General features: G+C 43.4%; 8 protein-coding genes, 2 long non-coding RNA genes and 1 other non-coding gene across 46 annotated transcripts; 5 read left to right on the top strand and 6 right to left on the bottom strand.

Annotated features, from left to right (window-relative positions):
* The first annotated feature begins 6,946 nt into the window (after window positions 1-6,946).
* On the top strand, window positions 6,947-53,338 carry MAP7D3 (MAP7 domain containing 3). 15 transcript variants are annotated; one of them, XM_038184002.2, is made up of 21 exons: window positions 6,949-7,170; window positions 20,473-20,574; window positions 21,381-21,461; window positions 22,871-23,034; window positions 25,873-25,987; window positions 26,483-26,515; window positions 30,906-31,007; window positions 33,475-33,573; window positions 33,995-34,093; window positions 35,170-35,295; window positions 37,382-37,527; window positions 37,889-38,019; window positions 38,588-38,835; window positions 43,631-43,766; window positions 44,830-45,010; window positions 46,207-46,311; window positions 46,572-46,625; window positions 47,037-47,130; window positions 47,664-47,862; window positions 48,815-49,110; window positions 50,497-53,338. In XM_038184002.2, exons 1-21 carry the CDS (start codon window positions 7,065-7,067, stop codon window positions 50,502-50,504), a joined length of 2,625 nt encoding a protein of 874 aa, XP_038039930.1. In that variant the 5' UTR covers window positions 6,949-7,064; the 3' UTR covers window positions 50,505-53,338. The 15 variants fall into 15 exon arrangements, with proteins under 15 accessions (XP_071899123.1, XP_038039930.1, XP_027320791.1 ...); XM_072043021.1 differs by having other exon boundaries at window positions 6,951-7,170; window positions 37,406-37,527; window positions 38,591-38,835; XM_072043020.1 differs by having other exon boundaries at window positions 6,951-7,170; window positions 37,406-37,527.
* Window positions 52,767-81,488, bottom strand: FHL1 (four and a half LIM domains 1). 4 transcript variants are annotated; one of them, XM_005023786.6, is made up of 6 exons: window positions 81,330-81,488; window positions 56,584-56,765; window positions 55,983-56,160; window positions 55,312-55,481; window positions 54,546-54,732; window positions 52,767-53,790 (listed from the first exon to the last, which is right to left on the bottom strand). In XM_005023786.6, exons 2-6 carry the CDS (start codon window positions 56,737-56,739, stop codon window positions 53,633-53,635), a joined length of 849 nt encoding a protein of 282 aa, XP_005023843.1. In that variant the 5' UTR covers window positions 56,740-56,765; window positions 81,330-81,488; the 3' UTR covers window positions 52,767-53,632. The 4 variants fall into 4 exon arrangements, with proteins under 4 accessions (XP_005023843.1, XP_071899131.1, XP_005023841.1 ...); XM_072043030.1 differs by having other exon boundaries at window positions 52,767-53,787; XM_005023784.6 differs by lacking the exon at window positions 81,330-81,488 and adding an exon at window positions 63,655-63,813.
* Window positions 81,489-94,381: 12,893 nt separating this feature from the next.
* Window positions 94,382-113,334, bottom strand: SLC9A6 (solute carrier family 9 member A6). Its single transcript, XM_038184653.2, has 16 exons — window positions 112,983-113,334; window positions 108,866-109,065; window positions 108,423-108,500; window positions 107,717-107,793; window positions 106,716-106,828; window positions 106,452-106,557; window positions 103,335-103,476; window positions 103,004-103,109; window positions 102,644-102,732; window positions 102,313-102,426; window positions 100,662-100,773; window positions 100,265-100,418; window positions 99,892-99,922; window positions 98,632-98,711; window positions 97,907-98,012; window positions 94,382-97,714 (listed from the first exon to the last, which is right to left on the bottom strand). Exons 1-16 carry the CDS (start codon window positions 113,257-113,259, stop codon window positions 97,439-97,441), a joined length of 2,061 nt encoding a protein of 686 aa, XP_038040581.1. The 5' UTR covers window positions 113,260-113,334; the 3' UTR covers window positions 94,382-97,438.
* Window positions 113,335-113,350: 16 nt separating this feature from the next.
* On the top strand, window positions 113,351-117,792 carry MMGT1 (membrane magnesium transporter 1). The gene is made up of 4 exons (XM_027464992.2): window positions 113,351-113,512; window positions 113,642-113,694; window positions 114,502-114,605; window positions 115,559-117,792. The coding sequence occupies exons 1-4, from the start codon at window positions 113,431-113,433 to the stop codon at window positions 115,719-115,721; spliced, it is 402 nt and encodes a 133-aa protein (XP_027320793.1). The 5' UTR covers window positions 113,351-113,430; the 3' UTR covers window positions 115,722-117,792.
* An 8,718-nt stretch (window positions 117,793-126,510) lies between these two features.
* Window positions 126,511-164,004, bottom strand: SAGE1 (sarcoma antigen 1). Of its 6 annotated transcripts, none has more exons than XR_005268372.2 (19): window positions 163,741-164,004; window positions 163,553-163,630; window positions 147,154-147,303; window positions 146,365-146,454; window positions 145,867-146,050; window positions 144,904-145,032; window positions 142,866-143,029; window positions 141,629-141,781; window positions 139,730-139,862; window positions 134,072-134,166; window positions 133,212-133,322; window positions 131,412-131,627; window positions 130,811-130,934; window positions 130,252-130,394; window positions 129,893-130,124; window positions 128,826-129,218; window positions 127,938-128,031; window positions 127,152-127,531; window positions 126,511-126,785 (listed from the first exon to the last, which is right to left on the bottom strand). XR_005268372.2 is itself a non-coding variant. In XM_038184648.2 (18 exons), exons 1-18 carry the CDS (start codon window positions 163,849-163,851, stop codon window positions 127,432-127,434), a joined length of 2,700 nt encoding a protein of 899 aa, XP_038040576.2. In that variant the 5' UTR covers window positions 163,852-164,004; the 3' UTR covers window positions 126,511-127,431. The 6 variants fall into 6 exon arrangements, 4 of the variants coding, with proteins under 4 accessions (XP_038040576.2, XP_038040577.2, XP_038040578.1 ...); XR_005268373.2 differs by having other exon boundaries at window positions 127,230-127,531; XM_038184648.2 differs by having other exon boundaries at window positions 126,511-127,531.
* A 201-nt stretch (window positions 164,005-164,205) lies between these two features.
* LOC106018385 (uncharacterized) lies at window positions 164,206-174,634 on the bottom strand. Of its 2 annotated transcripts, none has more exons than XR_002404019.4 (4): window positions 174,367-174,634; window positions 173,770-173,835; window positions 172,105-172,263; window positions 164,206-167,191 (listed from the first exon to the last, which is right to left on the bottom strand). It is a non-coding gene; the product is annotated as an uncharacterized lncRNA (long non-coding RNA). The 2 variants fall into 2 exon arrangements; XR_003499412.3 differs by lacking the exon at window positions 174,367-174,634 and adding an exon at window positions 174,016-174,356.
* Window positions 174,635-174,644: 10 nt separating this feature from the next.
* On the bottom strand, window positions 174,645-185,080 carry LOC140003337 (uncharacterized). The gene is made up of 3 exons (XR_011811831.1): window positions 183,780-185,080; window positions 182,619-182,681; window positions 174,645-176,917 (listed from the first exon to the last, which is right to left on the bottom strand). It is a non-coding gene; the product is annotated as an uncharacterized lncRNA (long non-coding RNA).
* A 14-nt stretch (window positions 185,081-185,094) lies between these two features.
* On the top strand, window positions 185,095-201,373 carry MOSPD1 (motile sperm domain containing 1). 9 transcript variants are annotated; one of them, XM_072043033.1, is made up of 7 exons: window positions 186,451-186,608; window positions 190,605-190,734; window positions 191,054-191,129; window positions 194,314-194,543; window positions 196,464-196,625; window positions 197,210-197,313; window positions 201,202-201,373. In XM_072043033.1, exons 1-6 carry the CDS (start codon window positions 186,579-186,581, stop codon window positions 197,287-197,289), a joined length of 708 nt encoding a protein of 235 aa, XP_071899134.1. In that variant the 5' UTR covers window positions 186,451-186,578; the 3' UTR covers window positions 197,290-197,313; window positions 201,202-201,373. The 9 variants fall into 9 exon arrangements, with proteins under 9 accessions (XP_021130941.1, XP_027320712.1, XP_027320711.1 ...); XM_021275266.3 differs by lacking the exons at window positions 186,451-186,608; window positions 201,202-201,373 and adding an exon at window positions 185,095-185,231 and having other exon boundaries at window positions 190,605-190,862; window positions 197,210-199,082; XM_027464911.3 differs by lacking the exons at window positions 186,451-186,608; window positions 197,210-197,313; window positions 201,202-201,373 and adding exons at window positions 185,480-185,639; window positions 199,034-199,568 and having other exon boundaries at window positions 190,605-190,862; window positions 194,314-194,540.
* Window positions 201,374-205,513: 4,140 nt separating this feature from the next.
* LOC101795408 (P2R1A-PPP2R2A-interacting phosphatase regulator 1) lies at window positions 205,514-222,984 on the bottom strand. 3 transcript variants are annotated; one of them, XM_027464905.3, is made up of 10 exons: window positions 222,442-222,984; window positions 219,250-219,328; window positions 214,179-214,235; window positions 212,162-212,205; window positions 212,028-212,082; window positions 211,507-211,599; window positions 210,894-210,982; window positions 210,132-210,196; window positions 209,082-209,178; window positions 205,514-207,938 (listed from the first exon to the last, which is right to left on the bottom strand). In XM_027464905.3, the coding sequence occupies exons 1-10, from the start codon at window positions 222,555-222,557 to the stop codon at window positions 207,779-207,781; spliced, it is 855 nt and encodes a 284-aa protein (XP_027320706.1). In that variant the 5' UTR covers window positions 222,558-222,984; the 3' UTR covers window positions 205,514-207,778. The 3 variants fall into 3 exon arrangements, with proteins under 3 accessions (XP_027320706.1, XP_027320707.1, XP_071899132.1); XM_027464906.3 differs by having other exon boundaries at window positions 210,132-210,193; XM_072043031.1 differs by lacking the exons at window positions 219,250-219,328; window positions 222,442-222,984 and adding an exon at window positions 215,355-215,562 and having other exon boundaries at window positions 214,179-214,266.
* A 2,190-nt stretch (window positions 222,985-225,174) lies between these two features.
* Window positions 225,175-237,262, top strand: LOC101793542 (P2R1A-PPP2R2A-interacting phosphatase regulator 1). 3 transcript variants are annotated; one of them, XM_013103583.5, is made up of 10 exons: window positions 225,175-225,776; window positions 225,994-226,072; window positions 227,390-227,446; window positions 227,820-227,863; window positions 227,942-227,996; window positions 228,222-228,323; window positions 229,504-229,592; window positions 230,130-230,191; window positions 232,822-232,918; window positions 234,006-237,262. In XM_013103583.5, exons 1-10 carry the CDS (start codon window positions 225,661-225,663, stop codon window positions 234,154-234,156), a joined length of 852 nt encoding a protein of 283 aa, XP_012959037.1. In that variant the 5' UTR covers window positions 225,175-225,660; the 3' UTR covers window positions 234,157-237,262. The 3 variants fall into 3 exon arrangements, with proteins under 3 accessions (XP_012959037.1, XP_027320918.1, XP_005023854.1); XM_005023797.6 differs by having other exon boundaries at window positions 225,187-225,776; window positions 230,127-230,191; XM_027465117.3 differs by lacking the exon at window positions 234,006-237,262 and having other exon boundaries at window positions 230,127-230,191; window positions 232,822-232,922.
* LOC113844777 (small nucleolar RNA U109) lies at window positions 233,773-233,919 on the top strand. Its single transcript, XR_003499664.2, has one exon. It is a non-coding gene; the product is annotated as a small nucleolar RNA U109 (small nucleolar RNA).
* Window positions 237,263-285,278: the final 48,016 nt, after the last annotated feature.

Here is a 285,278-nt window from a genome sequence, read left to right as displayed (position 1 = left end):
TAGTGCCCATTCCAGTGTGTGGTGGAAGGGTCCCCTTACAACCTGCTTGGAACTGCAGCTAGATGGCAGTGGGACAAAGGAGGGCTTTTCAATTAGGTACATCCCCAGATACTGCAAAAAGTTGAAATTTGGATTACAGTAGTTCCAGCTATTAAATGAATTAGCAAAATCATTATTCGTCTTTAGAGTTTTGGTGGGTTTTTGTTGTTGCTGCTGAAAAGCGTTTACTGCCTCCTCTCCCCCTCTGTGAGCAGGGTAGTGTAGCCGTCACTGACATGTTCTCCTTGTCTCGACTTCACTCTCCTTCAGCATGGGAACAGCTGGGCAAAACGCTGCACATTGCCTATACTAAAACTGCACAGGGAACAAAGATGATGCAAAGAGACCATTAAATCTAGGCCCGGCAATAAATCTGAGAAGAGCAAGCAGCAATATGAAGCAAAAGGTCTACAAAGAGCTTAGAAAATAAGAGCTGTTCCTGACAAACAGGAACAGCTGCTAACAGCTTTACCTGCTACTGCAGGTAAAGTCTCTATTCAAACTTCAAGCAAACAGCTTAAATCAGCTTAAGAAAGACAAGAATTCAGCCACAGCTTGTATCCTTGCACTAAGAACCTTCCTCATCATCCTCACTGCAATCTGCTCTTTATGTTTGCTTTCTCCAAAAGCAGAGAGGCATCAGGAACTCTCCTCTGCTCTGCCAAGAAGCTCTGCACATAATGTAAGGTAGTGTGAACAACTGTTCTTTTTCATCTAAGGAGTCTTACTTGAAAACTGATTTTTCAAAAGAACTCACCTTTGAGCTGATAGAGAGAAAAACATTTCAGCAGTCTTGAGTTACTTAAATTCTCAAATAACTGAAAAATTATTCTTTAGTCTCAAAATTCCCATGAGTACTCAGTTCTACAGGGAGAACAAACAGAAGGATTTTCAGATCTTTACATATATTTGAGGGGTCATATAAAAGTTTTCAAAAAAACATCCTCTCAGTCAGATGCACAGCACTGTCAGCGTAATACTGTAACTCTCCACAATGGTGTTTTATCTCAACACCACTTTGAACAATACAATATTCATAAAAAGACACTGCTGGAATATATTATCTCACCAGTACATGATGATAAGATTAAGTTGTTTGGTATTAGAAGTGATAAGGATTAGTGTTATCAGTGTTTGGCTTGTTGGACTTGTATTACATAGTGCCATTGACAATAATTACATCAAAATTTTGGATAATTTAGCAATAATTCAGTAATAATTACCAGATTAAGCTGTAAGGCAAAAAAACGGTGCGGTATTTGTACAATGACTCAGTGTGATAGCTTTGTACCTAAGAAAACTGATTTTGCTGATTCACCTTAGTCTTTTATTTGAGGAATGTATGCCCTCAAATGAGAGCAGGACAAGACCAGAAGGATATGTAAGAAAACTATTTTCGGAACCAGTCGGCTACACTTTGAATCCTGAAAAAAATTCTGGCCTAGATTTTGGCTCGTTGGGGCTGGGAGCAGCTTACTGTGGTTCAGCCACTATTGCTGCAGGCTCCCAGGCACTGTGACAATACAAATAGCTAGTGAAGACAGCACTAGATGTTTACACATGCTGTGAGCACTTGAACACAAGGCATCTCAGCTCAGATAAACAGATGCAGTGTTCACATGTGTTGTTTAGGCAGTCACTTTAGCAAATTTCACCCAAGAGATTAACTTTTGTTATTTACCATTATTTGCTTGCTATCTTCAGCATATTCAGCCTACCAAACACATGCATATAAAACAGAAATACAGTGACTGTTAACCTCGGAGGGCTCTGCTTGAAGGAAAGCCGTAGAACAAATAAGTAGTTGTATGAACACTGAAAAGAAAATAGATGCTAAGAACAGGATTTTATATTCCTATTTTGACCCTAGTTATAACTAAAATTCGGATGTCATGGGGAATACATATGCTAAGGCAACACCTAGATGTTATTCTGTTAAATGAGACCTGGTGGGCATGCACAGGATGACAGACAGGAAAGGAGCGGACCTCTTTCCATATTTATTATGTTCTAGTGCACCTATCATACACCTAGTGCTTGTTCATTCTCACTTTATTCCTCTTCATATATATTGGACTCCTGTGTTTACAAAACTATCATATAGCAAGGGATTTACATACAGAATTGGTATTATGCACATCAAACCATTTCTGCCAGCTACCCAAGGCAGACACAGTATCACACTGCCTTCTCTTGAGCTCATTTATCTTTTTTTCACAGCTTAGTATATTCTATCTAAATTTGGAAGGCAGTTTTGCAACCCTTGCATGGAATAACCCTTGTTCTGGCCAACAGACCCAAAACCCACAAGCAGGAATTGTAGAACCACAGAGCTAGAAGAGACCTCAAGAGGTCATAGAGTCCCTTCCCCTACCCTATGATCAGACCTCCCCTTCTGGGTTGATGCTCATCCACCTACAGATCTCCATTGTCAGAGATTTACCACTTCCCACAGCAAAGTTCCCTATGGTTCCCTATTTCTACCTGATAATGTTTTCCTTAAAATTAACCATTAATCTTCCTTAATTAAAATCAAGTCTGTTGTCTTTTATGCTTTCCACTGCAGTCACAGAAAACAGATTATCACCTTTCATTTGTCTCTTCTCAAGGCTTAAAACAATTCATAATTCTTTAACTTTTTTCATCTCATCTCATTATTCTTTTTCGCCTCCTCTAGATCTTCTCCAATTGGTTTATATTTGCAAGTAAGCTGCCCTAACAGTTGTCCTGCTGGTTGGTGTCTTACCATTGATGAGCTGAGTGGAAGTGCTGCTGTACGTCTAAGAGCCTACCCTTCTGGTCATGCTTTCAGGAAGGGTGCTTCCCTTTTCACAATACTGTGACACTCTTGACTCACACTCAGCTTGTGACACCCTAGATTTGTTTCTGTTGAATTTGCTACTTAGCAAGCTCTCCCTTCTTGTCTTTCTGCAGCTATATATTTCCGTCCAAATGTTTCATCTTGCACTGGTCCCTATTTCTCTTCATTTTCCATGGTTTATGAAATTTTTTCAAGATCATCTTTAATTCTAAGCTTCTCCCCTCTATATCGGCATTCCTTACAAATGCAATACAAATGCCTTTCTATTTATGCTGTTCTATTATTCTAGGTAACAAACATGAACAAAAGGCTTGATTCTGTATCTCTTATATTAAGCAATGTTGTCTGCTAACTTTACATACAAAGGATTATTCATACAGCTAAACAGAAGTGAACTTGAGCTAAGACTGAAAAATGCGGTCCTTAGAGTGCAGATGTATTAGTAACACAGACTGTTACAGGTACTTGTCCCAGCAGGAGAGTAATAAACAAGAATGTGCAGTTAAAGTCCATTTGGAAAGAATGTTCAATAGGTACAGCAGTTTTCATGCCACCAATTTTCTTCCTATCAATGACAGCAGTTACATTCACCACAGGAAACCCACTAAAATCTGCCACAATATATGCTTTATGATTCTGGATTTAGAACATTTTGGAATACTTTCTCCTGATCGTTTTTTTTTTTTTTTTAATCCTGTGCACAGATATATAGATAGATCTAATGTCCCTTGTTTCTAGTTTTAGCCCGTATTCATTGAGATTCTTACATAAATGAAGCCGAACACACATGGACATTTTACTGTTAGATACTTCAGTGATCAAAGCAGTTAGGATCTGCACGCCTACAGAAAATTTGGGGGCTGTTTTGAACTAGAATGTAAAACCTGTTATAACAGATCTCAAACTGAAGTCCAGTCAAGCACCACATCTAACGGTGTGTAACACTAGATAACTGGGGAAAAAGGGTAAGAAATAAGAAATGCGTGGGTGCCTCTTCTAATACCTTCCCCACATCTAACAACGGCCTAAGTATTTTCTGAGCTAGCATTTTTAGCATCTGGGTCATTGTATGCACAAGCTTCTATTTGGTTAATTTCAACTGCTATTATTTTGATTAATTTTGGTATTGTTTAAACTGAAATAGAGAGCATAAAACCCCTAGAACCACAAATTGCATACAGTGCCATAGCTCTACTGACATTCATCTCATAATGCCAATATGCACCAATCAATTATTTGACCTAAAATATTTTGGAAAGAACTGCCTGAAACTATCATGTGAAAACTAAAAGGACAAAAGAAATGATGGTAAAATTAAATTATTCACGTTTCCATGGGGACAATGGGAAAAAAAAATAAAAAAGAAAAAAAGAAAAAAAAAAAAAAAAGGACGGTCTTTAAAGGATTAGAATAAATCAGCTACTGCAATCAAATCTGCAAATGCAGCAAATCGAAAGATGATTGCCAGTGCTGCTGAAGCTATGCTAGGTCAAAATTTTAATGAAGTTCTTCTAAAAATGTATAAGCAGTAATTGCATGATTGAACTGAAAATCTGAGAAACAGGGTTAAACAGGAAATTAAGATGGAAGTTACAGTTATGATTGCTGAAACATTAGCTCAAACATTTCTAAGCTGCTCACTGAAGAAAAAGATATAATGCATTTTCCACATTGGGGCAGATTTTCTCAGATCAGTTGTTGTGTGTTTAAAGATGAAAGATAACGCGCATCAAGCAGTATGTATATGTAGGGAGATCAGGAAGGGACAATGCCCTACTTCTAACTCAAGAGCTCTTTTATCATTCATGAATTTGATGTGCTTGCCCTTTTAAACTGCCTCCACTGTCCCACCACAAACATACCAAGTGTGAAACACTCGGTTTATTGGCCTTACTATAACTTATACTCTGAAGCTTTGCACGTGCAGAGTATCAGACATTAAATTCCAAGGACTGAGGCCACTTGTATTCGTGTCTATTGAAATGGAAAGAACATAAAATAATATCTCACTGGAAAACTCATTTTAGCTGGCCATTCCATTTGTAAATGTTATCTTCAAGCAGAGGGATTTCTCCCATGACAGTTACCCTATTTTTCTCAGAGGAAAAAAAAAAAAATAGACATTTACCCATTTTATTGCACAGTATGTTAAACAAATTCTGTAACTTAAGGGACACACATGCAGCCTAATCAAAATTCAAAAGCACCCCAAACATTCACGAGCACCCTATGCAGATATGAAAAGTACAGCCTCAGAAAATGTCACTTATAGAACTTGCAAAAACATAAAAATTACATTTTTTTAGGTAGTCTGACCATTTTTTATACCATGACGACTGTAGTTCATGCTGTAGAGAATGAATATAAGCCATACTGGTGATATTTTACAATAGCTATTGAAAGAAATAGGGGGAAAGATGAGGATACAGAACAAGGAATCAAGACACCTCAGCTGTTTTATTTGCCTTACTGCTTTGTGCATGACATAAGTAGAGACTTTGATTTCAGTGACTCAGTTTTCCCACCTGTAAAATGAGGATAACATATCTACACGTCTCGCAGGGTAATGCTGCAATTTAATTTCACTGTGTGTATAAAGCTCATTTAGTTTGCTAAGTGGTAAATGTTATATAAATGCAAGGTATTATTATTACACATATTACAAACACAAATTTGGGAAATTTGGCACAGAATGTTTTGGTTTTATCTCCTTTAGCTGCCCTTTTGTTTTAAATAATAATCATCATTGGTATTCTATAACATTGAGAGGAAACAACAGACAAAGGATTCTCTGTACACACATGCTGAAGTGGGGGAAGCCAATATAACAAACAAGAAACAAAGAACAGGGCAAGTCTGTAGTCTGAAAAAGCAAGTTAAAATGGAGCCCTGCACTAAATTTTTGTAAGGTTCCTTTTTACTCTCTTGAAATACCACATGCATGATCTTACAGCTACTTTTTCCACATTCTTCCCATTTATGGGATAATGCTGTGGCCCTCTGGCAGGTAAACTTTCCATTTGTGATTTCAAAGGGAGCTTTCAGCATAAGGTCCAAAGAAACTAACCTTTAATAGAGCCACTGATGTTGTTTTATCCTTGCTCTTCCAAGAGCATAAACCTAGAGGCAATTCAAGAAGGAACCGCTCCAGAATTCATTGATAACCAAGGCAGCAAAGTAACAAGAGACAAATTCAAATTGTCATAGAACAATAATGTCTGGGAATTTCATGTATGTATGTATGTATTTATTTATTTATTTATTTTTGTGAAAGCCTTGACCACCTCACCCTTAACCCCATTCTTCTTTTGGAAATGTGTAGAGAAACAGTGGTGCTCGAAACACAGGACTCAATCCCCAGCACAATCGCAAGCCATTGTGCGCTGAGTTACAAATTGGGTGTAACCCAGCTCATGCATTTGTGGCTGCTTGCTTCGTTTGAATTCAATGAATCTGAATTTCCATGGGACTGATAAATCCCAGGACGTGCTTCACCTTTATATCTGGGGACAACCAAGTTTAGGGAATCAGCCACAGCATACAGCAGTGTCTGACAGCATCGGCAGCTACAGCCCCTACTAGCTCATCCAGTTGTGGAAGTCTTCTAGAGCTTCAAGCCCACTCGGCATTTGTCACAGCAAGGGCACTCCTCTAAACTATCTCAACTTCTCAGCCACCCAAGCTGAGACTAGAACTGGGTGCACCCCCTGAAAATTCACCTGCTTCTGCTTCCCCTGAGCCCCTCTACCAGACTACAGAGTGTTTGTAATGAGTCCTTATCCTGGACATCTGGACATCTGGCCGAGTTTATTTCTTTGAGTGCTATTTGCGGGCAATTTATCACCACTAACAGCAGGAAAACTTTTGCAGTTGCTGCAGGGCCATGCAGGGCAGCGGGGTCCCCCCGGAGCGCGCCGGGGGTGAAGCACCAGGTCTGGCCCTGAGGGAAGCACTGGGGGCGGCCATTTCTCGCCGGGCCTCGCCGTCCATTTCGACTCGCTACGCCCCCGGCAGGGAAGCGCCGCCCTGCCCGAGCGGCCGGAGGTGCGAGGGGCCGGCGCCGGGCGGCGTGGCGGCTCGGTGAAGCCCTGCCCGGCCCGGCCCAGCCCCGCGGCGGCGCTGCCGGGCGGTGCGGAGCCTGCGCACTGCGCTGTGGCGGCCCCCTCCTGCCCGGCCGGCGGAGCCGCGAGTCCCGGCGCTGAAGATGGCGGAGGGCGGCGGCGGTGGTGGTGGAGCGGCGGCGGCGCCCCCCCCCTCCTGCTCTTCCTCCTCCTCCTCCTCCTCCTTGAAGGGGCTGCGGGAGCAGATGGGTGAGAGCGGCCGGGAGGGGAAGGGCGGCTGCGGATGGGCTGGGGGAGGGTGAGGGCACGGGCAGCCGCCGCCACCGGGCTCCCCCCCCCGCCTCCAAGTCCCTTTCGGGGCCGGGGAGCGGAGCCTGGGGCCGCCGGGGCTTTGTGTCCGGGCTGCGCTCCCGGGGGCGGTCAGGCCTGCAGCCCCCGCAGGGGTTTGCTTTGGTCCCGGCGAGGCGCCCTGTGACTGCAGAGGGAAAGGGACAGGATGTGGCATCGCTTCCGAATCAAAGATTTGATAATAACTTTTTTTTTTTTAACTGGTGTCTTAAGAGACCCAAGGAAACTCTGCTTTACGTTTGTCCTCCAGCGCATTTATGTGCCTATTTGTGCAGAAGACCCCTGGTAATTTGCACTCTCTGCAATGTGTTGTGCACGCATGATGAGTGTCCCAAACATAATTTCATGGCACAGCTGCACACATCAGCTCCGTGGGTGAGCCATTGTAAAAGATAAATATTTTCTTAGCCCAGACTAAAAAAAAAAGTAAGGACACAGAATCATGGATTTTGATTTGATCTAAACTAACCTGGACTATGTACAAAAAAACTACTGCGGCAACCTACCACTTAATTGTTTTCAGTGCATCTGTGTAATTACATAAAGAAGAGCGCTGGCAAAAGGTCCTGAATGCTCAATTCATTTCTGGCAGTCTTTCTTCTTCACTGTGTTCTGTATCAGAAATATTTTTTTCTCTCTTTTGAAATTAAGACAATCTAATGTTTGAGAAAGATAACAGCCTGCCAAAAGATAGCACCTCTCACCTGCACAGGCCATGTCTATTTGATCCTTATCCTCACTGCTAGAACTGCAGAATTTCCTTTTGCGCATTGGATGCTCTTATACTGTAGATCCTACATTTTTCTCTGGCAGAGGGCACCCATGTTTGCTGACAGCTGTCATGGCCTAGATTTAGTCCCAAAAAAAGAGGTGAAATGTTCTGTGAACCAGTCAGCTTCTTCTCTCTAACTACACACATGTTCTAATGTGCACATTGTGTTGAAAAAAAAAAAACACCCTCACTAGATCCTAGAAAGGATAGACCTTGAGGTTTTTTTCCCGAGGCGACAGAAGTCACTGAACCAGAATCTAAACTTCAGTTTATATAGAAGGGATTTCTACCACTTACGTGTTGGAAGATGAGCTCATTGCTAATCTGAACTGAAGCAATGCTGTCTGTGAGTGTACAGTTCTGTTCCTAACTTCTCCTTCGCTATCTGGAGAAAGCAAATAATGTTTAGAAATCATCCTCACAATCCAGTGTTTTAACAATGGAATTTGTGAGATAATTGCCACTGTATTTGCTGCTGTTTGGCAGAGTTGTGAGCAGTAACTAAGTGATAGAGCAGCTGTTTGGGGAAGATCTGTTTAAAAAAAAAAAAAAAAGCATGAGGAACCTTGTTCTGTCCCACGCTGCTGTTTGTCAGGTTTGGAGATGTGGGGAGAAGGACATAACATTTTGCTTCTGTAAGGTCAGATGGCTGAGCAGGGACCTTCTCAATTCCAAAATACCTGCTAGCCAGAATTCTAACACCCAGCCTCTGCTGGGCTGTGGACAATTACGTACTTTGCTGTCTTAATCTGCAGATCAAACATCTCTGCAAACAAATACAGTGCTGCAAGTACATTCAGTCCTTTGCCTTTGAACTTCTGGTTGGGAATCTCATGTTTAAGGCCAATAAATATAAGCGGGCAGCATCTTGCTGAGAAACTATGTCTCCTTCTGGTATATGTGTGTATATATATGTATGTGTATGTATACATGCATACCTATGTATATATACACATACACCTTTTGTGAAGTTATCTTTTGTGTAGGTTCCTTTTGTAGGTCTTTAGTACAAGATGCTGCCAGGTCCTTGTTCCCTGCCTCTGCTTTCTGCTACCAGCCTTTTGATACTGGTTTGATTTTCAGCTGATTGGTGCTGGTTAGTTACTTTAGTCCTTGAAAATGTAGAATCCCAGGGTGCCACTAACTTCCTTATCTATGTGGTAAGGTTAAAGAGAATCTTTTTCTTGCAATTCAAGCTGGTATTGAGATAAGGAAAAGGTGTTTCTTTTTCTTTGAGTATCAGTTGTAATTAAGAATCTGCGCGCCAAATCATGCTTGCTGTATCAATTCTACAACTCCTTTGCAGTATTTTTCTGCCCTTCACACCTGTCCAGTCTTATTTCCTTTAAGAAGGTGACAAAAAGCAGAATTTGCTTCTACAACTAAAAGCTATTGAACGTTGCAAGCAGCGATGCATGAACAGGCAACTTTCATTACATTTGAATTGTGATTATACACTATGAAACAGCAGCATGTAAATGGCAGATTGTTTCTCTGTTCTTGTGATCCACGCTGGCTGTTGTCACCCGTCAGGGACAAAGAAGATTTTTTGCTCAGATTCTAATACCGTAAGCACTGCTGAGGCTCATAAACACTGAAGAAGTGGGGGATAGTGAATTACTTCATAGGTTACCCAGTAAGTGAGGGGTTTTGAGTGGTATGGGTAAGCAGAATTTTTAAAATACATTTTTAAGCTGTTGTAGTCTGCATTTATTTTATTGTTTAACCTTCATTTTCACTGAAATACAAAGATCTCATCTTGTCTTTCGTAGCATCAGCGACAGGGGATGTGTCTTTACTTTTGCCAGAGCTTGGATACGCAGTTGCTAGGATTTCCAATTGTATTTTGAGTTATTGTAGTGAAGGTGCTTCAAAACATGCACTTTGTATATTAAAATGCTATATGTAAATTTTCTCTTCCAAGGCCTACACAGTCTTTTCGGGAAACCTGTTGCATGACATGGGGCAAAACTAAAGAGCCTTTTTTCTTTGGCCTTTTCGACAAATCTAGCTGCAGGCACAATTCCCATTGCCTACATGGCCAAGCCCAGTTTGGTCAGTTGTCTACTAAAGCAACAGCTCCAGTCAATCCAATTGTTTGTTCTGCTCTGGTTAAGTGACTGTCTGCCTTTGTCCGTTTTGCCTGGAATGCAGCTCCTGGTAACTTCTTTACCAAACACCTATATACAGAATTTACGTTAAAAGAAGTCTAAATGGGTAACTAATAGGGAAAATTAATTGTTCAAGCAAGTATTGAGGAACATGTGCAAATTTGTCTGGTCTCCAGGTAATAGACATCTAATAAAACGTGACTTTAGTGCACAAGTTCATAGCAACAGCTATGGAGGTACTAGAGTAATGATGTGTAGAGAAAACACTTTGGGACCCAGCAGCCTCATCAGACAACTGATGATTTGATCTCTGCACCAGAGCTTCTGGCTGGAAGAGAGGAAGAACTAACGTTCAAATTTGGCTCTTCAAAAGCCTTTCAGTTTTACAGAGTGGTTGCAACTAGAGGCGGTCTTCAGAATTTTTCTGGGAAACTGTAAGATGAAGAATCTGCCTTTGTTAAGTACCTGATAGCATGGAGGTGGTACAGTAAAAAGCATCTTCAGTATTCAGTTGTCTAAGTTGGTAGTGTTTGTACAGATGGCTCACGTGTTTTCCATTTGTGGAGCAAAGGCGGCCTGGTGACTGGGGCATTAAAGTGGCATTTGGAAGATCTGAGTTCAGCTTCTTGTGTTCTCAAACTCTTCATGGCTTTGGAGAAGGCCTTTAAGGTTCTCCTGTGCTTCATCTTATTATGCTTATACATAAAGCAAAAAGAAAAAAAAAAGTCTCAAAACTATATGCCTATACAACATATTTTGGGAAATTTCTTATTCACAATGTTCCATTTCCTGATTTCCTACTTGTTTTTTTAATGCATTAACATTACAAAAGATACATTTGTATTCCATGCTTCAACTGAGATGAAAGTATTGAACAAATAATGACTTGCAAGGATCACAGCTGTAATGGTGGAAGCCCAGAGATTCAGTCATTTTTACTGTCCTTAACTGTAGACATCCTTAAAACATGATTGGAATCAAGGACTGCTTTTTCTTTATACGCTTGTCTTTTAAAATAAGAAAATGGATAGCAATATTTAAATTACTGATATGTTGTTATTGATTCTCAGTTCTTAAAAGCAATAAGACAGTTAAGCAGAAAAGTGAGGAAAATGGAAGAAATATTCTGGGATAGTCATAGAAGTAGTGAATTCTGATATCTTTATGTAAACATGATTAAATAATCAAAGATACTAACAGCCCCATTGTGAAAGGACATCCTGACAAATAAAATTTTGAGCATGCAATTCTAATGACTTCTCTGAATATGACTTACCAGATGACTTGGGATGCTTTAAAAACAAACTAGGGACGACAAATTCCTGTCAACCACAAATGAATTGGAACCATTTAGCTTCTAATTATGCAGCTTACAACCAGGTAGTTCTTAATTGATGATATGCTTTTGATACGTTTGCACATGCCTGTCCAATAATTAAAACTTTTAGATGTAAATGATTAACTTGCTAGCAGTGTAGGATTCGTGGAAGAAGACCACATGGTGCTCGATGTGTTTTCATTTGAAGGAGAATCAGTAGCTGCCATGCCTAATGCCTCTGCAGTCCACAGAGCGTGGCTGTTCACAGCATACAAAAATGGACACAAGCATTTGCTCATGAGGAACGCTGCTCTAGATGCTTGACATTTGTTTTCTTTTAAATTATTTTCATTTTCTGGTCAGTTTTAAACTTCTGCCTTGCAGGTGAAGGAGCCCACAGTTATAGTTGCCTTTGACAAAAATCGTTACCATTGATAGTGTTCAGAATACCTCTTCCTTTCCTCTGTTTTCTGTCTTCATAATTCACAGGGGACTTCTAAAGTACTGTTTTATGAGTATTTAGCTGGCTCTTAATTCACTGACACCCTCTGCTGTTTAAATGCACCGACCCGAATCCTGGAAGGGAGAAAAGATACTGCTGTGGCTTTTGAATAGCCTTCTCTGAGCAAGAGGTTTAATGTTTTTTAGTGTTAAAATCCTCCCAAATCAGAGGGGGGTTGGCTCCAAGAATATAGAAATTCTATAGAGATCTTTATACTAAAAGAACATAAATGAATAAATGTGTTCTATGAAATTGGATGTTTACCCTCTTTTTAGTTTTCTCAAGATAATTGTGTAAAGAAACAGTTTGGTGGAACAACGCTGATCAATGATACGTAAGCTGAGTTCTGGACATTCAAAGCCTGGGCCAGCAGTCTCAAGGCCAGACCAGCAAGTGTCACCTTACATTCAGCTTTCTCTGAAAGGTTTTCTGTCACTAGGTAATGAATTAAGCAAAACCATAGTCTTTTGATTGTTCTCTCATGCCCTTTTATCCTGCTTGTTGGTTTTGAGTTTTGTTTTTGTTTTTTTCACCCATTGGTCATTTTTAACTTACCTTCCTTGTAGTGAAATGCCTCAGTACTTTTATTTTTTAATTGCTTAGGTTAAGCACACAGTTTTAAGAAAATTTACAGTTTAATTCCTTTTGCATTCTGTGCCACCACGTTCTCGCTATTGACCTGTCAGCATCTGACAGCACTGAGCTGGTGCATGCTGTATGTGAGTGCTGTATGGGTCTGGAGGTTGGTCTCTTGGAGGTAAATGCCAGCGTAGTTTCCCTTCTTCTGAAGCAGAGAGAGTGTTGGAATGGGTTCTTAAGCTGCTATAAGAAATTCATCAAGTGTAAAAGGCAAAAGCAGTAGTTTTCACTGCTTTCATGTAAAGGAGCTATTATCCTTTCATCTAAAGAAAGCTCGAAATTGTTTTCACAGGATTTGTCTCAAGTTAGTTGTGACTTGTAGTGCTAGGCGGTGTTCTAGCATTGTTTTGGCTGCGTGAATTAAACAATTGGCAGCCAGCAAATAAGAGGACAAAAGCATTTACAAGAAAATGCTTTGAGCAAGCAAAAGAAACCAAACTATTCAGGAAAGGGGGAAGTGGGGGATAAGAGAAGTTAGCTAATTTCCAGTGTTAAGGGTAGTGCAATATAAAAGAAAGAAATCATAAAATAGATGTGAAAGAGGAAAAGAGGACAGAATTTTGTCCTGAAGTTACTTTTCACAGTGGCTGTGCAGGTGTACGAAGAGGAGTCAGTTTAAGGCAACCTCCATAGCTGGGAGAATACACCAGGTTTGGCTGACGTCTGTCTTCCTTTTGCTGGCTTCTGGGCTGGAGAAGTATAGGAGGAACTCAACTGCTCTGTGCAGGTTCGCAGTGGGACTGCTCTGACAGCTGTTAAGCTAGTCAGCATGAGGGACAAAACACATTAAAAATAATTTTTGAATTTATTTAATATTTGAATTTTATTTGAATTATATTAAAAATATAAAAGTTTAAAGTTATTTTTATTTATTTCATTTATTTTTGAATTTATATGCAAAGTGTTAGTAAAGAAATAAAATTATCTGTACCAAAGAGTGAGTATAGATAATCTTCTGCACCATGTATAAAATGTCAACATTTTACCTTTTTGTTCCTTCTGTGGCTGTTAAACCTGTCTCATTCTGGCACATTTGCATACACCTATATATAAGCATATAACCTATGTCATGTAACACTTAAATTTCATAGTGAATCCACATAAAATGATGTAAGGGTATATTTATTATATAAATTACTTTTGTTTTAGGATGGTGTATCAGGATATTAGGATATTGAAATTTCCACAACGCAGTAATAGGTAAATATTGATTTCTGCTACACTTGTGGATGTCCACAAGAGATTTTCAGTCATAGTTTATTTCAGCAGCTTTAAAGTCATTATTTAATAGCTCTTTAAAAGAAATCACTCAGAGTGGATGAAAGCATTTTTTGTTTGTTTTGCAGTTTGCAGACGGAGTTTGTGGCTGCCAACCCACAGAAACTTTGTGCAGAAATATTCTCTTTATATCTAAAATGCAACTATAATGTGTTGGAGAATTTTATTGAGGCATTTTAGTGCCTTGCTCTTTCACTGAGAAACATAATGAGCATTCCAAACTTTCCAAATCTATGGCCTCCCTGTACCTGTGTCTAAGTAGGACTCTGCTTCTAGACAGCAAGGAAACAACAGCAATGCATGGCCATTTGCTAAGGAGTACAGCTGGGACTGTAAGCTTTGTGTATGCCTTATGGAGGAAGTGTCAGCTCTAAAGAGAGGTCATTGTGCAAATGAGCTTGGTAAGCACAATGCAATAAAGAGATTAATAACTAATACCACATAGAGCACAGAAGTGATCTGAGTTGCATTAAACCTTTGCAGAGAGTTGGGAATACGTGAGCTGGGGAAGCATCCTCTTTGGCGTGCCTTTTTGTACAAATCATATCAAAAGAGATTGGTGAAAGAGTACCTTCCTATTTAAAATTAAAAAGAAAAAAAAAAAGAAAAAAGGTGAGATCATGCTAAATGCAAAGCCTCTTCACTTTACTTTGGGAAGGTGAGGAAGAACTGTGGGGAAAAGAGAGTGGCAAAGGAGAAAATGAGGGATGCAGAAAGCCACTGAGTAATTGAGAATAGAGTACCTGCCATGACTCAGTTTCGTTTCTTTCAAGTGGTGAGTAGTAACATACCTTACTCGTAAAGAACCCCAAGCTGTGAAGCCTGGTCTCTTTTCCAGAAAAGCGGGGTGAATGTAGCTACTCAACCCTGTAGAAGTCCTCTGTGTACATGGTATAGGCAGCGCTCCTACCATCTCTGTGATGGCTTCTCAAAGAGTTGGTGACATCTCTTTGTCCTCTTTAAGCCTTGTGCTGGAAGTTGCTTTCCCCATTAAGTAGAGAGAAGCATAACTCTGGTCTGAGTGGTGCGAGCAAGGTTAAAGTAACAGAATATGAGAGAGAGTAGGAATTAGGGAGACTCTCCATAGGAGGCTGGTTCACAATAGGTATCGCTAGCTTTTGGACCAAGCATGGTACTCAGCTGATTCTGCTTGTGGACAATGGGATAGCTTCTCTGGCTAGAGAAAGTTTTTGCAGATGCCTGCCAATTCATTTAAGAACAAATTTTGATTTGGCCTGTGCTCTTACTACGTTCAGGTTTGGTTTAGATTGTGTGCTTCCCTTTGGGAAATGTGTACAGAGATCAACCCACAAATTAACTAACAATCTTCCTGGTGGCTTGCTGAGCATGCCCTAGGCTGAATGAAAAAGCATGTAACATCTTTTTGAGATTGCTTCAGCCATATCTTTGTAGATTTCCTAGTAAGAAATATATTTTTTTTAATTATGTGGATTTTTTTTGATGTTTCCAGTTCTTAATCTAAGTATGGATATTTTAAGGATAATTGCAAACTTACTTTCTTGCAAATATATCTCAAGTATTTGTTTGTAGAGCTGCTAATTTGTATACTATAAATGCTTGTGTCAAGCAGTTTTCCAGTGGGAGCAGTACTTCTGATGAGCTGAACAAATCATCCTAAGATGCCTTGAGCATTGGGAAGAAAACCAAATTGTAGTAGAGAATTAGGTGCAGAAATAGACTTAAACACCACAGGATAAATGCTGGGGGGGAGAAAGCACATAAAGGTAATAAAATAGATATCCCACGTAGGGAGTATGTCTAAAATGAAACGCTGCAAATAGAAACTAGAAAAAGGGTAGGACAACAGGAAGCTCTTCTGGCCTGCTGAAGCTGAGAGACGGCGTGCACTGTTTTCGGAAGATCTGCATGCTTCCCATCTGGTGAGTGCCCAGACAAAACAGGAGAACCATCTGCTTCCCAGCTGGTCCGTCAGAAGGTGCCTGCTGGGCGGCACGCGTGCCGCTGGTGGAGCCCGTCGGCCCCCGCAGCCTGAAGGTGGGACGTGAGGAGCACCAGGGAAAACAGAGAAAAGGGGGAAAGCAGGGAAAAGAGTGTGTAGGGAGGGGGCTGTTCCGTTCATCATTAAAAGCCTGGTTGTCCACGAGTTCGTGAGAGGGTGCGGTGCGTCCTGCTGCCCAGGAGTAATGCTGTAAAGACGGTATCCAGTTTTTCAAACCAACTAATGTATGGTCTTGCATCTGTTTATCTTAACCTGTGGTAATTAATAGGTGGAAATCAGCTTAAAGGAAAATACATGGAAATCTCAGCCTTGAATCCTGACTTCTTCCTGCTTTGGAAAAAAAGGTTAAAAGAAATAGGATCTGAGGAGTGTTACGGAAAGGGATTACTAGCAGCTAGGCAAAGAGTTACTGGTTGAGAAAAGAGCTAATGCAATACAAAAATGACATTTTGCAAATTTAACGCAGTCTGCTATAAAATCAGAGATGTTTAGTGGGAAGTTCAAATTCGTTCTTTTTTGCATTGCTCGTTGGCTTCTTGGCACCTGATTTAAACATTTGTGAAAACGTGTAGATTGACAATGGTGCTTAACATTGAAGAGATCCTCTAACTTTAGTTTGAAAGGCTTACCCTGTTTTTTTTTTTGTTTGGTTGCTTGGTTTACATGATGAGTCAGTAAATCATAAGAACCAGAAGGATTGCTGTGAAAGTCAGCATATTCTGCTCTCCCTTCTGGTTTGGCACAGGAGAGGAAAAGAGAGCGGGGCAGCGTCTGATCGGGTGAAAGACACCGTGAAAGACGATGCGATGGGAGCCCTCAACCTTGCTAGGTAAAGGGACGGAGCCGGTTCAGGTCCTAATGAGGCTTGCTAAGAACAGCAACTGTGTAGGTCCTCTGACAGTCTTGGCAGTGGCCAAGAGCATTAACTCGGCGCAAGGATAGAAATAGAAATAAAGCTTTATTTATAGCAGCGGGCTCTTCAGGGCATATTGGAAACCTAATCAGAACGGGAAGTGTCGTCATGCTCGGTGCGAGGGAGGTGCCACCGGACCCGTGCTGTTAGCTGGGCTGCGGGCTGGAGGTGAACCAGGACGAGTCTGCTTTGTCCAGCTCGTGGCAGCTCCTGGTGCTCTGGTTGGGTTGGGTTGGGTTATCTTGTCCGAGATGTGCTGGACCAGATGTATAATGTTAGATGGTAGTGACAGGGCAGAAGGAAAACTGCTGCCCAAGTTACCTAACCATTTTCTGTTCCAAATAGCCCTATTTTATTATGCACAAATGCAGATATTGGTACTGGCCGCATGGGTGTCTTGTGCCTTTATAAATTTTAGCTGAAGTATTTAGACTACTGTAAAATAAGCCCGCATATCATGCTGATAACAAGTAATTGTTGTGAAAACCTTTAGTGACTGCTGTGGGAGGGAAGCTCAGACTAGAAAGGAGATTTAGTTTGCCTCTTAGGGAATTTTTCTTCTACAGGAAGTTTGCTGAATGTGCCCGTGAAGGCATCCCCCAGTACTACAGCACACAGTACAGGCTGTAGTGAAGTGGTTGTTAACTGGTTTCCTGTTCTGGGGTTTCCTGATTAATTACAGAACTACTAGGCTTATTTTACAAAAATAGGTAGGTTTTGTGGGAAATTGATTTCAGTGAAGCTTTGCTTCATAACAGATTGCTGCATTCAGTATGAAAAAGTGTTCTAAAAAATCACAGGCATCTTATGCTAAAGAATGTTTAAATCTAATTAAAAAGTCTTTTTACCATATTAAAGAAAAATAAGATCTGTGTTTTTTAAAATTTGTACAGTACAACAGTGTGCAGTTAATCTCCCCATACAGTAGAATGTTGATGTTGAAAATTACAGATTTTATCGTAAATTGACCATAAAATTGACAAAGGCCATTAAACCTTTCTTCTGATGTGAGATTTGGTGAAGCTGAGCTCACACATTTTGAGGATTCATGTAATAATGTGATAGCTGTTTCCCTTTTAATAATCTTGTGCTTAAATCTGTAGTTCGTTTTTAATTCTAATTTTGTTAGTTAAATGGATTGTTTCGGCGTGACATGAAGGTACACTCCTAGTGCCTCTGAATCTTGCACTTCCAAATTTGTAAGCATTTCTATTAAAATTACAGATCGTTGAATCAGTGATCAGAAATGTTTTAACTGCCATGCAAAATCCTTTGGCTAAATATTTCTTCTCTGTGCCCTTTGCAAGTTGTACTGGTTTTGTAACCCACTTTTATGTTCTTCTATAGAATCTCAAATATTTTTTGCAACCTCAGTTATATTTTTAAAATGAACTAATTGCCTTGTAGATGGGACACATTTTTAATTGGTGCCTTCTAATCATAAACATCAATAAGTGTTTGTGTGCTTTTTTTAACGAATAAATACATAATCCCATAAATCCATAATAACTGGTTTGTTCATCAAGATTTCTAATAGTAAAATACTTCTACAGGTAAAGTAAGATTAATTAGGTACCTTTTTACATTACAGCTTGCTTCTCTCTGTAACTTTGTTACAGAAATTTGGGTGTTTAAGTTTCTGGGAGTAGAGGCAAAATTCCAGTGCTGGTTTTGACTAGAACCTGTGTCCAAGTCGGGTGAATTTATTCTGTTGTGCTCAGTTCCCAGCTGGGCTGAGGTGAATTGTCTCAGCCCACCTGTGTACCTCTTTCGATGGACTGAAGAAACAATGCAACTGGGTTTCTATATTTCCCTTAATTTAAAATTGTATTTGAAGATGCTCGTGTTTTTTCAGTCTTTGTAGCCTACAGGGGTATAAATGTTCTGGCTGCATGTTCCTCTGCTCAGAAAAACCTGCAGTAGGCTGTTCTTTCTCAGAGTGTTTTCACATCTTGTTGTGTGCAGCAGATACAACTTGTCTGGTGACCTGGGCCAGGTTCATGTCTATGTGACCTGCAGTACTCACAAAATCAGCTTTTTGACTGTCTTTTTGTCTATGTGATGAAATTACAGTGTGCCCTGTTCTAGCTCTTCTCGTTGCAAATTGGTAATCTTACCATGTCGCATTATATCAGGTCTCTTATTTGTTCGAAAAGAGCCTCCAAGATGCATTGGGTAGAATTGAGGAAGACTTTTGTTTGGGGCTGCAATGAAAAATTAATTCAAGACATGGCAACAGCTGCGGGTGACAATTTAGAGTTGCTGAATAAGTATTGTAATCAGCATTTATCACTGACATCACATGGGATTAAACACTTTGAGGTGATTGTTCTTGGGCACAGCCTTAGGGAGGATTATTACCATGACAGAGCTAGTTGTCATGGCAATACATGAAGAGGAGAGAGGCTCTTCCTTCCTCTTTTCCTCTTTTGCAGTTTGCACTCCTCTATTAAAGGAAAGCCTGAGATCATTGACAAAGCTTTTTTTTTTTTTTTTTTAATATAACACCAAAATTGCTATTCATCCTCCGTGTTCTGGTTTAAATCATAATTATGAAGTGGATTACCCTTTCTGTTTAAAACAGGCGTTAACTTCTACTTTTTTATGTATAATTGATGGCAAATCTGATGTGTCTGGTGCTGCCCGGTGCTTCCTCTTGCTTTTTCCAAAGTTAAGCATTTCTGAAAGACCCCAATTGATCTCCCTGTATCTGTGAGCCAAGGTGACTTGATGCTGATGAAAATGCGTCCCTGGTGTAAAGATGCTATCCCATTCAAAGCTGGGCAGGGAAGTGGGGTAGAGCTGTCTGGCTCACAGGCTGCCCTGCCTGCTCTATGTGCAAAGTTTTGCCTTCAGACCCTAAACATCACTAATTAAAGTGAAAAGGGATACCAAAATAAAGCAGATTTGTGAAAAATGATACAGTAAATAGTCTCCCTGACTTCTTAAGGGCTTTTCTTAAGGGCTTTTGTCATTTAGTGAAATTAATATAGCCAGCATTCAATTTCTGTATGATTAACTGGGAGCCATAGCCCTGCAGTTCTCTGTATTCACCTTGGTAGGACTCAGAGAAGGTGAATTGGTCTCTCCACAATTGCTCAAATTACTATTTTGGACTCTAATTTATAATTAAAATTTATTTTTGAAGGTCCAATTTCAGAAGTACAATGTAAGCATTCCTAATGGTTTACTTTATACAGCTAACCCACTTTCTTTTTCATGTCATGAAATAATGAAAGATGCTCAGAAACTTTTTCCTGCCTGGGTCTCATCAAAATATTATTCGATCACTGCTAACAGTCTATTATGTTTGTTTAAGCCTGCAAATACAAGTGCGTAGCAAAAAGTTTTTATTAAGTGTTTAAGTCAGACTTATAACTTTACTAAATATTGTTTCGCTTATTATAGTTCACTATTAAATGTTCAATTTTTTTGAAACCATGTAGTCCTTTTCTATGCATTGTAAAACATAAGCTTTTGTCTCCGTTGCTTTTACAAATAAAACCTGTGTCACCTCTGAAATCTCATCTGAAAAATTGTTTCTTCTTAAAAAATGAGCAGGCCCAAGTTAGTTATTAAATTAAAGAATCTGCAGCCTCAAATAGAACTTGATGCTTTTATTTTATGTGTTTATTTCATGAGTTAGGGTTGTAGAAATTCTCTTAATATGGAATGATTCTTTCTCACAGTTGCTGCAGCCCAAGCCATAGCAGAAGAAAGAAGAAGCCAAAGTGGTGTTAGCCCTATTGCAGTCCAGACCTCAATAAACATAAAGACAGCAACTAAACCAGGTATGATTATTGGTCATTGTTCTTAATGAAGTGTTGGGTTTACAGGGAGGTTTTTAAAAAGAAGTTTGATGCTCTTTCCTTAGTAGAGATTAGCATGAAGTGCTTGTTTAGATGGTTCATAGATTCATTGAAGGTCTAGTTCTGATGACAGGCTTTTTGTTCTCAGTGCTCTCAGTTCAGCTGCTGAAGTTGCCTATCGTTTCAGCAGGACATAACAATGAAGATAAATGCATTCTTCATGTTCTGGTTTGCTTGCCAGTTCACTTCTGTCTGAAATTCAGGTTTTTATACCTACAAAGACTCAGGCAGTCCTGGTTCTGCTTAGCCTGAAAAGTAGCTATCCTGCAGCACTTTGAATTTGTCAAGATGCATAAACTATCTGTTCCCAGATGGAGTTTTCCTAGATTCCTGTATTTCTTGATCACGGGAATTAATATGTGCAGGAATAAGGATCAGAGTTGAATTTGGAATAAGTGTACGTTCTACAACGTCTGATGTTTCCCAGGCTTTCTTTTGACTGCACACAGTGGGCTTTTTAATCTTGTGCATACTTTCAGCTGCACCCATTAAAAAAGGATCGGTTGTAGTGAGGGAGTGGAAAGGGGAAGGGGGAGGGTATTCTGCCTCTTCTTAGTTTTCCAGTTGAGATCTCTAATCTCTATATAAAATGTGCAGTGCTTTGGTGGTATGCATCTCTCAGGATGTTCCATAATCCTGTCAGTAGGAAAGACTTTACAACTACTTTATTTAGATTTAAATGTTCAAAATAACTGACAATTACATGTCTTCAATTTTTCTTTTGACAGTGATAGATGGTTCTACTCTAAGAACAGAAGAAAGGCAAAGACTAGCCAGGGAGCGTAGAGAAGAGCGGGAAAAGCAACATGGTATTTTCTTGTTCCATTTGAAATATAATTTCTGAAAATCTTTGTGATAAAATAATAACTTATGCTCTTACTCCTCGTTTAGTCACTTTTTTTCAGCTTGCTGGAGACCACCAACCAGGTCTGCCCTTGGTCTTGCTTCAGTGACCATCTGTGAGCCTGGAGAAAAATTAGAGTTGAGAGGAAAATATTACAGAGATTTTTGGCTTCTTGAAACTGTATATTGCTTCTGTCTTTCCAGTTCTGAGGGACCACCAGGCAAATAGACTCAACTTCTTGTTGGAAACCTCAGCAAAAACATTTCTGAAATGATAACCTTTATCTTAGAGCTTCTTCCTGTAGCCCTGAAGACTGAGGTTTGAGAAACACTGATTCAGAGAAAACCAAAAAGGACTTAGCTAGTTGAATGGCTTGATTGCCTCGAATACTGCTTCTCTTGTTTCCTAGCATGCTGAAAAGGCTCCTGGATTTAAGTGTCAGCAGTATATGCTTTATTTTAGCTAAGAATCTGAGACTTAGAGAAGAGTATAAAACTCTTGCCCAGCTTTATGCTGTTTGTGATGTGAATCTGAGTTTATATATGTGAAGCAAGAGATGAAAGGGTCACGGTATGCCCTGCAGTCCTTGTTCTCAGTCTCCCAGCTGGTGAGGAGCAGCGTCTTACTCTGGCCTGCATGTCTGTGTTGCTTAATGTGTGATCAAAGACACACAAAACAGGAATGATCGTCTCTTCCTAACATGAAGAGAGAACAGGACTGGGATGTACGTAAATTCAGAAGTATTTTTGGGGCTTTGTACGTAGATAATGCCAATGTGTTGTTAATATAATTATCTGGTCTCTAAGATCATTTCATCTGTCTAGCCACAGAAACTACCTCTACTGTGTATTCAGGCGCTAGATTTTTGTCAGAGGAGGTGAAGCTTGTTAAACTCTGCACAGCTGTATCTAGGTGGAGGCTGTGGAGAACGGTGACATAACTATTTGAACTCAGATGCAGTATCTACAGCGTTTTCCTGTGTTGTTGCCCAATGCTTTACATCTTTTCCATATAAGTTTAATTCTAAAAAACTGAGAATTGCAACATAGAAAATTCCACCCTTTGATACTCAACTTACTACTTACTTATTAAGACTATTATGATGGCAAGGAAAGTGTGTATATACATATCCTGGCATTCCTGTCTAGACAGTGAAGTGTAATGGCAGAAAAGGTTCGAATTCATTGCCATCCTGGGGACAGAATTAGACATCTCAGTCATCATGTGAAGTGTCATCCAGCACTGCTAGCTAATCTTGCTATGTGTTGTAGTTTGAAGGGGTGATAATTTTGCTTGGTAGTTTTGCCTGTAATGTGTGTTGTAATATCAATGAATAGTTAAGTTTGATTTCAGTTTTCTCTTAAAAATTTACAGCTGCCAAAGAAACACAAATCCTTGAAAAGGAGAGAAAAGCAAAACTTCAGTATGAAAAACAGTTAGAAGAAAGGCAGAGAAAGCTAAAAGAACAAAAGCAGAAAGAGGAACAACGGAGGGCAGCAGTAGAGGAAAAAAGAAAACAGAAAATAGAAGAGGAAAAGGTACTGTGTCTTGAAGTTCTGTAGTTGTATAGGAGCTTCTACATTATGTTCTTACCATGCTCTGAATGATGAAAAATAGAAAGTCATGGGAATGCTGTGCGTGTTGGAATGTAAAAACATTTTACACATCTGTACAGTGGACACGTCCTCCATCCCCATCCCTGGACTAGTTTTAACTATAGCTGAGGAACTCTGGACTTTGGAAGCTGTGTTTGCTGCTTGGCCAGTGATTATTTTTGACATTCACAAAAACAAACAAACCTCTATATTCCTAAATGTGTTGCTTCTTTTTGGTGCACTTAATAGATCCCATTTGTAAATTACCATGGGTGACAGGTTTTAAACTTTTTTCGGCTCTGTGTCTTGCTTTCTGGGAGCCCAGCTGTGGCCAATGAGTCTCACATTCTTTCAGTTCTCCTAAATTATAATTTGTTACCATGTGTTGTGCAATTGATGTTACCTGTGTACTTATTTACTGCTTTGCACTTTGTATCAGCTGTTCTTAATTGCCTGTCCCTTTGCCTTTGCTTTGATTGCACATGGAGAGTAGCAGAGCAGTATTTGACTTGTGGAGCATGTTGCTGGCTTCATAGAAGCAGAGAACAGAAATAAATACGTTACTATGTGCCATCCCCTTTGACAAGTTGATCTGCTGATGCATGTTAAATGTGTTGCAAGTTATGAAAGGGTTGATTTCCAGAAGCGGTGTAAGCAGTAAAAGCATAACACACACACACGCTTTCATAAGCTAACTGTAAGAACTTGCTGTGGTCGTTGATGAGGAGGATGTAAGCCTGGCTGGATGTCCCCTTGAAGAGTCCAGCTATTGTCATACTGTTCGAGGTATAGGTCTCTTTTTTTTTTTTTTTTTTTGACTGGCAGTATTCTACACTGATGTTTTATTATCTATAATCAGCTTCTGGGTGTGTTCAGATGGATATTCCGTTTGAACTTCATGGAATAATTTACATTGCTGAAGAACAAGCAGAAATGTTTGGGGTGGGCTTGACTGGAGTCCAGTGTGGTATTATCTCTTCAGGCAACTACTTTAAGCATAAAACATCCCTTATGCTTCAAGAGGTGCTGCCCCTAAGCCTACAGTGTGTTTATTCATGAAACTTAGAGGATGATAGGTATGTTTTCAGTAGCCACTGTGGTGAGTGGTGAAGGGACTAGCCGATGGGTTTTTGATTGATGTTAACCTTGTCTTTTAATTGGTCCCTGGAGGAAGACAAAGAGAGAGATCTGTGAAGAATCAGGGAGGTAAGAAAATAGTGTGCACTTGACCTGTAAACCTTGCTTTCAACCAGAAAAGGAAAACAGATCTCGACTTTTGGACTTCCACACCTGAAAAAAACTGCTTCTACAGAAGCTATCTTAAGGCATTATTTGCCAGCAAGATACCATCTTCTCTTGTAATTTAGCAGATAGAAGTGCATCAAAAATACATAGTCTGCCACGTGCTTGTAAGGTTCTTTAGCCAAGTCTCATTTAGTTAATCGCCTTCCTTGGATAATGCAGAGGAAGAAACACAATAGCGAGCAATGTGGAAAAATAAGTGGTTCTCTGTGTAAGCCAGTCTTGAAGACAATTAGCAATGGTACCGTTGAGATACCTGTCTTAGAACAATTACTCAATTATTCTGTACAGCTGTGCAACTGATTATGTTGATGTATTGAGTTGATAACTGATTTTCCATTGTTTATAAAGCAAAGTCTTTAACTATGACTTTCAAGAATTACCACACTGCAAATACCTTCTCATCTACAGATTACATAAAGACTAGATGCTTAGGCATGTTAGGTAAACTCTAATTCAGCTTTGTTTAACAAGGGATGAGGGGCAACAACTAAGCTTTATATTTCAAAAAAAAACTTTTCATTTTATCTTTTGTCAGTATATGGAATGCTGCTTTCCTTCCTTCCTTTCCTCCTTCCTTCCAAGTTTACTTTGTCTGTTTTACACTGTGACTGTGTCGGTTTGTATTGTGAAACGGTGTTGAAAGAAAGTGAAAGTCTTACGTCCTCAGGAGGGAGGAACATTTGGATAATAAGTCCCCTTGGCATCTTACTCTAATGTGTCGGCAGTAAATACTGCATCAAGAGATCGCTTGGGATATGACTGTTCCAGAAAAGAAATGTGTTGTTGACACGTGGATGGAAACCTGACTGATTATGGAGAAGAAATGGTCTAGCATGATTACATTTTGTCTTTGTGCACAATAGATGAAGTTCCCACGTTAGCAGTTCTTAGTCCTGGATACAGAAGAAAGCTTTGTTCGGTACTCCTCATCCTGTCAGCAGCGATCGCTCTAGTCTAGAGCTGATTAATCTTTTTTGCAGATTTTTTGCTTTCATATCTTGCAATGTCTGGTTTCATTGTGTATCTATTGATGTCAGTATCTGTTAATACTTGGATCAGTGTTCATATAGTTCTCTGACAATACAAACAACCTTATAGTTACACTTGGTATTTTATAATGGAGAATTTCAAGCACCTCTTAGAAATAACTGGAGAATATAAATAGTGTAAAGAATAAGCAATTATTTTTGCTCAGTTTGGGCTTCATCCCTATTTAGAAAATAAGTAGTACTGTTTACTGAATAGGAAACCTGATGGCTATTTTAAGTAAAGAGTAAAATAGATTACCTGTGCTGTCACTAGTCTAATCATGTTTACAATTTCAAAAGTATTAATTGTCATTAACATTTTTGTGTGACAGTTTTTGCAACAAAATAAAACATTTTAAATCTTGCTGGAAAAAAATCTGTATTTTGTCTTCTAGCATAGCTGTGGTTTATAGTTACATACCTTCATAGTGGTGTTGTTTAATAATAGGAGCGATATGAAGCAGCTATGCATCGTACCTTGGAACGGAGTCAGCGACTGGAAACACGACAAAAGAGATGGTCCTGGGGAGGGTCTGTAACGCCAGATTCAGAGAGCAAAACAGGTAAGTAACACCTTTTCTAGCATGGCTAATATGCGTGAACACTGGCAGGTGTAGTGCTATTCATAGAGACCTGGGCATCCTTTCCTATGTTGGATCTTATAACAGGATCCACAGGTAGGTTTGGGGGGAAAGATTCCTGTCTGTACGTGTCCTGGAATGGTGCACTGGGAGAGATCTTTTCATGTACTGCCCAGCTGGAAGGCCTCTGCCAATAAGTAACTTTAAATTGGTTATTGTCCAGCAATAAAGTAAAGCCAAAAACTCTTCAATTCAGCTTATCTTCTGAATTGCTGGAATTGTACTGGGTGTATTTCGACTTTTGTTTTAAGTAGTGTCTTTTTTTTTTTGCCAGCTTGAATGTTAATTTTTAAGTGTTTGTTTAAAGCATGTTTGAAAGTACTTATGATAGAAATAATCATGATAATCCCCATTTTTTTTTTGCTTAACATTGTTTATTATTTGACCTTGTAACTTACAAACCTTCTTCTTCCACAGAGCAACAGACCACAGATGAAGTTGGAACTGGTGGTATTGATTTCTAAAATTTTCTTTTTCTTTTGTTTTACACTCACTACTAATCATTTAAACTTGAGTTCTTGTTTCTCTAAAACTAAGAAAAAACATCTCCGTATAGATCTTCTCCTGGATCTTGGCCAGCTATGCAACAAACGTGATCCCTAAGTGGAAAGCAGTCCTCTACATTTTTAACTATCCCTCCCAGCTAATTAAACTATAGCTTTAGTTGTGGCATCCTGAGGGAATTTTGAGGAAAAGGATATGTGCATTTGGGTTTTTAAAGATGATTAGATACAGCATGGGAAGAGGAGAAGAGAAATTCTTAGAGGATTGTATTTGGAAATAAATTAACTCAGTAGTCAGCTTTTTTTCAAAAATGGACATTTTGAACCCTTTCATTGTCTCCTACTTTGCAAAAAGTGTGGGGTTGGTTTATTTTTTGTTTTGTGGTTTCTTTTTTTATTTTTTTTAATGAGCAATTGAAAGTACTTGTAAAATCAAATGATTTTGGTAATTTTTTTTTAAAGGGAATGGCTCCTATGTGCACTTTGATTCTTTTTCCACGTAGGGCTTTGCAAAACTAGATGTCTTATTGTCTAAATGTAATTCTATATATTTAACGTATTTTAATCGTAGTTCTGGTATTTGCCAGTGTACAGAGTGAGCCATTCACAGAAACATTTTGGATCGCTGATATATTTGTGAAGTCTGTATGTTTAATAAGTAAAATTATTTCTTGTAGGTAGTTTAAGACAACAGCTCTCAGCTGAGACCCAGCTAAATCTGAATTCTGAAAATCTGTGCATGCTCACAGCATTACTAATTCAACACAGCTGTCTTGTAATCCTGACAATGAGACTTGCAAATGCAATGAAAGTCTGAGTGAGCATGATTTAACTACTGTGCCTTATTCTGGCAACATAGCAGAAGCATATGTATTTTATTTAAACTTCTCTCATCCCTTTCTCTGCACAGCATGAATCCCTAATTTTCTTCAAAATTAGCCACTTTCACTGTATTCGTTTACCTGTTAAACGGGTGATCTACAGAAAACATAGGGTGCATAAATCCAGCAAGCTTTCGAGTAAAATAATCTTTATTTGATCCCTTTCACCTTATATTTATATAATTGCTGGAAAGAAAACAATTACTTTTAGAGCTTGGAATGAGCTCTGCTGCATTACATCATTGTGTCTGAGTAATGCACCTGCTCTGACAGCATGTCTAAAGCAAATTTCTATAGGGTATTTTTCCATCATCAATTTCTGTGGCAGATTTGGGATTAAAGTCTCCATCTCCATTTCTTGAAATGAAAAACACTGTGGGGCAGATTTCAAATATTCTTTATTTTATATGCTTTCTTGTCTTTTTTGTTGCTGTGCAACAAAAATAAGAAATCAGTCATGTCCTTCCATGAACCAGATATGCCAGTGGTAATATTTAGGAATGTTGACTGGTAAAGCAGTGTTTGTGGGTGATGGAGATAGCATGCTCTTGAAAGTAAACCCTATGTAACTGAACATTTCACCAGCCATCAGGCATTCCGTATTAATGTACAGAATGTGATTAATTGAGACTGCACCAAATACCCCGCTGATGGTCCGAAATTTAAAAATTGATGAAAACCCTAGAGTCTAATGTTGCGTTAATGACATTGCTGTCAGTGCTAAGATGAAACATGCAGGCTGTGGGTCTACCAAGAAAAATGGCAAGGCTGTGTAGTAAAGCATCCCTGATGACAGAGTCCTTATAAATGAGGGAGGTTTAGCGATGACTGCTAAGCAAAAGTAGACATTCAGGTGCACTTGAAGTGGAGACTTGTGCTATTAGAATAAAAAGTGGGTTGCAAGACTTTCCCCTTTCTAAATAGATTGTGTCCTCGTACAAACTCGGAAGGAGCTACAAAACAGATAATTTTATTTTATTTAGCCTAATTTTATGCGACCCCAGATAGGCAGTGCTCCAGCACCCTCTGTCTCTCAGTGAAACTTGCCTGGAAGCTAGGGTTGAGAGCTGCTCTCTCTGATATTTGTAAGGTACCATGTTCCATAGCTCCTTCCCACATTGCCAACCTTGATGCATAGTCATCATGTTCTTTCTTTGGCTTTGTTGCTAATTTTTTTTTCCATACCATTAAAAAAAAAACAGATGTTTGGCACCTCATGAATTATACTATATGCTTTTTCCAGTTCAAGTCCCTTGTTGCAAATAATTTAGCTTTCCCATCAAAGTACAGAAGTATTTACATGTTACCAGGCTAACTTACTTGAGAAAATTATGTCTGTCTTCTAAAGTTGTTTCATTTAATAGCGATCTGTCCAAAACTTTGAGGTTTTCAGAAGCAATCTTGTGCTTGAGGTAGGGGAAAATATGAGGCCATCTGATCATATATTTTCAAATGTATTGATCAAAAAAGCATTGAGTTCTAACAATTTTAGGCAATTAGCGCAAAGTAAACTTTTTTGTAAATAGGAAAATTTAAATATCTGTGGGAGTATGCTTTACCAATTTGATTTTTTCCAGTCAAGGTGTCAACTGTTTTTTTATCTGAACAGTCATGTATAGACTGTACATTTTTCTTTCTAGTCTTCTAGCAGCAGTTTCAGCACTTGTCTCTACTAAACAGTACAGTCCACCTTCAGAACCTGTAAACTTGCTGAAAAAGAAGTATTTTGCATAGTGTAATTTTTCTCAAGGCAAGATTTAATTTTCAGCCCTCTGGGTCTCGGTAGGTGATTGACTAAAGCTCATAATTCATGTAGATGCTGAAGTCTTAATTTGAACAAAGAGAAATTTATATAAAGTATCTCCATGATGTTAGGCATTTATCTCCATGATGTTAGGCATTTGACTCGCGTGTGCTTAAATCAAGGCAGGAACTGTTTTGTTGTTGTTTGTTTGTTGTTTTTCAAATCAGCCACTAGAGGGGAGTGTTTCCCTTTGGAAAGACCCAAATACAAAAATTACAAGTGCCTGTTTTTTGTATATGAACTCTTGCAAGGCTGTTTTAGTTATCAGAGTACTCAGGCTTCATTCAAAAAATACCATTTTTGTTACGTTAGGAAAGTATCATCTAAGCTCAGATTTTGTTTCTTAACTAGATTGACTAAATTCCCCTTTCTCTTACCCCATGGAGACTTTCCTTTTAATTCACTGTGACAACAGCTTTCCATTTCTTTAGATTCAGCTTCAGAAGGTGTGTTCCACTTCACATGGGTTCACATTTGCTGCTTTGAGAGGGAGACCCTTAGCTCATGGTGCTTTAGGAAGTCTGGGTTGGGTACACGAATCAAAAGTAGAGGTAGGGCTGTCCATAGGAACAGCTTGTGCCCTGGCTCTTGCTGTAAGGAGCTACTACAGCACACTAGCCAAAGGGAAAAGAAGCTGCCCCTGTGGTGAGTAGTGTTGCTTTTTCCTTTGGTGTTTTGTATGCGCTGATGAGTTCGTATTAATCATCTTTGCAGTCCAATGTACCAGCACAATCAATTATTTGTGTTAGAAGTACAGAACTTTCGGTGTTTATTATGCTAGTCCGTAATGCTTTACATACGTTATCGTATTCTACTTACTGAGTTTCCATAGCAATAGATCCATGCTTTTTCAGGGCTTTCATGCTTTGGAGTAGTGTTCATCCTGAAAGAACATTATTTGAAATTAAAAAGCAGGTCTTTATCTGGCTTGTGGTAAACATAAAATTTTGCAGTATGAGTTGTGATTTTGTGTTTGTGTTTGTATACTCATATAGAAGAATTAATTAATGTCTCAAGGTGTAGTTGTTTCAGAAGAGTCGGAAAGCTGGTTGGAAACATGAACTTAAGGAATAACTTTTAGGGAAAAAAAAAAAAAAAAGAAATTTCTGAAATAAAACAGCCCTTCAGAAATAATCAGAAATAAGAATGCTTTCTTGACTTTCTTCAGGACTTGGTTTTATACTTCCAGAAGCATTTATTTTGGTTTGTTTTTCTTAACTAGTGAATGAATAACTCTTTTGAGATACCTGAGTGGAAGTTACAAAGAAGGAAATTACTGTTATTCAGGTTTTGTTGCTACTTTCTCTGTCTTGCCAGTCTAGTAACAACACACAGTCTCAGTAGCCTTGGTCTTCATTTGTTAGGAGCAGAGGGTTTAAAAATCACTTGTTTGCATACACATGCTTAAAATCTATGCTTTACTGTACTAAAACTGAATGCCTTTCCTCTGCATGTTACAACTGGTATTAATTGTATCAAGTACAATCAAAGGAAAACAAACAAACAACAACAATAACACATTTGTTTCTCATTAAACAAAACTTGAGGTAGCTGTCAGGATGCAATACTTCCAAAGTTGTCTCTAAGGAAAACATGAAAAGTTCCTCTGCAGGTATGAAGGTGAATTCTAAAATAACCACTTCTTTACACAGCCAGCAAGCGGTCCACCTCCACTGCAAACCTCAAGCAAACAGAAGCTGTCATGAATAAACGTTTATCATCATCTGCAGCACTTTTAAATGCTTCTGATCGAAGTAAGTGTTTGTGTTCCTGCTGGTAGCAGGTATACTGCTTAATTGTTATTTGGGGAGGAGACATGAGGACAAATGATACTCCTCTTCCTCCTTTGATGTACAATTCACTTCATATTTTGATCTCAAATGCATTTCATGCAATTTGTTAATCCAGCTTGACTGTTCAGGGCTTTGACCCAGTTGATGTGATCTCTATTAGAGGAGAAGAGTAACGGTAAAGATTACTGTCTTTTTTTTTATTATTATTTTTATTTCTGTAATCATTTTACTAAAGTCAAATCTTGGTGAATGATTGATTCATAAATCATTTCCCATCATCTTCAGGGGGTTGCATGCCTTAAATCACATCCTAAAATTTCAGCAAACTACAAATAGTACAAAAGTAAAGTTTAAATTTTGTTAGACAGATTTAGTCATTTGCTTGCCTGTGGGGAGGACAAAATCAACATAGTTTTGGCATCTTTCTTTTGTGCAGGTACTGTACTCAATAGACACACTTTCTTTTTAATCTTAGAATTCTGCCTTAACCAAATAGAAAAGAATGCATAAAAAACTCTTGACAGTTCTGGGAGATTTTTGGATGGGAGGAGGTTTTTTTGTTTTGACCTGAGGTTCTAGTATGATAGTAGCTATAGACTGCAGCACTGTCATTTTCTAGCCCAATAAGGACATGTAAGTTTGATTCTGATACACAAATTATGCATTTCTCAAACTGTTAGTACACACCACTGCTTCCAAGCATTATGAAGTCTATCTTACTGTGTTAATGATTGTCAAGAAATACGAATGGACCACAAGATAGCTATTCCTTTAATTTTATTTTTAAAGGGTTTCTGAGTGTGTTTGTGCTCTTGAGATCCTCTATAATTTCTGTGGCTTCCAATCTCATTTTTGATTTCGAATGTAGGTGCGATAAAGTTCCTGGCTGCAGTGTGTCGCATTTAAAATGTGCGTAACTTGACTAGTTTTAACAGAGATCTAGAGGGATGGGATAGATCTCTGTTCTTTTAATTCTGACAGGCTTAAATGTTTCACACTTCTCACTTCCTCCTCCCTTCTGCCCCATCCCAATATGTGTACACTACCTGTATCGAGGAAATGTGAAACAGACCTTCCAGAACATAACATCAAGGTCATTCTGTAAATCCTAATGATCTGCCTTCTTCAATTAAAAATAAAATAATTATTTAATTTAAAAAAAAAAGAATTGTACTAATCTACTTGTTAAGAAAAGGAAAGATTTGTATTAGCACATACCAGCTTGTTTTAGCATGAGACTTCCTTGTGGGAATCTCTTCTGTGTTTCATAGGAGCCTGCCTGTAACAGAAATGTTTCTTCCCAAGGTAATGATAAGTATTAATAAGCCAAGAGCTGTTTAATATGAACAGTTACGTCTACACTGAAGCGTTCTGTCAGTCTTACAACATTTGATCAAATTAGCTGTGCTAGAAAAATCTCTAACATGGACATAGCTAACTATTTTTGCTGGTTCAGGTTGGAAGGTGATGCAGCAGAAAAACTTGTATTCATGCACTGTTTGCCCGGTAGGGGAATTGGTGAATATATCCATGCTGGCATAGCTGCAGGGGCAGTCTGTCTGAGTCACTGGAGACTGCTTGTGATCTGAAATGATATTTATGTATAATGTGTCTGCAGGGTTCAGCCCGGGTATGAGTCAGAAACAGGGCTGTAGAGTAGAAATTAAGCATCTAACAAAGGAAGTCAGTAATTATCAGCTAATTGGGATTGCTTTCAAACTTACTGTCTACTGTGAAATCCTTTGTGAATCTTTGTATGCGTTGGAGAATAAAATCTCAGGTGGTTTGAAATGGAAGAAATTTGGATAGGACTTGTGACTTCTTGGATTAGCTGGATGTAGAGGGTGACTTACTGACAGATTTAGATCACCACAGCAAGTTAGAACAATTGCTTCTGGTCTGGTGCTCAAGAAGAAATGCCATTTTAGTGAATGATGATGAAATTCAAATCGCAAAGGAAAATACGGTCACAAAATTGACCAAATTGTTTCTGCCACGTGTATGTGTCTGGGAAGGTGAAGGAGCAGAATGCATAAATGAGAGAAAGAACTTGTTTCTGGATCAGTGGAGTATTTCTTCAGCTGTGTTAATTCTGAGCTGTACACTTTGTTTCTGTCTCTTACTCATTCAGAATGTGAGCAGAGGCCTTTTAAAATTATTTATTCAGAAAGGCCTGCAAAGATGACGTCAGTAGCTCAAACGAGGTCTGTTAAGATTGGCATTATGTCTCTGTGATAAGCAATGTACAGGAGAATAAAATATACACATATATGGAGTGATTCTTCCCTATTCCAATTTTCCTGCTTGTGGAGGATCTATACTAGGAAGTGACTTAATTGCAATTCTGTATATAAGGGAAGTGGGGCTGGTGTTGGAGGGGACCTTTTAGGCTTTTCAACAAAATTAATCCATGCGCTTTCACTTCCAGGTACCACAAAGCGAAGTGCCTCATTAAACAGGCTGAATAACAAAGTTCCTGTACATTCTCAGCAGTCAGCACTCAAAGGTTCACAGGTGGAACAGAAAGGTGCTAGAAACGAGTTCATTTTGAGAATTGGGAGACGGTAGACGGGGTATTTGAAATTGATTTTAAACCACATCCCAGGTTCATTATCTGGGTTTTTACTCATGCGTTCACTGCTGTAGATGTGGTCTATGCACTGTGGTGTAAATATTGTTATGCACATTCCAGTGCCAGATATTAGGTGATTTCCTAAAAAACAGACTTTAAAAAGCGGAAGGGGTGGAGGAGGTGGGCGGCTGGAAGGGCAGAATAGAGAAATGCTAGCCAAACCATTTCACTTACAAGAAACTACTGGTTCATAATTTTTAGATGAGTGTTTTCAGCTGATTTCTTGGCAAAAGCAAAGTATGAGAAAGACAATTTAGAAAATCATATATATATAAATACTATGTTAAAAATAATCTTCCTTACGCTTGGTCTCTAGGAGGAACAGAAAAGAAGAGGAGCACATCTTTGAATAGAATGAGTAGTAAACCTCATTCCTCTCCTGAACTAGAAAAAGTGAAAAAGGAAGAAAAAACAGGTGGTTGTTTCATAAAGCTGAATATTTCCTTTAAAAAACATTCACAGTAAAGTTTGGATAGGCTTACCTTCACTAGTTTCCTTTGGTTGTTAAATCTCCAGGACTTTTTAAGGGCTTTTTAGTTATTCAGTGGTAAAGATAAAATTGTAAATAGTAAAGATTAAATTTCTAACTTGGGGCAGAAAAAAAAATGCTGTAAGAAGGATTTGACTCTGTTAGGTTGTGCTCTAAGTAGATTGCAGAAAGTCTCTGCTCAGGAGAGAGGTGTATTTGAAAGCTGGTAGGATTAAGTGTAAGATACAATAAAAATGTTAGTGATGTTTTCACTTCTTAGTTAAATCTTACTTTTGCTTTCTAAGCTCTCTTTCACTATTCAGTTTAATAGCAACTTCTCTGCTCCTGCTGCTCATCTGAACTTTCTGCATGTGAATGATGGAGGAAACTGGTTTCACTTCAGTCTCCTTTGTTCTGTGTATTCCCCACTAGGTTACAAATACCTTTTTTTTTTCTAGGGACTCTTTCTAAAGCAGAAGACTAGCAACTTTTCTAACTCTTTTTTCCCTTTAACAATTCTGAAACTTTCCTTTTAGCAGCTGTTGCCAACAGTGGAAAAAGCATTATTCTTTTTCAGAATCTTTCCTGTTTGAGAGATTGATGAGTGCTATCCATTTGTCTGTGCAAATGATGCCTGATGATAACCATTCACTTTGGCTTGAAAGTCTGTTTATATCAGAATAACCTTTCTTGCAATGTAGAGTGTATAGCTCTGAAGAGCTGCGTCAAAATTTTTCCTATTTTGACTGACTTCAGCATTCATCCCCGTTGTATGCATCTGTCTCCATGTATTAAATTGATTGCTATTAAGCAAGCCGAGGACAAGTGCAGCATAAGAGATTGCAGTGTTTAATCTTTCTATGCTATTAGTTTGGATTTCTCTCTCCATGACTTCGGTGTTTTTCTTCTAAAACTGCTATGATTTGCAACAATGCTCACAAACCTCCTTTGCTTTGTACTGCTTGTCTTTTTCATTATATGATTTCATGTTGGATCCTTTTTGATTTGTTCCCATCATTTAGCTCGCCGCTCCCAGGTCAGTCCTCTGGACAGTAGCGTTATCAGTCGCCTCCTCGCCCCTACACAGGCATCCTTAGCTAGGAGTAAAAGTGCTGCTACATTATCGGCTGATGGACAAGATCCCTCAGGTAACAGGAGGGCAGCAAAGTGAAAGTTTTTTGCAGTCGTTCTTCAAGCAAGAACTTAACATGATAGTTGCTAACTGCTGTGTTTCAGTCTGGATCAGACAGTTAATGTATGGTTATGTATAATATTACTTATCCAATATTTTCTTTGGTCAGTGACAACTGATTCATATGCTATGTTGTGTGTTTATTTAGTAAAACCAGAGAAAAACACTGGCTTTTAAAACTTAAACAGTGCCAGTTTACTTGGTTTGTGGAGAACCAAAATTCTGATACTTGTTTTGTTTTTTCCTTTTTTTTGTTTTTTAACTGACTTGGAGATCTGCATTTCGGTGTATACTGAAATGAATCTGAGAAATACTGGTCAGAGAGCAGTGCTAGGAAATTAACAAAAGGGAAGAATAAATATATATATCATTTCAAAGGAGGCTGAAAGAAGTAAGTTCAAGGCCTAAATTTCTTTAGGGGGAGAAACTCTTGTACAAACATGGCAAAAGGGTTGTCTTAACCTAAGTGCAGGGAGCACTGAGCTGGCTGCACTCAGAACGACTAGGAGTAGTAAGTAGCATACCAGAAGGAGTACATAGTGGAGAAACCCTGTCTGGCCCAAGTAATTTTACACTGCTCCAGACTGAGCTGGTAAGCTCACACAGTGGCTCAGTGTAGTACTAGCAAAAGAATCTCTACATCACATTCTGTTGCAAGGAAGGCCTAGCTGCATTCCACATGTCTTATTACTGGTGTTAAGTATGCCCCGGTAAATATTTGTGTGGAACCAATGTGGAGTCCTTTCTCCTCTCTTACTTCATAACTTGCATTCCCAGTTTTGCTCGTTTCTTTAGTGTATTCTTCCATCTTTTTTTTTTTTTTAATCTTATGCCACTTAACTTGGTCCTTGTTAATGGTAACATTTCTGCACTGCTCCCCTTGTGTAATCAGATTTTTGGTTCACAGTCAGTGGTCATATTTTTGCACAGCTATCTATGTGCCATTTTTATTTTATCATGAGTATTTCAGATCATGTTATGTGGGGAAATACCATCTTTTTCACCATTACTGACAGCATGTGACTTATTCACTATTGCTGAATTAAAGATAACTTTTACATTCTTATCATTTTACTTAGAAGTACTTTCTTCTTTTTGGTAAATACCTACCTGTGCTTTAGCACAAACTAAGCACAAACAGAATACAGTTCTCCTTCCACAAACGCTGCAAATATAAAAATAAAATGTATTTTCCATAAAGTTACAAAATTAAGTGCTGGCATCTGTCACAATTTATTCATACTCTAGAAAAATCGCTTGTCTCATTTCAGAAGTAGATTTTTACATATATGTATGCTTGTCCATCTATGATTATTTTAGTTAAAGTAGTAATTAGAAGATATAGTTTCTTTCAATATTGTATTATTTGTGAAGAGATTGACACCTAAGGTAGAAAAGCTATTTTAGTTGAGCAGTTGATTCCTCTCTCTTATATGTTTATTTTACACTACTTAACTTCGATTTGTCAACGTGGATAAAGGGTGCACATAAATAGTAATAAAGGGGTTAGAGAGGCAAAGTAGAATAAAACACTGTTGCATAAATGCTTATTTCACAAGAAATGTCTGTGAAGTAATGCTCAGATTCCTAAAGTAATTCTGCTTTGCAAGTACGTTGTGAACAGAAGGAAATTTTCCTCCATGAGTATGGGGGGAATGTACTTAAAATTTGAATGAAGAATCTGTAAAGAATCATGCTAAGCCATTAAAACTGTTCTGAAGTATTTGTGATGAGATGCATCTTGACTGAAATACTGGTGTATTGCAAAATCAGGCAATGTTTGGAAAAGCATTTTATTTTTATCTACTTCAGACTCTGCTTTCAGAATGGTTTTATTCTTAGTGCTGTTGCTTCCAAAGTACTAATCGTGTGGTGGTGGTGTCTGTGTCCATGACCCATTGCAATGTGCACTTCCTGTGATGTTTCTCTGTATGGTTTCTAACACACACAATCTTTCTTTCTCTCTTTTTCCCTCTTTTCTCCTATTCCTATGCTGTGCACTTGGTTCTTGTTTTGTCTTGTCAAATTCCTAACTTTTATAGAATCTCACCTCTGTCCTCGTTCAGCTTCAGCCAGTTCCATCAGTTCCCCAGTCCCAACTCCTAAAGTGCCCGTGCGCAGTCGTAGCATCGACAGATTGAAGCCCTCTGTACCTTCATCTGATGCAAGTTCACCAGATTCAACCCAGGTTTGTTCAAAATCCACAGGAATTAGGTTTGTATTAATCTGGGGGTTTGGAACAGTTCAGGATTTGTTTATGTGCTTTGTTATTGAGATGTCTGATAGTGCGTGCTTCAAAAATACAGTATTGAAATAGAATTGAAATTTTATGATCCTTGGTCTCTCTGGTATCTTAATGGCAAGCTGTTTTCTGCTTATGGTTCCTAAAGTTTCATTTAGGTAACATAATGACTGGGTCTGTATTTTGGAACATAAAGGAAATGTGAAGTTCATGTTTTTGAGGAGTTGTATGTTTGTTGTGGTAGCAGCTACCCTGTCTTTAATGTATCCTAGAGTGAGCATTATTTTATTATTACATATCTTCTTAGAAATCAGAGGTGGAAAAACCATCCCCAGGTTCTGGGTTAAGACGCCCTCCCTCACCATCCGTGTCTGCCCGTAGAAGATCCCCTTCTCCTGCTAATTTGGTGAAGCGTCCTCCATCACCTTCTACAGTTAGGTATGTGTCCTGGTTAAATAGCTTATTCAGAACAAAATGAAGGCTGCTTTCTGTCTCAAAGAAAGCTGTGCTGTTAGAATTCAGATGGCCTATGCTACACCGTGTTGATATACACAAGGATTTCACTTGTGGTCTGATTTCTCTTTTTTTGCACGTTGAGGAATGCAGCACTTACTTAAGCCTTTGTCTCCTTTGTGCAGACAAACTACTTCTGTTTTTTTGTATGATCTTTACACTGAAACCAATGGGAAGCATGCAAGCTTCTGAAGAAGTCAATCTACCTGTATTATGGTAGGAATTCCTTAGACTGGAATCACAAGGTTTATCCTTGACATGGAGTAAAAGCAGAACTGATCTAAAAGACATGCTTGGATGTTAGTCCATTAGTAAGGAGCCCAGGTGCCCAGGGTATTTCAGAATCCTCTGTTTAAGGTTAATGAGAAAGGTAGCAGTATTTGTGTATGTATTTATTTTTAAAACCAAGGTGCATAGTACAAACTAGACCATTGTCCTCTGTTGTGTATTTGAGTTTTTTGCTGATATCCCTGAAAAATATTCTTTACTTCAGCAGACAAAAGACTCGCCCACCTTCACCTAGTATATCAAAACAAAGGCCACCATCTCCTACTCTGATCTCTAAACCAGCACCCATCCAACGTCCACCTCTCATACCAGGTGTTATAAACATTACCAAAAAGAAAAGTGAAGCAGAGAGCAAACCAAAGGAAAAGAGCACAGAAGGAATGGGACAAGAGCAAGGTGCTTCACCAGCCTTGGACAGGGATGCAGTAGCAGCTAGCACGAAGACCAAAGAAGGTGAGTGCATCTCCATGACTGAAACTCTTATTCAAGAGATCTCCAGCATATACTAGAACTGATAAAATAATTCATTCATGAGGCAGACCACTGGAGATTAGGATGCTATAAGGTGGAAGCTTATATAGTGATTACATGATTACTTATATAGTAGTTTTATGTGGTAGTGGATTTTAGTGCAATAGTTGGTTTATTCAACTTGATTATTGAAGACTTAAGTCAGGAGCTTTCAATATTATTGGTTGTACTATAACCTTAAGAAAAATAGAAATCCTGTTTGCCTTCTGGACTTCAGGATGTTGAGAGATCTGTTAGCTTGAGGCTTGCAAAGTCAATAGTTAAACTATACAAAGGTCTTCCAGTGCATTCAATAGTTCTTATAATTGCTTGTGTAGAAACCTGCTTGTGGGAATAAATCAACTATTGGTACATCTCTGTCTGAAAGCCAGTTCTCACAAAGCTAGGAGGCTGCCTCAGTCTGGATTCCAGTGAACATGCTGCCTCAGGGAAAAAGTGAATGTGTCATGCTGAGAAATTACTGTGGTAGATTAAGGAGAGCCGTATACTGGATAAACAGTTAGTCTCCTAGTCCTTTTCATTGTGCCAAGTAAGCACAGCCTCTGTCCCTCTTACTGGAAGAACACCATGTGCCATCTCCAGAACAGAGTCTGGGAGAGCCTTCTAATGAGGTCTTACAGGCATTACTCTGTGGAGAAGGACTTAGGGGAGACTTAAGAGGAAAAGGTGGGATCTCTGGAGTTTAAACTACAGCCAATGGGCAGTACTGAGGGTGAAAATCCTTCAGAAATAGGTAAGTGGGAACATATGCTTGCTGCACGTTACTGCATGTACAGTTCCTGTTGTGCATTCCTCAGCTGCTACAGTTGTCTGTGATTTTTGAGACACTTCCTGACATTATGTGATGTTGGATGTGAAATACTATTAGTCATCTGAAGAACTCATTTATGGTACAGTTCTTTGAGCATATGTTCCTGTAGAAGGAAGCTCAGATATTGTAGTCAAATGTCAATGAGTTGCATATGCGTCTTCAGTGTCACGTCATTCATCTTTGCAGTCAGAATGTCCATCTCTCGATGCACACTGTGATAAATGTCTTGCATGCCTCAGAGAGGGCATAATCAATTGTTAATAGTGTCAGCAGTTGGTTGAAACCTCTATAACATGTCCTATTCCTGTATCTTCCAGTTCTGGAATAAGAACACCTGTCCTTGTTCCTTGGATGCTTCACCTGTCTCCTGTCTGCACTGATTTCTGGAGCTGTATTAGCCCAGTTTATCAGTTTCCATTTTATTTAATTGCTAATCTCCGAGCTAGACATCTCTGTAGTGGTTTGTAATGGGACTGGGTGAAGCTCTTCATCTTTGGCACATATGAGGAAATTGTGGCCATGTTCTTCAACCTAGAGATGATTTGGTTTATCTTTTTCAATGTCTTGGTACGATGCAATATTGCCAAGAGAGGCAAAATCTTTGCTCTTATTAAAAAAAAAAAAAGTTGCTTTCACTTTTCACAGTGTGTGCAATAGATAATGAAGAAAAGGAACTAATGATGGACATCTGTGTAGACAGTTTACCTTGTGGGTTGGTGCAATACCATATTTCAGGCAGCTTCTGAAATCAAAGCACACCAATGGCATATGGCAAATCAGTCTCCAGGTCTTGTAGGTTCAACCTAATTTCAGCTTTGTGTACTTCTGTCTTCATACCATCTCTTCACCCTCAAACTAAGCTTGATTGCCTGTTGCTGACAGACAGCAATCAAGTCTTTGTCTTGCTCTTTGTGTCTTCATACTAAAATACACTGTTCTGCAGTAAAACACTTTCTTATTTTTCAGTGACTCGGAGCAGTTGTCATTTCTGGCAGCAGCCTTTCGCAGCTTCTTTGAGAGTTAAAAGGCTTGTTTCAACTTTAAGCATAAGTGCTCCTTCATGAGCTCTCACCTTATGCATGATGATAGGTAATAAACTATCATGGAGCCTCGCTTCTTTTCTATCTAAATAGTGAAGGCTTTGGAATATGATTCCTAGATTAACTGTGAATACATGACTTGCCTTGAAATGATCTGGAATCCTCCATGTCTCCAACTAATAGTACAACACAAACACATTTGTGCTCTTGTTGTCAGGCTAGAAAATAATGGTCCAGTAATGAACTGACACCAGATTCTCCTCACATAGTAGATCTGTGTAGTATTCTTTTCACCTTGTTAAAAAAAAAAGTCCTGATTAATGGGAGAAGAGGAGGAGATTCAACTTCCCCCTCTTCTTAAGTTACAGGTTTCCTGCATCCTTTCTACTTCGCTGGCAGGATAATACTGCTGGAGAGGAACTACTTCGAGCAGTCCATATTCCTAATGGCTGCAAGAATCTTAAAAGCACCTCTTTGCTCTTAAACCACAAGCTAGAACTAAGTAAGATCGGCAGATAAGCTATTAGTCCTTTAGAGGCATTTTACAAATGTTCTGAGACAGCTCTCTCACCTGTTTCCCTCTTCACCTTTCTATCATGAAAATGACAGAAAAGAGACAATAATGACAGGTGGGAGTACAATGAAAATGGAGCTGAGTATAAAACTGTAGAATAATATTGTTAAGGCATGTTAGCCATCATGTTGGGAAGTCCCATGTCCAGCCCTATGGAAACAAACTACAAAGGGCACATGGGCATGAAAGCACTTGAAGTAACCATATGGGAATTGTGTTTCAGCAGTTAAAATGCAATAGAAAGATCTTTCATAGACTTGAGGTCTGCTATACTTTTTGCTTTTATGCTCCCCCTGTTCTTTCCATATCTGTGGTATTCTGAATATTTTTTTGACTAATTTTCTATCATTTTTGATACCAGATATTCATAGTATTTCAAGCTCTTATTACCATGTTATTACCATGTTATAATCCTAAAACCTATACCTGAAAAGCCTAAAGCTGTTAGGCTTCTTGCTGAGAACTAATTTATCTGTTTTAGATTCAGTTTTGATGGGGGAAAGAGTTAAATCAACCAATTTTGATATCATTGAGATTCCTGTAGTGTCAAAATAGGGGTGCTGTGCTGGTTGCTGTGCATAATGGAAGATGGCCTTTGATGTAAAAAGTGTCTAGTTTAAACTGCCAAGACACTTGGGTGGCAAAGGAGAAGAGAGCCATTTTGATTTTCTTTATGGTTATATACTGGCAACATTAAATGTTGCCTCCCCCCTTTAAATGAAAAATTTGCAGAATATAGAAAGAAGAACACTTAGTTCATGCAACTCTTGAGTAGGCAGATTCTGCTAATAGTTCTCACAACTGCAAGGAGCCGATCTTTCGTACTTGAGGAGGAGGTGGAGGAGGTTCCCTTTTGGCAGAGCTCAGATTTAGAAGCATCGTGGTTGGATTCCTGTTTGTACCGACATAACTGTATTTTTGCCCAAATAAGATGCAATGTGCATTCTGAGGAGGAGCTTCAGTTTCAACGTTGGGTAAACCTAACTATCAGAAAACTTTACTGTGACTGCTCTCTGTCAGTGCTGTAATCCTTTTCCTGGGGCTGCAAGAAAAATTTTTATGCACAAAGCACTACTATGATTCTGCAATTAAGAGTGTACTCAGTGAATTATGGCCTATAGCTGCAGGTAGCGATTACGTGTCCACAGGATTTAAACAGATTTTCAGGTATTAAAGTGCCTAATGATGGCATTGTGTTTTGAATGACTTTTCTTTAGGTTGGAAGCAAAATAACGGATAAAACCCTGATGTCAGTGTTCATGAAAATTAACTTGGCTTGAAGGCTTTCTAAAACTTAAGCAAACATATATGTGCTAATTTGTGAGATATTAAAAAGAAGAAAGACGCATCCTGACCAATGTTACGGTTCTGTTGCTCTACTGACACCAAGGGTGAATATTCAGATGACCTCTAGTAATGGTGGAACAGTGTTAATTCTAGAGAGTGGGAATAACTGGTAAAAATCATAGTTATTTCAATATATATTGAGAGCAACTGGATGGCAAGGGATTTTTATTTATTTATTTAAAATATAGTTATATTTATAATATATTATTATATTTATAATATATTTATTTATTTATAATAGTATCTCTGAGGTTCATAACACCAGGCAGGGTGAACAAACAAAAACTGCAGGGCTATATAAATGTCTACTAACCTGGTGGCTGGGGCTGGTTTAATCTCTATGTAAACTGGAGAATGATTTTTTGCTAAAATATGATACTGCTGAAGGCTTTAGTATGTGCCTTCAAGGCCAAATTAAATAGGTGATTATTTGCATCCAAAGATACCCTATAAATATGAAGGCGTTAATGTTATTCGTTTTAAAACTTCTCTTGTTTCACATTTCCTCTTTATAATCACGGATATGCATTCAGTTTTATTAGAAGGAAGTTAAGTGTATTTCCTGAAGCAGTATTTCTTCAATTTTCTTTTAAGCGTTTCTAATTGTATTAGAATGAAAATATCTTTTTAGAAATACATTTTTAAGTTCCATGGTAATTGGAGAATACCATTAAACTGTATTGTCTGAAACATGGCTGGAATGCTGTAGTTGCAATGATCTGTTATCTCAGTGTTAGGGAGATGTTGGTGCGCTGCCGCCTTCTCATTAGGACTGCCCTTTGGCTCTTGTGGGCCTCTATACACAGTATACTTACTGAGTGATGAGTGCTGATCTAAAAATGTAGTGGGTTGGTTGGCCAAGAAAAAAATCTCACAGTTAAAACGTCTTTCTTCATTTTAAGTTGCTAGGTCTTTTTAACAGCAATTTTCTTTTAAACGTTGCAGAATCAGGTAGCAAAGCAGTAGCAGGGACCACCACAGCTGAAGAAGCTGCTAAAATCTTGGCAGAGAAACGACGTCTGGCACGAGAGCAAAGAGAGCGGGAAGACCAAGAAAGAATTCAGAGAGAGGAAGAGGAAAGGTAACAGTTCAGGAGAAGGAAATGTTTTCTTTGGTGGGTGTGGTTGAAATGGACACTTCAGTTTTACGTTTTCCTAAGCATTAAACTTGAGGTAGGACAAATTGCTGTGTATATCATTAATCTATACCTCAGTATATATGTAATGCATGGTCACAGTGCAAATCACTGCTTCCTTTTCCTAACAGTCACCAGTACTGCTTTTACTTCAAATCTAAAATGTGTTTTTACGCCATTTATATTTGTTGTCTTGAAATATTCAGCCTCTCTGTATGAAACTTTACTTCAGTGAACTCAGAAAGTGAGTACATTAAATCTCATTTTAGTGATCCCAAATCTGGATCAGAAATGTAGTAGCTAAATAATTCAAAGCAATAAATCAGTATACATTTGGTTCATCACAAAGAAGTTGTTAACAATAACAATTTTGTGCTGACCATCTTTACTCCAGGTCATAGAGTAAAGTCTGCATAAGGTCCTGTCTAAGCTTCTCTGTACACTATGGAGTATCAGATTTTGTCTGTTTTCTGCTCACTGGGTATTAAGCTGTCATGAACTTTAATAGAATCTGCTACAGATCAGAAATACATCACGCCCTTATTGGATTAGATTTGTACATCTGCATGATCTTGCAGTGAAACACCTCTAGTATATTTCTGGAACTAGGACTATAGAAGAAAAAGTGTTTTAGAAAACTTGACGAAATTTGTTTATCAGTGATTGAGAGCTTCATTCGTGTTTTGGATGCAGGTGGTATTTATTAAATAGTTCTCTCTTAATCCAGTTCTCAATCAGACATTCCATTATTGGAAAAGCTGGCTTTGGACTTGTCTTAATCAGCAAAGAACATTTAAGTGTATAGATAGTTTCTTTCAAGTTATTCTGCTTTTTCCTTATACTGGTCTGGATGGTGGCATTTGTAATTCCACACCAGAAAGTATCATTATGCAATTATTCTATGATGGACAAACTGAAAACTTTCTTGCTTTCCTAGTCTGCCTCACATGCATGCACACTTTTAAAGGAGGGAATGTCCAGTCAGTAATCTGTATCTTGGAAACACTAGAATCAGAGAACAAGAAATGGCCAAGAGAGCAGTTGAAGAAAAAGCACGACGGGAAGAGGAGCTCCGCAAACAGGAGGAAGAAAAGAGAGTGGCTTATGAAGAACAGCAAAGACAAGCTGAAGAGGAAAGAATCCGTCGAGAACAAGAAGAGCAGGAAAAACTTGCAGAGCTTCAACAGCAGGTCTTTTTATTTGTACGATTCTAACTGTGTTCCTTGTACAAAGCTGCTGACATGTTTTTGAGAGGGTTGTCTTTTATTTTCTTTCATAGAACAGTTTTGACAAATCTCTGTGAGGAATGATATAAAGTAGAGTTCATCTTGTCCGTGACAGGAGATTGGTTTAAAGAATATCTTGCAGTTCTTACTTGTCCTAGTGTTGTATGTGTTTTCTTCCCACATTTGATGAATTCAAGTGTGGGACAGAGGCAGATATTTTAGAAGTTTTCAAAAAATTTTTTTTAGCCATCTGGCAGGTTACTTTGCACACACAAAAGTATTTGTACTGAGACCACTTTACCACTGTACTGCTGTGGATTATAAGAAAACGGTCGTTTGGAAAGTCATCCAGCCTCCTCTGATTCCATATGAGCAAAAAGAAAGATTGGTAGTGTTTCCAAGTCTGCTTTTCCAGTTGCTAGATAGTCTTCCACAACTAATGTACGTGTACCTTTCCAAAGGCGTCTTTCTAAGCGAAGGAAACTGTTTTGAAGAAAGTGGACTTTCTTTAAATGAGATTAATTTTGAAAATCAAGGCAGCTTTACAATGAAGTGATTTGTGTTTAAAGAGTTGTATCTTATGGACAGCATTGAAATGTGTCTCTGAACATATCTTTAAAAGCTTGCTTAAGTGTAGTCAACACTCTAAGTAATTGTCATATGCTTTTATTTTCTTTCCAGTCATAGTGGAAAAGATTTTCCAGTGTAGAAGGAACAGAAGATGCTCAGCACAGAGTATCTTGCAGAGTATACCTCACTGCCAAGATTTTTAAATTAACCTTGAAACATACAGAATTCAGTTGCTGTCCTGTTACTTCATAAATTATCCTTCTTAGAAAAACCTCATCCTGAAGTACAGTTTGAACTCTGACTAGCTAAACAACATCCAGAAGATTTGCATAATCATAATAAAGAATTGCAATTCTTTTCAAGTCAGTTTTTAAATGTCATAGTAATATAAATTTCATTTCAGTAACTGTATCATTGGCATTTAGCTGCAATGCATGGTACTATTAAATAGCGATTGTCTGCCACTCCTGTCTATCTTAAACCAGAATCTGTAATGGCTCTGCTTTTAGCTCTTGGAAGTGAGTTGTGCATAAGATGATCTTTTTCTTTACCTTTTTTTTTTTTTTTTTTTGGCCTTGCTTTGTTTTCAGAGAGAAGAAGCTGAAGCAAAAGCTCAAGAAGAGGCTGAAAGACAGCGGCTGGAAAGGGAGAGAATTATGCAGCAAAATATGCAGGAAAGGCTTGAAAGAAAAAAGGTACGCTGTTTTGAAAGCAGAAAGGTTTCTCAGCCTAAAGTAGTTGTTGAAGTGTTAGTATTAAACTGAGCCGGCAGACTGTCTCAGGTGCATTTAAATAGAAGTAGTAGTTTTTTTAAAGCTAGCTCTGGCTTGTGAGCTTTAACAACAGTGAATAAAGTAGTAAATTTATTAAATATATAACTTATGTGATGAACATTTAAACCAGAATGCTGAAACATAAAATTCTGTCATTGCAAATATTTTCCCCATTTTAACAGAGAATTGAAGAAATAATGAAAAGAACACGAAAATCGGATCAAAACGAATCCAAGGTACTTGTTTTCTTAGATCTGTGGAATGACCTTTCCCAGAGAAGGCCTTGTCTTGTACCCTATGTTCCTCTGTTATCTTTGAACAAACTGGCTTCCGTATGAGGGTAGAAGTTCTGGCACACTAGAATAATGTTCAGTAGCTTTCCATGACATACATTCTTCTGCATTGCTTGTTCAGACCAAATGTCTTTGCATTTTTGTTCTAGGCATATAGAAACAATATGATCTGGCATTACCACTTGCAGATCAATTCCAAAACCTACTGATTGGTAATGATTTTTTTTAAAATTACCCATTCTTCTTGGGCTTTGGACTAGCATGAGGGCTAGGATTGAACCATTTCTGAAATGCCTTGAAATGCAAGCAATTGTGAATAAGCAAGCAATTGTGAATAACACTTCCCGAATTCAGTTGCAGAATGAAGGGAAGTCTGCGTCTGAGGTTATCGAGGGAGAAGACATTGAAGAGGAGGAAGAGTTGGGACTTGAGAAGACCAATCAATCAGGTAAGGAAATTTGATGAGTCAGATCTAAGTTGCTGCCAGTGTCTCAGTGTTGTTTTGGCAGTGTTAAAATGTCACTCAGTGTATAGCATTGTGATGAACTGAGACACAAATTCCAGAAATGTCACAATCTCTGCTTAAATAGAGTACATAGTTGCTAGTTATAATAGAATAATCCTTATAATAATATATATCTAATAATATTATGATAATAATACTATAACATGTAATTAATATATTATTAATGTTGTAATATTAATATAATAATCCTTATAATAGAAGCTATTCAAAATTATTAAATGCAAAATGATTTGTGTATGAAATGCAGGCAGCATGTTTTCTTTTTACAAATGTATTTTGAAGGTGAAAAACAAAAATCATGTTGTTATAGCTTGTCTTTAGATTAATTTCTCTACAGAATGAGAATGCATCAAATTTTGGCTAGGAAAGGTCATTTTGACACTCGTATTTTATTCATTTAGAACAGCATATCTGTTACTGAAGCTCTGTTTTTGTTTTTTCCTTCATACTTCCAGGAAAACTAAATGGCATTGACTTACCCCAGGAAGTCAAGGGGGAGACAGAGGGCTGTTTACAGACTGCACATAGCTTGATCTCTACAGAATTTGAGCAACAAGACGTGTCAGAGTTGAAGGCCAATGAAGTATTTATGAATGGGAGCGATTTGAAAAACGATGACGGATCTCTACTCTTTACTGAATTAAAGGATTCCAGGTGAGTCTGTGTAGGTGGCTGTTTTATTGTCAAAGCAGTTATCTGTTACACAAGAAATCCCTCTGTGTTTAAATTCAATTTACTACTGTATGTAGCACTGGATCAAATTTTGTACCCCACTAGTTTTCTGGTATTTCTCTGGCTTGCTCTAAGCACATGGTATGTACATGCTGTCAGTTTGCAGGCTCATGCAGAGTCAGTTAGCTCAGAGTAACTGATCGTTTAGATGACACCATGTTGACAGTACAGGCTTTGCTAAGTGATACACATAGTCAGCAACATCGCAGTGTTACTTGTAAAGAATGGTATTGACTTGAAAACTTTTTCCATTGAAATAGCTAGCAGTTCTTTTCATTAACAAAATATTCAACAAGGAGAAGCGGGGATGAAACTGAAAAGGAAGAATAACCTACAGGAAGTTCTAGAACAATTCTAGTTGTGCTGAAACAGCAGATAAAACACAGAAACCTCCCTTAATGGGATTTTTTTGGTGTTTCAAATTTTATCTCTTTAAACGTAAAGTTATTCCTATGTAATAGTGGAAAACGTGTCCTCTCATGCTAGTTCCATTTGCTCATCTAAATGCTAAAGGTTTAGAAATGACATTGCAAACTTTTTTTTTTTTTTAAGTAAGAGGAGAAATGCACAGTGCTAAAATTAATAGAGGAGGGCTTCTTTAAACTTGCTGGTTCTTCATATCATTTCTGGAGCCAGACCTTACCTGATAGTTATTAGTATAGTAAAAAGTTGTTACATGCTGGTGGGTCGTTCTTCGCCACTGGCTCTTGGATGGGAGATCCCATGTGGCAGCTGGAGGAGCTCGTCTAGGGATGCCCTTCAGAATATGCATTGCTTTGCAAGCTGTGTAGACTGCTAATTCAGCTGGCCTGTAATAAATCTAAAGAGTAAATATCCAGAAATTGTAATACTAGTATCCATTTGCTTTTTCCAGCCATCCTGCAAAAGAAATGGTTATTGATGACTCAGTGAAGTTGGGTGTTAATGAAGCTGATCATACAAGTGGACTTATTCAGAATCTTAATGGAAAATCTGATTCATGGACTTTTGAGGAGTTTATTGACGTTGGAGTACATTCCAGGTCAACAAAACTGAGTTCAGACAGTCTCTCTGCTGATAACTGTAATCAAAACTTGAATGATGCTGCTACAATACCTTCTAGTCCCAAATTGGCTTATGAGGAAGATGGTGCAGTGAATTCTTTGACCAAACCTATAGATTCTTCATCAGGTAATCCAAGCTGATTTCCCTATCTATCCCCTCCTCTGGCTGGATAATTAACTTTGTTGCATTTTTATTCTCCTTGCCTTAACTTCAGCTTCTTATTTTCAAGGCACATTTTCCAATGTGTAGACTGGAGGAAAAGCTCCTTCTTTAGTGCTTGTAACTTGAATTCTGTCAAAAGGAGTCACCAACTGATGCCTTTCTAGGGATTTGCTCTATATAGCAGCTCAGGCCTGACATCAAGGCTCTTCCAAAGACACAGCTGAGCCCCTGTGAAGCTCCTGTTTCTCCTATCAGCACTCAAGCCCATCTGTTGTATTTTAGGCTTCTTCTAAAACGTCTTAAATGGCACGTTACTTTTGAAGATACTAACACTTTAAAAGGTGTCTGATGTAACTCTACAGACAAGACCTGGCTGTTTTCCCCTTTCTACTCCTAGGCATGTTCTGTAACTTTTTGATGCTGATCTGCATGGTCTTAAAAGGTCTTTCAGGCTCTGGCAAGATATTAGCTGTCCTCTATACTTACCATAGAATAGTCTTTCACTTCACTGATGGGTGTAACACCAACCTTAAATTCCACCAACGGTTGTATTGCATTTTGGGAGGAGTAATAAAGCTACATACACAATACTCAGAATTTTCTGAAAGAAACAGGGTTGCATCTGAAGCCAAACGTACTTGACAACCCAGGCCCTGATGCAGTACAGCACAGTGTGTCAGAGAGGCTTCAGCATGCTAGTTTTCATAAGACTAAACTGCTCTGTTGTCATAGCTAAACCCCAAATGAGCGTACTCACAGCAGGAGATCTCTGTCCACGAGATAAATGACTGCGTGAAGAGTTGAAATAAATGACAGTGGGGAAAAAACAAGACTTGCTATCCACATTTTCTTTAAGTGATGTGTAGCACCTTTTTTGATTAAAGTATAGCACTTTTCTAGACTGAACTGTTTCCTGAGTCTCCTCTGTCACTCTGCGTCTTGTGAGTTTTGGTCTTACGGACATAGTTATATTGAGACTTTCCTCCAGGCCACTACTGTGTAGGCTGTGGGAATAAAATGATTTAATGTGATATTGCTGATCACATTTTTTTTCTGATCATTCACTCCTTAGTGAAGAAAGAGTTGCCTTTAATTTTGAACGTAAATGTGGTTTGAGATAATCCGTTTTAAGAATTGTGTATGCAACATGCAACTCTGGAAACAAGTGCTCATATTTAAAAAAAAAAAAAACAAAAAAAAAACAACCTACTATGCTGATTTTGGACTGTGAGTTACTAAGTGGGTCTGTGCGCACCCCCTCACACATAGACTCTGACAGTGATGATAGATGTATGTAGAATACATGCAGTATGATGGTTAAATATTTTCTTTTCTTTGCTCTCTGGACAGAACTGTGAACACTAGAGACCTGGAAATAATCTGATTGCACTGCAGTAATCCAGTGTTTTATCAAGTACCGAAGGCCTTGTTTTGAAAAGCTGCTTGTTTACCTTTATCCATCTTCAAGTTTGAAAAAAAAAAAAACAAAAACACATCAGGGGAGGGATGACAAACTTCTAGATTTGCACCTTGAAACATTTCAGGGAGACTATTGTGCTGATGTTCCTTTTCCATTTGTTTAGTTAATTGTTGGATAGGATTTCCTTGTCTAAATATTACTTACTTCCCTCTGACAGACTTTACGCTAACTTAAGTCTTTTTTTGTTTTCATACCAGTAATGTACAGCAATGTGCCACTGCAGACTTTCCAGTTTGCTACTGGTCAGATTTTAGATATTCCTAAAATGGCACTTGATGAAATAAGACTTTTTTAGTGCGTGTTAAAGCTCAAGTTCATTTGTAATGTCCTAGAAAAAAGCTGTACACTTTCATTCACGTGCGATTTTTTAAATGCAAAATTGAGTATCTTCAGCTTTGAATTGAGAAGGAAAAATTTGTATTTTCCAACATCAAGTTTCAAAATATTTCAAAAATGTTGAAATTTCAAAAGTTTCAAAATGCAACGTTGTGTCATCACATGTTTTAATCTATTGGAAAACAGCAAAACATTTTACAGGATATGCACTAATATTACAAAAAATGTTGAATACCTAGATTTGTTTGTCATAGTGCAGTTCAACATGTCATGCTTTTAAAAATGTTTTCCTTCTGATTTATTTATCTACACTCATGTAAGTATTATTTTATTGTGTACATAACAGTATTAGACCATTGAAGTCGTGTTTTGTTCATGTTACTGTTAATTATTCTAAGTGTTCCTGTTCTAGCTTTATAACAGACTGCAAGCTGCATATATATATATATTTCCCTTCCCCGAAGCCTGTATTAAGTAATCTGTTTAACCTAAACTTGCCTGCTTTTTACAGCATGAAGAGATTAACTAAGCATCTTCTGAAAACTGCTACTAAAAGTAATACTGCAGTCTTGTTCTTAAGTCTCCTGTAATAGATATACTAAATAAGTGATTAATTTAAAGAATAGCTGTCTCAAATCTTGCTATAAACCATTGACTGATAGTTAAATTAAAATGAATCATCCAAATGGCAGCTGAATTTAAAGTGGTTAAATGCAAATGTATTTGCTGGAACTGCATTCTTTTCTTGACATCTGCAATTGCAATAGGAAACCCTCAGCCTTCTTGCTCTCACTGTTTGCTTTTCAGAATATGTTAGAACTGTTTTAGACTTTAGAGCAGTGCCTTAGGTAAAAAGAAAAATGTATTTTTGTATGATAGTTATTTCAGGCAGAGACAATCACTCTAACAAAGATGCTGATATTTTTTTCTGTGCTGATATTATTTGTCGAATGGTCTGTTACAGCTCTATGTAAATATGTGCGCACTGTTAAATAAACTTTGCAGTTGAACAATGCTTTATTTCTGTAATGCTAAACATTACCTTACTAGGAGCCTCCAACCCCTTGCCGTGTTGAGATGCGCTCTGGTACTGCTCTCTAACTACTCCACACTGCAGAGTCCCGAAACTAGTAGCCTCGTTGGCAGTTGCATTTATATGGTTGGAAAGGTACTTGTACTAACACCTTTAGGTTTTGCTGTGTTTGTATAAGATTTTTCATAACTGTTGAATTCTTTAACTTGCTTTTTACTGCAAGCCTTTGCCTTTTACTTGTAGCACCAGCATCTTTATGTTCTAACAGTGAGTCTAGAAGTGTTCTGTGGCCATTGTGGAGCAGCAACCATCACAAAAACAGCAAGGTCTATTTATCCTGAGAGATTTCGCTGTTCCTGGTAGGTGTTTGTGAATGAAAGGGAATGAGTGTAGTAGCATCCAGTTTATAAATATTTCTTTATGGTATTATCATTGCTATGGAGGAAAAAACCAACACTTTAAACCAGCATTCAGGTCACTGAAGGGTAGTAGACTGTGTATGGACTGTTGCTGTATATGTGTTCTCCAAAGGGTTTTTTTTCCACACAGGTTGTTCTTGGCAGATGGTCTAGTGTCAGTTATGTATTTTTTTTAGTTTATGTAAATTTTTGCTTTGGTCCTTATGTATTTAATGACACTATGGCAGAAAAGCTGGCTCTCTACTTCAGTGTATCAAGGTATCAGACTTGATTGCAGTAGCTCAGCCATAAATGCTGTCAATCAGGTAAGACAGAAAAATAGAAAAAAAAACAGTTTTGCAGACTGTAGGACTCCAAGCAGGCACTAGTCTCATTTTTATTAAATCATGAAACATATACTGACATGATAGGAGAGCTATGGTCATCAGAGCTATTTTTAAGGCACTTCTAAATGCATGTGCATTTTGCTGTAGTTGAAAGATTTTCTACTTATTAATGGATTAATAATTATATGTAGATGGCCTCATTTAAACAATAGTGTAAAAAAAGCTAGTGAGCAAAACTTTTGACAAACCATGCAAAAATCATAACCAAAACAAGTTTATGGAAACTTAACTAAAGCTAAGTTGTACTGCCAAAATGTTGTTATATGTAAGAGAAAGCCACTCCATACACTTGTTGCAATTTGGTATGGTAAGATAAGCAAAGTTAATATTGAGTTTCTGTTAATGGTGTGATATATATGTACCTGTACTTGTAAAAGCATAATAATGGATCTCTCTGATCCTGGGTGCAATGTTTGCATCTCTGTTCCAAGGTGCCAAGGCTTGTGCATGCCTTGTTAAAAACACTTCATTGTAAGTTCTGAGCTTAAATGTATACTAAAGTTTAAAATTAGCTTTTTTTTTTTTTTTTTTAGTTTAAGACACACACAGATTAGGGTACTACTACTTGGAATTCTAATGCTAAATCTAAATGGCGTTTCAGGCCTTTACACCAATAGTTACTTGAAAGCAAAGTTAGCTTTTTGCAACAGTACATGCTTTCTTGCTGCAGGAGCTTCAAAAGTTAAACCTGGTATATTTAGGCTATTTTAGTCTGTTTTATGCTCAAACAGAAAAAGGTAAAATTCTTAACATGCAAAACCTGCACCTTTACCAGGACTATTTTGAAAAGCAGGCCTTTAAAATCCATTTTATAGTAGTTGCTGTCTGCTCCTTACAGTCGTTTGGGACACTCAGCACAGTAAATTTTTCCATTATGGCAAACAAAGCGCTTGTTGGCCAGACCACGGGCACACTTTGTGCATTTGAAACAATAATCGTGCCAGGATTCATCTTCATAGTTAACCACACTGGTTCCTCTTCCAAATCCTGCTAGGAGAGAAAACAATTATAGGACGGCGATAGTAGCTTTTCCCGTGGCTGGGTTAGTCCATCAAGCAGCAGATCCCATTCTTTCTGCCTCCCGTGTGACCGTATTTGTAACATTTAAAATACTAGCCCAAAATGCAACTGAACTGCACTGTTTGCTGCTCTGTATTAGAGAGATCCAGGCAGTTTAGCATAGGTATGTGCGGCTTGTCTACAACAAGCTTTTCCCTTGGATCTTTTTCCCAGGGAACAGTCAAGCTAATGGAAAGGTCAAGACAGAGCAAGAAGAGGTTGGGCTAAACAGCCTACCTTGTTCTTACAAGCTCAGATCTATGCTCTGAAATGCTGAATCAAATGCAAGACTTACAGGACTAGCAGGATAATGCACATTTCAGAGCCGATTTTCATATGCAGTCACTAACTGGGGCATGTAAAATATATTAGAAGTAAAACAAATTGTCAGTTTAGGGCAATATGACACTGCTCTTTTTAGACTTCCAGTTCCCAGACTAAGATTGAAGTGGGAACAGTTCTACCTGGGACAATTCTGGAGGTAAATTTGAGGAGTTCAAAAGGTTAAGAGCTCAGTTACTAATTCAGCCTCCATCCAACAGCACATGGGTTATATAAATTGTTGGAAAAGGGCTAGGGATATTTGAACTGCTTCTGGTGTTGGTGGCCTCTGAGCTGCATCTCTGGGGATCACAGTTCTGACCTTAAGCACCCAGCACCCTCAAGCTGCATTTATTGCAACATACCTGTAATAGGATTCTTGCAGCCAGCACACTTCTTGGCAACACATTCCTTGTAGCACTCAACACAGTAAAACTGATCCTCTACGGCTGTGAAGCGCTTCCCACCCAATTGCTTCTTGCAGTTGGAGCAAATGAAGCACTCTGAATGCCAAGGCTGTTCCTGGTAAGTGAGACCTCCAGAAGTGATGGGCTAGGAGGAAAAGAGCAGGGAAGAGAATTCAGAATCAGTACGGAAGAAAAGAGGTGACACAGGTATGGGGTGTATGGTATAGGAGAGCTTTATTATGGTGAAGATCATTTGAAAGTTTTCATTAAAATGAAACATTGCAACACTTAAGTTCCTTTGGACTGAAGTCTTGCATGCCTGGAGCTTTCATAAGAGTTTATTTTACCTGCAATGACACTGCAATTCTACATTAATCAATTGCAAAAGTGTACAACAGCTGTTTTGCAAAACATTGTTTTGTAGCTTGAATACACAATACATGCTAGAGAGCTATAAGCCTTCTTAGCCTTGCCCTCCCTAAAGCTAGCATATGGCTGTGCTCACTTTGTTTCAGCAGATTTACACCCAACTCAAGTACTCATGTGCCACAGCCTCTAGTTCTCACATTATTACGTTACCAGCTGCTTGCACCAGTATCTCAAGGAAGAAACATAAGCAATGGTACAGCTACAAGATGATCTGTCTGGTGGTTTACTCTCCTAGCTTCTAACAGACGTGTCAGGGCCAGTTCTAGTACCTGCCCCTGCAAGTGGAAGGACTTACATTCTTGCATTTAGCACAGGTCTTGGCAAATTTATGCTCGTGGCAGGAGACACAGTAGAAGTCATCACCCTTCGGGAAGAAACTCCCAGATCCAATCACTTGCTTGCACTGACTGCAAGTGAAACAGTCCTTATGCCAGACCATCTTCTTGTATTCAACATTTTGGTCTCCTACAACAGACAGAAATAACTTGTTAGGTGGGATTTCAGGCCTGTGACAAGCTCCCCACCTCATGCAATGTAGCATACCTGTAGGCAAGACCTGCCCATACAGGACTTTAAACATAACATGGACAAGAGAAGCACTGTTAATTTCTACATCCAATTTTAACTAGCCAAGGCCTTCCAGATTTTCTTAGATATTTAGTCAGACAGGTACCCGATCCTTTCTGAGAAGAGGATCTACATTTGCAGAGCAATGCTTTTGGTAGAATTTACCTAATACTGACTATTAAGGTGAACAATCCACATGAGGGTTAACTGCAATGCAGCCTTTGAATACTTGTCTAAAAAGGACAGGTAAGAGCAGCAGTCAAAACGTGTGCCACTTCTGTAGTTCTCCAGATTTTCACTGTGATGCTCCTAACTGCAGCCTGCACAGCTCTTTTAACCTCCATGGTTTTGCCCTAGAACAGCACTCAGCATTCATCTCAGTATTGCTAGTACCAGTACCTGCAATAATAGGCTTGAAGCAGCCCTTACACCTGGGTGCATCCTCAGTGGCAGTGCAGTTACTACACCAGACCTTGTTGTTCTCCCTTAGCATGAAGGGCTCGTTCACCAAGGATGTGTAGCACTTGAAGCACTTGAAGCAGGTGTCATGCCAGTAACGGTTCTTGAAATGCAGCTCCTGCAACAAACAGAAACAAAGTGAGCAATAAGCCCTTTTCTTTTGCTGAGCAGCTCTAAAACTAGTTCTTAAGCAGGGCTGCATTCAGTGTTTTCGGGGTGCAACTCAGCTGTGAGCATCTGGGGAAGGCGATTTAACCAAAAGCAGTGACACAAGGGCCTTACTTATAATCGCATTCAAATTGCTACAGGTATGCGGGGTTTAAATTCACTTTGGACTTTCAAACTTCAAGCTTTGAGATTCAAGGTTCTATAAGTGTGGTCTTTTCATGTCATCTTGTTCCTTCTAGCTTAGGTGTATGTTATTATTGCCATAAACATAAAGCAATAAACACTTGAAAAACTGAAAAAAAATATATATATAAATCCTATGTTTCCAAGTGCTTTGCCCATAAGATGAGTTTTTTGGGAGTCCTCACCGTACCTTGGAGTCGGCACCGATGGGTTTCTTGCACTCAATGCAGGTGTTGGCACAGATCTTGTCAAAGCACTTGACACAGCAGTGGCGGCCCTCCTTCTGCACGTACTTCTTCCCGTGCAGCGGGTCACGGCAGTAATAGCAGTCAAAGCGCTCCGACATGGTGCCCACAGTGTAACTGCCGGGCCCTGCAAGAGGAAAAAGGGTAAAGTTAGAACGCTGAAGCCCTGATAACTGCTCAAGCTTCTTCCCATTACTCCTCATCTGTCCAGGCCCAAATGACTCAGCCACGAGCATACAGTGGGGTTATGTGCCTTGAGGGCTTGTTGCTAGAGAAAGCAGCTTCTGGAAAACAGCAAGAATTGCCCCAACAGTGCTATCAGACAGCTCAGTGGTTTACAAAACAAGACAGCTCTCTACCAACTGCACAGGCATTTTCCAGGCATCTCCTGCTTTGCCTTTAGGGCCTAGAATAGGCTAACAGGCTAACACACCATCATGCTCAGAGAGGCTGGCTGCAGTAGACAACCTGTGCTCAGTCACAGCAATCATGAACTCATACACCTAGTAAAGCATGTCACGTATTGACATGTCCCATGTCGTGTATTCCCACTTAGGATGTAGTGAGAGAAGTAGCAGGAATTAAGAAAAATGTAGGCTACAGCATTCAGCTCTGTGAGCTGGCTCCTGGCTGTGCTGCGGAGCTCAGCAAGGTCAGGGGCCGCCCTGCCTCCTGCAAGCACTGTGCTTGCTGCTGCACTTAGCATAAGCAATGTGTTAGTAACGCAAATATTTTCAGTTCCCTTAATAGCCATCCAAGATCCAAATGCTAAATTTCTGCCTACAGAGAGGCAGGATGGGCTCTGGCCAAACACAAAAATGCAGCTCTCTGCCTCCTGGAGTGCAAACTGCTGTGCTTGCAGCACTGGCGAGTTTACTTGCTCCATGGCTCCAGGAACACAGTTGCTGGAGAGGGGAGCAGAGTCACACAACAGTCTTCCCCCATCACCTTCTTAAGAGGAAGGATACTGAACTGTTTTATTTACTCGTTCCACGTCAAGCAAGGATAATGATACGTAATCACTCAGAGCGACTTGGTTCATTACGGCAGGCCCACTGCAGGGCTGGCAAGATCCCGTCTGAGGCACGGCATAATCTGAGCAGAAATCACCGCCAACCAAGAGCAGAATAGTTTCCATGTTTCCAGCCTAAGCTTGCAGCCAGCTGCAGCCCTCCGAGGCCTTTTGTGCCAGATATTTGTGCAGCTTCCAGCTGCCTGTTTCACTAGGCTTTCACATATAAAGTCATGAGGAAAAACAAGAAAAGACCTTTTACATTCTTACATTTAAAGAAACTTCTTCAGTTCATGCCAGCAGGACTGGCCTAACGCATGACTGTTCCCCGTGGCCAGCTGGCTAATGCTCCAGCTGCAAGCCCAGCTGGGTGTGGGGGTCTCTTGACCAGAGGATTTTCCACTTTGGCCAGAGATATAGGCTCACACTTTCCACAGATACTTGCCCCAGCCTGCGCCCAGGCTCAGCCTTCCAGACCACCTCTGCTAAGGAACAGCTCTCTTCATTTCCCCACGCCCTTCCTCAGAGGAAGCCAGCAAAGCCCAGCCCAGGAGGCTGCAAAAGCCCTTGGAGGTTATACGAGTCCCCATGCATGTGTCTCCTGCATGCTTGTGGCCCCAGCTCAGCAGAGCTCTGCTTCCCCATACTACAAGCAAGCTGGGATGCAACCTTAACCTTCATCAGTAACCGGACAGGAGCTGTGGCAGCAGTCTGGCAACGGGACGTCAAGAAGAAATTTAATTATTCTTTCCCAATGGAGCTGAAGCACTGGCACGGAGTGAAAGAGAGAAGGATGCAGCCAGGCAATATAAACTGCTGCTGCTTCCTCTTGTTAGGTGCAGGAGGCCTTTCACACTTCCCTGCATAGCCTCACCTTGGACCCTGTCAAGCCCTGGTTTCATGGTCAAAAAGCAGTGAGACCAAAATCACTCCCACTGTGGTTGGCTGCTTTGCTGTCTGTGACAGCAGAATCAGCATGAGGGTATAAATCAGAACCAATCTTGGGGTTTTGGGGTGTAGAGAAGATGCTCTAGGGTAGCTGTCATCCCTAGAAGGCCTGTGGGTCCCCTAGTGCTTGCCCTTGGCTGCTGGGTGCTGCGTGGGCAGGACTACCATGTTGTTATGGCATGAGGACCTGCTTACACAACCACTTGGACACCTGCCCACCCCAGTAATTATAGATTTACCATCAACTGTGTAGCCCATCCTGATAGCCTGACACTGGCACAAGAGCCCCAGGCCACAGGATCATTGCTGCTGCCTGTGCAAGCAGCAGGGCTCAGCAAACACAAACACACATCAAACCAAACAGGCCCTGACCCGGGCACTTGCTACCCTGCAAGCCCAGGCAGTGGAGCAAGCTGGAACGTTTCTGTTCCAGAAAACAGTACAGATGATCCCAAGGAGAGAAATGAGACACAGGGAGGCAGCAGCAGAGGCAGGGGCTGGGTTCACACCCTTCCCTTCCCTTCCCTTCAACTTACTGAAGCGGAGGCCGAGCTGGCCAGCATTGAGCTCTGTGGGGACCAGGGCTGGAAACGCCGCCTTGCCAAGGTCAGGAGACGGCCACGTCCTGCTGACAACTACGCCAAGGGTTGTGTTTGTGCCGGTTCAAGTAAATGAAACAAACAAACAGCTGGGAAACATGGAAACTATGTGAGCCACCGCCAGCCCTGCAGAGCTTTATCAAGCGAGTGGGTTTTATTTAGAAGAAACGCAGTTGTACAGAGTCCAGGGCAAATGGTATCGAAATGCTCCTGATATCAGGTTTAGGGTTGCTTTCAACCAGATGTAATTGTGAACATATGGCTCAGGGAGTAACACGATCCAGTGTTCCCGTGCAACGCATCATCTGCTAACGTGAGACACACATTTATCACAGTAGCTTTAGAGCCCCACAGACAATTAGCATCGGACCTGGCAGCCCTAGGAGCTTCTGCCCACCTTGTGCCATCTTATGGACCCAAGAGCCCCTCTCATACCTAAGCTGTGGCATGGATTTGTTCCCAGCTCTTACAGGAGCTTTCTGCCCTCAGCAGAACCACCCCTGCCCTAATCTAGACCTAGAAAGCCACCTCTGTCCTCTTGCCTGCCATGAGCACACAAACACTGACCATCTTGTCCCAGCAAATGTGTGTCTGCCCACCCCTGCCGTGCCAAGAGCCCAGACCATCCACACCATCCCCTACAACCCTCCCACAGGAGCAGCCCACCAGGGGCTGGTGACGAGAGCCCAAAAGTAGTGGTAGCAGCTGCACTGGGACCACAGGGACATTTCTCTGGGGTGGAACAAATGTCCCTCATGGCTTCAGAGCACGCTGCCCCACGGAGGAAACTTTTGGCACCCTGCTGCTGCTCCCCCATGCTGCTGAGTCCCCTCTCACAGGAGGCAGACAGAACAGAACGGGCATTTGTTGTGTAACCAAACAAATACATTTTCTGAGTCTAGATTTTGGAAGTGATTTATCATGATTTTGGAAATGTTTGCCTCCTTGATAACTTCAGGCTCCAATTGCTCCATGTTCCCACCACTTAACTTTCCAAAGCTTAACCCTGGCCTGTCTTTGTTGACTTGGAAAAAAGACAAATCATGAAACTCAGGACACACCAGAAACTACCCCCACTTCAAGCAAGGTGTCCCTCTCCTACCAGCCTGGCAGAGTGCTGTCTAAATGTAGCTCCCTGATGAATTTGGCTACAGCTAAGGGGCGGCTGGCCAGACCAGTGGCCTTCTCAAGTATCAGGGTATTTGGCACAAAAGACCTGCTGGAATTCAACCCTAACATTTACCTGAACACAGAGGTACAAGTTAGCCGCTTGTCCCAAAAGAGCATCTGCAGCTTTACAAAGCAGCCCCTCGGCCCACAGACAGACACCCATGCCTTTTATCTTTCAAACAAAAGTCTCAAATGTTTGGGCCCTACAGGTTTCCTGTGCACCTCAGGTCATGCTGATACCAGGCTGCGGAGCAGCCAGAGCTGTCCCAGCTGGTGGTCAGGGCTACACCGCTGCAGCACAGCAAGCTGTGGGACTGGAAATGGTGCAGACCTGAGAATCACAGCCCCACAAAAGCTATGGCATTAACACAAACCCTGCCACTCCCTTCAGTTCCTGTCTCCCACGGCCCCGTGCCGGTTCATCCCGGTTCAGCCAGGCTGTGTACCACCACACAGCAGCACAGTGGTTTGCAGAACAAATGAAATCAGAGCGCTCAGCAAATGAAGCTGAAGCATAGCTGATAAGCAAAGCACTTAGCACAGGATATGTGTTAATGTCTCTGGGGAATATGTTTAAATGTGATAAACCACCAAGGAAGAACTTCAAGTGCGGTCTCTGAAAACAACCAGGGAAACCGTACTTAAACCTTACGGGCTATTCTGTCGCTTAGGAAGGAAGATGAGGCTGAAGCTGTTAACCCTCTGCTGGGATACTGGGCACACAGGGAAAGAGCAACTGCTTTTTGGCTGTCAGCTTTGTTGTTCTGAGCAGACAGAGTACACAGCCCCCATGCCACCAAGCAGTGACAGCACCTGCCTGTTTCAGCTCAGGACCTGGTATCTGCTGCTGCGTCACCTGAGTTGCTACTCTCAGCATTCTTCTATATGTTTTGTGGTTTGCTATAAATACCAGGGAATACCCTTAAAAGAAGCGTCCTGTTAATCAGAAAGGAGAAGCAATGCTGAGAACTGCACCTCAAGGTCACAGGCACACTGCCCTGGACAACAAACATTGCTCTCTTTCCTTTGGCTTTGCAAATCACTTGCAGGTCATTTTCGCTGGGAGGGCTGGCAGTAAAGAGTGGAGAGCTATGTTCTCCCATTGCCAGGCTGAGGCACGTGCAAGTCTCATACTCTATAATTCAAAAATTAGTCTGATGATAAAATAGAATCTTCTTTATTTAGAACAAGAATGGTTCCAAGTTCCTCAGGCAGTTGCCAAAATCATTCCCTATGGTCCTATTGCCACCATGTCTGAGCACATCCCAATCATTATTAAATCTTCACAGTTCCCCAGGGAGCAGGGACGTGCTATTAAAAACACCCTGCAAACACATCCCCCAGGGCTGACTTTCACACTTACTACAGAGCTCAGCTAAGGCTAGCAAAGCTCTCAGAGTGCACAGCACCACTGCCTAGAGTAGGCCTGAGCACTGAGGCAGAGTTTAAGCAATGAAGCTCAAACCTTTCCAAACAAACTAAATCAGTCAAGGCAAAAAAAGTTCTGTTCAGTATCTGCGTGTTACCTTCTCCTCTCTTACACTTCCAGCTTTGCACGGACCTGCACCATCTCAGTAGCTAGGTGCCCTTACCATGTCCAGGTGTCCCCAGGAGCCTGACACAAGGCTTTCTCTGGCTGCGGGGTTCCTGCCCCGGGGCAAGCGCTGTGGCACCCCCCAGGTGATGTGCCAGGGAAAGGGGCTCCCTGCTGCTCTAAGATTGGACATGGAGCTAAAACTTGGTGGTGGCAGCACTCCAGCTGCAGCATCTGCTCAGCAGACACTTCAGTATTTTATATCAAGCACAACAATGAATGCTGGCAGGGCAGACCCTGCCCTCGGTTCAGGTGGCAGGACCAGCAGCCGGGCTGGACAAAGGCCCTCACACAGACCTGAAGGCTGGTGCATTTCTGCACCGCCTGAAAAGTGCACAGGATGTCAGGTTATCACTGCTGTCATTGCTTCGGTTTAAAACTGGCTACTCAGGCTTGTGTTCATTGCCGAGGAGCCAGAGATTTTGTGACCAGCCCCAGTCACTTGTCCAGGGAGTTTGGTAATGCAGGAATTCTGACTCGGCTCTCCCATAATCTCAGTGCAGTGCCCGAAATGCCAAGAAAAGCCCAGTCCTTGCCCCGGAGAACATCTCCCCACAGGAACATGAGGAAGAAAAGAAAGAAAGAGCTAGAAGTAGAATGAAGTGATGCTACAGTATCAGTCAGTCTGGTGGGCTGAAGCGAGCAAATAAATGTAATCTTACTTCTGAATTGAATGAATTGCTCTTTTTAAACACCTTTGAGATGTTTAAAAAAATGATACCGTGGAAGTCAAATATCAGTTGGAGAGAGATATTGCGTGATGTGTATCTGCCTCACACAAGCAAATCCTAAGCGAGTTACATGCCATGCAAGAAGCCTCATGCTCATGCCTTGTCCCAGGTGGCTTAGCATGAAGCTGAGTTCCCTCCCTAATTTTTAAGAAGCTCTGTGCCCCCGGCCAGGTGTGGAGCACCACAGCCCCCTAGCTCTGAGTGTGCAGCAGCTTGGTCTGATGCCCACAGGAGCTTCAGCCCTGCACTCCAGGGCATGTCCACCCCTTGGGCTACGTCCCATTAAGAGATGCAATAGCACTGCAATTGGATGTTGTCACCTAGGGCTGTAAATACGTTCTGGGCACACACAAAATCAGTTTTTAAGAATCAGTCAAGTTTTTCATGCAGAGCTGACATGCACTGTCAGTGTTAATGAGAAGGAAAAATTAGGTTTTTATATTATTACTACCGGAGAGAGAGTCGACCTCTTTGATCTACAAGATAAACACAGCAGAGGGAGCAAGCACACACCGCCCACTAGAGCAGAGCAAACCATCTGGGTTTACCCACTGGGCTTCTGCTGCAGGTTTCCCCTGCCCCAGGCAGTAATGCCACAACAAACTGGCTGTGGGGAGAGGCGCCATCCCCCACCTTCACCCAGTCTTCCCCCAGTAACAGCTGAGCCCCAGCCCTCTCACTGCAGCAGATACAAAGCATACACCCCGTGCATTTTACAAATGAGTAAACATTTACAACATTTACAAGGCATACAGCCCATGCCACCATGCTCTTCCCAGCACCAGTCCCACACACTGGTTACAAGCCTGTTTGCCATCATTAGTTACAGCTGCAGACTGCAGAGACTTAAGACCACATTTAAAAGAGTTATTTCTCTGTTAGCAAAACCTTCCTCCCTGTTCAGCAGTAATTTCACACACAGGACTTCTCCCACAACGCAGACCGCAGCATGTCCACTTTACCTGTGTGCCTGTGGAAAGCCATGATTAACAGCCCAAAGTCACAGGCAGCCCCTGAGGCAACAGGGTGCAGTCTCTTGGCTGATTAGAAGCTGCCTCTTTTGATAACATACATTTAAACGGAGGCTATTAATACAGACGGGACTCCTACCAGATGTCCACTCCCCTCCCCAGAGATCACAACCTTAATCCCCCTTGAAAATTCTTACCATTTTAGGTGATCCGAGAGAGAAGAATAGGATCCAGAGACCTCTGTAGGCAACATTCAAATACCTGCCCAGCTACTCAGCACCCAAATTAGTCCCAAAGGCAGAGAGTGCCTTAGGAACTTGACCCCATGCTAGTACTATTTGGCCTTGGCTTTAGAGCTAGATTGTGTCTCATAACAGTCCTGAGCTAAATTACAGACCCAGTGTCAATTCTGCACCGCCGCTGCCGAAGGGAAGAGGAGAATCATGGTCCCCAGGGCCAAAGGTGCTAAGGAACTAGCTCTGGACCATACATGAGGGGCTGTCTCCTGGCTGTAGGGCCCAGAAAAGTCAAGGGTTGCTCACCGGGGGACCCAGCAGAGATTATGGAGAAGCACCAGGAGCTACATTCCTGGGAGTTGGACTTGTATTCAGCATGAGAGGGAAGCTGAAGTTTTATTGCCAGTAAAACTACCGTGCCTCCAGCTTTTACCCTAAGGAACCTCAAGGCATTAATCATCCAGAGCGAACAAGTCCTTGAAGAGCAGCACTTTAAAAGCCAGGTTTCATGATTATGGGGCTTCTCTAGCATCTAACCGTATGGTTGGGCTTGTTCCATGATAGGATTACAGAGAGCAATGGCTCACAACTATGCCCTCTCTGCTCAGGTGTCCCCAAAGCTCTGCAGCACAATGGGAATTTTGGTGACCTACTTCTACTCGAGCTATGGCAGGGAGCAGGGGGAGCTCTGGTCCCAGGCTCACTCCTGCATTCGGACACAGGCTGCAGCAGCAGAGGCAGCTCCATGGCCATGCGTGTGCTGGGTCATGCAGTCAGCAGCAGCACGTGTGGTCGGGGCTGTGGCCAGGGACGCCCAGCTGCTAATCCTGCCTTGACACTGACTCACGGCATGGCCGTGGGAAAGGCAGTTAGCCTCCCTGACAGCCAGTGTTTATCATTCCAGTCGCAGCCCATCACAGTGGTGTCTGGCCTCCGAACAGCCTGGCACTGGGCACGTCACTGCTGCCCACCACAGAGGTGCCAAGGAACTCCTGAACTGCGTTTGTGGGGCGGGGAGTACAGAGCCTTCACCCCAGCACCAGGCTTGGTGACCGCCCTGGGCCTCTACAGCATCATGAAAGGTCGGCATCATTCCGACATTCCCAAATTTTCAGCATTGCCTGGGAAAGGCCACACTTGACAGTGTGCTGTCTCAAAACAGCATGGCACGGATCCACTTGTGTAGCACTATGAGGCTGGGAAATGTGCTAACATACTAGCGCACCAAAATACTTTGGCTAGAAAAAAACCCTACGTTACTCTGCCCCAGCTCATCTATAAACTCAAGCAAATTGTTTGCATAATTCAGATGGTAACAGGAACCCTAACAACTGGTATTTTCCTGTGCTAATCTTGCTGAGTGCAGTGTAATATTTACAGACATGAGTTCATTTTTGGCAATGCATGTCGAGTTTGCACCATTAACCATTCTCATTCCTTTCTAGTTCCCTACACAAAGCGCTGGCATGCTCCCACCTGGCCGTCATTTCCTGCTTCCCCAGGATACCCTCTGCTCCCAATCACAAACAGTAACCTTTTCTCCCCACCCTGAAAAGCAGCACAGCATTGCCGTGCACCGCCAGCAGCTGCCACGTCCCACCCAGAGGTGGCTGCAGTCCAGCTGCAGTGTGGCAGCATCTCAGAGGTGTACGGAAAGTAGGGATGGACACTTGGCCATCAAAGTGCTTCTCATGCACAAATGCACGGGTGTTTGCAGCATGACAACAGGCACGAGCTGGAGGAGGTGGCAGGGAGGAAGCTTGACCCAGCAAGAGGAGCAGGACCCAGCCCTGCTGATGCCAGCGAAGCTTCAGCGTGAGCCTCCCTGGAGCTGCATCTCATTGCACAGCTCAGGGGCCCTGGCAATCCCCCAGAGCCATCTGTACTAACAAGGCCATTTTTTGCTTGAATTTGTGGCCTCCTGGGCCAGCACAGCAGGAGGTGGATGGGAACGACACTTGCTGAGAAGACAGAGCTGCTCTTGTTGTTTTGGCTTGTTTTAGCCACATGACCCTGAGCAATTCCCATATCCCCCTATAAACCTCCTTCTTCCCTGCAAGTCCAGCTCCCTCTGAAGAGGATTAAACGCACTGGTGATGCAAGGTACAGCACAAGCAACAAGGAGGGTCATTGTTGCCCTGTGAAACATGGCATGAAGCAGAAGCCACCAAGCAGGAAAGCCTGCCCCAGAAAGGCAGCAAGCCAGCCCTGCCTGAGCACCTGCCAGTGCCTGCAGACAGTGTGTGCCACTCATGGGCACATCGCATGGCCTCGTGCAGTGTCACCATGAAGTCTCTGCTCCCACCTCCTCCGTGCCACCATGCTCTGCCAGAGCTGGGCAGAGAGGGAAGCATACTGCAAACACATCAGCAAGTGCACAGCAGGACACACAGGCTTAGGTTTTCAGGTCTTTATCATGAAACCTCATCTGTCCTGGAGGTTTTCAGCCCCACAGGGAGCTGGTCTGGACACAGTCACTCCACCATGCAGGTCTGACTGCAGAGCAGCATGGCTGGTGCATAGTGTCATCCGCTCGGATAGACAAATGATTCACATCGTGGTTTCCAGAGTATTTTCTTGCCCTAACAATCCTGCCAGAAAAGGTCTGGGCGTCTCAGCTTGCCCACACATCCTACTGTCACTCAACAGGCTGCAAGTCCTAAATAGAGACAGTATAACCCAGGCATTGATGAACTATTAGTCACCATCATCAAAGAAAGAAGCAGGCAGCAGTAAATACGAGCAGGAGGGGGGCACCTGTCCACCTTAGGATTAACACTTTACTTTCTGCTTAGCGATGAACAGCAAACATGCACAGAAAAGCACAGCCACGGTTCAGTGGGCTCCCCACAAAAGCTGGGGCTGCAGGACACTCCCCAGCCTTTCCATCCTGCAGGCTGTTGGGGCTGCTGTGATAGCACAGTATCTGCGTGGCCCTGTCAGGCAGCACAGGGCTTAGCACCCCACATCCAGGCTTGCTCCCACCTTTTGCACAAACATTTCCTTTGTTTCAAGTAACTGCAGATTCAGGTGGTGTTTTTTTTTTTGGTTTTGTTTTTTCTTCAAATCCACTCGTAGCTTGCATGCAGTGTGCATTCTCCCACAGCAGGGAGCACTCCTTCTGCCCAGCCTACTGCAGACCTGAAATTTCCCTTGGCTCTGCTGAGGCAGAGACTAAACAAATTTTATGAACAGCTCCACTAACAGCTCTCCACACCACACTTTTTTTTTTTTTATTCCCCTCTAATGACACAGAAACACCAGCAGCATTAGGGTCCAGGACTGACACCGAGGGCTGATCCAGCTCTCCAAGCCCTCAGTACACCCCTGATGCATCTTGCAGGTGAACTCACATGAACACAAGACGGGCTGGTTCACAAGGGAGGCAGCCACATTGACAGCAAAGACATCACTGCAGTGTCAGGGGACAGACATACCAGCCATCACGCAAGACTCATGCTCTCAGGGAGCCAGCTCAGCCCATCCTCCATGGGATCCCACTTCCCACAGGGAAGGTGGAAAGGGAAACAGGCAGCACACAGCAAAGGCACCGCAGGTGTTTCCCTTCCTTCCATGCTGAATGGTCAGATCCATGTGCTGAGCTTGTCAGTGCCAAGGGACGCTTTTAGGATCAGCTATGGACATGTGGGGCAAAGGAATTGGGAATAAATTTATAAGAAGGTAGATACAGGCTGGGTAGCCCTCCACAAACTAAGATATAATGTAAGTACAAAAAAAAAGAAAAGAAAAAAAGGAGAGAGAAAAGACAGATGGAGAAGAAAAGAGAAAAGAAAAATAAGGATGAGGGTACAGTAACAGACAGAAAAGAATGGCCCAGAAATAATGGAGCTGGAAATAAAGGGATCTGAAAAATAGCAAAATTGGGAAGACACAAACTGGGTTTTTCCCATCTGCCTCCATCCACAGTCTGGACCGTTTCCAGGACTATTCCCATGGCAGCTCCAAATTTATTTCCCTGCTGCCATCTGCTCTGCAGCTCCCCTCCACACACGCTCCCGACTGGCACTTGTTCCTGTCAGCTGTTGCTGACATGGCAGACCTCTGGTGGCTGCTGAAAGCCAAGTGACACCAAGGCTTGAGGAGAGCATGTGTATAAATCAAGAGCTGCTTTGTAGGCGCAAGGTTTTGTTCAGCTCCTGTCCTCCTGTCTTGTATCAGTGGAAGAAGTCCCCAGATTAGCATCTCAAAGCCACACTCTCACTCACACCAGCCAGGCCCCTTCATTCAAAACTCCATGAAGAGCTCTGGGGCTTCTGCTCACCGCAGTGCCCAGAGCTTTGGCTCCAAACCTCCAGCTAAGCAGTGCTGCTGCTTCAACAGTGCCGGGTGTGATGCCTCTCAGTTACCTCCAGCACTCCCACCAGATGGATTCCACATGATCTCTGGGGAAACCCTCCCCGAGGCCAAGTGATCTGTACCACAACCTCCATTTCCCCAGCAATTACTTCAAAGCTTCGTGCTTAGGACAGCAGAGCTCTGTTAGGGCAGTCCTGGTTGACTGCAGACATCTTTGTTCAAGTTTCGATGCAGTCACATGCAGGAGGAATGACCAGTGGAGTCAAAGACATGGCAGAGGTTTGCAAGTCATAGCCTTCCCCTATGGCTTAGTGCTGGCTTCACAGCTGAAAGCATAACTGAAGTCCCTGTCAAATAAACACCGTGCTGATGCCGGCCAGGCAGCATGGCAGTCTTGTCTAGGAGAGACGAAGTCTGATGAGCACTCACAGCAATATAACCTTACCATACCCATGCAATAAGTGCTCGTGTTGGGGCTTCACCGAGTAGTTAGCGAGCCTTCACTGAAATGGTATTTCACAACCTCCATTATGCTGTCTGCACTGCTAATTGCTTTCAGTTACTTCTCATAGGCACAGCAGCTGGCTGAGTGGTGCTGTCCCCCCGTGAAGTTAAACAGCTCACTGTGGAGAGCACAGAAGGAAGTTCAACTATGTGCATCACTGCCTGAAAGCTGGGTCATTCACCCTCACTGGATTCACACCCATTACAGATCAGAAATTAGCAGCTACCCAGCCAGCAGCTCTCCGGCATCCACCATATGGGCCTCCAGCAGCCCTGCCACCCTGCTGCGTCCATTCAACGGGACCTGGCAGCCAGAAGGACGAGGTGAGCACCGTAGGCTACGCCTGTGCTCTTCTTCCAAAGGCAGGGAACACACAGCATGCTGAGCCCAAGCCCCACTTCTACTATTTTATTTTCAGGAGAGAAGAAGAAGGAGCTCTTTGTGGGTGGACCATGATCCTGGCAAAAGACCTTCCAGGGATTTAGCACGTGGGAGACACTGAGGACACAAAGCTTCAGCTGGGGTGGTCAGAGATGGGTAAAGCAGATGATTCTCAGAACAGGGCTAGGCAGAAGCACGCTGCCTGGCTATGGGTGAAGGTAGGCCACCACTTCGATGAGAAGGACGTGCCCTTCCAGGCATTGGCATGCCAGCTGGGAAGACTCCCTGGCATCCAGCACACCATCAAAGCACCGCCCGAACTTGGCACGAGCACCAAGGCCATGTCTTGAGCGCTGATTTAGAGCTGGTGGGAGCCAGCCCTGGCATATGGGTTTAGTAGAACAACCAGCCCATTACCTCAGGCACGGGACAGTCGCCTCCAGCAAGATTAGCGTTTGGCTATCTACGCTTTCTGTTGTTAGACGGCGCTGGTGGCTGAAAGGACCAAATCACCCTTGTTACATGGTCATTTTTAAAAATAACATTTCCCAAAGCCCCACAGTGCATAACCCTGTGTCCGTCTCAGATCCAAGAGCCAAAAGAGATCAGCTTGCAGGGCTGACGGGGTATTTTTGGGCACTCTGACTAATTGTCAGGACATATGCTGTGCATTCTTTACAAGGAAAAACAAAGCTGCAAAGTCCCCTCCAGTGAGGCCTATGGGGTTGGATTAGCCACAGAAGTTATTCTCAGTAATTCTCTGCTTTGGGAGGGTTTGATTACATTTCCAACTCCTGAAAAGAGTGTTTTAAAATGGAGGAAGGGGTCTGCTTCCTTGCAGCTTGACACCAATAAAAAAGGCTGAGCCATGTTGCACCACCAGCAAGGACAGAAGTGAAAACCCTTCACCTTGGAGTGACTCCAAACTCACAACTGCTTTTTTTGCATCACACTACATCGGCATTCACTCGAACTGCCAAGGGACGTGCTCCAGGACAGCCTGGAGATGTGCTCCAGGACAAGCCAAGGAAAGGACACTCATTTGAGGAGCATGAGGAGGCCCACAAGCACCCACACACTTGTAAGATGGAGATATGGTGCAACCTCCTGAGACGCCTTGCTCTGGTCCTGCATTGTCACCCATTTCCTCTGCTGAGACAAATGTCATTTAACTTTCTCCTTTTCCCAGGCATAGTTTGCGGCCAGAATTCCTTTAAGCCAGTTCATGCTAATACTCTGCGAATCAGCACTTCAAGTCTCTCATGAAAGCCCTGTTCATCTAACAGCTGCGCACCACCCTGCTCAGCCAGGCTCTTTGCCCATCTCCTCTTTCAGGGAAGTCTGAGACCTTGCTGGACTAGACCACTCGCTCTGCTTCTACTGAACTTGCCTTGGATGCTCCTTCCCCAACTGACTCCCAAATACAAAGACTCAGCAAAATCAGAGAAATCATCCAGACTTCAAGAAGAGCCTGAAGCTTAAATAAATACATGAGTAGTTTGCCAGCTGTATCCCTCTTCCTCCTCCAGACTCAGGAGTGAGGTTCTCCTCGCTCAGCAGCTGCAGAGCCTCAATGCACAGCAGCCAGACACAAAGTCCTCCTCAGAGGCCATCTCCCCAGGAGGAGCACCTTTCACCAATCTCCTCAGCACCTCAAAAGCCCTTCACTCTCACACCAGTTTAAGGCAGCACTCACCCGGCTGTTTCTTTATACTTACTTATTAAGGCAACAAAGCCTCTGTGTGCAATATTGCCACAACACTCAGGGACACGCAAGCCCAGAGCAGCCCATTGTTTCCCCATCACTGTGTGAGATCTGAGCACACATTGCTCTTCAGTCTCAAAGCTGTTTGAATGCTTTAACCCTTGCTGCTGCCACCCCTGTGCTGCTGGCCCACGCATTTCTGCTTTCCCTTTCTGTGGCATACAAACATCAAACCTTGTTCTTTTTGTTCAGCAGAAACACTGCTCCAAAAGCACACACATCTCAGGGTGACAAGAGCTCTCTGAAGTCTCCACCAGTGCTTTCTGCATATTTTTCCCCTAAGCTGCACAGCAATTTCCACTGAGAATAAGTGTTGTCAATTCAATTTCTAATAGCGGCATTAAAATGTATGAGCCATTTCTCTGGAGTCAGGAATAATTTTTTCAAAGTGCCTGTGTGCTACACGAACATAATTCTCATTTTTCATAAAGCTATCAGGATCCCAGCTCTCCCTGGAAATCATGTCAGATCAGAGCTGGGCAAGGACTACACCAAAGAGCATTCTCCATGGGGTGGGTTGGAAAATACTCACTCAAATTAAAAAATAATAATAATAATAAATAAAAAAAAAAAAAAAAGAGGAACAAATACCTAAAGTTTTCATCAGGGTTAGGATTCAGTTTCTGCCAAAACCAGGGGGACCCAGCCTAACCCTCAGCCCAGGCCGGAGCCCAGGCCTGGTTCGCAGCATTGCAGCTGAGTGCCTTGATGGGAGCTGTTTGGGTGTTGGCAGGGAGCGAGCAATTTGCCTCCTCCTGGCATCCTCTTGCTCCAGTTCTCAGGGAACCTAGCAAAACCGCAGTCGCTTTGGTGTCTTCGGGAATGTTAAGATCAGTAAACTAATACTTGACAAGACCTAGCAGAGACAGACCAGCTCAAAGCAGCATGGGGAGGTAAGGTTATTTATGCTGCTAAACTGAATTTGCTCCACATTTGCTGAAGCAGCAAATGCTTTCATCCCTCACCTCCACGGGGACAGTCCAGGGACCGAGACTCCTCTCCCACATTCCCACTGCAGGTCTCACAGCAGCAAAGCACGCTACAGCGTTACTATCAGTGCTCACTCTTGGAGCGACGGGCAAAGCCTACAGGCTGTTACATTTATCACACAGAAACCCTGGAATAAGAAAAATAAGATACTTAGAAGTGTGCTTAAATTTATACACAGAAATAAACCAACTGGAGTTGGTACAACCACTTATGTGTTTCATTAAGCCATCCTCTGCTCTGTGGCTGGATCCAGGCCCAAAAAATGATTTTGTTTTCTTTTTCAAGTAGCAGTGAGACAATAAATTGAGGGACAACGAGTAACACAGTCTGCAAAGGGAAACAACCCTTCTCAGTACAATTGCTGCTGGCTGTCAGACTACTGTCCAAATCAAACTACCACAGGATCGGCTTCATAAGACAAAAAAGCAGTGTTAATTGCACACAAGTGCCAGAGAAAACTGTCAAAAAGCTAAAGCAGATGTGAAGCAGTGGCTTGCTTTCTCTTAAAATGAGCTTGTGCAGCTGCATTACATGAGAGCCCACAAGCGCCTGCATTCCCCTGGGAACAGGGCAGAGCCATGGGGAAAGGGAGAGGTTTTCAAATCCTCAGCAACTTCTCCAGCAATTATGAGGGACTCTGAGTGTGGGACTCTACTGTCACCTTGCTAAATTACATCTATTAGGCCAAATTCTCTTCTCAGCTGTGCTAGAGCCAGCCCAGTAGCAAGTCTTGCCTGCTTTATACCAGTGTTGAGCCATGTTAGACTCGGTCCTGGCCAAGCCCAGGATCTGAAAAGTATGGCAGTGATTTTAGCTGTGCAGAGACAGCCAAAAAAGCAAATATGCTTTTGTACCAGTAGGTGAAACAGCGGGGTAAGGACAGGCTGATGGAGGAAGACACAGCCAGGAGAGACATCGCAGACCTGCAGGGATGCCTGTCCCACCCCCAAAACCCAACACCTACTGCTCTATGCCACAGAAGAGAGAAGACAGAGAATGTCAAACCCTACATCGAATAACTCACATGAACGCTACACAAGCAGTGCCTCATCTCCAAAGGGCTACTGAAAGGGCTACTGAAAGCAAAAGACAAAATGCCGTGGAGCAGCCCATTAGCTGCCTACCAGCTCGGTTATGGGCAGCACAGGGGATGTAGCAGCCAGGTCACAGGGCTCAGCCACCAGCAGAGTAACACAGGCTCAAAACCAGCTGCTTAGGTGGCACAGGTGCTCCTCTGAGAGTGCTCCCAGTTATAAAAGACAGATGCGTGCAGGTGAACTCATGCTTCTTTCACCCAAATCTCACTCGGTTGTAACTCTTCACATTAAAAATCACCTTTTTCAAATGCCACCCTACCCAACTGTTAGGTTCTCTTCCCTAGAGCTGATCACTGAACATACTGGCAGCTGTGATACAGAGCTGCCCATGATGCTGAGGGACTTGGTTGTGTCACCAAAGCATTTTCCACATGGCCCCAGAGAGCAGCTAGAAGAAATCCACCCACAGGCCTGGAAGGGATTTGCAAGAACACAGAGACCTGCCAGTCAGTGCTTATAAAATTATAATAAAAGACTTCCAGAACATAAAAATACCTCTGCTGAAACCAATGTGCTGTTTATAGACACAACCTTTGTCCCTTGCTCTAGAATACATTTGGATAAGCCACGTGTTTAATCCAAAAAAAGATTGAGTTTTTGTATCATGTGAATATGTTTGTGGATTATGTTTCAGGGGCTCAACTTTTGTCTGCAATTGTACTGTTGATAATTGGTATCTGCTTTCAATCACTATGTCTTAGAGGATTTGGTGAACTCCATCAACGGGCCTCAGGCTTATGTGCTGTTCCATCGAGACCTCCACCCCTGACCCCTAGCCCTACTCCCCTTTTGTGGCTCACCCCCAAAGGCAAGAGGCAAGCACGAGCAGGAGCATGGGGTGCTGCAGTGCAGCTCTGTAGGTGCCGCTGGGAAGGAAGGGGGAGAGTGGGTGCTTGGGGAGCACTGCAGGGATGGGCAAACACAGACAGGTGCCAGGTGCCATCACCAACATCAGCCCCTCAAACAGCAAGCAAGTCCTGGTCTTAATACTGTTCTGGTTATGTAAAGCAGTGGGTGCAATAAGGGCCAAATTTTTGAGGTCCTAATGGGGTACATTGCAGAAGGTGAGTCAGGTTTTTCTTAGTACTTGTTCCAGAGCCTGGAGCAGCAACAGGGGAGAGGCTCCACTTGTCAGATTCACCCATGTAACCTCAGATGCTTAAAAGCAGCCTTTACCTACAAGCCAGGCATCGCAGTTTACCCCACAGTCCTTGCACAGGGAGCGGTTTCCAAGATAGGGGAGAGAGCAGAGGAAGCAGTCACTAACCCCCTGGGGCTCTCTGACCCATGGTCCCCCCAGGAACGTCACTGCTGCATTTCCAGGAATTGTGAGGGCCTGGGCTCAGCAACAGCCCCACGCACTGTCCCCCGCACGAGCTCATTTGCAAGGCAAAAGCTTTCTGGCAAAGCAGCTCGCAGTGTCCAAATGTCGGCAGAGCAGACAGCGTTCCTGGCGCTGGCTCCCTTTCCATCCGGCTGCTCCAGCTCAGGCACCAGCATTGCTCAGAGGATGAGCTCATCGCTATTTCAGGTTGAATTTGCACTTGGCCATCTCCCTGGTAACCAAAACAAATTACTCATTGGTTTATAGTAGATTTATTGGTTGTTTGTTTCAGTGTCTAGTGAAGTGCACAGTTTCACCACACTACAGCAGCGATGTAGCCTGGTGTCCGAGAGCGCGTAGGACGGTATTTACAGCCACTGCCATGGAGATGGGCTGTGCTAGCACTGGAGGTCAAAGGGAAAGGTAACCGTGGGCTGATCCCAGAGACGTGGAACTGTAAAAAGCAGGTGTGTGGCACGGCCTGAGCTCACACATAGCACAGATGTTGCTGCACGCCAGCCTCCTGCCACCCCAGACACCAGGCAGGTGTTGGCTGCCTCCAGCACAGCAAAGCAGCCAAGGAGAGGCTGCTCACGATCCTCCTCACCCAGAAATCAAATAATCCTTCCCAAAACAGGTATCTGACACTAGTATATCCACTAACACCAGCTATCATCAGCTTCATTTCACAAGTCAGAACCATGAGGACACGAGCCAGTTATAGGACTCACTGCCTGTTTATGCTCTTGGACAGGAATTTTCCCCCATTCATCATCACAGGCACCAGCACAAAGGGCACAGAGAAGCCAGGGAAGCAGGAATAACTCCACTGTATTTGCCCACAGAGTGCTTGAAAGGAAATCAGCAGTTCCCATTTTTCTGTCACACCTAGACCTGAGCCAAGATACAGCTCAGAAGTTGCCCAAATTGCCATGTACATTTAACAGAGGGTTTAGGCTTTTGTTGTTTTTTGCTGAATGTGTTTTTGCAAGAAAGAAAAACTCTATCCTGATGATCTCAATCCGGCAATCCAAAATGTTCAGAAGTCCTGCAGACACATAACCGGTGGCTAGGGCCCCAGCCCTGCCTTCCCCGACAGAAGCAGGCAGGTTGTGTCCCCTTCCTGCAGGAGACCTGCTGCAATCAGCCCGTCCTGCCACACAGGCAGGTCCAAAGCTTCCACTTTTAATTGAAAACGGTATAAAAGGGAAGATGTCAGCAGATGGCACACTCATGCATTAAACGAAGAAAATCAGGATAAAATAAAAGAGACTTCAGCCCCTGCCGAGCACCTCTGTGCCTCCACAGGGTGAGCGTGGGCTGCCTTCTGGTCCTGCTCTGATACTGCCAGCCGTGCCATCTCCAGAGGCAGCTCCGAAATACGTTACACATCAAGTGGCATTTACCTGGCAGGCTGTTCCAGGGTGGAAGCGTGACTGGCTTTCAGTCAGCAGAACAGGGGTAGACAGGAAACAGTATTTGCATGTGCTGAGTGAAATATATAGCTCTGTGTATTTTTAAAGTTAGATGAGACCAGAGAGAGAGAGGGATTCTTGCACCCTCGACTGCTCACTACTGGCTCTCCTATGGTACTGTCAGAAGCAAGACCAGGTCAAGACAATGCTTAGAGATCACCAGGGAATTTTAAAGAGGAAACAAATCAGTAGGAATTACTTATATTTCTGCATCAGGACTAAATTAGGACCACACAGCCCGCTGCTTCTGGAGGTGCCATCTGCATTTGCGTTCCCTCAAACCACCAACAACCCTGCAGCAAATGCTGTACAGAAGAGAAGGATGCAGTGCCTTGCCCACAGGATGCTAACAGGATCCTAACACTGCCTCAGCAGGTTGTTAATCTGAACGACTGGTCCAATGGATCAGGTAAATCATGCTAGAAAAACCCCTGTAGTGCCCAGCAGCGGCATGACTGCACAGAGCTGTCCCAGGTTAGCCCATCCCTCAGGATGCAGGTAGTCCTGGGAATGGCACATCTGTGGGATGTTTAAAAAAAGCTCTCTGCTATGCCAATAAGAGAAAGGGCAAAGCAACGGGGCAGAGCACGGAGTGAAAAAGACTCAGGAGTCCAAAAATGAGAAGAGAAGACAGAAGCTGGAAAGGCAAGCAGGCAGTGCCTCAGAAGTGACTAATTCCATGCCTTTGCTCCAATGTTTATTTTAGAAAAGAAGAGATAAGAAAGGCAGCTGGTGGTAACAACTGCCAGGGGAAGCCAGTCCCAAACTAAACAAATTGCAAATGCCTTGCAAGTAGCCAGCCAACTCAGATTGATTCCCATTACTTGGGGCATTTCTTTAGAAGAAAGTACATTATTTTCTTCCACCCCACCTTGGCATTAGCAATAGGGAAGCTATATTTTGGGTGGTTTCATAGTTACTCTAAGGGGTACTCAGCCAGGTACCACTGGAATCACACGGAAACTGAATATTCCCCACTGAAGGCACTGTGGAATAGCTGGGACAAAAGCCAACTAGCAGCCACTGTGGGCCAGACCAACTGTGGGTTTAGTACTGACCACTTATTTTTCTTAGCAAGGGAATAAAGGCACATCCAGCATACTGGTCCATAACACAACATTCTGGAGAATTGAGTGCTGGTGTTGTTTTTCCTTTGCTGTCTTCGGCCAAACAAAACAATGGAGACCAATTCTTGCTCTGCCAGAAGCTCTGAAATCCTCTTCTGCTTAGACACTGCTGTGATACAGGAACATTCACATACTGGTGCAGCCACTTTGTCACTAAAAGTAGCTTGCAAGAGTCAAAAGCAAAAATAAGTGGATCACTCATCCCTGTGCCAAGTGTGCCTCCAAAAAGAGTCCCTTGGCACTTCTAGCACATGTAAGTGCTTGTTAACAGTGGTCCCTTAAACCCTTCATGTCAGGACATGGACACCACTGGAACTAGCCATCATTTGATGAAGCTCCCGTCTCAAAGCATTAGGATCTCTGATGCCTTGAAGACAAGTGGGACAATTTTCCTGAAGGAAAAGCATTTTTCAGCTATTTATCTTGTTCTTCCTCTCATCTACATCACAGGTGTAAAAATGTCAGAACTTGAACTGTTGAGCTACAGTAAAATAAGAAGTAAATGGACTCTGGAGTATTTTATTCCAAGTTATTACACCTCAAGATACACCTGTCAGGCAGATTTTATTCTTTTCCACTCCAGTCTGGTGTCCCCTTTCCAGGAGGAGAAAAGCACCAAAAACCAGGAAGGCAAAGAGCCACCCTGCACTGCTTATTCCCAGCAGGAAGAGCTTTTTCCTGTTCTTCCTTTGAGGTCAGGGTGACAATTTGTGCTCTGCACTTGATCCCAGCAGATCACAAACGTAGTCATGCCCCACCACTTTTAATCCCTCGCAGGTACTGGCTATTCACTGCCTACTCATGCATCAAGCAGCCAGCTCTGCTGGGCAGGTGAAAGTGGAGGTTTCCATTTCCAGTTCTTTTCCACTACACAGGAGAGAGAGATCCCAAATTACATCAGTCTCTAGGCTCTGCTCAAGAAACAAAAAAGACCAGGCACATCCATGGAATGAGTGGATCTTCTGAAAACACCACTCTCTCCAAGCAATCTGAGGTCAAGAGGGTTTGAATTTCCTATTTGCAGAAATAATGCAGCTCTGTAATACCATCCAAACCAAAATTGTAACTTTGTCTTAAAGTTTCCAGTCAGGCGCACAGCAAAATACCACCACTTCCACCCTGGGCTGCAGTTCCCTTGCTGTCGGGAACCCTGTCATGACTGTCCAGCCTTTTCCAGGACACTCTTTAATTTGACTTTTTTTTTTTTTTTTCCAAGATTACTTCTATAGGACCCTTTTTATCCCACTCCAGCATGGCTATAGTACAGTACTTGCCCTGATTTTGAACAGGGCAAGGATTTTTTTTTGATGTTTAGCTAAGTCCTAAATGTCATTTTAACCCTCTTCTCCCATCAGATGTGAGCCCTATTTCCACAAGGGACAAGCTGGTTCCTGAGAGGGAGAAGCACAAGAGCATCCACCCATCATCGGTCCCCCAGACAACACTGCTCTGTCTTGCTCCAACAGCAGGAATTTGCTCTGGCAGCACTCTTGCCACCACACACACTGGGGTGATGTCCCAGAGCTGCCCATCTACAAGGGTCCCAGTCACAGCACGTCGGGGAGCTGAAACGCACCGGGCTGCACCCTGTGTCTGAATCCAAGGGAAACCCCAGTGCCTTGGCTCGTACACGCTGCCAAGTGCTGCAGACAGGGTTTTGCCGGAGCACAGGGATTACAAGACAGAATATATAGCACAGTCCTTCTAAAACTACGTTGCAGAAGTGGAAACAGGCATTTATCTAAATAGCATTTAATCCTTTACAGTTCTAGTGTCTCAAGAGCCATCTGGTTAAAATTCCTCTCCAAATCAGGATATCTAAATGAAACATGAGGTCTCTTTCTTCCTCCCACACATGCTCTGCCAAAATCAGACATAAAATGACTGATCTCAGACAGTTTTGTTTTGTTATTATCCCTGAATCTTCCATAATAAAGAAATGGAAGGAAAAAAGAAAAAAAAAAAAAGGAAAGAAAGAAACCACAGTGAATCAAGCTGAAGCACATTGACTAAAGCTGACAATGTGTTTTTCATAACAAAAATCACAGGTCAGGTACGGGAAGGTTCCTTATACACACATTATTTGCATTACCTTTTCAAGCAAAAGTTATTCTGCCTAACCAAAGTTACAGAACTGCATCTGAAACCTCAGCTTTGCTACCTAAATTCCCCAGCATGCCCCCCAGAAGGGGGGTAAGCTCAAAAGGGCATCATTCACGTAGGCTACCACTGATCGGGCAATATTATTCCTGACTCACATCAATATTATCCCCACTGAAGCACATTTCCCAGCTCCCCCATGCTAGGAGTTGTGGGTTCATAGCACTAGCAGCAAGTACGTTTCCAAAATGGAATAGGGAAGGCAATCACACAGGTGTGGTGCTCAGGAACAGTGGGATATCCTGCAACACTGAACAACCCTATTTTCACATAGGTATTACACAAAAAGAATTGTTTCCCGGGGATAAGGAAGGCAGTTATGTAAAGCTTGTGTTATATCCTAGTAAAACAGACATGGACTGCAAGTCATAGTTAGGGGATATGGGCCTAGATCAGAAATAAAATGTGTCCTACAGCATCATTCCCTCATTCGAGAGCAGGGACCTGACAGAACTCCCAGGAGCTGCTTCGTGCCATACGTCTAGATTTTCCATTCATGGTGCAGTCCGATGGAGAGGCTGTTTCCGAAATAAAGGCCAGCCAAGATGGGTTGAAGAGTGTTTATATTCAAGTGTTTGAGTACCATAAACGATGCCTCCTTTTGAACAGCTGCCTTTATTTACATCCAGGCAGAGAATTATACCAGCATACGTGGAGGCAAGCCATCATTCATAGCAGGGAATAACTTCTCCTGTTAGAAACACTTCAAGAGACCAATCCTACAGACCTCTCCTGGCCAAAATTCCCCAAGAGCAGTGCAACTCAGAAAGCAGCTATAAACCCCAGTCCTGAACTGGTTCCTTAGAGCTCCAGTACAAAATCAGAACAGTTAAATTTCTGTTGTGCTGAGCTCTTGTGGTGCTAGCTCTGAAACACCCCCGTTTTTCTACCAGGTATTAGTCAAAAATGAATTTTTATATACTGCATTCTTTACCAAGAAATTAGGAACTAGTTTGTATTCAAGAATGCTGTACTAAGGGGGGAATAATATATAAAAGAAAGAGGGCGTTGTCATGGAAATGAAGTATGTGGGTGCTTTTATAATTTAAAAAGAAAGTTTAAATTTTAAAGCCATATTTGGTTGCTTGATCAGCTATTTACTTTGTACATCATAGCTTAAGAATTTAATGAGTTTCCTTTTTGAAAGTTTAAAAAAAAAAAAACAACAACATAAAACACTTTTCCTCTCAAAACAAGGTAAGAAACTAATTGGTAGATAGATTGTTTTAATCATTTTTCCCATTCATGTGCTAGAGCACAGTGATTTAAAAAGCAGCTACATCCATTTCTAGACCACAGACTAGCTCCTGTTTATACAAGGTGAACTGAACCAGTCATACACATTAACTTATCTTTTGAACAGTTGATAAGGATTAGTGACAGAAACACCCATCTTGCAAATACATAGGTGAATAGTTTCACTCATATAAGTAACTCCACAAATACAGGTAGATACAAGGCGCAGTATTTGCGTAAAGTTAAAGGTGTTTGCATTCACATGGGGACAGCTGCAAGCATGGCTTGTTAGAAAATCACAACTGTCCAATACTCCATAATACAGAAAGCTGAAGATGCGATAATTATTAGCTGAAAGCTTGCATTTCCACCTTCCCCAATTCTGTTACAGCCAGCATGCTCCCACAGTTCAGTGGGTATCGTTCCCTGCTTTCCAAGAACATCACATCACCTGAGGAGCTGACAAAACAGCCACTAGTTCAGTTATTTCCTCCTCAGCTGTCATTAAAAACTTCCAACGGGCACATCTGATCCCCCGCCTAAGAAAACAGGCTGCTGACAGCTCACACACGGCTCTGTACCACTGCAAACACTCCCGAAACGCCCACTCGGCTAGGAAGCAAAGAGAAAAAGCTATATTTATACCCCGGTGGCCGCCTGTACTTTCAAAGCCATCACCTTCCAGGAGGGAATGCATGCATCAGAAAAAGGATGCGAGAGAAATCAGAAGCAAGACTTCAGATAAATCCCACACCCAAAACTCCCCCTAAAACAGAGGCAGTCTCTGAGGTTAACTTGGTAATCCATGAAAAAATCGTTTGCTAAGAGTGTTCCAGAAGTACATTACAGACTCACAGACTTCCCGTTTCCCCCAGCCCTGCTCTCACAAACCCTTCCCCAGCCGATTCCCCAAGCCGAGCAGCCCCAAGGCAGAGGACGCCCGGCAGGAGCCCTGAAATCCCGAAGCCCCGCAAAGTGCGGGATGCTGAAAGCCTCCCTGCGCTGCTCGGCAAGATGATGCTCGAGAAGGGAGAGAGGGAGGCATGTGCTTACTGGCTGCCGGAGAGCCTGGGAGCTGCTGCGAGGTGGCTGCTGCCCGGAGCAGGAGCAGGAAGGGATGGAGCACACCCGGCACAGCTGGGAGCGACGTGGGAGCGCCTCTGGCCAGGGCTGTGCCTCCAGCCCCTGGCCGGACAGCCGCTGCTTAGACACTTATAGCAGGGAGGCGCGTTGCAAAAAAAAATTAATCCAGCCAATAGCACCGGTCCTGCCTGGGGAGCAGCTGGAGGGGGGGGAACAGCCTGCTCCTCCCAGGGCCTCTGCACCAGCCCTTTGGGGGGAAAACCCAACCAGTAATGGCATTTTGCTGGCAGGGCTGCTCTCCCGCTCCCCCCCAGTTGTTGCTGGGACCCGTGGGATTCAGCAGGCTGGGCAAAGCAGTGCTACCCCCAGAGTGTCCCCCCAGAGCATTTCACACATGGAGAACGCAGCACAAAAACTTTATGTGGGGAGTCAGGGGGAGAATATGTCATCGGTCTCCCATCCTGCCCAGAACACAGTTTAAGTGATACCAAAAGATGAATATTTTCTTCAAAGCAAATATAGAAAAAGTACTATCAGGCGGCAAATCATTCCCACATTTAAACAAATCTGACTGTTTGTGCCACACACCAGGCAAATCTGACAACATTCACTTCTGGTTTTTCCCCATCCCTTATCCCATTTGTTTTCTGCTCATGTATCTTCCAACTTTGTCCTGCTTTCTTCCATGCTCCTCCTATTGAATACATGGCCCAGCAAGTTTATTTTCCACAGGAGGTGCTTGGGTTGGATCTCTTGCATTACAAATAGGTTTTTGTGGTGCCTTAGAGAACCACAGAGCTTCTGAGTAAAGACAGGAGAGGCAGGGTGAGTATGCTGGGTATACCACTTGTATTCTTGGAAAGCAGATCACAAAACTGGGGCCAAGGGATTTCTGCTTGTTTAGTAAAAAGAAACAAACACTGCAATAGAGTAAGCACACCCTTTCCAGAAGCATTTACATTTCTGTGTCTGTTTCTCCATGCAAACAGGTGAGTACCACATTCTTCCAACATCCCCATCTTACACATTAACAACGTTCCTCACAGCTACAAGAAAGCTGGGCTGTCCTGAAGTTCAAGGTTCAGACTGTCACCACTTGCCAAGAAAAACTTCAGGCATACATGAAATACAGATATGAAACACCCATATTATTTAGCATTATAGACTGAACTGATCCATTTTCATATGAATTTAAGTACTTGTAGGAAATCTAAAAGCTGGCTAGAATCTAAGCTAACTTCCCCCCCCCCAGCAGCTCTCTCAATCCACATAAAAATTTAGTTACCATCGGAAATAGGTTTTCCCTAGTGGCCCTCTCAACAGGAATGTTAGCAAAAGCCTCCTGACCAGAGATGGGTCATTACCCCTGCCACCACAGGGGTATTTAGGGACTGCCCCTGCATCTTTGCTGATACATCTTGGAGGAGCACAATCACTCTACCAAGCAAGCAAGCCCAATGGCAGGTGCTTGCAGCCCACCAGCAGTGCAACAAGTGCAGGGAACAGCACCTGGCTGCCACCAGGACCCTCTGCCTCTTATTTAAAATGTTAGATGTCATCTACAAACAACGCAAACCAGAGATTTTACTGTCAAATCCCAAACACCATCCACCATCAAAAACAGATCTAAGGTACAACATCTATCAGCCTAATGGCATAGCAGCTAAACAACAAAACGACCTGTTTAATGTGTTCCATGTCACTATTACAAGTCCCCCCATGATTACAGCAAAGTGTTATTTGAGCAACTTGTTGCTCTCCTCAGGCTTCAGCTAAAAGCCTGGTCCCGCACACACGGCTTGCTCCAGACCCCACTGGCTTTCCTGGCCAGCCTCATAGGCACAACATCACATCCAAAGAAGCAGCAGAATAAAGGACCACGAAGGCGCGTGGCACAGAGAACTGTTCTGCCCCACCTTCAATATTGCTGCTCCTGACAGCAAGTGAGTGTTTGCAGTACCAGACCTTAAATCTGCAGACTTAAGATGACCGATATACCTGACACAGAAAAATTTAAGCACTCTTAACCTCACACATATCAAAATAGCAACTTAATTCTGTTTGGGAAAAAAAAAAAAAAAATATATATATATATATATATATATACACACACGTGTATATTTAGAAAATAAAGACAGTATGCAACTAAAGTCAAGGAAAAGGCACTCAGGCATTGTTGTATTACAGATACAACATGGCACTACAAAAGTCTCTGCCAAAGTGCTGTATTAAACAAGAATAAACTGCAAGAATGACACAACTCATTTCACAGGGCTGAGACAACTCTGAGTCAACCCCATGCTATCACCATTGCTTGCTAAAGAATATACCCAGTTATTGCACATATTGATTTTTGGCAAACACAGTAAATTTTTTTTTTTGTTAAAAATAAAAATAAAAAATGAGGATTCTAATGCATCCTTGACTGGCTATCCAAACAAAATGAACTATGGGCAGAAGCACTTAAAACTAGGTCGGTTAAATTACTCACCCAAAAGCTAACTGCTAGGAAACTTTATTTGGAAATAGCAGAGCTCGTACAGTTGGGCAAGGAAGCTGCTTCACAGCAGAGCGCCCTGCAAGAAACCTCACGGAGCAGGGCAGAACCCCTACAAAAGCACAGATCTTACCTGGGGGCAGGAGATCTTGTCCACGCTGCAAGGAAGAAGGCATCAAATATTTCATCATCTTTGAGACCTCCAGCCTGTTTTAATTCAGTCACTCTGCATCCACAGAGGAGGTCTTCTGCACCATCAGGCCCATTTTTGTAAGTCAATGCTCTTCAGAAGGAAGCCATTTTGGGGTGCATCCATGCAGAAGGAGTCTTGTGCACCACTTGGGAGGGCTTGGCTGTCCTCATGGCTTCCACACACCATGCTGGGAGTGACAAGCTCCCACAGTGCTCCCAGGTCAAGGCTAACAGCAGGTACAACCATCCAGTGTAGAGAGAACAGGGCCACTGCACTCACCTGTCTCTGTGGAACATCACGGCCATACAGAGCCACAACAGCTCTCCAGGCCAGCACGGGTAGCCTGTCCACACATGCTGGGCTCTTCTCCTGGCATGCAGGACATGAGGGGACCTGGACTGTGCCTCAGCCACACCAGCTGCCTCAGCTCTTCCTTCACATCACAGCTTGTCCCACAGCTGCCCCACTCCAGGTGGGGGTAATTACCAGTTCCCTCCAGGATTAGCTCTCTGCAGGCAAACCTCCTTTCTCACAAGCAGCATTTCTCCTTCCTACAAAACCACCTGGAAGGGCCCTTTTCTTCTCCCAAGTTGCAGCCTGAGGGAGGCAGCCATGTGGGGGCTTCAGTTGTGCAACCACCACCACCACCTCCTGCCAGTGCATGAGCACAGGAAACATTCCTGGAGGTGTTTCAAAGGGTACAAAAAGAGAGGAGAGAAAGGGGAAAAAAATAATAAAGTAAAATAAATAAATAAAATAAAATAAAATAAAATAAAATAAAATAAAATAAAATAAAATAAAATAAAATAAAAACAGGGAAATAGACGCAGCAGTCTCCATGCCCTGTGCTTCCCCACCATTTTGCTGCTCTGGGGACAGGTCGTGGCCAAGCTGCGCCCTCACCCTGCAGGCAGCTGGGCCTCACCTGCAATGCACTAATTACTGTGCAGGCCGTTAGCAAAATGTCTCCAGGCAGGCAAAGTAATGGAAAAGCTGAACTATTTCAGAGTCATTCCTCTTGGGGAGTAAGGGAGGGTGGGGCTTTGGGGGTTTTATAACGGTGTGGTTAAAACATCAGTGATGTAAACCCTTTTTCCACAGTTTAATGTGCTGAAGGGGCTCGGCTGCCTCAGCCATGGCTCTGGGCCAGGTGCACCTCTGCAAAACACAGGCATCAGTCAGCTCTCTGAAATGGGGAGTGGAAAGCAAAGCCTGAAGAGCAATGGCCAGCGAACCTCAGTAGGAGATGTGCGCTCCACCATTTCCACCTCACTGTTGTGGAGCCCAGTAAAGGGCTGTGTGCATGCACATGTTCAAAGAAAAAATTACTGGAGTATTGGTATGACCTTGCTAGCTGGAAAAGATGCTAGAGCAATGCACCACAGACAGCAAACCCATCCAGGTCCAAGTGGGATTTGCTTATATTTTGCTCAGCTTCTTTGTCTCCAATACCAGGTGGTAAATAAAACTGTGAAACAGAGAGCACCACTGACAGAATAAGGCTTCTGCAGTAAAACCAGTCTTTGCTTACAATGTAATTCTTCCTATCAAAGTAGTTTGGACACTGCACACATATATATGCGTGTAGTAGAAGAGAGGGATTAAATTGCTGCTGAGGGGTATCTGTGGATCCTTCTCCATCAGTAGCTGCACAAACTAGCCAAGGATGAAGCAGGAAGTTCTCCTCAATTTAGGGGGCTGACAGTAAGACACTAAACAGGGGGTTGGTTGTTGCTAACCTACTCATCTGTCCACCACTTAAAGTCAAAATATATCTGTAGCATAGCCCTACAATGCCATCAGCAAACCCGGATCAACAGATCAAAAGAGATTTTCAAGAACTGGAAAATCACCTGCTGAAAGACCAGTGGCGAATGTGCCTGTGAGTAATTACAGTGACTGTGTTATTCAAGGCATCACCACTACTCAGATTTTCCTGAGTGACACCAGAACATGCACTTTGAGAGAGTATCTAGCTAGAGATCGTTCCCACCTTTAAAAAGCAACTGCGGGGAGAGCTCAGCTATCAGGTTAAGAGGAGCGGCTGTGTCAGCCTGCCTGTTATCCTTTGGCAGAGGCCAAAATGCTTCTCCCGGTACAAACTGCTCCTCCTGTCCATGGAAAATTATGAAGGTGACTCCCATTTATAAAGGATGATGCACCCTGCAAAATGGACGCATCTGTTGGCTCTGTGGGTACATTTTGAAAAGGCAACACAAAGGAAGGTTTCCACCTCTCTTTCCAGCAACAATATAAGTTTTCAAAGAATGTTGGCAGCACTGGCAGGCATTTATCTGCAGCCTGCAGGGGGCTGTTCAAACACAAGGTTTTCTGCCAAGGGTAGGGCTTGAGGTTTTCTGCTGCGTGGTTATTTGAAGCTCAGCATTTCCAGCCACATTCACACACATGGTCCTTGTGTTGTTTCGTTTCCTCTGCTGCTGGATGCGGAAGCCACAGGGTACCCTGTATGGAGCCGTGCTCCGGCTGGGCAAACACCCATGGGATACGCTAGCCCTGCGAGCGTGCACACTTCTGCTTTGTCCTCCCCATGGACAAGCTTCTTTTGGTCTTATGGTTTGTATAAACCTCGTCTAATTGCCTTGCAGAGCCCACAGACTACAGCACGGGGAATAGCCTGGGCAAACAAATAACTTTGCTCATGCAGAACTACTGCTATTACTAAAATTTTTCGGCCACCATCCACTGAAGTCAAGTAAGTTTCCATTGACTTCAACAGCTGCTGGGTCACAATTTGTTTAAGTGTTTCCAGACTTTGGCCCTTCCAGCAAACACCTTGGCCAACCCTTTAACAATAACTGAAATCCATCAAATATTTGAGTATTTGCATAAGCAAACCAAATAAAATTTGAGACAAGGTTTGGTTCTTCTTAGTCTTTATCTATTATCAGTTCTGGGTGGATACATATCCAGAGAGATTTATCAAACAAAGGATACTAATAGCAATGAGGTAAAGTGATGGCAATATAATATTAGGTTTTACTTATAACATACCAAGGGGATTTGTGAAGGTATCTGTTATCACCACCAAAAACATGCTTATTTTTATCTTACTATACATAATTACCCTAACAGTGTTCTTTTTCCTTGGTGTCAGGCTCGCCACAAGTTTCATGTTCCAGATTTGAAAAATAGCTTCCAGGCATCAGATCAAAATTAGGCTCCTTTATTAATTTTAGCTTTAGATTTTAGTCTCGGAAAAAAAAAAAAAATAATAATAATAATAAAAAAATTCAAGGTACCCACAGGCTAACATAAGTAAAATTAGTGTTTTAATGGCAGAGGAGTTTTTCAAAGCATGACAAATTTAATTTTACTTGAGTCTGCAGCTAAAATCAAATCAATTAGAAAGCTGAGGACCATGAAAAAACACACACAACTGGATTAGATCATTGAAACGAACATGAGAAATGATAGGCACAGCATGGGCTGAAACTTAGAGAATTAGCCTACAGCCCAGGGAACCAAAATTGAATTCCTCATCCCGCTACAAATGTCTTGCTTGACTTTGGCTGAGTCATGTAACATCTGTCCCTCAGGCTCTACCTACCTGGCTCTGAGGCTGTGGTGTAGACATAACCCAGGAAGGAGTAGTTGTGCTCAGCGCCTGCAGTCCCTCACATTCCTGGCTTGTGGCTGCCTTCACCCTGTCTGCATGCCCAGGCTGGAGGGGTTCACCTGATCTCACTTGGGTTCCTGCTTGTACAAAAGGACATAACAGGACTTTTTGTTTCCCTAGGGATGGACGCATCAAAGAACGAACTGCTTGGCTTCTGTTTAAAATGCAGACTTTGCAAACACAACTGATAGGTAGAAAGAGAGAGGAAGCAGCAGGGAGAGGTCGAGATACCAGCTGTAAAAGCAAGTGCCCATGGAAAAGAAAAAGGTTCACAAAGCAGAGCTGGAAACAGCAGCAGCACTGCAAGGGGCTCACACAAACCTCCTCCGCTACCATGGCCTCTTCCAGACCACTCTGCTCAGATGTGGGACAGGACATGAGAGTCACACACCAGTCCCCTCCACTGTCAATGTCGTTGTGGCTGTCTGAATGAAAGCCTTGAGCTGCCGAGTCTTAGTATGTGCTCTGCTGGCTTTTCACAATTTTATATGACTCACAGTTAATGCCAGTGAAAGTCTTATTTAGTAAGAGAAAGACATCTGAAGTGATGGAGAAGCTTGAATTTGGTGTGCTCCCAGGTACCAACCTAAGCTCATCACGTGGAACCTGTGCCACATCAGGGTGCAAAGTGGAGAACAAGGCTGCTTGTCCCTGGACAGGGATGGGATCAGCCCAGGGGCTGGAGCTGACACAGGTCTCCAGCTGAAGAGCCCAGCATCAAGTCCTTCTAGCCAAATCAGAGTCAAGTCCTTTTCTTGTACATAAGGGTTCTGGGAATCATATTTACTACACAGCCCTGGGCTGATGGTAATAAGAGAAGCCAGGTGACACCTTTCTGCCTATTCTGCTTGTTGCTTGTGCCCAACAGTACTGGCCATGTGAGTATTCTTACCTTCTCTCCCAATTCAATCTCTCCTTACATGAAAAAGCTTTCATTAAAATTATAAGGCTATTTATAGAAGGTTTAGTCTCTAATAAGGTTGGGGGAAGAGGCTTATTCCCTATGTCAAACAAGGTAAGAGTATCCCCTTAAACTGTGTGCTTCGTGTTGGCTTCATAGTTAGGCAAAAAGAAAATCTGTGAGTGCTTTTCAAAGGCTTTGTATCACAAACAACAACAAAAAAAAGAAATAGTCATGGGAAAATTACAAACTGTTTGGCACTAAGGAAATTATGAATGCAATTTCCTGAGTTCTGTGCTAAAAGAGCTGCAGTAAATAGCTGTCAGGCAGCTTTCTCTACCAAAAGATTTTAGACATGATACCACTCCATGAAAGAGATTTTTCTGTGCTGGACTTTTGCTTTCCTTCCATTTCAGAACAGATTTTCAGCTGATTTAGTTCAGCTGCACAAAGGGAGCATGGGTGTGTTTTCTATGGTTTAAACCAAGTTTTCTGGGAGTCAGCTTTTATGTGAAAATGAGGAAGCTCCCTTTTCAGCTGAATTCTGCTGAAGAAAAGTGATTTAAAGATGGGCTGCAGTCAAAGCTGAAAAAGACCCAAGAGAAAGATCTCAGATATATGCATGGATATAGAGAAACTGTCTTTCTGCCACTTCCATACTGAAATAAATACCTTCAGTAAAAACAGATTGTGAGATTTTTTTTCCCTCGGCAGCACCAGTGAGGGTTGGGAACAGATGAAGGAACTGAACCAACAGCAGGGAAAAATATTTGGCAGTAGAGACTTTGGATCTGGGGAAGAACGTGAGAGGTATGCCGAGGCTGGTTAGATTTTGACAAATGAGCAGCACGCTGCAGCGCAGGGTGGCGGAGCCTGTCTGCACAGGCTGGAGGCGGATGCACACGTTGACCTCGTAGTGGTACCAAAAGTATTTCTGTGCAGCATCCACACACTCACAGTAGGGCCTGGGGGGAGGACATGGTCCTGAAAGGATGTGCTCCAACAGAGTGTCATTAGAGACATCTTACTGAGGTGTAAGATGTCTCCAAGACCCCAAGAGGAGAAGGCCACTGGGTGCTGCATATTCACTTCCCACCTCCCTCATGCACATCAGAGCTGGTCTGTGAAAAACACTGCTAGGCTGACTTTTAGGGACTCAGCTTTGCCTCCTGCCCCCTTCCCAGGGCTTCTGGTTAGGATGTGGGAGCTGGTGCCTGGTGGGTGCAGGGGGTTATGCTGTGCTGCGGCACCGCAGCTGGAGCCAGCCCGTGCCCTAGGCACTGCTGCCTCGGAGAAGTGCTGCAGCAATGCCCCTGGCTCCTTCACAGAGGTTTCTGCCCCTTGAGTGAGCCTATGAGTGTCCCTGGCAACTCAGAGCCACAAACATCAAGTGGTAGGAGCCAAGAGGGACCAGCCAAACACGAAACCTGGTAACTGGGGTATAAATATTTACACCGCGCCTTGGCTCTACTCACTCTGCTGCATCAGGAGCACGGCCAGACACAGAAGGCCAGGTATTAACTGTCCCACTTGTTGTGGTCCAGGACTTCCAGATGGACCATAATCCCCACCACTTCGTTGTCCTGGGTCAGATCCATGCCCCAGAAAGCTGCAGGTGCTCCTCATGCTCCTCTTCCTAGCCTGAGGGTGCCAATGCATCGTCTTCCAGTCTCAGCATATCTACAGCATTAGATTTGCCCAAATGTTCCCCAAATCAGCCAGTCCTTGCAGCCCAGCCTGCTCTGTGCTGCTGCTAGCACGGCTGCTCCAGTGCCCTCTGTCACAGCTGCCTGACCCCGGCTGTTCTCTCCTCCCTGGGGCGATGCAATTCAGCCTTGTGAGCACTGCTGCGGCTTGGTGCTTGCTCTGAAATCTCTGGGATGATCACTTTTTTCCAGGGAATATTTTACTCAGCCCCTACACCCTTGTCACGAGTGCCATCAGTCTATTATCAGCTCTGTCATCGGAGCACAGGCTGATTCCAGCTGAAGCAACAAGTCGCTGATGTTGAGGCGTGTAACGGTGCCAGACGGCGCTGGCATCTCTCTAGCGGGACAATAGCACTGAGCCCTTTAAGGCATCTGGCCCAGTGCTAAGGTATTTTATCGACAGCAAATATCTCTGCAACAAAGCTCCTGCTGGTGAACCAGCCCATGCTAAGCAGAAATGAGGTCACAGGGGAAATTCATTTGCCTTTTGTAACAATTTGGGCATTCTCATGTAAACAGCAGACACAGCTCTGAAATCCCAGGGTGGAAAACATGACCCGGACATATCTTGTGCGTTTGGAGAGTTTTATCACTCGCTTCACCAGGTAGTCACGCCTGCTCTGTCAGAGGAATCCAGTCTCCAGCCTTGGTTTTGTACCTTGAAAAATGGACAGCAATGCAAATAGTGACCTTAGACCACTCAACCAGACATACCTTAGATAAATAGCTTTAGGTTTATTCCACATCTAAAAAATATGGTGGAGTATCTGGAGAAGGGAATAAGATTCTGTTAATTCTGTCATCGAGAAAGAGAGGCATATCCAATTCTTTCTTATTACAGATCTCAAAAGCTTCAGAGGCCAGGAGAATTCACACAACACATCTTGAAGCACCAGTGATTAATATTAACTGCCTGGGAAAAGGGAGAAGTCAGCAACACTGCATCTGTTGTTCCCCTTCCTCTTGTACCTCTGGGAGATTTAGGAGCAAGCTGCATCACAGAAGAGCAGATTCAGCCATCCATCACAGTGTGCAGAGGAGGTACTTCAAGGTGCTGAATGAGGATACAGCGGGGAGGTGGGAGACAGACACCCTGGCAGAGAGGTGGCAATAGCTTCTTCTGCTGCATTTGGAGTATGAGCAGGTCAGGAGCTTGTCACGGACCATGGACACCAGGCCATGGAGGGAGGAGGAGGAGAGGAGGTGTCCTTGGCAGAAAGATCTGGCTGAATTCAGGGTACAGAAGTTCCTCATGGACAAAAAGTGCTCAGGAGTAGCTGCCGGGTACCTGCAGCTCTCGGCCATAGTTTAGCTTGTGCCTGCAGGAGAAGGAAGGGTAAGGGAAATGTTCCTGCTGCTGTCTCAGCCTGAGCACATTTGCAGTACAAAATGCTCTGCTGCCCCGTGGGTTGGTATTTTCCTATTCACAAAGCATCCTTTGCACCACGGTGCCTTGCCAGCTCAGCACAGCCCGTGTGGGTAGGCTGGAATAACTAACCTTGCTGCTGCTGGGAGGAGAGCTGACACGCTGCATACAGCTGATGACTTTAATTTATACACTTTTTATCTTTGTCTGCATTCCTGGGAGCTTATGCATACGGGAAGGGGAGTGATGCTCACACGTGTCCTTAGAAGCAGCTGTGACCACACTATTCTGCGAAACACGCCGGGTTAGGAGATTGCAGCCATATAAGGACTCCTGGGGCCAGAGCATCGCTGGCACCCCTCGCAGGAGGACAGATGGTGGAATTTCCTACAAAAGGCCAATTAAGAAAGATCAAATCCTTTTGTATACATATACGTCTAAATATTTGACAACAAGTTCGAAGCTCTGCTACCTTGGAGCCCTGAACCCTACAGAGTCTCCTGCAGCCCTTGTAGCCCCTCACGCTGCCTCTGAGTGCCCATCATGGACTGTAATGGCTGGATTAAGCAAAAGCACCAAGATGGCCTGCGTAAGGGCTGCATGACCCCACAGTGACATGCTCCAGAACCCCTGGTTCCCAAATCCGTTCTGAGAGCAGACCTTTGCACACCCCTGGTGCTGTCCTGCAACCCTGAGGAGTGGCAGACTCGACCTCTGCTTTCCCCAGCTTTGGGCTCTCCAGCCTCCCCACGACATCTCACTCCGCAGCAGCCAACCCACCAGGGCTTTGCCTCGCTTGTTTGGGGGCTGCTCCAGGCATTAAGTGCCTGATTGCTCCCAGCGAGCAGGGGAACACAGGGTGCTCTGCCGGGCAGCACCAGGAGATGTTGCTACACGGGACACGGAGTACACAAACACTGCGCTGCCTCTGGGCTCTCTCAGTGCCTGGCAGGTTTCGCTGTGACTGTCAGCAAGGACACCAGCTCTTCATCAACTCCTCATCTTCCAGTTGTTCTCCAGTCACAGACACAGGTGGCCCAAGGATGTTTGCGGCTTAGTACTGGAAGGCTACGGCTGGGTCTGTGAGTGAACGTGTTCCTAGCTATCTATACAGGATTTCCTCCAGCACACAGCCCTTGGCTGGTGGCACACGCTGCGCTGGGGCTGTACAAAAAAAAAAAAAAACAAAAAACACACAAAAAAAAACAAGCAGCTGGCATTAAAGGGTCAAGCAAGGTGGAATCTCTGAGTACCAGGCCACCTCCAGCCTCCCAGGTGCCAATGTCCAGCCACAGATACCCAGCTGAGAGCCCTCTCCAGGCTGCCCAACCAGGCTGCGAGGCCATTGCTAAGCCAAGCACGTCCTTTGTGAATGCCAGCTCACAGCTGGCTTCAGTGAGAGGTCTCAGGGTGGAAGAGCCGGTGGTATTGCCACGGGGCATTTCCTCCTTTCTGCAAGAAAGGACTGGAGCTGGGTGGTGGTAAGGTGCAGGGAGCACAGCAGGGGATGGAGGGGCTCTGGAGCAGGGGTGAACTGCAGCCTCTGCACCTGCAGGGACACTGGTGGCAGACAATTAGTGGCCTTTCCAATATTGCCATCTAGAGGACCCAGCAAGGACAGGAGATCCTTGCAGGATATGATAAGGAAAATTCAACAGCTTGCATTTTTTTATTTTTTTATTTTTTAAATTTTGCCTCACATAAAGATTTTGTCAGCATGGCACGGATGGAGAGCCAAGTGCACAGCACCTGAGCATGAGAACACAGGATTGCTCTGAAAACAGCCAAACAGCCCTGTGGTTCTTCTGAGGCTGTAGGTACCTTTGGGAAGGAAGGCAGAGCCGATGTCCTTTTGGCTGGCCTTGGGACAGTGGTGGAAGAAAAGTTCTTGGTTTTCTCAGTGCCAACTCATTACAAAGGAACTACTTTAAACCAAAATGCCACGGACATTTTCACAGCAAGCGTAGCTGTTTAGCAACAGAGTTCCTCTGTTTTGCTAGCACAACAGAGCAGCTTTGCTCTCTTTTTTGTGGTGGGGGATGGCTCAACACAGGCTTGGTGCTGTATGCCCGTGAGCCAGCGCTGTACTGCCCACCTGGACCTGCAGGGTGGGGGACCCCAGTGTACAGGCACGGCTGTGTGGTGGCGTGGTCCTTCCCTCTGCTTGCCAAAATCAAACTCACAGCTATGTAAAGAAGGAAGGTAACAGACCTCTGCACTACTATGGATGGAAGACAAGGGTTTATGAGGTTTCAGAGGCTGCCCTCCCGCAGTGAAGCGGAGCTACAACATATTGTAATACCCCTAGAAAAGTGAAGGTTGCCCTTTTTGAAACAAAGCCCTCAAAAGCAGATTCCTGAAGTTTCCCAAATGACCTCAGTATTGAAAGATTGTAAAGCATTTGAACAACAAACCTCTTCTGCTGCTCCCACAGCACTCACAAAACCAATGTAGAGGCGAGATGGAGGGCGGAATCACCTCCAGAGGACAGCAGATCTGCTGCAATGATCCCAGCTGCAAAATCAACAAAAACTCTGGGCATAAAAGTCCAGTAAAGCTCGAGACTCGGTTTTGCAAATGCCCCTTGTAATGCACAGGTCCATGCAGCTCTGCAGGGTGGCTTTGCTGTCCATGGATGAGCGTGGGGTCAGCAGCTGCTGCCTTCCCTGGCTGCCAACAGCCGTGAGCAAAGCAGTCCAAGAATGTAAAGCAGCACGTCTTCACTTTGCTACAGATTTATTTCCATGTGAATTAATGAAACAGTACACACAATTCCAGAAAAAAAAAAATCTTTTATAGGCCCATAATCCTTCTTTCACAGTACAACGCAACAGTAAAGGATTTAGTCAGTGTAAACAGAAGGTCCAATAGTGATCATCAGCTATCACAGATCAGCTGCACAAACACCACAACTACAGGGTTAATGCCATTACCACACAAATTGACAGTACTAGTACAAACCATAACTTTACCTACAATGCTTTTTCATGTGCAAAAACCATGAAAATTCAATTTACAGAAGGAGGGCACCTTCTCTAAATCTCCATGTGAGCTGTAAACTGCCTCCTTGGGGCTGTCCTATCTACTTGGCAAAGGGTCTCAAGGGTTTGATTCTCTACAGTAACCTTTAAAACCAACTGCAGCATACAAACCATCAGGGCTCTGCATCTGAAACCCAGGCAATCAAGTGTTCTCTGCTGCAGCAGAACAGAGAAAGTAATCAGCTGAGGATGAATCTGAGTCATTTATTAAAATGCTCACGAATTGCAGCGTACATTCATTCTTTCACCAACACTACTTGAAATAGTCCTGCTTATATGACGTATGGATCATAGCAGAGTTCACAGGTACCCCATAAAATCATCTCTTGTTAACTGTTTTTTCTTAAATGTACTAATTGAAATGGCATCAAAAGCCGAGGCTTTTGGTAACGTGCTGGCAAACTTTCAGGACGTGGACACATTATTCAGCTGGGAGGGTCAGAGAAAGAGGAATGCCACTAAGGCTATGGGGAGACCTTAGGCTGTGGCCATCACGCAGCGCTCGGCTGCAAGTTTGCACCTCGGTTGGGATTGCCTGGGCTGGAGCCCCGCGATGCCCGCACGCTGCTCTCCTGCCTGGAGCCTGGCAGCTGGAGCAAGGCAGCTGCCGGCGGGAGCAGGACGCGGCGGCTGCACCAGCGTCAGCTTCGTAAATTGAATTCATAGTCTGACCATACAGGAAAAAACAAGAGGTAGTTATTTATCATACCTCTTCAAAAAGGCAAAACAAAACACAAAAATAAAGGATGTAGAAATGATGCAGTAAACCTAAAGTCAACATGTACCTACTTTTTTTTTTTTTTCCTTTTTTAAACACGTGAAGTTAAGTTACAGATGTCATATAAAATGCACACTTTATGGAATTCCTGCATAGCAGGAAACAAAGAGGCTAGCGCTAATCCAACAGCTACATTAACAGCGAGACTGCCATTTATTGGTGCAAGGAAGATTTCCTATCTAAATATAAACAGAGCGTACCCCCCTTCTAGAGGAGACCTATGGCAACACCTATACATTTTTTGTTCAGAAGGGAAAAGAAAGGATTTTCTTGGGGATAAACTGCCAAAATAATTAGTTTCACATCCGTAAATTTAAGGCAATGTTACTTAGACCTGAGAAAATGAAAAAAAAAATTGATTTTCTCAACTATAAATATACACACAAACTTTCGGTATTTCCTGTCTTCTCCAGCTCTCAGGTGGTGCTGGGGAAAACAGCTGTAGGGAAACTGCTCTGCGGTCTCAGGATCGGATCCTAAGAGATGCAGAGTTTGTTGCAAGGAAAGCTAATGGGAGCTGGGAGAGCTCACCCTCACCTGGCTCTTTTTCAAATATTCTCTTTTTAAAACACTTCTATTTAAGCCTTTCGGAGTGGGTTAACTCCAGAACAGGCTATAGTGCACCAGTAACCCTGAAAGGTTTGTATAGCAAAACCGCAGCTAAAACAGACAATAAAATTACATACAGTAAATTTCTGTGCTCCCCCCTTTTCAGGAGGAAAAGAAAGATGTCAGGGCTAACAATTTCACTGCACCTTTAGCCATTCCTGTAGCTACAGAGTAAATCCTGTAACACTAGTGTGAAATCACAAATTGTTCTGTGCTCTTCCTTGGGAAAAAAAAATAAAATAAAATCAACTTGCAAACACAGTTCATTAAATGGTAAGAGACATGAGAGAGATCAGGTGGGGATTACAGACACACAGCATGCTAATGCTAAGGAATTATTAAACAAAGTGCAATGATTTTGACTATACAGGAGGACAGACAGATGGACAACTCCCCTTCAGTACTACCTAGATGCTAAATACCTCACCTCTGGAGAAGCCTGGAGGTACCGTGTCAGTCTGTAGCCATCGAGGACTCTGCGGTCCAGCATGGGCCACGGCAGCATTGCACCTCAGCTACATCCATGGCTTCAGCAGAGGAGCTTCACTTGCACAAAGACACGGTCGCTTCCCAAATGTGAATTTGGTCACCAATTCAGGATTTGATGGCTGCTTCTACAAAGCTGCTTGTGCTACAACTGAAAGACAGACTCAGCCCTAAAATCTGTGCACACCCTGGGCAGCTTCTGCAGGACCAGCTCCTTCTCCCAGAAGTGACTACAGCACGACCCATGCCTCCATCCCACTCTGGGGGCTCCCCCACTCACAGCTAGCAGCGTGACTGATGTCTGACATTAGCCTGCTAAAGCAGTGGCTTGGGCAGAGCTGACGGTCACTAAAAAGCAGAAAATCTCTGGATCCGCAGTTCAGATTCCCACACAGCGAACAAGAGTCTGCAGTCTGACTTTTTGCTGACATTTCAAATGCAACTATCCAAAGATCAGAGGCAAAAAAACAATCCTCATCTGAACAGAAAGCAACTCCTACTGTTCACCAGCATCTCCCTACCCCACTCTCCCACGTTCAAAGGATGAACAGGGAGACAGCTCCTTTACTTACCCAGCTGGGAACTAAACCCTTCATCAAATCACACATTAAAGAAGCTCACTGTGTGCAAAAGACTCATACGCTAAAACAGTTCCACCCTACACAGTGCAGTCAACACAGTTTTTAACTTAAAATCGCAGCTTGTTCTTTACAAGTGCTTGGCAGAGAATATTTATATTCTTCTGACACCATATAAATAATATTTATACAGCTTAGACATTTTGAGACATGCATTAAACTTTAGGTAGTACACATTTCTTGATCATATATGCAAGTATTACTGTCAATTAAACCGAGCAACCTTATGCTGGACCATGTCTTGCGCTATCCAGGACGTTTGAGGGTGGCTCCGAATCGTCCATGGGAAGGACCAGGCGTGTTCCCCGGATCACGAGTTCATGGTCCCCAAAAGCCAGCTCCCGATCGAGTGCATCTTCGGAGCTGTTTCCAACGAACCGCCGCGACGTGCCGCTGGACGCAACCGAGTCAGTGTTGACGGTGGAGTCCCCGTAGGTCAGACTGATGTCCCCATCGTTCAAAATGAGGTCAGAGTCATCGTCCTTCAGCTGCTCTTGATTCTGGGCAACAAACAGAAGGGAAGTGCTGTTTAACCCTTCCTGAAGGGCTGTGTTTGTTTGTCAGCCCGAGTGTCTGACCTCCCCACAGGCTCCCAGCTCGATGCAGCACCCAAAGGCTACACAGAACTGTAAACACATCAAACCCCACTGACACCACAAAACAAAGGACACCAAAGGTGGCATCGGACTTACTTCGTATGCCTGTGGACTTGTCAGGCACCGGGCAATCGGCCCGCAGCAGCCGGGGAGTGTGGTCGTGAGAGGAGGACCGCTGTGTGTCAGGAGAGGCTTCAGATAGCTGCAGAGAGGGTTAAGGAAGAAAAAGGAAGGCGGCGATGTTGGGGAGTCGAGGGGTGGGATGCAACAGTAAGGAACTCAGTGTCTTGAGGAAAGAAACACAAAACCCTGGAAGCACAAAAATGAAAGGGATGAGCAAACCGAATTAAATGAGCAAGAGGGACACAAGTGAACCAGGACACAATCCTGTTAAGAGGTTTTCCAGCATCACTTGTCCTGTCATCCTGCACCCTCCGCCTGGCAAATTACTCCCCTGCTAGCTCATAACAAAGCTTTTGAAAGGGAGGAGAGACACTGATCCAGCAAGAGGGCTATAAATGGAATGTCCCTCTGCCTCCCTATCCTCCTGCCATGGGGAACTGGGACCAGAGACCTTTGGAGACCCTCTGGAGACCCTTCCAGCCCGAGAGCCCAGCTTTGAACTTAGCCACTGCAGCATTTCCAGTAAGTGCAGGTGGAAACAGCCACAGACACGAGGAAGTGCAAGTCAGGAAACAACTGTGAGATGGGGAAGCAAATGCTGGCTCATCTGCAAAGCAGGGAGGGAGTTGTGCTCTGAGTCAACAGAGCCCCTCGGGCACAGGGGACCTGGCACGGCAGGCACTGATGTTCAAGGATACTTGTGATCGAAGTTGTACCACATGCGGAAGAGCCAGGCGCTTTCTGCCTTTGTGCTCCTCCTCTCGCTCTCCGGGACACCCTGTGAGAAAACAAAATGTTAACAGCAGCAGAGCAATGTACTGAGGGCAGGTTACCCAGGGGAACGTAGGAAAATGCTTTCCCCACCACCTCTTTGGAAGAGACCTTTGGGCTGCAGCGAGCATAAGGACATCACTCACACCGCGACAGGCTAACAGTGCTCGCAGCACCAGGCTCTGCATTTAGCAGCATCAAAACAGGGCAAGCACAGAGCAACTGCTTTCCTGCTAGAGCCTTCCAGTTTCTGGCCCCAAGGTTTTAAGTGCCTCAGAACCAACAAATGCATCCCGACATCACGCTTAATAGCAACTGGCAGGTCCAGCCTCCATCAAATCACCCTTGAGATGTAATATGCAAATAATCTTGTGCCATGGGCATTCGTGGCTTCCTTTTAGCTGGAGAAAAACACAAAGCTGTTTCGAGGGCACCGTGTACGTAATACAATTACATATTTCACAGAAATTTGGCTTTCAGATTTATGGCTCCGGACTGCCTCCTGTATTTGGCACTTTCCTTCCAAGAGCCCAATCAACATCTCTGCACAAAACGAACCTCCGAGGTGCAGACCCCGCACTGAAATCGATTATAGAGGCACAGCCACAGCACTGCTGGGCTGCAGACACACAGCTGGGGGCTACCAGGCAGGTGGTGCCTGATGCCACAGGGCTGCAGCACATATCCTACCACGGTCAGTGGTCCCCGCTCAGCCACGTAGCTGCTTGCAGCAAGCAGGAGGGCACAACAGAGGTGACAGCAAGCCTGAAGATGCTGCATAAAATGGGGCAGTGAGTGGCATTTCTGTCCTGCACAGGACACTGGGATGAGGCAGCGAGCTTCTGTGTCATGCATGTTTTTATATTAACTTCAAAACCAGCGAGGGACCAAATGTTCTGTGGCAGTAACGTGGACTGACTAAGCACTGCAACATTACTTCTAAGGCCTTCTTTCAAACAGAATAAAGGAAGACTCATTGTAACTACAGAGGGCACAGAAAAGAGATGATTCCTATGGACTTCGACTTTCACCAGAGGAGCTAGAAAGCCTTCCTCCCCCAGCTGGAAGGGAGCAGGGCAGAGAGGAGCATTCACACAGTCCCTGACACAACCCTTGTGCCAAAGGGCACAGCACAAAATTCCCCTACCAGGACCGCCTGATGGCAAGTAGCAAAGCCCTGCACTCACCACATTCTCCTGATCCGCATCCACGCCAACTCTGTGGAGGAGAAAACACACAGTGAGCACACGGTGAGCACGGGCAATGCCAGGCAGGTACGTGCCGCATGTCTTGGGGAAGGACGGGATCTTCCCATTGCCTTTGGGGCAAGCGCAGCGCTTTCAGCAGCTGCTCCCTCTGCACAGGGGGATGCCCCGGGGCACATGCAGGAGCGTTTGCCAGCAACAGGCACCACAGCTTTGCAGGGCCATGCAGCTGGTCCCATTTGCCCACCCAGTGGCATCCCTCACACCGCCTCGTGTCACACAGCCGTGGGCGCCGTGCGACCCGCAGCAGCGGGGTGGGGGGGTGGTGGCCAGGAGCGCCCCACACCGCGCTCACCGGATGTTCAGGCAGGACAGCATGGCCGTGGTGCCCCCGCCGAAAACCCAGACCGTGAAGAAGACGATGAGGAGCGTTGTGCTGAACATCATCTGCCGGGCATAGGTGGCCGTGTCGCGGATGGCCAGGGCAAACGCCATGGCTCCTCGCAGCCCTGCAAGGGGAAGGGATGGCAGAAGAGCAATGTGAGCCTGCAGGAGCAGAGACCATATTCACTGTAGGCTTCCTATATTCACTGGATCAGAGATTATATTCACTGCCCAGCCTCCCCTGCCCCATGTGGTTGAACACCAGGGAGCCACGGGGAGCCCTGTCCTGCCCAGCCTCTTCTCCAGATGTTGCCCTAAGAAGTCGCTCAGGGTGAGGAACGTTTGGAGGCCAGGATGTATCAACGTACCAGCAAACATCATCATATGCTGTAAATTTGTTCCAATCTTATTTCTCCTCCCCAAATTCAGTAAAAATGATAGAGGATAAATATTGGCAGCTCTTCCTAGGAAGATAGCAAGCTGTATTTGTACTTGTTAAGGAAACTGTTCTTCCTGTGTCTCCCACTGTATCCCACCTCTGCATGCTGAGCCAGCAGAAGCACGAGGAGCTTCACAAACACCAGTCCCTAGGATGCAAAGACAATAACCCAGCTCCGAGTACTACAGCAGTGTAGGAAGAGCATGCTCCTGCCTCACCAAAGCAAAGCACAGATTGCAATTCAGGAGTATCACAGAGGACAAACGCAAACATATAAACAAGGGAAATGATGAGAGGACAGGTTAGACAAGAGAGAAAAACCACCAGTTCCCACTGTATGCTCTCCCCTGCTGTGCTCATTTTTCACCACAAGAATTACTTGTCCTTTGCAAAGCCCAGGTTTCACAGCTTCCACAACCCCTCTGACATTCCCCAGCACACCACACTTCACAGTTTGGCTTGAAGCTATAAGCCAGGTCCCATTCCCAAAGATTATTCAGCAAAATGAAAGCAGCAGCAGTTGAGAGGAAAAAAAAAAATCTAATACTCTTTCTGTTTTCATAGCCTGCGAGACACAAGAATCAGCAGCCCCTTCATATTGCTTTTATCTTTGAAGCTGTGTCTTTTAATACCAGCACCCAGATGGCAAAAATAATCTTGCAGCCAGTATTCAGTGCAGCCTAGAATAATATGCAAAATGCTTCCAGCTTTTATGTTCTTTCCTGAACATCACGAATTTGCATAAGAGATGTATTTCATGATCTTTCTCATGAATGAGCTATTTCATCAGCAAGCTAGCCGGTTCCTACTGAAAAGGCACAGCACACAATCTCAGTCTAACTACCCAAATGCATTTCTAGGCTCTTCACTCCCTTTACCCTACTGCAGCTCTGCAAAAGCTAATCAGGGAAATTCATCAAACCCTGCTGGAAACCCACGCATCAGCACCGGTGAAGATAACATTTTGTTTATCTGTATAAACCTGCTTCAGTGCAGGCAAAGGGTGAAAATAATTCCGCACATCAGAACTGAAACAAAACAAAAAAATCCTTCAAGTCCTCACTCTTCTGAGACGTATTAGGGCTGACAGTGTCTCCGCTAGCATCAGCCTGCAGAAAGGGAAATCCCTTCTCGTCTCATCATTGAGAGGTAACTACTGTAGCTCTAACTGTTATTTTGAAAAAAAGGAAGTTTTTTTTTGGGGGGGGCGTTAACCAAATGGAATAGCACAGAAAAGAGGAAACAAGGAGGTGTCAGCAGGTCCCCATTTGCAAAGCTGCTCCTGTACCACGCTGCCACGGGATGAAGCTTGGTGCTCCAGCACCATGTTCACATCCAGCGCTGAGCATCTCAAAAGCTGACAAGACAGAGAAAACACAGCAAAACAAAACAGAAAAGCTGGGAAAAGAATCTCCATCTTCTTGAAACAACTAAAGGCACCACTACACAGGAGAAACTCCCTTTTAAAAATAAGCTAGACTGAGTGGGAAAAAAATCACATTTGAATGAAAAACACACGCTAGGAATGAGGCAGCTCTCCCTTTCTCTTCTTGTTTTACAAAACGAACTCCAAAGGATACAAAAGCTCCCACCACAAAGGTAGGGTTGAAGACGTGGTTCTGGAAGGTGAACAGTGCAAGTCCCATGTAGGAGAAGATGAAGTTTTCTGCCAAGAAATTCAGCAGTTCGAACAACTGAAAGAAGAAAACAAATTAAAAATGAATTAAACATAACTCAGATTTAACAAGAAAAACATGTTAGCCCATCCACCATACAATGAATACTTCTGCAGGAGCGACTCCAGCAAAATCCAGCTGTAGACTGGCAGATGCACCTAATTCTGGCTAGAGGGAACAAAAGAATACTAAACTGCAACTCTGGAGAGGATTAAGGGGACTGAGGAGCTCTCACCTGCTTTGTTCTGTGTTGGGATTCTGTAGATAAGTTGTTATAGGTATAATGAGCCTGTGTGATCCCACAGAAGAGTACAGCCACCACACCTGGGGAGCAGAGTATCACGTTAGACTCGTGGCCACGAAAAGGGAGCAGAGCTGCACCCAGCTTTGTATGTATACAAACCCAGGTTTGTATGCTCTTGCTTTTCTACCCTCTGTAGGGTTTTTGATACAATAACCCCAAGCCCCCAAATAACTAAACTTATAGAAGCAGAGGATCAGTCCCATCTGCAGCCAATACTTAGAGAAGCAAAATTCAATAGCACCATCATCCCTGCAGATTTCCATTCAAATGCAGGGCAGTGCTGGAGCTTGCCTGTAAAGCCACACGCCTCAGCCAGCAGGAACGTGCTCCAGGACATCAGGAAGAACAAGCCAGTCTCCAGCAAGGGGAACTCCCGCAGTTTGGTGAACTTGGTGACGTTGCAGATTGTTAAGGACAACTTGGAGAGAAACTGCAGGCTGAGGGAATGTCTAATCCTGCTGTGTATCGTAGCAGTACTGCACAGCCTGCCCCTAAAAAGGCTGTGGCATTGCCTCTCATTCATTTAGGCATAAAATCATGAAACACTGGGTCTGGGTGAAATGCCGCATAGCAAAAGAAAAAGCTGTTATGTAAACACTTGGAGAAACAACAAAAAGGATATTAAAGCTGTCACAACTCCAGTAGCTGCTCCCATTGCAAAAGACCCACTGAATATCCCCAGGAAGATCCCAATAGACTTGAACATCGCTGTGACATCAAACGTGTGGCTGTTGTCGCCCGCTGGCTGGTACGCAACAATTGAACTGAAAGAGGGAGAAAAAGCACACATAGGAGCAAAACACTCCTTAGTCTGGGGAGAGGGAGATTTTCACAGTTCTGCGTGAGCTTTGCAAAGTGCTACTAGTGCTGCAAACCCTGAGCGTGAGAAACCCTGAGCTCAACCAGCCTAGGCAAGGCTCTGCATTTGCTCCTTCCAGATGCTATAAAGCATCAGACCAAAACCCATCTCTTGCACGATCCCCTACAAATGAGTTTGCCAGGCGACAGTTCTTCATTTATGATGGCATTTTAGGGGCCTGGCATCAGGCCTCTGGAAAGCCAGGCACTCTGGGAGCACAATGCATCCAAGTAGGCAGCCTAAGCTTCTCAGCTGATGCCACCTGATGTGAATATCCTCTGGAGAACTGCAGGTTCCTCAGTTTTACTGCGTTTAACGCGTGCTACCTTCCTTTTGCACTGCTCTGGGTTCTGAGGGGAAACCTTGCAGGGCAGCGAGGCAAACAGCACAGTGCCAGTTCACAACAGCAGCGCTGCTGTCTTCATCCACCAAACTTTAATGTTTCTTTTTGACAAGAAAATCAAGAAGATTTTCCATGGTTGGTGGATCAGCCAGCCACGTTGGTGTCCCCCGGCCTGTGCTGAACGTGCTCCCTCCGAACCCCTCAGCAGGTACCCAGAAAGGCCTCGATACAGGCGGGCCCCTATCCATCTCCTCAATCCTGTGTTAATATTGACTCCTTGTTAGCTTTCTTTGATGTAAACTTGCTGAGAACATTAACTTCCTTGTCAGCAGTCCCTCGGCTGGCTCTGTTAAACCTCTCAGGCTTGAACTTTAACTAGCTGCTGTTTCTGTTTAACCTCCTGAGTTATGCTGGAACGGAAAGTTACCGTCTCACGAACACATCCTGCCACTTTCCTCCCTAATAACAGACCAACATTCTTCTGCAACATGAGTGATAACCCTACCCTTGCCAACACGTAACGGGTCACTTCCCTTGCTAAACTTCCCTGCTTGTAATAAATTGTATTTTTTCTCCATTGTCCTTTATGCCACAGCCTTCAGACTTCTCCCTGAGATTTAAGTTCTTTTGTCAGTTCCATCTCCTACTTCCCATTCACCAACATGGTCTCAGTCTGGGGTTTTGTTGTTTTGTGTTTGTTTGGTTTTCAATCCAAAGTTTCATTTCCCCTCCATAACTGACTGTGTGGATGTCAGTTTTGCACTTTAACTTATTGCAGCTTTCCTTCTGGTTTTGCTTTTTGCCCGACTAACAAGAAACTCAAGAGGGAGAAACTAAATGGGGAGGAGCAAGTAGGAACCTGGAGGCCACAAGCTGCAGCCTGGCCCCACACTGCTCACTGCTTTTGGTTCTGGGTTCGATTCCTCTTTACACAGCCAAATCCTGAATCAGGTTCCCTGCCACTAACCCTACTGGAAAGCACCTCCTCACAGGATGGGGAGTGGCAAAGCCCACGGCTTTGTGTGTGTTGCTTCCTCCCAACACCAAACCCCTGTGCTCGGCCGGACACAGCTGGGGCCCCTCTTCACCCCAGGGCGATGCTGGCACCCACCCACGCCAGTCCAGGTGTTCCCCCAAAACCCCCAAATCCTCCACATTTCCGATCCACCCCTCCCAGCCACCAAGCTGTGGAAGCAGAACTGCCCCTGCCACTCCCCACTTATGCCTCTTCCATGCAACAGGCAAGTGCCAAGCTAAATTTAATAAAGGGGAACCACAAATAAGAGCTGCAGCGGGTCTCTTTTGCTGCTTGGAAGCCCTTGAGAATTAAACACGCTGCTGGACCGGTCTGCACACAAACCTTGCATTAAAACAACGGCTGGCTGCAGCTCAGGGCTGCTGGGTTTGGTGCAGATTATCTTATTCCAGAGGAGGGGGGCTGAACTCAGCTCGTGCAGCAAGGAAGGGAGGAAATCAGAGCTACAAAGCTGGGAGCAAAACAGTGCAAGGGGCAGATCAGAGCACATGGTGCAGGCACAGATGCATGCACAGACCCACCACAAACTCCACGGCCCTGCTGCTGAGCCCACCGACTCCTGGCAGGCTCCAAGCCCCCGTCTCCTCCTTGCTCTGTGTCACTTCTCAAACATGACCTGGCTGCGCAGAGTTTACTCTCGCAGCAGTGGTGACACATCCAGCATAAAAACCAGAGTGAGCAATACAAACAGTTCTAGAAACATTCAATTTAGTAAATACAACTCAGGCGGGTGCTGATACGAAGCTCACAATATGTTACTTGCTGCCTCCACATCAGTAAAACCCACGCAATCAGCACGCCGGCTTGACAAGTATTCCAGAAATATTTTCTGCATTAGTCTTAGTTATAAGTTAACCTGTCATGACTGCAGATACTATATATTCCCAAACAAACTCCCATGATGGCAACACAACGGAAATGCAGATAAAATATGTCCTACGTGCAGAGGACATAAAATATTAAAGAATGTTATAAAACACTCTTTAGAAAGGCACCCACTTTCCAGTTCAGGATACTAACTCCAGAAATACCATCTTCTTGAGGCACAGAAAGTGGGCAGAGAAAGGAGACAGCTGCTTTACCAACTGTCTCCACCAAAACAAAAGCGGGTACTTGTGGATGGGAAGGCAGGCAGGTAGGAGCAAAGCCATCAGCAAGGGGTTTCGGTAGGATCCTGAGGCTGAAAAGCAGACGTGGTGCTTTTCACATTGCAGAGAGACATGAAAACTTCCTTCTGGCTGGGTCAATGGACCATAAAAGAAAAACACAGCTATCCATCATGCAACAGGAAGCTGTAGATACAATCCATGCTCCCAAACAGTGGTCTTCAAGGAGGAGGCTGATCAGAAGATCACTACAGCTTCTGTTGACACTTACTAGGGAAATCTGCTCTGGCCAACACCAGTGCTCCTATTTTTACAGAAGCAAGGCCAGGTGGCTCCCCCCAATGCCCAACACAGAACATACATAACAATTAAAAATAAAAACAGAACACACTTACGAAGACAGCACTATGGCAACGGCATCATTGAGAACGCTTTCGCCAAAGAGAAGGGCATACAGCTCAACATCAACCTGGAGTTCATGGAATATGGCAAGAACAGTCACTGACAAATAGAAAAATAGAGAGACATTCAAGAAGGTGCCGTTATTATGGTGTAATCAAAGACAAAACATCCCTTTTAGAAAGCTGCCTTCCTTCCTTTCTTCCCCTCTTCACCAAATGTAGGTAAAACGAGGGGGAAAAAAAACACATCTAACATACCTGGGTCAGTAGCTGATACGATGGCACCAAAGAGGAGGCAGTCAGTGAAGTAGAAGTCTCCCCCAAGCTGCCCGGTGACCTTCATCAGTGCCACACAGCCGTACATGACGGAGCTGTGGAAGCAGAAGAGACAACAACTCGTACCTGCAGTGTAAGGAGTTCCCCAGGATCTGCCAATTTAACCCCTAAAGTTGTCCAAATATAGGAGAAGAATACCCTGAGAAGTTGTATTGCACGAGCTGAGCCTGGTGAAACACCAGGGTTTCGGACCAGAGAGCAGGACCATGAAATCCAAAGCACTGACAGCACAGGAGCAAAGCACAGTGCTGGGGAGGAGCTGGTACGACTCCTCTGCCAGCACAACACGGACAAAAAAAAGCAGCAGCTTGTGGGACAGACCATGACAATCACCTGGCAATTGCTTCACAATGCTTGATGTTAACACGTTTCAATGGAATGACTTTTCAGTTGGCCTGACTTTCAAATGTCCTAAACTTGCAGCCAGGAGCAGATAATGCAGGCACTGAGTTTGCTTGAATCCCCCTGGATCTCCGGTGGAAAACACCCTACGCAAGCCTGCACGTTGCTATTCAGAACGGGAATTATCTAGCTCCCTCTGTGCACACAGATAAATAATTTGAAACACAATCTGTGTTTGCTAGGCATCTGCTTCCAGCAAGTAAGGACAGGACATGCATTTACGATCCTGCTCTCTACTCGTGTGTCTCACACTTGTTTGGGCTCCGCTTTCAATAATTTCAAGTCAGTGCCTGTTTATTCTCAGGGATCTGCAGAACTTGCCTTGCCGTGCGTATAAGCAGTCTGTATGGGATACAGGAAAGCACTGTGCAATGAGGCAGCAGGCACACTGTGCAGCAGGAAAAGCAACGTTAGCTGCCCTGCTGAGTAGCCCAGGGATCCCCCCTGGCCCTTGCTGCAGGACAGAGTTCTATGTCCACACACAGCCCTGCCAAAAAGCCCGTCCGGCCACAACCTCTCACCCGATCATCAGGCAGGAAATCGCAGTGCCAAGAAAAGCGTATGCCAGGATTGATCCCAAGTTTCTGAAGAAGTGCCTCTAGAAGGAAAAAAAAAACAAACTGAATTACACTTTACTATTTATTTCAAGCCGTGCCAACAGATAGGTACCTGCACAGCACCCACAGCAACTTGTGCCTGGCTTGAACATTGCGAGCTGTGCGAGCTTGGCTGAATAATGCCTCACACAATGGCACATGCAGCCAGACCAGCACAGCAAATGCAGCACTAATACACATCATTTTCCTGTACTGGTGTATTGAACAAGGTGCAGCTCCGAGTCCTGGGGACTAATTCCTAACACAGCATAGGACCTCCTTCCTTCTCCCAGAGATAAACAGGATCATTTTCCTTTCCCTCCAAATCAGTACTTCAAAGAGCTGCTGCTTCCTAAAACCTTCCCACCTTCTCAAGTGTTTCAGCATTCCAGATGGCTCAGCTGGCCTAAAATACCCCTGCACAAACCCATGCTGGAAATGGTCGCAGTTGCTGACCCTTCCTGGGATGAGGGATGGGTGAGACCTACAGGGGCACTCTCAGCCCTGCCTCCTACCATCCTGCATGTACTAGGAACACCGTACCCAATTCTGCAGCCTTGGCCTGCTGCTGAGCAAGCATTAAAACTGGGGGCAGAGGAACTGAAAGTGTAGGCACTGTAAAGGCACGTACCCTTTTTAAGCTGTAGCCTGCATAAAATATAATTGGAGGAAGCAATATGTTGAAAAACACCTCAGGATCAAAAGTCACCTGTAAATAAATTAAAAAAAAAACAACAACAAAAAAAACAGTTAATTGGTTTGTTAAGATTTTACAGGACAAAACACAAATAATGACATAAGAAATACGCTGTACTCCCACCAGATGAAAGGCTGTGAGGCGAGTATGGAGGAATCAGGGCTCTTTCAGACGCACAACCCAGAGTTTAAACAGCTCACGTTACGATCAGCTGAACCTAGAGCTTCATTACGTTGTGTATTCAGCTTACAATTTATGGGACCAAAGTAAAAACATAAAAATGCAATAAAAAAAAATCACATAATGCAGCAGATACAGGATTTCTGCATTAGCATGCACCCCACGGAGCATCCCTCACCACGAAATCGCTCCCTTACCTTTCTCAGCATCTCATTATCCTGGACATTGTTGAGCTCCTGGGCGCTGATTTCCCCCTTCAGGGTATACTCGTAGAACTTGCCGCTGACGTTCACCAGCAGCGTGGCAGGACTGGTCTGCACCTGGCAGCTCAGCGTCACGTTGTTCACGTCGCTGGGGACGTGGATGCCGTAGCGCAGCACCACACCGACCAGGACACCTGGGGAGAGAGGGATGTGGGGTGAGACGAGCAAACTGCCGGGGTGGTCACTGTGAGCATCTGCAGCTGGAAGCCTGACAGGATCACGTGTCACCAGTACAGAAATGCACGAAACCTTTCCTTTTGGTAGGGGTTAAAAAGGTACCAGCAACTCATGAATGCTTTGAGGACAGTGAGCATCCTTCATAAGACGCTGTCTCAAACTGGGGAGAAGAGATGCACTCAGGCATTGGCCAGCACAGCAGAGATGGTTTTAGATTACTTTTCTGCTGTTTTTCTGATTTTTCTGGGGTCACTTAACCCCACTTCTGAACCATGTGTTTATGAAAAAGCTTGCAAACATGTGGGAGCTAAATGGAGATGGCAACACTCCGAAGGCTTCTCCATTTGCCTCCGAGGATGCTCAGGCTCTTCACTGCTGCGTTAATTAAAATCTCGCTTTGCGTTTTCCTAGGGGCAGGGCACAACCCGGACCAACACCAAACTCCTTCCCCATCACAGTCCTACAGGAGCAGAGAATGGGCACAAGCTCTGCTGCAGCAGGGATGGAGACCATGGGACTCACCCAGCACCTCCTGCAGCCAGTCCCCACGTGCCACCGGGCTTTCACCTGCTCTTCCCTTGAAAGCACCTTTCCAGGATGACATTTGCTCATTTCGCTGACAGCCAGAAGAAAAGCCCCCATCTCCCCTGCCAGGGGATGTGATGTGCAGCAGGGACACAGCTGGGGCTTAGCTCCTGTGAGCTTCCTGCCTGCTCCAGGAATAAAGTAAAAACACAAGGAAATGCGAGGCAAGGATGTCAGGAGCATCGGGGTGCCCCAGCACGGCTCCATTTAAGCACATGGCAGGGAGGTGTGTGACCACCACAGCATGGGGACAGAACACCCAGAAGATGATGAATGAGCTCTGAGATTCCATGACAGATGATCAAAACTCTTCACTGGGATAAAGTGAGCTTCAGAGGGTCCTTACATCTGCTTAGGACTATGAAGCAGCCTAAAACAGTTGCAGTGAGAGCACAGCGTAAAGTCACAGCCCCAAAAAAGCAGAAAACCAGGAGGCTCATCCACCGCCTACCCTTGCAACTCTGTTCCTACAGCCTTCTAGAGCTACCCCTTTCAAAAAAGTTGATTTTGGAGCTTTAGGGAAGAGTCAGAAACCTCCTGCAGCAGCTGCCTGTCTTTTCTCAGCTGTAAACCCACCCTGAGACACTTTTCAACATCAGGGCTCACCGCTTTGAAATGAGATGCCTGGCAAGGAGGAAGGAGGGAGAGGCTTTGGTTGCGGTTGGAAATTTAGAAGGGATTCTGACTCACCCACCTCTTGGCTCTTAATCCTTGTCCCACAGCAGGGCTACATCTGATAGCAGCCATGGTCGGCCTTGCCGTCTCGCTGCCCCACGCAGCTGTTCCCAGCCCTGCGTGCCAGCCATGCTCCGGCCGGAGCCGAATTCCCAGCAATGGGAGAAGGGAAAGGGGACGGGCAAACCTGCAATAACCGCCGAGACCACTGGGCTTGGGGCTGCTAAAATTTGTCTTGCCCTGCAGCACACGCAGAGCTGTCTGCACAAAACAGAGCTGGGTGGGAAGAGACATCTGCGTGCACAACCACATCCACGCGCACGCAGAGCACTCGGGCACCCAGTCCAAGCCAGCCTCACACCATCAGTTCCTAATGTTGAGACAAAACCAGAATCACCTAGAGGAAAAGCTGCAGGGTGCCGTGCCCGAAGCTGAGAGCTCTGGTGTAGAAACAGCCCCACCGTGGGCCTCGCACCGACCTTCCCCACGCACCTCCCGCATCAGGGAGCTGGCTGGCAGCACCTGGCACACACCCGAGCTGCTGGCAGGGTTTTTCAGCCCCCCAAACCAATCCTGTGCTAACGGGATCACGGCCAGAGCTGGAGTACGTCCTCTTGTTGCTGACAGCCTCTTAGGAAGTGGTTGGAACGCTCCTGGCACTCGGAGGGCTGCCCTAGCTACAAGCCGTGAGCCGCCCCACCGGTATCAAAATGGTTTTGCTGCCAAAAGTTTTACAAAAGTGAGCCCTGGGAGGGAGTTGAGCAAGGGAACCCGACACCAGGAAGCTGACAGCTGAAAGCTGCAAGGAGTGAGGAGCTAAAGGCAAAGCTGGAAAATTAACCGAGTTCTTCTATGCAAAGTGCAAAAGATTATTTTCATTGCATTTATCCCAAAGAACAAAAACCCATGGGCTTTTTTTTTTTTTCTGGTGCTACTGAATGCTTCTGAGCTAAGATTTAAAACAAAGACTACTATGTTACCATCCAGGCACTTAACAACAATGGCAGCACACAGGAACCCCCAGGCAAGCATTAATCCGGACACCAAAAGGGAAGAAAAACGCAGCGAGCACCTGAAAGCATCAGGCCAGCAGACAATCGGGATGTTTGCAACCCAGGGGCCAACCGGGAACCACTACAAGGAAACTAAACTTTTAGAGAAGCTCCTGCCACATCCACCACCAGACTCCGAGAAGAAATGAAACAAGACTGCTCATTTAATTGTCCTAAATGTTGAGTACCCAGGGTATGGGAACCTAATTTGAAACACTGAAATGAAGCCCAGGGGCTGCTGAACACGTATTGCCTATCACTGTGAAACAACTCCGGCTCTTCAACAACAGCTCTGAGCCAACAGTGTAATTTGTAAGGTAAAACGCCACCTGAAGCAACAGCTTGTAACTTGGGGTAAAAGCACAGGCTCCACAGAAACCCTGATGGATTTCAGCAGGAAGAGATGCAGAAGTTTTGACTTAGTTGCTGAGGTTTCTTTAATTAGAAAAAGGACAACATTTTTTTACCAATTGCTTCTTTGCCCAGATGTAAAGGTCTGTTTTGCAGGCTGCCTGCTGCAGCACTTCCACATTTTCCACCAACTTCCCCTGGGCTGAGAGCATCAGAGGGGACCAGGCATGGCAAAGCAGAAGCCGCACTTGCTTTGCTCCCGGCGGCTTGCTGTAAAACAAGAGCTCTCGCCAACCTCTGGGAACTAACACATCCCTCTGCCTATGGTGGCTGCTTGACCTGAGAGGGCGATGCCAAAAGCCTTGACAGCAGAGAAAAAGTCAGGGTTTTCCGCCTGACCAGGCGGGTGAGGTTCCTTATTTTGCCAGCAATTCCCTCAGTGCGGTCTGCAAAAGAGCAGACGGAAAAGATGCGTTTTAGGGATCATCGGGAGACCGAAATGTCACAGGCTGGGCTCTGGGACCAAGAGGGGCGCTCACATGGGCAAGGGACAACAAGGGGAAGACAAGTGCAGCAGCCTCACCGAGGGCTTGCAGGAATTTGTACACGCAGCCCAGTATTTTGGTTATATTTTGTGCCCCCGGGCTGCAGCAAGCTTCTCCACCCCTTCGTTCTGAAAGCCGCCTCCAATTAACTGAAAGTTAGGATGACAAAAGCCAAGGGCCTGAACGCACCAAGCCGCAGCCTTCAGAGCTGAGGTTTCTGCTGCGTGGGGAGCTCAGCCTCATTTCTGCTCCCACCGAGCTTGGTGGCACATCACCTGCAACCAGACTGGGGGAGAGAAAAAAGAAAGCAGAGATGGGGGCTGCTGAACACACCTTGTCAACCCCATATTCCACTGATCTCGCCTCGATAGGCGTCTGTGGCCACGTTAATCATTCCCCCAGCACAACTCCCAGCCCTACGCTGGTCGAACTCCAAGGCGCGCCAGGTGACCCTGGGCGAGCCCCGTGCGTTATCTGCTGGCCATGGCCAGGGCACCTCGGGAGGCCACTCCCGAGCACCTCAGGCGACAGCAGCCCAGCACTAAAACCCAACCCTCGATCCACAGCCCCGCTGCGGGGGAACACGAGCACCTCGCAGGGTGGGAGGAGGGACCGGGAGCCCCAAAAGGAGCTCAGGGGCAACCCCGGCCCCCTCCGAGCCCTCACCGTAGATCATGGCGAGCCCGGTCTCGTGGAGGAAGCGGGCGCGGCGGTGCTTGAAGAGCCAGATGGTGAGGATGGTGAGGGTGAGCAGCAGGATGAAGACCAGCAGGTTGGCGCTGTCCTGCCGGTGGCTCTCCTCCGCCGCCTTCTCGGACACGATCTCCTCCTCCAGCGCCCCGGGACGAACCTCCCCGCCCGCTGCCAGCACCCTCCGTGCCCACAGCCCCACCGCCAGCACCGGCACCGGGCTCAGCCCCGGGCCCCGCCGCGGCCCCGCCATCGCCCCGGCCCCGGCCCCGGCCCCGGCCCCGGCTCCGCCGCCACCAGGAAGCGGCGCTGGGCGCAGGCGCCGCCACCTCCCGGTGCCGGCCCCGTCCCCGGTGCCGCTGCCGGCCCCCTGACGCCATCAGGCGGCGCCTCGGCGGCGGGCAGGGCGGGCAGGGCGGCCGGGATGGCGGCGGCCTCGCTGTGGAAGGGGCTGGTGGGGCTCGGGCTCTTCGCCCTGGCTCACGCCGCCTTCTCGGCGGCGCAGCGTGAGTGAGGGCGGAGGGGGGGGCACCGGGAGATGTTGTGGGGTGGGGTTTTGGGGGGGGAAGCGGGGCCCGGTGCCCGGCATCGTGGGCGCTTGGGGCCGTCCGCAGCCGTGCGCTTGTCTCCCGCAGATCGCTCCTACATGAGGCTGACGGAGAAGGAGGACGAGACGCTGCCCATCGACGTGAGTGGGGCCGCGGCGGCGGTGTGGGGACGGGAGGGGATGAGGCGGCTCGGCCCGAGCTGCCCCCGGCCCACAGAGCCCGGCTGCCCCCGTCAGAGCCAGCACAGGGCAGGGCCAGGCCTCCAGCCCCTTCCCCAGCACCACCCGGGGACATCTCGCCCCAAGCCCCGAGCACGGCTCCTTCCTCACTCCCTGCAGCATAAACATCCTCCTCCCTCTGGCTTCTGCTGCCTGACATTTGTTTATCCGGCGTGGCTGTGCGCCCGTCTGAGCCCAGCACGACCTGCTTCTGCAAGGGTTTCTTGCTTTCTTTTTGTTTTCTTTTTTTTTTTATTTTATTTGGTGGTGGTTTAATTCCACTTCAATTATTATCTATCATGTTTTTGCTTAATCTGAAAGTTAAGGAGGTGAAACACCCACCATAACCAGGACGTTTGGACAGAGCAGCAGCTGTCACCTCTGCGCAGCACAGGCTGGCCGCTGACCCGTTTCTCAGAACGAGTATTAGATCCTAAAGTGCGCAAGAACAGGGTGTGCTGTCCCCCAGATCGCGGTGAGGAGCTGTGTGAGTCGATGCAGTGCCCATAGTACAGCCTGACTGCCCGGTGCCGGGAGCTCTTGGCTCTGCCACCATCTCCTGGTGCCATCTTTCCGTGCCTCAGTTTCCCTGCTGTTGAACTGCCCACCTCTGTAAAACACTTTCTGTCACTGGATAAAAAGTGAAAGAGATGCTGTTTGACAGATGAGATTATTTTTTTTTAAAGCAATTATATTTAGTAATCTAAATCTGTTTTCCCTCTCCTACAGATAGTTCTTCAGACTCTGCTAGCCTTTGCAGTTACCTGCTATGGGATAGTACATATCGCAGGAGAATTTAAAGATATGGATGCCACTTCAGAACTAAAAAATAAGTATGTTTTATTTCTTCTCTTCATAAACACATGTATCCGTTATGCTCTATGCAAACAGCACGTCTGCACAATAGCAGGTCTCTTTAGCTCAGCTCTTCTACGCATGTTGTAGACGTAACACAGGAACAGTCACATCTGGGAAAGCCAACAATGTGTGGGACATAAGACAGAGTTAGATAACTGGAAGAAGTTAAATAAACTTTTTGCTTTTCCCCATCCAAAATCCTGCTGAGCAGATTTAGTAGAGGAATTAAATGTTTGCCTGGGAAGTAAGAGCTTAGCAGTCACAAACTGCTGTCATGAGATGGTCTCAGACCGCAGGGCAGTACGCCTGGCTCACCCTCTGTTGCACATTGCTTCTTCACAAGAGCCTGAACTACTGGAATCTTACAGTCTCAGTCAAGGCAAAATGTCAGATGCCTGAAAGATTTTAAGAAAATAAAGAATTTTGAATTGAGATTTTGGAAAGGATATGAAGCGGGGTTGGTAGAGGTAATCTTTCTGGCCATTCCCAAAAGGCTAGGGAAATATGGAAACTGAACAAGTTGGCATCGCTTACCTAAAACCCTTAGCTTCAGGCGTGGAAAGTGCTGGGAAGCTGACACTGTCAAGTTATTAACACAAGTGATGTCTGAAATAAGGCCGTCACATTTGGTGCGTATGTAGTTAGTAATTCTCAGAGCTGCCCTTAAGCTCAGGGAAGGAAAGTAAAGTTTGTCTGCAGCATGGGGCAGCTTCTGTGTATTGAGCAGTCAGTATTTGTCAGGCATCTTGGTTTTGTATCTCTTCTGTGACTTGGTTTAGGAGACTTACAAAGTGAGCATGTCTCCCTAAGCTTTGGATTCAAAACTTGTATTTCTGTGTATGTAAAAGCTGGTATACCCTAGACTGACTCTTTCCAAGCCCCTATTCTGAAGTAGTATTAACGTTGACTTTTTACCTTTATTTTGAAGGACGTTTGACACATTAAGGAACCATCCATCATTTTATGTATTTAATCATCGTGGTAGAGTATTGTTCCAGTCCCCAGACACAGTGAATTCTTCTTCAAACCAAGATGCTTTGTCATCCAGCTCGTCACTGAAATTTCGAAAACTTGAACCTCTGCGCCGCTAAGACTTTTACAGATTATAATAATAATACAGGACACTGGGATGTAATATTCAAGTCGGGGATGTAAACACTTTTTTTAATTTCTGGAGCAGTATTTATATTGATCTTCCAGACTTTATAAAGTATATATATATAAAATAAGGACCTTCTTTGTACACTGTTAATGGAAATGAATTGTGAATTGGCAATGCAGTGTAAATTATTCTACAATTATGCTGTGAAACACATCTTCAAATTTTCATATATTAAAAAAAGAGTTGTAGGTGACCTAACTTCAGATAAACAAAAACCAAGCTAGTTTTTACTGCGGTTACTGTTCTTTGATAAGAGGGAATGTTTGAGTGCTATTTATTTTCTCAGTTTGCTTGCACTACAGTTTATGGAACTCCTTCAGAAATACTGTGGGCACTTCATCACTTAATAGCAGAAAAAGGGCAGCGTCTCCTGTTCCTAAAATGCCTTGGAGACCTGCATGGTGTAGGCACAGGAAGTCAAAAGGTTGCTTTTATTTTTATTTTTTTTAACAATACTGGAAAATAGTTGTGTGAAGGTTGTTTTTTTTCTTAGTTTTTCATTATCACATTTAATTTCTTTGTTGCTCTCCTCTGTTTAAGCTGTCCTATGTTGCCCCAAGTTGCCTGGGATGTAGCTGTACAGTTGGTGGCTGTGTGGGGAGGGCAGCTCACTTCGGATCACATAGATCATCTTCTATGCTCAGCTTGTTTACCCACGCTATTTATGTTCTGTTTGGTTGTTCATATAGGAATGTTCCTCAGATGGCTGAATGGTGTGTTAGTACCTCAAAATGGCACTGGATACTAGTTCCCAAGTCATCTTCTATGAGATGTATTTAAGTATCAATAAGAAATGTCCCTTCTGTAAATGTTACAGGGGTAGGGTCCAGCAGCTGTATCTGTTTACTGTCATTAGTACAGTACAGGTAAACAACAAGTCATGGTACTAGCCCCTTTTCTGTCAACAGAGCCTTTAAAATTGATTTCATTTTCCAGCTGAGCCCTGCGTTGATTTAAGTTGACTGTCTTTGATTGTCTTAGGACGGATGATATGCTCCTTAGCTCTACTGGCTTCTCAATTCTGACCTCCACTTAGGGGCTGAATGAATGCTAATTTTTTTCTTGCTCTGGCATTTCAGTCCAGAAATGGAACGCACTTCTCCCACCTACCCGCTGTAGCAAAAGAGATGGTAATGATGGGGCCAACTAGAATTTTGCGTAGTCTGAGGATGTCCCACTGCCTCCAAGCAAATTCAGCCTTTTGTCCTAGCATCTGTTTTTTTAAACTGCTAAGAAGCGTTCCAGGCAAAAAGCTTAGCAAAAATACTGTGTTAAATGAAGCCTCTTTTTTTCTAGCTCTGCCCATCCTATGGAGTGGGTGTCCCAATGCTAGAGCAATATCCATAGCTGCTGCTCTTCAATCACTCTTAAGCAACTGGGTTTAGTTAGAAAGGGTTACTCTGCCAGCTGAAACCTGAAGTGTTCTGGTTCCCTCCTCCTAGCTGGTGTCACAAATCAGCTCATGACAACTGCTGTCACCAAAGGCCTCTGAAATCGTGTCAGGTCAGCTCTCTATTACAAAAAACTTTCCTTGGGGAATTGGGCTGCTGTGGTAGCAGTCGCTGCATGGAGAAAATGGCTGAACATCAGCCAGCGTCCTTGCAAGGCCCGGAGGAAACTGCAAAGTAGTGGAGAGAGGGAGAGGCAAGGCAGGAGGTCAGTAACCACCGTACCAAACTGATCCTACAACCATGGTTGGCAGGGAGCCTTTTGGAGAGGACTGCTCACCCGTAATGTCTAAGAAGCCCCATTTGTGCTACGGTAAGGCTGTGTGGACCTGCCCACGGTGGGTGATGCTGCTGGGTGACAGTTCTAAGTTATTCTTGATGAAAAACACTGCTTTTTCAGACTGTCGTGCTAGGAGCACCCTATTGGCTGCATCAGGTCTCTCTTGTGACAGGTAGCCTTACTCTTCAGCAGCAATGGTTATATCACAGAGCTGTACAAATTATTTTTTCTTATTGATCTTGCAATGTCCAATAAAAACTGATATCCTAAAAGTGTTTGGGAGTTGTCTGTTTATTTCTGACCTGGAGCCTGCTGCAGCAGGTCCCTGATGAGTGCATATTGAACAGTGCCTGCCTAGTATTGACAAGCGGGCTTGCCTTCCTTGTGGCAGCTCTGCATGAAAATGTGCGCCTGGCCTGGCATTCAGTACTAGGAGATAAGATCAGTACAGGGAATGAAAATAACGTGCTACAAGTGGCTGAACAAGACGCTCAGGCTGAAAATGTTACTGGCCTGGGGTTCTCTGCCTTTGCAATTCTTAGTCAACATACCTAGTGGCGCTGACATGGCTTCTGCCTTCCATTTAACCAGAGCTAAGGCTTTTCTACCATGCACTAATAATCCCTGGCCTACCCACAAGGACAGGCTGGAGCAAGGCCGGGTATTGCAACAGTTGCTGGGGAAACTGGCAGCAACCCCGTAGGGCTGGAGATAGTTACCATCGCGGCCTTGGGCGAGCTCATTTTTCACTGGCTGTTCTGCTTTTCTTTGGGGGGATGTTGGAAAGTTATCAAAGAAGGAGCTTGCTTAACTACGGCATCCATCATGATTGCACCACGAAGAAAGCAGCAGTCACCCTTCAACCACTTGCTGTGCTGCCACGGTTGTGTGCATCCAGCACTGAAGATGAGCGTGTAAAAACCAGTAACCAGCATCTTAAAGAAGGAGCACCTTAACCAGCCCCCAGAGGTGCACTGAGCTTACCTTGCAAAGCGTGAGCAGCGCAGTTCCTCACAGATAAGCCGCCCTTCTAAAGTAAACCAAAAGTTATGCCAACAGCTTCTTGGGTCAGCCTGCCTAGGAAGAGTTTCCAAGCCTGCCCAGCACGCTTTTGCTGCCATCATACCTTCAGCTGATTTGGCTGCAGGATGGGATGTTTCTACTACGTTAAATAGGAAAAAAACCATGCTGATAATTTGCATTTGTTGCTGATGTAGCAGGCTTGATCTGCCTTATTTTTGCTGGTTTCTCCAATCCTCTCCAGCCAGCGTCACTTTCAGTGGGGAATTTGTTTCTTTAGAGGGAGCAGGAGAAGCTCAGCCCCCGACCAGGCTCAGCGCCCAGAGCCTCTGCTTTGGGGAAGAGGTCGGGGAGGGCTGAGCTGCAGCCCCTCCTTTGCCAATAACTTCAATTACACACATTAGTTTCCAAGCCTGGCAGTCACTGAGGTGTTTACCCTCTGTGCAGCTCCAGAGATGGAGCGCACTGGAGCTGCCTGCAGTACAGGGAAGCAAAATACAGCCGTGAGCTCAGTCAGTGCTGCTCTGAAGGCCGAGGTGTGCCTTCTCCCCGCTGCTGCAGAGCTCTGGCTTGAAGCCTGCTGGTGAAAGCTGGAGGCCAACCACCCCTTCCCAGAAGCTCACAAGCACAGGCACAGCTCTGCCCCTGGAGAACACAGGGAATGGTGATCGCTTTCTGCTCTGAAATGATTTTTGGCCTCCTGCTCTCACTTCCCATGCTTCGGGAAGCCCCTCTGGCCCCAGGGGGACAAGGAGCCTGCAGCGCTTCCCAGCTGTTCCCAGCCCATGCCTGCGTGGAGGGGAAGGGCCCAGAGAACCTATTTTGAACCTTTAAACAATCAGAAAGCTTTGGTACCAGCTTTCCTCAGCCAGAGCTGGTAGTGAAGGCAAAAGTCCCCTTGGCTGGCTTGGCCTTGAGGTTCACCTTGAAGCTGTAATCATCTGGGGGAGAACCACAGCGTGAATAAATGCGGTGCTCGAGCAGGTAAAAGCCTTTTAATCAGTCCCACATTGGTCTCAGTGACACGATGTCATTTCGAAACACTTTGGACTGCAACAAAAAGCTATATCCTTAAAATGGCAGCTAATTAATTTTCCCGTCCTGCTCACTTAATCCTTTTTCCAGCCAAGAAAAGGCAAGTGGGCGTTCACGAAGCGGCGAGGCGGCCAGGAGCCTGGCAGGGCGAGCAGGAACGTCTGTCAGGACACAGCCCCAGGCCGCCTTGGCAGGGGCCCAGGCTTTGCGGTGTCACAGCTTATCAGGCCGTTTTCAAGGGAAGGAGGGGAAGAAAGGGTGAAATCTGGATGAACACAGCAGGGGTTTGTCCCAGGCCAGCGGTCCAGGGGAACCCCCATGCCCCCCACGGGGACCCAGCTCACTTTTCCCTCACGTTTCGGGGCCGGACGGAGCGCCTGGTGCTGGCAGTGCCCTCCCTGTCCTTGCTGCTGCTGCTGCACCAGTTTCCCAGGGATTAGCCAGAGGCACAGCACGCTGCGGGAGGACTTCGCTCCAGATTTAAAAGAAAAAATTCCCCCTTCCCCCTCCAAGGTTTTTCAGCCGCGTGTTTTAGAGAAGCTGAGGGCCAGCCCCGCAAGGCCAGCCTGGACATCCTGCAAGGCCCAGGCCAGCATCCTCTGTGCCCCGGGGGGTCTCTGCTGCAGTGCAGGAACTAACGAGTGCCTGGCCAGCCGAAAGTGCTGAGGTGGTGATTTACGCCCTTGTCCTGCGCACACAAGTGCAGAAAACAGACGCTTGCCTCAAAGAGCGGTTTTGGAGGAGACAGGTCAGCAGACATGCCAAAAATCAGCTTGCAAAACCCCCTCGAGGCTTCCTCGCTTCCCCACAGCAGCCGTGCAGGCTCAGCTGTGCTGAGGGCAGCCCTGCAGGAAGGCAGCAGCTCCCTGTGCAGCGCAGAGGGCAGGGAGGGGAGAGAAAAGACCACACAACCTCCCCTCTGATGCAAACAGAGCTCATTTCTTCCAGCATACCTGATCAGGAACAGCCTGCAGGGCTTTCTCCTTTCTGCCCTTGCTTCTCACACTCAAGAGGGAACTGCGGAGCTTCGAAGGGCTAAAAATGAGCCTCAATACCACGACGTGCCCAGCAGCCCTGGGACACTCAGTGGGGATCAGCTACCACACAAGTTAAGACAGGAGCACTGAAAAAAACGAGGTGAGTCATTGCAGATGTGGCTGCAGAGGAGCAGAGAGGAGGCCGGGTGCCCAGCACCACACACACCCCGCTCACCATGCACTGACCCCAGCCCCAAGCTGAGATCGTGCCAACGGCCTCCCCCAAGATGCAGCCTGGGCTCAGGTTTCTGCCTCCTGAGGAGCTCCCGTTCCGCACATTTGTATCCAAGGATGAACAGGGCAAAGCTTTAAGGGGCATTTTCAAACCCCTACTGGTTTCCTACCGTGACAAGAGCAGTCCCGTGAAGTCAGAGCCTCCTCGGGGCCCTGTTGCATGCACTTCTGGAAGAAGCCATCCCCCAACCTACCCAGCAGCAGTTTCCTTTCACAGCCCGGCCGGGATTCACCAGCTTCACCTCAGGGGAACACTGCCCGTCCCCAGGAAGGAGGCAGCCTGGCTTCCCTCACCCCATCTCACCCACTCCGGGGGCAGGCCCCCACCTCCTATGCCACTAATGACTGCTTTGGATAGCGGCTTCCACACCCGGCCCACTTGTTGGCAGAGGGAAGAGCCCTGAATCTGGGCACGCCAGAGGAATTTAGAACACACTTCTGCGACGGCTGAGAAAGACGAGGTGCAGAGCAGCTCAGGTCAGAAACCAGAACTCGAGTTTGAAGATGCGGTAGTAACATCCCCAGCACCTACGGGCTTTAGCCACGTCTCCACAGCCTCCTCCCGACCTCTTTTTGAGCTCCCACTATTTTCCAGCTCCTGAAGCACACAGCCAGCCCACAGCAAGACTGCAGGGAGGAGCCCACCGACAACACGAGCCCAGCAGCCAGCAGGCTGCTTTGTGGTGGGATTTCCAACACCAGAGAAAGAATTCAGCGTACAAGACCAAATTAGGGCATGGATTTTATAACCATCTTTGCTAGTGAGACACTGTGTGACCTTGGGTAAGTCCCTCCATCCATCTTTAAAGACACTCTCAGAGGAGTGCCACAACACTAATTAGCAGCCCTACAAGTGCTCGAGATAGTTTGTCCAAAATACCCAACCGCAGATGAATTGGAACAATCCCATTTCCAAATTCTGCAAGCAACTGGGATCCAGGCTGCTCTCAGATCAGCCACTTAAACAACATAATCAAAGCTAAACGTGCCAGCTGTGCATGAAGGATTTTAATACGCTGCATGGACCAGAAATTAGCCTGAAGAACTAATGTTATTTTTCCATGTCTGGGATGCCACAGTCAAGCAGCTGCATTATAACCATCTGCAATCAGCAAAAAATTTATTGCTTGCTAGTCTTGGGGAGGAACGCTCATTTTATTTCCATCCAACTTACAAAAGCACCCTGGAATCCTGAGGCACCCATTACCAAGAGATCAGGCAGCTACTACGGCAATGAAAACCGCTAGGTCTTCTGCGTTCTGCAGTTAAAACCCAATTATACAGACAAGTTCCTAAGCTTCCCAAGTTATGTACACAGTAACAGCTCACGCTACCACCACCTCAGGAAATAACCCAGCCAAAACCTAGCTCTGGTTGCCGGTCACATACCCAAAGCTCCCCGCGGTCAGCGGGATGGCTCCGAGCTGTCCCTCCCTGCAGAAGACCTGAGCGCAGCCTCGCTTCCTTCTCTGCACAGCTGCAAGCTGAAGCAAGAGGGGAACCTTTCCAACTCCGCCCTTTCCAAAGGACTGCACATCTCTTTGATATGTTCTACGTATTAAATATTTACAAATAAAATATAACATTAAAATATGCACGTACTTTGACAGAGTGACAAGAAACAGGCGGACCACACGGAACAAGCTGTGCCCTTTTAACTACCAAACTGCTTTACAAACCCCTCCTCCCTTCCACTGTCCTGTGAGGCAGTGAGTATTTTACAAGTGGGGCACAGCATCCAGATGCCCTCCTTGCAAACAGCTTTCTGTCGCTCCTAGCAGCTGCTCAGCACTGGCGAGTGGGGCACCGGCACACAGAACACTGCCAGAAGCGCTCAGTATTTTTGGGGACATCTCGCAAGACTGCTTGCATCAGAGGGATGATAGGGATCGAAATGACAGCAAGCATGTATAAACGCCAGGGATCCGGCTACTTCCACCGCTGTTGGAGCTGATCCAGGAATCAAAAATATCCATGAAACTCCCATTGCAAATGTAGAGATGAAATTTCCCCAAGCTCTCAGAAAAGAGAGAAATCTGCATCGAAAATCTGATTGGGGGTTTCCATTCCACTGCATTTCCCAGACCAAACTACTCAACTTCACCACGAATTGTGTACCAGCTTCAACTCAAGTGCAAAAGCTAAGAAAAGGCACCTTCTTTAGTAGCTTTCCAGCTCACGTTGAAGGCTCATTTTGTTTTCTTCACATGGTATCACACAGTCCCTGTTCCAGGCAAACCCCCATGCCTGTCAACCCAGGGCAGGCATATGCAGCTCTTCTTTTACCACATCTGAAAACATTCTCCACCGAGTTGACCACAAGGCTGTAGGAACAGTGCAACTTCTTCCGTGGCATGTTCTTTTTCTGAACTCTGAATAACCAGCTGCTGACGGTACCAGATTTGCACTCCCGGCCTGAGAACTGCCTCATAGGCTTCTTAAGCAAAAGCTCTGAAGTGCAAAACCAGATCAAATGGAAGCAGCTTTCACAGCACGCAAGGCACACTGCCTGTCCCACTGACTCCACCAGAACCCCCTACCCACGGCTCTCTACTTGGTGGGTAACAACAGAGCTCTTGCACAACTGCGGTGCTGGTTAGCCACTACTAAGAAACAGTCACAAGCATTGTCAACACAGAATGAGAAAAGAAAAACATCACCACTAAAGCCAAGCCAGCAGTCTCCTTTCAAGGATGCAACCACATGCCAAGTTGCAGCTGAATTGGAAACATGGGGAAGATCAGATTCATTCAGTCTCTTTGGTTTAGTCTTCCCTACCTGAAATGCCAGTCTAAAACAGTTAAAAACACTGATCTCAAGATTCAGATTCAATAGTCCAAGTTAACAATTCCTGCAGACCACAAGTTTTTCCTAAATCCCAAAGCATTTTCCTTCTCCAATTTCTTCCTTTTCCACTTAGGACAGACTTCAGCTCATTTTTGCAGTCATGAAAGCAGCAGCTCCTTCTAAATCCAGCGACTACCATCCTTCCTTCAGTTCTCTGCCAACCGTCGCTTCTGTCAGATCATTTCTGAGGTGTCTTTGGCCTTGTTTTCAGCTTACTGAGGTTGCAATATCTTCAAGAGGAGTGCTGCAGAGACCATTTGCTAAAGGTGTGGTATTGCCATGCTGGCTGGTATGAAACAGCTTTACAGTTTGCTTCCGTTACCCAGTCCATATCTAGTCTTATTTTTCTATCTAAAGTTTCCTAATAGGTATCAAAGAGCAGACAAAACCAAATGCAATACCCTACCTCACTGCCATTGCAGAAAAGGGGGGAAATAAAAAAAACCAACATCTTTTCCATCCCTTCCAGGAGTAGACACAGGAAGAGAAAAGACGGGAAATTGCTTGGATAGGAAATTTTGCACTGCAAACCCAAACATAGCACAGTTACAGCCTCCCTGGCATTTATTTTGGAAGATGATGACCATTTTCTGATGCTGGCTAGGCAAAAATACACTCCTGCACATCATAAATGTACAGAACGTGAATTAGGTACAGCAGCACCTAACAGAGATCTTTCAACCGACTGGACCCTAGGAGCTACAAGGCTATGGGCTCACTTTAGGAAAGAGGAAAACTCCTGTTTACAAGAGAAAACTAAAGATAATAAGCACTGAGGATGCCCAGTTAGAGTCAAAAGAGACAGAAAAAGCAGAATACACACTGCTATCTGGACAGTTTAACTGTGCTGCATTATTTTAACTTTGCATAAGGGCTCAAAAAAATTTAAGTTTGAGCAAAACACATACAGCATCCCATATTCCATCTACATGTACATATGTATTTGCCAGTCTGTGCCATTCCCTGACCCCATTCAGGAACAGTCCTGGTGCTCAGACTGCTCTGTCTTACAAACACACTCTCAGTAATGCAGCTCTTGCTTCATGGGTCATGGTCTCCACCCACAAGAAGAAAGGCCTGACAGCAGGGTAACATCTAGTGAACTGTGCCATTCAAAATTTGTGGCTGTATCTTTTCCAATGCATTTGCTACCCACGCCAAGCATGGCCGCGTGTCTTACAAAGAATTGTCTCTAATATTCTCCTTAACACAGGCAAGAAGCATCCATTGTCTTTCTAATCAAGCAACGTTCCTTCTATGCTCCATTTGGGATGCAGGACTACATGCACTCAGATTTATTCCACTCATTTTTCTTCATCTTTTCATTGGCAGTCTGCAAAGACGTCTTGCTTTCTTCCCATGAAGACTCACATCCAGTTCAGTGTAAGGCATCTTTTCCCTCCGCTGTTCTAATCCAAATTTAATTTACCCAGATAAAACAATAGTGAGGTAAGAGAGAACTGAGCTGAACAGATTATTTTGCAGTTCCTGTTCATTTTCTGATGTGTAAGCTTCCAAACAAGTGAATGAAAGTCCCCATCTTCCTGTAGCTAATTTAGCAGACAGCTGTACCACATCAGATGAGTAGGTTTAGATACTAACAAGGTCACAGCCCCTGCTCAGGCACATCATGATCAAGTGAGTGCCTCTGGAATCAGGAAAGAAACTTAAATAAGAATCAACTAGAAGAAAGCTGTCTCCTCTTACCACCACCTATTTAAAAAATAGTGTATTACAGGCAATTCTATGCACATAACCTGGCATTTCAAAACCACGTACACACAGTATACCTGACCTACTGTAAATAAATTCCCTCTTACAAGTCCATCATTAGGCAAGAGAGGTGTATTGTGGTGACATACAACTGCCGTATAGCGATCCTGACGGGATGAATCGTCCTTTGTATCACTGTATTCCAAGGGATTACTGTTTTTTTAAGTATGTTCAGCTGTACAGATGAATACAGTACTGCTAAGAGAAGAGTTCAGAAATGTTTATAACAACTTCTTTCCGTGTGTCACTTTTTCACTTAACATCATAACAGAGATACGCTGCTTTTGGATTTTATTTCCTTCTTGAATCTCACTGGTTTAATTCCAATGGTCAAACTACCTCTTCCAGAAAGACAAGGCCACTGCTTCACAGGAGAAGGAAAAGACATCTCACAGGCTGGCTAGTACTAAAAATACTAATAGGAACAGAAGTTCAGGCCATCAACTTAAATCTGTTTCCCTGCCTCTTCTGCTGGCTGGTCAAGTGGAATCCTTAGGATATTCGCAGTACTTTGTAAAGAGCTTGTTAACACGAGCACAACTTCAACCTGTCTTTTAAAACAAAGCTGTTAAAGGAACAGGAGGATGTTTTTAAATGAGAACAACTGAAAATAAAATTATCTGAAGAGCCACTTACTACTGGCATATTACTGTTTAAAAAGAAAAAATTAATTATGTGCAGGTGCTTCAGTCTTCGTTGCATGTTCTGTGATACACAACATTACCTTTGAACAAAAGAGTAAGAGGAACGGAGGAGAGGATATTAACTCAGGTAACCAAGGATTTGGGAAGCTGGAACTTGGTGCCTTTAATACTTTCACCTTGGAGCAAAAATGTACACCCTGCACAGGCTGAGCTGACTGATGAGGCAGGTGCTCCAGGGTGCATGCTACTAGGAGGTAAGTACAAACACGTTCTGCAGCTATTACCATAAGTGGAGTTTGAGGGTGTGCAGACTGGTTTCACAAAAAATATTAGCGGTCTGTTGGTACCAGACAATTCGAGGAATTCAACGCTGCCCGCTACAGACTCCTCAGATTAGCACTTATTAAAAATTAATAAAATGGTTTATTTTATATATACATATGTTCCAAAAAATTTATACAGTTAAAATATCAAATTAGTGATCTGGTAACAATACTGTTCAAAATAATCTCTTTTGTATGAACATTAAAATACACGTTTTTAAAAGCGTTTCCTTTTAGTGCTTCCAAAGCACAGCGTGTGCCAAGGCCACCTGAAGAATCTCCGTCCTCCTCACAGGATGAAAGAGAACTGAAGTCGGGGACCTGGGAAGCCTCAGGTGCACTTTCATAATGTCTGTAGACAAAACAGAAGAGAGTCTGAGGTAGATTGTTTAGTGACCATCAGGTGGTAACAGTCACAGGGCTGTCTTTAGCTTTCATTAACACAATAGCAGTTTCTTTACTCTCAATCTACACTGAATCTCAAGTTTAAAGGCATGGCTAGCAGTTCTCAGGAACAAGACCCTTGTCTCTGTGGTGGCAACATGCAATATTACCAGTGCAGGTGTTTCTGGGAGGTTTTATTTGGGGGGGAACACACGGGATCTCTCCACGATGCAGACAGTGTGTGCATTTGACAGTGCCCCATTTTAGTGCAATCTGCTGCCTATAGCACGTAAAATGTCTAATGACAGTGTTCAAATGAGTAAATTCTCATCACCTGCAGGAGGGGCAGCAATGGTTATTTTTTCTTCAGCCTGTTGAGCAAATAGCACCCTCCACAGGAAAAAAGCCACACCTTTCATAGCAAATCCTTAAGGTTATAGCCCAGCTTCTGCCGATAGAGGTTCGTAAAGTTAAAGCTCCACTGCTTCTTCTCAGACTCTGACAGTAAAATCACTTGACTGCCAAGATGGTGAGGGCAACAGCTACATCCTCTTCCACTCTTCTGTGGCACAGCAAACTCATTCCTGGTCCGTATTCCTCTGGCTGGTACACTATTATCTACTGTTGACATGATTAACTCTGTTGGGTAGGCTGTTGAACTCTAGTTCCTCTAGTATTCTCTCTAAGTGTTGTATTAAGACACGTTTTTTAAACCTAGGGAAGAGAAGGGAAGTAATTTCATTTTTTCTTCCAAAAATAACAGTTAAATAACTCAGTATTATTTTGCCATGACAAACAGTATTACCAGAGGCTCTTTGTTTCCAGCATGGAAGAGCTTCCTTCATTTCTGACATCAGAATGGCAAATTTAATTTGATACAGCCATCTTTCCCCAACCCAGGCAAATTCTGGTTCTTTCTTCCATAACCACCCATCTTTCTATTTCACATTTCAACTCTAGGTAACGACCATTTACTCCAGAAAATACAATGGTAGTTTGACCACTAGAACTGTAATAATTTAAGTATGTCAAAACAATGTATTTGTTTTGGAAAAGATTAAGATTTACTATCAAGAACAAAGTTAGCATTTAACTCTGAATCATTTATATCTATACAAACCTTGCTGCTTCCTTTATAGCAAATTCAATGAAATACTTCTGAATTTCCATAGGTCCTTGTACCTCCTCAAGAAGAGAGAAGATTTTTTCATAATCTTGAAGAAAAAATCCAAACAGATATTAGAAACAGATCTTGCAAATGCATTTTCAATAAATCTTAACAAAGGAAAAATAACAAAACCTAGAGTTTCCCATTTCTGCATACAGTAATGCACATAAGACAAGAAAAAAGCCAGCATACCAATAATTTGAAGTGATATTGATTAGCTGGTATTCAAATGCAGCACTGAAGGATTTTGTTCTCTTAAAAGAGCAGTATCTAGACACACCTGCCCTAGAAAATGCAGTCTAGGTTTAATCAGCAGAGAAGCCTTGTACGTCCATGAACACACTGCCATGATTAGCAGTTAATACAAACAAAGGGATACCAAGCCACGTTTCAACCTAGAGCTGTCATTTTTGAAAGCAGAGGCTTAAGATAATTACTCTTTATAAGATGATTAACCTATGTGGAGCATGAGCACAATTAATATGATTGTCTTGTATGAAGTTAAAAAAAAAAAAAAAAGTAGTGCAAAATAACGAACTGGACACATTAGATCTGAAACTGGTATTTTTTCATTGGTTTCTGTATTTTCTCATCTGAACCAACTATGAAAACATGAATGGCGCTGTGACTAAGCCTGCTTAGGAGTGCTGCAGTAAGTATAGTGAGGATATGAAGTCGGACTGTGAATACATGTACTTACTTGCTTGTTCTTCCACCACTCATACACAAGTAATCAAAAATCATTCAAAATCTGCAGTTTTATTTTCAAAATAGATCCTCATTTCAAGAAAAGTCTTCTATATCCCTAGCCTATTTTTAATATACTAATAAAGAACTTACTTCTTCCAGGTTTGCGAACCTCTTTCATCACTCTAATTTTGATATCAGCATTGCTTCCTTCCAACATCATAGGTGTTATTTTAAATGAATTTGGTACGGATTCAGAAGTAGACTCCATCACCCGTTTTTGGTCATCTCCGGCCACGCTGTAATTTAGAGGCCCTCGAACAAGTGCATTGGTACCAGGTTTATGATCCAAGCCATCTTCATTTAAGCAATTGAACTCATCAGGTAGGGAGTCTAAGTCATTGGGTAACATTTCATCTTCTCCCATAACAGCTGGAACTGAAGAAGCCATTTGCACAGACAAGCCATCAATTTGCTTTTCCAGCAACTGACAATTTTCTGCTTTCTTCTCTCCATTACCATCTTGGACAATACTGTTACCAGTGTCTGAAAATGAAGAAGATGTATCTTAGTGTAACTGTAGTGTCAAAAACACAGAAGGAAATTATTCTGCATCCATTCTTGTTTAAAGCACTGTGTAGAGAGTTACTCAGCACTGTCAGATCACTTCAGTAGTTTTATTCACCCTTTGATACAACCGAAGGAATACCTCCTTTTGGACTGCTACTGTCTCATGTGACTGTTGTGAAGTTATTTTCTGTATTCCCATTTCAGTGTTATGACTTCCAAGTAAACTAAAGTTTCCCCTATTTCCCCCAGTTCCAGCAAATTTTTCTTTTGACTCTGCTGCAACAGGTGGGTAACTTTTTTTTTTTTTTTTTTTTATACACTTTCCTTCCCCACTTCTCCCTTCCCCACTATAGAACACACAAGTGAGAACTAAAAGCTGAAATGAAATCCTTGCTACCTCCAAACCATCGTGGTGAAAGGTTTCAGCACTTTTTAAAAACAGTTCAAAATTATTGCTCATTCAGGACTTCGTTAGCTATAGCACCAGCCTGTTTGCCTAAGCCAACCAAAGAAATTCAGTCCTAATTAACTCTAAAACTTATGTGTCCTTTTGAATTAATACAGAAAGCACAGAGACCTTTTTTTTTTTTTGCACACATATTTCCACTTATGACCACACAAGCTCCTGTACTACAACAACTCCAACATACCTTTGTTTGTTGGCATGCCTTTGAGGTTCAGATATGATGGAGATCCAGCAGGACAGGGTGGCCCTTTCCCACCAACATGGTTTGTCACAACAGGTGGTGACTGTGGCCGTCGCAATAGTGGTGACATGCTGCGCCTTCTCTTTAGTGATGCTGGAGTGTTGGGCTCTCCGGGACGCTTGATCTTATTCTGAGGCCCAGCAACAAATTCATCTGCTTCATCTATCATCATACCCTGAAAAGACATTTTTTTTAAGTAAAAAATAATTACTTCATCAATTCACTACTAGAGTAATTGCCTCTGTGTTACAATTCAGTTAGTTTTCAAATAATGATACAGCAGATAGCAAGACTTCTCCTACCTTCTTATCCTGTTTGAATGGATTGCCAAATGTATGAAGCCTTTTTGGTTGATCTGGATCAATCTCCCGAAGGGGTGAAGGCATCATTTTCAAGTACTCCTGATAATTTCCCATTTGAGCAACAGGAACGCTGTGAAGGCAGTCTGCAGCAGAACAAGGTATCTAAATTTAGTCTACCTTAAAACTAAGGAAATACAAGCTTCATATGCTTCCATTTCAAGTGTTAGCATTTCAGAACTAGAAATCACTATTTCTTCCCTCTACAAAGGAAAAGCAAAAGGCAAATAAAAGCCCTCTTTGCTTTCACCATCACTATAAAAATATATACTGCATCCTGTTGTACAGGAAAGCTCACCCATGAAATTTATTTTTTAAATTCCAAGCATGTTTTGTGACAGAAGACAGAAGTTTCATTCTTTTCCTTTAGAATCTAGGAAAGGACGACTGACCCAACAAACGATGCAAAGTCTACTTCCTCTCCCACACCGAGGACAGAAACACTACTTAGGTGAATTAAATAGCTGTACTAGACTGTTAATAAATAATTGTGGCAATTTACCTTCATCCTGCCCCACGATATGCCTGTGTGTTTTCAGAAGATTGGTTCTCATTCTAGTTAGCTGATCTAGAAGACTGCGACGAGGAATATCATATGCATTTCTGAATGCCTGTGGCTTCAAATCCTAGTTTTATAATAAAACAAGTAACTTTCAGTTAACCCACGAGTTCTCATGCACAAAGAAATTGCTCTATGAACTGTAATAATGTTAACTGCTAAAAAAATATTCTGAAACAACTTCAGATCTTCCTAATTGGTACAGGAGACTCAACCCTTTTTAACAAGATTTTATTCAGCATTATCTCTTTCAGCTTTATTAAAACTAACTAGGTTAATTCCTGGACTAACAATTTTAGCTGTCTTTCGCAGAGGTTGTCACTTTCATCACAGTTGTCTTTGACTACTACTGTGGGATTTTCAAACTGTGTCCCAAAAACACATGCAAAAAATTGCATTTGCTCCTCTCAGTATTTATGCCTATGGTACATTCTTCACAATTCAGCAAAAAGTACTTACTTCCTTCTTCTACGTTAAGTCCATAAAAGTTACCCATTTAAAACAGATCAGCTGTTTAATCATGCAAGATCTCTATCATGTTTACCTTGTTTAAGAGTCCTATGTGGAAGCCAGCAAATTCTTTAACATTCATTTCCGCCAGTCTCAGTGGAGATTCCCCAGTGATCCCTTGCAGCAGTTGCTTAAAATCCCTACTGTGTACCAAGGAGAGGCCACTGGAGTGATTTTTCACTTTTATTCCAATTTCTTGTGGAACTTTCTTACCCACTGAACCTATTATTCGTTCCGACTCTATTTTTGTCTAAAATGGAATCACATCGTGAGTTAAAGAATCAGCATGCATTGCAGATTTCCAGTATAAAACACATAGTACATGAACAGAATAAAACTACAATTTAGTTCCCAACCACTCAACCTGCCCAGGGATATATTGGATATAAAGTAGAATAAAATTCTTGTGCTAGCATACAGAAAAAATATTTAGCCAGTGTATCTAAATTTATATGCCAGTAGGTGGTCTGTGAACATCCCTGATTTTGCTGCAAGTCTGTGACTTTCTTTATGTGCTCCTGAAAAATCATCTTTAAAAGGAAAGAAATAATGAAAAGGGTGATACCTTAGGTTACTGTCAAGCTACATCTAAAACCGTATTCAAATACAGTAACATCAGATTTCATTTTGGAAACAATCTATGTACTCAGGTTTCCAACAAGATGAACAGTAGTAGAACCTGTATGTAATTTGCTTCATCAGTAAGTTTCTAAAAAGATGTTACTTCTCTAATTAACACAGGTTTCTTATTAATAGCTACAGATAATTCTACTGTATTAAGCTTTAAGTGAATTCAAAGCAAGATTTTTTTTAAACCACTTGCAATACCTCAGAAACACCAGTGATTGCAACCCACTTCCCCCACATCTCATCCTCTACAGGATTTGCTTTATTATCTGCGGGAAACTCTGAATTTAAGGACAGCAGGAGCACTACATAATTCTGGCACTGCTTGCCCCTGCATAGGAGCCTATAACGCATGCAACACATTTAAGCTCTTTCACAGGTTGAGAAAGTCTGTGAAAACCACAGTAGCCATATCAAGCCATTCCAACTCCATATTGCAGATAATAGAATTTGCATGTCATTACTGAAATACCACAGGAAGCTTTATATCTAATAGATGCTCAGTCATTCTGAAGCTTTTGGAATGTAGTTTGTGCATTCTTTAAGGAGGAGGATCTTTTCTTTGTCATTTCTAAAGGCTGCACTGCTTTGCTGCTGACTTCTAGATATTGAAATACTGTTATAGGAACTGTTAATGCTAAGGAGGCACGGCTTTCAGAGTTACACCTGAAAGGGCATTCTTGACAAAGACAGAGAGACATACAAGACTATTTCCCACCAGGTCACACAACACACATAATGGATTTGACCTGAAGGAAACAGGAAGCTCAGATATAAACCATGAATTATGATCTTATTCCCCATGGCCAGGAATGTATACGTTTTGGAATGTACACACTGCCAAGGCATCCGTGGAAATAAATACAAAACTGAGAGCAAGCCTCTGACTTCAGCTGTGATGAATAATAGCAAGAGCAGTCATAAATCCAATTAGTGATAATCTTTGGAATTTAAAGGTCTAGCAGACACTTAAAATGTAGCTAAAGTTCTCCTCACTCCCCTCCACCACTTACAGAAGGCACAATCACTGGCTATACAGTCACTCTAGATTCATCTGCGTTTGTCATGGAAATGTTCACCCATCTTTGATTATAATGTATACTGCACACCCAAATGAACTCCCACCGGGAATAACTGTGTTATAATGAGATTACCACAAACTAAATAATCAACGCACTTCTAATTGCAAAGGTTTTATCAATACTACCTGTTGGCTGAGTTTTTTAAGGTAAGAGATAACACTGTAACTAAGTCCACAATCTAAATTATCTGATATCAGATTTGGAGCTCCCATCATCCTTAGGGCTTTCTTTAATGGCTATAAGGAAAACAAAATACACAATAGTAAGAGAGTAAGTCTTTAAAAAAAATTGTAAAAGATCAATTACAGGAAGCTAAGGCACATGGATTAGTGCTCTAGCTTTTCCACTTTTGGCAACTAAAATTCAAGTCTATTCAGATAACATGTGACATGAGTTTGGTAGACTAACTAGCTTGCAATGGACATGAAGCCACATTACCAAGACACCGCACAGCATGGTGCCACTGGCAATTTCCACTCAGAGGCTCAGTACCAGAATAGCCGGGATGATGCAAGTCCGTATTGAGGTGCATTGTCCAAGCTACATGTAAAAGGTGACATGGTTCCTCCCCCCCACCCTTTATCTGGCCCAGCCAGTTCTCTCAGCGTGAGTTTTTCAAGTTCTAGCAGTTCACCCACATTAATAAACAAAGAAATCTGTATCTTCCTTACCAAGTTACAAAAATAATGCCAAATTTGGTTACAATCTAAAGTGTACTAGATCAAAGCTCATTTAATATTTAACGAACTGAAAACATTTAATATTGTAATATCATTATTATTGCTCAATATTATTAGAAATGTATTTATTTCTTTTAGAAAAGATAGACCTGATCTACATACCTCTGCAAAACAGAATGTTTACTACCAAAAATTGCCTCAAATTTACATAAACAAAATTTACTAGGAAGAGGTATGATGCACAGGACTCTGGTCACACCAGCCATCATTATACCCAGGAGCACAAAATGAGAGAAGGAACATACCAGTAAGTAGTAAGGAGGCATTGTTTTTAAGTAGTTGTCAAAAGCCTGTCGCCACTTCAGATTTGGCTTAAGTTTGTGAACCTTAAACAAGTCATCTGCAACAAGGAAAACAACAAAAGAAGGTTTTGTTTATAGAGTACCAGACTGTTAGAATTATCCAAAATTCAACTGCCAAGTAAGTTTCCTCCCATTTTTCTTCTCCCTCCCCCCATCTCCCAATGGGGCTTCCCCACAAAAACTGGTCTTAACCTTAGGATTGAAGGGTTTTGAATCCCCAGTCCTAGCTGTAGGATATACTCCAGAACAATTCCTCATCACAGGTGAACTTACAAGGCCACCAGACTTAAAAACTGCACACAACTACTAGTAACACGGTAGATGCAACAGATTCGCCTTGCGATAATTCGCATCATCAAAGACTCTCTGTATTAGCCAAACAACATTCACTTGGTTCAATTTCCATTTTCAGCTCAGCTGTCTTTTGTTCAACCTGTATGATGAATTCTGGTCTTCAATAAATACCAAAAAAAAAAAAAAAATCAGAGCAGGGAATCCTTATGGGCAGCTTTGCTGGACTCCGCTAGCAACAGTGAGCAGCTACCCCCAGCAGGCAAGGGGTGCACCTTCAGTACCACTGCCTGCCTCTTGCCAGAGCAGCAAACTCCCACAGATGCAGTCGAGTGAAGGTAATTAGCTACAAAAACTGCTGCCTGTTAAGACGGGGCAACCAGACAGACTATTTCCTTTGCAAAGTGTTTTAGAAATACATTGTTCACTCAAGAGGTGTGTATATTGCCATTTAGAAATCACTGAGCTGAAGCATGTACTCATTTGCTGTGCATGCTATAACAGTGATTTCTAAACATCAGAAGGGAACACAGTATCCTGCAATTAATCATTTGAAATTATAAATTATCAGCTGAGATCAAGCTTCTCCTTAGTAGGGCAATACCATGCTGGCAGAGTGAGGCTAGTGGAAGTAAATACAGAACTGGAGAAAGGGCTGTCCAAAAATTAACTGCGGAGAGCTGCAGGAGATGGAGATGCACACAGAGGAGGGCGCGAGAAAGACAGATGCAGCAAGGAAATTGTTTTCTCCAGACTGAGCTTTCAGGAAGATATATTTGGAGAAGAAAATTTGACTTGCATAGTATTCTGCACAAATGGAACAGATGTTAAGATACACTTTTCCAAGTTCTCATAGTCAAACCACACTTAATTACAGGTATTTTCTAATCTAAATTAATTCTGTAGCACATAAAAACCACACTACAGATGCTCTAGTTCTCTTTCCTAGCCTGAAGGAAGTGGGGTGCAGTTTGAGAGGACAAATTAGAACTCAATTTTACATCTCAATATGCTTAGCACTATTATCCAAAAGAACCCATGGTAGTACCATGAAGCAAGTGGCAAATAGAAAATAATATCCATTCTTATCTTGTAAGCCCATTAGTTTTTTGCTGCAGAAAGGAATTTGCTGCTGAACTATACCTGCCTCACTAAATTAAAAATTAAAAATATCAGTCCTGTAAAATATTCAGTGTTAGAGCGTCTCAATATTTTAAAGCCTATGAGTTGCTTCTAAGTACAGCTTGAACCTTCAACTCCTTAACAGTTTACTCCTTTCTCAGTTCTTCCTCGGCGAAGGTTGTTCCAGCATATAGCCCCTCAAGTCTGACTGCACAGCCACTCTCAAATGGCACAGATTTTCATAATACATACTGGTTCAACCACCTGTAATTCTTAATCTGCAGCATGGCTGCAGTCTGAGAAATCAAATGCAGAAGCACCTCCCTGATCTTCGCTATCCAAATACAAAGTTCTCAAATCTAAGTAGAGCTTCACCAAAGATTTGTCTGTCTTATCTACAGAGACCCTCCCCACAGCATAAGATTCCTTTAAAAGGAATAAACTCACAATGATAAATGTGGCCACAAGTCAAGAAGAACACCACCATCAACATCTTACCTGCCTCTATAGCAAGAGTTTGAGACATGCACTGTCAGTAGACTGCAACACAGGCACTTGAAATGCACTCTTTCCACAGTGCCCTGGGCCGCATATAACCATTTATATAAACAAGGAAACAAACAGCAACTTAGTTAACTACTTCATTCATGGATTAAATCCAAACCTTTGGTAAATAAAATCCAAAAGCACTGAAATCATCTTTTCATAGTTTTAATCCAACCTGCTGATTTTCAGATACTGCTGTGTATAGTCCAGAAATCAATACAATACTCTTTTCACTTCTAAACTCGGAGGGAGCCAAAAGCACTGCATAATTGGGAAGATGGCAATAGAAACAACCAGTAAAGGGCCACAAGTTGTAGCAATTCCAAGAGAACAGGTAAACCTACAGATCACTTAATTCAAGTTGTGCTCCAAATGCTCTTTATCCACTTCCAGACTAACATAAAAAATAACCAAATCATGTCAAACCAAGATACCAATACACATCTTCAGTAACCAGTACCACATAAGGGGGCTTGATGCACCTTCAGACTCAGTGAACAAAAGGGAGAGAAAAAGTGTGCAGGAAAGAAGGGTCAGTAGGCAATTTCAGTAGTTTGTCAAGAGCCTAATTACCTGAACAGATCATTTGCATGCTAGTTCTGACTGTTTATACCATGGAACGAAAAAAAAAGTTTTAATTTTTATTTTATTATCACTACCCATGCTAAATTTCACCTGAACGAGTATACCACCATTCCCTGAGCTTTCTGATGTCTCTGCACTAATAGATATGCTCATTTGTTTTAAGCAGTGGGAGACTAATGCTTTTACATTCAAGAAAAGCAGTATTCTTCCCTGCAAAAAATCTAGCCTACATATAAGGAGCTACAATGTAAGATAGTATCCAACACCAATAGTATCGTACTTTTTCCATTGGTACAAAATGTTTGGCTCTCCCTCCTAGTGCAAGAGCATCCTATGTTCACATTTGTGAGAAAGGCAACTCTTGGTTTCCAAAATATTACTTGCAGGTTCGCTCAAGCAGCCTGTAAAATCATCAAAGGAAACGATCCATATTGCAGTCCTTCACGGGCAGCCATTTTCTAAATGCTCATCCTTCTGCATGTTTAGATCCACACAGAAAGGCTACTCACCACCTTCTCATGGCATTTCCATCACAGCCGATTCAACACTACTTCTGCTGACCCTCCCAGTGAATAATCACTCCTGTTGCCCAGCAGTACCTGCCCTTCTATGAAAATCAATCATGAAAGCATCTTAGCAGAGATGAGATGCAGCATTGCCCATCTCTATCCCCTCGTTTGACTTTTACTTGATGAAGTTGGCTGTGCAGTTGTTTTTAAACAGTAGAATATCTCAAGTACATGAGCTATGCTAGTATTAAAGGCAACAATCCTTGAACAGGAAATCTCTGTAACGCATAAGCCAAACATATGCATAAGCACATCCCTCTACCTGTGAAAAGTTCTGTCTTCAGAAGCATCTCACACTGAACACACTAAAATCCACTCTTGCAGAAACCGAGATATAAATCATCAAATCTATCAAATGTGATACACAGTTTGCCTCCTTCCATCATGGACCACAACTTGCTTCAGTTGGCTCAAGCATCACCTGCAAGCTCCTTCATGCATACCTCTCCTATCTTTTAGGACTGTCTCCTATACTCTTTACCAAAAATAGGATTAAGGCTTGCCCTGCTCAAGGACACAGAAAAACAAATGCAAGAAAAAAAAAATCTTCAGCATCTTGTGATCTGTTTATAATGCTTGAACACATATAGGTCACTCGATAAGACAGCACGAGAAGTTCTTCACAGAGAGGGTGGTTGCACAGTGGAACAGGCTCCCCAGGGAAGTGGTCACTGCACCGAGCCTGTCTGAATTTAAGAAGAGATTGGACTGTGCGCTTAGTCACATGGTCTGAACTTTTGGGTAGACCTGTGCGGTGTCAAGAGTTGGACTTGATGATCCTTAAGGGTCCCTTCCAACTCAGGATATTCTATGATTCTATGATTCTATGAATGTTGTAAGGCGTTTTTGACTTGTCTGAAAGAGACAACGAAAGGAAGGGAGAGATATTATCCATGCCACTATACCAGGACAAGTCCCACTCCTCCAACACAGTATAGGCAGTAGCCACTAGAACCTCAACTGGTGGACCAACATTGGTGGGCTGGATACACTAAGTTTCTCCTGGGTTTCGAAGTTCTCACATCCTTTTTTATCTGGGTTACAGTAATGGAAGGGGCCAGATCCGCTTTCAGGTTTAGGTATATTCCACAGAACTTCATTCCACCATGCCTTAGACACCAAGGATAAACAAAGTTCTGGAACAAGATCTGAAGGTAACACTTCATGTACGCTTTTTTGTTAACAACAGAGAATGCTGTGCATTCACATTCTAGAGAAAACATCCATTTTACAACTTGCACAACATGGAAGTTTCAAATTCTCCTTTAAACAGCCTTTGCAAACTTAAGATACCAGGTGGATGTGAGTGACCTGAAGAATAGCATTACACATACTGAAAAGGTGCTTTTTTTTCCAAAAAAGCAGGAAGAGCTTTATAACCCTGCAAAAAAGGCAGGAGGAAGACATGAGCTCCCAGGGAAGATATAGCAGAACTGCAAACAAACATCAAAAGAACGTCAAAACAAACAGGGAAATTCTTTTAGTATCAGTAATGACTTTTCAGCAAGTGGACCTGCAACAGTAATGCATTAGCCACCAGCTTACAGAAAATGCTAAATTAGTCTTGAAGGATCCTGCTTGCATACTTTAAGACAACTGTTAGTCTACAAGGATGATTATGGAAGGCAGCCACCTTACCCAGCAAGCACAAATTTCTTTTTTTGATTATGACCAGGATTAGGAAAAAGCAATCCCAAGTTGTTTTCCAGAACTAAATGCACAACCTTGTGCGAGAAAGTAATAATCAAGTTTGTGTTCATTCTCTCCAATTTCCACTTCTATTTTCTATCTATATAAATTTTATTTTCTATCTATATAAACAGAACAAAAAACTCCTACAGCATCTGCAACTAAAAGGTTTGGCAACACCCAAGAAACTCTCCTCTCTGCCATTACCTTTATGGCAAAACCCTAATAGACATAATTATTATGGCAGTTACTCACATAGCACCTTTTCATACTGTTTTTCCTGTAGAAAGTACTTTATTGTGAGTATGAAAAACATTGGTTCTTTGGGCAGGGAAGAATTGTAGGCTGTATCCCTACTCTATTCCTTCTTACTGCTCTGAACAGCATCTGGGAATTCCCTCTTCCCAACACCCATAACACTGAATCTGATCTTCCAGAAAAAAAAAATTAGCTGCTACAAGAGCAACGGCAAAACCTGGATACACCACACCCTAAATGAGGGAAAAGAATGGAGGTTGAAGCTTACTCCAGGTTAAGGAAGAGGCTACGTGTCTAGGAGGTGAACAGCATCAAACATGCACTGGAAGCAGGTAGCTCTCCTCCTCTGCTGGAGAGAAAAAAAGGGAGAGGGGGTATGAAAATCCTCTCCTCCCAAATTATATTAAAGAGTTTGCAACATTCTCTACACTCCATTCTCCATTATTTTATAACGTCTCAAACTAAGGCAGCACACTAACCACGTTTTTGTTTTTATTCTCAAGTAGCTGCATCGGCAGTCCAACGTAAATTTATTACCTACCTAACAATGGAAGTAAAACAGGATAGTTGTAAGGCATCACAAAGAGGTTTACACAGGTTAGAGTAGTGCTTGCTTTTAAATACCCAAATGGATGGCCAAGTTCACTGTATTTTCCACTGCTACTCACAAATACCTGATAAAGAAAAAAAAATATATCACTATTGGAAGAACATGAGGAATACTAAGCATAGAGCATTTTAATAACAATCTGAATCTTACTGCATTAAGGCAACTCATTATCAAGAACAGCCAAGTTTGAGGTTGCACACATCAGGATGAGCATGCACTTACACTTCCCAGTCACAAAATGTAAACATGCAACATCTAGCATACTCCCAGTCAGTGCGGAAATGCTCTTCACAATATAATCTTTAGTGCTTTAGTAAGCCTACTTAAGTGATGCTCTGAAAAGATTTTGAAATTATTTGAAATTGGTTAAGGGACATCTGTGACGTTAATAAACAATGCATTTGAAATTACTCTTCTGACCTGTAAAATAGCAGGACTAGAATTTACAATGGCAAAGGAAATCTAAAACTTCTTACACATACATATCAAGCATAACAAACAGGAATATTCAGGAAACATCTTTCAATCACACCAAGTGCCCATACTCTTAATGTTGAGCCCATTTCTCTAGTATGCATGGGTCTGTTAAGGAGGTGGGAGAAGAAAAGCAGTTCTTGGAAAATAGCAGGAAAATTTAACAATGGGATTGTCTGGAGGACTTAGGCAAATAATTTATCTATGAACGCTTTAAAGCCATTTTTGAAGGAAGTTTATTAGAAATAACTTCAATTTTTCAATTAAAACTAACTTCAAAAATACATCTTATGCTTTAAGTTTTAATATTTATTAGGCAAACAAAAATAGAAGATAGACTTCTTGTCCCATCCTTCCGGGTAAGATCCCACACAAACCAAACTCCTCTTGTACCTATTAAGCTACCCTTTACAAGAAAGAACACCATTTAGAAGGGATTTACAAGCCGTATTTTATAGAGGATGCAGGAACACATCACTTACCCAAAGATCACAAAAGAGCATGTGACAAAGGATTTCAACATCAGAACTTTGGCTTCTGCTAGGCCAATCTCATCAACAAGATCAACAGTTTCCATCCAATTCCCACTAGCAGTTTCAATCAATTAGCGGAATTGTTACCTAATCAACATCTGCAGCTATGATAGAAACTAGCATAGTTTCCCCAAAAGCAAATGAAAGCCTACAGAGAATTTCAATTTAGCCAAGAACGGAACCTGCGAGACACATTTCTTAAGAAAATTAAATGGACCTAGAAACAGAATTAAATGAGATTACAAAGCCTGGAGAGGGATCACTCATTCTGACCTTGTTGCAGGAAGAACGGCCGAAAACACGACAGCCACTGGTATGGTCAGATCATGCTGCCTCTTTATTACCCAAATAGCCTGACTTTTATAGTCAACTTAACAGGGGCGGATAGTGTCTCACACAAGATTATTGGTCAAAAGCACTCAGACAAACAACTGCACGAAAACAACCCCACCTGCAAGAAAACAACCCCCTTGTGATTAGCAGTCATATAGACCTTGTCCTTGAAGCCAGCTTCTGGCAACAATATTTTTCTAAATTCCTCAATTGGGCGATGTGGGAACACTGTCATGGGAACTTCTTATAGCCATCCTGGTAGCCTGGTTTGCTCAGCTGCAGCAAGCCATGGGATCTTTGCTGTTTCAAAAATCCCTCAACAATTCCTGATAATTCTACTAGAAAGAAGGTAACTGAAACCTTGACACGTTTCTTCCTGTCAACTGCAGACTCTCACACCAGACCCCAACTCTTCAAGGCTTACAAAAACTAAGGCACTACCATTTCAGGATACCCGTTTATTTGATTGTAGAAACGTAAGGGCAAATACCTGCCAGCAGGTATGGGGAGACTTTCGTTCCAAGATGTACTGTGTTAAGGGCGAAGGCTCAAGCTCATACTTGTCAAAAGGAAGCTTGTCTATTACCATTGGCTCACAATCAACACAGGAGAATCTCACAACAGGGTGAGCTGTGCGCGGAGGCTAGAAGGAAGTGGAGAAACACATCAATTACCTGGTATTTATGGTAAACAAATCAACTCTCAGAAAACAAATTATTCAGAAATATATATTTTACTATCTTGTAAGCTTAACCTTTCAGTTTCCAATTTATTTCAAAAAAGAAAGTGACAAGCTCCTACAACAGAATATAAATTAATGTAATATTTCTCTAACTTAAAAAACATACATGTGCACACAGGCACACACATTCTTCCCACTAAGAGAAGAATATGGTTAGCATTCCACTATTTATCTTGATATTTAGAAGCCTCCATGCCAGTCCACCCATACCACAGATGGGTTTAAAGAAAACTTCCAACTCTGCTTCTTAGGTTGATGTTAGCAGAATTAAAGATGTGAAACTGCTCACTTCACAAAGAGTATCCTCAAGATATTCTCTGTTGAGTTTCAGTTTTTCTTCCTCTTGAATCATGTGTGGGAGGAGAGGGAACTGTATCTTGAGTTCTTGCAAAGTTTAGAAAGAGAACATGCCTAACAAGAAAGGTACCTAGAAAGCCTAGCAAGATAAGCCAAATGCATGATTGTTTCATTAAGAAAGGATAAATGAAGTTAATGATCTTTTTATCTCATTTTCTGAATGGATAACTCTTCTATTTTGGTTTTAATTCCTTCTGCTGTGAAAGAAGTGAAAGAAGAGTCCACATCTGAAGTACTAAGAAAAAATATGGTTGATCTATCCTCCTTATCAAAAACAAATACTCTGTGTTCCATCCAAAATGGATTTTATATCACAAATTTTAGTCAGAAGCTTTATATAAAGTAATTCAGAATTTAATGTTATAATCTTTTGAAGATTTTTTTTAAACCAAACTAATCAACCATACACGTCGAAGTACTGCTTCCAGATAAAAAAAAGAAGTAAAATAAAAATCACAGCATATAGTATCTACATTAGATTATACTACTCTGTGTTAAAAAGTTTTAACTATTCTTTTCAAGCAAAGACAGATTGCATTAGCAAACACAGAAAGTCAAAAATTACTTAATTATTAATTTTCAGTCTGTTTAATTAGGTGTAGAATCCTTTTTTCAGTTCTTGACTTACCAGTGTTGGTGAATTCTGATCAGGCCAAAAAGATTCAGGGATTGGCCAATGCCCAACAGGAACACCAGTTTTAGGGTTAGGCCGTACATAAATGAGTTTATGACAACTATGCCACGGTTGAGAAGCAAATGAATTGATGGGTCTGGATGAATCAACAAGTCCATCTAAAATTTAAACAAAGCAAAATAAAAATAAAATAAAAAGCTACATGGCATGCATTTGTCTCCCAGCAAATTTTTTCTATTAGCAACCAATAAGATGTTTCACTACAACTGTTTCAAAGACACAGGATCTTCACATCAGTGGCTGAAAAAACTACGTATCAAAGCGTAGAACAGCGTCATCTGAGAAAAAATGTAAACATTTGCCCACGTCCACCCTTCTGCTCCTGTGGCACAGCCATTAGCTAATTAGTGCAGCAGGGTACTTTCGTATTACGGAAAATGTTATTTGGGTCTGCATATTCACCCAAGTTCAGTACTTTGATGTACATCTGATATGCAACGGCAAGTCTATCATTTTCAGTTCTGCTGCACCTGTAAAAACTGATAATTTGCATTTACAGTCTTTCTATATGGGATGCAAAGCTCACTGACTGATGTTGCCACTCATGGAAACTGAAAGTGAAGAAAAGTTTCATGGGGAAGTCAGATGCATCTGGCAGGAGCAGCTTTTGTCACATTTTTAATTAGTAAGAAGTCACAAATCACTTAAACCCCACTGTCTACTGGGAAGAGCAGTGTTCTGTCAGTCCATTGTAATGTACCAGCACAGACTTCCTCCGCACTGAGCACAAAGAAGTCTGTAGCAGTACAGAATCTCAGAATTATTTTTCAAAGACTGCTCTTCAAGGCAAGTGACACAGAAGAGATCACGTATTTCAAGAATCTTTTTCATCTGAAGAACATTTTACTCTACTGAATTGCCCTGCTTTAAACAGTTGGTCAATAATAATGTGCATAACACCTTTCAGACCTTTCAATTGCATACCTGTTTTATTTCTCTGCACTGTATGTGTACTCTGTACTGTACAGTGGTTTTTAAAACTTTGGTGAACAGCATCACATTTCTCTTTAGTTGAGGATTTCCACAATTTATGTAAAGACAGAAGCTCTCAATCTTTTTATGCATACGTATTCACAGCACATTACCATTTAAAATGTGACAAAAGAAAAAAAAATTTCACCAGCTGTTTTGCCACATAGGAGAACATTTGTGCCAACAGAGACCTAAGAATCTGCTGAAGTGCTATCCTGCAAGGCCTTACAGGAAAGCCTTAAGCATACTTACAATAGAATGGCATTATTAAGCAAAAAGAGAAAAAAAATATATAAAGCAAGAAAAGGGTGATTAAAAAAAGAAAGGAAAGTAGGGGTAAAACTGGCTGTGCTACGATGCTCAGGGGACCCTAAAAGCTATTAAGCTCCTGACATTCCAGAAACATCCTCATTTCCTAGGTATAAACTGGTCAGCTCTCTCCTTCCTTTCACCATGAAGTTCTGCAAATCCTTTGTCCACATTAAGAATGCATTTTTCTATTCTGCTATGTACTTTACTTGCAGTTATCAAAATAATTCCTTGTTCTCTGCACTGAGTTTTTCACTTGCAGCTACAAACACTCAATTGAAGTTTACTGTGTGTGTGATCAATTAGCGGAATGAATATGTCCAGCAAATTCAGAGCTGAAATTACTTCAGAAATGATTAAGGACTCAATTACACTAATCCCAAACTTAGTTCATTTCAAACAAAGTTTTGACAGCAGTAATTCAAACTTGACCACTTCCTACAAATATTCACTTTCCTCTGTTACTTCCATCGTGATCTGGGGTAATTAAAGAGAAATCAGAACTCTACCACTGAAGCACATAAGCTCTATAGCTTATTCACTTTTTTAGATTAGGCATCTGATAAATCCTGTGTACTACAGTGAAAAGCTAAAAGGAAGGAAACTGAAGACATCAAAGGGCATTTGCATGCATATACAACATTTAAAAAAAATAAATTAATTAATTAACAGGAACAAATGATTACTGTACCTTCTCCAATAGGAGCTGGATCTGGTCCTGATTTTTCAAAGTTTATAACAACTCCACTTTGGACTTTCTGAACTAGAGATTCTAAACATTGATTCAACATTCTTTGTGTCCGAACACAGTAGGAACGACCTATACAAGAGATCATTAAGATTACTCAGAGCTTGCTTTCATATTTTCCCTCTGTAATTTAAGGAAGACATTTTGTTTTGTAAGCCATACTGCCAAGACTTTCAGCTTTATCTAAAATAATAGCAACAAGATTAGTAGTAGTTGATGTTAAATGCTTTCAAACACAATGAAATCAAGGAAGAAAGAAAACCAACCTGCTTATATTTTACTATTTGCTTAAAAAATAAAAAAGCCATGACAGCTACATCAGGCTGGACCAAGGCCAAGTTTATAAAGGTACTTAACAACCTCCAATTTCACCAAGTCTGCATGCCCTATCTGCTTTTGTCTACCCAAACTTAATCAACTCCAATACAACCCCAAACTTCTCCCATGCAACACTTTCAAGCACCAATTTAACAAAAATTCTGATGAAGATCTTGAAGAACAGACTCCAGAATTAACTATTTTAACAATAAATTTAGCTTAATAGTCCTTTAGCAGAATTAAAATCCCTGTAATACATCTCCACCTCAACTCAACATTTAAATAACAAATCTCGTGGGTGAGCAAAATCAACTTCTGGAAGGACAATCCAAGAAATTTTCAAATCCCTCCTACTAGTGCTTGAGAAAATGCTCTTAGAGCCACAAGATCTAACATACGAATATGGTTTTATTTTAAAGTTCTCCTGTCCTACAGGAAACCAAGCTCAAGAAGCACCACACAGATTCAGACGGACACTGAGGAATTCATATGAAGAAAAGCTAGAGGTAAAGATTAATCAAAGGGAAATAAATAAATGTTTTAAGGCAAATGACAAATGTAAGCCAAAGCAAAGTAATATCCAGTTACCTCCTGTAACTTCACACATCTGTGTGATAGCAGATTCATCAGTAGGCACACTCCCAAGCTGCTCTGGCTCAGCAGATGCAGCTCCGGGCAAACGCAGCACTAGAGCAAACAGTCTTTGATCCCAACGAAATGGTTCTTTGGTTAGTTCACTTCCAGGCAAAGGAGAATTCAAAGGAAGATGAAGCTGTTAAAGAAAGATTTAGGAGTATTTTCAAGTATTTGACAAGCCATCTAAAAACAGAGTATCAAAATTTAACCATTACTCTGAAAGGGATCCCATTTCTCTTCTATCCACTAGTTTATCTGGCGCTATAGTTTGGAAATCCACACGGAGTGTGAATTTAGGGGTTGGGCAACAACACCATAGCTAGTTGCTTTTCTCTGCAGAATAGGCTGATGGAACAGAGGTACTCTTTGCAGGATAAAAACATGAGCATTCATCTCAGCATAGTGCCATCTTGCAAGATCATAATTTATAAGAATTTAATACAAGTTTACCTCCTCTTGAACTCCAGCTGTATTTGTCAGTTTGTTTCCATCTGTGATGGTAATCAAAATAGATGGCTCCAAAAAGAATGGATTCCTTCCCTAGAGACAAAAGCACAGGAATGCTAGGAGTAACCTTAACACTCAGTTGTAGATTATTGTCACTATAAAGTAAGCAATAAGATGAGCAATTTTTTGGAACAACCCTGAAGTTTTCTTTCAACAGGTGTGGAACTACACAGAACTATATAAGAAGAGCTACTCTGCGCGTGCACACACAGGCATTCTGAACACATTTTTGGAATTACTAGTCTTCTTCCTACAGTAATGGCTACAAATCCTTCTATTCCACAAAAGGAATAAATAAGTTAACACATAGTAACTCAGTGAACTCAGTAATTTATGGTGGCAGTGCAGCAAAAACAGAGTAATTTCAACTGGAACTTCCAAACGTGAGAAAAGGGAAATGCAGGACAAACTACAGACAGAATAAAACTAAAAAGCAGATGTGCTGCCATCCAGTGTACACGCTCCAACGCAGCAACTGTACATCTATACTCTGGGTTATTTACATTACTGCTTTGTTGTTCAACAAGAAAAAAGTGCTAGTGTATTTCATGGTGTGCTCAGAAAATGTAAAAAGAAAAACAATTTACTTTCAAGATTTAACACACAAGCTATCCAAAAGAACAATTACAAAACAGAAAAAGCAAAAAGATATACTTGAACCACCCATATCTCTCCCTACTGTAATTGAGAAGCATACACAAATAAAAAGGAAGACTAGAAAGAGATTGTTACCTGTCCATAGTTGTCTATTCCAGACACTAATCTATTGAGATTTAACAAGTCAAATGAAGATCTGAGTGCCTGACCAAGGGTTGTTAGTCCTGATGCCTGCAGATTTTTCAGTTCGTTCATAAACGTTGCATGGTTTTCTTTCCACCCAGCCTGTTACATAAAACAAAAAAGCTTTTCAGTTTTGCAACAACTAGAATCAACTGTGAGTTGTCATTAACCTCCCTTCCCACCAAAAAAAGGAAAATCCCTCATTATTCAATCTACTGCATCACTTATATGTTGCACACACCTAATCCACATCTGCCGAACTTGATGTGAAATATATAGTATATATACAATGGGATACTGACGAAATACACACATTAAAGTGCTTGAAGAGCACAAAAAAGCAATGATAAAAGATACAAGCAGCAGTGTCTTTGCTTCTTCTGTCTTATGCCCACCTCCCTTCCATCCTTTCCTCCACAAATCAAGACTAGAAGAAAGGACGCATATGCAATGTGCATATGCATATACAGGAGTTACAAATCTAACAGTAACAGTAAAAAAAAAAAAAAAGAAAAGCAGCAGCAATAACGACTGTCACCTTTGCTCCCCAGTGACATATTCTCCCTCCCACAAATTCTCCAAGTATATAAGCATATGAGTTTAGTTCATATGCTTATTTTTAATATACTATCTGACTCTTGCTTAACTTTACTGTTTTTCTTGTTTTTCTTCCCCATGGGTTCATTTCATGCCATTTAATTTACTGAGGTTACTGTAAGTTACCATTTACCATTTTTACCATTCAAGTTACCATCAGGAGAATTAACAGAAATGGGTTTGGGTCAGGTTTGCTTTCCTGAACCAAGTCAAGAGTCCTATCAGTGCAGGAGGAGAAGAAAAACGCTGCACTGGGCAAAGGAAGGACAGGACTGGCTTAGCTTCATCACCAAACTGCACTCGAAGTTCAAAGGCACTGGGTTCCATCAGACAGGTCAGTGTCAGTAAAACACCATCCATTCCCTCACCACCGTGGCTTAACAAAATATGGTATCTCATCAGCTGGGCCTCTGCAACTGCCCGCACATGCTCTTAGCCCAAAGCAAGCAACAATCCTTCAATACGTTTGGTCTGGTACAAAACAGCTACCAAACGAGTCACGTTTCTTGGGAACAGCCAGGTTGCAGCTCAAAACGTTTTTTTCTACCAGACTGCTATTTGAGTTGCCTTATAGCAAAGACGCATCAGGGAGTAAAACATTTACAAAGGAAACACTATGCCTAGCCCACAATTCTAGATGGGACCTCTAACGAATTTAAGAGTTTATTTTTTAAATAAACAGTAACAGGCTCCACCCATATTTCGGGATTCTGCTATTTTCCCATTCTGAAAACATTTGCTCGGCTTCCAACTCCCACCACGTTTGATCCAGCTGCAGTTAGCTAACTGCCTGCAAAGCAACCAAGCAAGCTGGATGTACCAGGAGGAGCTCATCACCAGTGGCTTGTCTTTGAAGGAAACTACTTTTCGTTGTACAACCTCTCAGAGCTTCTTCGAAGATAAACCAGAGGAGACCTGTGCCTTTCGAATAAACGGGATAATACCAAAGAATTTTTAATTAAGTGAAGAATGACAGCAAACGCGACACTTCCCAATTTCATACACAGATTTAAAATAAAGATAGGTGTTTTTTTCCATTTTGTTTTGTTTTTCAATTTTTAGGCTTACTTCTGTATAATGTGTCTCCCAAAAAGACTCTGGTCAGTGTGGGTAATTACACGTGTTTCAGAGACAGAAACTAGAGCCCAAGAAACTGCTTTCTCTTCTCCATACATGCAGCAGAATCATTCTTAGGGCAAAATAAGGAGTCAAGTATGTAACACAGAGCATATGGATAATGAGTTCAACAAAGCACTTTAAAGTGATTAAATAATAATCCTTCCTAAATTCAAAATACTACCACTAATGCTGCTTCGAAAAAAAAATCTTTTATAAAACACTACTTCCACTTGCCAGCAGAAATGCTAAGCAGCAATTTAAAAACAAACAAGTAAAATCCACCGCACACAAATGTTAAGACCACCAAACTCAAACATACCCAAAACATGTATCCTCTACAGGTCAGTAATTTTTAAGTCAAAACTAATTATCAGTTATTTTAGTTGTTTACAAACCAATTCTAGCATGGAGTAATTTCACATTATCTTCAACATTACACTCCCACTTAGCTTTATGCCCTGAGTTTTTTTAATAGCAATTTGAGCAGCTTTTATCTTGCTACCATGTTACTACGTTATCTTTTGGTAGTTTAGATGAACAAAGTAATTTTACCCTCCATGTAAACACCAAAAAACTTTCAAAGGCGGTTGCGGGGGGAGTAAGACAACAAACCACTTCAAGTCCTATAAGCTGAAATCTCACCCTATTTGCTTATGTCAAAAGAAGAGGCAAAGATGTGGTGTCACCGAGCCTGCTGTGCTGCCAAGAGCAAGTTGTGGGTACCACCTCCGAGGCCCTAAGACCTGGAAGCTATGGCACCAGCAGCAGCACGCTGCCTCCAGCTCCCAGCTTTGGCCTTTGCAAGCCATCATACCAAGAACTAACACACCTGAGAAGCAACTCTTTTTTGTTGTGGCTTAGTTTTCAGACAAATCTACGCCCTGCTCTGTCTCACCGTACCACTCCAGCAGTGCTTCTGCAGCTTCAAAAAGCAGGTAAGGTCAACTGGCCTCTTTTGTCAGTAGATAGCCCCACACTATCTAGGATTCAGGCAAACACCAAGGTGAAAAACCTAGCAAAGAGGAGGTTTTATTAACCAGGACTAACAACATCAGAAGGAATAGAGCTGAGCTGCGAAAGAGAATCTCATTCATAAACAGGGACCTTTGAAACACAGAAGAAACGACAGAAGAGTATTTCAATTGCAAGGGACAGGAAATAACATCTTATAAAATGCTTTAGTAAAGCAAAGCAAACTGCCTCCAAAGAATGGCCGCCTCCAACCACCTGACATTAGACCCCAAGAAGCCCAGGTCCAAAGCTCCCTCTCTTGATTTCTCCAGCTCCATGAAACCCAGGGAGCTGCTGCTTGGGAGCCTTCAGGCCTTCCTCCTCACTGCTTCCATAGGAGGTGCCGCACCACAGGGCTGCAGAGTTTATCATTCGTTCACGGGACTGCTTTCAGATCTCATTCAAAAATTGTAACATTACCAAAAATAATATTCTAAGTTAGCAGAAAATGTGCAATCTAGCATGCCAATCACAACAGCCTGTGTTATAGTAACTCCTCAGTATTTATTTCAACATACAGATATTTGTAGTTCTGCTCATGTTTCCCCAATAAGAAACTGATTTTGGATACTACAACACATTTTAACTAAGTTTTGCAGTAATTCAAAGTATCAATTGCATCCATCTCTGGAAAACAGAGGCTAGTTCAGCATACCAAATCTGAGGCATGCTAGGCTGTCAGTGACATCCATTTGGAAAAAGTAAGGTAAGAAACTGGTGCAATCTGAAACCACTCCTGCTACAGCATTTCTAAGTGCCATGTAAAGAAGGTGAAAGCAGCTGAATATTTTGCCTCCCAAGTCACTGAAATTATTAAGTTTCAAGTTACCTTTCTGTTAACTCAGTAACTTTGTGATCACCACTCAAATTTGTTCGTGTCTGTGTAAGAAACAAGTATTTCTGTCCTAGGGAAAATAATTATTCTTTTTGACTCCCTATAATGTCAGAGGTTGCTTCTCTGATTTCACCTCTTTAATCTCCTGAAGGCAGCCCCAGCACTGCTTTGTATGCTCTGCACTAAGGAAGACCCTCCCCTATATAATCTAAAGCTTTCCTGCCCCAGCTTCCCCTTGGAACGGGATTTCTCGCGAACACAATATTCATTTTTCACAACAGCAACACTGAGAGCTGGCCAACCCAGTTTGGCTATGACAGAACTTGCCAAAGGGGGAGAGGAGAAGAGGTTCTGGTCCCGTTCATCTCCCTTCTGCACAACGGGCAGGGTAACCCTGCCTGGAGGTACAGAAAACAGTCAGTGCCTACACTACACCCCCTTTTTTTGGTTGGTGTTCAGAGCTTTACCAGCTAGAAATAGCTCACAGTGGAAGAGAGGTGCTCTGAAACATCCCGTACCATTTTAACTTTTAAAATTCCTAAAATCAGCCACTGTCACACAACCTCATCACCTACGCATTTCATTCTCTCAAACGTTTCTTTGCACTGAGCAAATGGGTCAGGAGAAGTGGGAGCCCCAGCTCACAGCCAGCAGACTCCCCTCCCACCAGGCAGGAATGCCACTGGAGGCAGCAGAGCTCCCCAGCTCTGTCTGTACCTCAGCTGCAGCAACTCCTCTCCAGTTTCAGGACCTGCGTGCTCCAGTTACTTCTGTGCAACCCAGCAGTCCTGTCACTGCACAGTACCCAACAGCCCTCAGCAAAGAGGCTCGGAAGATCAATTCTTTTTCATTCTTGGCACAGACAGCATGCCAACACCTGTCTCAGAGCAGAACACCTCCGCACCAAATGCCCACAGCACACAGGACTGAACTCAGCTGATTGCCGCGTGGCACCTCAGGTAAGGGTCGGAAACACCAGCAGCTGTTTCCCCGGTCCTTCTCAGCAACAACCTAAGATCACAGGGCAAGGAGGGGCATAAAGACACATATGTTTTGGTTATCGAGCCAAGGCAGCTCATCTTTAGGTTTTCACATAAAAATCTGGTTTTGCAAAGCAGAATATGGAACAGAGTTTCAGGGTAAGTATTAGACGTGACCCTACAGCAGACACAGGAGAGACAAGCTCTGGTCAACCAGGTCACTGTTTGCTGCAAGCCCAGCCTAGAAAAACATCTTTTCACAACTTCTCATTGGAGGAATATCTTAACTGATGGCAAATTCACAACTTTAACTGTCCCTCCATAAGCCCAAACAGCATTCAATTATAGTAAGTGTACAGAAACGTCACTTGGTCCTTGTGTTAGAGCTATGGGAAGCAGCTTAGTTTTAATGCTACTGTTGTGTACAGTAAGCAAGTTTTTTCTTCCTGTCAAGTTATTTCTGGTTTTGTAAGGCACTCAGACTGAAACTTAGTGGTCAGGTGCTTCTTTATACACAGAGCAGACTTTTGACAGGCAACAGTAGTCAACAGAATAAATCTACATAACATATATATATATATATACATATATATAAATATATATATACATATATACATATATATATATATATATACATATACATATATATAAAATGTACCTTAGATGTCTCCAAGAGAACAGAGAAGTATGAACTGTTTTAATACATCTTTATGAAAACAAGTTACTCCCGTAGAGGATTCATTTAATCCCACACAGTTGACACATTGTGACTTTTTTTTTTTTTTTTTAATCAATGCTGTCCTTTGTCCTCTACCTCCATCCATTTCCAGGCACCACAATTGTTCACTATTTACTTTGATATCACACACTTTGATATCCTTCCTCCCCTCCCCAGGTTTTTGTTTTGTTTTGTTTTCTCCCTTCACAACAGTTTAAATGTCAGAAAAAACATGTTACTCACTGGCCGCATTTGGGCCAGCAGGCAATGTGGCACAACCAACAGGTGGTTTGCAGACCAACGGAGTTGTCTCTAATGAGATGACATCCACATTCCTGCATTTCAGGGTTTTACTTCTGAATATATATACTTCAGCTATCCTATAGCGTTGTCCCGTAGACCTGTCATCACTCAATAACTGGAGAGCATCTTCCAGTTTTGTTTCATCCCAAAGCAATCCCATTCTCACACGCCAAGGCAGGTCTTCCATGAGAAGCAGAATATCCCCTTCAATGACACTTTTCAAATCTGAGCTCTCCTGTAGGTGCACCCACTGAAGACCAACTCATTTACAAAGACAGACTGCACCAGCTTGTTTTCTAAAATATATGATATTAGTGAATGCAAACAAGATCAAAACTGAACTTCAGTGCAGTATTGTCAGGCAGTCAACTACACAGATATAATTTTCTTTTTATACAGAAAAAAGTATTTATGATACTTAAAAAACACACACACACCCCTTAGGAAATCAGCTCTAACTACGTATTGTTCACTGCCCTTTACAGATGAATTCAATATTGAAGATATAGAAATGCTCTCTCATCAAGAAAAAAATCAAGATGATTATATAAAAATGACTCATTAATCTTTAAGCATGATATCCATGAAAAATACTAGCAGGCTCTTAAGGTCCATTAACAAAGCAAGAGCACTGCAGCCCTCTGTTAATGCAGGAATTCGAAGCAAAGCAGCATCTCCTCCCGTTAGAAGTGTCAGAGATGCTGTATGATCACTTAAAGCTGTACACTATGCTTAGAATCAAGTGATAATAATAATCAATGCTAAGGGAAAAAAAAAGCCTACATTACCTTTCTATTCATTACCTGCTGCTCCTGCTTTAACCCATCTCTGGATTTGAGCTTTTTGGTCAACGATATTTCATGTATTTTTGACAGGAACACTTGCTACACTTTTTGCTGCACAAGGATGAAAAGACTACACATGAAGAAAGGGAAGCATAAAAAGCAAAGGGATCATGGTGCCACCCCATTTCTACAAGCATTCTTACCTAAATGAAAGAACACTATCCTGACATTAAAGAGGCATTTTTTCTGAGAAATGCTCAACAAGCTCGGATATTTCAGTACAGCACTGAACCAGAGCAAGATACCTTCCATGCAACAGCTTAATGAAAATGGAACAGATTTAATCATACAATCTGCAGCTCTCACATAGTAAGCAAAACAAGATGCTGCTCGGTAGCATAGCAGTCATTTTAAAAAAGCCATTATAGGTGTATTTAAAAAACACTACCGGGTGGAACAGCTGAAACATGGCTGTTTCCATCAAGAATTCCCACTGACTCGTAGTGCCCACTGCTCTTCCAGACCACCAAACCTGCCTTCAATGCCAGTCAGCCCCTCACTCTGTCCTCCTGGCCCCTTCCTACTCCCAGCATTGCTCGAAAAGTCACAAGGAAAAAAGCTAGGAGGTTACAGAGCATGCTATCATCGCAAGGGATTCTTCATGGCACACTGCTGGAACTAGAAGAATTACTCATGATCCTCTAGCTTTACAGCACAGAGCTGAGATGACACAGCATGATCCATGTTCATTTTGAAAATCTCACATTCCTCCCCCTCCTTCCAAAAGCACATCGCAGAACCAGTGCAGCTCACCCAAATGTTACGTCAACTGCAAGCTCTTTCTGAATCTCAAGAAAGAACCATATCTAAAAGAGGTCATCTAGTCAACAAATTTCCCCAATTTGCATCAGAAATATTATCTAAGGCACTGCTACAATAAAATAAAAAAGACTTCACAATTAAATACGAGGCGCCCACCCTCTCTCTTGCCCTCACGGTGCAGGCTTTGCCCCTCCACGCGCCACTAGCCCGCAGCATGGGGCCAGGGCCCTGTGGGGCTGCAGCCAGCTGCAGGACACCAGGCCCTGTCCCCAGCCCAGGGCTGAAGGAACCGAGTCCCAGCTCAACAGATGCAGATGTTCCCACAAACTTTTTTTTTTTTTTAATTAAAAAATGCACCAGCTCTACCACTAACACGCTCTGAACACCGGTACTAATGCATTATTCCCACTTACAAACCCAGCACAGCAACGTCAGCCCAGGCACACTGTAATCTTTGTTTGCAGCTAAATTAGGCTCTTGACAACATCAAGATTTGTACTTTTAAACCCTATTTCACACTTTCAAGAGTTAAGAACATCCCAGAAACCAAAGCCAAAATAACAACTGTCTTCAGCTTTCAAAATAAAATGCAGGAGCTCTGAAGCACTGCCTTTAACATGTAACATTTCCTACACTGCTTTCCTGGAAAGTTCTCATAGGAGCCTGAGCACAGAAACACAGTAACTCGGTAAAAAGTGAAACTGGCCTTTTAGTTAAAAAATAAATAAATAATAATAATTTAGAATAAAATAAGGCTCTGGCTGACTTACCTGGTATGAAGTAGCTTAAATTTCAGAGATACTTGTAAGTGCCAGATCTTACACCAAAAGAAACTCTAGTCTTTGAAATGCTGCAGGTTGAGTACACAGCCCCACACAGCTTTATGGAGAACCACAGATTCTGATCTGCACAGGAACCAAGTTTCATCACAAGAATGTACTTTTTCTCTTGGCACTTCACTAAAACCTTAACCCCAGAAGAACATGCTGTTATATTATATTTAAGATGGATTACTACATAATCATTTTCCGACAACTCTAAAATTAACAAGAAGAACGCAAAGCAAAAGATATTTTAATTACTCCCTACTATACCTTTTCAATGGTGGTAAAAGCCTAAGAGTTATGCATTAACTGGTATATTGTAAGAATAAGGTTTCTGAAGGAAGAAAAACTTCCAAGACTAAATCACAGGAATGAATTTCATGAATTTATTAAATAATAATCTGCATTTAAAATTCAAAACAGCAATTGCCCTCTCCCTTTTGCGCTTTTGGTAGCTTACATCAGTAAGTAAAGCCAGGAACACAGGCATTCAAAATATTGGAAGAGATGAAGAGAATCACTGACTGGAGACATCCAGAATCTTCTCAAAGTGCCCTTACACTTGCACTGCTCCCCCCTCTGAAAGCACTCATCTTCCAGAAGACAATGAGCTGCCTTTCTAAGTCACACGATACAGAAATGACTTTTTCCTCCACTAGACTGCAACTATCTGAAGCATGAAAATACTGTAGGGGTAGTATTAACTTTTGTCTTGTCCATAACAGGCTCGGAACATCACTCTTGCACCACTGCTGCAAATCACTGTTACTTCTGGCAAGCTTTATCAACAAACTGTGAAAGGATGAACACTGTACAAGTGTCAGCATCCTTAATTACCTTTTCCATTGCTGCACTAAGCAAGATTCAGCATTTAGAACTGTATTAGCTAGCTTTTCCTGAAGGTTAAAAATAAACTCCCATTCTGAAGACATCACGTAAGTATTTTGTGCCTATTCTTAGTTATACCACAAAGCCAGGCTGCAAGGCCCAGAACTTCCACCGTAAATATCAACAAAAATTAGAAGATGCACATACAAAACCAGAATACAAGCAGCATGAACGGGAAGGAGGCAGCCAATGAAGATTTCACTGGGCAGAAATTGATTTCACAAAGTACCTTCTTTCTTGCAGCTCTCACTACAAGAACACAACTATAGGGGGATCCAACTTAACTGTTTGATTACACATTTTAAGCTTCTATTTTTAAAATAAAAGCGACCTTTGCACTGAGGATGAGTTAAGCCTCTTACTGCAAACATATCTACTTTTGTCTAGTTTATCCTGTAGTCTTAAGGGCTTACATCTTTGAATGTGTCCAAGATCAAATAAAGAACCAAATAAAAAGATGAAAAAATAAATTGCTACTGTGTCTATGAGCAACAGATGTTGGTTTCCATTCAAATTCTTTGGCATCTTCTCCACAGCATGGGGGAACAACCTGCTTCAGATGAAAAAGCAAGGTTTTACTTTACAAACTCCAAGAGGAACAGAACTGGTTGAAATATTTTCATTAACAATTAACTTTGCAGCACAGACTCTCCCTTCCCAGAAAGGCAGGTAGCTGGAGAAAGCACATGTTCAAGTATTTAACTGATTTCCAGAACTAAGGGTGAAAGTGACAGCCAAGCAGAGTTTGGTCTATCAGATCTATCAAGAAGAAGTTCATTTCTGAACTGCCCTCCCATTGAAAATCACTTTCCTTGAAAAACGATCACCTTCTTGCTTGAACTTGAATTTTTACAAGAGACGTCAATTTCAGAATGTACCAAACTGCTTCTCTCTTTTAGAACGAATCACTCGGAAATTTACTGTCATTAAAAAGGATATGGTACATTACCATACACAAAACTCCTCAGTACAGTCTTTCTCCTTGCCATACCAGTTCCTGCATGAGCATGTTGACCCTAAGTCACACACAAAAGCAGATAGCACGAAGCAGTCACTCAGGACAAGAAGAACAGCATGTTTATACGTGCTTAATAGCATGTCTGAGCTTTACCCGATACATTAGTTCTCAAGAAAGGGAACGTGCTTTTCAAAGGATGCTGTCTACTGACACCCACTTAGTGTAACCCTAAGCTAAGAGGGGCTACAATACTTTATTGCATGCTTGCTACAAGGATGCCAACTGATACTAGAGTTTTTAGTAAAATAATTTCAGAGTTTTGATAATTTTGATTCCTTTCACCAAGAAAGTTTTATCTGTCTTTGGCCTTCCTTTTTCAATTCTGAGATAGAGGCTTAATTTTTATTTATTTTTTTTTTAAAGGCCTTTTTGCATGCATACACAGCGCACACATCCTGCATTTAAAAACTTACATGATAAAGCAGTTAAACAGAAAGGAGAAGGCAAAAACTGGTGGGGGATTCTCAAATAGCATTGTGGATTTTGTTTTGTCCTCCAAAAGAACTAGACCATCAGGATTTGCCTGAGTGCTACCTAAGTACATGACATGTGTTTGTTTCTCTTCTTAAATCCATTGTGTCTAACAGAGTAAGTGCAATTGTTGGTTTTAAGCTACCAGTCATTTATGCTGAAAGTCAGTCCAGTGAAAATACACAAACTCCATGGCAAAAAACAAACCAAGCACAGTAGAACCTGTATCAGAAAACTGGAGGAGAGGTCTGCTTAGTACGTCACAGGCAGTGAAAGATGTGTTGAGACACGTGAGCAGATTAAACATTGCTAAGAATGACTCAAAATTTGTATGGAGGAATTGCTGATGTGAGAGGATTGGTTGCGTATCTCCAAAAAACAAGTACAGAATGTATGCTCCTGAATTAGTTACCAATAGCACTGTGTAGCCTACCAAGATGTCGTCCAGTCCCTCAGTACTATATTCTGCATGTTTTTTTCTCTTTCAACTAACTCTTGACTGGTAGATTCACCCAAGTTTGTACGGTATTTACAGCATATGTGGAGAGAAAAATAGGCCTCTCCCACTTAGCTCAGCCTTCTTTCCCTTTTACATCTATCCAAATAGCAGCTTCCCTCTTGTTCCTGTAGCTGCCAACCTGCCTTGCACCAAACAGTTCTGCCTGCACACCTCACTAGCAACTTGTACCCTTCCAGTTGTACACACCTCCCTTGCCAGACAGGTCAGGCCTCTGAGTGCTCGCATGTGCAAAAAGCCAGACTTTTTTATATATAAAACTAATGATTTCTGCTATCTCCAAATTCATGTAAAAGCTTATCAATTTAAGATTATGCTATGCAATTGCTACATTCTTCTGGTTGTCTTCCTTGACAGAAGTTAAAACACACACAAATGCACTTCCTATCACTTCAGGCAGCCTTCCTGAAGATCCCTGCCTAAACCCAACAGGTTTCACAGTCGGGTTTCTCTTTCTCCCTGCAGCTCAGAAAATGAGATAAAGTTAGTCTCCTGGAGCCTGACCTTATGAACTTCCACTTTTGAAGCACTATTTCAGTATCCTAAATGAACAGGTTATCTACACATGCCAAGCACTCTTTGACAGACTCTTACAGCCCTGCACAAATTCCTATTCCAGCCTCTAGCATACCCCAATCTGGCATCAAAATCTACGGTCATCAAGCTCAACCTGTTAGGAGAATTTCAGGGAGACAGGAGAGGTTACCCAGACAGTACGTCATGAAGGCTGCTCCCACACATTGCTCCTTAGCTTTGGAGCACATGTTCAGAGTAGCAGGATCACTAACAGACACGGAAGGCGTCCCAATAATTCCTGTTTGCACCTCAGCCACCTCTCTTTCACTTTCTTTCTCCTGCCTACGTGGCACATAGTTTCAGGTTAAGGCTATCAATCTTTCTGCCTTCCCACAGTATATAGATACAGCTTCCAAAAGCATCCGTCACTTCTAGTCACAAGAGGTGGTCACCCAAGAATTCCTTAACGCTTATTCTCCCCATCACTTACCGGTGCATGCCAAAAAAGCCTAATACCTCCCCAACATGGCTCACAGTGATCATTCTTCCCTCAATAATGCCTTAGTGTTTTCTTCAAAGTCACAGTGGACACTAATCTAAAGCTATCACCTGCAGGCATTTCTCAAACAATGAAGTTTCAAAGAGCAGTCTCACACTATTAAGACTTCTGAGCTAGTTCTCAGACAGCTAAATACATAGTTCAGGGAATCTATTTATAGTGCAGTCACAACTGGGTCCTGAATTCAGCCTAAGACACAAACAGAAAAAATGCATATAATTTCAGATTCAGCAGAGTAAATGTAACTTAAGTTCTCCCAGTCCCTAGACTTGTGACCAAATCGTTTATGAAAGTCATTACAGAGTCTCACAAAAACGTTAAACAAAAGTTGTAATTCTATGACCCTGCCATAAATAATACTCCTCAAGCACTGAGGAAAGGCCGTGTCACTATCAGCAGCCAGATATCAGTCACATGGGAGCAGGGCAGCCCAGTTAATCAATAACTTCACATAAGACCACCATTGTTTTTTTCCTGGACTGAAGTAGCCATTTGCAACACAAATCCACAAGCAGACCACAAACCACAAGATGGGAGGTTTAACAAAATCAAGACTGGAGAAAAAAAAGAGCTAAATCTTGCTTTCATTTTCAAAAACTCTTTTTAGGCAGAGATTTGGGCACAAGCTCCACCTACAGTGAAATCTAGATAGATCTTGCTGAAATCCCCTTCCCTCTTTTCTGAATTGCTGGAAAACAGCAAAAGCTTGGGTTAACTAGAGCAGGTGAGAAGACACTCCCCTTCTCCCCATGCTTTAATTCTAGCACCCCTAATACAGGAAAACCCAAAGAAACTGGCTTAAGATCTTTCCCACTTAAATCACGACACACTCAGCTAGAGAGAAAATATCTGAAGATGCTAAAAGTTCATGCAGCTACAAAAAAATCAACTGAGCAAATGCAAAGAAGAAAACACTAGAGAAGACCATTCCTGGTGCACCAACCCTTAGCGTGTCTCTGACCTGCACGCTGTGGGGAAAGCAGAACTGCAAGTAATACCCTCGGCTTGTTTTCACTCTCCTCCCCACTCACTTGGTGTCCAGCACTTTTTTGCGGAAAGGGGTAGGGCTGGCACACCTGGGAGGTACAGCGGTATCTGGTTGATGCACGGATGGGATGGAGCACCCAACACTCCATTAATACAGACATCGTACTTCCTCTCACAAATCACCATCTCTGTGTGATGCAGCCAACAAAAGCAATGCACCTGAGCTGGTTTCTAAGGCCTTTGCACTGAGTGGAAGTTGTTTAAGACTCCCACCTCCTCCATCTTACTGTTCCCACCTTTCTAGGACAGTACCGGGTCACCTCTTTAGACGGGTGCCACCCCAATCCTTTGCAGAGCCATGCTGCAAACTCAGTGACTACGTAATCCCATTTAAAAAGTGACACAGAGCCATGAGCAGTCATGTAACAACAAGAACGACTGGGAGAAGAGCCACACGTCTCAAATCATTTCAGACACTTTTCACTGAAGACGGTTCCAAACACATCATCTTAGCCAATCTTTGTGCCACGGAAGGACCCTTTCACATAGAAAAACACCATTATTTGTGTGACGTGTTCGAGAGGTGTTCTTTTCCACCAAAACCAAAATCTGCATTGTTGATTTAAAACACTTTAAGGCTACAGCTAAATGAACTCTGAAACATACAGTTCATCTCTCAGAAAACCCACATAATTATTTCCCTCGGTTAGTTCCCTCCTAACCTTAAGAACTATCTAGGAGATTACGATTTACACTAATTAAATTACATAAAGAAAAAAAGAGGATAAAGCAGGCATTTGACAAAAAACAGTTGATAATACGTGTATTTGGAAAGCAGAATTGCAAAATACGTTCACTTGCCAAGTTTGCTTACTCCTTTTCTAAATCAAAAAAGCCAATAAGGTATCTAACTCCAGCAGTGCTTGTAGAGAAACTGTATTTTATTTCTTTTACAAGCACATTTTCTGAGACATAGGGAATCTGGACTACACTAGAATGTTTTCCTGGTAATAATAAGGTAATTAGGATACACGAGAGAAGGACACCATAAATACCAGTAAAAAGTCTTGAGAACACATCTTCAGCTCGGAGAAGAGTCATGCTGTTGCTGTAAAGCTCTCTGCTCGAATAAGAGACAGGGCAACAGCCTAACCACGCTAATTTATGTGGTGCCATGAAGTAGTTGTGTAATAGTTAAACTGAAGTTGTGATCTATTAACTATTATGAGCATGTATTTTTTGATTCGCAGCCTGTTCCCACTGATTACTGAGTTTTGAAAAAGTATTTTCACATTCTTTAAGGTCTAATTTGAAAATCAGCAAAGTAAAAGGAGAAAGAATTTCTAAAAGAGATAGATATGGCATGTTACAAGAACCAAAACATCTGTTTCCTTGGTCATTTACTGTATTTCAAATATGATTTAATCTTAAAATGGGTATCACATAGTCCCATTTGTTTCAGTCATTATCTACTAGAATTGAGAACACAGATGCTCATTAGGACCTGGCGCTTAGGGACATCGTTTAGTGGGTGATATTGGTAGGAGGGTGATGGTTGGACCAGATGATCTTGCTGGTCTCTTCCAACCTTAATGATATTATATTTATTTAAAGCATAAGAATTTTCTTCAGCAGATCTGGAGTACAGCATGTGATAACAACCTGTAGCATTATCACACAGATCTCCAACCAGAAGAGTCACTTTTAATAATAAATCACCAGGATCCTTTCTAGCACCGCAGTGGAAAGGCTTCTTCCTCAAACAAAAAAAAAATGGCCTTCTTGTAAAATACTTGACACAGAACTTAAAGGAAAAACCCTTAACACAGGAAATTTATGGTTAACAGTGAGGTAACAGAGACTTGGTTTTCACATCTAGCTACAACCAGGGATGGGGAAAAAGGATGTGTTATGTCTTCAAAAAATGTAAGAAATTCAAAAAAAAAAAAAAAACACAACACTCTCCCTGAGGCAGACCAAGGTCTTTTGACAAACTGTAAGTTTCTGTAACTGAAATATGATGGTTCCAAGTCACAGAAATATGAGTACTTCTGACACTCTCTTCTAAGGGAACAGAAGGGAAAGATGTAATAACGGGACGTAAAGATGTAAAAATAACATGAAGTCCTAACAGCAAGTGACCCACAAGAGCCACTTATTCCTTCAGAAATCAGGCCACACTTTTAGTTGTGCAAATATATTGCTGATGAAAAGACCCAAGATTCATGGGTCTTGATAATTAAGTTTCCTTATTACCAAAAGATGTGGACAGACACCATCAGCAAGCACAACTGCTCTTCACAACTTTTCTTCCAAGTTTTACTGGGGGATCTAGGCAGGGCCATCTCTTCTTCCCTGGGATGACCAACAGGTTTTATGTGGGCTTATCGCACACTGGAACAGGCTCCCCAGGGAAGTAGTCACTGCACCAAACCTGTTGGAGTTTAAGAAGCGTTTGGACTGTGCACTTAGTCACATGGTCTGAACTTTTTGGGAGACCTGTGTGGTGCCAGGAGTTGGGCTCGATGATCCTTATGGGTCCCTTCCAACTCGGGATATTCTATGGCCTTCATAATATGTGCCTAAGGCCCCAACAATTCCCATAAAACTACTATATTGTTCAGGGCAAATATAACAATCCAGGGTTCCTTGAGAACATTCTAAAGCTTGGGCAACAACCATGTGTTCTGTAGAATGCTTTGAGCACTGTAAACATCAGCTGAAGGTCCGCGTGTGTGATTTGGAGGCCGCAATTTAAGCGTGTCACCATTTTTTCCTCGTGGTGCCGTCGCCGTGATCAACGCCAGGCCCCACGTGCCTCAGCGCTGAGGAACGAGGAGAGGGCCAGGAGCCAGCGCCAGGCGGCTCCCAGCCACAACCACGAGGGCGTAGAACCGGTGCGGGTTATGAAAAGCAGCGGGAAGAAATAAGGAGATGGGGAAAACGAAAAAAAAAAAATAAAAAAAAAAAAATAAAAAAAAAAAAAAGGCTGGGGGCCGAGGAGAGAGAGGAGAGGCGAGGATGAGGCGCGGCCCCTCAGAGCCGCCTCACGGGGGGCGGGCGGGCAACGGCCGCTGAGGGGCGGGGCGGGACGGGGAGGGGGGGGGCGGGGCACGGCGCCATCCCGCCTCCCCGGCGCGGCCCGGCCCGGCGGGGCGGTGAATCACGCTGCCGCCCGTCTCCTCCCCCCCCCTCCTCCATCTCAGCAGCGCCCTCAGCCTCTCTCCTCCATACAAAAGCAAAATGTCCGCCATCTTCAGCGGCCGCTGCCGCCGCCGCCGGGCCGGCCGGGGGCTGCGCCGCGCCGCCTCCCCGCGCAGCGGGCGGGCGGGCAAGGGAGGAGGAGGAGGAGGAGGAAAGGGGGGGGGCACCGCGTTGTGTGGGGAGGGGGGCGCCGTTACCTTGATGCAGTAGGGCGGCTCGTCGAAGGTGACCAGCATGTACCTGTCGCCGCGGCTGGCCGGGTCCCGGGCCCGCAGCTGCGGAGAGAGCGGAGAGAGGCGGCGTGAGCGGGCCGGGGGGGGGAAGAGGGAGACGCAGGAGGGGGGGGGTTGGTGGCGGCGGCGGCTGCCCCCAGCCCCGCACTCACCTTCATGAAGATCTCCACGGCGCCCTTGGCGATGTCCAGGTAGCTGGTGCCCAGATACGCCCGCTGGTTCATGGAGGCGGACGTGTCTATGAGGAAGAGGAGGATCGGCATGGTCCAGGCGGAGCGCCGGGCACCCTGCGGGGAGGAGGGGGCGGCTCGCTCCCCCGGCCGGCCGCTCCGCTCCGCTGGGCTCCGCTCGGCTCCGCTGGGCTCGGCTCTGCTCGGCTGCGCCCTGCCCTGCCCGGCCCGGCCCTGCGCGGCTCAGGCTGGGTCCGTGCGCGGCGGCTGCGGCTCGTTACTGAGCTGCTGCCTGTGTTCGCCCAGCCTCAACTTCTCTCCCCTCAGCTTCCACCAGCACCATGTGACCAGCGCGCACGCCATTGGCTGCCAATTATACCCGCATTTGCATATTCATGGCGGAGGGGAGCGGGGAGGCGGCGGGATGACGGGGAAAGGAAGGGAGGGAGGGGGGGGGAGGCGCTGACGAGAGGCTGCCTGCGCGCGCGCGCGTCGCCGCACCTGTCAGCACGCCCCGCCCCGCCCCGCCGCGGGGCTCCCCGCCCCTCGCCACAGGGGCCGCCCGCCCCTCACGGTCCCCCGCGGCCCGGCCCGGCCCGGCCCGGCCCCGCCGCCCTGCGGCCGGGAGCTGCGGGGAAGGGGCCGGGGGCGGCCGCGCCCCGCGTTAACACGGGCAGGGCCCGGCCGCGGGGCAGGCCCCAACCGCCCCCCCCTCCTCAGCCGTGAGGGGATGAGAGGGGCTGGGGGGCTCGGAGCGCTGCGGCTGCCTCCGGGACCGCATCCAAAGCACACAAAAGCAGCACTGTCAACACGAATCTTAGTTAACAATAATAATTAAGGAGCTCATAGCATTCTCCACTGCTTTTACATTCGAAGGCTCTTTCCACACTTACCCACCCGCCCCCCAGTTTGAACAATAGGCCAAGAGGCAGCTTTCGCTCCCATACTTATAATTATTGGGGCAATGCTGTTGCTTCACAACCCCACAGGTAAATTCCCAAATCCCCGTAACAAACCATTGCAAAATGCAAATATTTGTAAAAACCATTACCTACCTTGACCAAAATAACCAGAAATGTAAATCCATTTAATTCAGGGACATGCTTGTCCCTTTTGTCATTTAAAAAAAAATAATCCAAATACAGGACAGTGGCAAGTCTCCATATTGTTTTTAGAAAGACATTTGTGGTAGTTAGTTGTTTTTGTTGTTTTTTTTTTTTTTTTAAGCCTCTGCAAATATTTAATATACTATTATGAAATTATTTAATTGCAGTGCACCATAAGTGGAGAAATTACTAGTTGAGAAGCAGCTCATTTTGAAAACAAATACTATCAAACTTGGAGACTCTCCATTCCATTATCTAGGCCCTCTCTCTGAGTTGTGTATCTGTAAATGCAACTGTGATTAAAGTTTTTGAATGTTAGAAATCATAGCAGAAACTCCAAAAGGGATAAATAATGTTATGTATTAGTGCACACCGATGGAACCAGACTATAAGAATCAGGGTTTCAATCTCTACACATAAGACAAAAAACACAGATACCATGTGGTTTTGGTTTGTTTTGTTTTTGTACTGCTGCATGTCAGTCTGTAAAGACAGTTCCTAGATATGAATAGATTTGCTAAGGACTGAACGGAAAATAAACTATTGGTACAAGGTGCCAGCTAATACCACTAGGTCCCTGCGCTGAGAACTTGATGAGGCCACCTATGCATTTCTCTCACATCAACGAGATGAGGTCAGAGACTAACTTTTGATTCCAGCTGACCTCAGCCAATTCAAACTGGCAACCTAGAGGCCCCACGTCCTACAGTGTCCTCAAGTCAGGCTGTATGAAATGCTAAACAATTAAAAGCTCATACTCTCACCATTTTTTTTTTTTATTTTAACTCCAGACTGCCAGAAACCTAAAAGCCAGTTCTCTCCCATCCAAGCATAATATTTAAAGGTCAAGACAAAACTCTCTTGTTTCCAGTTTCAGAGGCTGACCTTTCCAAGGGCAGCAGCAGGCGATGTTCACATACTCTCCTCTGTTGAGAGTTTTAGCTTTTGGAGCTTGCTCCTGCTGGACACCACAAGAGCTGAAGTCTTGCAATTTTCTGGGCACAACACAAGACATCTACTTAATTTAATGAGACTTTCTTTATTCCTGAAAATAATGGACACCATGGTTGCTAATGTGCATGAATGCAGTTAGAGTGGTTCTTTACAGCTACTCTATACAAGCTGTGTTTGCACTGCTGACTACCTGGCAGCTATGGTGACAGACATTTGCTACATCTATAAAGTTCAAACTATGCTTGATTTTCAATTGAAATTACACTCATCTTAATTTCTTCAGCTGTGATAGTTAAAGAAATTTTCTCTATGGGGAAATTAATCAGAACAGCTACTGCAGATTAAGCTCTCCTACAATTAAGTATTTTGAAATCACTCCTGCCTCAATATTCTATCCCACAGTAAATAGGAATGTTATTCTATAAGAATGTTTTCCGTCAATTTCTGACCAAACAGATGAGTTGTATTTTTCCCTGTTGTGCTGATAAGTTATTATTTTTCTGTTCCTTGTCCTAGCACAGCTTAACATCTAAGCTGTTGGCACTAACAGGATTTTAGCTCTAACAATCTTACTTCTTAACACTTTTGTATTCCTTCATCTGTTACTTTTTTTCTCACCTAGCTATTTTCTGCCTTGAACAAGTAATATACCTGTGAGACTCTAGGCATGCTCCTTTAGGCACTAAAGGACGTCAGCTTCAGCACCAATTAGCCATCTGAATTTGGGACATGCTTGATACCTTAGTCAGAAAATATCTACTGAAAATCTGGATCAACAGCTAAATCCTGCACTCCTCCCTCCACATCTGTGGCTCCCTATCTCGGCCTTGTAATACAGCTGCCCTGATGACTTTCCTGCTTGATTTAAAAAGCTTCAAGCCAGAGCAGAAGCAGCAACCGTTCCATCACGGTAAAAATACTGATTAATTCGCTTAGCGAGGTGAGAAGTATAAGCCCTATTATACAGGAAAGCAGTTGCCACCAGGGCTAAGGGACTTACTCACTACCACGCGAGATAAAAGTTTCAGTACCACAGTGAGATTTCACAGGTGCTTAGCTCTTAGCCAGCCATAAGTCTATACTGTCCCTGTCAGAAAGATGAAATCTCTCATTTCCATTAAGAATTCATGTGCAGTATGAAAGGTAAAAAAAAAAATGTACTAGGTAACTTCCTCTTTCCACAGCTCCAGTAACTACACATCAGAGTGAGAATACAGAATTATATTTGAGATGGCAGAAGCTGAGCAAATTCAACCCCTTTGATATTTTGTGCTGTATCAGGGCTAAATATTCTCACCCATCAGCAGTTAGCCACTCTTAAGCCAGACAGTAGAACAGGACAGGCTGCTTCTGCCAGTCTCACAGGGCCCCTTCTGAAAAGAGGAAAAAACAAACAAACAACAAAACAAATAAACAAGCCAGCCACAACAAAAGCAGACCAGTATGTTCCAGGATATTGCTCAGCAGCCGCCATTGTGTGTGTGATTTTGTAACTGCACTACAAACTTCCACAGGACTGTAACTCAGCCTTTATAGATTTCTGCCCCCTTCACCTGCTCCATACCCTTTCTGTAATCATTCCACTAAAGACAACAAAGAGTTTGAGAGTCTGAACCAAAACTTGCCTTAATAGCAGCCAACTCCCCTCTGCCTTCCAGGAGTTTGGGTTTGCAAGTTAGAGGAACGTAACTGTAACTAAGGTGCAAATCCCATATTGCTGTGGGCCTCCCAGCTTTGCATGAATTTCACATTTTCACAGACTTCTGTGAATTCAAAAATTCCATTTTCAGTGTAAGGAAAGACAACAAATACATGCCCTGACTGCAGCACATTTTCTGCTGATTTACTGACTGTACATAAATACTACAGTGTAATTGTCATTTTTAACCACAAAAAGAGAAAGCTGTATGCTTAGGAAAATAATTCAAGGAACGTCTGAGAATTTCATTAAGTCCTGTCATCTCTTCCACGTACTTCAGCAAATGAGGCCTATTACTGAAGGGGTGAAGTGCAGCCAACATCGTTTTCTCTCCTCTCCCTACCACATGGGTTAAGCCTTTGCCATGCCTGGCAGAGCCTGAGGAGGTGGGGTGAGCGTGCACATCAGTCCAGCTGGTACCATGCTAAGGAGAGATGTGAATCTCCAGTTCCTAGAAAGCTGCTGCCAGTAGGGTACAACGTGAGGGCAGTGACAATGCACAAGCACAGCTCCACAAAACAGACTGTAACTGCCCCGTTCTTGGCTCTTTCAAAGCCAGGAAAGAAACCACAAACTCCAGGCCTTTGCAGGGCTGCCAGATGCTTCCACCAAAGCGTATCACAGCCCAAAGGGCTCCCAAGTACCTTTGAAAGGCTTTCATGTGAGCACAGCTAATAGTGCCCGCGGTCCAAAGGTGAAAGACAGATCACCACAGCCTGCGTAACAGCAGGCATGGTTTAATTTCTATTTTGCTTTAAAAAAATAACACAAAGACTATGAGGAAGTGATTGGTTGCCTAAGATGGTGGATCATTTTGCAATAATGGTAGATAAGCAAAATTCTAACAAAATGTCTGCGAGAAGACATAAAATAAATCCACGAAGCAGCACTTTGAACAGCAAAACAAGCTGGAACAAATTTCCAGACAGGCAAAGCTTTCCATGCAAGAGCTGGTTTCAAAGTCCAAGAGTCTCTCTAGGGAAGAAACAACACTCAAAGTTTGAAAAAAACAAAACAATAACAAAAAATGTTCTGACTACTGCAAAAAGTAGTAAAAACTTAGTTAAACTTAGTAGTCAAAATTCAGTAAATTTAGGAAGCTGGAGAAATGAGTTGCTATAAATTTGAAGATGAGAAAAAGAAATTAAAATACTGGACATACCTATACATATGCAGAGAGATACAAAACCAAATGCATGTTGTTTAGCTCGGTACATCTTTGGGATCAAATTGCAAATAGCATCTGAATAAGGCCCTGTATCTCTCACTGTGTTTTCCCCACAAAACTATTCTCTCTCTCTCATACATGCTGGGAGACAACAGAGCTTATTCTGGGGAGGAGAAAGGAATGGGAGAAGGATTTCTGGCTGTCTGAGGCAGGAGCTATGTGTGCCAGGCAGTCACAGTCACAGAAAATGGGGGCTCAGAGGCTGGAGTACAGGAGCCCTGGGGATGCTCTAACCTGTAGGTGCATTTGAGTTGACAGCCAGCCAAGAACTGCGTGAAATTCCCTGTTACTTCCTTTTACTGGTCTTATGCTAAGTGTTGCTAAGCTGTACCTGGGAACCGGGCCAAATCAGCTTGGGATCTCTGGATGAAAGGCATTATAAAAAAATCCAGAGTATTACCCATGTGGAAAGCAACAATATGAATTAAATGAATGTGCAAAGTAGCAGGATTTGTTTTTTATTACATTTTACTAGGCAAAATATAAAGACAGACTAAAGAATTGCTCCATGTGAGGAAAACTACATCTTTCTGCCTGGGTTTCTAAGAGGAAGAGTCATTAACGTAGTGTATCATTACCAAAACTGACACCTGAAAACACACATTTTTTAATAGACTAGAGCCAACAGGGAATGGCTCAGAAAGTCGTTTTCCTCAGATAGAACATACAGATCTGTGCTACCAAGAAGTGAACACCACTTCATCTATTATCAGCCGGCATTTATGACAAAGAGTACCCATGTAGGTAGAGATCTGCTCTGAACCAACAGCTTTCATCATGAAGGTAGAGTCCAGCCTGACTGTTTCATTTCTGGACACAGTTATGACTTTCCACTATATACATGGCTTGCCTGCAACAGAAGTTCTCACTTACAGAGTTCAAAGTATCTCCCACAGAGAAAGTTTACCTAACCTGACCGTGCACTCCACATCCTGCTTGCGCCTGATCCAAAGTGGACCAGACCCTACTGTGAGTCAGGGAGTCTCAAACCTTATCCAGGCCCACGATTCTCCAGTTTGGGCTCTGTAAGTCACCCTTCAGCCCTCAGCATCATTTCAGTCCCTGGGGGAACACCCACAGTCTCCAGGTAGCATGGTGTCGTGGCAAGAGGGTAGTGTCTTAGAAAAAAAGATAGAGACATTCTCCAAAATACACAGGAACACTACTGCATGGGATGTTAACTCTGTACTTAGTGCGTCTTGACTTGAGAATTACTGTTCTTGAACTGGAAATCTGATATATTAACACTTCCAACATTACTTTAATAGGTCATTATTATCACCTTGCTGGAACTGAACTCTTTCAGGCAATCAATAAATACATTTATCATCAGAAAACATCCTGCAATGAAAAATGCTTACAGTTAAATACAATACCTTTACAAAATTCCCCCCCCCCCAAAAAAAAAAAAAAAAAAAAAATTCAAAGCTTAATACTAATGGCCATTCTTTACTGAAGACAGTTACAGAAGCAGAAGGAATCATCTACTTAGAACACAAGCTTCAGTACCATGTGAGCTCTCACCATCCCTGCTACAGACCTTCACCAGCATCATCTATATTCACCTGGCCTTCCTGCCTTAGTTTCCCCAAGCTGCGCAAGGGCTTATTTTGTTGTTGTCATTCCTCCCCCCACCCCCAGTCCCAAAGCCAGTCAAAACTGTGCCAAGCCCTCACTAAGGAGGCAAGAGAAATCAACCCTGCCCTGTAGTTCTCTCAAGCTAATTTCAGACATGATGTAATGAGTGGGTGGTAACAATACAGCAAGGCAGGACAGGAGAGAAAGGCCCAAGCAGCACTGTTGCTATTAGAAGGAAACTGAGCAAAGAGCAAGTGCAAGAGAGAATAAAACAAAGATCCTTTCATTCTTCAATAACATGGTATTTTGTTTACACACATACAAGACAAGGAAGGGGAAGCAAACACTTAGGTATCTGTTAGGTGTTTGGAAGAAACAAGTTTCCAGAAAGAACTTACTAGGCAGGGATACAACCTTTGTCTTGCTAGACCAGCTAGCTCTGTGCAGTGTTACATGAAAAAAGGAGACAGCAGGAACAGACAGTGCAGTGCAGCAGAATTGCCAGCAGGACAGACCGGATGGGAAATTCAAAGAACTGAGACACAGCAGCAAGCAAGAAATAGGTCTGCAGAGTCTTGAAGAGTCAGCTTGAATCTGATGGAGTAAGGAACAAAAAAAAGGGCACAAGGTGGAAAGCCTGTGTGACTGAAAGGGCAGCAAGGTGTTTCCCAGCAGGTGCTTGCCCCTGGGTCTGAAGATAATTGCATTTGCCTCTGTCAAATTGGGTGTTTATGCCAGATAGGAATATAGATGAGATACTGATTCTTTATGTAATTTCTCTTTTCTGTCTTTTAAGATTTATCCATGACAGAAGATCCTGTACTTATTCTGGACTAAGTGGAGGAAAACCAAACCAAAATAAATAAATAAATATTCTGCCCTCTCTGTTCCTGTTCAGCCCTGCTGACCTTGCTCAGTACAGCCTGAATTGCTGCACTTCCTGATCTCTCAGGTCCCGATTTTGTCACTTCCTTGCACTCGCGCAATTTGTGTGTGTGTTAAGTCTGAAGGTTTGCTGGCAGCAAAGGAGAACTTCAAATCCAGACACTTCTCCTGTTTACTTGCTATGTGCTCTTATCTACTTTTGGATATGAATGCAACCTCAAACTGGAGAGGTTTACAAGAACAGAGTTTTCACTTCCTTTCAGAAGCTTTTGGCAAATTCTAAGAGCTGAAAGCTAATTATTTTGGCACAAAGAGGCACCAAAGAATCTTTTAACTATGGCATTCCTGTATAAGGTTTCCTTGACACTTTTGTCTGAGAGAAAGAAGAAAGAGGAGTAATAAAAAGCCCACATTTATCTTTTTGAGATACAGAACAGCTTCACTACAAGAAGAAATTAAATAGGCAAGAGTTCTTCAGGTTGGGAAAAAATTTAAAAAAAAAAAAAAAAAGATGACTGCAGAGGGAAACGATAGCTATAAAACCCTGAATGGAGAAGGTATATACAAAATAATTGTTCACATTCTCTTACAGTATAAAAGCTGAGGGGGCATCCAACAAAGTCATTAAGCAGCAGGTTTAAAACAAACACCCAAAAGGAAGTATTCTTTCATCCCGCCCATAATTGCATAGTGGCAGTCATTGCCTTAAGAGACTGTGGAGACTGAAAATGGATTTTAAAAGACATTACGTAAATTCATGGGGGACAGTGTGATCAATAGGAAATAAAGTAGCTAAGATGAAATGTTGGGGTTTTCAAATCCTTACCCTGCTGATTTCTGAAAGCCAAGAGGATACACCAAGCCAAGATTATTTTACATGTATACTTTTTCCTCACCTCTAACCATCTGCCACTGGCTGATCCTGGAAATAGCGTGGCAGTTCCTGTTACTCAGCGCAGAGCTACAAGGACGAGTGTTGCACATCAGTAATGAGCAGCGAACGGTTCTCTGCATTCTCCTGCTTGGCTCTTCTTTATCTTCTGGCAGGCTTCCTCCTAGGGTAGGAAATACTTTTGGCAGAGCTTCACAATCCAACCCTCCTCCCATTTTCCCTGCTGCAACCATAGTATTAATTGTGCAGAGAGAGAATATTGCACTCACTCTTTCTAGTTGCAAATTTCAGATTAAAAAAAAATGAAAAATGTAATTCTATGTTTTCATATTTAATTGTAGCCTCTGTAGCTCATATTGAGTTTTCAAAGGGTAGAAAACGCAGCTGTCCTCCATTCTTGGTCAAAAAGCTCCCCAGTCCCCAATAATGATTTGATACTCTCCACAAAACAGTAGAGACAAATTAAGGCCATCAAACAACAGCTCTCCATAATCAAGTGAAAGTAACAATTTACCTCAGACAGCAAAAAGACGAGGAAAAATACAAACAAAAGAAAAAAAGAAATTACCACACTGAAGTTACTCAGTTTCATTTTTAAAAAGTAACTTTAATAACAGATTTTATATTCAATATTTATGAGACAAGAATTTACAATTATGATTATGCCCAGCTTTTTTTAAAAAGCTGTAATAATGCCAATTCTCTTCCAAACAACTTCAGAACAGTCAGAAACATTTTCAAACTTTAATTATTCCCTATTCAGCTAAATCTATTGTGTTTGCAAGGAAAGTCCGACTGAACTGCGACTTTGTGCCAGCTACTTCCCATGTCACAACATGCTCATTTGTCACCCCAACACTTCTCCAGCTTTGCGCAACACTTACTCTACAGCCTGCCCGTGCCAAGGGCAGGCAGCTTGTCCCTTACCCCCCAGCTGCCCTACTGCTGCCCCCTTCAATCTCCCCTTCCTCCCAACCCATATTCCTCCTGCTCCCTCATTTTATCATCTAGCAGCAGGGCAGAAAGGAAATAGAGAAGAAAGCAGCAGAGAAAGGGGGAGGGAACAGGACATGGTGGGTGATCGGTGCTGGGCACAGACTTCACGCATACATAAGAGAGGATTGAAAATTCAAGGGGAAGACCACAAAAGCCTAGTGATGGTCCAGCACAGCAGAAATACCCGATGAGCCGCTGATGACTCAAGGTTTCCATAGCACTTGTATTCTCAGCTTTGGAGCACACTAAACAAAAAGTACAAAGCAAGTGGTACTTGCACTAAGGCAGGGGGGTCCTAAGTAGTTGCCCAGTGCTACTACAAACTTGGTTCCCCTGGGAAGAAAATTGCCAGTACTGGACTGGGCCTTTTATGGGTTAGTATCTCAGTGCCAATGACTTGGATATTCCTACCAGGACCACACAGCCCTTTTGTCCCTCTCCTCAGTTCCTGCTTGCATTAAGCAACACAGACAGAAGAGAAAGTAAAACTGAAGGAAAACAGAACTAAGTGAAAAGTAAAACAGGGGAAAACACTTGAAAAAGTAGTTCTGAAAAACATAGATCAGAAGATAAACAAGCACAGAAAGAAGCACAGTTCTAATGAGACTCCTATTTTTTAGAGAGACAGAACTACACAAAATATATAAATTATTCAACTGAAACCATAAATTACCCTTTGATACTCATGCTTCAGGTAAGTTCCTGTTACGCAGCAAGCACCCACAGTCACCTTATGAATCTAAAACGAGCATAAAGGTAGAAGATAACATTCTTAACTTAATAACTTTAATTTAATTTAAGAATTATCACCAATATATATATATTTAGCTATCAGATTACTTAACACAAAAATTAATAACATATTAAAGAGTATTAAAGCACACCACTTCAGACCTACAGTAACAAAGGAAAAAATAACCTCAGTTTCCCAAAAAGAATTTCAGTGAAATAGACATTTCAGTTAATGGGCTTTGACTGGGCATTTTTGCTCTAGGCAGTTTAGCCTGGTGCGCTTTGAGCTTAATTCTCAGAGGTATCAGTCACTTGAAGCTCCAGATGAACCCAACAGGATCAGGACCAGCTGCCCTGAAATGGTTAATCAAACAGAGGCATACAAAAATGTGAATCCACCAAAGCTTTGACAGCTGGAGATTCATCTGTAGTAAGGCTAAAAGAGCAGCAACAGCAGGACCCTAAGATCCAAGGACACCCTCTGTACCTCTGGCAGAGTAATAAATAGCAAGGCTATTGCTCTGACAGTGATACCTACCACTGAGCATATTATTTTCCAAATGTGGCACAAGTTGCAACACACAGCACTCCAGCATGAAGAAGAGCAGTCCCTGGGCCTGAAGAGAGAGCAGGACAGCACCTGTAGCTATGTGGGTTGTGGCTCCTGCAAGGAATGCTGCTATGGCTGGGGCATTCCTCATTAATTAAATACAATCCCTAGGCTGCCAGCCAATTATCCCTATAACCCTCCTGTGGCTATGTTTGAAAACCTATGGTCAAACAAGGGATACACGGAGAGCTTAGAAGGTGAGTAAACTCAGATTTAAAGTCTTGCTGCGTACCAGATAAAATGATAATATTTTTCTTGCTCATTTACTATTTCCAAAACAAAAGCAGCAGAGGGTATCTGTTATCAAGCTGAACTCTTACTTCCTGTCTCACAAAGCTGCAGCTCACTTGCAGAGACTCAGAAAGCTGTCCCTTGGCCCTGCATCCAGGCTCTGGTACCAGCACACCCACAGCACCCCAGGATACCAGCAGCTGGTGATGTGGCAAACAGGGAGGGCAGTAAAACAAAGTTGGGCAGCGCTAGAGCAACATTACGGAAAACTGCTGTGCTCAGTGCAAGTATAACATAAACTTTTGCAGTCAGCACACCTCTTTCCTGAAGTACAAAATGAGAATCTTATCTTTTTCAAAGCTTTTCTTGAAACGCTATACAGAGCTGTCTGTGTACAAGCATTATATTCAGCTGTTCCTTTTCCCAGTAGATAGTCAAAAGAGTGCTATCTAATTTCATAGACCAGGGCTACACTATGGCTTCTGTCTCAAAATGGAATTTTCCCCTAACTTCATTAAAATGAAAAAAGTCCATCTAAGAAATGAGACTGAGGTTAATGAATGACTTACAAGCTTTAGGTTTTTGCTAGCTGTTCTTTCCTACTGAGATCTATTTTTTCATCACAGCCTAATCATTAGTTTCACAGAGGTATAGAACATACACATGCTCAACTGGCAGCTGGCAGTGGCCACATCCTGCCTCCTGCCAAAATCCACTTCTGGGGATCTAAACAGGCTCAGTAAAAATCCTCACTTTGCGACTGCTCTCCAACCAAGAAAGCAGGCAGAAACAATTCTGTCACAGCCAGGTCTTTCCACAGACCCTGCTTTCATGTTAATTTTTATTTATTGGCACAGAGGAGTTTCCTGCATCATGGGCTGGAAATTGCCTCTGTTGCATTTCCAAAAGACATCGAAGGATTTCGGTATCAGTCACTGTGTCAGGCAGGCCATAAACCAAATTTTAACAGACAATAGCGAAAAAAATCCTGAATCATGAACTAGCATGACAGAAACTCAGTCCTCCCTCTGAAAACACTATTGTTTATTGCTGCCAAGGTTGATGAAACTATAAGCGAACTGCTTTAGCAGACCCCATAAATTTACATGTGTCAATACTCTGCATTGTTAGTTCTGAAGATACCTGAAAAACGATTAAGATCAAAAGTAGGTGAGCCTCAAATACAGCAGCTGAACAAAAATTCAGTGATCTGTGTGGCATTGAGGCTAACCTGTGGCTTCTCCAACAGGTTCCCTAGCTATTTGAAACTTGGACGGGGGAAAGAAACATGACCATTTTCAGGGATCTCAGTGGAGAAAGTGTAAGAATTTCTGGTTTCAAGGTCTAGGGGCTATTTGCTACTCCCTCAAGAGGACCAGACCATTATCCAGTGGCTCAAGCCATGCCAGATGTCCACCCCAAAATCCTGGAAAAATGTCAAACACCTAGCCTGGGTTTGACATTATCCCATTCCCATTATGGGCAGACTGGAAGAAGCTCTCTGGATGAGCTCAGATTTGGTTTGGGATTTTAACAAAGTGAAACTCTTCTGCCCAACCATGGTTACAGGCATGTCATAGAGCTCTAGTTAACAAATTACTAATTTGTGTGAAAGTCAAGCATTCTGTATCTTATCAAAAACAAAAGAGGTGAACGTAAATGACCAGCAAGATTGAGAATCAATGATGCTTTTGTATTACTTGTGTTCTTGCCAATAATTTGGCTTAGTGCCAAGTATTAATCCCAACTGTTAACAGTCATACAAACTAACTCACATCCAACGTACTTCAAATGGTTTAAGTGTTTTATTCTCATTCACTGAGGGAGAAATTAAAGTCAAATTAGTATGAGTCAAAGGCATTTTTGTCACTGAAAATCACAGTTGACTGCTGTGTGCCTCATTTTCTTCACCAGTAAAGAAGGCATAATTTTGACTATTGGTTATGTTTGATTTTTTTTTTTTTCAGAACTTTTACACTTACTGCCTTTTTAATTTGAATTAAGTGACAATTGCAGTCTGGTCTTAAATGATTTATGCAGGGCCAGACATTGAGTATACGGCAGAAATGAGAACAGAACCTCTATTTTCTTACTTATAAATCATGAGCTCTAACCACTCTTCAGTGCTGCCTCCCTTACTGAAATAAGAAACCATAAATGCAGGCAGTTCCAGTTTTCAGATTATATGATCCCAGCCTTCCTCTTTTGTTGTTGCTCATTCATCCTTTTTATGTAACTGTTCCCTTAGCTGTGAAAAAAACATAAAGGTCAACTTGACACTGAACTGTATCATTTGGAAGAATTATCAAAATTGTGGAAAAAGCTTAACAGATTGTCACCCATTCTCTTGATTTTGGGGAGACAAGATGTTTTAACATTATTCTAAACACAGTTGCTCCAGTGAACTACACTCAAAACACTTTTGCTATCAATTTTTCTGCCTACGATTGTGTGTGCTACAGGGGGAAGCTGTAGATAAACAGCAGAGCCTTGCTAATGATTGTACATAGGGTAAAAGTAAGGTCAGATAGCACTGCTGTTGTATTCAGTAAATTCAATGGATCCACTTTATATCTCGCCTTGCTATAATTTCAGTGGTATTACTTTATTGACTTTTATGCTAATATAATCCAAAACACTTATAGAGTGTTTCTCCTAGTCAAAAATCTCTTTTGAGTATAGTAAAACTGCATTGAATGTATCAGTATTACTACAAGAAGCACAAAGAAACTAAAATAGAAGACATACCAAGAATACACCAAGTGCTGTATCTATGTTGTCTGTATTGAACTGTGTTGTTAGCATTAAATTTGGGAAAGGAGCAACCCAAATGCTGCACTAGACCAGAAGTTTCATGAGGATCTGTGCATCAGTTATGCTGAAAACACCTTTCTCATCATAAGCCCACTTTTACTGTAATTAAATGCTTCAAGAAAACAGTAACTTTGTCAAAAAATCATTTTAGGGGAATAGCAAAAATTCTGAGACCACCTGGTGTCATTTCAATGTTTTCCCTTCAAAATAATTTTTCAGTACTGGACCAGGCAGCATAGTGCCTACAAATACTACAGTACAATACATCATATTACACTACAATAGAAACTAAATTAAAACAGAAGTTTAAATCTATCCATAACATATATAATTTCTGAAAGCTCCAATTTCGCTGCAAATAACAAACTAAATTTCACAAAACTCGGATGAGATCTCTTCTTCCAGTATTCATCACGGAATTTCCTGTTTTTCCATTTCTCTGTGCTGAGCCGGGAGTTGGGTGGGCGCAGTCCTGCAAGGAGAACATGGCAGGAAGACTGCTTGTGGGCTCGCTGCGATGGGAGACATTTGCAGCTCAGGCTAGAGCTCAAGTCACCTAACTTTCACCACGCTCGCTCTCGAGCTGGCAGGCTCTCGTCCTTCTCAGCTGCCGTCAGCGTGCTCATCGGGCAAAACTGAGGAGGAGGTGAAAAGCAGCATGTGGCAATGCCAGGCTGCGCGGCTGCAGTGGGAGAGCTGCCGAGGCCTCAGCTCTGCAGTGGCACAGCGGGCAGTTCCCACAGCAACCCGCAGCTCCCGGCCGCCTCTGCGCAGGCAGCACCGAGCTGGCAGGCTGCTGCTGAGCATGTCGGAAATTCTGCAAGAAAGGTTACCAACTTCAAACAGATGGAGATTACGCTCCAACAGGGCTGCAGCTAGTCCTAATGTGGCCAACCTCTGCCTCCCCACAAAAAAAAAAAGAAAACACCCCAGTGCAGAACCGTCCCCTACGTTGCACTCAAACTGTGCAGACGCTGCAGGTCCGTGATTAAACCCCAGGGTACACCGCAATTCTCCTGCCACTCCCAGCAGGGACATGGGAGCTTTGCTGCTTTGCAAGCTTTTCCTTGTCCCCACTGACATTTGCATGCGTTTCCAAAAGGTTATTCTATCTGAGTGGCAGCTGGTCATCACACACATACACAAATTAAATTAATTTAATATCAGATTTTGTTAGGTTTGCATTTCAGAATAAACATAATTTTGCACCAGAACAACAAGCAATGTGAAATGAGATTTACAAATGTGCTGGTACAAGCTTGCACATGAGCCAGTTGCAGATGATTGATATGATGACTGACACTATAATTTAGCTTTTTATGCAGCTTAAATGAGCACTCAATTCCGTGCCCTTTAATCACAAGGTGGCATTTCATCTCATAAGTAGTCAGCTTTAGTTCAATAAAAGAAAGAGTGCCCAACAGGAACAGGCAAAGTAGGATGAGGCCTCAAAAAAACACACACACAAAAAAAAAAAAAAAAAAAAAAAAACAGATCAAAAGCATTATTTGAAAAATGAAATATTAATACAGGCAAGGCTTCCAACTAAATGTTTCCTTTGGTATTTGCTCAAGTGAATGTTATACCTCTAGTGGCAGTAGAAGTGAATTACTTAGTATAATGACTGGAAAATTCGGACTACGGTTAAGTAGTTTCTACATCTTGGATATAGGTATGTACACACAAAAACGTACGTCACTTTTGAAAAATGAAATCTTAAATCCCCATGTCGGTAATTCACACAGCTCAAAGCCTGACAGTCAAGCAAGAGACATGAGTAGGCCTTTCCAAGTTAAATACTGTAATTTGTCCAAATAAAATGACAGAACACAGACTCACACCCTATTTGGATGTGCCTATGGCTTCTGCTTAAGTTACCAGATATGTCCATTACCTACTCTCAAAAGAAAGTTTGTTATAAAAATGCTAATGTACAGTTTGTCCCTTCAGGCACAGGGGAGGGCAAACTGGACGCTACAGCAGTGCTGGAAGACACATTACACTTGAGAGGGAGGTGTAAGGCAAGACTGGTTTGCACCCTGAGAGTGCCGGGAGTCTGTCTGTGGACACCTATCTCCTCCCAAATCCAGCTGTGTTGACACAAGAGTCCTCCCCCAGTCTGCCCAGGGGCTTGTGAGCATTGCCCTGCAACAGGTTACCACCCCTCTGATCCGGATATACTCGTTCTAACACTCCCTAACCTATTTCAGTGATTATCAGCTGGGCCAACGAACCCTTATTACTTCAAATGTTAGGCCATGGTTGCACAGACATTTTTGCTTCCCTGCAAAGCAAGCTCCAGCTATTTCTACTCCCCAGTCTTTGGCTATGCTTTTCAACCTCTGCATCTCCCCCCCACACCCGCCTCCCCCCTTGATCTATGCACTATTTCCTGGATTTTTACAAACTTAAATTGCTTTTTTTGTTTGTTTTTATTTTGTTTTGTTTCTAAGTTGGATTCGCCCCATGCCCCTGATTCGCTTAACTGAATGTTAAGGTCTGTGCTGACACAATGGAGGTGATGGCAAGTGGCTGGAAAAAATGGCCATGAGGTTCCTACGTCAAATTTGTCTCCAGAAGAAATGTTTGTAGAACCATGGCCTGATACCCTATAAAGCCCCTCTGAATTTTTCCTCTGGAAACTACATGGCTTGTTTTACAACCACCTTGTTTACAATCTCAATCTCTTATTAGCATCATGCTCTCCAGATCCACCACTCAGTCTGATCTCCACAAGGTTTTTTTCTGGCCTGGGCCTTCATCTAAGTAATTCAGGATGTGGCTATTGCTGAGTTGTACCCTCCCATACACAGTTCAGAATATGTCAAAGGCAGCTTGCTTCTGATGCCTTGGAGTCAAAGGAATCAGTAATACCAGATGGAGAAATAAGCTCTAACCACTGTGTATGTAATCCAGGTACTGGTAGTACCTGTGCTGATGGTGTCATGTTCAAGTCAGTGCCTGCAGATTACCTACACTGTAAACTCTTCAATTACTGGAGGCAGTAAAGCCCAAATCCAAAGCTTTTTGAATTGCCAGGTCAGAGATCAACTCTGGCCCACATGCCTCCCAGATTTCTTTTTTTTCTGCAATGTGTTTGCAAAGTACCAAAGGCTGCATAAAGAAAATCTGCCAGCAGCAATAACACCTGCTTGTTCTCAGCTCCTGTTTTTTTGAAAATCCTTTGTCTTTGTCCTGCTGGCCATAATAAGGAACGAGTACAACAGGAAGGACGAGTGGCTTCCAGAGTAATTCCCAGCAGAATTCCATGAGGGAGCCTAGAGCAGGTCTTGGTGCCATGCTCAAGAAACAGAGCATGCAATGTAAAGAGTCCTTCAGAGAGGAGGCAGGATCAGAAAGAGAAGGACAAATGGTACTTGTGGTCAACTTTTAAAGTCAAATCTAAACATAGGTATTGGCTAGCAAAGTAGCAAAGCCCTCAGTAAGGCTGCCCTGTCTCCCCTCTGTATAGCTGCACAAAGACTTAATAATTTGCACATGTAGAACGCTTGAGCAGCAGAGGTGCAAAATGGATTGTACTGAGTGAAGCCTTTAATAAGATTTTGATAACAATAATTTTTATGTTAATCTCTGAAGAGTTTGCTTTTGTAACATTTAACTGATAAGCGTATAATCTAGTTTTAATTTAATCTCTGCAGGTGTTTCCCAATGGTAAATGTTAAAGTTTTATTGCTTCCTTAGGCAGTAATAATAGGGAAAATCACTGTGAGGCTCCTACTTGTCCATTTGTATGCAGATAGCATCGTATTTTATAATAGCCGTAAATCTGTCAGGCTGACCTCTTACTTTTGAGATGACATTATTAATAAGTGTCAAAACTGAAGTAAACATGTTTGGAAGGAAAATGAAATAGAGATGTTATTAGAGGTCTAATGAAACAACCGTTAACTGCCTATTTCCGAGCGATGTGTGCGCACATCCTCGAAAGAAGCAGAGACCATGCTGAGTTTGCAGCTTTTCGATGAGCAGGACAATGAAGATTCTCAGCAGGGTCCTACAGACAACGCAGAAATAGATCCTACACTTCATAAAGATGATGACTGTCTATAAAACTCTAAACGTTTGCTCTCTCTGAGGTTTCTAAATGATTATAAATACTGTGATGTCTAAGACCCAATTATGGCTTCTTTTATACAGCTTCACAGAACAAAGCATATGTCAAGAACTCCTACATGAATAACCATAAGCCCAGACACAAAGTAGAAAGAAGTGAACCCTGGTACCTGTCTGAAGTACAATACAAGTATACTTTGTGCAAAATTCACTCAGTATAAGACATGAGACAGACAAATGAATGCTTAGATCTCACACTGGCCTTATTCTCAAGAAATAAGCGTGCATGAAACCTGCCCTTGTTTAGTATTTTAAACTGAGCTATGCTTTAGGCTATACTTTTCCAAACCATTTTATCTATTCTGCAGCAAATATGGTTTTCTGGCATGCTGTACTCACAATAGGCATGTCTCAGGGGCCATTAGTAGGGGCACAGAGCTAAGGTAAAGGACTTCTAAGCTGGCACTGGCTTGCTTCCAGACCGTCTGCAGCATGGGCAGTGAGAGCTTTGAGTTGTCTTTACTCTCTTGTATAGACATGTCCTGAAAGGGATTACACTTTAACAGAGGTTTAGATATTTCCTCAATGGTACTTAGATATCTGGCTCCCAAGGTCCACATTATTAGTCATAAAAACAAACAGTCTAACCCCTGACACAAAAAAATACACGCTAGTATGTTGAAGTCCCAAGTGACGTAAAATGGGAATGCAACATGCTGCCACTGGGGGGTGGAAATTTGAAAAGTTGCCACAGAAGCAAGGCGAAAAACAAACCACAAGTTTTAATAGGTGAATTAAAGGCAAGAGAACTGCTTGGACAGTTAGGCTGAACAATTCTTGCTTCTATTGTAAATCACAATGTGTACGCTGCTTTAAGGTGGTAGGTTGAATACAGTATTTTCTTTATTTGATAGTCTTTTAAAAGGAAAAAATCTTTTATGAAGTTTTGTTTGTTTTGATAAATAGGTATTAATTATTTTTAAAAAATCAAATCATTTTCTACAGAAAGACAAGATAAAAACATAACATGGGTGTGAATGGAAATAATACAGATACGTCACCTCATTTCCTGAGGTATTTGAAAGGCGAAGTGGATATTCACTGCTGTGCCATGGCTAAGGCAACTGTCAAGAAAAACAAAATTCACAGGGGTTATACCAATTATTTCAAAAACACAGGTATTACAGTTTGCTTGAAGGAAGCACGATCCTTTAAAAACAAAACTATTCATTATTAAGAATTAAATGTATTACAAGCTATGGGTAAGACAAAGTTACATTAAATGTGCTGCGCTCCTGTCTGCACACCAGTTCTTTTCCTATCAGACTTTGTAAAAATACAATTTATTTTGTGTAACTGCTTCAGACTGAGAATTCATTAAAGGAGGCCCCCTCATAAACTGTATTCAGTGAGCCTGTCCAACTGCACTACAGAAACACATTTGCCAGTGTTACAGGCATACCAGACTAGCAGTAAATACAATTATCTTTCTGCCATGACAGTTAAAGTAGAGTTTTTTGCTACACAAGTGTGAAAACTACAGGAATCAGGCATAATGCTGTGTTTCTCACAACTTAAGAAAATCTTCTCCTCGATAAATGAGTTGAGAATCTCCCATATAAAGTATTTAAACAGATGGATAATCACCACAGCAACCAAAAACACTTCCACAGAAGTCATTCAGGAGCATTCTGCATTTGCAGACTCCAGTCTCAGGTTTCTGGCTGCAAGTAGGCCATATTTTATGTAACAGAAGGCTAGCCAATGATTTTAGGTAACTCACACTGGTTTCCACGGTAGGTAAAAAATTAAGAGGCCAAACATAAGCTACAGAAACTGAATCTTTTTACTCAGATTAAGCTTAAAGTGACCTGACAACCTTGTTGCAGATTCTCTCCTGCATTTTATGTCTCTACTCCTTTGGGACTTTACTTCTGATTTCTTCCTCATCCACATTTTTTTCTTCTCTTTTCCCTGCCTTACCAACATCGTCACAAGGACTGCAACCTCAGCCTGCCTCTGATCCCAGAAATAATTATTCAGGCAAAATAAAGTAATGTGGGGAGAAAGTAAAAGAAATAATACCCTAATAATAAAGAGAACTTCCCACACATCTGACATAATTCTAGTTACTGCCACGCATGACAGTAGTCTCCGTCTTCCACATGTCAGATGAGCAGTCTACCACAGCACATGGCCTATGGGCACAGCTGTATACTCACTTCAGTATTTTTTTCATCCATCTGAAGTACTGGGCGTTGCTGGCAAGGCAGCGAGGAGAGCGTCAGGACTGTACCAATCTGGGCTTTGTGCATGCTCCACGCCAAGAAGCTCAGCATCAGCGAGTTTATCAAGCAGCTCCGTAATATTTTTGCATATGTCAGTGCTGGTTAAATGGTGATGGCACATACATCCCTTTAATAATGCCTGGTATGGTGCACAATCTCTCTCAAGGCAAAATTGTCAATGATGTGGAGTTTGTGCTGATGCATCAGGCATAAGAAACCAGGACAGAAGAACACGGCTGCTGCTCAGATATATACAATAGTTTCCACATTGCATTGGAGTCAACACAGGGCTTTTAAAATACCCAAATAAGCCAGAAAGAAACCACTGTGATAGATGGGTAGAAGAGAAAGGAGTCCAGCGTGATTCCTGATTTTCAACAAGTGGTCAGTAAATGTGAACATTCTTATATGTGTTAGATAAAAAAAGCGAGAAACCAACGTTGAATCCTAGGAAACTTACAAATGGAGATCTAAAGTACTCTTACAGATTCTGAACTCTCTTTGTAAATGAGCTGGACAAACTGGAAAATATCAATTTGGCTAACTAATGTGCTTCCCATTCTAGCTATTTTAAATTATGGTGTGTTATTTTTTTTTCTAATTTGATCATTTTGTTTATTATTGATTTGAATATCTCTGAAGCATGTTTATGTCTGCTGCACTAGAAGCCTTTCCTGAGACAGGTTTCCAAAATCAGCAACACCCTTTTAATACTCAGTAAAAACATTGTAATTTTCTAACTGTATCCTGAAGACTCAAGTCTGCAAGTCCGTTTGAAACAGTAATTCCAGTTATTTATAAACATTCAGAACTACTACTATTAGCCAATTGAAACTAGTCAAGAAACAAACAAATTACCAGTTCTCACTGCATAGATTTTAAGAAACTCTGACAGGATTATAATTCCTCTATATTTTAACTGTAGTATTGAATAATTTATAGCCATAAAACTAAAACTGCTCGTGAACTCCCAGCAACTCGAAGACCTTCAGAGGGAAGTATTTGGAAGATCAGCGCTAACACACACATCCTGGCTAAATTGCAAAATGAGTAATTTTGTTAAGCATCTTCCATGATTTTAAATAGACAAAATATGTGACTTCCTGTCCTGGATTGTTTCATGATGGTGTTGTGAAATACTAATGGCCGCTGTGTTTGTTTCCCCACAGACGTGTGTTCGTTCCACTTCTGGGGCAAGTCTGGTAATGGCTAAAAGGCTTTTGCAATCCTGCTGGCTGGAAGGCTTAATATAAATCTTAATTATTCACCTGGCTTGAAAAAAAATAATAAAAATAAAATATTGCAGCGTTAACCTCCACGATCTCACGTGGTGATTGCAGGGCTGCATTTTTTTGCGTTGCACCACGCGGAGAAGCCCATGACAGGGTAAGGCAGCAGCGAGGGCACCGGGGGGCTGAGGGACGCTGTGGGGAGGGCGTGAGGCCGCAAAGCCGTGAGGATTATTATAAAAATGGATTCTTTTTAAGACAACAGCCTTCCCTAGGAGGGAATAAGGGAGCCGGCTGCTCCCCATCCCTCAGGCGTGCTGCTGAGGGGAGCCCCCTGAGGGCCCTGCCCGGGGCCGTGAGGTGCCGCTGCCCCGGCCATGGCGGCGGGGCGGGGCGGAGCGCGGCGCCTTCTCGCGATGGCTGCGGCGGGAGGCAGGCGGCCGCCATCCCGGCCCCGTCCCGGCAGCCATAGCGACGACGCTACCGGCGGGGACGGGAGCAGCCCCGGGGGGGCGGCCGGACAAAGGGGGCGCCGCCAGGAGCCCGCACCCAGCGGCCCCGAGGGGTGAGTGCGGGCCGGGGGGCGACGCGAGGGAGCCGGCACCCCCCCCACAGCCACCCGCTTCCTCCCCCGGCCCCGTCAGGCGCCGCTCGCCTCAGCGGGGCCGTGAGGGGCGGCCGGGCCGGGCCGGGGGCTGAGGCGGGGCCGGGGCTACGCTGAGGGTGCCCCGGGGGGCCGAGCAGGGCTGGTGGGGGGCCGGCTGCTTATCGCCGCCGCCAGGGCAGGGCAGGGCAGCGAAGGAGGCCGTTAGAGCGCCTTGAGCTCAGCCCGGCGGATAACAAAGGGCGTGAGGCGAGCTGGGGGCAGCCGGCCGCGGCTCTCTGCCTCAGTGGGTGCTGTCTCGCTGCCCGTGCTGCCCTTAAGGGGTGTTTTCCTCAGATAATCTCTCGTCCTGGGATGTGGGCTGAGTGTTGGAGCCTGGTCGGAGACAGGGAGAGCGGCCGCGTAGCGCTAATGGGCGCAGGAGGTGTTTAAGGAGCGGTTCGGTCACGTTAAACGCAGCCTGAAAGGGAGAAGATGCAGAGTGGGGCAGATGTGCCCTTGAAAGCCTTCCGTAGGACTCTTCTGAGCCATCGGGTAGGATGGATCAGGAACAATGCCCGGCTGTTAGGCCAGATTTCCCTGGTTTCACGTGCCCCTTAGTTGTATTGCAGTAACGCTTATGTTATTGTCACCAAAAAATAAAGAGGAAAATATAATGCGGACCTAATGAGTCTTGCTGTTAGCATCAGTATGATTTATGCGTGTTGTAGTCATCCGCTCTAATAGGTAACGCTCTGGGACTACTTCATTTTACAGCATCCTGAAGACAGTTACCAATTACATTCCTCAGCGCCCTGTCAGGAGGTGGACAGTAGCGTGCTTCATCCGAGGCTCTGCAGGGTCTCAGAGTGGTTCTGCCAGTTCGAATGTGACTGTCCGCCCACTTAAATACTTTGCAGAATGTGTGCCTTCGTAGATGAGCAAATTGAGGTGAGGTTAACCAACTGCTCAAGGTCATAGAGGCAGTGACGGAGCTAGCAGTAATGGAACCCAGCCGACCTGACTGCTGGGGCCGTGCTCTAATCATTGGATGACTCTCCCAAATAATTGCAGGTAGTTTAAACATTGGATTGCGTAAGTGCATTTTGAGGCCTTCAAAAACTTTTGTAGAGACAAAATGTTAATAGATCTGCTTCAGATCATGTGCTCTATTTGCGTGTAGCTTAAAGGTAAGATAATTGCTCTGCTTGGTATGGGGAGGAATTTTGAAGAAGACTTCATGGCTTATTTTGTAAATATGTGCTCAAAAGGCATATGTACCTCAGTCATGAATTTATTGAGGCTATGCAGTGTAGAAAAGCTTTTTGTGTGGATTTAGGGGGTAGAGTATGAGAGAACAAACAGATTACACTGTAATTACACATTTTTAATAGGAGAATGTGGAGGCTGACTGTAAAGAGGTTATCTTCTGATTAAAGTGTTTACCAGATGATGTTCTGTCAAGTTATTTGACAGAAATAACTATAGATGTATACATCCATACATACATACATGGTGATGATGCTGTTGGAAGTTAAAGGGGAACAAAAAATTTCTCCACTTGATTTATTTTTTCAGCGAATACTTGTTAAATAAAAACAAATCAGAGCTGGTGTTATTTCTGAGCCTAGAGAGAAGTTACGTTTCACTTCATGGTGTGTTTTTTTTTTTTCTGTCAGGTTAAATTTATGAAGAAAGGGATTTCACAGGAAATGCTGGCAGATCTGTGCTATTGTGACACAAGCGTTATATATTTAGTAACTTCAGGGAGGAGAAGGGAGAAAAGATCCTTACTGAGCTGAAGAAAATATCAGTGGAAATGGTTTGTCTGGGCTTCAGAGAGTGTTGGAAAGCAAGCTGGCATTATTCAGGTGTTACACTTCAGCCCCTGTCCTGTAATGAGCATTGCATTTGACAGATGACTGCAGCTGCGTGGAATTTCATTGGTGGTACTAGAAGTCCATCTGCACAGATGGTCACAGATTAAGACCACAGGTCTCAGTTTTGTAAAGAACTCTTTGTGCTTCCCTTTATGTTCTGAAGTAATTGTGGTTACCACTGACTGTCCAAAAAAATCTGCTGCTCGCAGTGCACCACCACGTAGAAGAGTGATGGGCAAGTTTCTTTTAAATGAACTGGCTGGGGTGCCAGCTTTGTAGCTTTATTCTGAACATTTTGAGGAGTACTTCTTTAGGTTTGAACTACGTAAAGAAGTTCTGATTACAGACGTTCTGTATAAAAAAATCTTTACAGCTTCTTATTGATGAGTGCTGTGTGAAAGATGTGCTATTGCTAATACTAAATCATCAAATCTCCCCAGTGTCTGTACAAGTTATAGTGCAGTCTTTGGGAAGAATGTTTTATTGACGTTACTTGGTGGGGTATCCCAGCAAGGCAACTTCTAAGCTAAAATAATTCTCTCAAAAAGGATGTTTGTTGCTTTCTTAGAAACCTAGAAATTTATATCCTGAATGACACTGCTGTGTCAGCAAATATATCTACCATAGACCTGGGTTTGCCAGGTGTTACTTCTGCCAGTTTGAAGTGGCAACTTCTTATTTAACTTGGCTGGACAAGACAAGGAAGCAATAATGGGATATACTCTTTTAAGATTAGTGGCTTTCAGCCTACAAGTTTGTGGATTCCTGGGAGGTTTGTGTGCTGTCTTATCAATGGATATGTAAGAAAAACAAGACTGCTGGTAGGCTTGCTGATCCACTGTTCTGCTGACTTTGTCGTTTGTGGGTTTTTGGACACCCAAACTCCTGCTGTTGGCTGAACTGAAGAAACTAGAGTTGTGGTGGGATAACAGGAATCAGAATGAAACCTGTGCAATGTTTAAATAAAAAAAGCATCAAAATTGCATTAATTATTACAAATATTGTATTTTTGATTAAATCTAGTCACATTAAAATATCTAGCAGTAGTTTGATACTGGTTCTATGGTAGTTTAAAACACTAGTTAGGGAAAAAGAAGTTAATTTCAGAAGATGGCCAATATTGCTGTTATACAGCATTTATGCTGTATAGATACATATGAGAACCAGTGGTTCTTACATGTGCTTTCTGTATATTGCATTAAGCTACCTGTAGTAAATAAATAAATAAATAAATTCTTCTGCCTATGAGAAAGAAAAAATGATTTTGTGTGCCTGTGATTTGGCAGCTTTTTTCACATTACATCTTCGTATAGTCTTCATATTTGAATGGAACAATGAATCTCATTTGCAATAGTACATAAAATTGTTCAATAAATAATACTTACAATTACTGCACAAAGTGATTTTAGAGTATGTTAATTCTTGTGAAACAAAACAGATTTACCAAAATTCCAAAAGCACTGTAGAACTCAAATGGCCACTTACAGATCTATTTCTTTTTCTAGACCCTTCTTAATAAGGTAGCAGGACATCAACTTGGAACACTATCATTGGGGATTTGTTTTCAGAATATTATTAGTAGCATTTCAGTGAGGTGGAAATAAACCTCTGCTCTGAAAAGAAGCTGTATCTGGGGGGAAGACTTTCCAGTAAGAACCATAAATTTAAGTTCTCCAAGGATGAGTTGTTTTTTAAAAAATAAAGAAATTGAGAAGCTTAGTTTGTGAATAAGAATCATAACCTGTAAGTCTGAAGATATGACAGGGACTACTAAAATAGTCTAGGTAATGTTCTAGTAAACAACTAAATTTGTGTCATGTTTCAAGTATGAAGCATGTATCTGGTGTTTGGCAGTGTGAACAGCAAGATATCTAGAATGTGAAAAATAAGCATTTATTTTTTGTTTGTTCTTAATGCTAAGGCAATTCGCTGCTAGAAATTTTAAAAACTAAATGTCTTATGTTGCAACGAGATCAGATTATTAGCCTGGAGAACAGTTTAAATGGATGTTTTATAAAGCATCATTGGAAGTGGAAATTATAGCTAATAAGTCAGTGGGAGCTTTTTGTTCTTCTAATGTTTTCTACTGTAGAATAAAGTTAAGCCTCAGATGACACCTTTAGTTTGATACCTAACCTATAGGAGGTACAGTAAAATATGACATCCTTGAGGAAAATATATACGTAGCTATTTCACTTGGTTTTGCCTGTAGCATGTAAAGTCAGTGACATGCATGCTGAGGAATCTGGCGTTAATTTTATTTTATGAATTGCATTAGGGATTGTTGCTTGATCAGGTCATAGGTTCTGGTTTTAGTTCTGGAATGCCACTCAAACTAAAACAAAACTGTGGGGCTGGTAGAAGGAGAATTATGGTGGTTATACTTTGTTTAGAGACGGTGGTAGAAAATGTTTCTTATTTTTTAACCAAATAGTAAATCCAAAGTCTATTTGGTGTTAATCATCCCAGTTATTTTTCAGCTCATTGCCAGTAGCTACCATGCAAGCATAACAAGACCTTAGTTTAAACAAAGCATGAAGATGTTCCCCATTCCTTTATTCTGAATCTGTAGGATTTGACATACCTCAGTGCCTATGCGAGCAGATACCTAAGCTGTTATGCCTCATCCAGGAACGTTCTGAGTAGGTCACCACTGCAGAGAGATTCTTGCCCAAATGGTGCCTACTGCTGCCTTACACCTCTGTTTCCTCATTTCTGCTCTTTTCTCAAGTGTTAGTTATCCAAGGCAAGAACGGCATTTATTTTTTTGTTGTTTGGTTTGTGTTGCAAATGTTTGTCCGTTATAAGCAACCCCAGTCATAGACTGGGCCCCTGGAGTCTGTTATACACTGAAGAAGTGCTTATCCATTTATTTTATAGCAGTTTCTTAAATAGATATATATCTGATTCATTTTTTTCCTATTTCCATGTTTTTAAAGAATTTAAGTATAGGTAGATATATATCCAAGTATCAAGTTTTATATTTTTACACATTTGTTGTCTGTCTCCATTTAGTATAGATTTGTGGAAATAATCTTTTTTTTTTTTTTCTCCTTTTTTTCTTCAGAATTGCCAAAATGCTTTGGAATTCTTAAACGATTCAAAAACTGAAGTCCCCGAAGATACAAAAATCATAAGAACACAAGAAGCAGCAAGGAGGATTCAGTGCCAATGCAGCAACAAAGAAGACAACCAGAGTTAGTGGAAGGAAATCTTCCTGTTTTTGTTTTTCCTACAGAACTTATATTTTATGCAGATGACCAGTCAACACACAAGCAGGTGTTGACTCTATATAACCCCTATGAGTTTGCCTTAAAATTCAAAGGTGGGTTTCTTAGGTTAAGTTCTACTTAAGGATTAGTTGGTGATCTTGAAAAGTCCAGTTTTAATTCATGTAACAAATTATATTTGTGGCAAAACCAAACTTCTGTTTTTACATAAATCTGTTGATGAAATTAATGAGGTTAATTAATAATTCATGACTTGTTACCACTACTGTCCTTTTTTTTTTTGCAGTTCTTTGTACAACTCCAAATAAATATGTGGTGGCTGATGCTGCTGGTACAGTGAAGCCTCAGTGCTGTGTTGATATGTAAGTAAAAGTGTTTTTGTTTTTTTCCTAATAGTAGGATATTTCATAACTTTAATTCCTTTTATTAAGAGGTAGTAAATGACAGCATGCATAGTATAAATTAAATTCTATAAATATTATGTTTTCCTAATCTCTTTTGGCCACTCCATCTTTGCTATCCTTTTACTGTAGGACAGAGGTAACAATTTTGAGATACTTCCTTCTTTGATTTTGTCTTTAAGCATAAATAAAATGCTAGTAAATGCATCCTGTAGTATACTGTTTAAACCATCAGTGAGACTAATACGAGCCTCCTCTGAGTACTGTTGTGTTATTTCTAACAAGAAAAGCAAGACCCCCAGGGTTGGGATTTCTTTGTGAGAAATATTTGTTCGCAGACTGACAAAGCGAAAATGTATGAAGTTCTACTGAACACACTTTTCCTGGGACATATTTAATAAAGGTACTTTTGCCCACCTTTCACCCTGACCACCTCTCTTGTTCTTCCTTTCTCTCTCTGTTCCCCTCTTCCCTCCCCTTGTTTCTCCATTCAGGTCCCAACCCAGTAACAGAGGGAATATGAACCTTGGCTAAGTTACCACAATAATGTGTAGGGCCTGTAGGCTGCTATAATTCAAAGTGGAGAAAGCAGTAGTTAGATAAGCCAGAATAGCCCAACTTCATTCATCATTTATTTACCCTGTTAGTTCTGTGTTGATGTATAAGTACAGCTAAAGAAAGGATGACATGCTTAGAAGAGTAGACAGCTTTCTGACTAGAAATTTGTCAACTATAAAACACCAGGAACCTCTGGTCATTTAATGTCCATAAACAAAAACCCTACTATTGAATGATTTGTCTTTTGTCAAATCAATAATAATGTGCTTGGGGAATGGCTCTTCCCTATAGGCCGGTTTCCTCGGGTGTGATTTGGAAAATTCCAAGGACTCACCAAATAAAAAGGGGGTTTAAAACATGTAACTAGAAAGTTTAATTGGGCAGGGGCAATAATCCTAAACTCAGAACAAAATTAATGTACCAATGTATCTGTCTGTAAGCTACCCTAGTCTTTAGTAGACACACAATCTTGATGACATTTGTTCGTCTCAAATGTCTTCTACTAAATAAAGAAAAATAAGGTGTATCCATGTAGCCAAGAGAGTTTTTGTGTGGCAGGAAACCCATCTCATTCCGCTGGTTGTTGTCTAAGGGCAGTGTTTACTTCTAAGATATGAGCAGTACTATGTAAGTATGGCCATTTGCCAGATAAACAGATATTCTACAGAGCTTCTAATTATGCAATGGTCTCTAAAAAGAAACAGGAGAATGTATCTGTTTATAAGGGTCTGCAGAAAACATCTCTTTGCTTGGCAGCAGATGCATGTTCTCATAGCACAGTGTTACATAAAGATTCTGTTTAGGTTAATTGGCACTGTGATACTAAGAGGAAAGGAAAAAAATAAGAAGGAAGTCTCAAAGAAACAGAGTTGTATCTGCTGTTCTAATATGCTTAGAGTTGTATGAATTAGGATTATCAGGGGAAAAGCCTTTTGTTTCAGTGAAGGCCAACACTCAACTTCCTGAAAGCCTGTCATAAGCACACTTTTTAGCTTCTGAAGTGATGTAATACCACAAATGTTCCTGTACCTTTCTAGCTTAGGATGATGTAGTTTCTGTTTCCTTGTTAAACAGACTGTTCAAACCAGGTATCAATTATTACCATTTTCTTTGTTTGTGATTGTAGATCACTTCAGGTGATACAACTCCTTTAACTTAAGTCTGAAACAAGAATCTATTTTTTGCATCATTTTAATCATGTGTGTTACCACAAAGATATTTTTTGAAACAATTTTAAGAGCACTATCCTGTATTACTAAGGAGAAAATCACTTTTTCCCCTCAGGAGATGGCAACCTTCTTGAAGTCACATCACTTACAAATAGGTATTTTTTCCAGGTTAGCTATTATTATCTTAGAAATTTAGAATAGCCTTTCACCAAAAAAAAAAAAAAAAAAGTCCTCCACTTTGGAAAAATACTTAAAATCTGTATTAACCCTTAAGAGCTGGTATGACTTAAAAACTTGAATGTTCTAGTTTTTTAGTGCTAAATATGGATTTTCATAATGAATCATAAATGCAGAACAGTGTGCAGAGTTCTGTATTGACTATGATCAGGGTTATTTTAAAGCTGCCTTTTATAGGTCCTGCATGATTTTTCATAAAACTAGAAGCAATTAACAACTATCACCCCACCTTACTATCGAGCCATCTTGGTCAAGCTGTTCAAAACAGGTTCAGAGTGGTTGCTGGACAGTATAAAAGTTTATAAAGGAAAACACAGACTGGCCAGGTATGACTCAGTGTGTGCCTACACTGCAGTCTATGTTGTGATTGCAGCTTGGGTAGATAAACCTGGCCCAGGTCTTTCTAGCTAGAAGTATCTACAGCATTTCAGTGCTGCCAAATATTCTCAAGGTAGCTGCTAGATGGATAAACAAGGCTCTAACAGCACAGAGCTCTATCATCTATCTCTGTATCCAAACATGCTTACTGAAAGACAGGTGAGAAATGTTTATGTAGATACATAGCTGTAATTTTGACTGCAGTTACATGCTCTAAACCAGTGGGTTTCTGATTTTAAAAATCCCTTTACCGGAGCTGACTCTCATCCACAGAGAGAATGAGTTTATCTTCTGGGAAAGTATAATTTTAAAGCTTCAAGCCTGCTTTCCTCAAAAAGCTAGACTTTTGCCATCATCTTGTCTGTCCAAGTGTTTGGCAGTCCTACTTTCCTTTTCTTCCTTGTCCACCCCAGCTCCCCCTATACCTCTTAGAAATCATTTGCCAGCATCAAACAGGTCTGCTAAATGAGGAAGCATCTTTCAAATAATGAATGTTTCATGAAGATTGGCAGATAGGTGCCAGACTGAGGCACAGGTGTATTTTTAGATAAAGAACTAACTATTCTTTTTGGCTAGCCAATTGGAGTATCAATTAAGGAACCAGAATATCGTCATAGTACAATGAACGTAGGGAGGGGAGACAGAAGGCAACACCAAATTGTCAAGAACATTGTGTGATGGAGGATGGAATGGGGATCTGAACTGCAGTGGGGGGGGGGAGAAAGGGGAAATATTGGGATTGTAATTCCACATAGACTAGACAAACTAGTTCCTCTGTTTGAAAATATTGTTTTCCTCTGCAGTGTGATTCGTCACAGGGATGTTCGAGCTGCTCACTATGGCGTGATAGATAAATTTCGTCTGCAAGTGTCTGAGCAGAGCCAGAGGAAAGCACTAGGGAGGAAGGAGGTTATTGCTACTCTACTTCCATCTGCAAAGGAACCACCACAACAAAAGGAAGAGGAGGAAAAGCGAATAAAAGAACACCTGGCTGAAAGTGTCTTTTTTGAGCAGACTTTGTGTCAACCAGGTAGTTGAAATCTTTTACCCCTCCTGTCCTCTGAGTCAATTTTGAATAGCTCAAGTGACTAGAAAGAGTATATGGAAATAAAAAAAAAAAAATCAGTCTTACAGCAAATAAAGAATTAATCACTGAGGGATGATAGCACTCAAGAACCAAACTATGGCAGTACTGCTTGTGCTGTCTTGAGTAATCATGACTTTTTTTTCTGCCCCGAGTTTGGTTACTGTACCTTGGAGAGTACCCTCTATATTCTTCTGGTGCAGCAGTTCTGTTACTGCCAATGGGAATTTATCTGCAAAAAGATCAGTTACTTTTTTCCTTGGTCTCTTTCAGAACATTTGCCCCTTCTGATTTTGTTCCAAACCCTTAATCCTCCATTTCCTGATGATCAGGAAATACTGCCAAAACATCTTCTAAAGTGCTCCTTGTTTTGTGCCGTCTCCTTTGTCTGAAAAGTACAAAAAATCAAAATTGCTAGCTGAGAATGCTGCATTTCATATATGGGGAAGTAAATCAACAGTCTTGGGCAAAGCCTGTACCAAACAGCTAAATCGAAGTAGTAGGGAGAGAGATAAAAATTATCAAGTTTTACTGGAAATGAATCTGATTTGATTCTTGACTTGACAGTCTACTGATTTATAGTGTAATACTCTTGTTGCTGCTTTCTTCTTCATGACAAGAACAAAAATAATTTCCAGAAAATGGATTAACTTGCTTGAGAGTGTTCCTCCTGTTATAAAACAGTTTCAGCATTTATACATGGTTTGTTGGCTGGTGAAATACCTTACACTAAAAAAATCCTCAAGATGGATAGTAGGAGGATACGTGGTTAAACTAAACCTACAAGTTCTCAAGGCTCACAGAACAAAATGTTACTATGATAGTTGTTCCAGTACAGAGGGTTTTAACCATCCTGAACAATCTGATACTGGTGTTAATCCAAATGCTATTTCACTGCTTTAAAATATTGTTAGCTACATCACATTGCTTGCTTACAGAAAAGTAATAAACAGAGCAAGAACAGTCTTTGCATATAACCTGCAACCTAGAAATACTAGGTTAGTAGAACTAAAATGGGACATACACTGCTAGTCACTGTGAGGATAGAAAATTTTGATAAAACACTTGCTAATTTCTAGTGGGTTTGAAGAAGTTTGTTAGAAACATTCAACTAACACATGAACAGCTCTTTTAAAAAAAAAACACACAACAAAGTGTCTGAGTAGGTTCCAGCTATTAATCTACAGCACATTAAAGAGCACGAAGGGCAATTTAATCTATAGTTTGCGTTTCCTTGTTCAAGTGGTATTAGACTGTCATGGCAGTTCACTCAGTTTCTACAGCAAATTTGAAATGCTGCTCCTTTGTGGCACATAAGCTTGTTCTGGCAGGTGCAGCCCTTGAATCCTCCTCTAAAAGAAATAAGAGAAACTTATCTGGCCGAACAGTTTGTGTTCTTGGTGTAGCCAAGTTTTGTTCTGGAGGTGTAAGCAGTTATCTGCCTGTGCACCTCCTCTAGGTGTTCTTTCCCAATTGACTATTAATCGTTGAGGGAACATATCAATGTCAGGAGTCAGGATGCATGGTGAAACCTCAAGCATTGCTGAAACATCTAACTGTCATGAGTGTGTGTATATATAGCTACTGAGCCTGGCAGGCTCTGTTCCTCCAGAAGGGAGGGGTTTGGAAAGTCATGTGAAAACAAGTTCCAGCATCAGCTCTGGAACATGGAGCAGCCTTCTTCACTGCAAAATGCAGAAGGCATAGGAAAGTGGGTTTAAGAGTTGTTTTCCATCCCCTCCAAACTCCAGAGGGAAAAAGAAAAATTTGAGATAGTGCAGCTCTGATATACTGCAAACACTTCTGCAGAATATTTAACACTTATAGTGAGTAGATAATCCTTACAAGTGGTACTATTTTGTGTTTCAGAAAACAGAACTGCCTCGTCGGGACCTAGTTTACTAACAGTCTTCCTGGGAATAGTGTGTATTGCAGCACTAATGCTACCTACATTGGGGGAAATGGAATCCCTGGTGCCTCTCTACCTCCATTTAAGTGTGAATCAAAAGTTAGTTGCTGCTTATGTTTTAGGTAAGTATTTTGGATTTTGTTAAGAATTTTATTGCAACTTCTGTGATTTGAGAAACTTCCCCTGTGTTTGTCAGTGGCTTCAGGAAACCTAATGGAGACAAAGCCCAGCATCCGTTTTCTTTTGCATCCCCACTTATATTTTAAGTTACAGCCATAGTGATATCAGGGGAAAGTAGTAATTGTAACTATTTTAGACCAGATTTTACTCAATATTACACAGGCCCCTACATGCTGATTTTACCTTCATTTGGTGACTGGCCAAATTACTAATACCTATATTCATCAGCCAGCAAAAATGAATGGAATGTACTGTTGTTTTTTTCTCTTGTATTGACATAGTTACTCTACTGCAGAACCTAGAACTCTTCTGATTTTACTGCTTTCCAACCCAGATGAGCTGTTCTGAAAGGCTCCATTTACTCCCCTCTTGATATGCAGTTAAAATGTTTAGAAATAAATTGTTATAAACACTTGCTAAGAGATCACTGCCATCCACAGCTCTTCCAGATTGTTGCTAACTTCCTCCTAAATTAGCAAGCATAGATAAGTTGCACATTTAATTTGACTTTTTCTATAATTTTCAGATTCGAAGAGCAGTCACACTAAGCTCAGTTCTCCTGTCCCACTACATGGCAGAAATGAGGATTTAAAGGAAAGGAGCTAGGCAGCTTCAAACTGATAGCTAGAGGTGAGGTAGTGATGAGAAGCGATGCAAGCAAGTTCTTGGTAGTTAATGCGCACACAGTTTAATGACTGACTTCTGGGAGTCAGTCTGCTGAAAAGGTTTTAAAACTCACCTGTTACTAACCAGAAGCCTACATCTCTATCTGAGCTGATGGTAATGTATTTTCAGATTAGGATTTTGCAGTAATCCCTGCTTTATTTTTACCTCTAGCTTTGAAAAAAATTCCATTTTCTGCTGTTGCTAACTGTAGTATTAAACCACTTGCAACAACTTACCTGTTTATAGATGCAATATGAAGTCCCTGTACATCTTGATCCTTCAGTAGCAGTGTTCTTAATACCCAGGAAAAGAGTCTTGTGTATAGCACACTTGCTCATCTAGAACACAAGTTGATTGCCCTTAAGATGCTGAAACTCTTTTCTTCCACAATGAAGTACAATTGGATTGTTTAGCATTTAATTGAAAAAGGAGGTATATACCGTGACAACTGGGCCACGTGACATTGAGAATTTGCTTTATAGAAATGAGTTAAACCCTTTCTTACCTGAAAGTGCATATACACGTGGTACGGGCTGTCCTGTAGCACCTTCCAGAAGCCTGGTACTTCAGCAGTGATCCAAATCAGGGCCTGCAGCAGTACTGGTGGTAGTGATTGTCTAAGGTAGTGCAGACCTTAACAAACAGCTGAACTGTAATTCCTCTTTAATGGATAAAATGCTTATCTAATGGAAGGCAGCGTTACAACTCTGTTCTATCATACTTTTATCTTTAATGTCTTTATAAAGTTAAATCAGTACATAGCGGCAGGATAACAAAAATAGTCTCAGCAATTTCTTTGTCTCTAGTGAGATCTCTAGACTTTAGCTAAGATCTCTGCTGTGAAGAACATCTTCCAAGCCTGAAAGAAAATAAGATTGCCTAAGAACTGATAAATTACTATTTTGATGTTACATGAGGGTGGGATTCTGGGACCCTGATGTTTTTCCATATACCTCTTTACCTTGTACTATATAAACTTATGAGTAAGAACTTGCAGACTTGTACTTTTTTTCCCTTGTATTAGCACATAATTAAAGTGAACTCTTCAGTGTGGCATGAGTAGTTTACTAACCATGTATTTTTTCCTTTCATCCCTGGAGCTTCTGCTTCTTATTTTTATTTTTTTACCTCTGTCAGAGCAATTCCACTTTTCCTTCTCCTTTTAAAGGTCACAACAAAGTCTGCAGAAAGCTCCCTATGCAGACTGATCAAAGACTAGTTTTTGACAACGATGTTATTGTCCACAGAGCAGAATAAAAAATGGCTTGGAGCTTTCAGCTAATCTGTCTTACTGATGATTCAGCATTTAAATTATACTACCCATAGCTAGCCCACATCAAAACTGGGGGTTTGTGTGCTAATGTTATACTTATCCAAGTCAAAATCTCAGTATTAAGATTTCCAGCCTTGAATTTGATAATTGTTTGGAATGGTTATAGCTTCTTTGAAGTGTAGTTACTCGATAGCACTTGAGTGTAAGTTTATACACTAATTTTTATCTACATCAAAATTTGGAGCAACACTTCTGGTATTTAAGTGATGGGTGTATATAAATTCATTCTGCTTGCACATATGCATTTTTACCATTTTTTCATGGCCAATGTCAGGATAATTATCTTATCTCTATTTTGAATGTTTCACTCAGTGAAATTAAAACGTCTAGTTCTTAATTCTTGTCTTTCAGGTCTCATCACCATGGTTATTTTGAGAACATGAGCAATGACTTAATAGGATGTCAAACACCTTACTGTATATTCACATCATGAATGTGGACTGCCTTTTATTCCCATTTGGCTCATCAAGATGCTAGCAAAACTGTTCAGTGATTTAAGATACCTTCAGAAGTGTAATATATTTTAACTATGTATAATAAATGAAAGACTCAAAGCACTTTTAGGTGCTTCTGTAACAGACAGCTATGAAATGTTCAGTGATACCTGTGAAAATAATTTGAAAAACTTTTATATTTACGCCTACTGTAAAAAAATCCTTATTAAAGCGACATTTGTTATTTTTAGTCTATGTTCACATTAGTGTGTGATCACTATAAAAGCAAACTGTCTTATGTAAAACATTTATTTCGTTTGTGGTTGTACATGCTGAGGCTGGTGCCTAACACTTCTGTATACATACCAGAAGAAGGGTGAGAGTCATGGCTAATCATTGAAGAAAATGAAAAAATTCATCAGTTGAAACTATGAAATAAACCATTAAATTTAGGTGAAGAAGTAATTCTCAAATTCCTTACTTCATCATTACAAATATATCACTGAGTGCTCATTTTCATACCTGGGGAAATAATTTCTTCAACAACTGTTTTGTATCACAATTGTAGACAATAAAAACAAGTTCTGTAATCAGATCCTTTCATTTCTTAGGGATGCATGCAATATGTGAACTAAGGGGCATTAACAGAAGTTGAATTAAATGGCATTAACAGAAGTTAAACTGCACACTAATACAAGACTCAGCATTCTTTTCTACTTCAGAGACCAAACTAAGTATAGCAGCATAGGCATTTGTCTACGCTTTCCCACCACCATCCCTTACATCTAAGGCAGTAGGTTTCTTTTGTAGCAGAAACTCCTGCTCAAAGTTCAGTTTTATATTCTAGGTGAACAGTTAGGGTTCACATAACAAGTATGTCCCTTCATTTAACATTTCATTTTAGAGCTGTTTAGTTTTAAAATCTTATTTCTACAAAGCTGATTCCTACTGAGGACCCATTATTGGTGCATTTGGCTCATACACACAAATCTTTATAAAAGTCTATTAAAAAAACATTTTTGAAATTAAGCCTTCCCACTGCCTGCATGTTGTGTGTCACTTTTTATGCATGGATGCACAAAGAAACCATGCACGTGACTGTTTAATTTAACCTTTTTTATATTATTATCAATCACTATTTTTTTGTTACATATAATGCACTAAGTATCTAAAGAGCAATAAAAACGTTACTTTAACTGGATTCCCAGAAGAACTGGGGTCGTGTCATCTATCAGCATCCGATGATAAAGAGACAGTCAAACATTAACATTTCTAAACAAAAAAAAAAAAAGTTATTAACTGGTTTGAGAACTTGGTGTTCCAGAGCCCATGCTACAGACAATGCTCTCTTCCAGTTACAAACAGATCTTGTTTGGGTCGAAGTGTTTTTCTGCCACTGCAGAGCTGCCTTCTTGTAGTTTTGCTTTTATTCTTAAGCACCTACGCTGTTAATTCTGAGTTTCATGAGGTGCTTTAGCCTGCCTCTTCCTGAGGAAAGGCAAGAGAATTGAACAGATTTTAGGGACATAAAATGGACTTAATAGCCTGGCTGTAATGTATTAATACATGTACATGTACATTTGTCTGTGGGCAATAGTAGCAGGATTCAATTCAGCCATAGTCCTAAATGCCTTTTTCCCATATCCCTGAAGTGGCAGTCACAGGCCAGTGCTTGTCAAGCACTTGCAGAAGTACAGAAGAGAGACCCCCCTTCCCCCCCCAGAATCCCAGAGTCATTATCACCACGGCTCACACCGGCAGCATTCTCACTCCTGCACAGCGCACACCCAAGACTTCAGAAGTGAGAATGGAGGACAACGGAGACCTCTATTGCCAATGTGCTTTTTCACAGAAGTTAAAGAGAAGCGATTGATTTCAAAAAACACCTTGACCAAAGAAATCAGTAACAAAGAGTTATCAGCAACTAAAAAAAAACTAAAACACTGGAACATTTCTTTTTCAAGGTCAAGCAAGGAGCAATACACAGATAAAGATTAAATGCACAGTGTAATTTAGCAGCTGTAGATAAAACTGGTGCTTGGGCAGCATAAGCATGAAAGTGTGAATTTGCCTTTTCTATTTCAGATTGATTACAGAGCACTGCCAAATCACAAATTTATTCCAGAGACCTGAGAACACCTTCAGTTCAGAATGGTAAGGAGGAATGTATCAACTCATGTAACAGTGTAGTCACAGGGAGACAGTAATACGTTTTTACTATGTGGATATACAAAAATAAACAAGGTTTGTAACGTTTTCTGATGCCTATAGGTACATACATATGCACATGTACCTCTGGTACCTTGAGGCTTACTTAATAAGGTTGTTGAAAACACAGAATGCCTGTGGAAATAAGACCTGAGACAGTGAATACGCTTCCTCTTAAAACACAGGGAAAAACAGTTAAGTGTTCACGTCATTTCCCATTCCTGACTCTTAAAGACAAACAAAACAGTCATTTCCTTGAAAAAGTATTTTGAGCAGACAGGAGTGCCTTAAGATCATCCAGCAGAAACAATCATCTTGTTTACCCAGGACTTGCTATGGCACTGATACCCCAAACAAGCAAAGTTGGCATGCAGGAAGTGAGAGTGCTGTTAAGATCGTTTTCAGTAGTGTCACTCCCAGTAGCTACAGGCTTGGTACATGATACTCTCTAGGTGTTTACACTTGTCTGGATCAGAAAATGCTTAGATTTCCCTTTTTGCTCTGAAGAAGTCAATCACAGAACGCTTACAACTACAATGGGCCCCATGTAACTGTTTCAGAGTTCCAGGGACAGACAGGGCTTTCAGACAACCAGTTCATTCCACCAGGGAGCGCAGCTGATGGGTGCCCCAAGACTGGGTCAAACAACCTTATGTGGGAATCACCTGAGATGAGACAGTGGCCATATTTCTCAAAACATGCCTGAGGAACAAAAACAAACATGATACCAGGTGGTAACAGGTCCTGCTCTTATTTTAAGAGCTTAACGGTGGTATTTGTGGCAGCTCAAAGAGAAGTCCCTGCATAGAAGTGTGCTTTCAACAGCAAAGCAAATAAATTCTTTCTGGAATCAACTTGTTAAGAATTTCCATTCAGCTGTATATTATTTCATTTTATCTTCATATGTAGCAAGTATCTGATAACCAACAAGCCTAAACTAGAGAGAGGCTGCCAAGGAGGTTTGGCAATAAGTCACCACATTTCAGTCCTTGTTTTTCAATGTATACTGAACATGCCCGGCTTTTGCCTGGCTTTCCTTATAAATGCCAAATCCCATCACCTGTTTCCTGTGTCAGCTGTATGAATCTCACACTTAATCACCCAACTCCTTCTCCTTCTGATGTGCACTGGCAATCCGTCCCACTGGTGGGGATGCTACAGATGGGAACCTGTCAGGGCACATAGACCCAATCCTAGAATACTTTGTTTACAGGACAAATTTATCAGGTGCCAATTGACACATTTCATGTGTTCTGTGGTGATTTAGGGCAACCTCAAAATTCAGGGACCAAGCTGTGTAGGAGGTCTTAAAAACTTTAATCATCCTCTCTGCCAGGATGAGTCTTGGTCAGAGCAACTCATGTGCTTTTTCCTCTAAACTTCTGTGAGGTCTCTTCTGGCCTAAAATACTAGAGAAGTACTAAGGGACGGACCATAATACAAATTAAGGCTGAAACCATTGAAGGAAAATAAAGAATGCCATTGCCAGCAGCATAGCACTTGCACAGTACTGCTCCACATAAGCTAGCAAGGATTCGGAAACCATTGTCACACACACTATTAAGAGCCCTTTAAAAATACAGAACATATAAATGAAAGCAGCCTAGAGAATCTGTGTATCCTCAAAAAACAAGTAACGGAGGTAGGAACACAGGCAGGGAGGCAGCACAGTGTAACAACTAAAGCCAAGTAAGGGGATACACTCGCTTTTTGGTCTATTTTTGTCTTCTATAGAACACAACCTGCAGGAGCTCGCTGCTGAAAGCTAACCAGCTGTTTACTTTATATGATAAACTGCAGCTAGGGTGTACCGGCTCTTGAAAATTTACAAAGCTCTATAACCACACTGACAATAAACTGGGGAATTACATGCAGACAAAGTAATGCATTCTGGTCTTTGAAGTAGCAGAAAATAAATAAGCAAAGGAGTATTTTAAGCAAGAGCACAATCATGCTTCCAGTAGCACAATCAAAGCGACAGCTGATGTCCCTATGAAGAAAAAGCTAACAAGGTGGCCCACCTGAGTTACAGGCTCCCTTTAATACCTGTGTTGTGGAATATAAATTTAAACACATGTAATTGCAGTCATCATGATCCTAGCGCATTCATGAGATACTAAGAAGGTACTAAAATGACTGATAAATTACATATCAAAGACACGGAATAAAGAACTAGGAGCTCATGGTGGAACTTAAATACATATTTCCACTTAAAAAAAAAAAAACTACTAAAAGTTAAAAAAAGGTTATTCTCCTTTAGTTTATTTGTATCTCTCACGCTTCTACCATAGAACCCCAAAAAGGAAAGCAATCTCGCCCTTCCCGCATGAGCATGGGGTCTGTCATGGTTGTAGGGTATCTGTCTGCATGGAGCTCACTGTGACAGGAACAGCACCTCCCTGACCAAGCCCTTGCCTGCCTGTTGCCTGGGCCCGAGTCCATCACAGGAGTGCTGAGATCAAACAAGGATGCTCGTTTTCAAAAAGTGCATACCAAGTGCAAAGAAAGGGGAAGACTGTCCTGTTACAGGTTAAAAGACAACCTGGAAACAGACACCACACAAAAGAACATGAGGTGACAATTTTTTTGCGTGTAGTTACTATAAAGGATTCTTGCAAGCCAAGTGCTCCTCTGTGGATTGATAAGGTTGATAATGATGGTATTGCAGCTGTAAACATTCAGTTCCATTTACAAATATTTTAACTCTATGCTTGTGAGAAGAGGGATCAACTAAAACTCCATCTGCCAGTTGGTGATGAAAAAGGTTGCTTAAAACAGGGTACAAAGAGCTCACACGTTCTAATTATGACTCCTGAGCCTATTTTAAGCAAACAAGTTACAACTGCAACATATGCAAGAACACAACTTGAAGTGAACAACATTAAGTGACTACTGCTACGAAACGTACAAGCTGCTTCCCAGCTCGAAGCTAGCTGATAGAGCTCCGGTGGTTACTCCTATCTTTAGTTATTTCACTAGCAAATAACCTCACAAAAGCAGGACTGGACTCACAACGCTGACCTGAGAATCACAAAACGTTTATAAATCAAGATATCCTGGCCTCACAAGAACACGCAAGACTTTGCATATCCGTTTTGTTTGTACAGGTTAACATTCATTTACAGATAAGTCTTCTGAAGTAAGGCAAAAAGGACAGATTTGGGATTAAGTTCTCATATTAATCTTCAGGAGGACCGAGAACAGCTGTAGAGCATTTGGATCAATTGGCTTCCTGACAACACAGAGAAGACCGTAGCAAATTAATCTGGCTGATGCACAGGCTCATTTTTCCTGGCATTTGTATCACTCTTCTAACATGAAGCATCTATCCCCTCTGCTAAATGCAGTAAGTGCTCATTCCAAAAATACAGTTCCCCTGAGCACTGGCACGGTTATCAGTGTTCCCTCGGCAACTATGTCAAGTCTGGAGAAGGTGGAAAGAAGACAAACACCTATCAGTTAGCAAGGAAGACACATTGGCCCAAGACCCAATTTAACTGCCAACAAATCCTACAGGGGCAGCTTTCAGAGCTATCAAACGCTGATCATGAGCATGACTGCAGAAGGGTGTCTTTCGAGAGGAATGGCAGAATCCTGGAGAGAAACAGCGAGATGGCCCGAACGAACCAGTTTATATATAATATTTAACATATACACTATATATAGGACCATCATATAGACAAGAAAGATGCATTTCTCAGAGGATGACAAAGACAAAAACACTTGTAATACACTCAGATTGTTTAAGAAACATCGTATGCAGTACCACTGTAACCATGTCACAGTGCAAGCACAGCTTCAACATTCATTGTTCTCAAGTAAATGAATAATTAGTAAAATGCAGGTAATACTAACACATGGAGTAGCTCGTGCTGTCAAGGGTCAATTATGTACATCGTATAAGATCCTAATTCCCCAACCTCTGATACATACATTTTGCAGCATAGTTTAATTCCAAAAGTCACTCTTGTATTTCCGTGGAAAATCCTGTAGATGCCTCTTGACTCCAGGGCACAAAACCACAGCTAGTTGATGACACAGATGGACAAGAAATTGGGATGCCTTATTCTACAAGTTTAAAGTGATTTCTCTCTTACAAAAGACAGAGAAAGAGCAACTGCAAATACATAAATATTTCTCCTTGCTCCAACCACATACATTGCCCTACAAAGGCAAACCACAAAGACCATCATTTGAAAATGTTCATTTTTATTCTTCAGTTTTCCTAGAGTTGTCACAGAAATTTAAGTTAACATTGCACCAAAAAAAGAAAAGCGTGCTGCAGAATTTAGGGCCAACTTCACTGCAAACCAGACTGGGTAGAAGTGTGTTAAAATAGATATTCTGCTTTAAAAAAAAAATAATTAATCACAGATTAAAGTAATAATGTAATATAGTTACCTCTCTAACAAAGCGCAGAAACAGAAAAACATTTATGTTTCCATTTATTGGCACTTACTTGAAGAATAGCATAAATATTCAACAGAAAAAGACAAATTGACCCACATGCAACTATTAAAACCCTCTATTGATGCATCTTTTTTAAAAGACTGGGACAGACACCAAGAGGCTCATTCTTAAGAAATAAGCAAGGTTAAAAAAAAAAAAACAAAAAAACAACAAACACAACAGTCTTGCCCTCACCACAAAAGAGTGAATGCACAGCAACTCTTTGGCATGTATCTGAAACTGCAAAATGAAACTATGCCATATTAAATGACAAGCAAAGAGACATTAACGACAAGTTTGTCCATTGGCCACAGGGGCAAAGGGCAGTCTGAACATAAAAAAAAAAAAAAAAAAAAAAAGAAAAGGAATCTGCAACTAGTAAGTTGACTATTGCAATAATTTAAGAGGAATGAAGTCAGAAGTAAACTATGACATACCTTGATTGAACTGAGTAAAACTAGTAAATAGGTTCTATTTTCTTTCTACAATAAGAATAACTGGTTGTTGGTCCTCCTCAGATCACCAAGTCTTCACGCTGTCATCCATTTCTACTTTTTATGGCTGCTTTCAGTCAAAGCTTCATCCATGGGAATCTTCCACAGCAGAGTTCAGAGTGAGCTTCCCTCCTACTTGAGGAAGTTTCTGAGCTTTTCTCAATTTATTACACATCACAAAGATTTAGTGTTTAAAAGCAAAACATTTTGCTTCATTATTGACTTCTCTGGAGAGAAGGCCTAAAACCACATAGTAAAGATGCATACACACATACAAATGGGGACCCAGCATGGGGAAGTTCAACTGCATAACAAGAGTCAATAACCAAAAATGAGGTTGCCACTGGAAATTTTGAAACAGCTCTCTATGATGGTTTGCAGATTTGTCCTCTTGTTTGGGGAATTTCAGTGTTGAAATAAGGATGCTTCAACCTACTGACTTTTCAAACACAGTATAAGAATCTGGAAACACATCAGACTACTGAATTCTAGACTTCCAATGAGCATCTGAATGTTACAATAGCAGAAGTAACTTGATGTCAATATCTGGGGGAAAGTGACATCAGGAGATTAAATACTGATTAGGCACATTTGATCACCTCAGCCTTTATAAAAGCATTCATGGTCCCTCATTGTTTCTGTCCATCAAAAGTCATACATGAGGACAAACACTATCTGTTAAAATAATGTACTTCTGAAGTACTAGATACTAAAATCTCACAATTTAATGTTCTGTTCCAAACATTTTTACTACTTTTCCCCATTAAAAGATTAACAGAGCATCTACCACTCTAATACATCATCTAAATGGGGAAGAAGAAAAGTATGAAACCCCAGAAGGTTCCACACTAACTTTGGATTTAGTCACAACAGCAGTCATGATCATGAGTAAAATCCAGCATGTAAATTTAAGACGATGATTCACCAACTTGTTCTTTCAGTATCTACTTAGAACACAGAATTGATTAACAGTCAATTAGAACACAAGATTCAATTCTTTTTCCCCCTCAATATTCTCTCTTTCACATGAAAACAAAAATTATAAATACCTAACACTCCAGGAATAAAAACAAATTAAGTAAGCTGCTTCATTGGTTTAAGACAGGACAAACATGGAAGTTTTCTTTTACCACATAGAGCACCACTTTCTATTAGTGAGGACACCACCTTTTGGCTGTTGGAAAGCCAATGTCCACAAGCAGAAGGTATATACAGTATTTGTAACTTACACCAAGAATATATCCATGAGAAATCCATAGCTTGTACACTCAGGTTAGCATCAAATATGTTTGCAATTCAAATGCTTACTGTACTATTAGTAAATGTCATACAAATCACTAGAAACGTGAATTCCTCCTCAAGGAACTATTCTGGAAGTTTTCTAGAAATAATGACATTTCTGGAAGTTCCTATGAGGAACAGAATCACATAAAAGACTCAGTTATACACAAGAGAAAGTCTTATAGATATCCAGCCTGTTTCTTGGTGTCCCATTAGCAGACTTGTGCTTCTCAATCAATAGGTAACTTAGCTGTAAGATCTACTGGTAAAAACGGAGATCTGGAGTCAGACAGTGAGACTGGAGAGTCTGTGTTGGTGCTAACTTCAGCTGGTGAGTCGCAAGAAGAGCCTGCACTGCTTCTATTGTCATCAAGCGCATGTGACGACAAACTGAAAACACAGCAACATCAAGATATGAGAAATTAAGTATTCTAATATTTCTTAAAATTTCAAATACTAGCTTTTCCATTCATTATAAACCCATTTTAAAAGCAAATCTACATCTTTGAAGGAACAGTAAACACTGTATTTTAAATAAATCTGTAACAAAACACCTTGCAGTCTCTTCCAAACACAGAGATAGCATTCTGATTTTTTTCTCCTTCAGCTTACCCAGAAACTGTTTAGAGATTTAGAGGCATCAAGCTGAAAAATTCATTGCCAGCTTCACCCCATGTCCTAACAAGGACCCAATGTATCCAGATGCCTTTTGCCAAGGCATTTAATGCATAGCACATTTACCATTCACTACATGTCTTATAGGATGCAAAATTTAATTGTAGATGTTCTATCACCAGAGATAGCATCAAACCATTTTTAAAAATTGCCACCTCCTAAAACAAGTAGCAGCAAACTAAACTTGCACTGCTGTGCCTACTATGAATAGAATGTGAAAAAAAATACATGTTTTTAGAATATCCTTAAAACAAATCCATTTTACTATCTCCACTGCAACAGGCTCAAAGCTTGTGCACAGCTTTGTACTTTAGCTAGGAGGCAGAGAGGCCAGAGGTACACTGTAAAAAATGCTTTCCTGATAGTCAAGAAGGTAGTAATACATACGGTATGCCTACAAAACTACAATACCAAATCAAGTTACCTTGCTATTTCAAGTCATTACGATTTTTTTTCCATGTAGTGCTTTTTTATCTCCTCACAGCAGGGAGGGTCAGACTAATTTTCTGATGTGATTAACAGCAAGGGAATAAATAAATAAATAAATAAATAAAACACCCACAATCATTAACATTCACATTTGATTGCAAGTTGAAACTGGATTCCAAAAATTGCCAGCCATAAGGTGTCTTTTCCTAAACATGCTCAATGCCCATATACATGAAATATGTTAACAAAGGTTATCAGTCAGTCCAAGAAATTCTAAAATTGTAGTGAATTTTACTGACGATTTACTATGATACTTTCAGTGCTTCAAAAATACAGGGTGTTTGTATTAATAATAAAAGAAAAAAGACAACACAAACTTCTTGCAGTGCTTCTGATGAAATTCACACAAATAAGAAGTATGGCATTTACCATCCCACACTGTCCGTGTGATGTGAAATTTCAGGAGTAAGCATGTTCATGGATCCTTGGAATAATCTTTTTGGATGATCTTCCATCTCTGTTACCCCTTCAGTATGAGACAAAGGAGGGATAAAAAAAAATAACATTTCTCAATTGAACTAAAATCTACATGCAATGTACTTCCAAGAGCAAACAAAATAGAAGTCCAAACTCATAATATAGCACTCACCAGACTGTAATATTTAAAAGATAGGAGTTTGATGCTGAAATTTTAAAGACCACCGCTTGCAAATTTTTTAGCGTAAAATTTAGGAGAATTTAATGAGTTTAGACTGAGGTTTAGACATCAGATAATCATTCTTCAGTAGAGGAAAATCAAATTTTCATTTTAGTTTATTCAGCTAATCAGTTCACTGACTAGCTGCATCAAAGCAGAGAAGCTGAGAATAAGGAAAGGTGGTTTTCCTGTTGCAATTAATAAAGGTGGTTCAGAATTATCATTAAACTTACATATTGAATTTGACTTCCAAATACACCAAAAGAAAAGACAGCAGATGTATGCTTAAATAGACTATGTAAGAACAAAGAGAAAAGCATTTTAAAAATCTGTCTCAGAGTCAGAAGTGATCTGTTACAAAGATGAAGCAGAAGATATATTTAAAAACAGATGCAATAAAATAATGTTATGCTAAACTCGAGAAAAAAAAAAACAAAAAACATAGGATGAGAGAATAAAAAGCTGTAAGGTATCTACCAGGTCTCTGGATCAGTTTGTTTTTGAAGAGTGACTTTAAATATACAGTATTCGCGTACTTCAATTAGTCAGGACTTTAAAAGATTTTTGTGAAATCAAGTATATATTTATCAATTTGACTGTTTTATCACTACAAACAGTTCAATTTATTTGGTCAACTGTAGCACTATTTCTAGTCTCTCTATTTTGGTCAACTATTTCTAGTCTCTCAAAGCATCAGACAGCTGGATAGAATTAGGAAGAAAGTTATATGAATTATTTTAAAAGTAACAATTTATTATGTTAGCCAAAAACAAATACCGTACCTTTTCTTTTTATTGACCCAAGAACACTTGGTCGAATGCAGTTAATTGGACTCTGGCTTCTCCTGCTAAAAGAAGGCAGATGCTATACTGATATCACCATTAACAGAGGAAGCCTGAAAACATGTAAAGAATCAAAAGATATTCAGATAACAAAGAAAACAAAACAGTGTTTCAGAAAACACTAAGAAAATAGCCATTAAAACAGCCTATCAAAAATATTTCTGTTGTTTTATTTTCATTTATTAAAATTTTTAAAAGAAGTACCAGGAAGCATAGACCTTAACAGAAAAGGTTAGGTCACACTATTTCACAACTGGGGCAGACTAAAAGCTCATGTTCTAGGTAGTGACTATTGCTCAGCTGACAGGCAACACTTTGCTCAAGTGTTATAGCCCAATGAAGTTTAATTGCTTTATTCCCACAAAGCTCAAAACAACATCCAATAAAACTAAAACCAGAATCTGTAAAACTCTGATGTGTGTGTTTTCTCTTATCAGAATTACTTAAAAAGTGATTAAGAGCAATATAAAGATAATACTGCAAAGACATGCTGAAGTGCAGCCCACTTTCCTGATGTTCTGACACAAAAAATTTAACCAACATTTTAAGGCACTGTAAAATCTAATGTCAGGATGAATGCATGAAGTTCATTTGTAATCAGGTATCAATTTTAATTATTTATATAATAAGTTCTTGTATTTCAAAAGCTTACTGCAAACTAGTTATGCCAATTTCCTATTACTGATGTGATCCGATACTTACCTTGAAAATCTCCTTGTTGGACTTGGGCTAGGACTTGGAGGTAATCCACTGCTACTAACCAAACTTTGCAAAGACGGTGAGAAACATTGCTGAGAGCAAAACAGTTTGAGTTATTTACATATAAATACTGTACCACACATGGTAAAAACTGATCCTTATCACAGGTAAATGAGTAATCCAATATTAATTTCAAGCAACCAATCTGGCTGGGTATACTAAGATATCACTTTTGGTTACTGAGGAAAAAAAAATTGGACAGCTTCAATTGTTACATAAAACACATGCAAGTTGGCAAGCATTTATTTCACCATAGTCTGGTTAAACAGTTCATAAAATAAGAATGTATGTCCCCTCTTCTTAATTTACATTGAAAGCAAATGAAAAATAAGTTTTATCGACCACAGATTAGCAGCAGAACACTCCATAAAAATTCAGATGGTGGTTTCTGTTTTGGAGTTTCAGGGTAAGTGGTTTTTTTGTTTGTTTGTTTACTCTAGTTTCTGGTTTGCAGCTGAGGTAGAAAGGAGCAGGTGGTTAAATCTTTTGCTGCTAAGTTGATTGAATTTAGTTAGCACTACTTAATAGAAAAGCTTCATTACTGCATTTTGCTCACCTTCCCTATTCCTCTGGTAGGTGAAGGAGCTGGAGAGACTGGGATAAAGTCTACTTGCTTTGGTGATGATGATTTTTCAAAATCATTGTCACTCTGTAAATAGGATGCACAATTAACCTTATGAGCAACTATCTTAACATGAAAAGGACTGCTTCATGTGGAATTGAGTAAGACTCCAAAGTTACCCCCTTCTTATTCATATATATACATATATACACACATACATTTACATAGCTATGTAAAAAAAAAAAGCCTTAAACATTACTTGTGGAATACCAAAACATGGAAGAATATTTGGACATGCAAACATTCATGTTATTTTTCGTGACACACCAGTCCAAGGAACTGACATGTATCCATGAAAAACTGGTAATTCTATGCCTTACTGTGTGAAAAATTGCTGATCAAAAACAGCAATATATCAACACCTTAACAGGAGGTCAAAATATAAAAGAAAATGTTGACATGCGAGTGTCTTGATGCTGATAATAGAAATACAAATAAAAGCATGAATTCATTACCAGGCTCAAGCTCTCCTCCCATGACTGGCTCATCTGCATTGCTACTTGCACTTCTCTACAAAGAAGAAAACAAATGTATTGTCCTACACCCACAAAAAATTGCATTAAGTATTTTTGTTGGCCTTAATGTTTACCTTTCATGTACTGTTTCTCTGTTCATCAAATTCATTCCTTCTTCCTATAAGAGTAGGAAATGAAAAATTAAGATAAAAAAAGATCTGCTACAGCAAGTCAGAAAAAAAAAATAGTTCCATTTCACTTCAGTATGGAGGTTTTATTCAGCTCTGTTGACTAACAGTAACCTTGAGCTCTCCCTAGGTGAAGAGAAGAGAATGGGAGAGAAAAGAAAAGCAACATTTCAAGACAGACCATCCCATAATAAGTGTTAATGGGAGGTGGCTGTTTCTCAAGAAGCTTTTTCTTTTCACATTCACTGTTATCCAAGAGGTAGTTACAGAACTGAATAATGTTCATACAAATTAAGATTTCTGCCCATGATAGAGTATCTTTATGCACTCTTGCATAACATTATTTTTTAAAGTAGTTTCTAGCATAAGTAATATGCTTGAAATTATGGATCCACAGAATAAGGAATACACCTTACTCTGTGTAACTAGCTAGACATTGTCAGCATCTGGGATAAGGTATTTTTTCTAAAACAATCATGAAATATTATTAAAATGGATCAGAAGTGTAATTAAATAAACTTTCACACCAAGTAAAAAGTTGATCCATTCTCCTCTTGACTATGAACCATTCCTTAAAACGCTCAACTGAATACTATCAGTCTGTTGAGTGAATGAAGAGATTCCATAATTCAGTTCAAGAATAAAAGTGTAACTAAATATCTTCACAACCATCATTATACGTAGGGAGAGTCTAACTTAGTTCAATTGTGTGGTTTGCTAAGATTTGAAAGACCTCAAAATTAGAGCACACTGTTCCCATTTGTGCTGGTAAGAATAGAGTGCTGAGAATTTCAATTTCTGAATTCAGCTATCAAATGCAGATTAGGAAGTGTCAGTGTTCAGCTTAATAAATGTATGGAATAAGTGTGAATACAAAAGTATATTCAAACAATTTGAATTATCAAACTTTATTTCATGTACTAATAGCAACAAAACAAGAGTTATTCATGTTCTCAGCTCTAAAACTGTCTTGAGTGCTTCAGAATCTGTTCAAGCCAGTACATTGTATGCTTAGTAAGCACAAGCAGTTATTTTCTTCAGGGTTACTATGCATGCACCTTAAATATCCAAGGCAGGAAGCAGAAGCACCTTACACCACTTCAGAAATCATATCCCAAAAAATGCTGTCTGAAGCATTCAATTAGTTTTACAGAAAAGAGAGAAAACAAGTCTATCCATTGCAAGCTTGCAATTTTACAGGAAAAAAAAAATCAAACATCTTAAGGCCAGTTTATCATTCTACTGTCAAAACGTAGAATTTAAAATGGAAGAGCCACAAGAGTTTCAGCTTGTTGATTTTAAAATTTGTGCCTTTAGACTGTGGTCTGTTGTCTGGTGACAGTGCTATTTAGGCTTCAGATATTCACCACACCCCTCTCCTTTCCTAAGTATTTGCTCTTACGTCCTTCCCCTCATGCTGTAACAGCACAAGTAATGATCTGGATAAGAATATTATACAGATGAGAAACAGCCCAGCCAAATGCATTTGAACTATTTTTTTTATTTTTTTTCCAAAATTGCTTCCTTATCCAGTTCTTTTTATGGCTGCACAGTCTTGTGCCAGCACAAGTTGAGGAATACTTTGTCACTGCCCCTGAATATTTATGCTGGCTCTACTGCCAAAAACTCGGTGAAACTTTACCCTAAGGGTTTACACTTAAAGGTCTCTTTTCTAAAATGTTCATTTTAAGATTTTTTCTTCTTTCTCAAATCTTCTCTTTACTATAAGAATTGTGTTTTTTGTTGTTGTTGTTGTTGTTGTTGTTTTTAAATAAAATTTGGAACTCTGCAAACAAGATACAGCCTTTAGTTTTGAATATACCTTGAAGCAGTGATATACAGTATGCAGCAGTCTACTGTTTCATAGCAAAATTTATAGTTATTTGAAGGCCATCGCACACTGACTGCAAAAAAGCTAACCACGTATAAACAATATTTGAAAAGAATTGCAATCTGTTCTTACCTGTTTGATTTGATGAAGACGGCTGCTAGGAATACGTATAGGAGATGATGGCACAAACTGCAGAACAAAACAACATACAACTGAAACACTTAAAGAAAAACAAACAGGGGAGAAGGGAGGGAAAGGTGCAAAAATGTTAATAACTACTTTATAGCACTATCCTAAACTCTCTCTACTGTCTTCTCTACAGAATGATGCTGCTTTTAACTAGAACACTGCTACCTTTCATACATGTATATATGGTTGCATAAATATTTTCATCCAGCAGGCTCCCCAGTAGATCCTTAAAAATATAAAGCCAAAACTACACATGGTGAAAAAAAACTTCTGGATTGTTGCCTACCTACAAATAAGTACTTTGACAGATGAAAATAAAATCATCTACTGGAGGGCTATCAAAGAGTTAAATAGTTCCTTTCAGGTTTCTCAAGATCTTCACATATATGGGTGACAAAAATTGAAATTGGAGAGGATGCCACTAAAAATGCTCTTAATTCTATCAAGCTTTGCATCAAGATCTCCCTGGAACACTATGATCTAAAACTGCATACTCAAAAACAAAGTAATTAAAGCACTTGTTTTCTCAAAATATCATTTCCTTTCATATATTTCCTGTCCCTCAAACATTCGACCATCAGTTGGCTTTTGTCATAACTGAACCAGGGATCAAAACCCCAAAGCTTTAGTCAGAGAGGTTTACCTTCAAACCCCTTCAAAATACAAGGCATCTTTTTTAGAATGGATGTCTTCAATAAGTAAGGTTTGTACTATCACTAAGTGTTTGTCATATTTCATGCAGTATGAGGCCTCATCAGCTACACAAAACTGGTCAGAGAACTAATACTCATTCTGTTAACCAAGTACTGCAACATCTTCTGATCAGTGTCATGAAGAATGCAAAGATTTTGCTGTCCTAAACAAAAAGCTATGGTAAGTTATGACAGATTACTAAGGCTTCATATATCCAGAATCCTCCCTCTAAACAAACATCAAGCCCTTTTTCTTGCAGAAGATTTTAGTCTCACACAAACACAGAGGATGTTTAATGCTCATAGCAGAATGTAGTCACCACAACACACACTACTGATGTCCTGTGCTTACAATTAGCTACTTCTTCAGTCTAGTTTAAGTCAACTTTACTCTTATACCAGGCTCCCAAAAATCCTATATACCTACTAAAATTTCCTCCAAATGTGATGAACCAACGTTGACCTTGAGTTGACCTTGATTGTGGCACAGAAAAGGATCTGGACAATAGTGCATTCCTGCCTGTTCACTCGGTCACTCCCTAGTAGAAATGCATTTGTTCCACTCATTACATTCTGGTTTTATTACTTTGATCCAAGTATTTTAAGGTTTAACATTAATAGAACATACATGTATATCAAATCAGTGGGTCCCAGTGTATAGTAAATATATATAGAGAGAGAGAGAGAGAGAAAAAAACTCAGCTAAGCGCTCCTCAACAGGATCTGATGCAGATTTGACTAATCCTACATCCCATCTCTAACAAGTCATGATCTTCACTCTGTGCTCAAAATCCACTTTTTCCCTGTTTGTAGTACTTTACTTCTTATGAAAAGAGACTATCAGAAGCCCAAGTCACTTTAAAATGATACTTGCTAAAGCAGCCTGAATCCATCTGTTAAAATTATGATAAGTCAGCACAAAGCTTAATAAATAAACAAATAACCAACTATTAAGACTAAATTACCAACATGGAAAAGAAACACCTTCTGCTTTTTTCCTTTTCCAATGTTTTATAATTTTTTTCACTGAAGGTAAAGTTTCACTAGCACCAGTTTGGCAGGCAGCACTCCCAAAATAAGCAGTCAGCTGCCCCTGGTGCCACTACCCTTCCATTTCTGGCCCTGCACTGCCACCTCTCTTCTGCCAACACAAGCAACTATGGGGCCACGCAGTGAACCGTAACAGGGAACTTACCTAACAAAAAAGAAGAAAAAGAGACAAACCAAAACAAAACCTTTGCTGAAATAGCAGCTGAACATCTAACCACAGCCTAAAAATGTTTTGCCTTAAAAGAAAAAAAAAAAAAAATTACTCACTAGGTGCCACTGAGGTTCTGGAAGGAAATAAACAGATTCTGAGTATAGATGATCCTTTCTTGGCAATTACATGTATTTACCAGAAAACCGCAGATTAAGAACCACATGGCATTGCATAGCAGCCCCTGTAGTTGTCATTAGAAAAGAGCTGGAGTCTGAGACTTGGAAACGTTATTTAAAATAAATAAATAAATAAATAAAAATTTTAGAATGTAGTTGAGGAACTAGGACAACCACCACAACAGCCCTGAAGATGGTGCTAGAATATGACCTTCAGTTACTGAAGCATTTTTAACAACTCCCATTGTTTCCATGAGAGGTAACAACAGATCAGAAAAATGATGATCATTTTTTCACAAGTTTAACGTAAAATGTTAGGTGAACTCATAACTGTTTAAACAAACTGTTTACGTTAACAGTTTGATTCAGTTACTGAACCTTTTAAACCTCCTTATTACTGCTTACACTATAGTAAAACTTAGATTAGTTTTTCTGAAAATAAAAAAATGTTTTGAAGTATACTGTATCACTTACCTACTACAAAATTAAATTTATCAAAGCAGATGTCATCCAGCATCTTGGGATATTCTCTAAGGTCAGAAATTTACACTTGCTCTAAAAAGAATACCAGGTGAAGTTGCTTAGAGTCCTTAATGCTGAAGATTAATTTTCTGAAAATTGCTTAGCTATAGTTGATCCTGGTTTAAGACAAGAGAAGTATAGGATAATCTCTAAATTCCTTTTCATTTCCATGCTGCTTGCCATCCTCAACAGAAACATAAAACAGCCCAACTCAAAGAATTGTTTCAAAGCAGACAAGGCATTGATATAGCAGCCAATGAAGCATCTGATTTTGAGCATAAGTTTCAACTGTATTTTGTCAGCACCTGCGCAGCAGGGAATGAAGACATTACAACCCTAAGAAATCCACAAGACCACAGGGATACATCTTCATAGGTGCTAGTATTTACTTCCAGTCTCTGATGCGCCCCCCAAAAGGGATTGGAAGGACAGGATCCTATATAGCTCCAGGTGCAAGAAAAAAACAGAGAAAAAGCTCTTCATATACAGGAGAATGTATGGTAGGGAAAAGACAGGGAAGAGACCTAACCTACCTTTCACCTCTCGGCCTTGAGATGCTGCTCGCCAGTTTTGGAACCCGCACTCTCTTCCCTGAAAAGCTTTTCTACTTCAGGCATGACAACCCAAAAATGCAAACTGAAAATTGTTCCTGAAAATTCCTTTGTTAGCTCTAAGACAATTTTTGTTCTTAAGTACCACACTCAGCTTTCCTCTCTTAACAGAAGAGCATATCTCATTTTCTAGAATATTTTTATTCTCAACGCTAGAAAAACTGTCCATTGACAAGTATTAGTTCTCTTTGACATTTAACTTTTTGTTCATTTTTAAGGAATCCATTCTCATTTCATTCCTTGGCCATTGAGTCAGAACTACTTCTCATCTACTACTGAAACCAGAATAGTTACAAAATCCAGAAGACTGCAGTATCTGTTTCTGGTACAGCCATACGAGAACTAGTACTGCTTCACGACAACTTACAGGCAATGCTTCCCAAATTAGCATATTTTTTTCCCCCAACAGCTGAAGATATTCAAGAAGTAAACCTAGTAAACTGAGCTTTCACCTTTGTTTCTCCTTTAGTCTGTCCACAAGCATAAACAAACTTACCCTGAGCTGCAACCCTAGAAAATACATGAAAAAACAGACTGTTGTTTAAGAATTCTTGACCACAATACAGTCTATAACGCTATTTCTTAGCAGGAAAAAGTGAGTTCTAATAATCTTTCTGAAGTTTTAAATAAGTATCCTGGTTTTGTTACAGACACAAGCCCTTGCTGAGGTACTTGTCTGGCCTGACTTTAAAGCAGAAATTTACTGAAGAGGCAGCAATCAGGAAAACATGAGAGTAGCATTCTTCAACCATTAACATGGGGCTAACAGATTATTTCTAAAGCATTGTCAAAAAGTATCTAAAGAAACAGGATAACTGCCATCAGGTTTACAGGGGACTACAGCTTTTAAAAAATAAAAAAAAAAAAATATGGATATCCACAAATCAAAATGCACAGAAACCAATATGGTAGAATTATTTTGTGAAATAATTTTAATTAAAAAATTAATGCTACTCCACTCCTGCCTGAACATAGCTCATTTTTTCCAAAACTTGCTGAATGCAGCTAGATGTTATCCCAAGTCTACCTGTTTCCTAAGGCTGTCTTAGAGGAAAAGTTGCATGAAACTTTGACAAAAAATTCCTTTTAGTAAGAGGAAATAACTATCCAATGTACCCTGGTCCTTTCGATAAGGGTTACCAAACCAATCTATGAAATCCTGTGCAGGTGTTCTCAATTGGCCAAAATCACACCCTCCTATCACAATTTATAAGGTGCAAAAACCACAAGATATACTACATTTTCTCTGGGTTGAAGCTCTGTATTTTCAGATTAATAGTTTAAAGATTCAGATTTTGGGGAGCTGTAGTAACAGAAGCGTAATAAAATTTGAAATCACAAACGAATGTTTCTAATAGGAGGAATTATTCATTCTGGGGGTCTCAAGCTCCATTTTCTATCAGCCATTGTATTTTGTTATATCAACTGTTGATTACAACACTCTGTTCTGACTTTTATATAATAAGTAATTTAAAATTGGAACATCACTGCATTTATTTCTTAAACTTCAGTAATAATAATACATCTATACAATTGCTTTTCTTTGCTAACTACCTTTCTTACTCCATCTTAGAAAATCAGCTTGTATTTTATAAACAAAGTTATGATGACAATGAAATGCAAGTACTCTCCATGGTCAAATGGCCTATAAATAACATTTCCCTATAGCTACAGCATATTACTGTCAGTGTAGAGCCTTGTTTCTGAAAATATGTGGTATTAGTTTCACACATTACAGCCTCATTTTATTCTTTCCTCCTGTTTGCACACTTCTGCTTTGGGCCTAACATGGTTGTCTAATAGTTCTCTTACCAGGCTGTGACGATTCATAACCGTGGTACTGTTCCTGCGGGTTCGCAACACGTTAGCCTGGAACACCTGTGAATTATCACTGTGAAAAGAAACACTTGTCAAATGCAAAAGCCATTTCCTTCCCATCAAACAGTACCTCTTATTGTAAGCTCAGTTTCAAATGCTATGACAGCAATTGTTTCAAGACAAAGCGCCTGAGAGACACGTATGTAAGAACACTTCTGGCATGTTGGCTGAATGGAAACCAAATTGCTCTTCCACCCAAATCTCAACTACTTTAATTAATGATTTTAATTAATCACACTGAGACTGCAGAACTACTGAAAAATTAAGACTGATCATTTCTGTGGGAATTTGTTGGGTTTGGAACAGCTACAGGCTTCGGACATCATTCAGCAGAACAAATTTGTAATAGCATATAAACAGTTACTGGAAACTAGCTTGAGTGCCAGCAGAGCAAAAAATCCAGCATCTCGATAACACTTATCACTGCGACCATTTAATAAGTTCTCAACTCTTTTTCAGTAGAGGTTAAATTAAGCATACCGTGAAAGCAGTTTAAAAAGTCCTAAGACTTTTGACCCCAGTCACGTCTGTAATCAGGAAACAGCACATCAATTTAATAGCACAGGGTTCATTATTTGCCATAACCTGTGTTCCTTTCTCAAGGCAACTTTGTTGCTATTGATTCCTAAAGCAAGTTTCTCTAGTCATCACTAATGTTATCAACAGTGTACTTAATGAATGAGACTGAAGAAAAGAAATAACGATCACTAGAATATAAAATTTAGAGCCACGACCCTGTAATCCTCATGCCTAAAAATCACTGAGGAATTGCATAAGCCAACAGATCCATATGTCAGGTTGTAATAAGATCCAAGTAACAGGAATTCACTGGGTTGTATCTTTTTGTCTCAGCTACGACAAAAATACGGTCTCTTAAAACTAATCTGACCAAGAGTATTAGTGTGTTCTAAAGGCTGATAATCATAATGCACTTTAAAGACATGTCAGACAGAATCCTCCACTACGAAATACACCAGTAGGACACAAGTTTTAGATCATTTTTATTCTGAGCTAGATGAATGCTAACAAAGCTTTACTCGGAAGTAAGAGTCAATAGCAACTGCTATAAGCACTGTGCTTTCACCAAGAAGAATGTGTTGCCTCTAAAACATCAAATACAACACTGAAAAAAGTAACTGATGTCCAGTCAAAGACATTTCACTCAATTTACACCCACAAGAAATCAAACATTTGCTCTTTGACAGGAAGTAGAACAGGAGGAATTCAAAGAGGTCGTGATTTGACATTTAGAGATGAGATTTACTGGCCGAGGCCAACAACTACCACTTCTCTTTAGTGTAAGCGTACTGGCTGGTACATCAATGCACAGCAGAGCATAAATGGTGCATGCTGAAATCTAGGTTTTGAATGGAAAAAAACAGGTTTGAAGGATTCTGCAATACATTATCAGAGGCTGAATCCAATACTCGGTGCTGACTAGAAGAGAAGAAAGGGAGAGGAAGGAAATATAAATATCCTTACCTTTATTTTCCCTTGCAAAAACACTAGAGAACTGGTCAGATCTCAGACTTAACTTTCACAGAAAATTCTTATAGTTCCCAATAAAAAAATAATAATATTGATTTAGCATGAGAACAGGAATCAAAAGTTCTGCGAAAGGTACATTCTTTGATCTAAAACATTCACCTGGAGATGCTCTCTGGCTTTACAGTACCTTTTTCTCTAAGCTTCTTACTAGATCTGTTAACGAGGAAATCAAGTCGGTAGGCAGTGACGGAGCAGAAAGAGCAATCTGTCCAAGAGCAAGAGCTTTTGTTTCAGTTTACCCAACAAAGCCGTTCTGGGAAAAAAATGAAGTTTCTTGCCAAGAGCTGTAATCTTGCAAAAACAGTTTTCTGCTGGAAAATTCCTAACTAGCAGGCAAACCACTGCAACCACCTGAAATTAGTTCAGCAGGATTTCAATTTAATCTCTATAAACACCTAGTGTAGTATACACGCCGTTTTAAGGCAAAAGCTCAGGCTATATGCCCAGAACTTGACCTAAACAGTTTGTTTGCAGCATGATTATCAGATGCTGGGCTGTTTCTTTCACTTGGCTGCTTTGTATTTTTAAAAAGCAGAGCATCTCAGAGTTCATAAGGAACAACTTATAAGGCTAAGCTTATAAGAACACCTATGTCTCGGTTACATAATTAGTTTACCTGCTCAGAAATCTGCCTGAGGAACAACTACCACTCACAATACCTCTGTACCGCATCAAACTGTAAAATGATAGCGGCTTCATTGCAATTACATAAAAGAAATGCAGTGTTTACTTAAAATTAAATCACGACTGAGTGATAAAAACACTAATATTTTCTCTGAACTGTAGTGCAGATTCAGCTGTTTTGGTACAACATTTATGAGAGATGTATTCATCAATTGATATTTATTTCTTTACAGAAACATGAAGTTTAAGGGGAGGGAGAAAAAACAAAGTACTTATATATTATGCTATCTTTTACAAAAGTTTAGTGTCAGTATGCTCTCCCATCTGCGGACATACTGCTAGTAGATGCACATAGCCCACCCTGAAGTTAGATGTTACTGACATCATCTAAGAGACATTGGGGCATCCCCCAACTTCACAAACTGCCCCAGAGAGGCAGGAAACGGTACTTTGAGTTATAAAGTTACCCAAACACAAAATTATATGATCGTAGACTGGGTCAGGTTGGAAGAGACCAGAGATCACCCAGTTCCACCAGGCCAGGTTGCTCAAAGCCCTATCCAACCTGGCCTTGAACGCTTCCAGGGATGGGGCATCCACAGCTTCTCTAAGGCAACCCGGTCCAGGGTCAAAAAAAGCACCCCACAGACCTGCACACCTGAGAGCTTTGCTCTTAACCCTTGCCTGTGTATCAGCCGAGGAGAGCTTGGCAGAGAACACCCTGCAAAAACTCACCCCCCCTGCAAATGCCAGCTGCTGTTAGGCTAATGGCAATGCCCAGACAAAACCACCCACCCAGCTCCGTGTGCTTCTCCCAGCATTACACAATAACAAAACCAGGAGCAGCCACAGGACAACCGACACTGCTTAACACTAGCAGAGCACCTCGTGTAACGCTCAGGGTCCCCCTCAGGCCCCGGCCGAGGGCTCCGGGCCGGGCCGGGCCGCGCTCACCTGAGCCCGTGGATGAGGGGGGCGCTGTTGGATCTCCTCAGGCCGCCCCCGTCGCTCGGGGCCGCGGCGCTCCCCGGCGGCAGCTCCAGGTCCAGCTCCATTTTCTCCTGAGCCATCGCGGCCCCGGCCCCGCCTGCGCCTGCGGCTCGGCCCGCTCCGCCGCGACGCCCATTCACTGCCGCCGGCCGCCGCGGCTCCTCCTCATCCCGCGCCGCCGCCGCCGCCGCTCCCCAGGGCGCGGGGCGCTGCGGCCGCCCCTACAGGCCCCGCGGGCGGCGCCGCGGGCAGGGGCCGGGGGCGCGCCGGGCCCGCCGAGGGGGGCGGCCCCAGCAGCGCCCCATGCCCCTACAGCAGCCCCTACAGGCCCCTGCCCGGCCCCGCGCCTCCCGGGGCCGCCGCCTGCGCGCGGGGCGGGGCGGGGCGGGACGGGACGGGACGGGACGGGACGGGCGCGGAGGCCGCGGGACGGGACGGGAGCGGAGCGAGCGCCTCAGGCCCGACGCCCCCCGCCGCCGCCGCCAGCCCCGCGCATGCGCCGCCGGGAGCCCCGCACGGAGCCCCGAGCCCGGGGCCCGCGCCTGCGCCGAGCCCCCGGGGGGCCGCGGGGAGCGGGGCTGGGTTTGGGATCGGGGGTTTAGGGGTTAGGGTTTGGGATTTGGGGTCGTGGTTTTGACTTTTTGCTGGTCTTTGCAAGCTCAGCTGTCTCTGCAGCGGTTTGTATTGCAGGTGGGGTTCTCAGGCAGCCTTTCCCAACGAAAATAACCAGAGAAGAAAGGCAGATTATACATAAGTAATATTTTTTCCATAAATCCCATGCCTAAGATAGCATTTTGTAACATCAGCCGGCTGGGTGAATTCCACCCACTGGGATATTTCCCTGGTATTTTAAAGTATTCCCATTTTATCACCCATGCCATAACTCTTCGTGCCCGCTCGTCCCTCTGCATCATTGCACTTTCCCCCAGTCTCTGCTTCCGTCATTCACCTGCATCCTCCCCAGGCTCTGTTTAACATACCCTTTCCCTTCTTAATCCCTGTTCCCATGGTAATTTGCCCTGTTTCTCTTACTCAGATCTTTGCGATTTCCTCATTTCAGTCTTTGATCTCATTCTGTTCCATAGCACAGCTCCTCCACAGCCACATCCCCTTTCCTCTACCTCGTTACCCTCCTCTTCCCAGGCCTCAGCTGGCCTCCTGGACAGTCACCACTTTCTTTCATGTATGTTCCCATTGTGGTTCTCTGGGTTATAGTAAAGCCCCGGTCAGATAGCAGGTTGTTGTGTAAGTGCCAGGCACCAACAAAATCTGAGTCCGTGAAGCAGGTGTTTTTGAGCTCTCAGCCACATTTTGGATGCTGTTGACTTTTTCCAGGTACGTAGCATTTGAAGCTTTTTGTCTAGTAAAATCCACATAGTTGCGTGATGCAGTCACATTTTGCAGGTGTTTTTTATATTAACAGAGCCAACCTATGTGTGAATATATTTCCATTCCAGGCTAGATGTTTTCACTCAAATTGGCTTTTTGGCACTCTTCAGCTGACAAAGTGCTTGTGCTGAAGCACCAGACAAGGAGAATGGGGCAAGATCTTTTATTAAAGCTTAAAAATATGGTGTTGCTTTTAGTGAATGGTGGCAGTAAGACGTGATTAATAGCTTTTTTGTTTTTTTCCTCTTGAAGTACTAGATCCTATTTTTCCAGTTAAACAGACTGACCATAATTACCAGAAATCAAGCACAATAAGGCTTTAGTGTTTTTGTTTTGTTTTGTTTTTCCCAGAATAGATAGGGATTCTGTATCATCTCAAAGAAAGGCATCATTACTGGCTACAATATATCATGGTGTAAGCAATGGCATAAGGTTGTAAAAGGTTTTCCTTCTGCAATAATACAAAGCAGGGAAGTTTGTCTCCAGGTTTTTCAACATAAACACATACTGATAAAGCTTGAAAATACTTTAAATGTACTATGCATGGGCCCTGTTAAGTCATCGTAGAGACACAGTAGGCACAAAGTGTCAGTATAATGCAAGAAATACTGAACTTCAACAAAAGAGTTGATTAGAGTCCTACATTGAGCATAGAACAGCGGAAAACATTTGATTCAGTCTTGATTAACAAAAAAGGCAACGCTATGGGCAGTTCTACTCCGTTATCTAAGGTCATCTACATTCAGTCTTTTTCAAGTAGTGGAATAGTTCATGCAGCTATATTTCCACTTAAAAAAAAAGTTGAAATAGCAAGAAGTTAAAGTTTTCCACGCCAACTTTTTCTGCGCTTAACGCTCTTGAGAAAACAACAGCCATTGCCCAGAGGAAAATAAAAACTTTTTGAAATGTGATGCTGCTAAGGACCCTGAAGAACCCCTGAATGTAAGAGACAAGCGTGTATATTGCAGCTGTTACTATAGATGGATATGTAAAAAATAAAAAAACAATGAGAAGACACAAACTGCAATATTTTAATCGCTCGGCACTGAGCGGACCGAACCCAATGGCAGTGCCGGACTCGAACCCGCGGCCCCCCACACGCCGCGTTCCCGCGTGCCGCAGCCGCCCCCCCGCCTCCCATTGGCCCATTTCAAACACACGCCCCGCCGCGGCGCCCAATCGGCGCTCGCCCCCGCCTCGGAGGCTCTCGGGAGCCCGAGCGGAGCCGAAGCCGGCTCTCGGGCCCGACGCGGCTCCCGCGGGCATGCGCGGTAGCGGCCGGGCGGCGGCAGGGCGCGTGCGCCGCGGCGGGCGGTAAGCTGCGGGCCGCGCCTCCGCCTTGCCTCCCGCGCATGCGCGCTGGGTGGCGGCGCCGGGGCTGGCGGCGGCGGCGGGGGGCGTCGGGCCTGAGGCGCTCGCTCCGCTCCCGTCCCGTCCCGTCCCGTCCCGCGGCCTCCGCGCCCGTCCCGTCCCGTCCCGTCCCGTCCCGCCCCGCCCCGCCCCGCGCGCAGGCGGCGGCCCCGGGAGGCGCGGGGCCGGGCAGGGGCCTGTAGGGGCTGCTGTAGGGGCATGGGGCGCTGCTGGGGCCGCCCCCCTCGGCGGGCCCGGCGCGCCCCCGGCCCCTGCCCGCGGCGCCGCCCGCGGGGCCTGTAGGGGCGGCCGCAGCGCCCCGCGCCCTGGGGAGCGGCGGCGGCGGCGGCGCGGGATGAGGAGGAGCCGCGGCGGCCGGCGGCAGTGAATGGGCGTCGCGGCGGAGCGGGCCGAGCCGCAGGCGCAGGCGGGGCCGGGGCCGCGATGGCTCAGGAGAAAATGGAGCTGGACCTGGAGCTGCCGCCGGGGAGCGCCGCGGCCCCGAGCGACGGGGGCGGCCTGAGGAGATCCAACAGCGCCCCCCTCATCCACGGGCTCAGGTGAGCGCGGCCCGGCCCGGCCCGGAGCCCTCGGCAGGGCCGGGCCCGGAGCCCTCGGCCGGGGGCCTGCGGTAAAGCTGTGGAAGTCAAATGGGTGCTTGCCATGCGCTGGAGATGGATGTACGTCCAGTAGCACCGTGTGGTTCTAAGGAAAGTGTGGTTCTAAGCATCCCTCAGAAGGCTGCTCACAAAGCCTGTTTGTTTTTTCTCCCTGCAGTGACAACTCGCAGGTTTTTCAGCCTTACGTGTTGCGAACTCGCAGGAACAGTACAACAGTTATGAGCCGTCACAGTATGGTAAGGAATCTCAAGCATGTTTTGTTTACACCTAACAAGAAGTAATTGGGCTGGAGAAATGAAGTTAAACTTGATTTGTGCTTGCACTAAGCGTCAGAGCGAGATTCCAGACTGCAGAATATGCATTTTTCACCTGCAGCTGCTGCCTACAATAAAACAATGCTTGTGCATTAGTTGCATATCCCCAAGAACGGAACAGTATCAAGAACCATGATTGATTTCTGGTATTAAGTACTATCTTAATATTAATTTGGACCTGAACACAGATGGGAAGAAAAAACTGCTATCACAATTGAAAGTCTTGAATGGTTCTTTTAATTTGTTGTAAAAACGGAAGAGAGGGATTTGCAATGCTCCATTGACCTTTTTTTTTCACGGGGCCTTTTTTTTTTTTTTTTTTGCAAAGGCTGAACACTAGACATCAGAGAATCATATGGAGAAGAGTTTTATATCCTGGTTGATATTCTGCCTCTTGTTGTATAAATCTGTTAGCATACAGTAGTGCACTTACGTGATTTTTCAAAGATGTTATGTTTCATTTTTCTCTCTTTCTTTATTGTCAGCTTATGCTGAGCTATGTGCTCTTTTCTGCTATTTTTTCTCTCTCATCCAAGGGTAGTGAAGATTAAATTGTTTTTCTCAAAACCTGTGGAACGTGAAGTCCTAAAATATGTGTTACTTCTATGTTTTTTATCTTGTTCAGAAAAAATGCAGTGGAGTTCTAGTTCAAAGTCTTTTGTTATGAGGTATGTTTAAAGACAGACTGCAAATCTTTGGAACTCAAATAGTAGGTGTCATGTAGACAGACACGTGGGCATCCTGAGTGAGAACTGTTGGCTGTATGTGGCACTAGCCAAAGGTTCAAAGGGATTAGATGTATAAGGTACTTCGCAATTGCAAAAGTAAAGGTTTACAGAATGCTCTTCAAGATGGAGCTGAAATGCTCTATAAAAGTAAGCTGGTTGAGTAAGTTAGTACAGGGGTCTGTCGTCTTATTCTAGACAGTAGGGAATTAGATAATACTCTCAGTTTCATTTATAATCCCTCTCTTGCTTAAATGGCACATACAGCTGTTTGTGCACTTGAGATACTAAGAGCATGCAACTCTGAGATCAGCACTGCTTGCAGAGTGACAGAATGAATTTGTAAGTAGTAAAACTAGTCTTTTGAAGGTCAGTGTTTTCATTTTGCAACATTATTTGAGTCATCCACATGAAGTTGTACAGCTCATTTTTAATTCAACAAAAATGTAGGTGTATGGGTGGATGCAGGCTGTTGGTTTGCGATTTAATCATGGTGGCTGTCACTTTTTTTCAGTTGCTGTCATCATCTCCCATTCGTATTCCTAGTAGTCGACTTCATCAGATCAGAAGGGTAAGTGAGGTTTTTAACTATATATTTAGTAACAGAATGAAAAGCATTTATATAATACTGAAATACATAATGTGAGTTTCTTTCCTATTGAATTTTTCAAGTATTAGAGGAAACAGAGCTAAAAAAGATTTAATTTCAACACGGAAGTGTGATTGCAAGGCTTATTGTTGTCATGTTTCAACTACCTTGCATTTTTGGAGTGCTGTTTCCTTAAGAGAAATGCTGAGGTAGGCTTATAGCAGTTTTTCTTTCTGGAGAGCTTCTATTGTCCATATTTCAATTCTAAAAGCAAATTACTGAATCAGGAGTAGTATTATAAGTACCTGTGATGAACAGATGTTACATAAAAACTTAAAATGTTTATCTCCTGCAGGAAGAAGGAGTGGATTTAATGAACAGAGAAACAGCACACGAAAGGTGAGTGTTATGGAAACAAGATGATAAAATAGTCAGTTATCCTCTTTGTAGCTACTGATGGGATTTTTTGTATTCTAGGGAAGTGCAAACAGCAATGCAGATAAGCCAATCATGGGAGGAAAGCTTGAGCCTGGTAATCTCTTTATAGATGTTTCATATTTAATTCCACTTCTACGCTCAACTGATGAATTTAAGGGAAAGAGAGGAGTAACTGTGGAAATAATCTCAGATAAACCGAAGTTCATCTGTTTTAGCTCTTTTGCGTACTTGGCCTAACAACTTTCCATGGAAGGTTGTAGCTTGGATTCTAAGGTAGTGTCTTGTGCAACTGTGAAGTTTGAAACTTTTGTATTTACAGAGCGACAATGACTTGGACAAGTCTGAGAAATCTTCCTCCCCAAAGAGAATAGACTTCATTCCAGTTTCGCCGGCACCTTCACCTACAAGAGGAATAGGAAAGGTAGGATAAGTGAAACACCAAACAGAAAACACATCTTTACAGTTCACCTTCACTGAAAATTCTAAAATGTGAAACTTCACAGATTTAAAAACCAGCAATGACAAAACCCAACCCAAATCCACGTATTACTGTTTTCTAATAATCAGATGCTTACCTTAGAGCCTGCAGAGTTTAAGCAGTGTGCTAATTCTTTCACACTGCATGTTTTCACTTGCTTTTATTTGTGTAATGTTTGGGTGGTTAGGATTCTGGTTCCAGGGAAGTTAGAAGAGGTCATTGTAGTAATCGTATACAGACTTGATCTTCAACCGCATAATTGGGGCGTGCTGGGGAAGAAGCACCAAAATCTGAATGTATTGTATGTGGAGAGGAAGAGATTAGGCAAACAGCAGAAGCTGCAGATCTGTGTGGTGAGGAGGAGTAATTTATGTCCATCAGTTATGGAAAGGAAGGCATAAACTCACTGACGGACTCAGCTCAAAATTGGGCATGCTTAATTTGCACTGAAGACTGATAGCAAATGCTGGAAAAGGAAAAAGGTGAATCTTGGGTAAACTACTTTTTTTTCAGTAAGGATGGGAAAACTGAAATGTTAGCACAGAAAAAATAGTAACTGTGTTTAAAGGTGGGCTGCCTGACCTTGTTCTCAGCCTTTTTTTGTGGTTCTGCTTTTGTACTGCTAATGTTTTATTGCAGTGAGCTTGCGAGAAATATTTGTGTGCTTAGCTTTGGGTATTCACAGGCTAAGATCAAATGAGCTACAGTATCACAGAGCTAAATAGTCTCTTCTGCTCTGGCAGACTGTATTAAATTTTCAGGTATTTTGAGTAAACTCAGCTGGTTTGCATAACAAATGTATTGGAAAAAAAGTAAGTCCTGAGTACTGTACTGTTATTTCTAACTGTAATGGGAAGAACAGAAACAACAGTTTTATTTAGAAAACAGTCTATTTAAATTTTGGATTTCATACGGTTTTGAATTTCAGATTAATCTGAGCAGTATTGCATTAGCCAGTGTATTTTTTGCAAGTTGAGTTTTAATTCCTCCAAGATTCTGTTTAATCATTTCTGCCTTATTCTGTTACTAAGTTTTCTTTAATTGGGGGTATTTTGATTGGGGGCGTGACACTTCAGTATTTAAAAGGGAATTCTGAATCATCTTTATGTCATTCATTCTGCAGCAGTGTTTTTCACCATCATTGCAAATGTTTGTGAGCAGTAATGGATTACCTCCAAGTCCTATTCCCAGTCCAACAAGGCGATTCTCCAAGTAAGTAACTTCTGAAAGCAACAGGTATACGTTGGCTTAAATTCCGAGGCTAGCATAAAGATAGTTAAAGCTGATGCCAAAGCATTAAAAGAGGCTTCATTTTTAGAATAGCTGAAGCATTGCCATGTAAAAATGCTTTGCAGGTTTATTTTTTACCAATGGTAGCTTTACATGAGTGTTCTTACAAGAATCTTTAAACTAGACTTTGTTTCTTGTGAGGAAATTCCTTGGTCCTTCCAGTGAACTCGATTAATTTGTCACTGTATCAATTTCATATAAATATTATACTGAAGATAGAAATGGCTTGAAGTGAGCATGTACTAAGAGAAGGAGAAGACCCTAGAAAACTTAACAAATTTTCTGTGGCAGATAATTTGCTCTAATAGGCAGCACTTCTTTGTGTGTTCAGATTCCCTAAGCATTCCAATTGTACAGGAATAGCTTTAACAAACATTTGATATATGGTTGTGTTGATTTGATGCTAAGTATGGTGGTGTTCAAACTTGGAACTTTCACTATCAATATTTTCTCTAGCAGGAGGAGTCAAAGTCCAATCAACTGTATCAGGCCTAGTGTTCTTGGCCCCATTAAAAGAAAAGGTACGTGTATTTACATTGTCAGATGCTTTAGTATGGATGTAGGTTTGCAGCAGGAAGATACATTTTTTCTTTCTGTTGTTTTCCTGTGTATATAATGTGCTTGTATCCATGGTGAACTGGAATTTACCAATTGTAATTTACACATATAATGTAAAGTAGCTAGTCTAAAATACAAGAATGAAAAACATTAGAACAGCTACTGCTTGAAAGAGGCAAACTTTATTCCACATCAAATTAAATGTTTGTGAATATTTGTGAGCCTTGGCATTCCTAAGAGTTACCACTGTGCGGTGCACACCCTTCAGATCATCCAAGGAATGTTGCTTATCATGCAGTATCTTCTAAACTTAGTACTGAATGTTTGTTTTTACTAGGAAAGTTCAGAAGGTGAGAGAGAGATGAGTGCAGGGCAGATCAGTGTTATTTTACAGAATCACAGGATGGTTGAGGTTGGAAGGGACCGCTGGAGATGGTATAGTCTAACCCCTGTGCTGAAGCAGGATCCCCTAGAGCACATTACCCTGCGTTGTGTCCAGATGGCTTTTGTATGATCTCTAGGGCAGGAGACTCCACACCTTCCCTGGACATCCTGTTCCAGTGCTCAGTCACCCTCACAGTAAAAATGTAAAGCCTTCTCCAGGCTGAACAGACCTGGCTCCCTCAGTCTTTCCTTATAGATGCTTCAGTCCCATATAATTTTAGTAGCCCTTAGCTGGACTTGCATCAGGAGCTCCACGTCCCTCTTGTACTGGGGAACCTAGAACTGGACAGAGCACTCCAGCAGAGGCCTCACCAGTTGCTGAGTAGAGGGGGAGAAACACCTCTCTTGACCTGCTGGCAGTGCTCTTCCCAATGCCCTCCAGGATACTCTTGGCCACAAGGGCCCGTTGCTGGCTCGTGGTCCGCCTGCTGGCTGCCAGGACTCCCAGATCCCTCTCTGCAGAGCTGCTTTCCAGCAGGTCAGCCCCCAGCTTGTACTGGTGCTTTGGGAGTGGGGGAGGGAGTATTCTTCCCAGGTTCAGGATGCTGCATTTACTTGCCTTTGTTGAATTTCAAGAGGTTTCCTCCTGAATGAGGAAAACTGCATTCTTTATTGAAAGTAGTCTGCATTAAGGATATTCAAACTACATCCTAGAACAATTATGAATTTCTGTGAATTTTAGAATCATTAAAAAAATGTACAAAACTGTATGAAGCTCAGTGATAAACAGGGAATAGATATTCATGCTGTGATGTTTTACTTAAAATAACTTGTGTACAATTGTAAAATGTATTAAAAACAGAACAAAAAGGGCAGGCTTTCCTCACCCTGTCTATGTGCTCTGGTGGAGCATCTTCTACAAAGTGGAGATACAAGGTTTTTACTGGAAATATCAAGAAATAGTTCAAAATGTTACCTAATTTTAAAATATCTAATCCATATAAATGAACCTAATTTATTTTCCTAAATGCGTCATGCATTTGAGAACATTTCACTGCAATAGGGAATTAATACTAATTGCACTGTGCAGTGCAGCTTTGTGAAATTTCAAGTGTTGCAAGTGTTACTTTAATTGTTGTTTTGCATTTTTTTCACTTACATGTAAGACCAAGTATTGAATATCTTTTTTTTTTTTCCCCATTTTGCTTGATGGAAGTTGTCATTCTTTCCCTTAAAAAAAAAAAAAAAAAAAGGGGGTGGGGGATTGTGTGCTAAAGGAAATAAACTTGGGGTGTTATCAGTCTTGCATAAAATGAATGGTAGTAGGATTCTGTTGTCTATCATAAATATATACTGTTTAACTGAAATGCTTAGCTTCTGTCAGATTTTCAAACTGACACTGCAGCTGCTGGTAGGTAAAAAGACAAAGTTATTTCCGTTTCCTATGTTTTTGCTGCCAAGCTGAAAATTGAACTATATTGTAGCTGAGAGGGTTTTCTTTTAAGCTTGTTATCTGCAAGTTCTTGGTATTTCAAAATGTCTATTATACAGAAGCTATTAATGAGCTAGCTCATTCTCAGGGTGGATTATACTAAACAGACCTTATGAATTCTCCCCATCACGTTTAATCTTTTAATGTCAGTAGATGATTACAGGTACAAAGTCTGATCCATGATGAGTAATTGGAAATGCATACACATGCTCACTTTTTTCTATTCAGCTTTTATGTAAAAGTGTACATATGTTTAAGTATTTGTTGTACTCAGGAGAGTGAAACCGTGTACCAAGCTGGCATTTCTATTTCTGTAATCACTAAGAACTTTAATCTTGAGATTTTGGGATACGTCGGTTGCCTTATCTCAACTGCTCACTTAAAATTAAGCCACGGTAATTAGTTTGCTTTAGATTATTTTGTTTGATTGTAGTCTGAACTTAGGAAGTGTCTGTTTTTGTGTCTTTGAGATCTTTCACTGTAGCCTGTCAGATACTGCCAGAGCATTAGTTAAAGAATGGACTAGATGATTAAACAACAGCTAGCATAAAATTAATGTCTTATCTAAGTGCTTGGTTGACTGGATTAGAAGATTTACCACGTCATAAATGCCAGCTTGCTCTATTATGGGACAAACTTCTCTCTTACTATAGACAAATATTAAATGGACATTCCAGAGACTCGAGTAAGTTTGATTATTTGCACTATTTTCTTCAGGTGAAATGGAAACTGAAAGTCAGCCAAAGAGACTTTTTCAAGGAACAACCAACATGCTTTCTCCAGATGTTACACATCTGACAGATCTCAGTTCATGGTAAAATATTGCGTGCCCTAAATTGCCAAACCAGGGAATGTGCATCCGTACAAATCTTTCCGTTCTTCAGAAAAAAATATTTTGCTTATAGCTTGCATATACGTATTACTGGGAATTCTGTGATAGTGTAGTATGATAACGTTCCTGTCCACTTGATCAGTTCTTCCTGAGCAGACACTAGCTTAGACTTTGTATATCAAAACTGTCATTCTGAATATAGTCGTTACAAGTCATGATTGGTTCATTAGCAATGTTCCTTCATCTGAAGATGCTTCATCATTTCAGTATTTTGTAGGCAGTGACTGTATAGTATCTGTGGCACTTACCTGAATACCTAGATAATGTATATGTGAATAGTTGCTGCAGTCACATAGTTCATATTGACAAGTTCAAGATTTTTAGTGTTGTTTGTCTCCATTCTGATTTATGTCTCCTTTATGATTATGATCATAAAAAGCTGAATATATAGTCAGAAGTCAGATACTAAGTATTCTAAAATATCAATTCCGTATTACTGTGATTTCAATATACCTATAGAATTGGGACCTAGAAATATTTCATTCATATTACTTCCAGCTAAATTACAAAAGCATCTTTTTTACAAGCTGTCTGGAATCATGTATCAAGACTTCAGAATCCAAACAGAGTAATTCCTTACTTAAGAAGGAAAAACGCATTTCAAAATCTTGCTTTGAGTAGTGTAACATTTTAAAAACATAATAGCTAATTAACGACGTCTATGCTGCATTGCTGATTAGATTCTTATTCTTTCTTTCCTGTAATCTTTTTAAGATTTTGCTTGTTAGTTGTCATCTCCTTTCTACAACTGATTAAAATCAGAGTAGTAATTTATTCTGCATGTTAAAAAAAAAAATAAAATTCTGCTCCTCGTTCCCTTAAGGAGCATGAATATACATATAACATGCTACAGAAAACAAGGAGTCTTCAGGGCTGCCAGTCTTGGAGTAAAGACTGAGTGGTAGTATATGTCTCCTACATCTTTCCTATGAAGGAGAAAAAGTACATTAGCTTTGTAGACAAATTCATGATGCCTGTGTTACTAAATAACCATTTTCTTTTTCCTCAGCCTGTCTTCAGACATACTTGATGGGAGTAGCAGCAGTGTTGGCTCTTCATCTGATTCACTGACTAAAGGCAGCATAACCACAGAGTCTCCAGTAACGTGTTCAAATTCATGCTCTTCATTCATTTTGATGGATGATCTCTCACCTAAGTGACTTAATGAGTTCCGAGTCAGTGTTTGGCTGTGCTGTTCCCTTACTGTACACTTGTACAGAGAAATGAACTCTGATCCTTGAACCGTTAACATGAGGATTGTTACATGGAAAATTAGTGTAACTGTAATCCTTGGCAACTTTCCAGTGATTTTGATTTATCCATTTAATGGACATTGTAGACCATATTAATGTCTGGTTTTGCGGATTTATTTTTTAAACAAGATGTCTGCTCAGATTATACTAACTTCTTGCTTTCAAGAACTTGCATACACTTTTTGATTCCAAGATAGGTATCTACCTATTAGTGTTGCAATTTTTAGGAAAATACTTCTATTATTATCGTGGTCACTATGTCTAGGGAAATAATTTGGTTCGCAAGGATTTGAAAATACTAATTTATTGTCTGGCACTTCAACCATTAAGTGAAACTATTCCTGCTTTTTTTTTTTCTTTAGTCACTAGCCTCAAATCCTTTTTGCAGAAGGGAGAAAACAAATTTTTCTTAGTGCTGCTAGTCACTTTTGTTACAGAAGACCACAATGGGTCTGGAAATCTCACTCTATTACATTACAAAAAAAACCAAACAACTAATGACTGCCACTTTTGCCGTTGGTGAAGAAATAATATTCTACGAATGAACATGATTGAAATAGCTGCATAGTTTTCTCCCCAGATCCTTCGTCCTACGGACTATATGAAAATACGGTCAATAATCAGCAACATTTGGCCAAGGAAAATTAATCCATGCCTCGATCTAAGACATACAGTGCAGATAACTAAGTTATTTAAACTACTGTGTAGGAGAACATGTATGGCACCATCAATGTCTCCTGTGGCATTGAGGTCACAGGTATTTTTGTGCCTTAGGGGACATTGTTACAGAATTATGGAATGTAAACCGGGGTGGGGGGGAGGGAAGTCCTTTGTGTACAGCTTGTTTATAGAGTGCTTACCAGATTCTGTCGTCAATGCTGCTTTCCTTAGCGTTCCTTTCCAAGGTGTGTGCTCCGTTACAAGGTGCTGTGGGCAGTCCAACCACGCTGTGAGATGGCAGCCTACAAAGTGACTTTTGAAGCTGCTATATACAGCGTTTATGCCTTCGTAATAAGCAGGGCAAATGGCAGAGCGAACATTCGATTTGTAAGGAGAGACCTTAAAATTTAGATTGAATATAAGCTCTGCAAATTTGTTTGGCTAAGGAGTTATATTTGGACTATGACTAGTCTTGATACAGTACTTTGGTCAGTCTGAGGAAAGACAATAGAGATTTTACTTTTAAAAGACTTTAACGGGGCAAAATAAATCCGTTTGTAATCTACTGTGTTATGCTATTTATTATTTATAACTATGTAAAAAGTCTGTGGTGATGAATTATAGTATTTTTTTATGATTGAATAAGTTTTTTATGTTCGGTAATTGCTGGCTGGTTTGTATTTAATACGCAACATTGTCTGCCAGAATCATAAGCTTCCATTTTTGAATGTTTGTAACATAATTGCTTTTGTTATCTGAAAGTACAACTTCTGATCTTCTTGAAAGAAAATAGCACTGAATTTAAAGTAAGATTATGTGCTTTAAGAGTGAGCACAATCTCTGGCAATATTGTCTGGCTAAAAAGGGGAGGGGGAGAACCATAGTTTTTTCTGTTCTGAAGAAGCCATTGAGTTTCCAGAAGACATGTACATACCAGATTATTTTCTAAAGTGTTTTCATTAAATTGTAAGAAGTACCATAATGGGCCAACAGTGGCACTATCATTTGTATTATCATCTTCACCTGTGGAGCATTAGTTCCCCACCTCAAATAAATGTGCATATTGTAAAATATTGTCCATTGGTGCCATTTTTAAACGAGCTCTACAGTATTGAATGTTAATTTTATTTGTATATGCACAGTGCTATTTCTTGAACTTTTGATGTCTTAAATTGCTTAATTATTTTTTTATTCATGCTTGTATCTTCTCTGCCTTTCTGATGGTGAAAGAAGGCTGCTTTTACATTTGTAAAAATATTGATAAACAGTCTGTGATAAAATTCAATCTGTTATCTGTGCCCCGGTTTCATTATACTGTCCTTTTACTGGTTCTGTGATCTACAAATCTGAACAAGGGGTGGCAGAAGGGGCAAACCTATTGCATGCTTTCTTAAAACTGAGAAGAACATAGCTATCGCTTATTTTTGGCTGGTTTACCTGTACAATTGATGTATCCCAGATTTGTTTGTTAGTGGAGAGTCTTATATAAGTGCTGCCCTTTGTAAACATTAGAATGTAAGCTTCATAAAGCAAACGCACAAATAATGGCTCTTGTTACAGCATTGTTTTAGTGTTCTGGCTATTCTCCACTCTTCAGAAGGCGTTGCTCTTTTATAAAATATATGTATATATATAATACACACATGCTTTTTCTGTTGTTTCAGGATTAAATATCTTTTTTTTGTAATCGTAATAGGTCCCATCTAGGACCGTATTTAACACTCACAACTGTAATACCACTTGCTCATTTTAAAACTAAACAGATGAAGTCTTCTAATACTCTAATAGTTGATATTTGCACCTAACTGCATGTGAGTTTCTGCTGCTTACAGAATTGATCTTTATTGCAGTGTAAAGGCTAGTACAGCACAATCTGACTAAAACTGAAAAGTTGCATTTCTGGATTTATTAACTTATTAACTGTCTTGTCTGTAACTAATTAGATATCACTTTGGGGAAGAACACCAGCTGGTGCTGGTAGTCAGCTTTAACAGATAACCACTGACACAGCACTGTTTTTTTTTTTTTTTTTTTTTTTTTTTCTTTTTAATTCATCAGACTTAGTTGCGCTGAATTGCCATAATGAGTTAAACAGGAATATGAGAATTCCTGTCTTTTTTCACCTTCTTTTTTTCTTTTTTGAAATAAGTCATTAATGTGTATGTACTGCTGAGAATCACCAGTGATGATTCCTTCTAATGTTGTAACTATTGGAAAGAAAGTTAGGATACTAGCAGATATCTGTGTCATTCAAGCAGCATTTTAGATGGCATATTTTTGATATGTTAACTAGCACAGCATTATGATGTTGGTGTTTGTACAGTTCATTACAACTAGACTAGCACTGCCTTTATACCTGAAGTATACTGACTCCTCTTTTACCAGGCTTAAAATGCTGAAAGGATTTTACAAGTTGTTTAGAGAGGTTAAAAAAAAAAAAAAAGTCAATTGTGGAATTGTGTTTTGATAATATCAAGTGTTCTGAATCAGGAAATGGATTGCAGTATGCATGTTTCATTCTAATTCATTGAATTTCATATTGGGCCCAAAAGCCTGTGTTTAAGGGGCTGTTTTTCTGATTGTATGTGATTAAATACTTTCTCCTACAATTAAATTAATTAAACTGTCAGTGGGTGAGGATGTAAATCTGAGTCCTGCAGACTTTATTGGAAAAGTCATCTTTAAATGCACAAGGAAAGCTATACTATATAAAATTGGTAAAGTGGAATTTTTTTAGATTTCATAAAAATACTCATTTTAATGACTGGAAATGCTGAAGGCATTTTAAATATAAGACTACAACTCTAGGCGGAACCGTGTTGGGGACTGTATGCAGAGGTTAACTTGAACAGGCTTAGGCAGATTCAGTGTGTACTGGAATAGATAACTCTTGGGAAATTATTTTTTGCAAATATCCACATTCTTATCTGCAGATCTGAATAATATACTGTGTGACAACAAAGATGAAAACTTCTTTTTCATGGAGGAATTTCATCTGCATAAAATATTCCTGGTAGTTTCATAACAACAACAAAAAGCTTTGCGTTAATATCTGTTCAAATACTTCATGAAGTCATTGGACAGTTTCATTTGCTTTTTTGGACTAAAGGCCAAGAAATATTTTCGGAGCTATACAGACTGCCTCTTGTATTCCAAGGTTATTATATAAATGGCAACAGTCCTTAGTAAGAGCGAAGGGATTTGTCTCCTATTCAACATTTCAGTCTTGAGCTTTAATAAATAATTCTTAGCAAATTTGGTGATTATTGTGAAATGGATTATTTAAAGTACCAGATGATCCAGTGAGCTGCCGAAGGATGTACCAACTCCTTTGACCATAAATTAGAATCTTAGCCATAAACTTAGACCTGCTTTATCCAACTGATTTTCAAATAAAAAGTGTTGCAAGCAGCTGAAACTTCTGTGAGGGTACAGGCTATTCAAACTTAAAGGAAAAGATTCCTTGTCAAATCTAGGACTTTTTTGTTCATTCCATCCCCAAAAGAAAGCTATGCCTGCCCATCAAAATTCAGTTAGCACTTCTCCTACTTTTATGGCCATCTTTGGAGAGGACGTGGGATTGGTGATCGAGCTTCTTTAAGGACTGGTTATCTAATTCATGACTAGGACCTTTGTCATCAAGGTTAAACCAAAAGTAGATGTTATTTTAGGGCAGGCCTGTTTTCTGAGGAAGTAAATAGGCTGCAGAGCTGATTTAAGCATGAGAGCCGGTACTTATTTCCTGCTGCAAATGAAGAGTCGTCATGTAAGCAGGTTATAATGACCGGGGCTGCTGGCTTGGCACTACCATTCCCATAAATACAAAGGCACACAACTCCCACTTTTAACTTGGACATGTACCTCAAGGCTATCCTTTTATTAGTGTGCTGGGCACTTAGCGGAAGTCTCTTGTTTCAGTCCAAACCATTTTGCATTAAAGCTGCTTTTTATTACTTGCTTTTAGATCTGAAAGCCTTTTGATATGGGGGCTATTGGGCCTCGGTTTTGAGTCTTGACTGTGACAAGTGTGCCAGGGCCAATGTTTTCTTTTTAAACATGGAGCAATTTGTTTTGTTCTTACATTGTCAAGTCTGGAAATGCAGAGTAGGTAGGTAGGCTCTTGCTATTAACGAGGAATGCGTGTTAGCTTTAGCGATCACGAAAGACTGGTGTTTTAAAAGAAATAAAAGCTAAAAACACAGAACAAAGAAATACCTATTTTTAGTAAACCAATTTGGCTGGTTTGATAGCAGTCTCTCTCTCTCTCTCTCTCTTTAAACGTAGGAAGTAGTGTTTTGAACATATCCTTAGTAACACAGCAACAACATCCAGCATGCTTTCACCCCCAAATGCTTTTCTGTCCTGTGAAGAGGAACTGAGTGCTGAAAGACCACAAGTTTTGTTCATTTACAACAGACGGAGGGCATGGCCTGCCTCAGGTCTCTGAATAGCGCTGTGGTAACAATCCCCTATGATTCAGCAGGCCCGTTGCTGACACCAGGCTGTCTAGCGTTCCTGTCTGAACCATCCAAAAAAAGCATCACATTCAGCTCTAATAATGAGTCTGACATCCTCAGTCTCCCTTATTTTATTTCTGAGGAGCATCAGATTTTACCTCTCATACAAACACAATTATCATTTGCTGTTAATTGCCATATGTTGACTTTCTTACCAAATAGCTGTGGTAAAATTCCTGGTGGACTTTGTGGGTGCTTGTTTGTCCCTCATTTTGGGGTATAACAGACTTTGGGATTTTTGATTATTTTTCAGATAATGAAATGTGTGTCTTCTGGAAGAATTATCCATTGTGTTTTAATTTTGCAAGGCATTTGGTTATAGTTTATGCAGAAGTCTGTATAAAAGTAACTCATATTTAACAACATGAGTCAAATGAATCGTGGAGACAATGACACGCATTTGTTTTGTCAGAAATTGACTGGATTAACCCTTGCATCACCTAATCAAATCTCCTGCATTCTGTGGCAGTCTCCACCACTTGTGAACTTTCCCCAAAATAAAATGAGCTGGCAGAAGTGCCAGGCTATTATTTGTATTGGGGTAGTTTATAATGCAGATTACGAAAATCCTATTGTGCTAGAACAAAAAGACTTTCCTTGCCCCAAATAATTTGCAATTTAAATTTGTCATGAGAACTGTAATAGTTTATCAATGCAGTGCATGACCAACAATTCTTCCAGTGTGGAAAAGCTGGAATCTGCAATGCACAGGTAAGAAACGGGTGATATCACAAACTGTGGGCAGGAGTATGATTCAGAATGCAACCGAAGTTAACTAGTCCAGAATCCAAATTGAAATTTTGTAAAAGGCCTCTCGCAAAGCAAACTCTGCTCTCTGAACACCTAAAATTTAGGGAAAAATTCGGCTAATGCGATGAACTTAACAGCTGTCTCAACCCTACCTAAGGACTGAAATTTCTGTACTGTGATCAGAACTTCCCAGAATTTGGAAGACAAATCACTGCACCAGGGAGAAGTAAAATAAAATGTCTCTGTGCCTCTGATGCATGAGCACTGGTTTGAAAAATGATAGAGAACAAAGTACAGTGAGTTGGGACAAATGTGCTTTAAATAAGTCGAGGATGTGCTACGTATAGTACGTGTAACATCTTGTTCGTGTGCAAGAACAGACTGTGAAAGAAACAGCTTTGTTTGTGTGGGAGAAGCAACATCAAAGAGCTTGAAAGAACTAGTACTGTAATGGGAAACAGTTGCCTTTTGAGGACTCTTACTGCTGCTGGTCACTTTTTTTCCTGTTAAAACCTGGCAACACGAGCAAGGAGCAGCCTGGATAGGTTGGGCCAGGTGGGCACCTGGGTTTGTGTGCTGCCACAGCTCCCCACCACCCCACTTCACGCTGAGTTTGCACCAGCCTTGAAGGTTGCAGTTGTGTTTTCTGGCTGGCTAAAGCAAAGCTAGATGTTCAACTTGTCTAGGAGCGGTTACCAAATGGGATTGCCAGTTTCCAACAGGAAAGGGTACGTCCTAGGTGTTAGTGGGTAAAATTGGGGGGGGGGGGGAAGATGAGAGGGAGGCCGAGGGTGTTCCTACATCTCGGTGGGACAGAGATACCCAAAGAGCAGAATGGAAAGCAGGGGGGACCTGGCAGGACCAGGCAGTACAGAAAGAGCAGCCCAGTGGAGCAGAAAGAAGAATGCCACCCAGCAGGAAGAAGAGAGCAGGGCAGGAGCTGGTACGCCTGCGTGGCATGGGGGAAGCCATGGCTCTCCTGTGGGCTGTCCTGGCTACGCTCCTGGCCAGCAGAAGGCTCGTGCTGAAGGGCTGTGTTACACCTGTATGCAGACAGCAAGCCAGCCATACGTCTTGCAACTTGTGCACATCGGGGCTTATTTTTTGGAGAGTATCTGAAGTTTTTCATTCTTGCTTTGCATTAGCAACAAGAAACCTAGTGTGAATGATACTGAAGCATAAGTGCCAGCACACACACTGTGCATCTGACTGCGCTGGGCACTTTGGACTAGAAGACATGAGAAGCTAATGGTTATTGTATGACCACAGGATGGCGTATCGTGGCTTGCAAAGCACGGGATGGTATTTAATGAGCAGCAGTTATTTTAGCTGAAGTGCGTCTAAGTTGGGTTCACCCTGCAACCCCTGTTGCTAGAAGCTTCTATTGTTTTCTTTCTTTTTCACTCAAATGTAACCTCCTCCTTTCAGTGTAAATAAATGATAGCTTTCCAGAGTCAGGTTTGGACTTCATTGTACTAATAACATTAAAACTGATAAAAATGAAGAGATGCAGCTCTGACTATAAGAAAGACACATTCTCATACTAGAGGAGAGACTTTGATCAAATTTACTGACAACCTGAAATGAATGAAAGACCCTACTCACAGCAAGAGAGCTTTTCTAGGAGTATATTGCATATTGGCTGTTTTCCCAGCCCTGGGAAGTCTTTCAGAAGCATGCTGTGGCACATTTCGGTTAGTTTTAGTGAATTGCAGTGTACAAGCTGGGTTCTTTCTCCTGAAGTGCTGATGCTGCAGCATTCCCGTCAGACCGCAGGCAGCAAGCATCTTTCTGCTATTTCTCTATGTGGGCACATACAGACCTGGGTCTTGAAGAATTTACAGCAGCTTCAGCTTTGTAACCTACAGTGCAAGGGGAATGCCTGCCTGCACGGAGCAAGCGTCCGACCGCACAGCTGTGCTCTGGTGCTGTGTCCAGGTGAGTGCTTGGCTGAGGCTGGCTGGAGCACATCTTGGTGGCTGCTGCTGCTTTTGTCATAGCTTGGGTTCTTTACTGAAAAACAAGATGTGAGAATAAGCATGCAGCAGCCTTGGGCTGCGTGCTGGAGAGCTGCCGACAGGATTGCAGCACCAGGCTGGAAAGGTCCTGCCGCTGCCCTCCCGGCTCGGCAGCCTAACCCAGCCGGGTGAGGAGGTGGGGGGAGATGATGGTCCTGATTTTCACAAAGTGCTTTGAAATCTCTCCCTAGCAAGTGCCGTGCGAGGGCTGAGTACCATCAGCACCGTTGTTGCTGGGGGTTCTGATTTTCCCCCGGCTCAGCGCCTGGCCCTGTTGTGCCTGTGCTGCACGTAGCTTTGACTTGAGTTGGGAGCGGTTTCTCTGCTCTTTCATAGTTTGCCTTCTCCTTCGCACGTCTCCAACAGGAAGTGCAGATTCAGCAGGCATTGTATGCTTCAGCAGCTTGCCAGCTGCCTTGCTGAAGCTAATTCACAATTCAAGTCACTCCTGATAAGTTTGCAAACAATGTGCAGTGATTTCTGAGCTAGATAGCAGCTGAGCTGGACTCCTCAGTTTCCAGCGTGGCAGCTGAATGAAGCTCTGCATTTATTCTGTAAAGCCGGTGGGTCAAACCCGATCTCAGGCTTAATGCTTTGTGCTTCTCTGGTGTTTCATACGTTTCTTATTTGTCAGGGAATAATTTTAAATGAGTGTCATCATTATTAACAAAACTCTCAACCGAGTGTGTGGAGGCACAAAGGGAGCAGATGGTCAGAACTGGTTTAACAAGAGCTAGGAATCGAACCCAGGAATTCTGACTTTCAGTTTACTTCCCACTTCCCTGACCACTGGATAACTCTGTTACCCCCTTTGTAATGCACTGAATCTGTCCTGGGAATAGCTCCAGTGAAAACAGAAGGGCAACATTTTTTTTCTTAGGTTAACTTCACATGGCAGCCACTGAAAGCGTGCGCTGAAGAACGTGCCCAGAGGAAGTTCCTCCACGCTGGTGGCTCACCAGGCTGGGCAGGAAGCAGCAGGTCACAGTTAGATGTAACTTACTTTAAAGATGGTGAGTGAGTGGTGCAGAAAACGTCAAGAGAAAGCATGGTTCAACAGCCAGCAGGGGAGCATGCAGTCCTGTATCTCAGTCCTTATTCCACATACTGTCTGTTGGTTCACATATATATATGTAAGGTCAGTAGTCTCAAGTGTAGCCACCTAGAACTGTCATGGATTTGACCATTTTGTGAAAAAAATCACTACAACACTTTGGCAAAAGTAGGAATATATATTGCTTCTACTAGATAACAGCAGGATTTTGTTTATGGGTAAGCTCCTGCAAGCTCACCTTGGTGCATTTTTCAAAGGGCATGAGCTCACGGCATAGGCAGATTTACGTTTTGAAGTATATTTGTCATTGTGCCATATGATGGTGTTTTTTTTTTGTTGGTTTTTTTTTTTTGTTTTTTCACTCCTCCTTTAGGATTGGAATTGGAAATTCAAGTTGGAGAAATGTGAAAGCAATTGGGCCTAATCCATTCCTGTTGTTACTCCTTTTGTTTTCACTGGAGTTACTCCAAGGCTGAATTCAGCATATGATGAACAACTTGTTCTCCAAAGCTGGAACTTAGGGGAGAAGGTTTTAGGGATGATCACGCAACTCTAAGGCTCCTTCTGAAACAACTGAAGCCCCCACAAGAGGGACAATATATGGTGAGTTTGGGTTATTGAATTTAGTGCAACATTCTAGTAATAAGCCCTCTAGTCATAATAATACATTATTATCCATTAGAACAATTACTTGAATGAAACCCAACTGCTGGCTCGCTTAGATTGGATGGAAAAATCCTAGCTGTTGATCTCAATTGCCAGTTAGCTTAACAGATACTAACCACGAGCAAGCGACAAATGGCTCTGAGCCTGGAAATCCTCCTCCTGCTTCCCTTTCCTCTCACCTTGCCTGGAGCCAGCTCCTCCAGCATTGCCACTCACGTAATGCTGCCTGCTCTTTGTGCATCAACCATCTCAGCCGCAGCCCAAGTCTCCAAAGAACTTACAAGCTCTAGGTCTGTTTTGGTTAGTTGGAAAAAAAGAGCGTGCTACAGACCATGGTGAAACTGCATGTTACCAACTGGAGTCAGTGTTCTTTGTCTGGGTTTGTGGGTTTTTTGTTTTTTTTTTTTTTGTTGTTTGTTTGTTTTTTCAGGAGTGGGGGGCATTTCTTTTGAAAGGATGAAACTCCTCACAGATCTGCAAGGGCAAAACAGTCCTTGCTGCTGGTTAATTCCTCCTGCATTCCTGTGAGCCGCTGAAAGGATCATAGCAGAGACAAGATCCCCATGGTAAAATTAAGCTTTTATTTCCTGGAGAAATAACCATTAACATCTCTCTGGCTCACTCTATTTCATTTACTTCTTAAACAACTTAGATCACACAGGGCTCCAGGAGGGGTGCACTGCTTGCAAAGAAAAGGCCTGGATGATTTTCTCCATTTAAGAGAGTCTTGTGAAAGTTGTGCTTCCTGCTTTTGCCCAGAGAGGAGGATTTATACCAGATGCTTCTGCAGTCTCCGCTGTGTGTGACTTGGAGGGTGGAAGATGCACCACGATTGCCATGGTTGGGAGGCCAGAGCAGCCCGCTGCTGAGCAACCTGAGTCCTGCCCAACAGAAATCTCTGTTGAGCAGGCCAAGGGTGGTGCAGAACATGCCAGGAAAGGAAGCAGTGCTGCAGAAGGGGCATTCACAGTGCTTGTGACGGGTGGCTGGAGATGGAGGAAGCACTTCTCCATGTTTTCTTCATACAGTTATACATTTAGTGAGCAGGGAGGGAGGACCCTTAGCTTTTACAAATAAAGTAAAGCAATTTCCAATCCTACTTAATAAGCTGGTCGGTGCAAAAAATTGATGAGATGCTGCTCTGCTTAGATCTGAGGAGGTTTTAGGGAGAAGGCAGGAAAAAATGATGCATTCCATACAGTTACTGACCTCAAGGCTCAGTGGAGAAAATGCCAGAAAGCCAAGGAAAACAGTAGGAATAGTTAAATCTTACAAACCACAGCACGGAGGGATTATCACACCAAACCTTGGTTAAAGTTCACATAGCAAAGAGGATCTCTGGCTTCCTAGGAACTACAGCTCCTACTGTTTGTCTGACGTGCTGCTCCAAGACATAATCACTTCCCAAACGTCTCTTGGTCATCAAGAGCACTATACTTTGGGCCAAGGCTTTCAGAACACTTCAGCACTAAATCAAGCGTGTTACTGCTTAGCTTAAGCACGGGGAAGGAGAGGCTGTATTTTCCCATCGCCAGCTGTGTTTCTGCAAGGCACCCCAAACCAGTATAACTATCTGGGTTTGCACATGTGTTTGATGGATCTTAAAGGTGGGACCTGCTCAGCTTCCTGGGCACCCTGGCCGAAACAGGCCACCATGCCAGTCTGCTTGTGCTCTGCTTTCTGCTCTGGGCTGGGACGGTTGGTGCCAACACTATGCATTAGGCAGGAAAATTGGTGCTTGTGCTCTGCGTGTTGGAGGAGGGTAAAATCATATGGAGAGCCTGCACACCTTGCCTTCTCTGGGAGCCCAGCACCAGGTAAGACTTCAGGCTTGTGCCTCCAGCCCTGTTCTGCTCTCATTTTAATCACAGAATCACAGAATCACAGAATCTCTAGGTTGGAAGAGACCTCAAGATCATCGAGTCCAACCTCTGACCTAACACTAACAGTCCCCACTAAACCATATCCCTAAGTTCTACATCTAAACGTCTTTTGAAGACTTCCAGGGATGGTGACTCAACCACCTCCCTGGGCAGCCTGTTCCAATGTCTAACAACCCTTTCAGTAAAGAAATTCTTCCTAACATCTAACCTAAAACTCCCCTGGCGCAACTTTAGCCCATTCCCCCTCGTCCTGTCACCAGGCACATGGGAGAACAGGCCAACCCCCATCTCGCTAGAGCCTCCTTTAATATACTTATACAGAGTAATAAGGTCACCCCTGAGCCTCCTTTTCTCTAGGCTGAACAAGCCCAGCTCCTTCAGCCGCTCCTCATAGGACTTGTTCTCCAGGCCCCTCACCAGCTTCGTCGCCCTTCTCTGGACCCGCTCAAGCACCTCGATGTCCTTCTTGTAGCGAGGGGCCCAGAACTGAACACAGTACTCGAGGTGCGGCCTCACCAGAGCCGAGTACAGGGGGACAATCACCTCCCTAGCCCTGCTGGTCACAGTGTTTCTGATACAAGCCAGGACGCCGTTGGCCTTCTTGGCCACCTGAGCACACTGCTGGCTCATATTCAGCCGACTGTCCACCATCACTCCCAGGTCCTTCTCTGCCTGGCAGCTCTCCAGCCATTCCTCTCCCAGCCTGTAGCTCTTCTTGGGGTTATTGCGCCCCAGGTGCAGGACCCGGCACTTGGCCTTGTTAAACTTCATACAGTTGACCTCAGCCCATCGGTGCAGCCTATCCAGATCCTCCTGCAGAGCCTTCCTACCCTCAAGCAGATCGACACACGCACCTAGCTTGGTGTCATCTGCAAACTTACTGAGGGTGCACTCAATGCCCTCATCCAGATCATTGATGAAGATGTTAAAGAGGACCGGCCCCAGTACCGAGCCCTGGGGGACGCCACTAGTTTTTCCTTCACTTCCCTTTAAGCATTTGGTTCCCGGAGTTGGAGCATCTCATCTTTCACTTTGAAACTCTGTTCCTTCTGGCAATTGAGCCACCAGGGAACTGCAGCTCCTAAAACATCAGAAACTAGAAGGTTTAAAAAAAAAAAAAAGTAAAAAGTAAAAAACCGTATTGTCTTAATTCATGGAGGAAGTGGATTGTAATTCATGTTCTCAAATGCTGTGGTTAGGTGTTCAGCCCTTTTCTCCTGTAAGCTAAAATTTTATTTGTTTTGCCCTATGAAGTATTTGCCTGAGGACTTTCTTTGTCTGAGGACTTTCTATTCCCAGATTAGCAGTAATGCCTGTGGAGAGAGGCTAATTGCTCCTTAAAAAACACCATCAGATCTGGGTGGAGGACACAGATATGCACAAGCAGCCTGGTGTGGAAACTGGGGGGATGTTTTGGATGACTTATGCCTCCTCAGGAGACACAACCCCACACCGTACTCACTCGATCCAGACACGAACTTTCCTGACACAGGGAAGTTTGGGTTCTGAGTTCAGCTGAACATCACTTTCCAGATGGGTGTCCATGCCTCTCCTTGAACCAAACTGTGGTTCAGACTGTGCCACCGAGGCACCAGGTTTCTCCCTGGATGCTCTCCTGTGTCCCATGGATGCTCCCTGTCCCCGGGGTGCTGCGATCAGCTGTTCTGGGGCCACATGTCAGACCCATCTGCAGAGGCTGCTGGAGAAGCAAGCGGCCAGTGGTGCACCTCTGGGCCAGGCCCTCCCCTGGCAAGTGCTGTGGATTTTTTTTCCCTTAAACTGTGCTAACATGCACACCCATGCTCCAGGACCGTCGAGGGCTGCTCCTCTAATCTCCCCAGAAGGATTAGTGCTGCTGGAAATCATGAGGGCTCGGACCAGCTATCAGCTTTATCAGGAAAGCTTCTTTCCGGCCAAGCCAGTGAGAGCTTTGCTAAGCGGGAATCTTGGGTTGAAGCTGCTCTTCTCATGTTTCACAGATGGCCTCAATGAATGATTTACTAGGAGAGTAAAAGATTAGCCAGATTCCTCCAACTGCATCTCGAGTCATATAAAGCACTGGCTTTTATTGGGGCCTAGGCGATTCCTAATTCTTTAGCCTCATTAGGCTGTTTTACAGTGACTAATTGCCCTGCGCTCCCTTCCCTAGGAATCAGGTGTCTCCCAGTGGGGAACCCACGCTCCTCGCACGAGCTTCTCCTGCGTCTGTGAAGCAGCCCTGCCGGTGAAGGCTTCTCCATGTGTGCAGGTATCCAGAGTGACCACAGGATGTTATGTGTCTAGTCGCAGTTTATTGGAGAGGTTAAAATCCTTCTGGGAGAGAGATGGTAACGGGAATACTTAAAATATGCAATGAGGTGTTTCCATAAAATTATCGAAAGCTTTGCAGAATCTTCCTCTGGAGAAGAGCCATCACTGGAGAGTTCATGCCAGCCATGGTTTGGGTAGGGCAAAACCTGTTGCTTTAATACTTCAGATAGTCTCCAGGGCTTGGATGAGCTCTTCTGGGGGAAGGGAGATTGCCCCATGCTTGCCTGTTCTGAAGTTTCTCACATTTTTCTCTTTTACACTTGGCAGCCAGAGCTCCGCGTCTGACTCTCCATGGCAATTCCTACAGAGTTTGGCTGTTTTAAAGGACTGCAATACTGATTTAGACATCCAAATTGAATCATAGAATCATAGAATATCCTGAGTTGGAAGGGACCCTTAAGGATCATCAAGTCCAACTCTTGACACCGCACAGGTCTACCCAAGTTCAGACCATGTGACTAAGTGCACAGTCCAATCTCTTCTTAAATTCAGTCAGGCTCGGTGCAGTGACCACTTCCCTGGGGAGCCTGTTCCAGTGTGCAACCACTCTCTCTGTGAAGAACCCCTTCCTGATGTCCAGCCTAAACTTCCCCTGCCTCAGCTTAACCCCGTTCCCGCGGGTCCTGTCGCTGGTGTTAATGGAGAAAAGGTCTCCTGCCTCTCGACACCCCCTTACGAGGAAGTTGTAGACTGCGATGAGGTCTCCCCTCAGCCTCCTCTTCTCCAGGCTGAACAGGCCCAGTGCCCTCAGCCGTTCCTCGTACGTCTTCCCCTCCAGGCCTTTCACCATCTTCGTAGCCCTCCTCTGGACACTCTCCAACAGTTTCATGTCCTTTTTATACTGTGGTGCCCAGAACTGCACACAGTACTCGAGGTGAGGCCGCACCAGCGCAGAGTAGAGCGGGACAATCACCTCCCTCGACCTACTAGCGATGCCGTGCTTGATGCACCCCAGGACACGGTTGGCCCTCCTGGCTGCCAGGGCACACTGCTGGCTCATATTCAACTTGCTGTCTACCACGACCCCCAGATCCCTCTCTTCTAGGCTGCTCTCCAGCGTCTCATCGCCCAGTCTGTACGTGCAGCCAGGGTTTCCCCGTCCCAGGTGCAGGACCCGGCACTTGCTCTTATTGAACTTCATGCGGTTGGCGATCGCCCAGCTCTCCAACCTATCCAGATCCCTCTGCAAGGCCTTTCCACCCTCATTCGAGTCCACAACTCCTCCAAGTTTGGTGTCATCAGCAAACTTGCTCAAAATGCCTTCTATTCCTACATCCAGATCGTTTATAAAAATATTGAAAAGTACCGGCCCTAAAATGGAGCCTTGAGGGACCCCACTGGTGACCGCCCGCCAGCCTGACGCAGCCCCATTCACCATAACCCTTTGGGCCCTGCCCGTTAGCCAATTGCTCACCCATCGTATGATGTTTTTATTTAGCTGTATGCTGGACATTTTGTCCAGTAGGATCCTATGGGAAACCGTGTCAAAAGCCTTGCTGAAGTCCAAAAAAATCACATCAGCTGGTTTCCCTTGGTCCACCATACGGGTGATCTTATCATAAAAGGAAATCAGGTTAGTTAGGCAGGACCTACCCTTCACAAACCCATGCTGGCTGGGACCAATGACTGCTTTGTCCCCCAGGTGCGCCTCAATACGTTCGAGAACCATCTTCTCCATGATTTTACCAGGCACTGACGTGAGACTGACAGGCCTGTAATTGCTAGGGTCTTCTTTCTGACCCTTCTTGAAAATCGGCACAACATTTGCCAGCTTCCAGTCTACCGGGACCTCTCCAGACTCCCAGGATCGTTGAAAAATAATTGAGAGAGGTTCCGCGATGACGTCCGCCAGCTCCTTCAGCACCCGGGGATGAATCCCATCCGGACCCATGGACTTGTAGGGATCCAGGTGGAGTAGCAGATCCCGCACACGTTCAGGGTCGGTCGAAATTGGAGAAATTTCCAATTGGAAAATTGGAAAAGCAGTGTTTAAAATGGACCTATTTTTTCCCTGTAGAGTGATACTCGTTAAAGATCTTTGTTAAATTATTTACCAGTGGTCTTGCAAGATCAACAGATCTTTCCATTTAACCACTTCCATGACTTCCATCATGCTTTTTATCCCTTTCCCCTAAATAAAAAGGAAAGCCATCACAAAATTGTGACTAGTACCACAGTGTGATGGGATGCAATGCAAAACATAGCTCTTCCCTTTCCCCTACCCAAACAATATTTCTGCAAACTCTCTAGAAATGTGCTTCCAATATTTTCTGTTTATTCGGTGCCTTATGCACAGCTGAAATGTCACACGGGTCTTTGGCTGCACTGTTTGGCTGCCCGCAAGTGCCGGTTCATATCTTCTGAGGTCTTCAGGCTTTAGGGAAGGTTTTGCTGGTCCTCCTGCACTGTGTGGAGCCTTCGTGTCTGGATCTGGCCCCATCTCCCCAGCTGAGACCGCTAGAGGGCTTGCTAGGATGGATTCCCTATTTCTATAGATACACGAAATGCACACGCTGTGAAGTGTACAGCAGCATGGGCATGTGCTGATCTCATGTAAACAGCCCTGGGTTTATAGCTTTCAGAGACAAGAGCTTGGAGATTTGCTGTGAGGAATCAATTCCTAGCAGAAATGTTTAACATATTTGGGTTTTAGCCAAGAGTCTGAGAAAAGAGGGTTTGTGTCTCCCTTTCCCTCTGCTGTGATCTCCCTACGTGCAACACTAAAAGCTACTCAGGAAAGAATGACAAGAAGAAACAGCCCTGCCAGCCTTGTCCCCAAGGCATCAAATGTCGAGATGCTCAGTCTGCCCAAGAAGCACCAGGATAAAGGAATTTGTTATGTTTCTGATCTGTGCATTGCCACTTTTCTGCATTAACTGGGGCTGAACCTCCTCCCTGGCAGTCCCTTTTTGCTCAACCTGTGGCACAAAGGAGACAGCAGCAGCCCCTGGAGTCCCCTCAATAAAAGCTCCTCCACCACAGTTGTTTGAGACTATGTGCTGTGAAAGTTTTGCCACTACCCATAGCAGGGTGAGGAGAGAGTTATGAAAAGTACAGGAATGCAAAATCCTGTCCTATTCTCAGTGAAGATAGAAATAAAGCATGTGTGCATGTTTCCAGGATAGAACCTAGTACATATGAACCACGTATTGGCATTTGTTGGATGTACAGTTTTTAAAACACATCAGCTAGCAGAACAGATACTGCATCAATTATTTTGAAGTGGTTGTGTACTCTCTGCAATGTAGCTGACCTGAAGAACAGAGTATTGTGACCAAACATCACTTTAAAAGCAAGTGTGATCCTTTGATTTTTTTATTATTTTTTATTTTTATTTTTTGTAAAAGACAGTATTTGTCAAGCCCGTGTTTACACGAGTAACTTCAAATCTTGGAGGATTACTCACCATGGCAATTTTTGAGGCTCTTAAGTCACCCACCCAGATTTTATCCATAGGCTGCCAGTGCAGGGGGGTGCTCGGGGTTGTCTGAGTGTGATCTCCCACCAGGAGCCAGCGAGGGTTTCAGAGCCCTGCAAGTCCTCATGCAAAGCTCTGCCTCCACTGCTGGTGGCCAGGCAGACGGGGCCATTGGGAAGGGCTTGAAAGGGCACATTTAAAAGACACAGTAACTAACAGGAAAAATTCAGAGTCATGGGAAGAGATTGAAAAAGAGATTTCACATGAAAGATAATTTTCTCATTTTTTTTACCTTCACTCATTATTTTTAGATGTACAATGTTTTTGCCAGACACACAAAATGGACACCTGGGATCCTCACGTCTTACACTGCAGAGGCCTTGGGCTGCAGTTCCAGTCTTTGGCTGTATAACCCACTGTGTTTGTGTGTTTGGAAATCTGCTGGCAATGCTGGCCTGGGAAGTGCCATTGCCCACACAACAGCAGAACTGCTGTCCACTGCACGCCTGCACAGAGACTGAAAATGCCCCTCTCCAGAACCAAACAGGAATAGAAAAAAATAGTGAGCTAAAAAGGAAATGAAACAGGCAATGAATGTATGAGGCTATTTAACTGCCCATTTTCCACCAGTTTCTCCCAAATATTTTTATTTGTATTTCATCCTTCGTCAGGATCTCATCTGAGCATTGCTGATTGCTCGGTGCCAGAGACAGGCAAGGGCAAGAAAGGAAAGAGCTGTGATCCTTTCTGGAGCATTTGGTCCTATCCATCCCCTTAGACGTATCCAAATGTAAATAACCTTTCATATCACTTTGCAAAGCGATGGCTATGGAGGATGGAGGAGAAGGTAGTCTGTAATGTAATGATTTCTGTCTTTTCTCTTTATTTCCCTGCTTGGTCAAGGAAAGGAAATCTGTCTGGTTGTTAATTTGAAAGCATTTATAGTGGTGATGGCATAATAGATATGAACGTTCAGAAGACTCTGACAACTCCTAATGTACTGAGACTTTCAGATGAGAAAATGAAAGCTGCCTGTAAAGGATTCCCATTCATCATGAAAAACCCACCATACCATGGGACAGCTGCTTGCCTGGGATCTGTATCTCAGATGTGAGGAACCAGAACAGACACATGCTGTGTTGTACAAAGACCGTAACCCAAGGGACAGGTAAATCATTCTGTATAAGGAAAAAAACGTCATAAGGAATTAACGTTTTCTATAAAAGAGACTTTTCAGGTTTTGCTCACCATTTGACATAATCAAAAACATGGCTTGAAATGCATAAATTATGGATTTTTATATGCTAGTGCTCTAGTAACATCCTCTGGAGATGGATTTGGCACTACTGCAAGCATGGCTGGATAGCCAGCAGGGGCTGCTTTGGCAAGGAGCACCCCGGCTGTCGCACCGTAGCTGGAAAGTGAAGCAGGTGGCAAAAGCTTCCTGGGAGAGGCTGGGACCAGAGCCTGTACCACCTTCATGCTACTCTGTGCTTCTTCTCATTCACTATATCATAGAGTTTGGTGAGTTCTCTCATTCAGAAATTGGAATGGAAAAAAATCCAGGGTTAGAGCTGGTGCCATCTGCAGCAGAGGAGCAGGCAGGGCACAGCGAGGGGAGAGCCAGGGAGGAGGATGAAGGTGTATGGCAATTGGGAAAAGCCAGTTTGTGGTGCAAAGGTAACACCAGCCTCACACAAGGGGCACCTGGCACAGAAGCAGCCCCCAAAACCTGCAGGATGAATAAGTTCTGGAGTACGTGGTTCTCTGGCCAGATTTCATGGGAGGGCAGGTCTGGGGGCCTTCTCCTTGGGGACAACCAGGAACAAAGCACTTGTTCTCCTGGTCAGGATTGCTCCTCACCCTCATTGACCACCACTTGGATGCGACAAACCTGCACAGAGTGTGGAGAGGGCCAGGAGAGAGCAGCCCAGGGACTGATGGGGGGCAGGAGGACAGAAGATGGCCCCCGGTCCCCCACTGTGACCCCAGTATAGCCGTGGCCATCACGCATGGCTGCACCATCCCACCACTGTGAACCCGTGCTCCTGGTGTGTTGCAGTGAGAACTGAAAATGCTTCATTAAAATAATGAAATTTCCTTCTTCTCTCCACTTTTGGGTTATTGCTTCAAGTGAATAAGACAGCAAAGTATGTAAATAAGGGATGACAAAAATGTGTAAATTAAATCGCAGGATTAACTGACCTGTGGGCTAAATGTGTGCAGGCTTAGAAAAGTGAAAGAATATTGAACTAAGCTTTCAAAACTTTGTTTCATTGCCAGAGCTCAATCTCCAGACACTGATTTAGCTGTACTAGTAATGCATTTAAGAGTGTTCCTCTGCTAAGCAATATATTCCCTACAGAGCAGCTCTGGAGCAGCTGTTAGCTCCAGACTTTCTGCAGGCTGACGTCTCTGGGTCAGAAATGCTCTATCTTGCACCACCACACCGCCCCGCCGCTCCATGAATTGATAATCTATCTCCAGGCAAGGTGAATTCCAGTTTTCAAAGTGCTTTAGCTCAATGTCTGGTTGCAGTGCAGAGGCTGAGGTCAACTCAACCACTTGCTGCTCCTGCCAGAGTGCCATCATGCCCATAACCTGGAGACTCAGCACTTTCCCTTGTCACATCCCAGAGGAAAATACTGCAGGCGTCGCTGCAAGGAGCTGTTTGGCTGCTGCACGCTCACTGCAAGCCCCTGCTCATGTGCATGTAACCACAGACACCTCATTTTCTTTAAGGTGCTTGCAAAGTCTTCCCTTCCCAATGTCTTCATGCACGAATTCATGTAAGTGCAATCCATGGCTTGCAGTGCCCATAGCAGGCACGCTGGGGCTGAAGGAGGACAACCTTCACTTTGTTGCTGTTACAGACAGATTATTTTTAATGTAAAAGTTATTGTCTCGGGCAGCCTTCGTCTCACCAGTGCACAATTTCAGAATGCTTTAAATTAAGTCTGGAGGCTAAAAGTGTGTTAGTCATTGCCCATAGAGCGTAGGGGAAGCAGGGCCCTCTAAAGTTATTGTTAGCATCAAGCATCTGGTTTATGTTTATAATGATTTATTCAATGATGGGAGACAGGTAAGGAACCATCATGGAAGACAAACTAGAAAAGATTTGGGTTTTCAAAGCTCTGAAGCCATGTTTAAATCAAAGTTGTCTGACTTCAAAAGGAATATATAACTTGATTAGGTTATTTAAACAATGCATGATGCACACAAAGTTGGCAGATATTACTGGAGGCAGAGTTGGTAGCACAGCCTGCACTGGAGGTTGCTTGTCCCTTCTGAGTGCAGGATCCTGTTCTGATGTCATGACTCCGGCTTTTGCTTTTTTTTTGAGAAAATTTCAGCCAAGTAGTTCAACTGCCTGCAAGAGCCAGGCCAGAGAAGAATACACTATTTATTTATTTATTTGTTTGTTTGTTTGTTTATTTATTTATTTATTTATTTATTTATTTATTTATTTCAGTGTTAAAATAATTCAGGAAATCCTTTCTTTGGAGAGATCTAATGCTTCCATACTCTGAAAGAAGGACTTGAATTCCAGCGGGGGAAGATCAGCTTTGTGCTAAAGACGGGCGAATTGCCATTGCCATAAGGATCTGACCACGGTTGTTTCGGTTTTACGAGCCTTTGAAAAATTCTAGTTTGTGCATGTGCAGCAGGGCTTTGCAAGAGCTTAGCTAAGATTAGAAGAGAGCCTCTGCTCGCATCTCCCGATGCCTGGCCCTCGTGAGGGGTGTAATTGGGCTTGCCTCCCTCTCCCCCCAGCAAACACTTGTGAGCAATAATCCCTATTTCCTCCAGGCATGGATGCAGGCAGGATAACAGGCTGCTGCTGCGGCCATCCTGGGTTGAGGTCTGCCAGCCATGAGGGGAGGAGAGGATGAGGGCAGCCCCAGGCTCTGTAGACCTTGCAAAAGGTAACAAGGAGCCAAATGTCGGCACGGTGCCTGAATGCCCTTTTTGGATAAAAGATGCTGTCTCGGGTTGCAGCTGATGTGCCCGGCAGGTTCAATGCTCTCCAGTGGCAATCTCAAGCTGCTGGGCAGGGGTTGCTCAATTTCCCTTCTGTAGCACAAAGAAGATAAATCCTTGTTGTTGCTCTGTCCTCTGCCTTCCCACTGCAGAGACGCAGCGAGGGGATGTCTGGGGCCGTGCAGCCAGAGGTGCTGGCTGGGGATTTCCAGTGCCTGCAGGTTCCCACAGGATGAAAACCAGGTCCACATAACCACACCTGCACATAACCGTGTTTTTACTTTCTTCCTTTTTCCAAAACACACCGGTACCCCAGGGCTGACCCAGCTGGGCTTTACCAGCCTGCCGAGGAAGGCCTTCATCGAAATGTGCTGCATCTCGGGGCAGAACGCTGCTCATGGAGAACTTCCCAGGGCTCTGCTGTGAACCCAGCACAGCTGTGCCACCAGGTTCGGACAGCCCTAGGTACCGTCACCTCCTGCCACGCTGCTGAGAAGGCAGCGACGATGTGTCCCCCTGATGGGGACAGTTTTTTGGGGACGGCCAATACCTGCCAGACCTGCAGCCACCCCAAAATGGGAACAAACAGTGCATGCTTGGTGTCGGTTCACCTGGGGCAAACCCTATGTGCACCAGCCAGATTGTAGCTCTTTGTCTGGGTGAAAGCATCTCCTGACGGATGTCCCTGGGCTGGGAGAGCCCGCGGCTGGGCACGGCACACCCTGAGTGGCTCTGAGTGACATGCCCGCGGTGTCGCGCTCACGGCGTGAGGACCGACCCGGCGCTCGGCGTGGGAAGTTTGTTGAGCTGCTGGAAGGAAGCCAGCAGCCCATGTCTGCTCCAGTTAGAAAAACGTCCCAGCGCTGGATCCACCCAATGCAGCCAGAGCTGGGCTGCTTGGCCAGACGACAGGGCTGGCTCTCTCTCCAAAGTGGACAAGTGCCAAAGGGGATTTTTAATTTCCAGATGCTTTTAAAATAAAAATAAAGACTGTGCTGTAAACTGGCTTTGAATGGACGCCTCTCCCTCAGCCAAATAGTTGACTGATACAGGCTAGATGAGTGGGCAATAAAAGCTTTCATTGCAATCTGGTGCACTGGGAGTGCTGCGAGCTCCCTTTGCCGCCCAGCCGCCCTCCGAGGGCCCTCACCTCCAGAGAAACATCGTTACACCACTTCTGGCTTTTTTTTTTTTTTTTTAATATTTTGGAGGGAAGTGGAAATGCTTGCTGGCAACGGCAGAGTGGGTATTAAAAGATATGGGGAGAATATTGTCCTGAGCATGCCGATGCGCTGCAGCAGCATAACAGGCTGCCTGGAGCTGGGCACAGTGACACTGCAGGACACTACTCTGTGCGTGGGCACAGGTATTTCTAAGCCAGCTGGGGATGCATATAATGATATAATGCTTCTGCAGGCAACTTAAGTCTGGCAGCTGCCAATCAGCCTAACGAGAGTGGGAAATGCACTGACTGGTGGTGTTTGCAGGAGCCGTCTCTGAGCACCTCTCCCGTAGGCTGGGGCTGCTGACCAGAAGTTGCACAGGGAAGGAGCATGTTTCAGAGCTAACTTTTCAGGGATGGGGAAAAGTGGGGTTGGAGGCAGCGCACCTGGGCTGCGATATCCCTCCTGTCCCCATCCTGAGGAGAAGGGGATGTCCAGGTGCCCATCGCCTCTGCCCGCAGAGCCTGCCCGGCTCCTCCGCCCGGACATTGTGCGGCTGACAGGGGGGTTTCTAATCCTCACTCCTGCTTTGAATTTCATTCGATTCCTCGTGGCATCTCATAAAAGGCTGAATGGGCAGCAAGCATAAAAGCAAAATAATCCTTCTGCTGGGAATGCCTTTGAACAGCCATGACCTGACTCCGCAGGCATCTGCCAGCACAGGGGATGCCACACAGCCCCCATGTGTGTCTAAAGGTTTGGAGATGGGAGACGGGATCCTGCCTAAAATATTTGCATCCGGATTAGGCTCTGAAATGCCAGGACATGCATCTGTGTTCGTCTGTATTACTCATTTGTTCCTGACTTGTCATGCCTGGTCACTGGGTAAAACCACAACAAATTTGCTTTTTTCCCCCTCTTGTTTAGTTTATTAATTACATCTCCTGTTACACCACACTCTGGCCTCATTGGGTTCATTTGTGATTCTCCTGAGATATGCACACTGTAGCAGTAGATAGCAGCACATAATCATTTAACATATGAATGCTGTCAAACAGTTTAATCAAATCTGAAATTGCCTGCCTTTGTGCCCTGCGCTAACGCATTGTGACTGCAGAAAGTGAGCCTGGGTCCCCTAAACAAAGGGCAATTGCAGCCCGGCCCTTTGTCTCCTCTCTTTGCATAATTTCCTGAACCCTGCCCTGTTCCACCTGCTCAGTAACGTTAAGCTTATTTATGGGTAATTTACATGCAGCCCACTTCACAAACGCACCCTTGCAAAGATTTTTTGGAAGAGCTATGGGAACAAGCCTCTCACCACGCATGTTCCCCTCCAGCTTGTAAGACCCAGCGCACGAATGCTTCATCAGCACTTCCTGAGCCTTCCCCGAAACGCCAACGTGCAAAAGCGCAAGTGCTCTGTTCCTCGCAGCCGGCACCCCCCCCGCAGGCTGCTGAAAATCAGAAATGCTCCTTCGGGGGGATGGGGGCTGAGGCACAACTCGTTGCTTTTCCACAAAGACGCCCGCAGGACAGCTCAGGGTGCCGCTCACCTCTCCAGCACGGCAGCACTTGGAGTGCGGGTGCTCCTCTGGCGCTCATAACCCCGACCTCGGCACTCCGGGAGGAAGCGAGCGGTTCCTGGAAAGCATTGTTCGACCAGTTTGTTTGTTCCGTGTCTTCCCAGCAGCCGCCGAGAAGAAGCAGAATAAAGGGCAGTGTGCGGGAGTCGGCTCCCGCAGCACAGCAGGGGTCCTGCAGGACGAGCACCAGCAGGGGAGCTGCACGTCTCCCCACGGCGAGGCACTGCTGGTGCACACACGAGCTGACCCAGCAGACTGTGTCTGGACAGGGCTTGGAGAGCCCCATCCGCATCCCCAAAATGGCCCAGAGCATGGCCATGGCACAGCACTGGTACCACTGGTGCCAGGGCCGGGATACTGTGGGTGCAGAGAGGGCGGGCAGGGGCACATCCCTGCTTGGTGCAGGGGAAGGTGGTTGGTTTTTAACCTGGGTGGCAGGCAGCTGGGTGGGTGGTGGCATCCATTGGCCCCATGGCAAGCCCAGTGCAGCTGCAAAGCCAAAGCAAGGTGGCCACACTCAGAGGAGTGCCAGTGTTCCTCTCGCAGCCCACCTCTCCGGGTGCGCCTATGCTGCATCTCCCAGAAATGTTCCAAATAAGCCCAAATAAGCCCAAGGCAGCCAGTGCAGGAGGACAGGTCTCCTGCCATGTCCCCAGGCAGCAGCAGCCATGGACAGGCTGCATGCCACAGCCCGTGAGCATGGACCGGGCACTGCTCTGGTCTGTTGTGCTTTGGAATGCCAAGGGGCTGAAGCTGGCTGTGTCCCCTGGCTGAGGACATTATGGGATCATCCCAGAGGTGGTGGGGGCAGATCTGCACGCTCGTTAGCCACCTGTCCTTGAAATTAGCCCTGCGGTTAGCCTCAGCGTCTCCGGGAAGGAGCCTTGCCTTGGGACAGCTGCAGAGGAGCTGGGTGGCAGCTGGAGTGGGACACCCACTGTGCTCCCCGCCATCTCCCCGTGGTACTGCCTCACAAACCCATGCTGGGTGCTGGAAAACTCTTTTCTGCTTCATCTCCAAACGTGATTCAAGCAAAAGTAGGTGTGAATAGTGCAGCCACGTGGAGCATTTCAAACCCAATGGAGTTCCCTACAAGGCAGAGCCCAACAGAGTCCTCCCTGCAGACTGAGCAATATTTCACACCACTTCTCTCTGTTTGCTAGCAAAGAACTATTTGATGTTTTTTTAATGATCTCTTCAGACTTGCCCCCAAAAGGCTGGCTCAGAAACATGCCCCAGACCTGGGCTGCCAGCAACTTTTGCTTGTGAGGTTTCTTAGCCCGAATAGGGGCAGTGAGCAGCCCTGCGGGCAGCAGCATTGGTGCTTTCAGGGCAGGGGCACCCCTCTGCACCCCCAGCCCGCTGGGCTCTGCTCTTCATCCAGGGGCTGCAGGGCAAGCAGGGGCAGCCGAGCACAGCCCCAGCGCTGCTGCACCGGTGCCTGCCAGCACCAGGGAGCATCAGCACGTCTTGGCATGCAGAGCGAGGCATTGTACCAAAAATAGGGCTCCCCCATTGTATTGTTACACAAACATGTTCTGTGAGTAAATCAAGCTCCCTGGGATTTTCCAGGCTGACTGTCTGTAATTTCCTGGGGCTGTTTCACCCCGGCTGCCTGCCGGGAGGGCTGCAGGGCACACAGAGACCCCAAAGTGCAAAGCAGCCCTGGAAAAGGGCAGACCCTGACACTGCCAGAGGGGCTTTAACGCCAAGGAAAACTGCGTTTCTGTTTCTGCTGCTGGTGTGAGCAGGGCTGCTGGCTGCCTCAGCACACGTGTCTCCTCCCAGTCCCTGCAGCACCCCCATGACCACCCTGGGGCTTTCAACACAGCCCCACGCAGGCTCCACCAGTGCTGCACCTCCTGGGACACTGGCTGTGGGCAGGCAGAGCCAAAAGGAAAAAAAAAAACAGCCCGTCTGTTGAGCAAAATGTCCAGGAGGAGGAAAAATAAACACAGGAAAAGCCACAACGTTCAAGAACGTTGCTGGATAGTTAAAAGATGCCAATGTCCTTAAAAGCTGCTTGTGTTTGCAGAAATGTTTCTGAAATGGCATAAATTTTTCATGAAATAAAATATCAGCAAGCAAGATAACATCACAGACAGTATCTGTCTCTGGCACTCAGAAAAGCATTGCTGATGCAGTGACCTCTGGCCACAAAGCTTCCGTGTTCTCAAACGGTGCAGTCCCACCGCTGGGAGATGGGGAAACTGAGGCACGGGCATGCGCTGCAGCCTTTCCACTGAGCTGGAAGCAGGAGGGAGCTGCCGCTGCCCTGACACCCCACCCCATCCCACCTCGCCCCATCCCAATCCCACCCCACAGCTCTCCATCTCCCGGGCACACTCGGACAGCATCCCACTATGCCAGGGCGCCTCGGGGATGTCCCACACCCACTCCAGATGCTGCCTCAGCCCCAAGAAAGGGACCCACAGCAGTTTTGGAACTCTGCAAAGAAGGCCTGGGCTCAGCCCAACGTGGTGCAGCTCCCACCCAGTGTACACCAAAAGCTTCTGTTTTCCAGTGCAAAAACAGCTTCTGAAACTCCCAGTTTTGTCTTGGTCTTTTTTTGTGTGTGTGTAAGAGCATGAATGGGAGTATGGGGGAACTGGGAAGGACTCTTGTTCCCAGTAATTGCTGGCCTGACATGGACAAATGACTCCTCTTCTTGAAATATGGCAAAGACTATTAAAAGTATTACTGATAAAAGGCAAGAAGCTGGGAAAATGGACTAGACCGGACTATTTTTAGAAGCAGTGGCATCTGGACAGCATGAGAATTGCTTTGCACAAATTTAGTACAGCTGATGTTTGAACAAAAAGTTTGCTGGATAAGCTGAAATCACACAGAACAGCTACCTAGAGAAATATCGACTGGCACAAAACATTAGTTCGAGCACAGGCAAGAAAAACACAGCCAGGAGTCACCCTGGACCATATAAAATAGCAGCTTCTTGCACAGAGGCTCCTACCTGGCAGCAGTTCACGGAGATCTCTGGCTGAGATCTCTCCGTGCCTCTGCTTGCTCCTCGCTGTGGATGGGGATGGCTCCTGTCCCCGGCAGCCAAGGGACACTGCTGGGCCACAGCAGAGCTGCCCATGCCAGCATCCAGCTGCTCTGCTTCAGGTGGCTTTAGGGGGAGGCTATGAAAAGCTTGTGGCCTCACAAACAAACACTGTCAGCATTTAAAATAGCCAAACTATTTAAAAACGACATGCCAGTGACTCCTGACCCCGGGCATTTCTGCTTGTGTGCCTTTTCTGCTGCAGATAGGCTTGAGAGAGGGAGTGGGCACTGTGGGGCAGAGCTCACTTACTGTGGTGGCCCCAGGTGGTAGCAGGGACAAACCGTCCCCGTACCTGCTGGCCAGCCCAGGGAGGAGCAGCCCTTGGCATCAGCTGGCACATTCACAGCCCCTGAGCAGCACGGGGAGAGGTGCCTGGCACAAAGAGTCCATTGCATGGCTCGGACATGCCATGGCCTCAGCAAGGCTGGAAGGGCTGACTTTTGCCCATTTTGTGCCATCGCTTGGTGACAGAGAGGGGAGAGAGAGCAAAACCAGCACTCCCCTTCCCCAATCTGAGTTTGCTGTGGTTCATTTTATTCATTGTTTGTATTTGGACAACTGCTGGGTATTGGTGAAAATACTTGGATCCCGGACTCACAGAGTCTCATATATTTCAACACCAATGATTATTCATCCAAGAGCTCAGACCAGAGTGTGGTATTCATTATTTGCTGCTCTCCAGTCTCCTGTTTAATATGTTCCCAGTCCAGGAGCAGAAACAAATGCCATGTGCCCAGACAGCCAGGCACACAAACAGTGCAGCGAGCACCCGCAGCAAAGTCCACCAGCAGTGTCCTGGCAGGGAGCACTGCCCAGCCCACTCGGTGGATAGCCAGCATCTGAAGGAAACCCAGCTCTGCCCAGAAACTCTTCTCTTCCCCCCGAGGAGACTCCATTCGTTATGGTTATTACCTCTGTCTCCATTGACAATCACTATAATGGAGCATTTATTCTCTATCTTCTTCCGTTTACCCTGGAGGATGTGATTGTGTCCCGGGACCAGCAGCCAATAATTTCTGGGGCATGACCACCAGCAGCACTGGGTTTGGGGCTGGGCCTGCTCCGCTGAGCAGGAGGTCAAAGCATCGTCCTGTGAAGAGCAGGAGGAGAGGCCATGCAGAGCAAAGTGAAGCCACGCCGTTCTTCAGGCCCTTGTTTTTCCCCGTATATCCTTGGTTTGCCCTTGATATCCACACAAAGCAGGCGTGATCTGTGCACAAGAACAACGTGCAGCACGGCAGCCTTACCAGAGGATGCCCTGAAGAGCGCTCTGTGTGTGAGGCCGTGGGACCTGCCCCCTGCCTGCCCCGTTACCCCGATTTCGCATCCTCGGGCTGCTCGCCATCGCTGCGTGGCTCAGCCAGCTGCCAAGAGCACACTGGGGCTGCGAGCAGCAACCCAGCCTGGATGTTAGGCTAAAAATAGCTGGGTGTCTGGGTGGAAGCACTCTGCGGTTAGCCGGGGGCTCGCATCTCTGAGAAAGCTTGCGCCGGGCAGGGTCCCTCTGCTCTCGTTATTGTCCACTTTCCCCCTCTGCCTCCGGAGGGACCCTGGGGACTCACCAGCAAATAAATGGCTTAACACGGGACAACAATGGCTTCTGTGATCAATCTTCATGAAATGTGGTTTGGTAGCTCTGCAAGAGTCGAGCCAGCTGCCAATGTGGCCTCGAAGAAGAGAGCTGGGGGAAGGAGAGGCGAGGCAGCGGGGCTGAGCGGCTTCTTCTCTGCCAAATTAATGGCTCCCCAGGCACCACGCAGCAGCTGGCTCCCACTTGTCTCCTCTCCCAAACCCCACAGCCGTGCAGGTACCCACAAAGCGGCCAGGGACATCCCTGTGCTGCTCTCAGCATCCAAGGAAGGTGTGTGGTGGCAGCACTGCCGGCTGCTGGTGCATGGGCAAAGAGAAGAGGTGCTCATCTCAGGGCGCTTCATGCTGCCTCAGTTAAGCTAGAAAGCTTGTGGGTACCCAACCAGGTGCTTATGGAACTTACACAGGTTTGGTTGGGCTGCTTCAGGTTTTCATGAAACTAATTCCTGAGCCACAAGAGCCAAACTCCAGATTAACTAGAGCACACTGCTGCAGCTGCTGATGCCAGGTTTCGATGCTCAGGCCTGTGGATGAAGTCTGCAGCAGACCTCACCCGCGTGACTTCTCCAAACCTGTGGGTTTTCACTGCCCAAAGGAGAAAAGCAACTGAAGGTGGATGTAAAGTAACACTGATAGCATAATTTGCCCTCCTGCCCCTCTCTGTCCCTGTCCCTCATCCCATGCAGCATCCCTGCAGCTGCCTGCAGAGCCAGCAGTTGCCCAGGCTCTAGCCCACAGGCTCGTGTGATGAGACATGAGGGAGGCAGGTTACACCTTCATGAGCAGAAGTTCAGGTGGTTGCTACCTTACAAGCGTGTCCTCGAAACCTAACCTAGTGCGAAGGAGAGGTCTGTGCGTGCCACGGAGGTCTGGGACCTCGAGCAGCTGCACGCCTGCACTTCTGGCACCCGTTGCATTGGAGACTACTGTTTCCTCGGGATGGTGCCTCGCTGTCACAAAATATTATTGCTGGTGAAAAAGCAGCCTGTTGCTCACTCAAGAAAAATAAATCCTTGACCCTTTACAAGACCTGTGCAGTAGTGGCGCCGTTTACTCCTTGTGAAAGTGTGTGGGTGGGAAAATAGTCTACACTGACTTTTCTGCTAGCTATGTGAGCTGTGTGAGACACACAGCCTTTCAGTAGATGGCTGATAACACTCAGCTACTCCTCTGCTCGCAGCCTGCAAGCCCCTTAAGAAACACCAACTGCAAGCAAGAAATTAGAGTCTCCCACTCATTATTTGAGCAAGATATGCCTTTCACAGCCAAGTGGCCTCTATTTGCTTGGGGGAAACATGTGCTTATCTCCAATTCATGTGATTTATTTCTTTAGATTAATGCATCAAATTGGCTTGCTGCCAAGCTTTCAGTAAAGTCTCTGTTTTCATGGGACTGTCCCGAACCACACAAAGTTTCACTGCTTGTTTGTTTGCTGAAACTGAGAACAAGTTGTGTTTCTTTTTTTTTTTTTTTTTTTTAATCTCAGTTGTAAAGCAGAATTTAGGGGGGATTCAGATATAAGGCAGCCAGCATTGCAGCATTGTTTTGATCTGCAAGCAAACGATAGCCTTCTCCGAGTTCAAGGAGGGCTATTAAACTAGCGCTCATGGAGATAGGGCAAACAAAGACAGAGCAAAAGGAGATGGGGGGGGAGAGATGTTTCTATTCATATAAGAAGGCATGAAAGCAAAGCAGGGGAGGCGAGTTAATGATCAACTCATCGGGCTGTTTACTTTTACATGCCACTGGGGTAAATAGAGCCATGTCATCCCTCCAGTCTGGTCTTGTTTATAAATATACAATAACATTTACAGCTGAGAGGCCTGCACTCCCCTGGGCCCTGGGCTGGAGAAGCCGGCTGGGTCTGGTCCCCCAGCCCTGCGTGGGACGAGCCCTCCTCTTGGGCTGCTGCAAGCCCTCTGTCCAGCTCTGAATGTGTATTTGTGCGTGCATGTGCTGGGACAGCAGGAGCACAGCACCCAGCACAGCCCCTGGGAAATGCCCCGCTGGAGATGCCCCGTTGGAGAAACCCCTTGGAGATGCTCCAGCATCTCCGCGCTCCATTCCTAAGTCTACTTGGAGCCCTCTGCATTGCTGGGTTCGGAGCAGCAGCAGGAGGCAGAGCCCTGTTGGTGCCTTACAGCAGACTGATCACATACAGAGCCCAGCAGGCTCAGCTGTGTGTCAGCCAACCTGCCAGCATGAGCAAGGAATTGAAGTTACTGGCGTTATCTACAGCAGCTCAGAGTTATCCTTCAAAGAAATCATGTTTCACCTAAAAAAATAAAGTTCCTATAAACGTAAAATAATAACGTTCCCACAAATCCTGCTGTTCAGTGAGACCCAGCGCAGGAGGCAGAACAGCACACAAATGCCAGTGAATTCACTGCAGCTGACTTATTGGAGTAACTTCTTTGTCCTGCGTCCACTGATCTCCACAGGCAAATCTTTATGACCTCCCATTTTTTCAAGCTCCTGCCGTAGCTGTCATTGCTCACCTGGCTTGCAGTTGGCACAAAAGGTAGAGCATGCTGCAAGCCAGAAGTGTGAACCTCCGTGAGGACGTGCCACACGCAGCCGTTCCCTCCCCGCAGGATTTGTCTGCGCACAAATTTGCATTGGCTCAAATACACTGGTGCAACTTCCTGTACAGACACGACCATGTTGGTTTAAAGTAGGCTTTCTTGTGGCTTATTTAAACCCCCCTCCCAAACAATTTAACTTAAGCATATTCCAGCTTAGTACAAGGCCTAGTGGGGCTCATCTCATTTTTTGTTCCAGTTTAGAGCTTGCATTGTTAATCAGTGCAATTCCAGATGTGCCCTTAGAGTCATGCTTCAATGCAAAAAGATGCACTGAATCTAAAAGAAATTTCTACAAAATGTATTTTATTATTATTCTGTTAAATAATTCTGTTGACTTTTTTTTTTTTTTTTTTTTTTTCTTCCAGAAATTGCATAGAAGGCAAGACATTCTGGTTGGTTCTAGAAGTGGTCGGTATAAACACCAAGGACAACGCATCTTTATTTTCATTACTAACACCATGATCCCATAGTGAGGGCAAGGAACACTGTGAGAATGAACTGGTTTACAAGGAAATACATGTTTGCTGAAAGTTTTTGTTCACAGAGTGCACAGCTAAGTTTAATTCATCTCTCCATTTGCTTCTGTCCCCCAAGGGGGACTTGCAGATCCCTTAATAAAATTAAAAATAGCCAACTGGACATGAGTGAGATGTATGTTTATGAGAGGGAAACAATTCTAGGTTGCTTGCTGTTCCTGGCCTATCAAAAGCAAATAATGGCTTGGTTTGCGTGGATGCTGGCTCATGTCATCTCACTGCTGGCATTTCAGGCTCCTATCAAGATTAGCACGGGATAAATACTGGAAAAATGTAATCACTAATTATTATGCAATGAAAACAAAAAATGGCAAACTTTGCACAGAACCTTATTCACAACAAATTATACAACCAGCTGTAATCAAGGTCATTTCAATCTGAAAGCATTTTCTATTGAAATCCACAACAATATTCAGGCCCCGTTCATTGCCCAACAGCAAGAAAACCACAATTGCTCTTGTGTGTGTGGCTGCCCCGGGGTGGTGGGGCCGGGCCCCCGAGGATGCACCCACTGGAGCCCCCTCGCCCGCCGAGGAGCCACGGAGGAAACCAGCCCAGCCTGCGCATCACAGCCTTTCTATCCTGAATGTCAAACCCGAGCATGACTCACACATTTCCAGAACTGCCATTCCCTTCTGCCGGCGTCAGCTCGGTCCCTTCCTTCCATAGCAGCTTCGGGTGGACGTGTGAGGGCGAGCCTGCGTGCCCTGCTCTGCAGCTTGTTTCATGCTGAGGACATCCTCGGTCACTCTTTCTTTGCCTGCATGGTGTCACCTGCACACACAGCCCAGGGACCATGCTCCTATTTTCCATCTGTGCAAGGGGGCATCGCCCTTCTCACAGCAGCTGCGGCCCAGGCGTGCTGCCCCGCTATGAAAGGCAGATGAAAATGTAAAAAATGTCAGCTATCCTTTCCTGTAAAAATGCAGAAACTTTCGCAAGACAAGACCTAGCAGCTTGCCCTACAGCAGCACCAGAAGTAACCATGCAAGCACGCTGGCACAATTTAATTCCTTTTCTGGAGTGACTAACACCTCTATTATTCCCATCTGACCTCTGCAGACATCCTGCCACGCAATTGTGTCAAACTATGCAGTGAGAAAGATAACCGGGCTTAAAACTGAACCATCCAGCATGTTTTTAATATTAGCACAGACGAGGGGTGAATTCTCCCAGCTGGGATTGTGGCGCTGGCTCAGGGCAGCTCTGCCCAGCACGCTCTCCTTCAGTAAGCAATTGAAACAAGTCCTCAGAGCCGTACCCCAGCAGCGATGCACTAGACGTTACTTGCCTTTTTCCTTCCTGAGCTCCTGTGATGGCCTGTTTCCATCGCTGCCCTCTTCCTGCTTCCACTCCCAGGTGGATTCACCACATAGAAATACTGAAGAAGCAGGAATTGTGTTGTGAATGCAGCCAGAGACTTCTATTGCATGAAGGCAGGAAGGATGCAAATACTAACTGAGAGCAGATGCCCCGGTGTAAACCATAGCCTCGTGGTATCTTTGGCTCTGTGAGAAAGAGAATTGCAGCAAGAAAGGCAGCACCAGCCCACAGCACAGATATTGCCATGTCCTTTGACTGCAATTGGATAGCTGCTCTGTTTTCATTCAAATACATTTTTCCATCAAAAATAACCCTGTGAACTTCACCACGGTGTCTTTTTCACAGAGCGGGCTCCAAAAGCAAGTAGGTTCAGCGATGCTGAAAGCTTCTGTGCACAGCCCGGGGGGCACCAGCTGCCCTGCCACCACCCCAGCACCTGGCACAGCTTTGGGTTTGCTTGCTGCAGTGACTTGCAGAAGAGCGAGCTGGAATTTCAGGGGGGCAGAAAATCTGACCTGAAATGTGCCCTAACGAGCCTGCAGCATCGCTGCTGCTGCTAGGTGCTGTCCCTGTAGGTCCCACTGTGCCCGCTGACCCGGGGAGCAGCGATTTACCACACACAGGGCAGAGCAGTGGACCAGTGCACACCAGTGCAGCTTGAGCCCTTCTCTCCCCCCAGCTCCCAGGTGGGATTTTTGCACTCTTGTGCTCCCTCTGCTGGTCCTCAGCCTGGCACGGCCAGCACCACTTCGGCACCGCTCCAGCATCGCACCCGCACTGCTCCAGCACCGCTCCGGTGCTGCCAAAACCTCGGGGCACCCCTGCTCCCCGGGGGCAGCAGCACCCCAGAGCACATCTCAGAGCCCACCTGCAGTGAGGGAGAGGTCCCCGTTGCTGGCCAGACAGAGGAGTGCTGCTGGGCTTGCACTGGGCAGAGCAGGGCCAGATCCAGATGGGATCCACACGTTCTCAGGAGCAGCCTCAGAAACTTCCCTCCAAAATAAAAGCTTAAAATAACGCTACTGAGAGTGATGCTGACAACAAAACAATGATGAAGAGTGAGCAAACAGGAGTGGTGCTGCATGGATCACTTTATTAAATAGTCACACATGGGCACAGACAGGCCACTCTATGGAGTTAACTCTAACAGGTTAACTCCTTTTTAAGAAGGCAAAGTGCAGCTCTTTGCACCAACACCTCCACAGTACCCATGCAACAGGCCACCACCACCAGCGGCGACGTGCCACCGAAGCATTGCAGTGCAAGGCCTGGTGTGAGGGCAGCTCAGGCTGCTCCCCGTGATCACATGCGGTTTCTCTGACGCTTTCTGTCTTCGCAGTACTTGCCAGCTTTATTAGAAAGCCGTTTGCTGTTTCAAGGCTGCTTTCTAACTGTTATTGCCAGCCAGGGAGGGAGGTGGGAGAGCTGCGCTCCACGCCGAGCACATGACAGCTGCCAAGGCACCTCTCAGAGGCCCTGTAAAGCCTGCTTATGGCGCAGGCCTCCTCCCCCAGACATCCCAGGAGGGGACCTGGTTCAGGACGGGGCCACGCAGCCCCTGCCCCAGCTCAGAGCCCCAGGTCCCGTCCCCATCCCTGTCCCCACAGGCTGCCCTGCTCACTGGTGCTAGTAGGCCATGCACACAACGCACCTGGGGCTCAGAGAGAGCAGCCTGAAGCAATGGGCACTTCGGAGGCAGGGGAAGGGGGAGAGGACACGAAGAGGTGTAGCAACAGAAAAAAAAAGATGCTGTTGCTCTTTGCATGCAGCCTCCTCCTGCTTCCTGCCACCACCACGGCACCCCAGGACGCCCCACACTACACCAGGCCTCTCCGCCACCATCCCAACATCTGGACATCTCCACCTCGGGTCCGGGTCCAGCCCGGGGTGCACAGGCTCAGAGCTGCTTTCCAGAGCAAACAATAAATCTTGAAAACAAGTGTGGGGTTCTCTGTGAGCAGCTGAATTCAATGGCCGAGCTCCGTCCGCAACAAAGCCTCTTCCTGAGCGCGGTGGCTCCCTGCCCACCGCCCTCCCCGGGGGACGCAGAGGCGGCAGCGAGGAGGTGAGCTCTGGCTCCAGCTTGCAGACGGCAACTGCTGGAAAAAAACAAAACCTGCCCAGAAGTCTCGTAGTGTGCTGATGCCTTCCCTCGGCACGGCCTTTCCCAGGGAAAAGCCCGCAGGAGGCTGGGAAGAGGCACCCAGCAGCATTCACCCCTCGGCCCCTGAGCATCACAGCCGCAGGAACCCGTTGCTTATGCATTTTGCAAACTGGCCAATGCCCCTGCAGAGATAAAATGCTGCATCCGAGTGACCTCTGTAGAGTCTTAGCAGACGATATGGGTGCACCTGGCAACCCGCACCATGGGGCTTTTTGGAGGTAAAGAGTCGTCATACGCCCCTTGGCTTTGCACAGCTCATTAGGCAAAGTACACTCCTGAGATAAATCCCTCATTGTTCGAGAACAGATCTCTCTGCTTTCTTGGAGCATTTTTGTAGATGCAAATAAATGGTTAAACACATGCAGTTGTCTCCCATGTTAACTTTCTTTGGTATCACCAACAGCTGCTTTCCTTTCAGCACAAGAAACCACAGTGTTGCAGTAAGTGAAAGTGCAGAAGAACTCGGGCTTGGATGGCAAAACCTTCCCAGCGAGAGGCTGATAAAACGGAACAGCAGAAGTTTTTCCATGGCTGTGAATAGCCCTGTTATCTCTTCGGGAAGCAAACCCTGTTCCTCTTTGAGGTGCAGGTGAGTTCGCAGCATCAGGCCTGGCAGCCCCTGGCACTCTGCCTTCCGCAGCAGGAGTGTGGCTACAGCTAAGCTGTGAGATGTTGCAGTACAGCGAGAGAAACAAATAAACTTCATTACTGCAGCTAATTCTATGGTGAAATTATTTTTCCAAATCTTCCCCAAACCAGATGTGGAAATATTTAGCTACCCCTGCACTCCTCTGGCTCCCTCCACCCCCCCAGGCCTGAGCAAAGTGTTGCTGAGCAGATGAGAGGCAGGGGGAGGTGGAAACCGTGACTGGTTTCAGCGAAACTCATGGATTTCTCAATTCATGGTATCATTTACTGACATCATGAAACTAATTTGGGCTTTCTCTTCTGCCTTTTTACAGTTAGGTAGTTTCCCCAAGAGGCTAAAACTACTCTTTCTTTAAAACAAAACTGGATTACTTTTCTATAAGGAGTGCAGAAATGTAGACCCTGTTTCCAGAAGCCAGATTCTGAAGTCTTTTTGTTGTTGTTGTTGTTTTTAAATTGAAATATTTTACCAGACGCAGTCTTGCAAAAAGACCAAACAAAACGTGGTGGCTCAGGCTGACCATCCCATTGCCACCTCTCCCTCATTACAGGCTGTAAGACAGAGAGGACGTCACCTTGCCTGCCCTGCCACCCCCAGGACCCAGGTGTCGAGCATGGCTGTCAATGCACGTGTGGCCTTGTTTCTGCAGTGCTGGATCGACCCTATACCCTGGACACAGCGCACAGCCGCTGCCCGCGTCCTTTCCCGGCTGCCTGCATTTATTTCTTTCTCACACTCGCAGCAAGAGCAATGTTACCGCACCCATTCGACTTGATGTTGTGCTGAGAGCAGGGAGCAGCACTCATTTAGGAAAAGCACTAATTAAACATGTTCTGGGTGGTCTCGTTTTGGCGCCCTGCCTTTTGGGTGAGACGGGTTTTACTGCCGCTTCCCTCTTTGCTGCATTCCCTCCCAGCTCTCCTTCCCCGGCACCTACAGCCGTCTCTGCCGGGGGGCTCGGCAGCAGCTGCCCCGGCAGGTCCCAGAAATGACCGCGGCTTTCAAGGATAGACACCCAGGGATGGTGTTAAGCAACTGCTTCCTCATGCTACTTCTTCCTCTACAAATAATGCTGGTGTTTGCAGTTTTGATGGAAAGCATGAAGCTGCTATTAGATTTCACTGGAGATAGGCCAGATGTGGCAGGCAAGTGTCTGGTCTTCTGTCCCAAATGGTGCTGCTGTAAGTGTGTTCACAAGGCGGTATGTAGTGCGGCCCCTCTCCAAGCCACACGGAGGTTTTGGTCTCCACAAATGCTGGCTAATGTTGGGGGGCAGGGCCTGCCCAGGGGCCTCCTCAGCTCCCTCCTGGTGCTCCTGGGTTGGCCACGGACCTGTTTGCTTTGGAAATGGAGCTGGATCTCCTGGAAGCACCTGGCCAGGAGCAGTCCATGGGGTGAGGGGCATCTCAGAGAAACGTGTTTTCCTAATAGCTGGTTGGATGCCAGCTACCAGAGGTGCACGGCTTTGCTGCTTGGGTTTTCTTTTCACAAGTCCTCGGACCTGGTGTTTAGGAATTAATGTCTTCCAGGTAAAAAGCCAGGAGCCAGGCTGTCTTTCCTGTGAGGAGAGCCAAGGCATCAAAAGACAACCACTAACTTACCATTTCACAGACTCTTTACGTGTCTAAGGGCTGCCTCCTGGGGCTATTGCCTTGAGTTGTACAACATAACTCTTGGATGGTATAATTTAATAGTATGTGTCATATGGCAGTGGTCCATGGGATGGTCAAGGAGCACGACAAAAAAAAATATTCAACTGAAAATATCAGTTTTCCTACTGTATCAGCATAACAAGGACTTTTGCAAATGCCTGATGTCAGGACTGATTTGTATTGCAAATGTTCCTGCCTAATCTACAGCTCTGTATTAAATAACATATCATGCTATCACAACGTTTTGCTTTGCCAGGAGAGCACAATATTTACACACACATGCCCACAGTACTGCTTTTCTGACAGAATGCCATATTAATGACAAATTACAAGTTTGGTAACACAAGTCAGAAATAGTTTTAAACCTGCCGGCTTTAGGGAAATAACACGAGAATGTTTAGACACAGGAAAATTGCAATAGCAGACAAAGTTATCGCAGGCCAGTTGAATAAATATTGATCTTCAAAACCGTTAACAGCTTTGTATCCAGAAGCCTGAGATGCTGTAGTAGATAATCTCACAGTGCTATTTGGGCTGTGTGAGAATCGCTTTGCTTTCAGGTTGCTCTTCATTCATGGTCAGCCCATCTTCTGCTGATGGCACTTGCCAAGTTCTTCTCCATCTATTTTTTGTGCCCAAGCTGCTGGAATTTGCCCAGATGGTGCAGGTTTGGCAGCGACGAGGGGATTGAGCAGGGCAGACCCAGACCTGCAGGGGAAGGATCTGGGCGTACGGCCGGGTGCCGGTGGAGCAGGACCCACAGCGCTGCAGCGAGCACCCGCTCTGCCTCAGGGCAGGCAAAGCCCCAGCCTGGTCAACCCTGGCAGGGCAGAAAGCTGCCTGGCACTAAGTGCAGGCAGGAGCCATTTCCACAGCCAATGCGCTGGCACATCTGCCCTCCGGAGAAGCACTTCTGCTTCTCACAGAGAGAGGAAACAAAGCAGAAAGAACGCCAGCCCTTTTCGGAGCGACCTTGACGCGCAGCTCCCCTCCCACCCTGCCGAGCTCTGCTTTTTGTATCCTGCCTCTGTCCCGTCTCGCGCTGCCGCAAAGCCTCCGCAGCAGTTTCGGGTCTCATCTCACGCAGCGCTGTGTCCTCTGCTGAGCCTCTCCTCGCCCTCACTGTACTTGATGTTCCCGCTCCTGCTGGGCACTCGGACCCAAAAGGGGCAAATATTGAGGGAAATGGGTCCAGGCTTCCCTGGGTCTCTGTGTGGGCCCAGGCTGGAGCTGTGATGCTGCGGGTTTGTCCAGGGCAGGCTGGAGTTTCTCACTCTTCCCTGCCCTGAGTTTAGCTATTAGCTACAGGCAATTTTCTACCGAAATGTCGGCTGCACCATCAACCCGCCCCCTCCCCTGCACATAATCAAAATATTTTGATAACCGAAAAATGTCAGGCAAAACAGCAAATTTTGCAGTAAATAAATAGAGCACATAACTAAAATGACATGGGGGGAAGGAATGAGGAGTTGGTGCCTTCGCAAAAGGTTTCCAGAGGCTGTCCCTGAACAACAAAAAAACTCTTAAAATTACTGCTTTGACAAAAATAGGCATTTTCTACAAAAATTAAACCCCCTCTAGTGGAAAAAGGGAGGGTGATGGTAGCAAACCTTGTTCTGCCGGGTCACACCTCACTGCTATGCAAGGCCAGCACTGCCTTCAAGAGTGCAGTACGGCCCGGCGGCATGGCACGGCATGGCACTGCACAGCACGGGGCGAGGTGACAGCATGGCACGGGGCCAGGTGGCTGAGGACCCAGCGAACGCGAAGCCGCTCCTTGCACCAGACAAGTAGCGATTAGATGAACGAGCCCTCAGCGAGATACTAAATACATAGCAAGTATGTGTGACAAATTGCAATGACAAGGTTGTGCTGGCAGTCTGCATGGCGGGTAACGAAATCCCTGTCCAGACAGGGCTGCGCTCTGGGCACCCTCAGAGCCAAGCAAAGGAAGGAGTTGCTGCCAAAAAGCCGTCGGCACAGCCACCACACCCATTTTGCACACTGCTGCTCGCAGCCGAGGCCGCCACAAACACTGACACCGCACGGAAGGCTGGGGTTACGATGCCACACCATGCACGAAGCTGGGCAATTGCAAAACGCCAAGGCTGGTGCAAAAGGCCACCAGTCGGAGGAAAACAACCTTTGGAGGAGACGCGCAAAGAAACCCCTCAGTCTGTCTGCAAGGGACCAAAACACTGGAGGAAGAAGCTTATGGAAGAAGGAAGCAGAGAGCTCAAGGTGGGCAGTGTATTTTTTTGCACGCAACACCAGCAGTCCTTGAAGGGTGTGTATCATCTGAATTTTCCGCTTTATTTTTCTCCCATTTGTAAAACAGCAAAGGTGAGCCTGTTATTCGGGCTGGTACCAGAGACACAGAGCTGGTCTCTCCAAAGAAAGCTTCTTGCCTTTGCCACGAGCCCGTGGCAGCATAGCAGAGGTGCCCATGGCTCATCCCACTGCTAGGAGCACAAGTCCTGCCGTGTTGCAGCGCTGGGACACCCACTTTCCGTAGCTGCCACCTCCACAAAGGCACCGCGGCGATCCCTGACTGCTCGGCAAGCCGCAGCCTGGCTGGGTGCATGTACCCTGCGGGCGAGGGGAAGCCACCGGGCCTGCTGGCGGGTTGTCACCTTCTGCTGAGCAAAACCACCGTGGGGCTGACGGCGGCAGCACCCGGGCAGGTGCGCCCATAGGAGGGCAGCTGGGGGAAGCAGCTCACAGCCTTGCCGGGTAATTCGGGCTCTGCTCTCAGCCTGAGTGATCTGCAGGGTGCATCTCTGCTTCACGAAGGCGGGCACAGAGCATCCATCTGCAGAAATACCACAGCAAACGCAATCCCTCTCCCTCCCCCCCGGTCCCTGCAAGCAGCGTTCATTCTTTGCTCTTGCTGTAGATCCGGCATGCCGAGTCCTTTCTCCCCAAGAGTATTCTCCCTTTACAAAGCAAGATCATAAAGCAGTGACATAATCCAAGCTTGGCAAACACTTTTGCTGATGTTAAGCCAGTGCCTTTCGTGGTTCTCGCTGTTGCTTTTTAGTCCCCGATATAGATGGTGCAACTGGCTGATTAAATGTGCAGGAGCCTCCCAAGATACCATTTCATTTGAAATGCTGACATTTATATTTGACATTCCAATAAGTGTGGGGCTCTTTTTTTTTTTTTTTTAATTAATTCTTGCAAGGGTGCGGGTCAGACAAAGCTGCACATTGAAGCTCTCTGTAGAATAGGTGTGATTCAAACAGACAACTCCTGGCCAGACTTCCTAACTCATCTACCTCGCGGCTGCGCCTGGAAGCCAAATTAATTAGAGGCCACCCACAAGCAGATGTGAGAGGTAGGTGAATCTCCCCGCTCATTCATTCCCTGCCACATCTGCTCAGATCTCTGCGTACTCGCTGGGGGTGAGTGGGAGGGCTTCGGTGCTAAAAAACTGCCTCGATCCCTCTCGCTTTGACACCGAAGCGTGGTCAGGCAGCAAGGCCGAGCGGTGGTAGCGAACAGTGACCCCGGGGAGAGGGGCAGAGAGCACAGCAGCTGGGATGCCTGGCTGAAGAGGTGCGATTGTTGGCGGGACACGTCCCGTTTGGGTTTATGGGATGCACGGAGCCTTTTTACGAGGGATGCTTTCTGCTAGTAGCATAATAATAATAATAATAAAAAAAAAGGGACCAATTGTTTCTGCCATCTGAGAAAACCCTTGGTGGACGGAGCAGGCAGAACTCCAGGAATAATTAAGAAAATAACAGCGCACGCCCCACAAGACAAACACGGGTTGTTTAAAGGCTCCTTGGCGGCGATGGCGTTTCCTTCACCAAGCTTCCCCTTCCTCCGCCTTCACCTGCGGCAGCGGGGCGAGCACCGCGGGGCTCTGCCCCCAGCCCCCGAGCCCTGCGGGATGCAGCTCCCGGCCGGCCAAGGGGGGGCTCTGAGGGGGTCTTTGGGGAGGTTTCTGGGGGGGTTTCTGTCGGTTTCCCCCCTCCCCGAGCGGCTCCGGGTGCCGTGGCCGCGCCGCCCCGTCCCGCCCGGTGCCGCCCCGTCGGGCGGTGCCTGCCGCCGCCCCCGCTCCCAGCAGCCCTTGCAAACGCCTACAATGAAATTTGCGAAGTTTTTTCGGTTTCGGCGCCATTTTCGAGTGGACTCGGAGGTGAGGAGGGAGGGCGGGCAGGGCGTGCGGGGACGGGGCGCCGCGGGGGGAGCCCCTGCACCCCCCTTCCTCCTCCTCCCCGCCACCGCCCGCTCCCCCCCCTCCCTCGACGGCTCAGCCTGGTGGGGGGGGGGACACAGCGGGGGGGGGGGGGACCGGGGCGCGTTGGCTGCGGGGCGGAGTGGGGGGGGGCAGCGGGCAGAAACCGGGGGGGGGTTTGCAACAACGGGGCGCTGCCCCCCTCACTCCAACCCCCCATGTGGCACCGGGGGCCGCGCCACTTTGAGGCGGGGGGGGGCGGAAAAAAACTTTTTATTTATTTTTTTTAACGGCACCGAATAGCGCCCCCCCCCCCCCCCTCGGAGCCATCCTCCCGCGGGCGGCGCCGCACAAAGGCGCTGGGGAAGGGAGGGGGGGGGGGTCACGAGAGGAGGGGGGGGTTGGGGGGGGCCGTGACGCAGCGGGGCAGTGACAGCGGGGGGCGGGGCGGCGCCCCCCCCCCCCCCCCCCCCCCCCCACTCCGCCTCAGGACCGTTAGGGCGGGAGCGCGCCCGGCCCGCCCCGGCCGGCCCTGACAGCCCCCCCCCGACACCCAAATTCTACCCCCCGGTACCCAAATTCCCCCCTCCGGGCACCAAAATCCCCCCCCGGGGCCGCCCCGCCTCAGGTGTGTGCCCGGTGGGGGCTGCTCGGGGCTGGGGGGGTGAAGGAAAAGCTCCTCACACCGCCCCCCCCCCCCCCGGTTCTCCCCGTCGGGGCTCGGGTGGGGGCTGAAGCGCGAGCGGCCGCATGTGAGGAGCAGCCTGAAGTGATAAAACACGGAGAAACGGTTAAAATACCCGTGACACGAGTTGAAAGGAATTCATCGAACCGATGTGAAATGAGCCCAAAAAATAGGACCCAGGTTTTCCTTTTTCTCTCATTTTTTATTCTTTTTATAACTTTTTCCCTTCTTGCACCCGGCTTTGTCCGGCCGTTGGGATGTCCCGGCCGTTGCTCCCTCAGCCGCCCCACGCCGTTTGGGCGGGCTGAGAGATGGCTTTGGGCTTTTTTGCTGTTGTTTTTTATTTTTTTTTTTTTTATCTTTCTGAGGCTAAAACACCAGCAGCTCAAAAAATCAATGAGAAGTCGTGCTCGCGTGCCGCGCGCGGCTGTAGGTAGGTGAGAGACCCTCTGCCAAGTTTCATCAGCTCGTGCGCTGAAGGAACCCAAAGAGCTCCACAGCTCGCCGTCAGCTGCGGGAGCCTGTGCTTGGCTAATCCATTTTGGGGGAAAATACAGCAAAACTGAGCTGCTGAGGCAGTAAACGTTCATGAAGTATGAGAGGGAAGGTTTAACTAATGCTTCAGGCAAAATGAACCAAATTTTTTTTTTTTTTTTTTTTCAAAAAAAAAAAGTTAACTGACTGTGTGCTTGTTATGTTTTGAATTAATGTCCATCTGACAAAACAATTTTATTTTTTTTTTCTGTTCTTAACAAATAAACTTTATAGGAATCGTGCTTCCAGATCTGTCCCTTGTTGTTTAAAACTGGATGAGATGACAATGCAAAAACTGGAAGTAACAAGAAGCATCATACTTTTCTTCTCCTCAGCAGTGCTGAGAAAAAACTGTGGATCCTGGAATTTTACTGTGGATTTTACTGGTTTTCTGGAGCACTGTAAGTTGAAGTCGGATCCTGCAGGCCTTTGCGAGCACCAGGAGCTTTCCCTCCTGTTACCAGGCCCGTCTTGGTAAATGCGGTCAGTCCTGCTAGGAGCAGAGTTTGGGTCAAGTTTCGAGTCGAGTAAAATTAACGAATTTGTTTTTTGCATGGACTGAATTCACCTGGTGTAGCTGCAGCGTGGCTCTGGGTGTTCTGCCCTGAGCAAGGGCGCGTTGAAGCGGTGCGGGCTGACACGCAGAGGTACGTGCTGCTGGAACCCACATGTGGCTCTCCTAGGCTGTAATTCAGATGAAACGCAAGCTGCTTCTCTGACCCTTTTTCTGAGCAGATTAGTGAGGGGAAAAATAATTTAAATAAAGTGCATGAGAAATCACCAGCTCTCATCCAGGTTTGACATGTGAACGTTAGTTAAAATGTATATATTTTATGCATTTTTTTTTTCGTGGCCCAGTAAGAAGTCTTAGCTGAGCAAAACACCTGTAGCAGGGATTTTCATGTGGCATTTGCACACCCGGGAGAGGAGATGCGCTGTAGGCACTCGTACAAATGAAAGTAACCTCGCTGCGTGCAGCTCCCGCGTCTGGCTGCTCGTGCTGCCTGGTCGTCATCGCTCTTCACGCAGCCTTAGCTCCGCTTCGGCTGCTCTGTGAGTCGGGTTGTATCGGAAACGTAATAGCTGGAAACATGTGGTGGCTGTCGGTCAAACGGCGGGTCCTATTCCAGCTATTAGCCACATCTGTAAATATTAAGACGTGACTTTGTTTAAATTTCATTGTTCAAACGAAGGCAGGAATGAAAGTGGTGTGATTTTTCAGATCCAGTCAGATATGAAGTGTTTCAGTGGTGCTACTCGCCGCCTTGTTTTCATCTTGTTACTATAATTGTGAGCATCTCACTTATCAATGTTTGGGACCTTCAGCTGTAACAAGATGATTTATTTTATTTTTTTTTGTAAAATAGTAAATGCTTTTTTTATTTTTTTTTTTTTTTAAGTGAGAACAATGATTTCAGTATTTATTTGTGCATGTCTCCTAAAAAAAAAAAAAGTGTTGAATAGCATTGGTTTTTTTTATTTTATTTTTTTCCATCCTTAATGTATATATAGGAAATACTTAACATTTACGTGTCTCTGAGCTTACCTAGCCCTGGAGAGGGTGTGAGTCAGTGAGGGCATGTATGCAAATCTGTCCTGTCGTGGGCTCATATATTTATTTCCTTTCCTTTCCCCTGGTGCTCTTTCGCACTCTTTTTTTCTTACTTTTTTCTTTTTTTTTTGTTTTTCTTGTTAGAGTGTTGTAAGGAAGGTTTAAACTACATTTTAAGGGATCCCTGTATTTCAGGGTGAATCTCTTTGTGTTTGAGCTTAGGATTTTTTTTTTTTTGGGGGGGGGGGCTTTTTACTTAGTTGCCCAATATATTTTGGCAAGCAGAAATTGCATTGTTTTGTGAACTGCGTTAATAGATTTCTGCATGTTCTATTTTCCCAGTTATTTGGAAGATTTAATTAAACCTCCGTAGGTGGCAGGCTTACATATTTGACAGGTAGAAGTCTTGATTTCTAGAAATAGCTGGCGCGTGAACTGCAGGGGCAGAGGTGTTGCGATGGCTTTGCATTGAGATGCAGCGTTTGGGGGTGATTCCCTTGGTGTTTGGGGCTGCCAGCACAGCAGGGCAGGGCTGGTGTCACCCACATGTCCCTGCAGCGTCGGGGTCGTTAGTGTACTTTGTGTACAGTCTCCAAGAAGAACACTCCTTGCAACTCTGGAGGTGGAAAGCTGTTTGTTTGGTGTCTGTTTGTTTGTTTGTTTTTCCCCCTAATTTTGTGCCCACCCAAACCTTTGCTGCGTTCATGTGGCGAAGTGACCTCAGTGAGGTGACAGCCACAGCCTGGTGCCCCCACCCGACGCACAGCACTTGCATGAGCATTTCGTAAACCTTTTGTGTTGCTTTCCAGCTCCCGCTGGAGCAGTGACTGCCCTGCAGAAGGAGTTGAGGTGTCAGCGCTCATAGGTGAGTAGGGAAGGTAAGTGCCAGCACCCATGCCTGGCCCGCTGTGAGGCACTCGCAGCATCCGCCTCCCTCTGGGTCAGTGCAGGTCCTCTGGGAGAGGTCAAGGTGAAACTCCAGTCGGCTGCCGTCCTTCTGACTTAATAGTGAGAACCCAGAACACAAAGCAAGCTTGAAACATTCTGGAAAAAAGCTCAAGCGTGAGATGAGGTGATTCAAACACGGAGCTTAGTATTGCTTCATGTCATTATTTTGTCATGGCAAAAACACACACATTTTCTCAGATACATATTTCATTGCCTGTCCCAAATTTCCAGGTGCTCAGTGTGAGTGTTGCTCGTCTTTGGCATGTATTGAAACCTCACCTGGGGAAACTCATCCTTACTTGAAGAGCTCTTGCACCATCTTGTCAAACTAGACTAGAAACTTTCTTATTTTTGTCTATATATGTATACATGTGTATGTATACAAGTGTATTTTATTTTGTGTGTGTGTGTATACGTATATATATATATATAAATAGAAATTTGTTAAAAGGTGAACCCCAAACACAGTCAAAAGAGATTCTAAAACTGAACTTGTTTACTATTGCTTTTTGTTTCTTTGAGCCCCTTGAAGAGATGAAAGAAATAAGACTACACAGGTACGGTCATGTCAAAGTGTTAAAGAAAAAAAGGTAAAATTATGTGGGGGGTTGTTTTGTATTGGCTTGTACAGGTCTGACTTTGGGTACTTGTTAGCTGCTTTGCGGTAAATAGCAGTTGCTCTTTATAGAGTTGGAGCTAGTGCTATCAGTATTGAGGACACTGAAGTGGGTGAAAAAAAGAGTTGTTGGCAAAAAATTGCATTGGCAAATATTTAATTTAAAATTTGAAATAATTTGGCACAGGTCCTGAAACCTTTTGAAATTCCTATTTTTAAGTTTGCTAAAAAGGCAAGGACTACTGAGAGGTGGACAAACTGGAACTCAGATAACCAGCGTGCTTACTGCAAGGGACGGCACGAGGATTTGAACTAATTGCGTCATTTCTGACATTGTTCTCTTTTTTTGTGATGCTGCTTTTTAAGAAAATGAATTGAAGGAAGTTGTCACATAACTGGAAAAAAAGTCAAAAGGAAACACAAAAATGTCAGGCTATCTGCACGGCTTCTGTATGGGTACTTGCAAGGGCCTCTGGCGGCTCCGTGCTTCAGAGTTACAGCTGCTCTCTGCCCTGCGCTGTCAGGTTTCTGCTCAGGTACAGGGAGGGGAGGTGATGAAGTTTCAGAGTATCTTTAATTTCTGGCTGCATACGATTTATCCGTTCAAATAGTAAATGAGCATAATACAGTGGTTTTTTAATTAAAAAAAAAAAGGGGGGGTGGTATTTCCCAAAAGTCAAAGTAGTTTAAGGAGATTTTAACAGGTTTGCCCTGTTGGAACGTGTATTTAAATACTAGCATTGCAACTCCTGGAAAACACACGATGTTCAGCAGCTGCTCAGAGGAAGGTACAGTGTGACATCTCCAGAGAGAGTGTTTGGAAGGGCCGGAAAGGTCTGCAGGATCTTTACAGCACCAAAAGCAGCAGATCTAGATCTGAAAGTGTAGATTTGCCAAGACCCAAGTGTTGTGTTGTTGGGGGGTGGGAGGGATGGCTGATTTCTGTTTGTTTGTTTGCACTGTGTAACTGCTTGTTCTTTATAGTTACAGACTTTAAGGTAGCACCTGTGAAGGAAAAAAAAAAAAAGTCCCGTGGTGGTAATGCATGCACGTTAAATGTCTTCATTGTAGAGTGTTCTTCAGTACCTTATATCATGGTTTTTTAAAAAAAAAAATCAAAATACCATTTGGAATGTCAACATTCAGTGGGCTTTGAGGAGATGTAGCAGCACATCATGGTTTGTAGGGACAAGGAGATACAGACCATTCTGGGCTGCCTCATTACCTCAAGGATAAGACAAGAAAGTGAGCTTCTGGTTATCATAGATGTGGAAGCTAACGCATTCCCATGTATCTCTTTAGTTCAGTTGAACAGGTATGTGTAGATAAGTCTTCTCGGTGCTGACGTGCACATCTTTGCAGCTACAAATACCTGCCGTGTGAGTCTGCATTTGTGTGTCTCAGTGGGGCTGGCCCTGCAGGCAGAAGGACTTGCAGCTCCTTTTGTTCTTCAGGGCGGGGATGGCTTGATCTTGGCTTGAGCATAATGCCTCCAGCTGGCGTGTTACCCCTCAAGCCCTGCTCAAGGTAATGCTCCTGCTCTTCAGCCTTTGCCCCGGCAAAAGGATTGGCCAGGTACTCTCCCCCATAGTTTTTGGGGGTCCTGGGAGGGAGGGGGTGGATCTGGAGGCCGTGGAGAGGTGCTAGGATGGAAAAGCTGTCAGCAGTGCTCTAGCAGCACGTAAATACTGGAGTTTGGGATTGCCTGTTGCTCTCCAGTATTGCATTGCTGCTTTAGTGAGGCTGGAAATCGGTCCCTGGCTCCTGGGGTGCCTCCCTGGCACAGCTCCCCGTGCCTCCACCCTGCTGCTGGGGGGGCTCCCATCTCCCACACCAATAAACCACTGCGGAGGCAGCGACGAACGAGGGCTTGGTGTCGTTACTGGGGCTGTGCAGGGGGAGGGGGCCACACCTGGCACCCCTCTGCTCACAGGGGGAGTAAGGGAGGCCTGGGGGTGGCTGGAGAGGGACAAGGGATAATGCTGGGCCTGGGTGCTTGCCTCTGGCAGCTGCGGGAGGGATACAGGGGCTGGCAACCACCTCGGGGTGGAGGGAAGCTGAAGGTTTGACAAGGGGGGGGAACAAAGGTGCTCCCAGGGAAGCCACTCAGCCCTGTGCAATGCCTTCCCCAGCATCAGGGCTCCTGGGGGGGCAGTCCCAGCTGGGGGGAGCTGTCCCTGCCCTGCAGAAAGCTGGGCTCAGTGCTCCCTGCAATGCCTGGTGGCACTTGGGCCATGGGGGGAAGTGTTTGGTGGGTGGCACAGGCGTGTTCCTGTAGCAGAGAGCTCTTCTGGAGGGAGCCGAGCCCCAGGAAAAAGGGGTTTTCCCCAGCTCTGCCCTTGGCAGTTAACACCCTGAGCTCCCTAGCCCTTGTGGCAGCAAGGGGCAGTCGGGGTGAGCTCTGCGGGGTCTTCCTGGGATTGTCCCCTCCTGCTGGGGCATCCATCTGCAGTGGGAATGGAGTTGCACATCCCACAGGTGATGGTGGAGCAAATAGCTCCAATTCTGTGCTATCAGGAGTGCTGGTGCCTGCGTATCCCAGAACATCGTTTTTTCAACTATTTTTAGGAATTAATAAATCACAGTTGAGGGCAGGGGAATGTACGCTTGCTGATTTACAGCTTAACGGTGGCTCCTGCTCTGTGCAGTGGGTGCTGACACCTCTGGGAGATCGGCACAAGCTCTCCGCCACCATGTAAATACTGCTCCTGGCACAGTGAAGGTGTGAGGGGAGCGAGGTCGGGGCAGACCTGTTCCCCTGGTGCTGGGTGCCTGCAAGCGGGTGGGAGTCAGAACGGTTGCACGCACAAGTAGCCCACTTCACGTTGGGTATCTGTGTTCCCTCACTTGCATCCATAAAACACTTGGTTCCCGCTTTCTACAAGTCGAGCCCTTAATCACCGTGTAAAATACTGCGTTCCCTCAGGAGCAACGGCTAACAACTTAATGAGTAACTGGTTCTGCAGGGCGACTGGTCAGTGAAGTGATTACTTTGTGTCTCTCTACTTCTATTAATTTTACATCCGATTTTTAACGTGCTTAAAAAAGTTTCACATCGTTAGCATTTTCTGTGCGGAGTGCAAGAGTTTAAAATCAGGTTTACTCCTTTTTAGACCTCTGTCGTGTTCGGATTGCTTTTACTCGGCTGCAAAAAGAGGCTTCCACCCCATTGCCGGGGGGAGGGCTCCTGCTCAAACGTTGCTTTCGGGCTCGCCAGGAGCTGAGCAGCAGCCCCAGGAGAGCAGAAGCGCGGCGCAGCGGGCGAGCAGCGAAACGAGCGGCCACACTGAGCCAACGGGGCGTCTGCCGGGGTGGCGGGGAAGGGGACGGGGATGCTCCCAGTGGTGGTGAAAGCGGCTCCCGGCGGTGCTTCGGGAGCCCCTGGCTGCTCTGCGCTGGGAGCCTCGGGATGGTGCTGGTTGTGGATGCGGACAGCCCAGGGCAAGGGGCTGGGGGAGCCCCTGTGATTTTCTTCCTCTTGATGTAAAAGCTTGTCTTCCAGGTGTTCGCAGGTCGACGTGAAGCTGCAGCTGAGCACAACCCACTTGCCGGTGAGCCCCAGAAGCCCCTCGCAGAGCATCACCAGCCTGAGCTGAGGCAACGAGGCCCTTGTCCCACCGCGGGCAGCTCAGGTACAGGCGTGCGGACACGCTGTGGTGCAGCAGCATGCTCGGCAGCTCCTCTGTTTGCACTGGACAAAGCCAGATGTAGGATTTTTAAAACGTGAACTCTGCTGCAGCAGGACCATCTGTGACTACTGCTAAGGAAAAGCTTTTGGGTTTCCTTACTGGTTTTGGTGGGATTTTTACAAGCAAGCTGAAAGGCTGCAGCTCCTTGTGGTAGGTAAATCTATGCAGCACGTCGCACCTCTGTGTGGCTGCTGGGTTTAGAAGGCAGATGCTAAAAAAGCTCATTAATCACACGCCTCTACGCCAGTCTCTTTAATTTCCCCCAGACCGAAACCCTCCCACACAGTCAGGGTGAGGGTACTCAGTACCAGGTACTGCCGTTAGAGAGGCAGCATGGTGGGAGCCAAATGAGGTGTTGCAGATTCCTGTAAACACTGAAAAAGCAACCCGAAAAGCCACCTTATCTACCTTCAGCGTTTTCCTGCTCACCTCCTTTGATGCAAAAGGAATTTTGGCAGAGGTTAGCAGCTCATTGTGGTATCCAGTATTATCTTGCTTTCCTTGCACTTCTTGCCCACCCACCTCATCTGCTTTTCCTCATCTTTCCTCCAGCGTGCTTTGAGCCAGGACTGGCTTCAGTACGTGTTTGTGCAGTGCCTTGCACAACAGCAACTCCCAGTGCTAAATGTTAATAAGTTCAGGTCTTGCTCTTTGCACCATGAGGGAGGAAACACTTTATGTGTCTCCTTTATCAAGAGTAACTGACTAAGGTGATGCTAACCATGTACACAGTGTATGTCATGCAGTGGGAAGTATCCAGTACCTGTGATGCAAAGGCACAAGAAGGACAAAATCTCAGGTTAAATTAAACAAAGGTCCCAAGCACCTGGCAAACCAAACCCTGCTCACGTGCTCTGCGGTGAGGTTGCTGAAGCAGGAGTGCAACGAGCAGAGCAAACGATGGCTCTGGTGCCCTGATGACTCAGGGGCTCTTGGCAACAAGCTCACCAAATGGAAGACAAATGCTATTTCCAATCCATTCATTTCTGAAGCAAAGTATAACACTACACTGCTCGCTGGAATTTCTCATGTAAAACCATTCTTATGTTCTCTTCAAGTAACAGACTACCGACGATTACTCAAAATACAATTCACATCGAGCACACATTCATTTATAAACTGCAGAGCGGGAGTTCTCACGGCTTATGCTTGATGAGAGGAAACAGTTTCCTCATACTGAAAAAATTTATCTGAGTGTGCCCAACTGCTAGGAAATAAGCGATGGCAAGGAGGAGACTAGGTTGTATGGC

This window comes from Anas platyrhynchos, chromosome 10, assembly GCF_047663525.1.
Source record: "Anas platyrhynchos isolate ZD024472 breed Pekin duck chromosome 10, IASCAAS_PekinDuck_T2T, whole genome shotgun sequence".
Taxonomy (NCBI): domain Eukaryota; kingdom Metazoa; phylum Chordata; class Aves; order Anseriformes; family Anatidae; genus Anas; species Anas platyrhynchos.
Note: the sequence above shows the minus strand (reverse complement) of the source record. Positions and strands in the feature narration are given on the sequence as shown.

What these genes read in the sequence shown, in the direction of transcription:
- SLC9A6 (XM_038184653.2), bottom strand. Translation starts at nt 113,259, where the DNA reads ATGGCGGGGCCGCGGCGGGGCCCGGGGCTGAGCCCGGTGCCGGTGCTG. An exon ending in ATTTCCTGCCTGATGATCGG is followed by an intron (nt 106,829 to 107,716) that starts GTGAGAGGTTGT and finishes CTGCTTCCACAG; the next exon opens with CTCCGTCATGTACGGCTGTG. An exon ending in CAAGTCCACAGGCATACGAA is followed by an intron (nt 97,715 to 97,906) that starts GTAAGTCCGATG and finishes TTTGTTGCCCAG; the next exon opens with AATCAAGAGCAGCTGAAGGA.
- LOC101795408 (XM_027464905.3), bottom strand. Translation starts at nt 222,557, where the DNA reads ATGGCTCAGGAGAAAATGGAGCTGGACCTGGAGCTGCCGCCGGGGAGC. An exon ending in GGGAGGAGAGCTTGAGCCTG is followed by an intron (nt 211,600 to 212,027) that starts GTAATGAATTCA and finishes TCCTATTTACAG; the next exon opens with AGTGACAATGATTTTGAAAA. An exon ending in CCAACAAGGAGATTTTCAAG is followed by an intron (nt 210,197 to 210,893) that starts GTAAGTATCGGA and finishes GCCTTCTTTTAG; the next exon opens with CAGGAGAAGCCAGAGTCCAA.
- MAP7D3 (XM_072043017.1), top strand. Translation starts at nt 7,065, where the DNA reads ATGGCGGAGGGCGGCGGCGGTGGTGGTGGAGCGGCGGCGGCGCCCCCC. An exon ending in TGAGAAGACCAATCAATCAG is followed by an intron (nt 47,131 to 47,663) that starts GTAAGGAAATTT and finishes TCATACTTCCAG; the next exon opens with GAAAACTAAATGGCATTGAC. An exon ending in ACTGAATTAAAGGATTCCAG is followed by an intron (nt 47,863 to 48,814) that starts GTGAGTCTGTGT and finishes TGCTTTTTCCAG; the next exon opens with CCATCCTGCAAAAGAAATGG.
- FHL1 (XM_005023784.6), bottom strand. Translation starts at nt 63,676, where the DNA reads ATGGCTTTCCACAGGCACACAG. An exon ending in GGCTTTCCACAGGCACACAG is followed by an intron (nt 56,766 to 63,654) that starts GTAAAGTGGACA and finishes TTCCTCTTGCAG; the next exon opens with GGCCCGGCAGTTACACTGTG. An exon ending in CTTCAAGCCTATTATTGCAG is followed by an intron (nt 55,482 to 55,982) that starts GTACTGGTACTA and finishes TGTCTGTTGTAG; the next exon opens with GAGACCAAAATGTTGAATAC.
- LOC101793542 (XM_005023797.6), top strand. Translation starts at nt 225,661, where the DNA reads ATGGCTCAGGAGAAAATGGAGCTGGACCTGGAGCTGCCGCCGGGGAGC. An exon ending in GGGAGGAAAGCTTGAGCCTG is followed by an intron (nt 227,997 to 228,221) that starts GTAATCTCTTTA and finishes TTGTATTTACAG; the next exon opens with AGCGACAATGACTTGGACAA. An exon ending in CTGACAGATCTCAGTTCATG is followed by an intron (nt 232,919 to 234,005) that starts GTAAAATATTGC and finishes CTTTTTCCTCAG; the next exon opens with CCTGTCTTCAGACATACTTG.
- SAGE1 (XM_038184648.2), bottom strand. Translation starts at nt 163,851, where the DNA reads ATGCCGATCCTCCTCTTCCTCATAGACACGTCCGCCTCCATGAACCAG. An exon ending in TATCGTGGGGCAGGATGAAG is followed by an intron (nt 130,395 to 130,810) that starts GTAAATTGCCAC and finishes GTTCTGCTGCAG; the next exon opens with ACTGCCTTCACAGCGTTCCT. An exon ending in GGTTCGCAAACCTGGAAGAA is followed by an intron (nt 128,032 to 128,825) that starts GTAAGTTCTTTA and finishes TTTTTCTTCAAG; the next exon opens with ATTATGAAAAAATCTTCTCT.
- MMGT1 (XM_027464992.2), top strand. Translation starts at nt 113,431, where the DNA reads ATGGCGGCGGCCTCGCTGTGGAAGGGGCTGGTGGGGCTCGGGCTCTTC. An exon ending in CGCCTTCTCGGCGGCGCAGC is followed by an intron (nt 113,513 to 113,641) that starts GTGAGTGAGGGC and finishes TGTCTCCCGCAG; the next exon opens with ATCGCTCCTACATGAGGCTG. An exon ending in ACTTCAGAACTAAAAAATAA is followed by an intron (nt 114,606 to 115,558) that starts GTATGTTTTATT and finishes TTTATTTTGAAG; the next exon opens with GACGTTTGACACATTAAGGA.
- MOSPD1 (XM_072043033.1), top strand. Translation starts at nt 186,579, where the DNA reads ATGTGTGCCTTCGTAGATGAGCAAATTGAG. An exon ending in TCGTAGATGAGCAAATTGAG is followed by an intron (nt 186,609 to 190,604) that starts GTGAGGTTAACC and finishes TTTTTTCTTCAG; the next exon opens with AATTGCCAAAATGCTTTGGA. An exon ending in CAACAAAGAAGACAACCAGA is followed by an intron (nt 190,735 to 191,053) that starts GTTAGTGGAAGG and finishes TTTTTTTTGCAG; the next exon opens with TTCTTTGTACAACTCCAAAT.